The sequence below is a fragment of the Mesoplodon mirus genome, assembly GCF_964341445.2.
Source record: "Mesoplodon mirus genome assembly, chromosome: 13".
NCBI lineage: Eukaryota > Metazoa > Chordata > Mammalia > Artiodactyla > Ziphiidae > Mesoplodon > Mesoplodon mirus.
Genome location: NC_138989.1, coordinates 1,593,333 through 1,837,125, shown reverse-complemented (window position 1 = coordinate 1,837,125; position 243,793 = coordinate 1,593,333). Strand labels below are relative to the sequence as shown.

Here is a 243,793-nt window from a genome sequence, read left to right as displayed (position 1 = left end):
TCTCTGGGCAAACAAGGCTCCGCTCTAAACAGAGTTTACGGTCTGCTGTACGTTTTGTACTTACGCATATTTACACTGGCTCCGAGGCGCTGGTGGAAGGTAGCTGACGTACGTACACACCCCGTGTCTGTCTGCTCTGCTTCTGAACCTCAGACCCTGAAGGCAATTCCCAGTGGTTCTTAACAGGCTGGTGTTAGGACCCAGGAAGGACACAGCAGCCGCGGGATATAAATAGAGAAGCAGAACAGAACCAAGTTTGAGGAGAGAGCCTTACATCCCTCACTCTCTCCACCCCAAGTGCTGCGGGACAGACAGAAGGACGAGGTGTAAGCCTGAGTCACACCAGAGGACTCGGGCAGCAACGCACCAGCCCAGGAGCCTGAGGGAGTTCCAGACACAATTCCTCCCACTTCCAGGAAAAAGAGAAACTTCCAACTCCGAACCTGGGTGGATACCACTGAAGACTCTTGACAGAAACAGAAAACCGGGAGGGACCCACGATCACTCCCCGAGCCTCGGCACTGCAGCCGCAGCCCTGGATTACTTCTCGGGAGCTGTGATCAGAAGCTGCCTTTCTCCTCCCTGCGTCCCCGTGCCGGTCTGATCGTTCCCATGTGTTTATCGATCACCGAAGACCCTTGAGTCTGGAGACGAAGACGAAACACCCGTTAACTCTCACGACCCTCTGCCTTAACTCTGTGCAGTTCACAAACTCTAGGGAAACAGAAGGTTTTCTTCTTTCTGGAACCTGTGAAAATGTCCCTTTCCCAAGGGAGTGAAAGTTAAAGGCGCCACTTTGTCACAGACCCTCAGGAATTCTGCTTGGATCACGTTCTCACCTCCGAAAACACCATGAGGAAGCTTCTGCCTCTTTGCTGCTGGCACTCCTGGCTGCTGTTATTTTATTGTGATTTCCAGGTAATGTCCCCAGGTGGTGCTCGCCGAGGTGGGACTCGCCGGGAGGTTCCCTGCATGTCTTACAATGTGGTGTTTTGTGTGCAGGTGCACGGAGCCGACACCAGGTCACACGCCCATCCAGGTAAGTAAGGCAGCTTCCCTCCTGGTCTGCTCACTACCTGCTCTCCCTGCCCAGCCCGGGGTCTGGAAGCAGTTCGCTTGTTTGTCTCTAAGGCTGTGGGCGAGAGGCCCTTCTTGGGCTCCTCTGGCCCCGCCAGCTGTCCTGGCACCTTGTCCCGGGGGTCACTCATCATCCTCCACCTCCATCTTGGGGAAGCAGGTCTCTCCGCGCCTGGATGCTTCTGGTTCTGGGGCATTCAGGACATGGGGGTGTTCACCGGTGAAGCATCTTCTGTTTTTTACTTACATCCTGTGTCTCCAGCACAGACTCACTTGAGCTGACTTAGAGCATCCCCGCCCTCTTCCCCGCACTGCCCCATTCTGTCCCCATCTCTCCGATGGGAGCTAGAGTCCTCCATTCCCTCTGAGGAAACCCCTCGCCCATCCGGCTGGGTCCGCTTTTCCTTTGCCCCCCTGAGTCCTCAGTCTGGAAGCACCCCCCTGAGGCTTTCCTGGGGGAGGATAGAGGGGATGTGAAAACTTCCCTCGCCCTTTCCCAGAGGGGGAGGCCTGCGTGACGGTGACGGGAATTCGCTTTGTCGGCCCTTGTTCCCGTTTGCTGCTCGGCTGGCATGCGCGTGGTAGAGGGGACCCTACACTAACGTCCCCAAGTCCTTGCTTGGGAGCCCGGAGGACAACCCCGGCCTGGGGGTGAGCATGCCTCTGGCCACGATTATTGTCACGGGCAGCCCTGCCAACTCCACGACCCACCAGAGATGGCGGGCGCAGCATCCCCGGCCCCATCCAGGTGGGAAGCCAGCTCCCAGGAGACGGCTCCGGTCTGGTGGGAGCACCAGAGCCGTGCTGGGTGCAGGTAGACGAGGGGTGGAACTCTGTCCCCTTTGGAGGGACGCGGCCGTCGCGGTGGGTGCTGGAGCCCACCCTGCCATCACTGCCACCTCCGCCTGCCGTCTCAGTGGTACAGGGGCTGCCGTGTCTCTTTCATCCGCATGTTTAAGTTCAATCTTTCGTTGAAAAGGGTGTGAGGGCGGTGAACTTCCACAGGCTCCCCCTTCCTTAGCCAAAACGCTGAAAGAAGGATTTGGGGATAAATAGATCACCTAGCGTCGCCTCCAACGGAGGCTGTTGGTGCCCTGGCGCTACCACAGCTGACGGCTCACACTGGCTTCCCAGGAGAGATGTGTGTGGCCAGGAAGGCGACAAGGCAGCCCCAGGACCCCGGCCGCAGTCAGCGTGGGAAGGGAAGCTGTAGGGTGTTTGCCGTGGGGTCCCTTGGCCACACTGCGGCCCCCCGGTTCCACCCAGGTCCACTGGCATCCTTGACCCTTAGCTTCAAGGTGTGGCTTGAACTCAGTCTTGGTTCCGTAGAGAAACTGCGGCTCTTGCATCCTAACTTAGGGTAGAAAAAACATTTCTTGATCAACTAACTACCTCCGAGAAATAATAATAAAACTGACAATCATAGAAATGTTACCACAAAGGAGCAATGTGCCCCGAGGCCCGGGTGGAAGGCTGGGGTGCAGGGAGCTGGGGTCTTAAGCTGCCGCGTCAGCAGCTGCGAGAGGCTCCTCCTTGTTCAACCCTCCCGTCTCCAGCAGTCTCTCTTTCTTCTAGTTCTCCCCACCCCACTTTCTGTTTTTTTTTTTTTTTTTTTTGTGGTACGAGGGCCTCTCACTGTCGTGGCCTCTCCCGTTGTGGAGCACAGGCTCCAGACGCGCAGGCTCAGCGGCCATGGCTCACGGGCCCAGCCGCTCCGCGGCATGTGGGACCTTCCCGGACCGGGGCACGAACCCGTGTCCCCTGCATCGGCAGGCGGACTCTCAACCACTGCCCCACCAGGGAAGCCCCTCCCTACCCCACTGTTTAATTTTATTTTAATTAAAAAAATTGTATTACTTTTTATTGGAGTGTAGTTGCTTTACAACGTGGTGTCAGTTTCTGCTGTACAGCAAAGTGAATCAGCTATCTGTATACACATAGCCCCTCCTTTTTGGATTTCCTTCCCCTGTAGGTCACCACAGAGCACTGAGTAGCGTTCCCTGTGCTCTGCAGTAGGTTCTCATTACTTATCTATTTTATACATATATCAATCGATATGTCATATTGATATGCCAATCCCAATCTCCCAGTTCATCCCACCCCCTCTCCCTCCTTGGTCACCCCACATTTTTAAATCTTTATTTCCTTTTCTTCCTCCCGCCTTCCTTCCTTTTTAGAATAAAGATGCAGGCTGATATTTATTGAACAACGAGGTGTTTTTCTGTTTATTTTATTTTATTTTATTAGATTTTATTTTATTTTATTTTTTTGCTTTATAACAAATTTAATCAGTTATACATATACATATGTTCCCATATCCCCTCCCTTTTGCGTCTCCCTCCCACCCTCCCTATCCCACCCCTCCAGGCGGTCACAAAGCACCGAGTTGATCTCCCTGTGCTATGCGGCTGCTTCCCACTAGCTATCTACCTCACGTTTGGTAGTGTATATATGTCCATGCCGCTCTGTTTTTTTTTTTTTTTTTTTTTTTTTTTGCGGTATGCGGGCCTCCCACTGTTGTGGCCTCTCCCGTTGCGGAGCACAGGCTCCGGATGCGCAGGCTCAGCAGCCATGGCTCACGGGCCCAGCCGCTCCGCGGCATATGGGATCCTCCCGGACCGGGGCATGAACCCGTATCCCCTGCATCGGCAGGCGGACTCCCAACCACTGCGCCACCAGGGAGGCCCGCTCTGTTTATTTTTTATACCCTATGGACGAAACCCTATTGCTTCCTCTCCTTCCCCTCTTCCCTCCTTCCTTGTTTCCCTCCTTCTCTCGCCTTTTCTTTCCTGTCATCCTCTCTCCCGTATTTTCTTCCTCTCCCTCCTCCTCCAGTCCTTTTATTTTGTCTTCTCTTCCTACTCAACCCCCTTTCCTGCTGAAAAGTCTGACCCCTGTCATCTGTGCACCATCAGCACCTGGGAGGCCTGATGCATTTCTGCTTCTGACCTCTGAAGCCTGCCACATCCTGAGGTGAGCCGCAGTGGAGGAAACCTGATTCCCAGGACTTCCACCCAAGGGCATCCGCCTAGGCACACACTGAACATGCAGAGACCCTGTTCCCAATGGGAAGAAATTTGGAAACACCCTGAATACCCATCAGTGTGGGAAAGGCTACATAAATTGTAGCATTTTATTCTAAGGAGCACGAAGCGGTAAATAAAAATGCCAATATGATGGTGTACTGGGTGCTTTTACGTAGATCCCATACAGTCCCCCCAGTGCTCTGAAGCCGCTTTGTCAGCCTCCAGGTGAGGAAGTGTTTCTTCCCAAGAGTAAATGCTCTGCCCAAGGTCCCAGCGCTAATAAGACATCGTGGTAACTAAGGACTCACAAATTTGGAGGCAGCTGGGGGTGGTCAGACTCATACAGAGGTTGTTGAAGATGAAAACAGCGTGGGCAGCCCAGTGGGGGACGTATGCACGGGATGTTCGGTGAGCTGGGGTCCCCAGTAGAGGCTGGACCCCTAGTGTCCGGAAGGGCGCCCACACCAAAGCTTCCTTTCTAAGGTTCTAGGAGGACTAGTAAGCGTTTCCTGTTTTCTCGGTATGGTACCCAGCCCTGTGCCTTACAAATAATAGGTGCTTAGTAAATACCTGTTGGCTGGGTGATGCACTGTCAGTTGAAGATTTGCTGGTTGTCTGGTGAGCTGAGTCCCTGATGACAGCCAGCCTGCATGATTTTAACACTCAGCTGGGGGTTTTGGCTTCGTTTTCTGCCTTGCCTCTCTATACTAGCCCAGGTAACTCGAGATTTTCCTGGTCTTTATCTCTACCGCATAGATAGGTATTTAGTTTCATCAGTAATGGAAAAAGAACTTCAAATCATTTTGAGCACTTGTGTGTTTTGTGACTGTGGACTGTCATTTTGTGCCAGACTATAGCATGCTGTTGGAAGGACCACCAGGGGCTATTCTAGCCCATCTCCCGATTTGAGAGTTGATGGAGGTGAGGCCCAGAGAGGGGAAACTGGGGACTCCATCCCACACCTGGATCCTTTTCTCTGGCCCCAGCCTGCCCGATTTCTTGCTCTGGCCCCGAGGGCAGTGCTAGGAAGCTGTGATGGTGGATAAATCTAAATCCATAAATGGCAACGGCCAAGAAATTGCACATCACTTGAAAAAAGTTTATAAACATGCCTTTTACAGATAACTTTTGGAATGAGGGTTCTTAATAAGCCATGTCATTATCCAGAAGTTTCCTGGCCCTGGGGTACACAGCGTGGCTGGTTCTATTTCCAGGAGATGGGGGCAGCTCACCTCATTGGCCCCATTTAGATGGCAAGGAGGCTAACACAGGTGATTGTAGTAATTATAATTCCCATAGTTATGTAGGGATTTTTTTCGCTGTGTGAATCAATTGTTTGTTCCCTTTGTTTATTTTTATTTATTTATTTATTTATTTATTTATTTATTTATTTGCGGTACGCGGGCCTCTCACTCTTGTGGCCTCTCCCGTTGCGGAGCACAGGCTCCGGACATGCAAGCTCAGCGGCCATGGCTCACGGGCCCAGCCGCTCCGCGGCATGTGGGATCTTCCCGGACCAGGGCACGAACCCGCGTCCCCTGCATCGGCAGGCGGACTCCCAACCACTGTGCCACCAGGGAAGCTCTATTTTTATTTTTTAATTGAGACATAATTGGCATGTAAAATTAATAATGAGTTTCAGGTGTACAGCATCATGGTTTGGTGTTTGTACATATCGTGCAATGGTCAGCACAGTAAGTCTAATTAACATCCGTCAGCAACATCATGTTGTAGCGTCTATAAAGGACCCTCAGAGTCACTAGGTCACGGTAGGAACTTCATTCTTCATCGTCCTAGTGCAAACGCAAAAGTGTTTATGATATAATTTTTAAAAATAATGTTTATACACTATTGAACGAATGGAAATTTGGCATTTAGAAATTGGGGAGCATCAGAATTACATAGTCTTTCTAGGTTTATTCTTTTATTTATTCATTATTGCAATTTCTTCATTCATTCCACCTATATCGTTTTTTTTTTTTTTTTTTTTTTTTTGCGGTATGCGGGCCTCTCACTGTTGTGGCCTCTCCCGTTGCGAAGCACAGGCTCCGGACGCGCAGGCCCAGCGGCCATGGCTCACGGGCCCAGCCGCTCCGCGGCATATGGGATCCTCCCAGACCGGGGCACGAACCCGTATCCCCTGCATCGGCAGGCGGACTCTCAACCACTGCGCCACCAGGGAGGCCCTATATCGGTTTTTTAAGAATTAATTGCTAACATTAAAATTTGGGGGAGAGTTCAAATGCAAAAACCTCGATTTCTGACATACACACGTGCACGCACACACACACATACACACACACATGCACACACACACACACATACACCAGGCTGTGTTTTAGACACGGGGCTAAGGTGCAAATAGAACAAATTCTCTGCACTCAAGTCACTAAGAGCCTGGTATAGGAGACAGACAACAAACAAATATACTAACAACAAAAACTTTCAAATTATAGTGTAAGCCCCATGAGAAGACAAAACAAAGCATTGGGAGAAAGAGTGGATAGTGGTGGTGATGAGGGGTGATCAGGGCAGGCCTCTTGGAGGGGGTGTCCTGAGGGCAGAGGCTTGAATGACAGAGTCGGTTATGCACAGCGAGAGAAGAGCAGGGGGGACAGCAGGCGAGTCCCACTGTGGAATGAGCTTGGTGTGTCATGGGCCAGGCAGCAGGGGTCCAAGATCTGCCCAAATTGGCAGGGACCAATTTTCCTCCGTGTGGTGTAGATTTCTGTTGAATAAAATCAGTGGACACGTATTGCCCTACACAGATTCAAGGGGTGAGGGCTTCCCTTTACTGACACACAGAGTAAGTGACAGGGAAGGGATGGAATGGGGAAATCTGGAATAAAAGCTGAAAAGGAAAAATTAAAGGTTTTATTAACTTTTCTTTTTGAATATTGATACCCCTCTCTCCCTCTCTCCCCCTCTCTCTCACCAAACTGGATCAACAAAGCATTAAGTATGGATGAGAAATTATTGCTGAAGAACTGATTTTGAAAAAAATTATTTTATTGAAGTATAGTTGATTTACAGTGTGTGTTATGTTAGTTTCTGCTGTACAGCAAAGTGATTCAGTTATACATATATAATCTTTTACATATTCTTTTCTATTATGGTTTATCACAGGATATTGAATAGAGTTCGCTGTGCTGTACAATAGGACCTCGTTGTTTATCCATTCTATGTATAATAGTTTGCATCTGCTTATCCCAAACTCCCAATCCTTCCCTCCCCCCCTCCCCCTCCCCCTTGGCAACTACAAGTCTGTTCTCTAGGTCGGTGAGTCTGTTTCTGTTTCATAGATAAGTTCATTTGTGTCATTTTTTTAGATTCCACATACAAGTAATATCATATGATATTTGTCTTTCTCTTTCTGACAGTTCACTTAGTATGATAATCTCTAGGTCCATCCATGTTGCTGCAAATGACATTATTTCATTCTTTTTTATGGCTGAGTAGTATTCCATTGTGTGTGTGTGTGTGTGTGTGTGTATGTGTGTGTGTGTATCACATCTTCTTTATCCATTCATCTGTTGATGGACACCTAGTTTGCTTCCATGTCCTGGCCATTGTAAATAGTGCTGCAATGAACACTGGGGTGCATGTATCTTTTCAAATTACAGTTTTCTCCAGATATATAACCAGGAGTGGGATCGCTGGATCATTTGGTAAATCTATTTTTAGATTTTTAAGGAAGCTCCATACTGATTTCTGTAGTGGTTGCACCAATTTACATTCCCACCAACAGTGTAGAAGGGTTCCCTTTTCTCCACACCCTCTCCAGCATTTATTATTTGTAGGCTTTTTGATGATGGCCATTCTGACCGGTATGAGGTGGTACCTCATTGTAGTTTTGATTGACATCTCTCTAATAATTAACAAAGCTGAGCATCTTTAGTAGATATTTTTATGATTTTTGAGTTTTTTAAATCAAGAATAGGTTAAGTCCTTCATTTTTTCAAGGGTTCTTTTATATCCATTAGCATGATTTTATTGTTTTCTTCATGAGAATGTTGTATAGTTCTTATTTTGTTCTTAAATGTCTTGGCTGCATTTATAAATGAGAACTTTCTTCTGTTTTTTAGAATTATTATTTGAATACAGGAGAGCTATTGACATTTGCATATTTAATTTGTATCAGCCTCCTTACTAAATTCTTTTATTGTTTGTAACAGGTTTTCACTTACCAAATTATTTTCTTGTTTGTAATAGTTTTTCATTTTCATTATCAGGCATATATCATTTGAAAATAATGATTATATTATCTCCTCTTAAAAAACATCTTTTACAATGAACAACACAAAGATTACTTTATTAATTTTATCTTTTTGGTGACCTGGCAGACATTCAAGGCAGTTGATTATTATTTAGTCATCTGGGCCATTATTTCCACTTCTGGGAACTGTTCACAGAGAAGTAATCCAAAAGAAGATTCAAGTTAGGAGAACAATTCAATGTGTGATGGTGTAGCCTCTCCAGGGACTATTACCCAAACTCGATTATGAGAGTTAGAGAGAAAAAAATAAATCAACTAATTTGGATGGTATTAAGTGAGAAGAGCAGAATAAAAAAGAACATATCTGCATAAAGTGATGTCTACGCAAAGTACAAGGAACATAAAGGTAATTTTGAAAGGATTCATTTTTAGTATGGTGGAAGCAGAGAGATAATAGAAAGATCAGGACCAATTCAGGAGACGTGTATGGAGGACTGCATCTAACACCATCGGCTGGGTGACTCCTGAGGGGGCATTTTATTCCTTGTCATAACAGATAGGCTAAGAGTACAGGTATCTTATAGATTATCATTAGAATGAAATGGGGAAGTATTTGTCAAGAACCTCACACAGTGTCTGCACAATATCAGTGTTGGTTCCCTCCTCTTTTTCAACCTCATTTTTTTCTCTTATCTGATTGTATCAGCTATGTCTTCTAAAACGCAGGAAGTAATAATGGGATAATGGACATTCTTGTCTTTTTTTCTGACACGTATGGGCGTGCTTCTTGCGTTGCACCACTAGGCATGGTGGCTTTTATTTTCTTTGGTTAAAAGGTATCTCTCTATTCCTATTTATTATGTTTTATTCTGTAAAAACATTCATTTAATTACTGAGTTTTTTGAACACTGGGAGTGTGTATTGAATTTATTCAAATGACTTTTGAATACATCCCACAGTCACTCTGATACTTTTGCTCTTTCCCCAATTCCTGATGGAGGTGGTAAGTGGTTCCTTATGTCCAGCTCTTTCTTTCCTAATGGTGATGTAACATTTTTATTCTTTTCTCCCCTAAGGGTTTGACGTCTTGGCTTCTGCTTCCCATTACTGGCCGTTGGAAAGTGTGGATGGGATCCACGAACTTCAGGAGACAACTGGAGGTAGACGGGGTGGGGACAGTAACCAGGGCCCCAGGAATGCACTTTCCCTAGGGAATCAGGGGCCGTTGGGAGGGACAAGGGAACAAACAGCATCCACTCTGAAGTCAGCCACGATGACGGAGATGAATAAACATTTGTGTAGCTTCCCCCTAATCATTGTTATTGCAAAGGATTTTACTAGAACTTTTATATGTTTTTATGGTTGAAGGACAGAATTTATGCTTCAAAATATTAAGATGTGCATTTCGTCCAACAACCTTTAAACAAATGCAGTTGTTTTCAGGTTTAAGCGGTACCCAATGGATCAGTCTCTGTACAAGTCCGGATGTACGTTTTCTAGGTAGGCACAAATGGAGTAATCTACATGCCTGCCAAAGCAGGGGCCCATTGGAACCTAGGGCCAAACGTTGTGTGAACGAAGACTGACCCCCTGTTTGCGGGGTCATGATTTCACTTAGCAAAGGTGTCCCCCCACCTCCCTGTCAGCTCCTCTACATGTCACTGGAAGCCCCCCTGTGAAAAGATCCAACATCACCTAAGATGCTTCCAATGGTCCCCAATTCCGTGGAAGATAAAGTTTCTATCTGAAGCAATTCAGACATTTCGAGAAGGAGAAACCCCAGACAGCCCTGAGCACTTTTTGCATTCCAGTAAGAAGCTTTTTTAAAGTCTAAGTTTTGAGTGATTTGGGATGCTTTGACATTTTAATTTTTATTTCCTTATTCCTCTTGATTATGTCCAATGACTGATGTGTATAACAGGAGAGTTATGTACAACCATCCTGGCACATGCTCAGATTGTCTATACTGGTTCTTTGTAGTGGATTAAAAAAAAACCCCACACATTGCTGATTACTATGCTTTCCACACCAGCACACTGATATTTTCCTTATTCCTGGGACTTCATGTGCTGCCATAAATTGCCACCTCAGATTCTAAAACTTTTTTTTTTTAATTTGCAAATTGAGAAGCATTACAGCTGAAGTCTGTCCTGCTGGCATCCTTAGAGGAGCTCAGTCAAGGAGCAGGGTCCTCCAGAAGGGTGCTGTCCTCCTGTGTAGGGCCACCGGAGGCCCTGCCTTATTCTGCATTGCCTCTTGCTTGCCTGCATATCAGGCAGCAGTGGCGGCCACAGGAAAACCTGTATTGGGCCGCTGGGGCTCCATATTTTCTCCAAATAGTCTGTACCATAGGGATGGAAGGTCCCTGTGATAGTTATTTTATGACTACCTCAGGTTAAAAGAAATGGTTTCCCCTTGTTATAATCTAATTTTCTTTTCTCAGGGCCTTTACTTTAAAGCCTTTGAAAGGAGATCTTTCCAAGTGGAAATTGCATTGTCAAAATAGCTCCTTGTTTAGGACCCAGGCGCTATTTTAGGAATTACTTCAAACAGAACTCAAATAAAGATCTGTATATTTCTCTCCTCACCCCCTCAACTCATTTCATTGCCATAGATTATCAGATAGAATTACACTGTGGTTGAATTTTGTTTACCCAAAGTATTATTTTCCCATAAAACTCGAACTATATCAGTGTTTGTCCCAAAACACTCAAATGATGAAGGTTTCACTGCACTGTTCTATTGGGTCCATTCTTTATGTTATTGTGCTTTACTGGCATATTTCAATTTGATTCCAGGCTCCACATTTTACTTCTGGGGACAGTTGAATGGTGCTGGGGATCATTGCATGGAGGCACTGCTTTGTCATTTGTCGCTGAATTCTCTGTGGTTTTGTCCATTTGTCATAATAACATGCAGTTGTTTTCATGCTGTGTTGCTGTTTCATCAGTTCTTGTGACATCACAACCATTAATCCTTTTGTTAAGGCTATTTTATGGCCGAGTTCAATTTCATATCTCTCAACTAAGTATCTGGATGGGAACGGGAGCCAGCAAACCGCAACCAAATACAGCGGCAATTGCGCCCTAGGTTTGGGACTGAACGGGGCCGCTGGAGTTGCCCTAATGTCCCCTGAAAAAATAAGAGGGAGGTGGGGTCGGAAGAGAAAATCCAAGCTGTCTGCGGGATGAAAGGCACACTTGTCGATGCGTGTTGAGTTGAGAGATATGTCGGTTCCATTTGTTTTTTGTGTCACTCATTCATTGTGCTTTTTTCTTTTGTCGTTTCACCCAGCATTACGAACCCACAACCTCACTGTGCTTCCTCCCCATAATTCTACCTTTGTATATACCAATGACTCTGCCTACTCAAATGTCTCTGCAACCGTAGGTGAGCACATGTTTCTTCTGTGTTCTGTCGAGTTTGGATCTGCAATGAATTGAAAGGCCATTCCAAGTTGGTTCTGTATGAATTCACTATATCTTGACTAGCAAATGAGCAAATAACCAGAAAAAGAGCCAAAGATCCAGGGTATTGAAGATAACAACTTCGAATTAGGTCTAAAGGAATTACCACAGATTGCAGTATATTAGGGGGTGTCTATACGCTTTCAAGCGACCAGGGTTTCCAAACCAGCTCCTTGTTTTCAGAACAATACAGACAGAAGATGAGTAGTTTCTAAAAATAGAACTTGTTTGGATTTTTTAATGGATTATATTCTTTGGGGGAGGAAAAACATGCTCTTTGAATGGAACGTTAAAGTCGATTTTAAAATACCTCATCAAAAATTTGATCTCTTACAAACATTAAAATCGGCATTTCTTCTGTAGCTGGAATTTTTTTTTTTTTTATCATTAGAAGCTGTTTTCTAAGACACACTCACAAGAGTCATGGCTAAACGACTATCTTATTTAATAACCTCCAGAGCCCGTATGTTTCAGATTTTGCTTATGCAGCACAGAGCAGAATAGATAGTAGCAATTGGGCAGCTCTCTGGTCAGTACGGAGAGTCAGCTCAGAGAATTTAGGTCTCACTCCTGATCTTTTTACAATATATAACCTGATTGCTCTTTCAACTATGGGGTGTTTCGCTTCCAAAATTAATTTTGCCAAGCAAACAGTCTGGTTTAGGGGTTCATACAGCCTCAGTCAATCATGAACTGTGAGTTGCCCATGTAACTTTGTAATATGTAGATCATCTCCAGCAATAAACGAGATAGATTACAAAAAATACGTTTAAACACGATAAGGAAAAACTTGAAGCCCTTTGAGTTGGTATCCACATGCCAATGGTTGTCAGAAAATCTGAGCTGGGGTAGCAGTCGGTCAAAGAGCCTCCAGTGCTTCTGTACATCTTCATCTGGATCAATGGCTCCAAGGGCAGGAGGCATGTGCCACAGGGCAGAGGGTCATCTGGGCGACTTTGACCCCAGTCGACAATACGTGACCCATCACCCTTGGCTTCAATTCTGTAAACCACTGACATCGCACTGACACCATCAGAGAGGTTTGCTATGGGAATGGGACCAACAAAAAGATGACGGGCCTGGCGTCTCTTCCAGGACTGCTGGCCCTGTGGTCTTGTTGTTGGCGGGCTCTTCTGGGATGACTCGAGTTTGAAAATGAATTCTCTTAAAATCACGGGCTCCCATGTCTAGGATTGGGGGCTCTCAATGAGAACTCAAAAGGAGAGAGAGTTCACGTGTAGCTTTACGTTCAAACTTGAATCTCAGTGTTTCACTTGGAAGGTCTAGTGTGAAGATGGCAGTGAGAACTCATGAAGAGGTGGATGGAATGAAAGTTTAGGACAGTAGGAGATTCTAATCACATGGCTTCTGGTAACTCAACTGTCGGCCAACGTAGCAATTATAATAGTGTTATATTACAGTACATATTATACACTGGTATGATATTAATTAATGTGATACAATATTAATAGGATAGAATACTTATTAATACTTATTAATAAGATAGAATAGGATAGAATACTTAAATACAGGTATTTAATATTGACACAAATGTATATTATTTGTGATTTAGTTCTTAATTATGAAATGTTAACTACTGTTAATATTATATACTAATATATAATGTTAGAAATATTTAATTATAAATATAAATTAACACAGTATACTTAGATGTAAGTTGTTTGTAAGCCTGACACATCTCTGGACGTTGCATCTCATAAGATTATTAACCTACAGTGTTGCCATTCTTCTCACTTAGATATTGTAGAAGGAAAGGTCAACAAAGGCATTTACCTCAAGGAGGAAAAAGGAGTCACATTTCTGTATTACGGAAGGTACAAAACTTCTTGCATCAGTAATCCAGCACAGTGCGGCCCTGAGGGTGAGTGATGAGCTCCATTCTTTTTCTTTTTCTTCTTCTTCTTTTTTTTTTTAGTTCATTTCATTGCCAGGTACCATCTGTTGCTCTGGGCCATGGCAGATGTGAAGGCGAAGTTCGGCTGCAGGATGCGTGCAAATGTCACATACGGCTTTGAGGGGAGGGGAGGGGAGGGGAGGAATAGGGAAGCAGACACCTAGAATTCTAATGCGAGACCCGTCCTAGAGGTGGAATTAGAACACGTCTCATGTCTCATCAAGGTGTGAGGGCAAACTATTTAATCTTGTAAAGCAAAAACAAACAAACAACAACAACCAAAAAACCCAGGAAACAAACAAAAAAGAACCCTCCATAAAAAGCAGACACAGGGATGTCACACTGGAGTTTGGACGGGGCCATGGAGTTTGTGGGAAGTAAATTGATGGTGTGGCTCACAGAACGTTATTTCTGGCTCCAGGATGTTGGCGCTGGATCTGGGCGGGGCGTGCCTTTTAAGGTTTGTGCCATGGGTTTGTTCCTTTTATATCCATCAAGATTGGAGGGGGCAGTGGAGAGAGATGTCCCAGCAAGAGGCTGCAGGTCTGTGGTTAAACTAATGCCGTGGATGAAACCCGTAGATGCAAAAGAGAAGTTAGGAACCTAGTCCTTCTTTTTTTTTTTTTTCTTCTTCTATGAAAAGTAAACTGTTCTCCAGTGTCTGAGCTTCAGACAATGGACATCTGAGCCACATTTCAAAACTTTCTGGGAAATTGTTCTCTGCCATCCAAATCAGCTTCAAGCTTCCAAGTTCCATTATCCTAAGGAAATAAAAAAATTTCTTTCTAGGAAAGAAAAAAGTTTAATGCAGCCAATTTGAAAGCCCTAAGGCTTTTTGGACATCCATGGCCTTATCAAAACCGCCCTGTGATGAATTCATTGTTCTTGACTCTGGGCCATAATGGGTTACATTCCAGTAAAAGTAAACAAAAGCTTAACAAGGTGATAACATGTGGAAGCAAACGTTTTGGACTTCGCAGGACCCAGAGGTTTGAGAAAGGGTTTCGTGGTCCAAAACCACGCCAGGTTTACAAATCCACAGTTCAAGCTGTTCCTGAATTCAAACAGCCCTATAAACACAGCAGCCTTGTTTATTCCTCTAAATTTAAAACAGCCCCGCCTCAGCTACAAGGACTAAGAGAAGCAAGAAGGCAGTCACGCCTGCCTCACCCCTTCCCTGCCTTGGTCAGGAAGGCGGTGAGCGGGGGTCTCTGCCTGGTGTCTCTCTGGGTCTGTAGGGAACGGCCTCTCCCGGAGGACAGGTGTCTCTACAGCCTCAGCTACCAACTGGAATTGACCTGTGTGGGATGGAAGGTCCCGGGAATTCCATTGGCTGGGGACGATCACAGATGACCAGCCTTTGAAGGGTGACTATGATGGGACCAGTGGGGCAGCCCAGCTATTGCAAATCAGAACTATTGGGAAGTTTTACGTGAACTCTGCGGTCATAAATTAGAGGCCTCTGAGCTGACTCTGGCCTGTGGCTGTGTTTTGTTTTGCAAAAGCACAGAGTTAAAAACTTTTAATTAGTTGCCAATGTTGAAAAATAGGAAGATTTCACATAAAAATATGAATTTCCAATTTCTCTTGAGAAATCCACCCCTCCCAGCCGCAGGCCCATTCTGACTGGGTGGAGCTGAATGGAATGGCCCCCTTTGTGATGGACATTGCCCTTTGGTTCATCAGACTTCTGACCCTTTGATCATTGGGCCAGTTGGACACAGAGCACATTAAAGGTATGGGCTCTGAGGCCAGGTGGCCTGGGTCCCAATTCCTGTTCTAATGCTTTCTGTGGTGACCTTGGGTAACCATTTAACCTCTGAGTCCAAGTTCCTTATCTGTAAAACAGGTCAATCAAAGTTCCTTGCTCATGGAGTTGTTCTGAAGACTGGCACCTGGTTGGTCCAGCATTGAGAGGCCCTTGGGGTCAAGTTTGGGTGGCTCCAAACTTCCCTCCTGTCACCAGGATCTTGGTCCTCACCCAATCTGCTTGCTTGTATGTGACCCTATGACAGGGGCTGACATGGCTGGACTGATCATAATAATGACCCACAATTGTTAATCATTCACTTCGTGCCAGTCAGTGTTCTAATCCTATTACATGTATTAATTCATTTCATCCTAAAAAAAAAACCGAGACAGACTGAGACCTCAGGTGGTAGAGAGAGCTGGGAGCTTTGGCTTCACCTCCCACCCTGTTGACAACTTTTCCTGTGTCATGTTAACTGGAGCCTTTTAAGGTGTTTTTCAGGTGGCCACTTTCTCTAGAGAATGGCCAGATATCCAGGGAAGCCAGGAAGCCTCAAGTCAGTCTGGGCCCCCAGAGACCGTGCTGCTGGGGGGCTTAATGCGGATGTAGAGGGAGGTTGGGTATTCCTCCATCCACCTCCCTTGGTGTGGTCTTCAGACAGGGCCACCGAGCATGGGTGCCATCCTAAGGACCACTGCATGCATCTCCCCATTTTACTGACCATATCCTTTGCTCTGGTGGGTTTCCCTGGGGCCTCAAATAGCTTGTATTTCTGGGTTTAAGGAGAACAGCGAAGGTCTGTCCAGCACTTTCCAAATCAAAGTCCATGTAGCATGTGAAGTAGGTGAGATGATTTCAGGTGTACTTGGAGTGATTAAACAATGAATGGTTATGTTTTTATTTTAAGATAGCTCGTCAGAAGCTTAAGATAGCTTTCATAGATATTCTTTAGGATGAGACTTCAGTAAGTAGTAAGCTTTGAATGGGTTGACTTAAAGAACAGTGTTTCATAATAATAATCTAGGTGCTGTTCAGATAAGATGAAAATGTGAGCGATTAAAACGTAGGCAACATTGGATCAGCCTTTTCAGATACATTGATCTAGCGTCCTCCACGTGTGTTTTTGGAGGTGATGGTGGGCACAAATGTATGACCCATTATTCTTATAACAAAGCTTATATATATATATATATATATATATATATATATATATATATATATATATATGGTTGTTATAAGAATAATGGGTCATATATATATTGGCCTCACTGCACAGCTTGTGGGATCTTAGTTCCCTGACCAGGGATTGAACCCGGGCCCCAGCAGTGAAAGTGCCGAGTCATAACCACTGGACCGCCAGAGAATTCCCCCAACATTTAAATAAAGAGAGAAACGCTACCCATGCCCAGTCCAGCAGGTCAACTGTTTTCGTATTTGTGATTTCCCAATTCTCTTGTGGCCTCTGTTCATATTTTTGGCTGATTTTTTTTAAAAGAATGTTTTAGGAGACAGGATTGAGGTTAGAGCTTTTCAAAAAAGGATAAAACATCTGAGCAATTTAGCTGTCCCTCTCCACGTTCTCAGGTAGAACGTGGAATCGTCTTCCTCTGCCAGGCTGCTCGCTCCAAGCTCTTGAACCCACACCCTGCTCACCCTAGGGCTTCTCTCTACCCGCTCAGCCCGCTTCCCTTGTTTCTCTGAGCTGAACGTGGGGCCTGCCTTTTGGCAAACGGTATCTCCTGGGCAAGTTTTCTTATGGGTGCTGGGTGCAAATGCAGGAGAAGCTTTTGAGGAACTTTTGAGAGAAAAAGGCTATTTGAACATTAACCGAAGGAAGCACAGTCTATGTTCCTTAAATACCGAGGTGTCTCGCTGCCAGCTCCCACGACCAGCAAACACACAAGCGGGGAAACTCAACGTGGGAAGGGACTCTTCCAGAAATGTTCCAGCATCTTGTTTCATTCCCCTGTAGACCCTGAGAGCTCGGCTCGAGTGTTACTTTTGCAGGGATGAGTCCCAGACCAGCCGCGTTCCTCTGTCTGTGTTCTCACATCTCCCTGTACGTTTTCCCTCTAGCCCTTGCACCGGTGGTGATGACCTGCTCATTATGTGTCTTCCTTCTTTGGCCTTTAGCTCTGTGAAGGCAGGGACTCTGTCTGTCTTGGTCATTGCTGTGTTTTCAGGGATGAATATCAGCATCGTAGATGTTTGATGATCCATGTCGCTTGAACAGATAAGTCTAGTCTTTTTGATGTTAAATTCCTTTGAACGCTTCCCCAGCAAATGTCTGATGGGCTGTCCTTTGAATATCACCCTCGATGGGTCCTTCTCCATTCCTAAAGGGGCCTGTCCCATTTTTGCACTCCTTGGACCTTTAGAAACTTATTTCTGATATTGGATTAAATTCCATCTTGAGTAATTATCTCTAATTTGAGTTCAACTCTAAATCACCTTGGCTCCCTGCAGGGAAGACATCCTCTCTGTTTTACTCATTAGCTTTACCTTTCCTCCCTCTGGAAATGCGCCCTTTGCTTTTCCCTCTTGTGCGTTAGAGCTTCCCCTGCTTATAAACACCAAGAAGCCTGCTACAGCTCTGTGGCAGCAGCTGGGAAATCTCACCATCCACATTCCCTTCTTCTCAACTTCGATAGGACTTTTTTGCCCTTTGCATTAGGTTACTAAATTTAAAAAGCTGTCAACAAAATGCTAAAATATTTACAGAATTGAGTTTCAGGACGGTAATTTCCAGAATGGTCTGATGGATACAGGCTGGGCATGGATCCAACTTCTGTCTCCCTCAGATGACTGGGGGTTATGGGGCTGTTGGAAAGCCTGATGGAGCCTCAGAGAGAAGTATTCATTCAGTACGCCCATTTCACAGAGGGGGAAACCGAGGCCCAGAGGGGGCACAAAACAGCCTAGAGCCACATGGCGATTTAGTGCAGAGTATCTCAAAGTGTTGTTTCCAGACCATCAGCAGAACAGTCTATTGCAGAGATCGTTAAAAATGGAAGTTCTCAGGCTCCAGCCCAGAACCCACTGAATCAAAGTCTCCATGGATGAGACCTGGGAATCTGTAGTTTTAGCCAGGACCTCCAGGTGATTCTCATGGACCGAATCACAGAACTGGCCAAGGCTGACTCCGTCCCACAGATGTGTTTTGTTTGCTGGCGTTATGTCGATTCTCACATATTTTATATTTTAATCAGCTTTCTAAATTGTTCTCGACAGGATAGGTGGGTCCAAATAGCCTGGCTCACTGTTTGCAGAAAACAGAGCCTCTCTCACGGTGCTTTAAATGTTTTTTTTTTTTTAAATTAATATCTAATTCCTATATAAGAGAAAATTTCATTAAAAAATCTATACTTCTGACTTCTCTTAAAAAAATCAGAAAATCCAACAGTGTTCCCTGCCCACCTGGCAGCGGTTGGTTACTGACTGTTTCCTTTGGAATGGTCCAGTGGTCTCCAGATTTCCTGAGTCCCCAGCATTCTCAGTTTCCTGCTTGCTGAGACTGAAGTGCAGCTGCCACTCACCTGCTGGTCTCATAATAATGAGAAGAGGAATGGTTAGTGTGAAAGAGAGTCCTACAGCACCAGGCATTTCTAGAAGAAATTAAACAGAGCCTTTTTGGGGAGCAAGAAGGGTAGACATGAGTAGTATTTGATATGCAGTGTTTGATCTGAGAAAGTGTGTCTGCACGTTGAAAGATACGGCCTGAGCTGCCTTCGAGGAACACGCTGGCTGTCTTACAGAGTCAATCCTCCTGGCAAGATGGGCTTTTGAGTTTACGGCCTCTGTCGTATACACTAAAGTCTGAGAAACACTGCCCCTTTGGGTCTCTATCATCTTTCTCTCTGCATTTCATATATCACATGTTCTCCTACCACTGCAAACTCAACTATGGCTGAAGACGGAACTCCTTATCTTTCACCGGGTGTCTCTTCTGTTATCCAGATTCCCCACCACTATGACCTTCAGCTCTTTTTCTCTCAAAAGTTTGCTCTTTGCTGTATCATTTCTCCCACCTTATTTAATTGTTACTTCCTTGTCTTGTAATCATGGAGTTGGGAAAAAAACATCTAAGGATACAGTGTGGAAGCTTCACTGTCTTCACAGCTTCTCTTTGTCAAGTAAAAATCAGATATTATTAGGGAAGACAATGAACACTGGGCCATGGAGTTGATACCTTATAATGTTTCTACTTTAAGAGTAAGGTCTCTTGTATTCACTGGACCATATATAGCCTCACACTTTGCTCCTCAATTGTTCTTTGTGTTTAGGATGAATAAGAGAATCTTGTGAACCATCCTCTTTGTGTTTTTTGGCAGCTGGGTCTCCACAATATTGAGAATGGATGAGAGTAGGTCACTTGAAATTTGTACCGAGGAAACTTACACAGCCAGATGTAGTTCTATTCTCCTAGTCCTAAAGTGGACCAAAAAAATGGCACGTCATCACCTTAACTCAACTTTTGTAATGTCGACTATCAAGGCAGTGAGGCAGGATGTGTTTATGCCAAAGAAGAAGTCCAAGAGCGGATTATTTACTTTAATAGGTTGAGGTTGAATGATGTAATTATCTAAATTTCCAGTCATGCTAGAATGTTTTTAAGACTAGTGATTCTTAAATTTCATTCACTTTTAAATTGTTTTTATGATTTTTTTTACCATATACACATAACCCCTGAACTATAATACTTATACCTTTTCTTTAAATTTTACTTACTTTGATTCAATTGAAAAGGAAACTTTATATCACCCTCAAGAACTGAAAACCAATCTTGGTTCCCATAAGTAGAAGATACCTATATTGTTGAATTCTACGTGGGTACCATGGCCCACCAGAGGCTCTAAATTTGAGATGTGGCATTTCTGTGTTAAAATGGGGATTAGCAACTGTTACTTACATATGAATAGACTTTCTCCTTGTCACAATCAGAAGAACTGGAAGACCATCGAGAAGGGACTCATGTGATTCATGTTATGTAAAAGCATGCCTATATGCTAAAATTTTCTTGGAGAAAGTGTCTGACACGAGAGGGGGTGGAATTGTCAACTCTTAGAAAGATGTAGGTAAAAACCATCATATTAACCTGTACTCTGCTGAAATGCAGAGGTAGGGGTCACACTTTAGGGTCTTACAAAATCAGAGTTAGGCATCTACGGCAGAACCTTGCTGGTGGACTGCGACCTGGGTGTCTGGGTCTTTTCTCAGCTTAGCCAGAAGGCCAAGATCTCCCCATCACTCTCTCCCAGCCTGTGCTCTTTTGGAAGCACTCGGCAGGTGGTCACTCCGTAGAGACGCTCTGTCATCAGAATCCTGCACGCTTGCTTCTTTCCTCTCCTTCTCGGCCACACCGCACAGAAAACCCACTTAGAATCCTACACTTGGTAGATTCCTTTGACATCCTCTATTCTTTATAAAGAAACCACAGCCCCAATTCTGGAGCCTTTCTTGACCAAAACCTGGGAGAACATCCAACCTCCATGCCTGAGATACGCCGTAATAAAATTGGATGTTGAACCAGGCAGATCAGATTAAAGACCTTCCCAACCGAGCAGAATCTCTTTTCTTTTCTTTTCTTTTCTTTTTTATGAAATCCTTTTTATTTTGAGATAATTGTCAATGAACACGCAGTCAGTTGTAAAAAATAATGCAAAGCAACCCAACGTACCCTTAACCCATTTTGCAGTGGGTGAAGCTGAGTGATTAAGTCAAGGAACTTGAGGTGGAGAATGTCCTGATCTTCTTTGTGGACCCAGGGTCGTCACAGGGGTCCTTACAAAGGGAGAGGGCAGGGGGCAGAGTCAAAGAGAGATGTGAAGACGGCTTTGAAGTTGGGGGAGGGGCCAGGAGCCCAGGAACGTGGGTGCCTCTAGAAGCTGGAAGAGGGTGAGAACAAATTCTCCTCTGCAGCTTCCCAAGGGGACGCAGCCCTGCTCACCTCCTGATTTTAGCTCGTGGGACTTCTACCTCCACAGGCTTGAGAGTGAATCGTGTTGTTATCAGGCATAGAATGATGCAGTGATTTGTAGGAAACTGACACAGAGGTACCATCTCAGATTTCCCTCCTAACCACAGCTCTCAGACCCCAGTCTCTCCTGGCCACATCTGCCTCACCAGCCTCACCTTCTGCTTCTCTCTTACCCTCCTGGCCACATCTTGTCACAAGACTGATATGAGGTCCGCTCCTTAAATGTTCCACGGTCCTTCGTCCTGTGCCTTCCCTTGTCCGAGTCACACCCATTCCCTTCAGATCTCAGGCCCAAAGTGACCTTCAGGAAGCCTCTCTCAACCTCCAGGGTAGATGGTGCCCTGCTCCGATGCTGTTGTCCATGTCCCTCCTCCCTGCGCTCATCACACCTGTCCCTGGGGGGACCCCCGCATGACTATCCACGTCGGTCTCTCCCTGCCCACATGGTAGTAAGTCCAGGAGCCCAGGGACCCCGGGGTCTGCTCACTTTTCTGCCTCCAGACCCTCCCTCACAGTGTCTGATGTGTATCAGCCACTGATTAAATGTTTGTTGAATGAGTGAATGAATGAATGAGGATGCTGCTATGAACTGAATGTGTGCTCCCCAAATTCATGTGTTGAAATCGTATCCCTATGAGAGAATTTAGAGGTAGGCCTTTGGGAGGTGGTTAGGATTCCATGAGGTCACGAGGGTGAGGGGTTAAGGCCCTTATAAGCAGAGGAGGAAACACGGGCTCTCTCTGTGTGCACGTCCCATGGAAGGCCACGTGAGGATAAAACCAGCAAGAGGAGTTTGCTGGCAACGTGATCACAGCCTTCCAGCTTCCAGAACTGTCAGAAATAACTGTCATTTAAGCCACCCAGTCTGTGAGATTCTGTTATAGCAGCCCGAGCTTACTGAGTCATGTGTTATCTAAGGTGAGACCACAGCCCGGGAGTGAAATTGATGGCCTTGTTTTTTTTTTTTTTAAGTTTTATTGGCTTTAATATCAAAAAAATTTTTATTGAAGTATAGATGATTTACAATGTTGTGTTAGTTTCTGCTGTACAGAAAAGTGATTCAGTTATACATATGTGTACCTTCTTTTTGGTATTCTTTTCCATGATGGTTTATCACAGGATATTGAGTATAGTTCCCTGTGCTCTACAGTAGGACTTTGTTGTTTATCCATTCTATATATAATAGTTTGCATCTGCTCATCCCAAACTCCAACTACATCCCTCCGCCACCCACCCTTCCCCTTGGCAACCACAAGTCTGTTCTCTAGGTCTGTGAGTCTGTTTCTGTTTCATAGATAGGTTCATTTGTGTCCTATTTTAGATTCCACATATAAGTGGTATCATATGGTCTTTCTCTTTCTGACTTACTTCACTTAGTATGATCATCTCTAGTTGCATCCATATTGCTGCAAATGGCATTATTTCATTCTTTTTTATAGCTCAGCAGTATTCCATTGTATATATGTACCACATCTTCTTTATCCATTCATCTGTTGATGGACATTTAGGTGGTTTCCATATCTTGGCTATTGTAAATAATGCTGCTATGAACATTGGGGTACATGCATCTTTTTAAAAATTTATTTTATTTTATTTATTTTTGGCTGCATTAGGTCTTTGTTGCTGCCTGCAGGCTTTCTCTAGTTGTGGCGAGCGACTCTTCATTGTGGTGCACAGGCTTCTCATTGCGGTGGCTTCTCCTGTTGCAGAGCACGGGCTCTGGGCGCGTGGGCTTCAGTAGTTGTGGCTCACGGGCTCTAGAGCACAGGCTCAGTAGTTGTGGCACACGGGCTTAGTTGCTCTGCAGCATGTGGGATCTTCCCGGGCCAGGGCTCAAACCCGTGTCCCCTGCATTGGCAGGCGGATTCTTAACCACTGCGCCACCAGGGAAGCCCACATGTATCTTTTTGCATTAGAGTTTTCTCTGGATATATGCCTAGGAATGGGATGGCTGGGTCATATGACACTCTATTTTTTAGTTTTTTGAGGAACCTCCATACTGTTCTCCATAATGACTGCACCAATTTACATTCCCACCAACAGTGTGGGAGGGTTCCCTTCTCTCCACACTCTCTCCAGCATTTGTTATTTGTAGACTTTTTAATGGTGGCCATTCTGACCGGTGTGAGATGATACCTCATGGTAGTTTTGATTTGCATTTCTCTGGTGATTAGCGATGTTGAGCATCTTTTCATGTGCCTGTTGGGATGGCATTGGTTTTGATGCTCTCAGCTTCCCACTCCAGAACATTCTTGAGCCTGCTCTGCTGGCTCTGGGTGGTTCTCATGGAAACTTGCTTTCAGCTGGTTGTCATAGTCGACATGTGTGGATAAGCTCATGTACTCTCATGCCATTGCACTGTAGGTGGATGTGTGTCTCACACAGGCCTAGGGCCACCTCTGTCTTGAACCAAGTCCTCTTGGAAATGGGAAAGGATGGAGAGTCTCCTTGCTCCCCCCTCACCCTGCAGCCGCTTCTCCAGCATCCTCCCCCGAATCAGCCACCCACAGTAGTGGTCAGGAAGGAAGGAGGGAGCCATGTGCACATCCTTGTGGTGGCCTTTGGTGGGACTTTGGGGTCAGGAAGGGGACTTCTCTGTGGATTGTCAAACTTCAGTTGAAAGGTTGTAAGCAACAGAAATGCAACTCAGCTAGGCTTGGGGGATTTATTGAGTGGATCCAGGTAAAGACGGTGTTCTGGTTATCGACTGCTGCGTAACAAGCACTCCCAAACTTAGCAAGTGCAACACAATTTAGCATCACCTCTCATGGTTCTGGGGGTTGCCAGGGCTTTCACGCAGCTGCAGCCGTGGCAGCCAGGACTGGGTCCTCTGAAGGTGCCCCTGAGGTGGATATCCAAGACCACTTTTTTTTTTTTTTTCCCAAGACCATTTTCTTCACTCATATCTCTGGCACCTCCAGCTCCTCTACATGGTTTCTTTCTCCACCAGCAGAGTCTGGACTTGTTCCATGTTGGCTTTGAGCTCCAAGAGGCAGAAAGCTGAAGTTCCCAGACAGTTAACGGCTGCACCTGGAACTTGGCCACAGACACTTCTGTTGACTCCGCTTGGTCAAATCAGCCAGAAGACAGGTGGAGAAATTGGCCTGAGTCTTGGTGGAGAGCGGGAAGGTCACATGGCATGAAAGCAGATGGGACTGGAGACGGTGTGGCTTCTTTGGGAGATGGAGCCTGCCACAAGCTGGGTCCAGGTGCTTAGATAATGTCACCAAAAGTTTGAGTTCCTCCATCGCTCTGGCTCTGTTCCAAGAAGGCTTTCCAGGTGTGATAGCAATGTCCGCCCAGAGTCTCCAGGACTCCCTTTTATTGGCTGAAGCCTGTCCATCTCTGAGCCAGTGCCTGTGATTCCGACTGGTCCAGCCCATGTGAACCTGGGGCTCTGTGGTCAGCCCCACCTGATCTAGAGGAAACAGGAGTGGGGAGGATGGTCCCCCCCAGGAACGTGGAGGTGCTGTGCTGGGCGAGGGAGGATGGGGGTCGGGCTGCTACATCACCTGCGGGTCACCTTGCCCTCCCTGCTGCCTGCTGCTTTGGTCCACTTTGAGTTAACAACATGTAGGGCACGGTGCTGAGTCCATGGGTCTGGGAAGAGCTGTTCCTCTACCTGGAGAGATTCCCTACCCACCCCTGCCTGCCACCTCTGCCCCGCCCGCAGCAGACACCAAGAGGATAACGCACAAGAAGACTTCCTCGCCTAGCCCAGGTCTGTAGCGTGCATTTTTCTCCTCCATGGAATGCCTTCGAATCTTTTTTGTCTAATTCAGCAAGTGAGTCCTCTCCCAAACAACACTGTCTCTAAGGGCAGACAGAGAGATGACAGGTGCAGACTCCAGAGCCAGACTGCCTGGTTCAAATCCTGACTCTGTCGCTAGCTGTGTGGCCTTAGACAAGTTACTTTACCTCTCTTGGCTTCAATCCTCTCACTTGTAAAATGGGGACCGTACGAACACCTGGCTCATAACCCTAACTGTAACCCTAACCCTAACCCTAGTCGGGAGGACTAAAAGAATGAATACATGAAAATTCCTGGGACATTCTATCTTGCTCAAAGTAAGTTTTCCTTAAGCAGTAGTGATCCTACTTTTCTTTATGAAGTGTTCTTTATATAGTAAGGAAATTCATTTCTTGTTTGTTCAGTGTTTTACAAATAATTTTTTCCTGGGTTGTCATTTGTCTTTTGACTTTGTCATAGTAAATTTTTTGCCTTGCAAAATTTTATAATATTTATACACTCAAATGTATCCATCTTTTCTTGGGACAGCTGGATATTTTTTCTTTTCTTTTTTTTCTTGGTCTTATTGAGAAAGAACTTTCCTCACATTATTTTTTTCGGATGGATGAGGATTCAATGCTCATAAAAAGAAGAAAAGTATTGAATCAGTTTGTCAATATTGCAGTTCTTTTTTTTCAGAGTTTTTCTCCTTTGTATTGACAATTCCAAGTGCAAGAAGCAAAGTTCCTGAAAATGCTAATATTAGAGGGCTCATTGTGAATCTTTTAAGACTCTATGAAGACATAAATTGATGTTTAAATGCAAGCTGTTCCTCAGATAGAAATGATTATTTTGTAGGCTGAATGAACAAAAATGAAAAGCTTGGCTTATAGTAATCATTGTTTGCTTCAATCTTCCCTTACCTAATGCCAAATTGAATGTTTTATTTTTATTTTTCTTCCTGGACAGAAAGATATTTGGCCAAGACAGGATTGAGTGAAAGGAATTTTTAAATGCAGCAAAGTGTTTGGAAAAAATGGACTTGTGTGAATCCCGCTGGGACTTTGTTTCATAACAAAAGTTTCACAATGTGCCGTGTTCGTGTCCATGTGAAATTGGTTGTTTCTGAGTGGAGAGGCATGGCAGGAAGGCTCGGGTCTTTGTTTTTGGACTCTGCGCCGCTGTAGTGCAAGGCAGACAGAAGTACTGGGATGCCCCGGGCCTGGGAGTCCCCTCCACCTGCTGAGTGGAACAGTGTCTGGGACAGCCCAGCCGCCCTCTGAGCAAACTGCCAAAGTCCCATCCTTTCATTGGCATGACCTGTGTCCCAGGGCACTTTTGGGGACTTTTCTTTTTCCTCAGTAGCCCTGAGAACATACTCCTTACGACTTTGAGCTCTACCCTGGAGTCTCTCTGAGCCTCATCTGTTATTTTGAGGTTCCTCTTTACATTAAAAAAAAATTAGAGAAATTCCAAACCAGGGAATTATATATTATTATATATTATATATAATTATGATTATAATATATAATTATAATTATATATTAATTATATATTAATTAATAATTAAATATTCCCATGATTATTATATAATCATGCCATGTTTTACATGTTTATTTTAATCGTATTAAGGCTTTCGACCTACAAAGGTATAATGCAATGTAATTGTCACAATTATATTGTCACAAGACATTTGAACAACTTGTGACAAATATGTTGATTCATAAAGCATTACAGCCAGGATGGGTGGTGATGAGAGAGGTTTATACTTGATGACAAATGTCTTCTTTTAATTCAGACTCTCTCGGGCTGTGCCCATAATCTCATTGGAAGATAAGATCCAAAGTCTAAAATTGGTGCCTTTTATATAAATAAGGCCCAAGGCAAATGGCCGCCCCCACTCCCCTCCCAGACCCATCCTGGGCCTGTTTTGATCAACTCTGGGGACCTCCTCTCTCAGCATCAATGAAGCCTTCCCACCACAGAGCCTGGGCCAGGTTGGGAGGGCTGAGGCCGCCTGAGTTATTTCCGGCTTTCACCACGGAGTCCAGGCAGGCTGCATGCATTCACACACACACACACACACACACACACACACACACACACAGAGTTTACTTATGGGCAAAGAAAGGGTAAATGTTACTGGATTCAGAGAAGCAGAGTGGAGATAATCAGGGATCCAAAGGGCAATTCCAGGAGCCTCTGGCCAGGTGTGGCCACTGTCACCCCTCCCCCGGGAGGAGCCTGCCCCTGGACTGCAAAGTGATTGTGGGTCAGGGTCTTCACCATCAAGGGCTGGCTTTGTTCCTTACCCTCCCCCTGCTTCCAGTGATGGAGACACACCCACCAATGGGACAGCTTGTTCATACCATTTAGTCCACGTGGAGCCTGGGGACCAGGCTCAGGACTTAGGAGCCTGCGGACTGGCTGTCTCGGCTGCCAGGGCCTTCGTGTGCCCCGCTTTGTTGGGAATGAACAACTGTAGGTCTCAAAACCTTTCAAAGTGGCTTCCTCTTTGACTAGAAATGCCCTACTGGGAATTTATCCTAAAGGCATCTAATCTGAGACGTGCAGAAAGGTTTAGCTTCCAGTTCTGTTTGGGAAATTAAAAGTTGAAGGCAACTTTAAGACTCAGCCACGAGGGGAGGGGTTTGCTGTTTAAAAAAACAAATTACAGTTCCTGTTTATTTTATTTTTTGGCCATGCCACGCGGCTTTCGGGATCTTAGTTCCCCGACCAGGGATTGAACCCGTGCCCTCAGTGGTGAGCGCACAGAGTCCTAACCACTGGACCACCAGGGAATTCCCTAGAGTTCCTGTTTAGAATGTGATGAGGTGCAGATACAAACAATGATGACATAGGGGTGTATTTATGGACATTGGAGGGGGTCTATGATGTAGTAAGTTTTCAAAACATGTGGCTTATAAACCAGTATGTATGAGTTGGTTCCTTTCTCTGTAAAATATGTTTATGGACAGGCTTTGGAGCTACCTTAACTGCCGACGTCTGTAGGTCAGACTGAGTTTGGGTCTCATCTGAGTCGGTCTCTAGTTCAGGGACCTTGGGCAAACCGGACTCAAGTTTCTTCATCTGCCTAACGGGGTAAGCCGATGAATAATAATCGGGTTTTGTAGTATTTATGAGGAGAGGATTCATTTAAAACCCTTAGTAAAGTGTCTGGTACTTAGTGAGCTGTTCAGAAATATTACCTGTTTTTATGGTCTGTATTTTCTGGATTGAGCATACACTGTCTCTGGAATGAGAAAAAAGAAAACTGCCTTTTAAATGAAAAAGAGCAGGGAGAACGACCTGCTTCAGTGAGGTTAAGTCCCATCCATTTTTCTTTAAAAATAACCCCACGCCTTTTCTGTCCTCAGGGGTCACGTTCTCTTTTTTCTGGAAGACGCAAGCAGAACAGTCCAGAACAACCCCTTTCGCGTTCGGGGGACAGGTCATTTCCAACGGGTTCAAAGTCTGCTCCAGCGGTGGCAAGGGCTCCGTGGAGCTGTACACGCGTGACAACTCCATGACGTGGGAGGCCACCTTCAGCCCCCCAGGTAAGGGCGCCGCTGGCCCGGAGGGACCCTCAGGGAGGCGTAAGGAGGCCAGACGCTCCGCTGTCGGTCCCCTGGCCTGCAGGCGGTTGAGCCACGTCCTCTCAGGGGCTGCTTGGGAGGACTTGCTGGAAAGGGTGAGATGACATCCTCTGCGGAGATGTCTGCACGGTGGATGAGGGGCGGGGTCCTTCGGGCGGACGCCTGGGCTCCCCCTGACCGCGGGATGGCTGGGGCACTGCGCCATGTTACTTAGTGCCCCGAGCCTCAGTTTCCCTAGTGAAGGCATTAATGATACTTACCTCACAGCTTGGGGGAAATTAAATGGAACATTGCATGCGGAGGGCTCAGCACAGTGGCTATTGTTTCTCCCTTTCCTGTCCTTCCCCTCCCTCCTTCTTTTTAGTGCTGTAGACTTGCAAATGTTTAGACTTCGCCGTGAAAAAGAGGGGCTGACGATTAGGGGAAAGAAGGCGGGCGGAGGGGAGGCGTGTGGGCACCAGGCCAGCGAGGGCCTGGGATTCAGGAGGGATGGTCTGGACCAGTGTGGGGACTGGGTGTGTGCAGATGTGGCTGAGTGCGTAGGTGGGTGTTGGGAGGCCACGTGGTTCTCTCTGACGATTCCTGTTTCCTCCGGGGCTCAATGGGATCCTTCGCTGGCCCGGCATGAGGTCAGAGGTGTGGGCCAGGAAGCTGGGGGAGGCCGGAGGTCTGGAGTGGGAACTGAGATGGGGAGAGGCGACGGGGGACTCAGACTGTCTCGAGGTAGCGTGGACGGGCTGCCCAGTCCAGACTGGAGGCTAAGAAGGGAATCGCAGAGGTGGAGGGCAAAGTGAGAGTCTAGAACGATCTCCTTCAGGAGGAAATGACATCTCTGATATAGGCAAGGAAAATTCATTTTCGGACCATTTAAAGGAGGCTGCGTGTCTCAGTTGTTAAAAAACCATGGGCCCTGGAGCCACGCAGCCTGGGTCAAATCCCACTCTGCACCCCCGTTAGCTGTGCGCACCCGGGCGCCTTACCCGCCCACTCTGTGCCTCAGTGTGCTCGTCTGTAACGTGGGCACAATAACATTACTCGGTCATAGGGTGACTGTGAGAGGGGAATGAGCTACCACACAAGGATCCTACAGGAGAGGGGCCCTGTGAGCACTGCACGCATCTGCCTGATTCTGCTGCTGCTGTGAGCTGGGACCAAGCTCGTACCTCCATACCCGGAAAAGGGGCAAATTCAGTGCACACAGAGTTTGAGAGAATCTTGCGTGTTTGCCCTCTCTGATCCCGAGGCCAGAGCTTGTCTCTGCGTCCTCTACCTGTTCAGACATGCCTGTCCTGGCCCTGTTCATGGCTCTTATCACCTTCCACGTGCTATCAGTCTCTTCTGTAAGAAGAGAGCCCTTGGGGCTGACACAGTATCAGGCACCCAGTCGTTTATCTTGAACACGTTTTAAGGTCAGATCTGCTGAATCCTGATTGTTTCCCCACCCAGAGAAATGGGGAGAACTGCAAACATTTCTGCCTGGCAGTTGCTCTTTATTTGTTCGTTGAAGGGATTTTCACACTCCAGGACAGTGAGACTTTGGACCTGTCTCGGATCCAAGTGCTCTCCGGAAACTCACGGCTAGAAAGTTGCACAATCCCAAGCGAGAACCCCGGGGTAACTGCTGGGTGATTTAAGATGACCGCCTGGCTCGGGTCATAGGCTTCCTATACAGGGCGTCTTCCAGCAGCAAGTCCCTGAGGGCGTCTGAGCACACACCTGTGTGTGTGGCCACTTGCGGGGCAAGCTGCCATCAAAGTCCAGTGAGCTTTCTTCTCGTTGGTGAACCGTGGTTCTCACGACAGAGAGATGAGTCATTGCCGAGGCTCCTGATATAGGATCCTGACGGAGCCAGGCGTGGTCTGTTCTCCCCGGGTGCTGCCATATTGGCTGCTATCACCTGCTTGAGGTCAGGGCAGGGGTGGGTATCAGTGGCCTTTGGGCTGAATCAGGTCCTCAGATAGGTCTCATTGACCTGCCCTGTGCTGGCCTCGGCTGGATTAAAAAAATATTTTTGAACAAGTTATGACCATTAGTTATTACTTCATTTAATTTAAAATGACAAAGGGTCTCTTTGAACGGCTTCTGGGATTTCGGGGGTGGGTACCTTCTTTCCTGTGCTCCTAAGGACTGAGAGAAGTGAGATGTGGATTATGACCTATATGAGGACTCAACCAGCGGTAGCACTGACCCATCATCATAAGAAAGAGAAATGTGCTTAAAACTAGAATGACCACTGCGTGGGGAGCTTGACCCACATCATCAGAAGGGTGTCTCTGCTCTTTCCCAGGCCCCTACTGGACTCACGTCCTATTTACATGGAAGTCCAAGGAGGGCCTGAAAGTCTACGTCAACGGGACGCTGAGCACCTCAGACCCAAGTGGAAAAGTGTCTCATGCCTACGGGGAGCCCAATGTCAACCTCGTGATAGGGTCTGATCAGGACCAGCCCAAGCGCTACGAGAACGGCGCTTTTGATGAGTTCATCATCTGGGAACGGGCCCTGACGCCGGATGAGATCGCCATGTACTTCACAGCTGCCATTGGTCAGTGAGAGGGGAGGGGCTGCGGGCCGGGGGTGACCTCAGCTCCTGGGGAGGGGGCGGGCTTCGCAGCCACCTCCTCTTCCCAGCATTTTTCTTCTCCTCCCTCTCCTGATGCGGCCGTCAGCGCTGCAGGCTGAGATGTGTCCTGATCAGCCTCACAGATACGATGGGTTTTCTAGAGCCCCTGCCCTCTGAGATGGAGGAATCCACAATTTACCAGAAACACGCTGAGACGAATATTCTCCTGCTGTCACCAGGGAGTTTTCGAGGTGTTTGTGACAGATGCTTATGGAAAGCTTGGGGAATCAAGTGTTCCAGGTCCATTAGTGCATTTGATCCACAAATGTTTACCACATGCCTCCCGCGTGCCAGACTCACCTACCACGGGCCCTCGGAGCACCCCCAGGACGCTGCCTTCCTGCTTAGCACAGAGCGGTGGTTCAGATCAGGGACCCGGGGGACAGTTGGACCTGGGTTCAGATCCTCAGTCAACCACGATGAACTGTGGGACTTGGAAAGTCACTAATTTAAAAAATGGAGGTAACATTCATAAAACGTGAATGTCACCATTTTACAGTGTACAGTTCAGTGGTACTTACTATGTCCACATGTTGTGCAACCATCACCCCCAAAGGAAGCCAGCACCAGTGAGCAGTCACTCCCCCTTTCCTCATTTCCCAGCTCCTAGCAACCACTAATTTACTCTCTGTCTCTATGGATTTACCTATTCTGGATATTCCATAGAAATGGAATCATATGTGACCTTTTGTGTCTCATATGACGTCACTAGGAATCTCTGTTTTGGACTCTGCCTTCCTTTGCATAAAGATTTGTCTGTACAGGAAGCTGTGAGCTAGGGCTGTAGGTACCCAAAGGGGGCGTTTCCCTGGGTGACCTGTCTGGAGGGGGCCCCTCTTCTAACCTGTTAGCTAGAGCAGTGCCATTTTCTGATGGGTCGGTCCAGCGGAGGTGGCCTCTTCTTTTCTAATTCACACAAAGGCAGAGTGTGGATCAGCTATCCCTCTGCTCAGGTGTCCCCCCAGCCCTGCAATGGTTGGCTGTTCCTTCTGTAGAGAAGCCCAGGAAGCAGAAGGCTTTGGTCAGAGTCCCACGGTTTGAAAGTTTGTTTCTTTGACACTAGAAACACACTCTGCACAATCAGATGCTCTTATAAGAGCCAGTTGGGAACCGAGACTGACTTAGGACCTGGCTGACTCTCGGTTCTCAGCCTAGTCTCACGTGGTCATCAGTTATGAGGATGGACAGGGCCGCTGGGCTGAGTTTTATTGTCCTTCACGTTCTCTTATGGACTCACATGAGGTAAATGTGAATTTGCTGGGACTCCTTGGCATCCAAGGAATGACTGTCACTCTGACTTGGAGAACACAGTGTTTGGGGCTCTGATCCCCAGAGCAGTGTCACACCTTACCCTCTCACCAGCTACCCACCTCCACCCACGGGGTCATTTACTCCTGGAGCCAGGGATGGGTGATGAGGTTATTCCCTCAGGCCACCCAAAGCAACTTGAGGGATTTCCAGCAATGAAGTAGAGTGTCTAGTTCAGTCTGTGTTTTCACTGGGGAATACGAAAATTAGAAGGCGTTGGACGTCTTCATTATTATCATCATTCGTAATGGACCAAATGGGGTCTTGAATAGAATCCTCGGGATGGGAGGGGCTCAGGAAGATGGTCTCCCCACCACTTGATGGGGTCCACGCCAGTGTCACCTCACTGGGACGGGAGGTGCCGAGGTCTCCTGTTTGTCCCAGCCCAGTGACTCACAACCCTCTGTGTTTTATCTCTAAGTAGTCCAGATGGACTACTGGCAATGGAAATCCATTTCTTTTGCTTCTTTATTTATTTGAAATCAGTAAAACCATGTATAAAGTCATCTTTTTATATGATGACTTGCCTAAAGACTATTCCCAAGCAATTTAGACTATAAATGGAACAATAATTTGACCTGGGAAAATCCATACAATCTACCCATTTGGCTGATTTATTAGGCCTTTATCGTTCCAGCGACATTGCTACTCAAAACATTCTCAGACTCTTAGTTTGTCTCTGAAGCTGGTAGATTTTTGAACAAGGACAGGCCTTCCTGAGGGTGAATGAGGTGACCACGGCTTAGCCCTTAATGAAGCATGATCGATTTTTTTCCAGGAAAGCATGTTTTGTTGTCTTCAACGCCACCCAGCTTCCTCACGACACCCACAGCAAACACCATGGTGAGCAGATGCATTTAATGTTGTCCCCACCTCCCCATCTTGGTGATGTCTTTTTGCTTGGACTATATGCCAGGAGAGTGGGAATCCCATTACACAGTCTGGTCCTGTCTTACTGGCAGTATAATGAATGTCTGGGAGGAAATAATCAATGGAGGGGAAGCCAACACTGGCACTAAATCGCAATGCTCAAGTGACTAAATGGAAGACCTGCTTCCTGTGTGGCCTGTAGCCTCAGGTGCCTACACGGAGTTAACAAGACTTCCCAGGGACCCCCCCCCCCGACCCCCGACCCGAGACTGTTTTCTGGTGCACTTGGCACCATGGGCTGAGAGCAAAGACAAGCTGGCCTTGACATTGGCTTCTCTCTGCGCCATTTTCTTCTGATGTTTGAGGAAAGGATCAATACATTTAGAAAGTGTTCCCCTCTGGAATTCATTTGTGATCAATCAACTTCCCTTCCATGGGAACCTTAACGTAATAGCGAGTGAACAGACTCTAGAACCATCTGCTTGGGTTCAAACCCCAGTTCTCTTATTTATTTCTGCGTAAGCCTCTCCACGCTTAGTGTCATGTATCAAATGGGTGCGTATTTCATGAGGCTGCTGTAAGGATGAAACGTTAATACTATTTGTGAAGTAGTCACAAGAGTGCCTGCCTGGTATATAGTAGGTGCTATTACCATGATTACTATGGTGTGAGAAGCATGAGGCCCAGAGGACACACTGAACTTCTGTAGAAATCTTGGCTTTAGTTCTTAAAGGAACTCGTGTTGCTGATTTCTTTTAGGTGCCCAGTGATGCATACCATCCCATCATAACCAACTTGACAGAGGAGAGAAGAAACTTCCAGAGTCCTGGAATCGTTCTGAATTACCTTCAAAATATGTCTCTCAGCTTACCCAATAAATCCCTCTCAGAGGAAACAGCATTAAATCTCACCAAGGTAAAGCTATTTGATTTCTGTGCCGAGTGGATCAGCGTTGGCAAACTGCCAGACCATGGCCCACAGATGTGCTTTGTTTGACCTACACAGGGCTGAAAGAATCAGAAACTTTAATATAAAAGTCTGAATTTCAACCAGATGGCGTGGCTACTCCAGCCAGCTGTACACAGCTCAGCGGAGTCTCCTGCAGATGAGACTCGACTCTTCATCTTGTTTTCCCAGTGCCCAGCCAGCCTGGCCCCTCTCTCCATCCACCTGGCCCCTGTAGGCATTTGGGTTTGCAATTCCTGTTCTAAAGTCTGCCACCTCCCTTGGCAACAGGTAGAAGGTGGAGTTGGGTCTTTGGCAGATTTAGCCGTGGGGCCACAGTGTGACCCCAACACTGTGACTTGTATCTCAGTGGGAATTCCCAAAGTTACGTAAAGCACTTAGGGAATGCACCACGTATGGCACTGGAACCAAGGTGCTTTCTCTTTTCATTCTCAAAATCTTTCTAGGTCGAGGTAGAGGAGCATGCTGGGCTCTTGGGGGCTTGATAACTTCGATCTCAGCACAGGGCTCCTGGTTGATGTGCAGAAAGAAGGGATGCCTGAGACCGTTTCACTTCAAAAGTGCAGCGGGATGTTAGGAGCAGGATGTATAGGGTCTGACTGCAGGGTCGCATGTCTCTGCCGGCTACTTACAGTGCACTCTCGGTCGCGTTATGTAGCATCTCTCTGCCTCACTTTGCTCATCTGAGATATGGGGAGATAATAGTACTCACCTCACTGGGGACTAAAAGGGTTCCTATGTGCATAGTATGCGTCTGGCACTTGGCGCGTGCTTTTTAAGGGTTCTTAATTCTTACTGGTTTCCTTGCTGAAGACAGATCCAAAGAAGTACCTGAAAGTATGTGTTCTGTAAACAAAGACATCCTGAAATGCAGGGTGGGTCCTGAATGCCATAGTGTTCCTGCCCAGGCGACAGAAGCAAGAGTTAGACGTCTCAGATTTCGTTCATTCATTCATAGAACATGCTAGGTTCTGAGGATCTGGGATGACCAAGAACCACTTCCTGCTTCCAAGAGGCTCAGGGCTGAGAGGATGAAGATGGACCATGGAGTCTGAAAAGTGCTGTGAGGGGGTGTCCCGAGCTGCAGGAGCTCAGTGACACTGGAGTCAGGCAAGCCTGGGTTTGACCCCCAGCTCTATGTCCTTGGGCAACTTTTTAACTTTTTCAAGCCTCAGTTTCCCAGTCTGTGTTATGGGGATAATTTGATGACCCAAGTCTCTCTCTCTCCTAGAATGGTTTTGGCTGCAAATAAACAGTCATATTACTATTTTAAAAACAATAGGGGCATCTAATTGCTTCACTCCAGGTTTGATTACTTCAGTCTTCATTCACAGCAGGGATTTGGGTAGCAGCAGGACAATTCTCTTGGCGTTCTGCTCTGTTTCCAAGGGGCTGGAACGGTTCCAAACACCACACCTCACTAACAACCACCAGGAGGGAAAGCAAGGTCAGGGGGCTCCTCTTTCTTTACAGGGGACGAAATTCTTTCCCATGGTTCCCCCTGCAGAGATCCATCACATGACTGCGCCTAGACCAATCACTAGCCAAGGGGAGTGGGCCTGGCTTGGTAGCTCAGCCAATCATATGGCAGTATGGGCGGGGCCAAGGCAGCACTCTGAGCACTTCCGGGCTCTGCACGTGAGCTCTGGGGGTGGGTGTGAGGATGCCCAGAGGGAGCAGACTGCCCAGAGGCGTGAACGGGAGCGTCCAGCCCCTCCATGGTCTTGAAGAGATGTCTACATGGGAACGTAGAATTCAATGCAGGTCTACATAGGAAACAGTTATTTTTGAAGCTTGGCGACTTCCTCTTTCCTTTTGACTCCCCTTTTCCCCTCAGATATACTGGACACTGTCAGAGGTCCCAAACTCAAATAAAGTAAATGGATGATTGGGTCAGATAGACAATAGGGAGGAGTAGAGACCATGGCAAACTGGAAGGTGCCCACCCACAGGGAGTGGCATCGAGCTGCTCAAGAGTCCCCTGACTTTAACCTTGAGGGTAACCTCTTTTGATTTCGCAAGCAAAACTCCGTACCTGATTTTGAATTGGAAAATCATCCAATTAAAAAAAAAGTGGACAGCTAACTGAAATTTAAAAGCAATTGTGTACAAACCAAATAAGAGACATTTATGAAGCACATTCAGCCTGTGGGCCATCAGCTTGAGACCTCTGATGGGGGCCCGTGTTGAGATACCTGACTCTGGGTGTCCTGGAGAGGAATCCTGCAGATTTACCCCAAACTCCACCCATCTCTGATTGGATGAGAAATAAAAATCTTTGGCATCCATATCCAATTTTCCATAATGCCCTGGCTTCTCACCACTAACAGTTGAACAGGAAAGTGACAAGAAGTCAATTTTTGTGCTGGGTAATAAGGAGACCATTAGCCACACGTGGCTCTTGAGAACTTGAACTGTGATCAGTTCAAATCAAGATCGAAAATACACACTGGATCTCTAAAATTTAGTATAACAGAAGAGTGTAAATTATCAACTTGATGATTTTTATATTGATTGCATGTTGAAGTGGTATTTTAGATATGTTGGGCTAAGTCAAATGTATTATTAAAAAGTAATCTCACCTGTTTTCACTTTTTAAAATATGGCTATTAGGAAATTTAAAATAAAACTGTGAATTGCATTATATTTCTATTCAGCTGAACTGCTCTAGATCAGGACTCAGCAAACTATAGCCCTTGGGCCAAATCTAGCCCACTGCCTGTTTTTGTAAATAAAGTTTTATTGTAACACACTCATTTAGTTATGGATTGTCTGTCACTAATTTTGCACTACAGTGGCAGAACTGAGTGTTTGTGACAGAACTGTATGGTGTGTAAAGTCTAAAATTTTTACTAGGTGATCCTCTTAAAGAAAAGTGCTGACCCCCTGCTCTAGATTATAAATTCTGCCCCCTAGGCCTCAAGCCCAATGAGGGCAGGGATCATGATTGTTTTTTTCATATTTAGTTTTTAAATTTCATCTTTAAATTTTAAGGTATTGCACTTTAGGGTCTTATAAGTATTTATCAAATAAAGATAAATGAAAGAGTGAGGAGTTTTGATGATCTCTAAATATTTAGTGTCTAAAAGTGTGAGGAAGAATGTGGCATTTTGGAGAAGGCAGTTTGGTGGAAATATAGGAGGCTTAGAACAGGCTCTAAGTTTAATTCTTGTGTCTGTAGTAGGAGACGCACTGTTAAAAACCTACATGAGTAATGTAAATGAGTGAAACAGATTAGGTGTAAGGCAATAGGGAGTGGTGAGGACTGGGGTGAGCCGGAGAATGCACAGCTACCTAAGGGGTCAGCTGCTGTTCAGTTTTGGTCAATGGTGGCCATGTGGGACTATGGGATAAGAATTGTCCAAGCTTCTGCTTTTTTCACAAGAAGGAGGAAATTCACATAGTTTCATTTAAATCTCCCAATTTGAAGATGTTACAAGCTACTTTCATTTTTTTAGAACAATAGTGAGCCAAACCAAGCATGGTTTTAAGGTGATTTGTCCAAGGGACCCCGAGTAACTTCTGCTTATGGAGGGGTCATTTCCAATTAAACAAGTGGGTTTTTATGTCAGCTTGGCTTCTCATGCCAAGAAAAACACACGGAGCAGGCCATGATTTGTTCATTCATTCATTCGTTTGTTCAACAGGCTTTTACCGAGGGCCGGTTATATCTTCCAGGTACTGTACTTAGGGCCGCTGCCGTAACTAAGCTGTGAACACACATCTAACATCTAAATGTTTGTCACTGACTAAAGGATTGTCACCAGGAGCAAATAAGATAACATCTATAAAATCTATAAAAGGGCTTTGTACAATATAACCAGATCCACTATCGGGAGCTATTTTGGTTTACTACTGTGTATGTGTAAAACCCAGCCCGTGGTTGACAGAGATGGGAAAATCAAAGGTCTTATAATTTTGAGGCTTAAGGATACATGCTAAGCAGTGTCATCTTGTCTTCCTTTAGACTTTCTTAAAGACCGTGGGAGAGGTTCTTTTTTTGCCCAGTTGGACTGCTGTGTCAGAGGTAAGAGAAAAGAACATTTAGATCTTCTAAAGGGGCACATTTTTGTCTTTCTGGAAGTGGCATGAGTATGGCCCGATTCACATCTGTAAGAGAAATGATGCATCTCTGGGATATTAGAGCTAATTTTGACTGGACATACGACTGATTTGCAATGCTCTGTCTTCTCTATGGATCAGTTCTATGAGCATCAGTACCATGGTCCTGTTGTCAACACTGAACAGGAAAACAGTTGGATTTCTGCATGAGGAATGTATGCTTGTTTATCATTTTAGAAACCTATTTTTTACCATCACATTGTTCTTGAATGATAATAAAACACATGTTTGATGTTTAAAGATCACTAGATTAAATGAAAAAAGTAGAACATGTGACAACATACACTTCATGATTATAAGAGTAAATATCAAAGCAGCCTCTCCATTCCTCTGTACACTAAAGAATTAGGAGAATGGAATACCTTTTCTTTTCTTTTTGAAAGTAACTTTCTTGATTTTACTTATTTAAGAAATAAAACAAGTGAATATGTTGTGGAGAAGTTAGAAAATGCAGACCATAAAAATATATATAAAATAAAAATCACCTGAAATCCTCAGGCTGAGAGAGAATGATTATTAACACTCTTGTATATATCCCTTCAAATCTAGTTTTCAATTCTCTTATATGCAGATATAGTCTACACATATGCTATATATCTGAATTTACCCGTTTTTCTTTAATTATGGCAAGGACATGTCCCAATAATATTAAGTATCTTCTGCGATGCTCTATCAGTCAGGCTAGGCTATGCTATGCTGCAGTAACAAATAGGTCCTACATCTCAGTGGCTCAGCGCAGTGGACATTCACTTCTCACTCATGCCAAGTCTGACGGGGGTCAGCTCTTCTCCGCCCAGTGACCTGGGGATCCTGGCTCTGTCCATTTTCTGATGCCGCTGTCTCAAAAAGGTGACTTCCAAGGTGCCTGGCAGGGGTGGAGAAGGGGGAGGAAGACTCCTAACTGCCTTGCCTGGAAGGGCTGGGACCGCACCGTTACTTAAAGTGCTCCCTCTCCTGAACTCCTGTAAAGTTTAAAACATGTTTGCCAGTTTGAAGCAGAAAGACATCACCTTCTCTCATTATGAATGGGATGGCTCCAGGGTTTACATTTGATGAACCTTTTATTTGAACAGTTTCAAATGGAATGAGATGGGGCTTCCCATTGGCAAAGGGAGAGAAAGATGGTCACGAACTTAAGACTGACATAATCTTACCTAGAAACACATTCTATTTTACAAGGCACAGCACTCCAGAGTTGATGATTTCCGGGGGGACGATGTGTACAGTGCTGCTGCCTGGGGAACACCCAGAGGATGGCCAGTGGAGGGCCTGAGCAGATGTATTTTCTGCATCATCTTAAATGAGCTTTTTCTTAATGCTCTGCCACAAAATATGAATAATCGTGAAACTATTCAGACTCAGGCAGGCTCTACTGTGCATTAAAGGGAAGGTATGAATCAGCCACTACCCAACAGATCTGCATGCCAGAAACACAGATATTCATGTGCTTAACTGTGCTTGGCTGATTGAAATCAGGCCACAGGCCTGAAAGGAAATGTCTAAAATTGGCCTCAGTCTTCTATTTCCAGCTCGTTAGACTCTCATGGAGCAGTGTGTTTTTGAGAGAACGCCTGGGACGCTTAGCAACAGACAGATGCTTTTTCAGAAAGGCGGGAAGGAGAGAAGGGGTGTGATGGCAGAGAGTCACACAGCGCGTTCCCAGGGAACTGAGACGCCCCTGCCCTGCTAGACGTGTGTCTGAGGATGAGGGATAGTCAGCCTGATCCGAGCTGGCTGCAGAGATACGGGGCCACCGTGAGGGACCCCTGCCTTCTTGGGGATCCACTGGGATCATCTCTGCCCTGGGGACTCAGAGTGGAGAGGCCCTCGGAGGGGAAGGGACACCCCAGGCACGTCAGGGAGGCCAGGGGTGACTTGAGGTGCTGGCACCTCTGAAGCCGCCTCCCTTTCACAGAGACTAGGACACAACTGCCGGTGTCTCCATCCTGGAGGGTACTTGGGAGCAGTGATAACCCTCCTCGTGAAACAGAAGGGGATGGAGTTGGGGGGGCCGGTCAGAGACCCGTCAAGGTCCCCAGTGAGTTCAGAGTGGAGCGGGGACCAGGTCTGGTCACTCTGTGTCTGAGCGTGGAAGCCTTGGAGCTGATGGTCTGGGTGACCGGGGTCAACCTCAGCCGGTGTCCACATTCTGCGAGCTCGGCTGGGCTGGGTGACCTCAGTGGTCCCCTCCGCGCCTGTGAAACGGGGGAGCGGCGTGACTGTCTCTCCTCTCGTCTGGTCATCGTGAGGGCAGAGCCTGGCCCGCCACATCGCTCAGCAGATGCTGGGCGTCCTCCTTTGCAGGAATGTTGACAGTGAGCGTGAAGCTTGATCTTGTGCATTGGTGCATTTGCTGCCTCCGTCGGGTGCACGTGCTGAGCGAGCCCCGTATTGACGTCTCCTTCCTTCGTGTCGTGCTGTTTGCAGGACAGTGCCGTGGTGCTGGGCTTGATAGACACCGTGGACACTGTCATGGGCCACATATCTTTCAACCTGCAGGCCAGCGAGCCCATGGTTGCCATCACGGGCTCCTCATCCATGGCAGGTAGCTCGGCAGCGTGGGTGCGGGCGGGGACCGGCTGTGTGGTGGGAGGGGAGCGGGGTGCAGGGGATGCCACCCGCCTGTTGAATTCCGCTCCACTCCTGCGTTTTCTTGCACGTGCCCAGGGACACACAAAGCTCACACACCATCACTAGAGATGCACCTCTCCGCTGTCCTAAACTACGTTGCCTGACGCACAATGATATGTTGGGGGAAGGCAGAGTTAGATCGGGGCAGCCGTGCCCCGACACAGCTGGGATGTGCACACAGGACCACGGGAGCCTCGCATGCTGACTTGGGGGCCAGATTCATCTCGGGTGACAACTGTCTCAGTTCAGAGCAGGAGGCGAGCAGCGGCAGCCCCCGGCGTGTCCGTGGGGGAGCAGGTTTCCCGGGGTCAGCTGGAGGCTTTTCCAAGACAACAGGCACGGGGTCCCCTACAGGCCGACGTCGCAGCCCTTCTGTTTTCAGGGTCTGTGTCTAGGGAGCGTGGTACCCTAATACTTTACCACCAGAGCCACTCTCTGGAAAGTAAGCTTAATTCACCCACTTGGGTTCATTTTAGTGGCAGTTTGTCGGCCAAGACAGGCCCCTCCATGGGATGATGCGTTTGCCTCGCTTAGATTAGTGTCTCATCTTCCTGCGTCTCGTGGGGTCCCTGGCGTGGAGGAGGGGCCCCTCAGCATGGGGGTCTCCCTGCTGCACGGGACGCAGTCAGTACCCGAGGCCTCGTGAGCTGAGGGGCTGCGCTGAGGGCACAGGGGTCACCCAGGCTGGGAGAGCCCCCACCAGCAGTGGTAGATGGATGGGTCGGCCACATGGCCGCAATCACTGCCCTGGACACTTGTTTTTTAGGTGCTCGTTTCCTAAAGGTAATTACACTCCCCAAGAGAGCTCGTTCCGTTAAAAAAAAAAACCCAAAACAACAGAAGGTGGGGTTTTACAGCCCAGTTTCCTGCCCTGGAGTTGACTGACTGCAGCTTCCTCTCTCTGGCTTGTTCTAGACTTTTCCATGGCCAAACTGCTCCCCAAGACCATGAATTCCTCGCACTACCGCTTCCCGGCCCAGGGGCAGAACTACATCGAGATCCCCCATGAGGCTTTCCACAGCCAAGGTGAGCACAGCCGGGGGGACCTGCACCCCAGCACCCTCGGGGAGGGACTCAGCCCTGTGAGCTGTCAGTGGGCGGAGGGGCTGCCCCCAGGCCTCCTCTGTGTGCCTGTGGGAACACAGTGTGTCATCAGACGCTCTTGAGATGTTGTCACAGCGGCGACTCGACTCCAGGTCCGCTGCAGCCTGATGCACTGGGAGTGGGGAGGAGGGGCTGGGAATCTGCATTCCAGATGGGCTCGTTAGGCGATTCTTAGCGGAATGTGAACTGATGTGGCCACCTCCCCTCCCTGCTGGGGGGCCCGGTGTCCTCCTCCTGGGTGGGTCCAAGTCAAGGCCTGTGATGAACCAGCCCCGAGGGGGCCCCGATCACTCTCTCTGGCCCTGGAGCACCGTCGGCGGCCCGGGTGGCTCTGGCCACTTTTGCTGCCATGACTGTCCCGTCTGCCCCTTGGAAAGTGACTGTGCCTCTGTAAGTGTGTCCCTCCGTCCCAGGGGCCTCGGGCGGTCTGGGGAGTTGTGGATTCTCAGTTCCTGACAATCTGGCCGGAGGCCATGCACTTCCCGGGTTCTGCCTTCAGGACTGGGGGCCGAGCTGCGGGGTGTAGGGCCATGGTGTCCCATCCCCAGCACGGGGTCCTCACTCCCCAGCCCTTGGGAGCCAACCTCTGCTCCCTGTACCCTCTAGTTTGCCTGTGTGAAAGGTGCTCAGGGATATCGGGGTGTCCTGCTTTCAGGGGACTGTCCCCCCGCACTCAGGGTGAACTACAGAAATTGGGGGGGTCCAGGGACAATGCCGAGGTCAACCGACTGCATGTGGGATCTTCTGCCGTCTCACACGGCTGCACCATCTGTTAGAAATCCTCAGTTTCTCAGAATTGGCAGGACCGCAGCCTCATGGTCTGTACATAGGGAAGCTTCTCACACTTGGCGGTAGAGCTTATTGGTCACAAGCACCAACTCTGTGGATGGAACTGCTGGGCTCGAATCCTGGGTCAGCCACATACTTACTTGGCAAGTTATTGAAGCTGCCCAGCCTCCGTTTCCTCATCTCTGATAGGGGACAGTCTTAGTATAGGGGACAGTCTTAGTATATTGTGGTGAGAATTAAAAGAGCCAAGCTTATACCAGTACCTGGCACACAGTAAGTGTTATGTGAATTATTAAATACGTCCCTGAAATTTTAACGCACTCAACCAATATCCCGAAGAGCTCGGAGGTCAGCTTGCAGCTTGCTCCTCCCAGCCTCCTGTTAAGCTCGTGCACGGAGGTAACAGAATAGATGATTCTTGTTTCCGAGTTGGAATATCACAGAGAGGTGCAACCAAGCCGAAGGCGTGACAGACGTCTGGGTGACTGTAAATCCTGCCTCTCTCGAGCTCTGGCGTTGCTGTAAATACTGCGGACGCAGGCAGCCACTGAGATGCGCTCATGACTGCAGCGCTGTCACCTGGCGCTGCCGTCCACAGCTCTATGGGGGCTCTGCCTTCAGAAGCTCCTGGTGTCTGGCTCCCCGGGAGCTGCAGCATCCGTGTGTCCAGAGCTGACTCCCCCGGGCAGCGTAGGGAGCGATTGCCGCGGTTGGATTCACAGTTGAAGAGTGGAGGGGGGTCTCTACTCACATTCTATCCTTGTGGCCTGTTCTGCCCCTGAGTGTCCCTCCCCTCGCCCCCCGAGGAGCTGCCGGGTTCCTGGGTGTGAGGTCTGCACTGTGTGTCGATGGGCGAGTGGGTTTGGCGGGGAGCTCTGTGTCTCTCATGCTTGTCACCTGGGATGCTGACAGGTGTCTGGCCATCTGCTCTTTCCCCAGCCTGGACCACCGTCGTGGGCCTTCTCTACCGCTCGGTGCACTATTACTTGAGCAACATCCAGCCGGCCAACACCGAGTGAGTCTCTGGGGGCCACACAGCACAGAGCGGGAAAGGGGATGTTTGTTTGCTGGGTGGCTGACGGCTGTGACACCCGCACCTCCCCACCGTCACCAACACACGCAGTATTGTATCAGAGAACTTGTGACGCTAATTCCTGGTGCTTCACTGTTAGGGCAAAGGAGGAAGACCCAGGGACTCCTACACTGGGCGTTCAGCAAGCCCTGGGGTGTAGGCTGATAGTGCAGTGGTCAGGAGCATAGGCTGAATGACCATATCGGTTCCACCTGGAACTGTTTGACCTTGGACAAGTCAAGTGACCTCTCAGCCTCAGTTTCCACTTCTGTAGAATGGGAAGCCAGTAGCACATGCCGATATCAGTCAAGACTGTGTTGGATATATCAGCTTAGGCAGAAGGTCAGGGAGCTGAGGGCTCATGCGACTAAGAAGGGCAGGAGTCGGTCGGGTTCAGGCACGGCTGGATCCAGGGGCCCAGAGGATGCTTTTTTGCCCTGGTCTCTATGTCCCCTGCCTCTGCTCTCCTCTGTGTCAGCTCATTTCCAGGCAGGCCCCTCCATAGAAGCATGGCTGGCTCCGGGTAGCTTCAGGCCCACGTGGGTTGGGGTCCTGATATCTCAAGAAGGAAAGCGAGTCTCTCTCAGCAATGAAAAGTCAGTTTCATTCAAAATCCAGCGAGGGCTGTGATTGGCCCACTTGGGTCACATGCCCATCCGGGGCTCCAGCCTTGGTGGGAGAGGATCCTGCACTCTCATTGGCCAGGTCTGCTCACATGACCCACTGGGGCTTGAGGGGTGGGTCAGCCGTACTCCGACCACAGGGAGGGGGTGGTTCCCTTAGGAGAGGTTAGGGCCGGGGTCCCCTCCTCCCTTTCATGGGGTCCCTGGGAGGGGGCAGGGAGGCAGAGCCCAGGGCCGGTGCCGAGAAAGGGCCAACGAGGCATGAGCCCAAGGGACCCCTCTCTGCAGTTAGCGTTTGGAAGGTGAAGCCGGTTTTGTCGGGCACAGATCCGCCCCAGACAGGGGCTCCGCGGAGGGCAGCAGGCAGGGGCTGGTCCATCTCTGTTCCCGCACGTCTGGCGCAGGGCCCGGCCCAGGGCGGGGGCTCCGAAAAGGTGCTGGAGAGAGAGCCGTGCCTCTCAGAGGGAGCCGCCCAGGGCCTCCACCCCTGGCCCCGCGGCCCCGCTGCCGTCCCCCGCCGGGACAGAGCCTGGGAAAGCTGATGGTATGAGGACAGGCGTTCCTGCAAGTTCGCTGTCTCTGCTGTTGGGAAGGCTTTGCGGGGGCGAGTTTCAGACGCTGGCGCTGCTGCCGGGTATTTGGAGGCGTGTGTGATGGAAAAGCAGGCAGCTATTTTTACCGCCTACAGATAAACGAGAAATGATAAATACCTTCTAATGATGCAGATACCTGGGCCCTGATATCCTGTGTCTCTCGGACAGGCTCCTCTCCCACCTGATGTGAGGGACCAGCTCATTGTACAGAACCCTGGAGGAGGGCGGGGGAAGGGAGCGAACAGTCGTGGTTTAGCTGCAGACCTGGAAGAAAGCCCGGTTCTGGGCCTGGTTCCCTGGGGGAGCCTTGTAACTACAGAAAGGGGACCTGGCACTCTGGGTGTGCGCTCCGGAATTCTTCAGGAAAGTCACAGAGGAAGATGCCAAACACTCCTCGGAAACATGCCTTCTTGAATATTTGGGGGAAATTTCCCCAAACCTGAGATTATGAATGAATAGTGGATCCATCCTTGGCCCCAATTTATCAACACTTGTTTACAGCTCTCCCTGCTGGAGGTTCCGACTGAAACGGACTTTTCAGTGAAATCCATGACCGTGTATTTCTGGGGATGGCCGAGCCCTGCCGCGGGCCGGGGTAGGGGCGTGGGGAGGACGGTGTCTGTACCACGTTCTCGGCACCCCTCGCCCTCAGGAAAGGGGAGGAAGGCAGGATGGAGGGTCGCAGACGGCAGCGGCCACCTTGATGTAATGTGACCGGGACCATCGCTCTGGCTGGGTGTTGGCAAGCTTCTGCATAAAGGGCCACATGGTTAATATTTTCGGCTTTACCTGCCATAGTGTCTCTACTGCAACAGAGCTGTGGGAAGGCAGCCCCAGACAATACATAAAGACATGGAGTGGTGTGTGCTGATAAAACTTTATTTATAAGACTAGGCAGTGCCTGTGGTTTGCACAGCCCTGGTGGACAGTTACATCAGTGCTGGCAGCAGTGGACGGGGCTGGGGCTGACTTTTGAGCTGCTGTGGAGAGTCGAAGTGTGTGCCTGAAGCTTGGCCGCTGGGTGTGGTTCCCTCCGTCCTAAGGGCTCCAGCCTTCCCTTCCCTCCACAGTCCTCACTGCCCAGGGGCACCCAGCAGGACTCCTGGGAACCTCAGGACCCGGGGCACCGTGATCAACTCTTATACCCCCTGCAAATCGTGGGCTTGGAGACCCGCACAGGCAGAGAATCCCCCTCCTCGCAGCCCTCTACCCATTGGCCTTACCACCATTGACCTCTGAACTCCGTCAGCAGAGACTTTTTTTTTTTTTTTTTTTTTTTTTTGCTGTACGCGGGCCTCTCACTGCTGTGGCCTCTCCCGTTGCGGAGCACAGGCTCCGGACACACAGGCTCCGCGGCCATGGCTCGCGGGCCCAGCCGCTCCGCGGCATGTGGGATCTTCCGGGATCGGGGCACGAACCCGTGTCCCCTGCATCGGCAGGCGGACTCTCAACCACTGCGCCACCAGGGAAGCCCCGTCAGCAGAGACTTTGAGTGCTCGTTTCCCTGAAGTCAAAAACAGAATGATTTTGCAGTGATGACGGTGTATTTCTCAGGTGTTGAACCTTTAGTTCTAAAGCCAACACTTGATGCAACGATGTCTTACTGTCAACAGTAACCTCAAAAAAAAAAAGAAAATCACCCCAGGAGCTCTCCAAGCGTGGTCCCTGTTGTGCCTGCTCCCGTAGCACAGGGCAGCACGGAGGTGACACTCAGCAGCTGTGCTGTGGTTCGCTCCTGGATTTGGGAGCCAGGACCCCGGCTTGCTTCTTGCAGCCGGCCGCGCTCACCGGCCGCGCTCACCGGCCGCGCTCACCGGCCGCGCTCACCGGCCGCGCTCACCGGCCGCCCTCACCGGCCGCGCTCACCGGCCGCGCTCACCGGCCGCGCTCACCGGCCGCGCTCACCGGCCGCCCTCACCGGCCGCCCTCACCGGCCGCGCTCACCGGCCGCCCTCACCGGCCGCCCTCACCGGCTGGTGGTCTCTTTGCTTACGTGCTCCTTTCTAAGAGGGAGGACGGCCGTCCCGATTCCTGAGGGTCTCCGTGAGCGCTGAGTCAATGGTTTAAGTAAAGCCCTGGAACAGGATATGTAAGCACTTCCCTTATCACTTCATGAGGTGGTTGGACGTTCTCCCGTTCTCCTCCTCTAAGATGATTATCAAATTCCACGCAGAATTAGAAGCAGATTTGTGCAATCGCATTGTTAGCGTTCCAGCGTCCCTACTCGCCCGCACAGCTGACTTCATTCCGTTTTAGTTTTGTGCATCACCATCTACACACATTTATGGTTTTTTGTGAGATCAAAAGGATGCAGTGGAATCACAATGTCCTTTAAACCCCCTGGGGAGTGGAGTCAGCACGTGAGTTTAAAGCACGAGGAGGGGGTCGGGGCAGGATGGGCTCTCTATCCCCCCTGCCCTGGGTAGACCACTCAGGGCCCGTGTGCTGGCTGCCCAAGGCAACGCCTGACCGTCCACAGGTCCTGGGTGGGGGCTTTGCTGGCCTCTGCAGGCGCCTGGACTCGGGGGCTCCTCCATGGCCCGTGGCCCCTGGCCCCGTAGTGATGAGGAGTGTTCGGTTCTTGCTGATTCTCACCTGTCAGGCCAGCAGCTGGGACTGCCGTTTCCTTCCAAAGAGCTGTCCGAGCTGAGCAGGGAGGAGAGTCACCTGCTTCTCCTCCACAGACAGACCCAGGACCCAGAGGGAATGGCACTCCACGGCTGCAGCAGCCGCGGCAGGGCTGGGACTCGTGCCTCTGGGTTTCAGCATCTCAGTGATGGACTCACACATGCTTCAGAAGGACACGGTCTATGGGGGTTGCCTGGGCTTAAATGTCTGCACTTCTCCTCTGTAGAGTAACACTGAGCAGTCCAGGCAGAAGGACCGGCAGGGTCACAAGCGCCATGCGGCAGCCCTTGGTGTAGCCATCGATCGGGCAAACCTCCTCGGGGCAGACACCAGCGGGTGAAGGGTCGTGAGGGCCCAGGGTTATTCCCCGTCACCCCTCAGGGTACCCATTCATCACCTCGTGAGAAGGTCCCCAAGAGCGGAGACACTGTCAGCACCACTTCAGCCGACAGGTCACGCTCGGTGTCACCGACATCAGGACAGGCTGATGTCCTGCGTCCCCGGATGTGAAGTGGGAAGGGTCATCCTGCCCCCAGACGCTCCGTCCGACGCGCCCCACGAGGAAAGTCAAGGGACATTTTGCAAAACTTTGGTCTGGACTGTGAAACATGCATGCAGTAAAAGCAGTGACAAGAGCAGGGACTGTTCCGGATCAGAGGGGACCGAGGGGATACAGTGACTGAATGGATGCTGTCCTTTCCTTGATGGGAAAGAAGCCGCACTCTGAAGGACACTGCGGGGACACTGGGGACATTGGACGGTGGACCAGGCACCAGATGATGATTGAAGCCTTGTCAGATTTCTGATCGTGATGATGGGATGGGGATTATGTAGAAGGCAGTCTTTATTTTTAGAAGGTCCCTGTTAAAGAATTTAGAGGTGGAGTGTCACGATGTACTTTCTGATGGTTCAGCAAAAAGGCGCGCGCACGTGTGTGTGTGTGTGTGTGTGTCTAGAGTGTGAGATGCCAGATAAAGCAAACGTGGCAGAATGGTAGGAGCTGGGAATCTAGGTGCACTGTTTCTAGCAAATTTTCTGTGGGCGTGACTCTTACAATTCAGTTTGGAGAGGAGGGTCCCGGTTTAGGCAGAAATTCTGGTTCTTGCCATTCTCTCTTGAGAGACCACGCTGAACAGCTTCTGGACATGGAGGACTCGGCTACTCAGCCACCCGAGTGCCACGGAGCTCACGTCCACCATCCTGGTGGGCGCTCCCCTCTTTAGTTGTCCGTTGGCCAGAGGCCTCACGTCCCCTCGAAAATTCTCCCAAGCCCCTCCAGTGCCCTCACCCCTGTCACCATGGGCAGCACCTTTCATGAGGTTCAAGTTTCCTTTGCTTGGTGTTTTCAGTGCCTCATTGCTCTCCCCTGATGGTCAGCGAGACCACAGCTCTGACGGGACGGATGAGGATGGACCCCAGAGCGAGCCGGACACGATGTCTGAGTGGGAACGCATTAGAAAAGTAGTTCACGTACTAGGGAATAGTTGCAGTTAAAAAAATTTTTTTAATTTCCCTGTACAACTTGGTTTAACTGTGAGTCCCTTGTACTCGGGAGTGGTCTCTTCCTGAGGCCCCTTTTCTTATCCCATGTGTGCTAACGTCTCTTGCTTGAGGACCAGAGCTCATCTCTCCATGCTCTTGGGTGTTTTGCTTGAAGATTTCAGAGTTCCCAGATCTGCCCCTGAGATCCTGGAATCTTCCCTCCTCTCTGGGCTTCACTGAAGGCAGAGATGACCAGCAGAGGGGTCGTGGCTCAAATGTGGCGAAATAGGTGGGGCCGCAGGCCTGGGCTTTGGGCCGTGTTGGTTGGGTCCCCCATAGGGGCCAAGTAGGTAATGTGGGGGAAGTTAAATGGAGGGGCCGTGTGCAAGGCATGGTCCGGGGGGCCTCCCCACTACAAAGGATAGAGTACAGTAACAGGAGAGTTCTCGGAACAAGGAGATGGGGCGCGCTGCTACGGCCCTGGGCTGAAGGCGGCAGGAGAACACAGTTCCCTGTGCAAAGATGGAGGGGTGCGTGTGGGGACCAGACGGGTACCGGGCCCTTCGGTGGGCTGGGGCCAACTTGGGGTGACCCCACGGGGGCAGCCCTGTGTGGGCCTTACTCTCCTCTCTGACGCCTCTGATTTCCTACCGGTGCTCCCGTTGGCTGAACGTGCCCAGAGCAGAGGACATGGGGCCTGGATGAGGCAGCGTGGGGCAGGGGTCTGTGCAGAGGCGGGAACGGGGTGTAACACTGCGGCCCCCGCCCCCTGGCTGTCTCCTTTGCCCCGTTCCCTCCTTGCATCTAGAATGAGCTGGTTTTCCCAACCAGAAAAGACCCCCAACCCCCGGTATGATCAGCTCCAAAGTGACAGATAATCCAAGTGTTACTGCTCCCTAGATAATAGATTAAAAACAAAAAAAATCAAACCTGGATCAGATTTGTGAAACCAAAGCAAAACTCTTATTACAGTTGGAGGTTCCAGAGAGATTAAATGAAGTGGTAAAAAAAAAAAAAAAAAAAACCCTCTTTTTATTATGAAAAATTTTGAACATCTGTAAAAACAGAGAGACGGTCATCACCGGGTTATGACCGGGACAATCCACAGCCGTTTGGGCTTCCTCTGCACACCCGGCCTCACCAGTTAGTTGGAGGCAATCTCTGACATCATGGAGTTTCATCTGTAAATATTTAGTCTCTATTTTTAAAAGATAGAGACTCTTTAAAAACTACAGAGTAAACTCCCGCCATAATCACATCTAAAATGTAAACAGTCATTTCTTAGTTCTTCTGGTGTCTCGTCGTTGTCGACTTGGGTGGGTCGTGTTGAAGCCGTGGGCTCCTCCTGGCCCGGCGACCCTTCCGCAGGGCGAACCCAGCCAGAAGGAAGGGCCTCACTGGCTGCATGAGAAGTGAGTCACTGGAGAACATCAGTGTAAACCCGTCCATATTGGGAAATCACACTTTTCCAGATTAAAAATGCTCCTGAGGCTGCAGTGTAGACCGTCAGCCTTACCGTGATTTGGTGAGTCTGGTATCAATTCCTGCCCCCAAAGGCGGTGGTTACCAGACTACATCTGGCTGAATCCACATGTTCCCGGGGTGGAATCCAGGAATCCACTCTGGATTTGCATTCTGTCTGTTGAGAGAAGGTTCTCCATGTGTTTTGCATTTTGTCCATATGCTTTTCTTAAGTCGTCATTGTCTGCCTGTGAGAAGATTCATTCATTCAACACATGTTAATTGAAAACGTACTGTGTCTCAGGCATGGTTCTGGGAGCTGGGAGAACAATGAACAGAATGGGTAAGAATGCGGCTCTGATGGAGCTTACCTCCCAGCGGGAGAAGACAGCTGACTGGATGAACTATTAAAAAACATACACGGAGGGGGAAAGAGGGGTGTATGACAAATGAGGCTGTATTTTTAGGGTTTTATGCTCATGGTTGTGATTTTATTGTTGGCTAATATTGGAGTCCTAATTTTTGCTAGAAAAATGACTTCTAGCTTGCTTGCTGGAATTACGTACGTGATGAGTGCACGGAGTCCTGCGGAGGGAAGCGTGGGCTGTGAGGTCTTGGCAAGGGTGAGCACAGAACATCTCAGCCTCCCGGAATCATGGGCAGAGAGGTCGTCCACCTGGGCAGCCCCATCGTTCTGCGAGCAAGCTGGCCTCTGTGTCACCGGGGACCACATCTTTTTGTCTTTGGGTCTGATTTGGTCCCTGGTGACATCAAGCCAGTCTTAGGTTTCCACGGCAGGGGCTGAACCCCACGCATTTTCAGTGGGGGTGATATCACCTCTGTGGGCTGAAGATTGGTTTTGGGGGCAAGGAGTCTGGGCTATTACAGTGGCTGTGACTCTGCAGAGTTGTATAGAGCATGTTTTATGTATGTAAGCAGATTTACTGTATCTCTGTGGCACTAAAATCTCACAGGATGGGCGGGGTGTTGATGGGTTAATGGCAGGGTGTTAGGAAAAAAATGTCTAATAAGACTCTTGAAGGGGTGATGATGAAAACAGTGGTTGAGAAACACTGAACTAGCGTGCTGCTTTCTTTTCAGTGTCTTTTGTTTTTTTTTTTAATGTGTGTGACTTATTCCATGTATGTCTTCTCGTTCTGGGCTTGCACCCGTGACATTTCCCCAGAGAAGAACAATCAGACAGAAAATCAGCCGTGTTCTCTGAGCTTCCAGCAGCCCCTCAAGATTCCAACCTCGGTGATATTCAGACACGAGGAATCCATGCCTCTGTTTTGTGACCTTCTGTTGGAAAGACCCTCTTGCAGGGTCTTTCCATGAAGGCAGGGCTGGAGTTTTAAATCTTCACAGCGATATTTTTTTAAACATCTCATATTGACAATGCCAGGAACAGTTCTGTGTGCTCCTGGGGACCTGCTCGTTTTTAGGGACACGTGTAAGGAGCCCGTGTGCAGAGCCGGGTGTGGTGTGTGAAGGGGAATGGTTGCAGGAGCTGCATGGGTCCCACGGGCTCCAGTCCAGGTCGACAGCTTTGAGGCTAGTTAGTAGGCGCAACTGGTTGAGGAGGAGGAAGAAGATGGTGCATCCAGCTCCCAGGGGTCGGCTCGATGTTACGAAGACAGTCCTGTGGGCATAAACGCACATAGCGGGCAGAACCCCCAGTCGGGCTTTGGAGAGTGAATAGGAGACACGCAAAGTCCAGATTGGGCAAGAGACCAGCAGGCGACTGGGCGGCCCGAGCGCGGGCCGAATGACTCCACGCCGAAAGCATCCTAGTGTAGCTGTCTGAAATTCAGATTCAGGCAACAGACATTTGCTGATTACCTACCACCCGCCAGGCCGGGCGAGGGCTCGAGCAGACACCGAGGGCACAACATTCAGATGGGTGTGCATTCTGGGAGTCATCCAAGCACCACAGGTGGCAGGCCCTGAACGTGAACACCTTCTGATATCTTGCACCCCAGTTTCCTTGCTTGCCTTGCCCTCGTCCTGGCCCTGAATATCATTTCAGCCTCATAACTCCATGAGACAAGTACTGTGTATATCAGTCAGGATTCTTTTGATTGGGTTGTAAGTGACAGAAACCCCAGCGTAAGCTGTTTTTTGTTTTTTTTTTTAAATTTATTTATTGTTTCTGGCTGCGTTGGGTCTCTGTTGCTGCGCGCGGGCTTTCTCTAGTTGCGGCGAGCGGGGGCTACTCTTCGTTGCGGTGCACGGGCTTCTCATTGCGGTGGCTTCTCTTGTTGTGGAGCACAGGCTCTAGAGCGCAGGCTTAGTAGTTGTGGCGCACGGGCTCAGTTGCTCCACGGCATGTGGGATCTTCCTGGACCAGGGCTCGAACCCATGTCCCCTGCATTGGCAGGTAGATTCTTAACCACTGTGCCACCAGGGAAGCCCCGTAAACTGTTTTAAGCAAAAGAGGAGTTTGCTGGATCACATAAGCTGAAAGGTGCACTGGCAGCTGGCTTCAGGAGCAGCTCGATCCAGCATCCAGTCGATGTCACTCAGCTCCATCTCTCAGCTCTTCCAGGGGGTGGATCCCCTTCCAGTTATTCTCTCCTCATGATTGTAAGCCACTTCTGGGACCTCATGCTTCAGGGCTAATGTCTAGCAGAGAGAAGTGAGAATCTCTGACCCAGCGTTTCCTTCTGAATCTTGTTACTTCTCCTCGGATCTTCTTGGACCATGGGCTCACGTCTGAACAGTCAGTGTGGTCTGAGGAATGCAGTGCACTGATGCATTCAGGTCAGGATAGCAGGCTTTACTCTTAGTCAAGGATGAAGTTCCCTCCAAAGCACGTGGGCTGCAAGTGGGGAAGGGATGATCACCTGGAGGGAAGCTGAGGTGCCTTTAACAGGAGAAGGGTGAAGGGCTCCTGGGTGACAAGACAACAGGTATCTATCACACTACTATTTACCACACCGGTTTATAGTTAGGGCAAATAGAGTTCCAATAGGTAACTCACTTGTCCAAGGTCAAGTAAATGGATGGCTGAGATTCAGGCTCATTGTTTTGACCTTTCTGTTCTTCCCCACATCCTGGGCCATCCCCCCTTCTTCTACTAGATTATAGACTCTGTGAGGTCAAGGGCTCCATCTCACCTTTTGGTACCAGCATCAAGCCCTACAGAGAGCAGCTCTTTGATAGAAATCAGAGCTCCATCCAAAAAAGATTTCAAAAAATCTCAGGCTTAACATTAAATTTTAAACCCAAGGTTTTTTTCTTTTTTTGTGTGTTTTGTAATGATTTTTCATTTCTTTCCTAGGATTGCTGAGGCAGCAAATTACAAAAACTGCTTGCTGTCTGTGACCAGCTACCTGATTTCCCTGGAGGTCTTCCCCACGCCGAAGCTCTCCCAGAATTTATCAGGCTCCCCTCTCATCACTGTCCATCTCTGGCACCATTTGGTGAGTTTGAGCGAATTTGTCCTCATTTCTGTTCTTTGATTTCGTTTTGCAGCAAGGAATACTCGTACTCGTATGTATGATTGTATAAAGCATCTTAGATGGATTGGTGCTGGCCAGGATTAGCATTTCCCTCTTTCTAGCATTCGTTTTCTTGGGATTATTTTTGAACAGCAGTGGAAAATCCCCCGGATGGCACTGGGGTTGGACACACAGTATTGACTTTGGGTAAAAAGGCTTCTAAGAACGGATGTCACTTTCATAGATGTGTGTGCCACAAGCATGGGTATTTCTGATTTACAATAAATGTCGTTTTTGGAGGAGGGGGATATACTGACTGATTCTCCCTTATCTTGATAATAGTTATTAGTAAGTTGGAGAGCTTGGTTCTCTCTGGGAAACACAGTTTAGTGTTTTGAAGAGACTGTTTTTAATGCTTTCGGTCTTGAGTGATGAGCTGTTTGTTTCGCCCCATTGTAACCGTAATTCCCTCTGCCTTCACTTTATCTTTGTCAGTGATAAGAACGACAAATGTACTGGGGACGCAGATGTGCGCCTGTCCTTTAAAAAGTATGATTTTCCCTGTGTCAGGATCGTGTGCTGTGATACAGTGTTGATTCGACACCTGACGGTGTGATTTTTCAAGGAGTTTATCAAAAAATGCAATATATATATATATGTATATATATATATAAAATTTAGTTTATTGAAGTGTAGTTGATTTACAATGTTTTGTTAATTTCTGCTGTGATTCAGCTATACATATAAGTATATATATAGATAGATACACACATTCTTTTTCATATTCTTTTCCATGATGGTTTATCATGGGCTACTGAATGTAGTTCCCTGTGCTATACAGTAGGACCTTGTTTATCCATTCTATATGTACAATAATAAGAACTAAATATATTTTTGATTACTTGAAGTCATACAAAGACGTTTCCCGCCAGGATTTTCTATTTTGTTCCGTTTTATACTGTTCCATCCCATTCCATCAACATCACCTGAAGCCCTACTATGTGCCGGCCTCTGGGTCCGTCCACGTGTGTTTTCATCCCCTCCTCCATGAGGCGGCCATCGAGGGAAGCCAGTGACTCAGGACATCGTCGCTCTCACGGCAGCTCCCGTCTCACCCCGCGCCCCCCGACCCTCATTCCCCACGAAGGTCAGGCCCCTTCTTGGTCCCCTCAGAACCCAGCTGTGCCCAGCTGTCCACACTTCCTGGCCAGTGTTCGTCTGTATTTGTGCTCTCCCAGGCTGATGGCACCGCCCGATGGCCGTTGCTCTGTTCTCTTTCATCCTGACCATTTCGCCGGTTTCTCACGTCCCTCCTTCCTCAGGAAAGGACGTTTTCCTCCTCCTCTTTGGGAACCTTCCCTCCCTTCCTCCGCACCCCCCCACCCCCGCCGTCTGCCTGCTCCATCCCTGTCTCTCACGCCCTCTCCATCCACAGGCAAACTGTCCTGACCTGAGAATGCCCCTCTCACCTGACCCACCTCTCTCCCTCTCTTTTTGAAGATCACACAACATTTTAAATTGTGGTAAAATACACATAACATAAAATTGACCTTCTGAACCATTTTCAGTCTTGCAGTTCAGCGACATTAAGTACGTTTCACACTGTTGTGCAGCCGTCACCGCCCTCCGTCTCCAGGGCTCCCCTGATCTCGAAAAACTGAGACTCTGTCCCCATTAAACACGAGCTCCCGCTCCCTGTCCTCAGCACCCACCCCTCCCCCGGCACCCACCCTTCTCCCTTCTGTCTCTATGACTTTGGCTACTCTGGGGGCCTCGTGTAAATAGAGTCATAGAGGATTTGTCCTTTTGTGTCTGGTTTATTTCACTGAGCATCAAGCCCTCAAGGTTCATCCGTGTTGTAGCAAACGTCAGAATGTCCTCCTTTTTTTTGGGGGGGGGCAGTGCCATGCGGCATGTGGGATCTTAGTTCCCTGACTAAGGATTGAACCTGCGCACCCTGCAGAGGAAGCGCAGAGTCTCAACCACTGGACCGCCTGAGAAGTCCCAGAATGTCCTCCTTTTTAAGGCTGAATCATATTCTGTGGTGTGGATGGACTACATACGTTTTGTTTATCCATGCATCCGTCAATGGCCACTTGGGTTGCTCCGCCCTTTAGGCTACTGTGAATAATGCTGCCATGAATGTGGGTGTGCAAGCATCTCTCCAAGACCCTGCTTTTGGTCCTTTTAGGTGTGTACATGCAGAAGTGGCATCGCTGGTTCCCAAGTTCCGGAGACATTATGTGACATCCCCCTCCCCTTCCCTTCTTTAAACGATTTAAAGTCGATTTCTACCATCTCCACTTTCCATACACATTTTCAAACTGCAAAAATGGTCTCACACGTCTCCAGAGACCCCTGCTCACCTGGGTTCCATCAAGGCCCGTGCTCCGCTGCAGCCCCTGACGCCCCAGCCCCGGGCTTACAGTCCACGCCCTGCAGGTGCCGCCCTTTCCCTGGTATCAGCTCCACCTCTGCTGCACCACCTGCTATAACTCCCTAACACAGGGGTTCCTTCAGCCCCTCTGCATTGAACGTTTACTTCTCTGAATGCATGGGGATGCCGTGATTTCAGCCATCACCTCCGGGCAGATGTTCCCGGTGACACAAAACCCACCTCTTTCCTCAGCCTCGCTCCTGTTTCCGGGCAGGTTTCTCGGCTCCAGGTGTGCAGGTGGGCACGTTACCCCCGAGCCCGCACGTCCTCTGTGTCTGTCCTCTGTCACCGCATCGCCTTCTCTCCGCTCTGAGCCTGGCACCCTGGCGCCCTCCTGGGTCCTGGCCCCTGCGCAGGACCAGCTGTGACCCTATTTTCAGAGCATCCCTCGCACCTGCTCCGCCCCGCCGTCCCTCCCCTGGTTCTGCCTGAGCTAGAAGCCTCCTGACTGTTCTCCCTGCTTCATTCTCCCCGAGTTCCAGGCTTATCTTCCAGAAACACATGCCAGATGGTCTCACCTATTTAAAATCTTTCAGTGACCAAGGTTTCCCTGAAGATACATTTCATCTCCAGGCCTCACGGTCGGTCTCTAGTGGACTTTTCCACTCTGACTTTCTGCCTGAATGTCTGTCTGGAGGAATGGAAATGCTCACTCTCCCGTGAAGTCCAGGCCTGGTGGGCCTCCACCCTTGCATGTGCCCCTCCCTTTGTCTGGAAGGCCTTCTTCCTGCGTCTCTGGGGTCAGTCCCACCTCCTCCATGAAGCCCTCTCTGATGTCCCCAGGGAAGGGCCACGTTTCCCTCTAGGCCGTCTTTGCACTGCGTCAGTACCACCTCCGAGGACCGTATGTTATTATTTATGCAAATCGATCATCTCTTAAGCCAGCCTGTGCGTTTCTGGAGGAGCTGCCCTGGACCCTGTTTGGAATCACTGATTCCTTCCTCACGATGCCCGGCCTTGAGCTTTGGCTCACAGCAGCGGCTCAGTAAATGGTTGTGGAGGAAATGCCGAGCTCAGGGTCAACAGCGCCATAGAAGTAGCCTCGTCAGGAGCTGTGTTGTTACTTGTATATGTTTGTGTGGCTCCTCTTTCTATGGAGAGATGCTCGTCCCCAGGGCAGAGGCTCTTCCCTTGCTGCCATTGTGAGGATGCAGCCAACTCGGCAAGAATGAGCTCGGCGGGCTCAGCCTGGTTGGAAATTTGGTCCCGGCGTGAAGCGGCGGCGTTTTCAGTGCTTCCAGTGTTGGGGGTTTTGTAATATGGCATCAAGATATGCAAGTCTGTAACCCAAGTGTATAAAAGCAGAGAAGCCTTGCTCTGAACGACTCTGAAAGCGATGTGTGTTTGAGGCTGAAGTGGCCCTAGGGAAGGGGGCTGTGAGTCACGGTGGCCGCTGGGGACCAGGCTATGCTGGGGCTGTGGGTTGTGCTGGGGAGTGGGGGGCTTGGGGACCAGGGCCTGAAGCTGAGGCACGAGGCTGAGCGGGCAGGGGAGGGAGGGGCAGATGGCCTGAATGCAGGGCTTCCCGGTGTCCAGACCCTCAGTGAGTTCACGGGGTGGAGATGTGTCCGTGTGTGCACACACACACAAACACACACACCCAGGACATGCGCTGACACACAGATACACGCACATGCAGACCTAGCACACACACAGACACACAGACACACCCGCCCAAGACACACATAGACCCGGCACACACACACAGACACACACACGCCCACACTCCCACACCCACCCTCCTTGTTAGATCAGGCTGGTGTGAATCTGGAGTTTGAAGAGCGGGGCTGATTTTGTTTTGTGTATCAGGGTTCCCTCCCTCCCTCCCAGCCCCTTTCTGAGTAGGGCCGTCTCCAGGGCCCCCTACCCTCAGGACCTCACCGTCAGCCAATGTCTTTTGTGATGTTCTGCCATAAAGATCCTTACATTAAAAAAAATGTTCTCAGTATTTTCTTAGGAAACCAACTCGAGCCGGTTACTGGTACAATGAAAACAACAAACCAGAGTCCACCGCCCTGATGTCCAGGGGCTTGGCTTTGAGCCCGCGGCGCTCACTATGGCTCTGTGCTGTCTGTGGGTAGGGACGCGGGTCTGACAGACTGTGGCGGCCCGTGTAGCCGGGGCTTCTGCTCCGTGGCTTCTCCGGAATCTCTGTGTCGGGCACACGTGGGGCCCAGCGTGTGTGTCCTCAGAGCCTGTGTTCAAACCTGTCACAGTGTTTTGCTTCATTTATGTCCCTTGCTTCCCAAACCACAGACTGTCCAGATTCCGACCCTGTCCTTTGGCCGCCCCCAGTCGTGCTGATTTGCAGGTGGTCTCTGCTGCTCTGCCGAGCGTCCCGGCCGGCGCGGGGAGCCTGCTGGACTGCAGCCTTTCCCAGCTCAGGGCCCTTGGCCGGGCAGCTGGCAGTGACGTAGAGGCTGTTGCAATAGACTGTCCAGCTGAGGAGGATGGAAACGGGGAGCAGATGCACAGCCCCTTCTAGAAGTGACTCAGGGCACCACCCTGCTGTGGTTAACTGGTCCCCGTAGCAAGTGCCAAATTCCCCTGCCTAAAAGATGGGTCAGAAATGGCAGTGTTCTGGCCAGTTAGAATTGCTCACAGCCTCTAAGCAGAATCTTAATTTGTAAATCAAGATTGAATGGTCACCTTTCCCTGGTCAACGAAGATGAGACCTTTGCTACCCCCAGAAGGAAGCAAAGCCTGAGAGAAGCAGGTTCTTCGGAAACTCTGAGAATTAGAAAACCAAAAGCCAGTCTCTTGAAGAGCTAAGTGCTGTCAGTTTCGATGGCTATTGTCTAAAATTTACTCATCAATCAGGCTTTAGCGCTCTCTGACTGTCAGTCCCAAAGATAGGCCGTCCATCCATCAGGATTGTCATAAAGTTTGGAAGGGATTGAGTCCAATGACAGTGATGTTCTAGCCTCAGTGATGTTTGGCCCGGGAAGTGGCCAAAATGGAAGGTCTGCCCCTCTGCGCGTCTGACACCACCTCCTGGAGGGCCAGCGACGGGGCTGTGGTCAGAGCATGTTAATATTTTAAAGTACAGTTCTTTTTTTTTTTTTTTTAGAAGATGTTGGGGGTAGGAGTTTATTAATTTATTTATTTTTTCTGTGTTGGGTCTTTGTTTCTGTGCGAGGGCTTTCTCTAGTTGTGGCGAGCGGGGGTCACTCTTCATCGCGGTGTGCGGGCCTCTCACTATCGCGGCCTCTCTCGTCGCAGAGCACAGGCTCCAGATGCGCAGGCTCAGTAGTTGTGGCTCACGGGCCTAGTTGCTCTGCGACATGTGGGATCGTCCCAGACCAGGGCTCGAACCTGTGTCCCCTGCATTAGCAGGCAGATTCTCAACCACTGCGCCACCAGGGAAGCCCCTAAAGTACAGTTCTTGAAACCAGGAAACTAACAGTGATATTAACTAGTCAATAGACATGCTTTGGATCTTGTCAATTTTCCTGCTTAGGGCTTTTCCATATAGGACCTCACCTGTCTCCTCACCTGCCAGCCTGTCGTGGTTCTTCAGCTTCTTGGTCTTGCAGCACCTTGACCCTTGAATTGTCTAGGACACTCACTCTGGAGAACATCTCTCAGTGTGGGATTATCTGATGTTTTCTCACGACGAGGCTGAGTTTATGCATCTTTGACAAGAGCACCACAGAAGTGAAACTGTGCCTTTCTTATTGGATCACACTGGACTGTGTGAGTTTCCTGTGGCTACTGGAACAAAATAACACAGACTAGGGGGTTAGACAACAGACCTTTATGGTCTCACATCCTGGAGGCTGGAAGGTGGAGATCAAGGTGTCGTCAGGGTTGTTTCTTCCTAAAGCCTCTTACCTTGGTGTGTAGACGCTGCCTTCTTTCTCTCTGTGTCCTTATGTGATCTCTGCCCTCTTCTTATAAGGACACCAGTCATACGGGATTAGGGAACAACCCTATGGCCTTATTTACCTTAATTGCCCCTTTAAGGCCCCGCTTCCACATACAGTCACATCCTGAGGTCCTGGGGACTAGGTATCCAACAGATGGATTTGGGGGCACAATTCAGACCAGATGCAGGCAGTAAAGGATGGCATTTATTATCATCAGTGATGTGCACTTTTTTAAAAAATTAATTAATTAATTAATTAATTTTTGGCTGTGTTGGGTCTTCGTTTCTGTGTGAGGGCTTTCCTAGTTGCGGCGAGCGGGGACCACTCTTCATTGCGGTGCGCGGGCCTCTCACTGTCGCGGCCTCTGTTGTTGCGGAGCACAGGCTCCAGATGCACAGGCTCAGTGGCCATGGCTCACGGGCCCAGCCGCTCCGCAGCATATGGGATCTTCCCGGACCGGGGCATGAACCTGTGTCCCCTGCATTGGCAGGCAGATTCTCAACCACTGCGCCACCAGGGAAGCCCAGTGATGCTCACTTTGATTGCTTGGTGGGGAGGGGGGTGTTTTCCAGGTGTATCCATTGTAAAGTTATCATTTTTCCCTTTGCAAATTATAATCTCTTGTGAGGGAGATACCATGAAACTACACAGCTGTCATACCTCTCATGATACTTCCTCCAAACATTTTAGTGTCCGTCAATGGTTGTTACTGTCGTGTTTTTGCCTAAAGTTGATTTCTCTCTCCATCATTCTTTCTACGTTTATTAGTTGGAACTTTAATATAAGGACACATGCTTCAATTATTTATTCATATCAATATGATTCTTGGACGTTTTGTTCTGTAGGCTATAATCCACTACTGTCATTATTTATCTTGTTGTTCAGATTGTCCCAGCTTTGACCCTTGGGAGCTTTTTTCCAGTTGGCTTCTGTGTCCTTTTGATATGCTTTCCTCGTTTGTGAGTCTTTCCTTACTTTCTGGCATTAAAGATAGTCTAGGCCCATGGAATCCACCATTTCCCCAAGGAGCCCTGGTTCATTTTATTGGCTAGTGGTGTTTAGAAACCAGGATCTGGGTGCAAAGCGTGCTCACTTCTACTGGGGTGTCATTGCTTCTGAAATGTATGTATGTACTTAAACCAGCAAACACATGCATTTATATATTTATCTATGTCTATCCATCTGTATGTATATGTTAAAGAGTGTAACTTCATTCTGATAACGCTTTGCAATCAAAGACCACAGGATTCATCTGAGGCTTTTTTTTATATCTTTCCTTCTCCAAAGCTGGCTCACATGATTCTCAGTATTTTTACTTATTTGTAAAATAAAATCTATTACACACACAGAGTAGTTCAGGATGGCTAACCCATACCCCCCTGGGAAACAAATGTACTAACTAGAGGACAGTATTTGTTCACATTCTCTTTGCCATTAGCTTACACTATACAGTTGAAATTCTGTTTTACAAAGTTACCCAGGTTGGTTCCTTTCTTCTCCCTTCCCTTCAGAGTGGGTTAATCATTTGTGATACAGTTAGATTCATCTGTGGTTGTTTGTATTCAGTGATGGATGTGCCCCATTCTGGCCAATTTTAGTTATTGATTTATTTGGGATGGGGGTATGTGAAATGTAACCACAGTCCTAAGGGTCAGATCTACACAAGCAGGTGCACTCAGAGGCACGGCACCCCACCCTGTCCTGCTCCATCCTCTGTTCTTTGCACTCCATCCCAAGCCATGACCTCTAGGTAAGCAGTTCTCTTAGTTTCTGGTTTATCCTTTCTGTGTTTCGTTTGCATTGAACAAATAGGCGCATGTACATTTTCTTATATCTCCTTTCTTCCAGGAAGGGTAGAGTGCTATAAAAACCCTTTTGGGGGCTTCCCTGGTGGCGCAGTGGTTGAGAGTCCGCCTGCCGATGCAGGGGACATGGGTTCGTGCCCCGGTCCGGGAGGATCCCACGTGCCGTGGAGCGGCTGGGCCCTTGAGCCATGGCTGCTGAGCCTGCGCGTCCGGAGCCTGTGCTCCGCAATGGGAGAGGCCACAACAGTGAGAGGCCCGCGTACCGCAAAAAAAAAAAAACAAAAAAAACCCACAAAAACCCTTTTGAACTTTGCAGTTTTTCACTCCACAGTCTACCCTGGAAATCACTCTAAAGCAGTTCATGGAGATTGTCCACATCTTTTCCTTTTTTTACAGCTGCACAGCACTCTGCTGTGCGGATTTATTCAACCACCATGTGGTTATCAACTCCCCTCCTGCATGTGGGCACTTGAGTTGGTTCCAATATTTTGCAAGCAATTTGTTGGAGTGAATGACATTGTCTGCCTGTATCTTCCCGTTGTGAGAGGTACAGCCTCTCTTCTATGCTCCTGGAAAAGTGTGTGTCTACTTGCAAGTGGACCCCTCTCCCCAGGCTGCTCTCTAGCTCCTCTGGCTGTTCAGGGGGCAACGGAGTGACAAATAGCAGAGAGAACAGGAAGAGCTCAGTCTCTGCACATGAGGTCGCTGTGCGAATGGGTGCTGCCAGCCAGATTCCTTCCCCTCGGCTGCTCTTGTGATCTGTGTGTTTAATTCATTTCTGAAGATGCAGCATTATGAGCTGTCAACCACAGACAGTAATAACCATCCAGATGACCCAGAAGGATAGCGGCCTGGGGAGAAGCATTCCTGGAGCTCGCTATCCCCAAGAGACAGTGCGTTCCTGGCCCCCAGCACAGAGGTCCGGGAAGGCGTGGGCAGGAAGCAGGTGCAGATGCCTCCTCCTGAGCTGTGCTATGTGACCTGGGTCATGGCTGGAGGGAGGTGGGGGATGGCTTCGAGTGCTGTTGAAAGCCACTGGGCTTCAGGGGTGGCTGGAGAAGCAGCAGTAGATGAAATTGCGTGTTGCTATGCTTTTTGAAAACACAGTTCTTTTTTTTTTTTTTTACAACTTTTTTGGAGTATAGTTGCTTCACAATGGTGTGTTAGTTTCTGCTGTATAACAAAGTGAATCAGTCACACATATACATATGTTCCCATATCTCCTCCTTCTTGCATCTCCCTCCCACCCTCCCTATCCCACCCCTCCAGGCGGTCACAAAGCACCGAGCTGATCTCCCTGTGCTATGTGACTGCTTCCCACTATCTATCTACCTTACATTTGGTAGTGTGTATATGTCCATGCCACTCTCTCGCTTTGTCACAGCTTACCCTTCCCCCTCCCCATATCCTCAAGTCCATTCTCAAGTAGGTCTGTGTCTTTATTCCTGTTTTACCCCTAGGTTCTTCATTACATTTTTTTCCCTTAAATTCCATATATATGTGTTATCATACACCACCCTTCCAGACTCCAGCAGCTAAGGAGAGATGTTTGGATAAGGATCCCTTTGTTCTGGAAGACTCTGGGCAGGGGCTCCCTGGGGCACTGTCTTTCACTGGTCCTTGACACCTTCTTATCACTGGAGTAGTTCAGAAGATGGTGTGGCCTAGGGGTGGGGAGTGGGGGGTGGGGGGGAGTGAGGTGGGGGTGGCAGGGGGGTCAGTCCTTCGCAAATCCTTCTCACTTTCCTGCTGCAGCTTGAATTCCGGCTTGGGCTGGCCTCGAGGCAGCTGCTGGACGTTCTGTAGAAGTTTACATTTTTTCCTTCTCTGAAGTCAGGAAGGTGCCAGTTTGGAAACCAGAGAAAAAGAAAGGGTGGATTAGGATGCAATCTCTGTTCTAATGGTGGGTTACTGTAGTTATTTTTAAAAAAGAAAGTCTTTGAGTGAAGACTGTCGTCCTGAGGGGAGGCGGAGAGGAAATTTTATCAAACCAGCCGAGGATAGTAATTGCGGCTTGTCTCAGCCGAGCATTCTCTAGGGTTTTGGGGTTTTTTTTTTTTGAAGGTTGCTTTTGCATTTCTGAGGACGTTTTTGGAGGCATGTTCTTTTGAGTTAAAATGATTTGTGCGATGGGAAACTATTTTTGCGGAAGCCCGCACCGGTGGGCAGGGGCGGGGCGAGAGGGGCTCAGCGGACACGTGGGGACGGTCCCGTCATCGTCGAGGAGTGCGTGGCTCGGAGCCGCTGTGCTTTAGCCTGGCAGCGGGGCCCGGGCTGACGTGACGTCTTTTCCTGGCACAGAGCGGGGACTCCCTGGGGTTTCTGAGGGACAGTGGCTGCACGCTGGTCCCCAGGCCTGTCCTGGGGGTCCTAGGGGGGACACTTAGTTAAACCCAAGCATGAGGGTGGCCCACCAGAGGCGCTGGGCTTGCATTTCTGGGACACCACGTGGTCATGTCATCAGTCCATTTCCGAGGACATCGGGTCCCATCATTTAGTCCAGACGGTCAGGCTGCAGAGGGCAAGTTGGATCGGGACTTTTCGTGAGCCCAGCCTGACCTCTGACCCTGGGCACTGTGAGATGACAGAGGGGGCCATGCTGAGGGGCCCGAGGTGGGTGGGGGGACCCGTCCGGGGCCCAGTCACACCCTGGGGCCTGTCCCCATCCCCCCACGCCCCCAAGCTTTCCTGAGCTTTGGACAGATTTCTTCTCCCAAAAAGCCTGTTTAATGTCTTGGGGGCACCTTGGTCCCTGAGTCAGCACATGTGTTTCATCAGCCAAGGTGTTTGAATAGAGAACCGTCGGGGGTGGACTCCAAGTGGCTCCTGAGTGACCCCGAGCCTCTGGCCTTAACGTCCCCACTGGACAGACCTGCGGCTCAGACACGTGCAGACACTTGGCCTTTGAAGTTTCTTTTCCTTTGGGCACGTGACCTCCCGACTGAGATGGTCCTGGCTTCCTCTGCTCAGCATTACCTTGATGAGATTCATCTAGGACAGGGCTTCTTAGCTGCAGCACTATTTATATGCTTATTGACCATCCCGGTATGCCTTTTTGTATATACTATTCAGGTCTTTTGCCTATATTTGTATTTGGATGTCTGCTTTTTTTTTCTCACTGATTTTTTTAGGAGTTCTTTATATAGTTTGGGTATGAGTCACTGGTTGGATATATGCATTGCAAATATCTTTTCCGATGGGGTCTTGCCTTTTTGCTCTTGGACTGTCTCCTGGAGTTTTAAATTTTAATGTGGTCGACTTCATCAAGCTCTCCTTTTATGCTTCGGGCTTTTGTGTCCTGGTCGAGGAATGTTGCCTCACCCAAGCTCCTGAAGATAGTCCCCTGAGCTCCCCGAAAGCTTTATTGTTTTCTCCCTCACCTTTGGAGCCAGTCCTTCTATAACTGTTTCTGTGTGTGCTATGAAGTGGAGGTCAAGATTTATTTATTTTTCCCAGGTGGATAGCTAATTTACCTGGCTCTGTTTGTTGAAAAGATAACATCCCCTCCCCCTCTCTTTACACTGCAGTGTCACTTTTGTCATAAATCAGTTCACTGTTTACGTGCGATTCTGTTTCTGGACTCTGTTCCTATCTGTTTATTCTGGTGCCAATACCTCGCTCTCCAAACTGCTGCAGATTTCTAATAGGTCCTGAGATGGGCTCAGATCCCCCCAGCTTGGTTCTTCCAGGCTGCCTTGGCTACTTTTGGTGAGATACACATTTTAACGTTTGATACACATTGACACACACCTTTGATACACATAATGCCCTTCAGAAAGCTTGTAAGAGTTTACATTGTCCCCAAGCGGCCCCGATTTCCCCACATCATTGCAAACTCTGATGGTAAGAAGTCTCCTAGTAAAATGTTATTGTTGTGTTTTTATTTGCATTTCTTTGATTATGAGTGAGGCTAGACACTTTTTCCTATTGAATTGGCCATTTACATTTTTATTGCTTATATCCTTTGACTTCTAAGGGCCATCTGCCTATCACAGCATTAACTCATTGTCTGTTATGTTTCATTTTGACTATTTTGGTCATATGCAAGTTAAATGTTTTTATATTATCCAGTGCAGCCACCGTTTTCTCCAGAAGAAGCATGTGTTAGTTTCCTATTGCTGTTGTAACAAATCACCACAAATGGAGTGGTTTAAAACAACACAGCTTTATCATCTTAATGCTCTGGAGGTCAGGTCTCCAACATCGGTGTCCTTGGGCTGAAGTCAAGGTGCCAGCAGCTCTGCATTCCTTCTGGAGGCTCCAAGGAGCTCTGTGTCCTTGCATCTTCAAAAGACCCTGCCACTCCTTGGCTTATCTCTCCCTCTGCCTGCACTGCATCTTCAAACCTCTCTCTTTGACCTCTGCTTCTGAGGTCACCTCTCCTCTGTCTCTGCCCCTCCTGCTTCCCTCTCACAAGGACTCTGGTTGATCACACTGGGTCCTTACGGAACAGCCAGGATAATCTCCCCATCTCAGGAGCTTTAACTTAACCCCACCTGCAAAGCCCCTTTTCGTCGTACAGTAACATTCACAGGTTCTGGGGATTGGGATGGGATCTCTCTGGGTGAGGGGGTGTCATTTTGTCTACCGCAGAGGGTAGTGTAGGAGTCTATAAGAAGCCCCTTCCAGGTCAGTAGGGCTACTGAAACCCTCGGGGAGGGTGGCCAGGTTTCTGAGTGTGACAGCCACCACTGCGGGGTGGCAGATTTCCCCTCTAAGGCATGAGATTTCTGTGCCCAGACCTTTCACTCTGATTGATGTGATGGAACACGGAGGCAGATACATGATCGCTGCTCCTCCTCCCCCCTCCACAGAGGGGCCTGCTCAGCTGTGTGTCAGGGCCGGGGTGGAGGACGTCAGCCTGAATCCTAGAAACAGTGGTCTTTCCACTTCCAAGGAACAGGGAAAGTGCTCTCCCCGGCTTTTATGGCCAAACGTGGAGGCCGGATAATTCAGTGTGTCGCAACTGCCGTGTTTCCCAAGTACACTGAAAAGAAACAGGAGACCAGTAATCTAATACTGGTGTAAAAGCCCATCGCTTAACTAGCCAGTTTGCCAAACACAGAGCACCTACTGTGTGCAAGGGAGGCCTGTTCAGCCGACAGTGTGGTCCCGGGCGTGACTGTGGGTACCAGGTGCCTCTCGTCACTCAGCACGTCTTAACCACACAGCATCCTCCCGTGGGGCGTTCCAGGTACACCCAGGCAGAGGAGATACCGCTTCTCACTCTGTGTTTTTGAAATTGCCACACAGACACCGTGGGAATGAGGGTCGGGCAAAGCCTTGGTCCCATTGTCTTTAGCTCCAGTTAAAGGCGGATGGAGAGGGCCTCAGGCCGCCCAGACAGCCTGTTTGAACTCCCCACCTTAGTTTACGGCTGCTCTGTGGAGATCACTGCTGAGATTCAGTGTCTCGGGATGGTTTGTGTCTTTCCAGCCCTCTCCTGGGCCGGCCCACGTCCCTTCCTGAAGACGCGCTGGGCTGAGGCCTCTTGAGAGCGGAACCAGCTCTGGTGGGGGAGGTGTGAGGGCAGCTGTTTTCCCGGCTCAGCTGAGACTCTGGGCTGTCCTCCTGTTCCCTCCCTTCAGGCCTGGCTGACTTTCTTCCAGGATCTGAGTCTGTGGGTCCTGGTGGATTTTGTGGGATGGATGGAAACTCTGGGCCTTCGCTGGAATGCACCTGCCTTTTGACCCATTACTGGGATGACGTGGTCCACACCTCGAGACACCATACGGTCACCTCACACGCCTGTCCTTTCACTTAATCACCCCACCCCGTCCCCGACCCCGACGCCAGCTTCCATGCTGCCAGTGCTCAGATTCATTCTCGTGCTTATCTTTTCCAAAAGGTTGGGTCTTAGCAAACACTAGCCCTCCACCCTTAATTCAGTCCCTGTCTTAAATGAGGTCATTGGCTTCAGGGGACCCATTTCCTTTCTCTGCCATTGGCCTTTCCTGGACCACCCAGGTCCACCACACAGAGCTCCGAGACTCCGCAGCTCGTGAGGGGGCACGTGGGTGCCAACCACCTGTCTCCCCAGAGACCTCGGGCTCCTTAGGCGAGATGACCTACCTTCCCTCCAGGGACCAGCTCTGCTTGCCAAACAGTGGGTGGCTTTTGCTGCAGCTCAAAAAACCCCCAGGATGCTGTCAGCCCCACCTCCCAATTCTGGGGTGTCTACCTGCTGTTCAAGTGACTCCTCTGTGAATTGCCAGCTGGGCAGCACGCCTTTGAAATGACCCCAGGCTGGCCTCCTTCCTCATGCAGATTCCTACCCGCCCCTTTTCCTTTTGGCCGTGCTGTGGCACGTGGGCTCTTACTTCCCCAACCAGGGATCGAACCCGCACGCCCTGCATTGGGAGCGCGGAGTCTTAACCACTGGACCACCAGGGGAGTCCCATGATTCCGACCCCTTTGACCCTCAGAGAGAAGAGGTGATGTTTCCATGCAGATGCGGCCCTTAGCCCCGCAGACACAAGCCACAAGAGCTTTCCCCAAGGAATCAGCACAAGCTCACAACCTCTCGCCTGAAGGGTTGCATATCAGCCCCAGCCTTGCCACCTGCCCCTGGGCTGCTGCTCCCATACTAGCTGGAGCAACCCTTCTGCCTGGGGCCCTGGTCAGCTCACGAGCTGCCTCTCTTCAAAGGCAATCTCACAAATCCACCCTTTATTGTTCAGCTTGTAGCTCCTTTTAGACCCTCCCCATGGACGAGTCACCTAATGGATTCTGACACTGAAAATTCAGCTTTGTGGTAGGTTTCACAACTCAGTTTGGTTTCCTGAAAATATATGTGTTGTCTCGGTTGAAGCTTCCAGACATCATTCTGTGACCTTTGTGATGAGGAGAGGCTGCCGGGCAGCTTATTAGGGGCGCGTGGAAGGTCCGACCACGAATCTCCCTGTCCCCCCGAAGGGTAGCAGCCAGCAGAGCAGTGACCCTGCAGCTCTAGTCACAGCTTGTCGGGTTTTCACTAGTGATCTCTCTCCTTCCTTCCCCCTGTCCCAAGAGGGTTATGTTTATTGGAGAAATACTGAGACTGTCCCAGCGGCCACTTCATTAGTCTGGTCGCTCTTCTCCCCAGTGAAATAAACTGTCATTAACACTCGTTCCCGAAGCCCTTGATGATCGTGTGGTTTGCGCAGAGTTGCCTGCATGTTTCACTGTCGGCCACGCAGCAGCCGAGCTGGCGATGCCAAGTTTTCTGTTTTGTGCGAGCGGGCCGTTGGGTGGGGCCCCTGTGAGCCCGTCCAGATGGGGTTGGGTTGTGGTTTTGAGCAGCGCCGAGGCAGGGGTTGGGGGGCAGGGTGGCGGGGAGGAGCCTGAGGAAGCAGAGGTCTCCAAAGCTGGCCATGCCCTGCGCTGCTTTCATCCTGGTAGGGAATCCTGCAAACGGGTGATGCAGACCTTCATTCATTCATCCGGCAAACGTTGATTCAGCCCCATGCCTGGGCTCTGCACTGCTGTGGAGACGCCGACGAGCAGGACAGACTTGTCCACATGTGGCGTTCTCTCCCCGGCTGGGAGGGCGGGTGCACAGTATTGCTTTATTGATCCTTTCTCCTCTGAGGTCAGCCTGGATGCGTGGACTTGTTATCTGCGGCTGGGCTAGGCTGGGAGAGTGTGTGCGTCGATGAGGGTGTCTAGACAGGCACCTCTTTGATGGGAAAGCGAGCGTTCACCCCTCTTGTCTAGCTAGCGGGAGTTGAGGTGATGGAGGCTTGGGCTGCCTCTCTGCCTGCTGGGGGGAGGACAGCCTGTGGGGTGTGGGTGACCGCAGGAGGGGGAAGGTGCGTGGTCCTAGCCAGGAGCTGGCCCAGCTGCATGATGCCCTGTGACTGCTTCCATGGCTGCTGCAACTGCTGGGGGCGGGAACGGCTGAGTCATGCTGGGGCCTCGGTGAAGTGGGTGAGGACTGGGGACACACGTGGTGTCACATGATGCTGAAGAAAATTCTGGGCATGTTGATGACCTGGGCCATTAGCGTCCAGGCACTTGCATCGTGCTCTTGGCAGGACAGAGCCTGCCCTCTGCTGGCCCCGCCGCACAGATGACACCGAGCAGGAGAAAACAAGACCAGCCTGCTGGCTGGGTTCCCAGCTCACGTCCCAAATCCATTCCTGCCCCGTCTCCACTCACTGTCCTTGCCCAAGACTGTCATCTCCCCTCTGAGCCACCGTGATGGTCTCTCAACTGCTCTCCCACTGCCAGGCTTGCCCCTGCGACACAGCATCCAGAGGAATACAGTCAGCCCCCTGCACCCACGGGTTCAACCAATCTCAGATCAAAAATATTAGAAAAACAAATTCCAGAAAGTTCCAAAGGGCAAAACCTGAGTTTGTGGCGTGCTGGCAACTGTTTGCACAGCATTTACAATTACATAGCAGTTATATTGTATGAGGTATTATAAGTAATCTAGACATGAGTTAAGGTATATGGGAGCGTGTACGTAGCTTATATGCAAATACTACACCATTTTGTATAAGTGCCTTGAGCATCTTCTGATTTTGGTGTCTGAGGGGGGTCCTAGAGCCAATCCCTCTCAGGTACCGAGGGACGACTGTTCGAAATGTCCATTGAATTATACGACTCTTGTGCTTAAAACCCTCGACAGCCTTCTGTGCATTTCAAGTACCATCTAAGTCTACAAAGCTTTGTCTTTTTTTCAGCCTTGTTCTGTGCCACCTTCCCATTCCCTCTCTGCCTCAGCCACAGGACCTTTGCATGTGCTGCATCTGCCTGCAGCTTAGATCGGCTGTGTTGTCACTCTCTGAGGGGCCTTCCCTGACCCACCTGGACACTACTATGTCCCATTCCTTGGTGGTACTTACACTCATCATGTGGTCATTGGATGCATGCTTGTCTTTGCCCCTAAACTGTACCTTTCCTGAATTTTTGCTTATCGTGTTGTGTGCAGCATGTGGTGTGTAGTGGGGTTTTCTGATGATGAGGATGCTGAGCTTGGAAAAGTGAAATGACCTTCTCTACATTTCCTGGTTGGGGAGTGCTGGCTGCAGGTACTGAATCCAGGTCTGCGAGCCACCAAAGCTCTGCCTTAAAATTCAGCCTGTCCACCTGGGAAATAAATGCAGACTTCAGTCAGCATCTTCGAACTTGTTCTATGTTTTATGCTGTGAACAAGGAAAATACGCTGCTCAAGGTTTAGCTCTTGTGCATTTAGTTGTTGCTGTGATGTTAATAGCTGGCCCCCAAACATGATGTTGAATTGATTGCTTTAAGATTTGAAAATAGAAACACTGCAATGGTCCATCACTTAACAGGTGTGTTACTGTTATTATTTTTTTTAAGGAACCAGATTATAACAATGTTAATGGAAGTCAAAATAAAAGAAGAAAAACTCACCCATTTTCCTAGATGTAGACCTGTTAATGCCTTACACTCATGCATGCATTTTATACAGCGGGAATCACAATGTAAATGAAGTTTTTATTCTCTCAGTTAATTATTTTCAATATATCTATAAAAGACAAGATGATTACTTGGAGATTCATCCACATCAAAACCAATAGAGAGAAAAATTATGCCACTAGTAAGTGCTCTTATTCTCCTTGTTGTTTATCTACTTAAACCAAAAAATAAGCAAAGCTCTAAAAACAAACCAGTGCCGGGGAAGCAAGAACCTGCTCCTGTCTCCAGCCTGCTCACGTGGGTGCTTGTTTGCACGCGCTCACCATCCGTACGTACGTTCCCGCGGCAGCTGAGGGCTCAGTGACCCGGCACCTGGGCCGACCCTCCCTCCCTGCAGGCCAGGCAGGTCCCGGGCTCAGCCCAGGCAGCATCTTTGCTGTTTTGTTTGGTATCTCAGAGTGGGAGCTGTGTTTGATGGAGAGAGAGGGCATCAAACACAAACCCCTCTGTATTTTCTAAACTAGACTTGACAAAGCTTCCCGTTTCTTAAGAGAATCTAGAATTTTTAATATGAAAATTTCCAAAAATTTGAAACACTGTTCAGGGCACATAAAATACGCCTGGAGACAGGGAAGGGCCAGCTGTGTGACTGCAGTGCCCTCGTGTTGCTCCCAGATAGTTTGCCCTGGAACCGTGGAAACACAGCCAGGAGGGGACTTTGGGGTGAACATGGGAGATGGGGCTCCGTGGGCTCGGACCTCGTCGGGGATGTGGACAAGGAGGTCCTGAGCAGGTGAGGAACCGGGGGTGGGGGTGGGGGCTCTGCAGGGGTGGTGACTCCTTTCTGTCCTGAGGGGGATTAAAGGACGCTCAGATGACAGTGAGTCAGATGGAGGTGGACGGGGAACAGGTCAGCTCAGGCCTCGCCAGGGGTGAGCCTGGTTTCCCAGGACGGTGGACGTCACCTCTGTGTAGTCCTCATGTACCCGCCCTCTCCACTGTGGTGATGATGCAAGCAGCAGCTCCCAGCTCCTGAGCATTGCCCGGCCCGGCACTGGCTGGAGCCCCTCCCTGACGGCGTGAGCCCACCCAGGCTGTCCAGCTGAGAGCACATCCTCTCTCCTCCCCTACTGAGGCCAGACAACAAGGGGCTGGTCCTGGAATCCGGGGGCAGGTGTGACAAACTAACACCCCCGGGAACCAGCCCGGAAGTGGCCCAGGGGTGAGACCCCTGTCCACTCATCCTCCCCCACCCGTGGGACCTGCTCCTGCCTGCTTAGGGTCAGAGGGGACGGAGGGGCCCACCTTCCTCTAACTCTGTGACAAGAGCGTGGCCCCGGCAACAGTGCCTGGGACTGACCCTTGACCTTGGAGTCAGGAGAAAACTGATGTGAGTGGGGACCCCTCACCCCATTGATGGGGCCACGGGAGGGGATGTACATCCTGTCTCTCTGCCCTGCTGATTTTCCCAGAGAAGTGGCTTTTGCAAGAAATCTGACTTTTCACTACGTACAACGATCAGAAAAGAGAAAGAACCGGTGCGGGCTGAGTGTGTGAGGGCAGGTGGGCCACTGCCCACCTGGATCAGAGATGGGCGCACCTCTGGCCCTCGTGGGCTGGAGGGGCAGGGAGAACCCCAGTCCTCTGGGAGCAGGCGTTGCTGACTTCTCCTCAAAAGGGTGCACGAGTAAGGAAGAGGTCTCCTTCAGGGCTTGTGTCTGGGGCTGGACAGAACAGGTTTCCCCGGAGGAGCCCCGAGGAGGGGCTGCTGGCCGGGAATGCCCTGCCTTCTCCTTTGCCGGGACAGTGGGCAGAGGTGGCGGGCGGTCGGTGGAAGACGCAGCTCTCCCGGGGCCTTGTGTCAGCCCCCGTCCCAGCAGGGTCCTCACAGCAAACACAACTGGTCTGCTCCAGGGCGAGGGAAAGGGGGTGGTGGGGGACCCAGCCCAGCCTGAGCTGGGGTTTCCATAAAGACAGGTTTCCCGGTGGGGACTGTGTGGGCATCATCTGGAGGGACTGTGACAAGCGCTGCTCGGGGCCCATGGTGGCTGTTTGGAGACAATGGAAAAGAAAGGAAGCAGGGAGGAGACAAAGCGGTGTCGGCCCTGCAGAGATGCCCGGGAGGGATGGCTGGGCACATGGCCTCGGGAGGCTGACTTTGTGTCTATCAGGAGGGCGTCGCTTTTCTCCCCAAGCACATCCCCACTTAAAACAAGGTGGCAACACACGTCTTGTGAGCGGAAGAGCGTCACCTGGCGAAGGTCAGCTCTGCCCTGGGCCTGGAGAGGGTTTCCCGCTTTAAAACAGTGAATTGGCTGCAGACACTTTAAGACTGGGAGATTTCACATGAAAATCTGCGTTTTTGTCCATTTTCTCCCTTGGAAAATAAAGGATCAGAGATGGGGGCCCAAATGCACATCTGGGCCACCGTCCCCTGGGCTCTGGGTCCCCACAGAGGCCCAACCCCTGCAGGCGGGACAGGGCTGCTATGGCTTCCAGGGGTGCGTCACCTCCCGGGCGGGCCGTGCAGGAGCCCTTGTGTGAGACCAGTGGAGTGTCTCTTCCTACCCTGGGAGGGTCTGTTGTAGCTCCGTTGCTTTCCTAGGCTCTGGAAGAGATGGACGGGATCTGTTGTGAGGCGTCTGTCATGAGACTTGTTCAGCCAGTGTGGAGAAGCACATTGTCACTGTCTCCTGGGCCTCCCCTCCCCCTCCCCCTCCCCCGTCAGGCCCCTCCTCCCCTCCCTCCTTCCCCCTCCCTCTCATTCAGAAGAAACTGACACCCACTCATTAAAAGGAACATGCTTGTGAATCATGGTTTTGATGTGTGGTTCTATATTTTTAGATTACTCAGTAAAATAAATTTATATTATTTCTTAAGATGAGGGTAAAGTCTTAAGCAATAACATACATAACTTTTTAAAAATAAGTTTATTTATTTGTATTTATTTATTTATTTGGCTACATCGGGTCTTGGTTGCGGCGTGTGGGATCTTCGTTGCAGCACGCGGGCTTCTCTCTAGTTGTGGTGCACTGGCTCTCTAGTTGTGGCACGTGGGCTCCAGAGCACACAGGCTTAGTTGACCCGTGGCGTGTGGGATCTTAGTTCCCCGACCAGGGATAGATCCTGCGTCCTCTGCATTGGAAGGCACATTCTTAACCACTGGACCACCAGGGAAGTCCCCATGATGTCTTGTGTTTGGCATACATTTTTCAAATATACCTGAAAAGAGATACATCACTATTAAATAGAAAGTGCTTCTGTTTCTCTTCCTTGTGTGGACCTAAAATCATCTTGCAGCACCCGTGGTAGACTGCCGACCCCTCAGGAACCTGTGAGCTAACAGGGGGCTTGGAGTCACACAGCTCTGGACAAGCCCCGGATGTATCCCTGCGTTTTGGGTAAACTCTGTGATTTGGGGTAAGTTGTCCACCTGCCGAGGCTTGTTGTCCCTAATGCAGGGATCACAGTAGTAACGTCTGCTCCAGCCTTGTGGGGCAGTTGGGAGGACCGATCACAGGTGAACGTCATCATGAAGCTGCAAAGTCCTGTTCGCTCTTGGCTCTGAGCTTGCACAGTGGCCCTTGTACCACCTTCAGCCCACGGATGACCTGGGCTGTGTTTCACACAGTTTTGAAACCATTGCCAATATTCGAAATCAGGGGCTTTTTAACCTTAACGTCTTAACTTCCAGCTTCTCTCCAGAAACCCAAGCAGGTCCTGTTCTGTGGCGGGATGGTTGGGGCTGAGTGGCGGCTGCGCCCTGTGCCCCCTGGGAGGGGCCGTCGTCCCTCTGGCCACTCCTGCCATCACCTGAGGTGTGACCTCCGTCAGTGGGGTGCCTGTTTCCTGGGTGCATCCTGGGGTGGGAGGGGGGGTGAGGACTTCACGGACCACAGGAGGTCGGGGGCGCTGGCCCCTGGGAAGCGAGTGTGAGAATGAGGCCTCGGGATGAATTAAGGACCCGTCAATCCTCCTTCACGTGTGAGGGCCTCGGGGGGCCCGGCCTTCTTACGGAGCTGGCCTGGTACTGCGCTCCACCTCCAAGGCATCAGAGAGGCGTCAAGCATCGCCACACGTCCTCTTTCTGGTCCTTGGCTCCTACCCCAGTCCTGTCTTGCTCAGGTGAGACCAAACCAGGGCTGGGAAGGAGGCGGGAAGGATGCCTGCCTTGTTCTTTGATGTCCCATCAGTCCGGATTCTGGAAACATCTCTTTCCCTTGGGACTGGCAGTAGTCCTGAACCTCAGGATATGAGCTGAGGGTTGAAGTCAAGGATGGAAAGGGAGGTGAAGACACACCAGCTCGGGCGGGAGGCTGAGGAAGCTGTGGGAGCGGGGATGGGAGAGCAGAGGGCAGCCCAGCAGACAGACGGCTTCCAGGTCCGTGTTGGGGACCAGACCCCCAAACGGGCGTGGGGTGACAAACGGCAGCCTCAGTGTCGGGGAGACCACGGCCACGTGGCCTGGAGGATGCGGCCTGTCTAAACAGGACTCTCGCCTCTTGGCTGGGATGGGGCCAGAGCCGCCAGGACCTCTAAGCTTTGCAAAGGGGCTTCGAGGCCAGAGGCTCCTGTGCAGTCACCTTATTTTCAAACACAGGCCGCTAACCTGCATCCTCCCGCCCTTCTGATTCCCATGTTCTATTTTTCTCCATAACACATACCAGGGTCTAAATATCACGTATTTTGTACGTTTGTCTTGCTTATTGTCTGTCTCCCTGCACTGGGAAAAGCAATCCCATGGGGGTGAGAAATAGCCGTTTTGCTCACTGCTGTATTCTGGCCTCATAGCAGATGTCTAATAAATGTTTGTTGAATGAATTGATGTGTAGGTTAAAGAAAAAAATCCAACATAGTGTATGACTTAATATGTTCTCCATTCAGAAAAAACAATTCAGATGAATCACTTTCCAAACTGAAGATGTTTTGTTTTGAAGGAAATACCCACCACGTATCAGGGGACGTCCCCCCATCTTGTGATGTCTGCAGGGCCCCCGGTGGAACGGCTCGCTGTTTATGGGGTGACCCAGGCGAGCAGGGGGAAGGGATGTGGATAAACAACGTCCTGAGCATGTGCAATTCTGCGGCACAAACTCTGGAATTTGCATTTCTTCTGAGGGAGTTTGGAGCAGGATTCAGACCAGAGTTTGACACGGTGGCTTCCGGTCAGATGGATAATTTGATTTAGCTGGTGACAATTAAAAGCTGATAAATTCCAGTCGTGGGGCCTTTTGGGGAACACTCAGAGTTCAGGGGCGCCTTCCTTGGTGATGACGATTGAGCTGAGTGGCCGCCGGCTCCTTACCTGGGCGGGGGTCTCCTCCCACTGGCCCACCTGTGCCTCCGTCCCCTTGTCTGGCCCCGCCCATCCCCGTGGGAAGGTGGGTTTGTTATTCCTGCTCTCAGCTGGGGGCCTCCAGACCTCCTGAGTCAACTCAAAGCCAAGCAAAGGGTGGAGTTGGGGGAGGGGGGAGCGAGGGGCACAGACCCAATCAAGACGGAAACGCACTGAGGCCTTAGCATCCCCAGAAGCAGCCGGGGTCAGGGTCATATTAGTTCTTTGCTTTTATACAAACCACTCCCACCCGTTCTCATTCACTTCCCGCCACAGCTCTGGGATGGAGAAGAGGGAGTGGGTTTGCTGAGATGGGTGGCTCGGGGCCTGTGTCTGAGGACAGGCAGAACGGAAGGAGGACCAGGCTTTGGACCCCATGGAGGAGGGATGGTGGAACAAGCCCATTGCTGGTCGTGTGCTGCTCCACGATCCATGTGGAAATGGCACAGCTGCGGGCGTGTAAATGCACAGTCACCTTGGGGCCAGCATGTTGCCTTCTGCAGTCCAGTGTGTGAGTAGCGCTAGGGTTATAGGCGACACTCCTGGGTGAGACCCACGTGGGTGTCAGTCATGTGCGCTCGCTACCGGGGAGGGGGCAGCACAGCAGGCGACCCACGGGGCTGCACCCGGGAGCAGAGTAAACACCTGGGGGCCCTGGCGGGGACAGGCTTATGGTCCAAGAGGGCGGGTGACCCTTGGTTCCTGGGAGGACGAGGATGGGATTGGCTGGTTTGATGGCCCTGCAGCCCCGGGTGCTGCCAGCTTCTGTTCTCACGTGCTCCCTGGGGGGTGAAAGGTAGGAGACCCATAGCCAGGAGGCACTGACGGCTCCCATGACTCCCCCACTGCTCAGGTCCTGCACCCTGGATGTCGGGTGATGGGGTGCTCCAGGCACCCTCTGCACCCCTGCCCTGGCCGCCGGGATGGAAGCTCAGGTCACCGGGCGGTCTGGCCTGTGGCCCTGAGAAGAGGAGTGGCAGAGGCGGAGGGCATGTGGTCTGTGGGATGTGGGAATGGCCAGCACCGCCTTCATGTCATCACCAGATGCTTCCTTCTGCCGAGGTGGGGGCAGGAATTCTTGTCTGAGCTGCAGCCTTTCCAGAGAGAAGTTGGCGTCAGCAGGAGGGGCATTCCCTCCACGTGCTGCTGATGCCATGAGTGCCCCACCTCGGCGCCCCGTAGGAGGCGACGCATCAGTGGCAGGAGGTTCGGCTTCCCATAAAACGGCGTCATCATCATCAGCCCTCACCCCCCAGCCCCCATGACAGCAGCTTGAACAGCGGGCTGTTTCTCTCTCTGGGGGTGAATAGTCCCGAGCCTTGCAGTGCGGGGCCCTGGGGACCAGCCCGTCAGGATCTGGACCCTGTCCTCCAAGCCCGAGATGGCACTCTGCTTGTCCCCCGCCATGTCACACATCTTGGGGCTGGGACCTCTGTCAGCTCCTCTGCGGGAGGCTCCTGGCACCTCCACGCAGTGCGTCCACCGATCAGAATTTAGTCACGTGGCAACTCCAGCTTCATGGGTGGGAAGCGTGGTCTCTGTAGGGTCAGTCAGAGGCTCTTTCCTCTGCACGATGGAGAACAGATGTCCGTCTGTCGCGGCTCCCCAGCTGGGTGCTCAGGGCTGTGCATCCTGTTTGCTGAGGGGGGGGCAGCAGACGCAGGGTCAGTCCAGGGCCAGCGGCCTTTCTGAAACCGAACGGGGCTGTGGACGGCCCTGGGTGGGGCGCCCCCATCATCTCTGAGTCTCCACCTCCCTGGGGAGGGCGTTTCCCTTCAGCCGCCCTGCAGCTGGCCGGAAGGCACGGCCACCCATCTTCTGGGCTCGGAGGCCCCGCTGCCGATCTGGTGCAGCCCAGATGCGCCCAGGGCTCGCCCGACCTTCCCGGGTTTGAACCCTCTCCCTCTGGGAAGCAGCAAGATGGGATGGGAGAGTGCTTGGCGTGTAGCCCTGGAGGGAGTTTCTGGTGATCTGGGCTCCTTGGACTTGCAGGGTGGAGGGCGTTCCCGGCATGTCCCAGCTGATGCTCGGATCGGTGATTCATTCCACGATGATAACAGGTTGCTGGTCCAGGAACTTTTTATAGTTCACATCAAAGACTCTTGTCCTCGTTTGCGGGCAGGACGCGATCACTCTCAGATGTCAGCGTGGCCCTCCTGCCTCGCACGGACAGACCCGCATTCAAGGGCCCGTCCTGCTGGGTCTGGGCAACAGGACCTGCCTCCTCTCCTCCCGGAGGCCGTAAGGGGACCTGGGCCTTCTGCTCCATAAGCCCCCTCTCCCGTGCTTCATCCTGCTGACAGTCCCAGCGCTCAGGGTGCAGCGGGGAGACCGGCTGCCTTGTCAGCCTCTGGGTCCTCCCTGGGGCTAAGCCAGGCCACTGCTTTCCCCACGGGCAGAGTGCAGGCTCTGGAGCTAACTCCCTGGGTTCAAGACCCAGCTGTGACCTTGGGCTAGTTCCTGGAGGTCTCTGTTCTCAGCTTCCTCCCGTGACCAGTGGGGCCTGTGATGCTATCTGCTGACGGCATCACCATCATCACCATCATCATCATCACCATCGTCACCCTCATCATCACCATCATCACCCACACCATCCTCACCATCACCATCCTCACCATCACCATCCTCACCACCATCATCACCATCACCACCATCATCATCATCATCATCATCTCCATCATCATCATCACCATCATCATCATCACCATCATCACCATCACCATCATCACCATCGTCACCATCACCACCATCATCACCATCGTCATCACCATCATCACCATCATCACCTTCATCATCACCACCATCATCACCATCATCATCATCATCATCATCATCACCATCATCACCACCATCATATCACCATCATCATCACCATCATCACCTTCATCATCACCATCACCATCACCATCACCGTCATCATCACCATCATCACCATCATCACCACCATCATCATCACCATCATCATCACCATCATCACCATCCTCATCACCATCATCACCTTCATCATCACCATCATCACCATCATCACCATCACCACCACCGTCATCACCACCATCATCATCATCATCATCATCACCATCATCACCTTCATCACCATCATCATCATCATCATCACCATCATCACCTTCATCATCACCATCATCACCCTCATCATCATCATCACCATCATCACCATCCTCACCACCATCATCATCATCATCATCACCATCATCACCACCATCCTCACCATCACCATCATCATCACCACCACCGTCATCACCACCAGCATCATCATCATCATCATCATCACCATCATCACCATCATCATCATCATCATCACCATCATCACCTTCATCATCACCATCATCACCCTCATCATCATCATCACCATCATCACCATCCTCACCACCATCATCATCATCATCATCACCATCATCACCACCATCCTCACCATCACCATCACCGTCATCACCACCATCATCATCACCACCATCATCATCATCAATGCAGTTCTCAGGACACACTGGCCACATCCATGGCAGGAAGTGCTGTGAGTCAGGTGGGCCAGCTGTTCTGGAGTTGCTCCAACTACAATTTGACTTGTATTTCTCTAGTCCAGATCTCCAGAGGCCATGAACCTCTCCCGTGGTTGCCCCACTTCCAACGCTCACCATCTGTGTTTATCTGGCGGGATGAGGATACGGTCCTCTTGGTGACGCCGTACTGTGTAAGGGTTAGGATTCTGCTGATATGCCTCAAGAAGCAAGAATTCCTTGTCTCCTTCGATGGATGTCAGCAAAGGCCACTGGCATATTCACTTCATTGTCTTTTCCATTTGATTTGAAACAGAACTTGGGTGTTTGTAGTTAAATGGTAACTTTCCATTGAGATTCCTCTCTTTAAACAGATTGGGAAATCTCAGTAGCAACATATACTTGCCTGGAGTGTAAGATCTTTGGGACAGCAGTGGACATCTGACTTCCTAAAGCTTTCTTAACATTCCTCCACCAATAGGGAGCTACTTAAAGGGAGAGAGGGGGTTCTCTTTTCCAGGGTGTCTGGGACAATGAAATGACACTCACCTAAGGAGGGGTTCAGGCTTGTTTTAAAGGATGTTTCCAAACTCATGTCTCACCCACCTTTTTAAATTAAATGGTTTATGTTGAGGTCTCCTCCTCCTCATGCTACAGAAATCACATCTTAGCCCTTCCCAGTGAGCCCTGATCTGAGAACCTCCAGATGACTCCGGGGGTCTGTCGGCAGGTATCAGGGGAGGAGGGGTTCCCAAGAGCAGAGCCAAGGGAGGCTGCTGCCCACCCCACACCCTGGAAAAGCTTCGCCTGTAAGTGCTGCCCTGCAGGGGTGCCCCCCGCCCCAGGCGCTCACCCTCCATCTCTGGCAGCTCTGAGCCTCCATCACAGCCGCTGGCTCAGGGGCTGGAGGAGGAGGAGGACGGGCTGGGGCTGCAGCCGCAGGAGGGCCTGAGACTCTGCACAGAGTTCAGCCCCCACAGGGCCGGGGCCCTGAGCCATCCTGGGGGCTCCTGCCCGGCATCCAGCCGCTCCACGGATGGCTGTGGTCACCCCTCATTCACGTCTCTGAGCCGTCTCGTCTGTGCCTGGACTCAGCACACCTTCCGTTGGGGCAGGAGCACTGCTCTCCCTGTGGGCGGAGTGACTGCCCCTGTTCATGGCCGTCGAGGAGCCACAGGAGCTTCCAGGGCTTTCCTGGGGGTGATGGAGAGTATTCACCCCCTCCCTCCTCCAGGGTCCGACGGGCTTCTCTTTCAGTGAATAGTCAGGGAGTGAAAATGCACCGATTAGCTTAGACTCAGCTCACGCGGAGCTCCTGAGGGAGAGGGAGAGTGGACAGACCCACTGGAGCGAAATCAGGTGAAACTGAGGTCCGCGGGAAGAGGCTCCGAGCAGCCAGAATGACGCAAGCTGAGGGCACCAGCCTTCCTTGGCAGCTTGATGCAGTTAAGTCAAGGAAGATGGTTTCATGAGCTCTTCAGGGATCACAGGAGCTCTGAAGGGGCAAGGACCCAGGGGAAGGACATCAGCAACCAAACCGGCCAGCGGCCTGGCTGGTCCTGCCAGAACGCCGTCCGCGCAGTGCATTCGAGACCCGGTTCCCAGGCACCTCGGCCCCTGTTTACAGCATAGAACGCATCTGGGGAACTCGGCCGGCCAAAGGGTCCCCTCACGTGCACAGAGCCTGGGGCTGTTCTCTCTCAGGTCCGGGCACTGAGACCTGCCCCATCATGTGCTCGTTTTCCAAAGCGTCATTTCCAGTCTTTCTTGTATTTTCTTTTCTGACGACCTTCATGGAACCGGCACTGTCGCAGCGGAACTGAGGACGTCACCGACCGGTCACCCTGCTCGCCGCCGTCTGTCTGCTCCTCGCTTTCCGTGTCCTGTGCTCTCACATTTGCACCTCCTTTTTGCCACACTTACACCATGACATATGATGAGTGTTTTGGTTTTTTTCTTGGAAACACTTCTGTGTTCAATGCTGCTACATTCTGCTGGAAGGCTCCGCCAGTTCAGGAAGATATATATCTTTAAGTAGAAGCTTTTCCACAGAAGCGAACATAGTGGTTTGGAAAAAAAATCTCACATGGTTTTTGTACCCTGAGAATGACAGGTGTTCATTTCACAAGTAATTGGCCGTGTTTGTATTTCAGGGCCTTTGGGGTGTGGCTTACGAAATCATTTTCTATGAACTGTTCACATAGAGATCTGTGATTCTGTCCATTGAGATGCAAATGTTGTCTGGCAGAGATGGAGTCGGTGGAATGATTATTTCCCTGTGGGTATCAACCAGTTTTGCCAGTTTTGTATCTATTAAGCAAATTTACTTCAGCATTCCTGGTGGCCTCATAGGTGTATGATTCTTTGGATTTTCCTTTGAAGTGATACTAACATCTTAACGGTTGCTTCAATCGTTAATGAGTTAGATAATATAGTTAATAGGTGTTCATTTTATATCTGAGGGTCATGATTTTACCCTTTTCAAATGTAGTCTTTTAATATGTGAGAAGAGAATTTCAAGGGAAAAGCTTTATATATTCTCTATTGCCTTAAGAAAAGAATTTTTTTTTTTTTTTGCATGTGTGAGTTTAAGGCCGGGGGAAATTTGGGTTAAACTATTCTGAATCTGAGCTAATAAAATAGAGTAGCAAGCAGGAAAATGGGAAGCAAAGATGATTAACGGGAATACGTATCACAGAACACTCTGGGGAGAGTTCACTGAACACATCTTTCTTTAGACTGTTCTAGAATGCAAATCATGGGCTTCTAAATTCCTACTTGCTTTTCTAAGAAAAATTGCTCATTTCATGAAAAATAACATCATTTTTAATGTGGTTTGTAAGATGGTTCAAGACCACAAACATGATTTTTTATTATTAACAGCCACAGAACCAGGCTGTAAAACAGATCAGAATTTTATAACCTGTAAACCCATCTCATTATTTGCATAGAAATAAAAGTATTACACTCCCTGGGACCTTCTGATATGACCCCCAGGGATATACCTGTAATTGAAATTTCCTGATTATCTTCAAATCCTAAAAATTTATTTCGCGTGTTCTGCTTTATAGTTTGTGTTATGAAAATACTATTTTTTCCCCTCCCACCTGAGGACACTGATATACATGGGGCAGGGTTTACCTGTTTTTTTTTTTTTATTTAATTAATTAATTAATTTGTTTATTTATTTTTAGCTGCATTGGGTCTTCATTGCTATGCGCGGGCTTTCTCTAGTTGCGGCGAGCGGGGGCTACTCTTCGTTGCGGTGCACGGGCTTCTCATTGCGGTGGTTTCTCTTGTTGAGGAGCACGGGCTCTAGGTGCGCGGGCTTCAGTAGTTGTGGCTCATGGGCTCTAGAGCACAGGCTCAGTAGTTGTGGCGCATGGGCTTAGTTGCTCCACGGCATGTGGGATCTTCCCGGACCAGGGCTTGAACCCATGTCCCCTGCATTGACAGGCGGATTCTTAAGCACTGCGCCACCAGGGAAGTCCAGCATTTACCTGTTCTTTTGTTTGTTTGTTTTTTTACATCTTTATTGGAGTATAATTGCTTTACAATGGTGTGTTAGTTTCTGCTTTATAACAAAGTGAATCAGTTATACATATACATATACATATGTTCCCATATCTCTTCCCTCTTGCGTCTCCCTCCCTCCCATCCTCCCTATCCCACCCCTCCAGGCGGTCACAAAGCACCGAGCTGATCTCCCTGTGCTATGAGGCTGCTTCCCACTAGCTATCTATTTTACGTTTGGTAGTGTATATATGTCCATGCCACTCTCTCACCTTGTCACAGCTTACCCTTCCCCCTCCCCATATCCTCAAGTCCATTCTCTAGTAGGTCTGTGTCTTTATTCCTGTCTTACCCCTAGGTTCTTCATGACATTTTTTTTCTTAAATTCCATATATATGTGTTAGCATACGGTATTTGTCTTTCTCTTTCTGACTTACTTCACTCTGTATGACAGACTCTAGGTGTTTTGATCGCAGACTCTTTTCAGAGATACAATCAAAGTTATAGTTGAGTTTATAATCCCAGAATTTTCAGGCTGTAGGTGACATTGGAAGTAAGAGCCGGTGTGGACGATTGATGTAGGGATCACTGCCTTTCCTTTTCCCTCCGTGGAGAACATCTTCAGGGCGGGAGGGAAAGGCAGCGAGTTCATTTGGGGAAGATCAAACCGATCAATATTGAAGCCATATTTTAAGTCTAGCTCCTTTTCTCCCCCTTTCTTATATCACAGTTCAGATAACATTAAAGTTTGTGAAACGTCTTTGAAAAATTCAAACCAGGTGTCCAGGGAAAAAATTTATAACACAAATATTCCACGAGTAAGAGGCATCTGGGAAGAGAAATATTCCAGAAGGAGACCTGAAGGTAAAAGCTGACCACTTTTTTTTTTTTTTTTTAGATTCTATATATATGCGTTAGCATACGGCATTTGTTTTTCTCTTTCTGACTTACTTCACTCTGTATGACAGACTCTAGGTCCATCCACCTCACTACAAATAACTCAGTTTCGTTTCTTTTTATGGCTGAGTAATATTCCATTGTATATATGTGCCACATCTTCGTTATCCATTCATCTGTCGATGGACACTTAGGTTGCTTCCATGTCCTGGCTATTGTAATAGAGCTGCAGTGAACATTGTGGTACATGACTCTTTTTGAATTATGTTTTTCTCAGGGTTTATGCCCAGTTGTGGGATTGCTGGGTCGTATGGTATTTCTATATTTCGTTTTTTAAGGAACCTCCATACTGTTCTCCATAGTGGTTGTATCAATTTACATTCCCACCAACAGAGCAAGAGGGTTCCCTTTTCTCCACACCCTCTCCAGCATTTACTGTTTTTAGCTTTTTTGATGATGGCCATTCTGACCAGTGTGAGGTGACACCTCATTGTAGTTTTGATTTACATTTCTCTAATGATTAGTGATGTTGAGCATCCTTTCATGTATTTGTTGGTGATCTGCATAGGTTCTGAAGAACCTAGTGGCAGGACAGCAATAAAGATACAGATGCAAAGAATGGACTTGAGGACACGGGGAGGAGGAAGGGTAAGCTGTGACAAAGTGGCATGGACATATATACACTACCAAACATAAAATAGATAGCTGGTGGGAAGCAGCCGCATAGCACAGGGAGATCAGCTCGGTGCTTTGTGTCCACCTAGAGGGGTGGGATAGGAAGGGTGGGAGGGAGACGCAAGAGGGAGGAGATATGGGGATATATATATATGTATAGCTGATTCACTTTGTTATAAAGAAGAAATTAACACACCATTGTAAAGCAGTTATACTCCAATAAAGATGTTAAAAAAAAAAAAAGCTGACCACTTTGATGCGCGTGGGGATGAACTCTGACGGGAGGCCAGAAGGCTGTGGATGGATCCTCTGTGGAACGATCGTTTCCCTTGGTTCTGGCCCAGACCACACAAGAGATACTTGTGCTTTAAGTGGGAACAAAACACCCACCTCAGGATCCAAAAGGGATGTTAATATAGCAACCAGGGCCCCAGGAGGCAGAAGGAGGTCCCTGGGAGGAACTGAGGGGCTACACCCGGGTCTGCCGTGCACCTCGTCGTGCTGGGTTTGCCTGGGACTCACATGTGGTGACAAATAGTTGAGATCCGAGGCGCCGGGGAGGAGGAGAGGATAATTATGAGTTATGGTTGTATTGTCCCCGACGATGAGACCTGTGGTCCCCTTAACTGGCTTACCACCTAATTCCATGTTCCTGTGCAGAATTCAGCTAATCAAAATGAAACTTAGATATTAAAATCCCAGGCTTAATGGTTGGGGACATTTTATCTCCTGCCCAAGTTGTGTTTCCTCCAGCTAGAAAGCTTGGCTTGTTGATCGTTCATCTGATGCTGGTTTAACTCTTTAAAAATTTTTTATTTTGGAATAATGATAGATTCACAAGAACATCACTGAAATCAAGATACAGAACCACCTTACCACCCAAAACATCTTTGGTTGCACTTCCATCCGTAACTCCTGGCAACCAACGATCTGTTTTCCATCCTTATGATTTTGTCATGTTGAAAAGCATACATAAATAGAATTATACGGACCTTGCCTTTTGAAACTGGCTTTTTTCATTCAACTTAATGCCCGTGAGATCCATACAAGCTGTCACGTGTATCGCTAGTTCAAACCTTTTTTGCTGAACAGTCATCCAGGGTCTGGATAAATTGCAGTGTGTTTAGCCAGTCACCCACTGAGGGTTGTTTTGGTTGTTTCCAATTTTTGACAATTACAAGTAAAGCTGTTATGAAGAATTGTGTACAGGTTTTTGTGTGGAAATAGTTTCTCTTTCTCTGGGGTAAATGCCCAGGAGTACAATTGCAGGGTCATGGGATAAGTATTTTCAATATTTCTTAAAACTTCCAAACGCTTTTCCAGAGTGGCTGTACCATTTCATGTTCCCATCAGCAATGTATGAGCGATTTAGTTTCTCTGCATCTTTGCCAGTGTTTGGTTCGGTCAGTCCTTTATTTTAGTTGTTCTCATTGTGGTCTGAATAGGAATTTCCCTAAGCATTAGTGATGTTGAAGATCTTGTCTTCTGCTTATTTGCCGCCTGTGTGTCCTCTTCAGTGAAATGTCTCTTCACATCCTTTCCCCTTTTTCTAGCGGGATTCTTTGTTTTATTTTGTTTTTTTACCTTTGAGTTTTGAGAATCCTTTATATGTTCTGGATATGACTCCTCTGTCAGATATGTGGTTTGTAAATGTTTTCTCCTAATCTGTAGCTCATCTTTTTATCCTCTTAATAGGATCTTTCACAGAGTGTGAGGTTTTTAGTTTTTATGAAGCCCAATTTATTTATTTTTCAATTTTATGGAATGTATTTCCTATACTGGCATCATAGTTGAGTACTCTTCAATGGACTGTAGGTCCTGAAGATTTTTTTTCTATGTTATTATCTAAAAGTTTTACAGTTTTATGTTTAACATTTACTGTAGGATCTATTTTCAGTGAATTTTTTGTAAGGTGTGAGATTTAGGTTGGGTTATTGATTGATTGATTGGTTGTCCTATGGATGTCCAGTTGCTCTGGCATTATTTGGTGAAAGAACTATCCTTCCTTCATTAAATTATTTTTGATTCTTTGTCAAACATCAGTTGACTGGACTTGTGTGGGCTGTTGTCTCTGGGTCTGTACTCTGTTCCACTGATCTATTTGCTGACGGTCAGGGTGTGTCTTTGTAACTCATTTTCTTTCTGAAAATTCACCCTGTATTAGGACAACGTTGTTATCTTAGACTTGTGGGCACGTACAGAATGTATTTTATGAGTCACTGTAACAAAAGTCATGGCACTTATTTTTTTTAAGGAGCACGTTTTCTCATGGGAGGAGATGATTCCAGAAAAATGAGGATCTTATGTTTTCCCTAGAAAAGACATTTTTGCTAGTTTAATGAATTTGTCCTAATTGAGACACATCCCAAGGTGTCCTCCACCCTCCCCTCTTGGATTAGGAAGGAGAGGGCATTGAGGGTCTCCTTTGGGAGTTAAACCCTCCAGGGTCAAGGTGCCCCTCTTAGGTACAGCTGGCCTGGCACTGGGGTCTGTGAGCCACTGTTCCCTGGAGGAGTTTCTGGGGACACCTGATGTCTCTGTGGTTAATGTGAGCGGGGCATGAGGGGGCAAGGGGTGAAGTGGGATTAAACGTTAGGAATCTGAGGCCAGGACAGGTGCCCTGGTCCTGTTTGAACCAAACTGGAAGCAAATCTGGGTGGTGACCCCAGACTCAGGAGAGAGCTGCAAATAAATCAGATGTCTGGCATCAAACAGTCCTACGTGTGTGGCTCAACACAAGATTTCCCTTTTTAAGAAGATAAGAAACTGTGCAGCCCATTCCTGTGAAACGGGGATGGAGCTTTTGGAAAGAGCCCCGACCTGCCGGCTGACAGGTGCTCACGGCTGCGCTTGTCCTCACGCATTCCTGCCTCTTTCTGCTTCTGTTTTCTGCTCCCCGCTCCGCCTTCCCTGGGACCCACCTCTCTGCTCTGAGACGCCACAGCTGTAAATGCCAGATGCACGAACGGGCCTGGGGACCAGTCTAGCCCGTGTCAGCGCATTTTCCACTGACACCTTCCTGACTCGTGTTACCTGGGCCATGGGGACGATTTGAAAACACTTTCTGTTCAGTTCTGAGGCCGGCTGTTCTAATTCCAGATCCCTATGTAAGTTCACAGGTGTTTTTTCTTTGCTTTTTTCTGGAAGCATCAGAGCAATTTCCTCTCTGCGTGTTTCCCTCACCTGCCGGGCAGGTTTACACACCGAATATAAACCGTGAGCATAAACCTCAGGAGTCTGCAGGCCCCGTTCCTCTCAAACTGGAGCCGTGAGGTTTAACAGAGGAGAGAGGGCCTGGGGAACCACGGGCGATCACAGTTAGAACTGAATTCCCTTCTGGCACCGGACCCACCCCTGCGCCCAGCACCCCGCAGGGACGGGGAAGGCGGGGAAACCCGAGTTTCCCGCACGTGTGGAGCCCCCGTTCCCCGGCTCTGGACGGGTCCTCGGTGGGCGTCTCCACCCTGGACCCGGTGGCCGTGACTCTGTGTCCCGCACGAGCCCCTCCCAGCGTCCCCAGCCGTGCTCAGCTGCACATCCAGGGATCGGCAGGTCAGGGCCTGGGGCGCACCTGGGCCTGAGGGCCCACCGCCAACAGCTGAGGGTGAGGACGAGCGCGTGTCAGCACCTGCCGGACCGTCTGTGCCTCGTGTGGTCACGACGTGTGTGTCCACGGACAGGACGGACAGACTCAAGCCCAGAGGGGGCTCTATCGGCCGGTGGGCCCGGAAGGGTCGGGGGAGCTGTGGATTCAGGCGGCATTTGGACAGGGGAGGGCGTGTGCGGGGCCAGGGGTCAGGGCCTTGGGGTGTCCTTGGATGACCTGGTCACACACTGAGGGATGTCTGGAGGGTCCGAGCACAGTGCCTGAGGGTCCTCAGTGCCCCGGGCATGGCCCACCCCTCTGGGGAGCCAGGACAGGGAGAGCTCAGCGCAGATGGTGCTGGGGTGGTGAGGGCACGGAGCCGCAAAGCCCCCGGGAGCCCCTGCTCTGTGAGGTCAAAGGTCTCAGCGTCTCACCCTGTCTGACCTTTCACCCTCAGCACTTGGGCCAGCTCAGCCCAGCAGGCTGCCTGGGTCTCCCTTTCCAGAGGTGAATCTCAGGTGTCTCCTTCATGGAGCCCTGCCCTGCCCCTGTCCTGCCAGAGGCTAAGATTCTGGAGTCTGTCTTAGCATCTTCAGGAGGCACTGCCTGTGATTCTGTGGGAGAAGGAAGCACCCCAAGATGCCAGAGGAGACTGAGGCTGGATGAACGGTGTCCCCCGTCATCCCACTCAACATTACCTCTGTGATTCTTGCTTCCCCTGAAGGTGGGACGTTTCAATCATGCAGAGTCCTGGCCCCTGGCTTGTGAGGTGAGCCTGGCTGGAGAGGAGGGTGCCGACAGCCGTGCGCACCTGCCCACAGCTATGAGGGGGACACTTGGACCCCTTCCATTGCTTTACTAAGGGTCAAAATTAAGGGCCGTGGCGACATCTGTGTTTTGCTTGGGACAGAGATAAGCAAGTACCTTTCTGACCAAGGTATAAGTTAAACTATATACAGTCAGCCCTCCGTATCTGAGGGTTCCACATCCACAGATTCAACTAACCTCGGATGGAAAATATTCAGAAAAAAATTCCAGAAATTTCCAAAAAGCAAAATATCAATTTACCATGCACTGACAACTATTTACATAGTATTTACATTGTATTAGGTATTATACGTAATCTAGAGATGATTTAGAGTATACAGGAGGATGTGTGTAGGTTATATGCAAAAACAACACCATTTTTTATACAGCACTTGAGCATCTGTGGACTTTGGTATCCTCAGGGCTCCTGGAACGAATCCCCCATGGTTAGCGAGGGACAATTATACTGGCCTAAAAAGCAAGCACATTTCTAAACAAGGAACATTCACAGGCTGTTGTCGGGTAGATTTTCTCCTCTCCGGATGTGCGTCTCTCAGAAGGAGACCCCTTGATGTACTGGCAGCAGACAGTGAATACTCGATTAATGCCATTTGCTTCTCCCCAGATGGGAAGTCCTTATGGTTGTTGGCAGAAGTCTCAGATCCCATAGGCGAGATTCCGCAGGGCCTGTGCAGCCCTTCCCCATAGGATGTGCTTAGGTGGACAGGTCTGGTGAAGTGTCCGGGCTTCCCTGTGGACCACAGGGCTCCACAGCGTCCTCGGCCTCAGGACCCAGGAGGGGCTCAAGGGGGATGCTGCTCACCCACCCCACACTGATGGGGACGCCCTACCTCCTGGGCCCTGGGGTGACTGGCTGGGATGATTTTCCTCCCTCGCCCAGGCACTCGGGAGGCTGATGGGCGGACGGCGCCTCCCACACCTCTGGGAAAGCGGGCCGTGACCTGGATGCCTCACCCTCCTTTCTCTGGCAGCACCGTGACCGGTGTGTTCACACCATCCAGTGTTCACACCATCCAGTGGAGCTCCTGGGAACCGTCTAGGTCTCCTTCCCTGGAGACGTGCTGAGAGCCTTTGTTCCATTTCAGCTGCAAACTTCAAACACAGAAGGAGGGGATCTGCTTTTTCCATCACAGGCGCGGAGCCGGGAGGAACCCAGACAGAGGCAGGAGTTTCCCATCTCGGGTGTGATCCTGGCCCCAGACCCCGGTCTGCCCTCCACCCTGCCGACCACACAGGCACTTGGCTCGTGGGTTGTGCCTGATTTTTAAATTCCCCTTGGAGAGAGATTTATATCCAGAGTCAGAGGGTCAGGACTTCGGCCTCTGTGCCGCTCCCACATGGAAGTGCTTCCCTGCCCTCAGAGCGGGGCCGGCGGTGAGAGAAGGGGTGACCCTTGTTCCTGGGGAAGCTTCAGGGCCTCTGAGGACGTGGGCGCCTGGCTGCCGCCCCCTTCTAGGCCTGCTGCTATCACAGTTCATTCCTGTTTTGTTTTGTTTTTGCAGTGCGCGGGCCTCTCACTGCTGCGGGCTCTCCCGTTGCGGGGCACAGGCTCCGGACACGCAGGCTCAGCAGCCATGGCTCACGGGCCCAGCTGCTCCGCGGCATGTGGGATCTTCCTGGACTGGGGCACGAACCCGCGTCCCCTGCATCGGCAGGCGGACTCTCAACCACTGCGCCACCAGGGAAGCCCACATTTCATTACTTTACACAAGCGTCACATGTAGTTTAAACAAATGGGACCTAGTTAAACTGAAAAGCTTTTGCACAGCAAAAGAAGCCGTGACAAAACGAAAAGACAACCTACTGAATGGGAAAAGATATTTGCAAATGATACGACCGATAAGGGGTTAATATCCAACATATATTACAGAAACAGCTCATATAACTCAACATCAAACAAACAAACAACCTGATTTTAAAATGGGCAGAAAAACTGAATAGACATTTTTCCAAAGAGCAAATGCAGATGGCAACAGGCACGTGAAAAGATGCTCAACATCATGAATCATCAGGAAAATGCAAATCAGAACCACAGTGAGATATCACCTCACACCTGTCAGAATGGCTATCGTCAAAAAGAACACAAATAACGATTCAGCATGTGGAGAAAAGGGAACCCTCCTACACTGTTGGCAGGAATGGAAACTGATACAGCCACTGTGGAAAACAGTATGGAGGTTCCTTAAAAAGCTAAAAATAGAACTACCATATGACCCAGCAATTCCACTCCTGGGTCTATAGCTGAAAAAAAAAACCAAAAATAAAAACACTAATTTGAAAAGGTATCTATACCCCAATGTTCATAGCAGCACTATTTACAATCGTCAAGGTATGGAAGCAACCTAAGTGTCCGTCAAAAGATGAATGGATAAGCAAGATGTGGTCCATATATGCAATGGAATACTACTCACCCATAAAAAAGAATGAAATTTTGCCATTCGCATCCTCATGGATGGACTTGGAGGGCATTATGCTAAGTGAAATAAGTCAGACAGAGAAAGACACATACTGGCTGATGTCACTTATATATGGAATCTAAAAAATACAACAAACGAGTGAATACAACAAAAAAGAAACAGAGTCACAGATATAGAGAACAAACTAGTGGTTACCAGTGGGGAGAGGGAAGTGGGGAGGGGAAATATACGGGTGGAGGGAGAAATAAAGGGGAAAAAATGGCACATAGCAGTGTCCTGGAGGGTCTGGTCCTGCCTGGGGCTAAGGAAGCTTCGCTGAGACTGGGCGGGGGTCACCAGCAGGTTCTTACTTGTATTTTCGATTTTGTGGGGTTTGCACATTGCACACTGCAGTTCCCCTGCTAATGACCTTCTGTGGTTCTAAATGGCTGCAGCCACAGGGCTGTCTGTGACTGAGCATGAAGGTCACAGCAGGCTGAGACATGAGGAGGAGACAGAATAGGCAGCCTCTGTCTAGCTTTCAGTGGTTCTCAGGTTCATGTGCATCACCTGAAGGACTTGTGAAAATCCAGAGGCCATCCTCACCCACAGAGCTTCTGATTCTGTGGTGGGGCCCAGGGATGGCCTGGGATGATGCTGAGGCTGCTGTGAGGACCACTCTTTGAAAACCGTCCTCAGCATTGAACGTGGGATGGGGTGCCAGCCAGGGTGGCCCAGGTAGCATGTGGATGAGGTCAGGCGTCTCGGACACAGCCTAAAAACAGGGTGAGAAAAAGGATGGCTTAACTTTTTTAGGGTTTTTCCCATGGACTTTCTTGAGCCTTTGGTTGTGTTGCTCCCTGAGTTTCCTTATAGGGTTTGAGGCTCAGGTAAGCTCATCTCCCTGAGTACCAGGCCCCTCTCTCCTGAGCCAGTGGGTGCTCAGAGCGAGGATGCCCCTATTGGTTTCTGACCCACACATTCTCCTGCAGCCCAGCCCGGTGGTTGGGTGTCCGGGGACATCAAACAAGAGGCTGTTGACCTATTGATTGGGAGTCGATTAGATACCATTGATCCCGGTTTCCTGTGGTGCCGCTGGCTTCCCAAGCTCCCTGGCAAGATTCCTGGACTAGTCTCTGCATCTCGTTGAGGGCAGAGCAGCTGCTGCCAGGTGCCCTGAGCTGGCATCCAGGAAAAGCCCAGGGACAAGATTTTCTCTCTTGGGAGAGCGAGAATCCTAGGAACAGGGTTATTGATGGAACTGTTCACTTATTCGTTCTTTTGTCCATTGGTTCAATAAATATTTAGTAAGTGCCTGCTGTGTGCCAGACACTAGGGTAGGCACCAGGGATACAGCAGTAAACGAGATAGCTCATTGTGTGCACGTTCTAGAGAGGAAGACAGCAGACAAATAAATAAGTAAATACATAATGTGCTAGGTGGAGATCAGTGCTATGAAAAAACGCGGTAAGAGGAATGGGCAGGTTGGTATTGTTTTGAATGAGCTGGCAGGGTCTCCTGAGGAGAAGGCCGGGAGGGAGGGAGCCACGGCGTTGTCCTGGGGGAGAGCTTTCTAGAGGGAGGACACGGCACGTGCAAAGGCCCTGAGGCGGGAGCCCTGGCGGAGGAGAGCCAGGAGAGCGATGGGGCCGGGTGACCCGCCCTCTCCGACCACAAGGGTTGCAATAGAAGGTCAAGGGCTTTGTGTATTGCCAACCCCGTGGGGTCTTGTGGGCTGTGAGGGTGCGGCTCTCACATCAGTTTTGGCAGCTCGGCTTCTCCGGCTGGATCATGAGGCGTGTCCATCCTCTGTCATTTCAGACTCAAAGGCAGTACGTCGAGGCTACCAATGAGAGCAACCGAATCTTCCTGTATTGCGCCTTCCTGGACTTCAGGTACTATCTGCGTGGGAGGGTCCCGGGGCGAGAAGGGAGCAAAGGAGGGGAGGGAGGGGGCCCAGAGTGTCCATGCTCGGTCACACGCCTGTCCAGGTTATGATCTACTTTTATTTTTTTGCTTCTTGTATTCTCTTTTTCTTACTCCAGTTGGATTTTTGTGTGTATTTTTTTTAACATCTTTATTGGAGTATAATTGCTTTACAATGGTGTGTTAGTTTCTGCTGTGTAACAAAGTGAACCAGCTATACATATACATATATCCCCACACCTCCTCCCTATTGTGTCTCCCGCCCACCCTCCCTATCCCACCCCCCTAGGTGGTCTTTTTGTGTGTATTTTTGATGCCACTTTATCTCTGCTATTGACTTCTGGTGTATACCTCCTTTTAATTTTTTGTAGTGGTTGCCCTGGGGCTTAGAGTATATATCTTTAATTCATCTCTGTCTACCTTCCAATAACATTTTATACCACCAATGTATTCTGAGACATTACAACAATCTTTTCACAATTCTTCTTGCCCATCCTTTGCACTATTCTTGTTGTACATTTTACCTTTACAGATGTCAGAGATGCACAATACATTGCTAGGATTTTTGCTTTAGAAAGTTAGTTATCCTCTAAAGCAATTCAAACTAAGAAAATGATAACTGCATATTTCCCTTCATTTTTTTCCATCTCCAGCTATTTCATTTCTTTGTGTAGATCACGGTTTCCGTCTGGTATATTCCTGTAACTTTTCTTGTAGTGTGAGTCTGCTGGCAGTAAGTTCAGCAGACTTTTATTTTTGAAAGATATTCTCACTGAGCTTAGAACTCTGGGTCACTTTTTTCCCCTAGACTTACACTTTAACAAATGATAGAATCAATATATCAAAACGTTATTCTTTTAAAAAAGAAAACCTTATAAGAAAAACATATGTCCCGTTGGACCTTTAGATCTTATCCTGATCTCTCCTCTTGCCTGTAGTAGCCACAGTGGGGAGATTTTTGTGTGTAGTTTTTGATAATTTATGCACGTTTTATATTTATGTTCTTGGGGAGTATATGGTGGTGTTTAGTTCCATGTTTCTTGCATCCTTCCACCATCCTTATTTTGTGTTCTGCCCACATCTCTTTTCACCGGCATGTAGTATTGTTTTCATATTTATATACACACATTCCATTTATGCATGTGAAAGAACAGTTTTCTGCTCAGATGCCAACTTCCTAGGTCACAGGGTAAGACACGTATTTTCCTGTTATTTGATATCTCTTGACCTGGCTGCCATGGCAGATTTATTTATTCACAAGTCGGGGAACCAGGCTTCTTGTTTCCGCGGGTTCCCTGGGATGCGGATCTTTACATGCACGCAGAGGTGATGCCACATGGGGCTCAGCTCCCCTGGTTAATGAAGACATCGTCACGGCTTCGTGGCTCCATTTGGGAAAATGTGACTTTCACGGTTTTTAATTCGCAGCCACTCTCGGCACCAGCAGAGGGGACACATTCCATCCTAGGACCACGCTCCCCGAATTCGTGCCCGCTAGTTCTCAGGTCACCCTCTAATCCAAGTGTGGCGTTCATACATTCCATGGACAAAGGTCACATACAACCCAGCAGCCAGTGTCGCTGGTTCTCCTCAAGGGCCGGGAACAGGCTAGCCCTAACAGGTGGCAGGGTGGGGCAGGACGTGCTCGTCTTTAAGGCCCTTTGATCCTGCCCTTCTTGGGGGGTTTGCTCCTGAAAACTGGTGGGTTCAGCTGGTGCTGACTGTGCTCTCTGGTCTCTGCTAAATGCTCCCCACCTCACTCATCACAAGCACTGCCTCTGAAGCCGCTGTCCCCGAGCCTCGGCCATCAGGCTCAGTGCGACCCCTCAGCCTCCTCCAGACGACCCTTCCCACCTCACCCTCGGGTTCCACGCTGCCTAAGCTCACCGAGAGCCACAATCGCACAGCATCCTCACAGGGACACCCTCTGCCTCAGGGATGGAAGTAAAGATGCTGCTAGTGTGTGCTTTGTTTACAGAACACTGCAGGAGCGCGGCAGGACTGTCTTTATCCATCGCCCCTCTGGGACGGCCACCTTTCTCATCCACGGCTGACATTGCTGTGAAAACTAAATGTACAGCAAAGAGAAACTAGAGCCTTCAAATTTCTTCAGCTTTATAAAAGCTTTCCCCAGGGGCCCCTGCCTTTGGCCGAAGCAAAGATTTGTCTTTGCTGATCACTCAAAGTTGCAATTTCTGGGAAGAACCATTTAAGCATCCTTTTTTTTTTTTGGAATTTGAAAATATAGAGAGATACAGGGAAGAAAATTGTAGTCGCTCATATTCTCACCACAAGAATGAACCACAGTTAACATTTGTGCATTTTTGCTTCAAGTCATTTTTGTCTTGGTTTATACTTTAAGAAATAAAGCAAGTAATACGTCAAAACAATATCCTTTAAAAAATTATAAAAAAGTAAATATGTAAAAGACTTTTACATCCTATCCTGGTCTCTTGCCCTCTCTGTGGGGAGTTTTCTCAATAATTTATCTATAATTTATGGTTATGTTCATAGAAAGTATACGATCTTCTTTCGTGTCATGCCCTTGCATCATTATTACGCATTCAACATTGTATATTAAGTTTCTGTGTTTCATCCATATGGATACATGCTGCTTTTGACTGATGTATATACCCTACCAAATTTTATCCAGGTCCCCGAGGTGGACACTAGGTAACTTTAAAATGTTCTCTAGTATCACGCATCATTCAGTAAATACCCCAGACGCATCCCTGTGCACAGAGCTCAGAATTCTCTAGAAGTGGGATGGCTGGGTTGCAGGACCTGCACACTTCACGCTTGCTAGATTTTATTGAAGTACAGTTGATTTACAATGTTGTGTTAATTTCTTCTGTACAGAAAAGTGATTGTTATATATATATATATATATATATATATTCTTTTTCATATTCTTTTCCATTATGGTTTGTCACAGGATATTGAATCTAGTTCCCTGTGCTATATAGTAGGACCTTGTTGTTTATCTAGTCTATATATAATAGTTTGCATCTGCTCATCCCAAATTCCCAATCCATCCTTCCCCCAACCCCCCTCCCCCTGGGCAACCACAAGTCTGTTCTCTAGGTCTGTGAGTCTGTTTCTGTTTCATAGATATGTTCATTTGTGTTGTATTTTAGATTCCACATATAAGTGATATATGGTTTGGTCTCTGTCTTTCTGACTTAACTTCGCTTAGTATGATCATCTCTAGGTCCATCCGTGTTGCTGCAGATGGCATTATTTCATTCTTTTTTATGGCTGAGTAGTATTCCATTGTATATATGTGCCACATCTTCTTTATCCATTCATCTGTTGATGGACATTTTGGTAACTTCCATGTCTTGGCTATTGGGAACAGTGCTGCTGTGAACATTGGGATGCATGGATCTTTCTGAATTATAGTTTTGTCTGGGTATATGCCCAGCAAAGGAAACCATAAACAACATGAAAAGACAACCTATGGAATGGGAGAGAATATTTGCAAATGATGCAGCTGACGAGGGCTTAATTTCCAAAATATACAAAGGGCCCATACAACTCAATAAATAACAACAACACAACAAAACCAACCCAATCAAAAAATGGTCAGAAAATCTAAATAGACGTTTCTCCAAAGAAGACATACAGATGGCCAGTAGACACTTCATATTTATTGGATGCTGGACCAGGTGTCTTGCAAAGTGATTGGGCCAAAGTGGTTATGGTGCTTTCCCCTCCCGGAAGGAAAGAGGTGCTGGTTTCGTGGGGCCTGATCAACACCAGAAACATCCTAGTCTCACCAGCCTGGTGGCGAGAACGCTTTCTCAGCCCACGGGCCCAGGGTGGGCTTTGCTTCCCACTGACGCTTCCTCCTGTGTCCTCAGCTCCGGAGAAGGCATCTGGTCGAGCCAGGGCTGCGCTCTCACCGAAGGGAACCTCAGCTACTCTGTCTGCCGCTGCACGCACCTCACCAACTTCGCCATCCTGATGCAGGTGGTCCCGCTGGAGGTAAGCTCCAGGCGGGGGGGGTGGCTCTTGGACAGCGAAGAGGTGCCCTCTCTCCGTCAGCCTGCATTGGGGGCCGGGTGGCAGGTCTTCGTCGTCAGCGCCGGGGGCTTCAGCCGCAGCAGGGCAGATGGGAGCCTGCACAGGTAGGGAGGCCCGGTGGTTGGGGACATCCACGAGGCTCTGCTTCTTTGGCAAAAGCTTCTGTGCTCCAGGTTCCCTCAGCCAGCACCTGTGCAGACCCCAGCTCCCTCTCGAGGATGCACGTGCCACCTAGGAGGTGGTCATGGCTGCGTTTTCTGTCTTTGGTCACTGGGCTGTGAAACCCTCCCTGTGCCATGAGCGTGTCCAGCAGGGCGAGGTCCTCGGCTATAAGCAGTGGGCCTGGATGTCCAGAGAAAGTGTCACCAGTGGTGGCATACAGCTGCATCTATGTCCAGGGTGGCCACACCGTGTCCTCGGAGCATTTCTGCTGTGACACAGGAGACCCTGGGCTGCAGACGGGGCCCTGGACCTGGTTCTGAGGACCTGACCTCCAGCCCCAGTGGGAGTGACCCCTGAGGTGGGGGAGGGGCTTCCGGCCACGCCCTGCGTCCTCCCCTCCAAACGGGACCAGGACGTGTATCCTCACGTTAAGGATGGAAGAGGCCCCTCCTGCTTGGGTTTCTCTGCTTCAGAATATTTAATCTTTATTGCCTGCTAGGCTTGGTCAGCACTAAGAGCTAGAGATTAACTTCTGTGGTTCAAGGGAGGCATGGCTTGTAAGAGAAGACAGAGTGCTCTTTAAAAATGCAGATGTGCGGCTTCCCTGGTGGCACAGTGGTTAAGAACCCACCTGCCAATGCAGGGGACACGGGTTCGAGCCCTGGTCCGGGAAGATCCCACGTGCCGCGGAGCAACTAAGCCCACGAGCTGCAACTACTGAGCCCTTGAGCCACAGCTACCGAGCCCGTGTGCCACAACTACTGAAGCCTGAGCGCCTAGAGCCCATGCTCCGCAATAGGAGAAGCCACCGCAATGAGAAGCCCACACACCATAATGAAGAGCAGCCCCCGCTGGCTGCAACTAGAGAAAGCCTGTGCACAGCAACGAAGACCCAATGCAGCTAAAAATAAATAAATAACTTTAAAAAATGCAGATGCCCTGTGGTAGGATCCTCTGAACTATGATCAGTCCCTGACACCTGAGCGTGATGACTTCCTTGGCTTCTTAGGCCCACAGAGAAAATTGAATTTTTCTGGTGGGGGTGGGAGAGCAGGGAGTCGATGGGGCTTCTCCTAGGATCTCCTAAGATGCAGGGCAGATCGGGCACCTGGAGACAAGTTTGCTTTCATCCCATACTGGTTTTGGAGACTGAAGATGTTTTACGACTCTGAGTTTCTGGCTGCTGTTGAAGATCCGTGGTGATGCTGGGCCGGAGCTCTCACCTGGAGCGGTGGGGCTGCAGCTGGGCAGGGGCTTCCTCCTCCTGTGTCAGTGGAGCTGAGTCCTCCAGCCACTCGGCACACCGGCCACTTGTCAGGAGGATGCTCTGACATCCCCACTCCCATGTGCCTGAGGGAAGGGAGGTGGCGGCTGACGGGCAATGAGGTGCCCCGGCCAGCTGAGTCTCCGTCGCTGTAGGACCTGCTCTGGCAAGCCCGCCTCCCGTCACGCGGGCCCGCCCTCTCAGGGTGCATTCACTCGCAGGGTCCGTCTGTTTATGAACAGACTCTGTTCTCCTGAGTGTTGTAGCCCAGGCACTGCACACACTGGGTGTCAGGAAGTATTTGATGAGCCCGTGATTGCATCAGTTTTGTCAGGGAAGGTGTTGTTCTTATAGCAACACCCAGACTGCAGGCAGTGTTTACCTAAGGGTTGGTTCCTCATCCACCGTCATTCGACAAATAACCTATCGGGTATCGCCAGGCCCAGAGGTTCATTTGTAAACAAGAAAAACCATGCGTTTCTGCTTTGGAGTAGTTTATATTCTAGTGGGAAAGACAGAGCATAAACACATTAGCAGGTAAATCGGTAAGTTCAAAGAGCAATAAATGTAGGAAGAACCTTGGAGGGAGAGATGGGGGAGACGGCAGATGGGGGGGAGGATGCCTTCTGGGAGTGTGGTCTGGGGGGTCGTCTCCGAGGAAGTGACACTTGAATGGCCAGCAGAGTCTTGTCTCTAGAAGGCCTGGGAGAGGAATATTCCAGGCTGAGAACAGCGAGTGCAGAGGGCAGGAGGACCGATGAGGTTGGCGCCTCGCGGGGGGAAGGTGGTGAGCAGGGAGATCTTTCCACTGCAAAGCGTAGCATGGATTTTACAAGCTGACTGTGAGTTACTTGTGGAGACTCCGGAGAGGAGTTCCCGGCGATCCCTAGGAGGACCTGGGGGCTGGCCCGCCCCCCACCCCGCAAACTCCCCGCATGGACACACGCAACACTGTCGATCTGAACAGGTGACCCCCTTAGCTCTGCTCGTGATGAAGCTTCAAGCGAGGGTGGGACGAGCAGACTTCTCAGCAGCGCCATCAGACGGAGTCGCCAAGAGTTGCTAGGTTACACCTGGGAAAACTGACGGCGCGAGAAATGAAGCCCGGGCGTTGACACATCAGCTTTTAGTTTCAGAGCAGGCAGTTGTGTCGTAGACTTGAGGGGTGCAAGCCCACCTGTCCGCCCAGCGCACCTGTTGTCCAGGCAGGTGTGACCCCCCCCCCCAAACAGTCCCAGTGGGAGCGTCTTCTTGAAGGTGTGACCTTTAGGGGGCAGTTGAGTGACTGGCACCTCCTCCCTTTTCGTTTCCATCCTTCCCACGTGCTCGATCAAAACCCTTTCTTGGGACTTCCCTGGCGGTCCAGTGGTAAAGAATCTCCTTCCAATGCAGGGGATGCGGGTTCCGTCCCCGGTAGGGGAACTAAGATCCCACACGCCGCGGAGCAACTAAGCCCGCGCACCACAATTACTGATCTTGCGCACCTCAATGAAAGAGACCGCGTGCTGCAAAATACAGAGCCCACACACTCTGGAGCCTGCGCGCCACAACTAGAGAGAGAAAACCCACATGCCACAACTAGAGAGAAGCCCGCGCGCCGCAACGAAGATCCCGCATGCCGAAACTAAGACCCGACGCACCCAAAAAACCAAAAAAACAGCAAAAACCACCTTTCTCTCGTTGACCTGCAGCTCTTTGATCCTAAGTCGGGGCGCACACTGGGTTGTGAACCATTGGTAGCCGGAGAGATCAGTGCGGTGGGCTGTTGCTAGTGATTTAAAGAAAAATGAAATAAGATGACAACATAGCGGAGTGCATTGAAGTCGGGAGAGTAAGTCCCTGTTCGTGAGACCCAAGCATCAGCTACCCTGACTGCACGAGACGCCCGTTCTACTGGTCCATCCAGTCAGTTGCTTCCTCTGCCACCCTTGCTTATCCTAGTCCACGGGTCCCGACATCACTCATATCTCCTGGCACATCGGGCCCTGGCAGGTGAGAAGCATGGCCTCTGTGAGGCTCACCCTCCACCTGTGTCCTCCACGCAGGCCCCCTTCTCCTCCCTCCTGCCAGGGCCTCGGCCCTCGTGGCTCAGTCTGCATCCTTCTGGTGTCACAAGGGAGAGTCCAGCCACTCACATTAGCCCCCGGCAAAGGCACCGCCCTGCCGCCACGCAGAACCTGTGTCAGTAGTGCCCGGAGGGTCTGAGTGGTCCTGTGACCAAGCCCCCTCCTTGACAAGTGGAGAAAATGAGCCCAGAGGGTGGGGTGGCCCAGCCTGTGGTCACTCATCCATTCATCAATGAATTGCTGAGTTCCAGGTGACCCTTAGGCTTCTTAGGTGTTATTCTGGAAATATACAGTGAAAAGATCTTGAGTGCGGATGGAGACACGACCTGTGAGGGCAAACGTGGGAGGGTCAGGCCGGAAGACAGAGGTGGCCGCGCAGGACCTCCTGAGTGGGGGGCGGGCGATGGGTAGAGACCCCAGGGGGGTGCAGGGGGGCCACGCAGACGCAGATGGAAGGTCGTCCAGGCAGAGGAGCCGTGGGTGTGAGGCCTGAGCATGAACAGCAAGGAGGCTGGTGCAGCTCCCAGGAAACGTGCCAGGGAGCTTCAGACCCAAATGTCCGGGGCACTGAGAGGCCGCAGGAGCGACGGGGGTGGAGGCCATCGTGGAGGCTGTGGGTGTGGTGAACCGAGAGCCCCCGCCCTGCTGACGGGGCAGCCGCTGGGCACCCGGACTGGAGCTGCCCCCTCTTTGATTGAGAAAAGCTGGAGATGGGTTTTGTGCAAAATCTCCTGATTTTTAGATGTGTCATTAGTTATCCTTTCTAGGCCACGTGTGAGAGGTGTATCCGTGGCCTGGGCCAGTCCGATGTCCGCAGACCAGCAGCCTGACCCCCACGTGCTCAGGGACCGTCGGGTCTTGTGCAAACGCTGATCTAGGTTCCTCAGGTCTGGGTGGTTTCCTGCTCACAGGGCCCAGGCGGTGCTCAGGCACTCCTGGCCCCAGACCTCTCTCTGAATAGACCCTAGAGTCAGGCACCTTGTCTGTCAAAGTCAGATCAAGCTTGTGTGCACGGCCCGTGAAAGGGGCTGGGCCGGTTGTTACAGATTTGAAGGGCCAGTTAAGGTTAGTCTGATTCCAAACGTGTGCCCTGTAGCAGGTGGGGCTGAGGGTCTGACGGGAGGGAGTGGGACAGATGGCCCTCCAGGAAGTAAGAGGCAGCGGAGACTGGTGAGCCTGCCTCTTGGAAGAGCAGTTCCAGGGACACAGGAAACAAGACTTGTTCCACAGTGAGCCGCGGGGAGACCGAGAGCCCGAAGAAGCACAGTGTTCTGTCTGCAGGCGTGGCAGCTCCGGGGTCACTGGAGGTGGGCTGTGGTCCTGGGGGTCACAGAGCAGAGTGCCTGCTGGTGACAGTGAGCACAGGAAAGGCACCGTTTTGGGGTCTCTTCCGTCCTTCTGGCCTTGCCATGCGGGCCTCGCAGATGAGGGTTTGGGGACTTCCTCAAGGTCACCTGGGGGCAGAGTCCGGACTTGAGCTCTGCCCTGCTGTGCAAAGCTCAGGCCGGTGGTCACGCCCCGGGATGGACCCTTTACCCACCGAGGACTAAATGCAGTTTCCTCTGTGACGTGGGTGGGCCTGTTGGGCAGTGGGAGTGCGCAGGGGGGTAAACACTGAGCAGGAAGCTGTGCTTGTGCCTGGCGGCGGGGGAGCGAGTAGAAGAGGCGGCTCGGTGTAGGAGCTGGGAACCTGGGGTCACAGAGCATCCGTCACCACTCAGTGGCGACACCAGATTTAGACACAGTCCGTGGGTGTCTTCATGGAAGCAAGTCATATCTACTCATCGCCAGGAAAGGTCGATGTGAAAATGGTTTAAAATTAGCTGTGCTAAAAATGAACGTTTTCATGAACGTTAAAAAAAGCAACAAGGCAGTTATCACAGGTAGATGCCAGATCCGTGGGGCTTTTGGAGAATTAATGAAGACAGCACGAACGCCTTTACCTCCCTGACGTTGAGCCCGCGCCTTCCTGGGCCCCTGGGCAGGCTCTCTCCTCCGAGCCTGCGTTGCTTCTCCCCACCCATCTCTCCTGGCTCCTCTCCCACCCAGCTTCTGCCTCGGGGGTCTGCCCTTGGACCCCCGCCTTCCCGAGTGAGTCAAACAAGGGTGGGGAGAGACTGGACCGAGCCCCCCGGCCTGTGTGATACGCCCCCGGGAATGCATTTGTGTGGAATGACCTCAGATGAGAGAAGAATACAATTCGCAGCTTGGGGAGGCCGTCGCTGAGGTCTGAGAGCTGCTCCTGGCTCCTTCCCGGTGCCCAGCGTCTGGCGCGCGGCAGCGGCCGGCTGAACAAGTGTGTGCATGAGGTAGTCAGTTCCACACGGGAGAACAGCTTGCAGAAATGCAGGAGCGCTGCCCCTGGATGCCCGAAAGCCCAGTGCATGCGGGTTAGTCAGTAACCCTGACTCCCAGGCACAGGGACCAAAGGTGCACAAGAGGAGGCTGGCGGGCGCCAGAACCTCGCTCATCTCTGAGGACTGACCAGCAGCGGCCACCGGGGACCAAGGAACAGAGGCTCCCGCTGCCTGGAGGCTCTGGTGGGCTGCTCCAAGCAGGACCCGGGGCAGGGGGCAGGCGGGTATCACCCCGGGTTTCTTGTTGAAGCAGCAGTAACCGCAGTGGCTGCCTTATGAGTGGAATTTGTAGGTAGGAAAGGAAGTCAGGGCGGGAGGATCAGGGGCTGCCCCTGCCTCCCCGTGGGCTGCCCCCTGCCTCCCTCATGGGCTCGTTGACAGCAGCCTGGGCCTGGACGTCTGTCCCGGGAGGCGGCAGGAGCACTGGGCCAGGACAGGTGCACCTGGGAAGGCTGGACCACAGGGGCCCCTTCACCCTCCCATCAGTCAGGGAGCCTGGGGCCGGGGGCCTGGCAGCCACAGGGAAGGAACTGTTCCCTGAGACAGGGTCACAGCCCGTGGTCTGCAGGCTGCCCGTGGCCGGCGGACGCGTTTCAGTTAGCCCTTTTGTCAATAGTTAATTTTTTAAAATTTATTTTATTGAACAAAATAACGTTTTACAACGTTGTGTTAATTTCTGCTATACAGCAAAGTGATTCCCATTCCTTTTCATATTCTTTTCCATTACGGTTTATCACAGGGTATTAAATAGAGTTCCCTGTGCTCTACAGTAGGACCTTGGTGTTTATCCATTCGAGATATACCAGTTTGCATCTGCTAATCCCAACCTCCCACTCCATCCCTCCCCCACCCTCTCCCCCTTGGCAACCACAAGTCTGTTCTCTAGGTCTCTGTTTCTGTTTCATAGATAAGTTCATTTGTATAATATTTTAGATTCCACATATAAGTGATGTCACATGGTATTTGTCTTTCTCTGTCTGACTTGTCCTGGCCATTATAAATAGTGCTGCAATGAACACTGGGGTGCACGTATCTTTTCGAATTATAGTCTTCTCCAGATATATACCCAGGAGTGGGATTGCTGGGTCGTACGGTAGTTCTATTTTTAGTTTTTTCAGGACCCTCCATACTGTTCGCCATAGTGGCTGTATCAATTTACATTCCCACCAACAGTGTACAAGGGTTCCCTTTTCTCCACACCCTCTCCAGCATTTGTTGTTTGTAGACTTTTTTAAATGATGGCCATTTTGCCATTTGTCAACATTTCAAAACGCAGAGTTATTATCTAACATTTTGGATTTCTGGTTTTCTTAAAAAGAAGAAGATCTGGCCACACAGAGCTTCCACTGCTGACGGAGCAGCCCTGCTCCCTGCAGGCGGGGGTGTGCACTGCAGTTCTCCACAGTCCCCACCACTCCCTATCACCTCCCTCACCCTAGGGGCCATTCATCATCATGTTCTCATTATTCTGCTTTTAGGAAGACAGTAAAATGCTTCTTGTTCTTTTCTCCGGTGGGAAAGCGACATACACACTAAGAGGAATTGTTGGAAAAGAAGGGAAGATAAAGGTGTCTCTTTTTGGAAGAATAGTTTCACTTGTCTAGTATGTATGCGCGCTCCCGGCTGGCCTCCTGAATTTATATAAGCTGCCTCTCTGGAGGCACTGGCGTTTGTGGTCTCTGACTCAGAGGGGTCCGCGTCCTGAAGCAAACTCCAGGCTCTTCTGGGCATTTCTAAATCTAGCCGCTGGTGGGAAAGAAAGGGCACGGCTGGGGCACACACCACGCCTTCCTGAGGCTGGGGCTGCAGTGCGGGGCTGGGAAGGGGGTGGTGTCCCGCCTGCATAGGAGCCCCTCCTCTGTCTCTCAGGGCCCATGTCCAGTCTGGGCTGATGGTTAGAGGACCCACCGGTGGCTGCCACACCCTCAGACTCTGGCTGCCAGGGAGGGGCGCAGGAGCCTAATTACAAGGCGGCCCTGGGGCTGGTGAAATGCCCCCTCTCTGAGCTGTATTTGTGGTCCTGGTGGGCGTATCGCAGACAGGCCGGGCCAGCATTTAGTCCGGTGCTGGCGGAGGGCTTGTTCACCGTCGGGAAGCAGGTTCTTTCATCCAGGGTCCCCAAGCGTGCATGTCACTTAGGCAGCTTCTGATGAGCCCCTACTGTGTGTGGCTCTGTCCCCGTCACTGGGGTGTGGCCAGCAGCGGCCCCACTCTGCTCCCCGGTCAGCTAGGCACTCGGTCCCTCCCCCAACACACCGCATGACCTTGAGCAAGGGCCCGCTCTGAGCTTTGGCTTCCCTGCCTGTGACGTGGGTGAGGACCCCCTCCTCATGGAGCTGTGGGGGGGGTGTCAGACACCTCCCAGCCCAAGTACTGAGCTCGGAGCACCCAGCCCCAGGCACTCGACCTGACCGAGGCTGCGGTGATGTCAGCACTAGCACCCGCCTGGGATGTCCTGGCAGCCGAGGAGGAGCCGCACCAGAGAGGAGTAGGGAGGGGCCTGGGATGGAGCAGGGCTGAGCCTGGGGACCACAGACCTCCCCGCAGGCAGCATCCGAGCTCCGGCCGGTGTCTCTCCCGCTTCTTTCATTCTCCCGAAGGACGGCAGGGTTCTGAGCCTGTAGGTGTGGAGTCAGGACGACTGTCTCCTTGTTGACGGGGCTCCTGCGGGAGGAGGGAGCTGAAAAGTCTCTTGTTTTGCCTTTATTCCCCCCACCCAGGATGTAATGCCTCACCTTGTGCATCTGCACACAGAGGGGCCGGTCCTGACTGCCTTCCTCTTGCAGACCCAGAAAGGCCCCCGCGCCACTCCTGTTCCCTGGTCCCTGCAGTTATGTAGGAAAGGGTAGCAGACAAGCTCCCGCTGGGTCCTGGCTGGGCTCTGCCTTGCACACCTGCTCTCTCCCTTCTGCTGATTCACCAGCCAAGCCCTTCCAGGCTGTGTTCGGACCAGGAACTTCCTCTTCCGACCCCTCACCGTCATGTCCACGGAGTGAATCTCACCAGCCTCTCCGGAGAGCCTGGGACAGTGCTGAGCGGGGCACTGGAGAGGTGCAGAGAGTGCCTCCCTTCCCCCCTCCCATCTCTCTCCCCCTCCCCTGCCCCTCCCATCTCTCTCCCTCCTGTCTCCCCCTCCCCTGCCCCCTCCCATCTCTCTCCCTCCTGTCTCCCTCCTGGGGTTGAGGAGCCCCACAGGAGCCCAAGGGATCCTTGCCGGACTGAGGTGAAGCCAGGGCCAATTCCTTGGGGTGTGTTTGCTGTAAAGGTGCTACACCACGTGGGAAAAGTGCAACAACACAGAAGGCAGGGTTGAGCACGCCGGGCCCCCCCCATCCCGGGTCTCCCAGGGCCCTGCCCGGAGCGGCGGCCAGTGCTGTCACCGCAGAGGCAGTCTCCATGTCACCCGGTGTTCCTTCGGCACAGGGCTGCGTGCGGTAAAGACTGTCGTGTGCTTTTGAAAGACGTATGGGTGCATCCTGGTGACTGTTCCATCTCTGTCTACGCGGATCTACCTCATTCATTTTCACCACTGCGTACCCCCCCTGCCCACCCCGTGATTTCTCTGTGGATCAACATCAGGTCACGACAGACTTTGGCTGCTGCAAACAGTAAATATCTGTGTGCAGACCCCCTTCCCTTCACCGTGAGTGCGTCTGTCGGACAACTCACCACAGTGGACGTGCTGGGTCAAGCAGCGCGAGGCTTTAACTTCTCACAGATGCTTGAAGCCACCATTTATGGGGAGGGGGTCTGCTCCAGCCCCGCCTCCGTGCAGAGAGTGTTGGGGTGACTGGTGTCTTGGGTCCATGTCCTCCCACTGTCCACACACCTCCCCCAACAGAGGCTGTACGTGCTTTCCAATCTCAGTGTTGAGTTACCCCCGTCCCACCCCCGTGTATAAAGCTGGGGGTCACACAGCTTCCAGTTAGTGTCTTAGGGGCTGGCAGCCTCAGGGGCAGGGCCGGCGGTTCCTCGGCTCCCTCGGCTTGGCTGCCCAGGGCTGGACGCAGGAGAGATCCGTTCCCCAGGACCCCAGTCTTGTCCAGGTCCCGGGCCTTTGCTCTCAGACCCACCCCTTCCCCTGCTGGCTCTGCATCGCAGGGCAGACCGCTGCTGGCTGGCTTCCCAGGTCCCTGCCCCTTGGGGCTCTGGTAGGAGATGGGAGGGGAAGGCGGTGAGGCCCCGTGCCCACCCTCTCTCGTGAGCCTCAGGCGGCTTTCCTGGCCTTGTCTTCGCAGCCTCCCGCTGGGCAGCTCCTGCAGCCCGTGGCCCTGGCTTCCCCAGGTGACCACGGGCCAGAGCAGGTGGCTTCCTGCTGTGCGTAATTACTGCCTGGGTCGAGCCATCATCCCTGTGGCATCTCTGTTCCCCTCCCCCCTTTGGAACACTGCCCTGAATTAAATGTCCAAATCTTTGAGAGGCTAAAGCGGTTACTGTTTTCCTAGCCAGCCCCAGACCGGTGCCCAAGCTGTGTGGCTGAGGGGAGATGGTGAGGCATCCCCAGGAGCCTGGTCTGGGTAACAAGGGGGTGAAAGGGCTCCGTCCTCGCCCCCGCCGACTCCTTTGATGAGGTAACTAGCCTGAGGAAGGCAAGTCACTGACATCTCTTGAAAGACATAGGAGCCAAGTCTCTCCTGCATCCTGCGGGGAGAAATCCCACCCGGTGCACCACTGCAGGGCTGTGCGTACCAGACCAGGCGCCGATGGTCTGGTACAGGTGAACTTTGGACAGAAGCTCATCTCTGCCTGTCCTTGGGGCTGTGGGCTTATTTCCACCACTGGAATGTGAGATTCACCTGCAGTCTGGACTCAGTGCAGCGGGTGTGGCCGGCAGAACCTGCAGCTTGTTAAGCCCAGAGACGGTCACCACACCCCCGGCTGCCCAGGGGCTGCACGCCCCTCCTGTCCAGGGCTGAAGGAAGGTGCGTGGCTCAGCCGCCCGGGGAGAGGGCGAGCTCCACCTGGATCCCAGCAGGAGGGGAGACCAGAGGCAGGACGGAGCCGGCCTGGCGAAGAGCTGGGGGTGGGTGGCAGAAGCAGAGGGAGCGGAACATAGGGTCCAGGGGCCGCGAGGGGCTGAGAGCATCCGCACCCCGGCCGACCCAGCGAGTGGGCTGCGTGCTCTCCGATGTGTCCCCGCTTGTCCACTCTGCTTGGCCGCAGGTTCCCTTGACAACTGGTTTCCTGCCAAGTCCAGCCAATGAGAGCCAGGCACGAAGCGCTGCACCCCTGCTCCGGCTCAGACGCTCCTGGCGCTGCCTGTGTCACCTCCGTGGTCCCTGCTGCTGCTGTGCCCCCTCCGCCCCCACCTCAGCTCGTGGGACAGGCCTGTTGTGTTTCCAGCTCTGCCAGTGGCCCCAGCTCTGCTCACATCACCCCTTCCCATGGTCCTTCCCACCCTACAAGGGCAGAGGCTCTTGCCGTGGCTGTTCTCTGGGGACCCTCACCGTCATCTCCTTTTTCAGGGTTTCCCGCACTTTTACACCTACTTCCTATGTTCGGTCCCCTCTGCTGAATCTTTCCAGAGGTGCGGACCCTCCTGACGGAGTGACTAAGGTGGTGAGGCAGAGGTGCAGGCGGGGCTGATCCCTCGGGGGCCTTGGAGACCCTGGGAAGGATGTGGATTTCATTCTAGGTGCAGGGGTGCCCAGGAGGCGGGTCAGCTGGGAGCCATGTGCGCTGAGTGGCAACTGGCTGAAGTGGGGAGCAGTGGGGGTCCAGGGGGTAGAGGAGGTTAAGGCAGAGGCTCTGGAAACTGGGGAGAAAGAGGGATGTGTGGCCACTTGTCAGCTGAGGGACCGACAGGACTGGGTGAGCGTGGGCTCTGAGGGGAGAGGGAGGACCCAGGATGACTCTCGGGTCTGGGCCCCCTCCCCGTCCCCCACCGATCGCCTCCACCACGGCCTCTGTGTCCAGCACAGCCTCTGTGTCCAGCACAGCCTGGTCAGTCTCAGAACTAGCATCCTTATTTCTTCCCTCATGTATTTATCCGTTTATGCCTTTGCTCATAACCTGCTTTCCCCACTGCAGTGCAAGCCCCAGGCTTGGCACACAGTGGGTGCTTAATACATGCTTGACGCAGATGGGGGCCCAGGCCTTCTGGGGTCAGCACTGTCTTGCCAGCTGTGCAGTGTTGGGCAGTCACGTTTCCTCATCATGATGACCAGGATGCCCGCAGGCTGCTCTGCGGGTTCAGTGTCTGCATGCATCAGGTGCCCAATAAAGGCAGCTCCGTTCTTGCCCTCTTAACCATCCACTCTTCTGTGAATGCTCCACTACCCCAGACAGACATTCTGATCTTTGGTTCATCTCTAGAGCATGTGGAGTTTGCCAGTCCTCTGTCGGATGCTGGGGATCCCGACACGAGCAAGACAGACAAGTCTTGTCTCCACGGACCTCACCACTTAGAGTGCATGCAGCTTCCAGTCCAGGAGACCCTCTCCTGTCCTCTCTGTCCACTTCCTGCCGTGTGTCGGGGCCTGTGTGAAGCCCACACCCCCTCCCATCCAACTTCACAAGGCACAGGCTGTTTGCAGGTTACAGTGGAGCCGTGTTTAACACAGGATGCAGGTTCACTTAATACACTGACAACCCAATGGGCTGAACGTGTGTTAAAGTTATAACGCTCTTATATAAAAAGAGAGGGAAGTAAACCCTTCAGGAAATCAGGGTCTCTCAGATTGTCCCCCCACCAACACACACACCATTCTGCTCTATAGATACGACAGCTGTTTTAAACCAGAAAGGTCTGAAGACCCCGACTTCTGTGGGCAAGTTTCTCCTGGTTCCTGCTTTGGTCTGCCTCAGTGCTATTCAGACCACTGTACAGAAGAATGATATATGAGGTTACCTGCACAGACTGTGGATGCTCCAGTTTACGGGGGATCTTAGGGGTTTTCAAGGGTCCTTTTGATCACCTCTCATTTTTACCTTATGGCCTCACTTTATAATTCAAGTGCCATGGAAAATACGACCTTCCAATCTAGCTTGCCTTATGTGCTGTATAACCATTTCAAGACGGGCTGGCCAGGATGTTAGCAAGGGAGGGGCCATATCTCATGTTTTAAGTGTTCCCTATCGTGCCTGGCTTGAGGTTGGCTTTGGTTGGGTTTGGTGAAAGTTGTGATGAAGAGTTGGTTGATTGGTGGGGTTGGTTGATGGTGAGATTGGTTGATGGTTGAATTGGTTGATCATAGGGTTGGTTGGTGGTTGAATTGGTTGATCATAGGGTTGGTTGATGGTGGGATTGACTGATGGTGGGGCTGGAAGGCATATGGCACAGGGTTGGGTAGGTGTGGGTCTGAGGCCAGGGCTGGACTCCCAGTTATCAGAACCTCTAAGCCGAGTGTGTGTGCAGGAAACAGGGAAAGATTTCAGCTACTGTGGCTGGCCAGGTTCGGCCCTCACGCCTGGAAGCGTCTACATTGTGCAGTGAACTCTCACGTGAGCCTACTGGAAGCTTCCTACAGCTCTGTGAGTGGAGGAGGTAAACTTCTATTATCTCTCTAAGAGGTATGCAAACAGTGATATAGATTAAATACATCTTTTATGGTGAATCAGTGGGGGAGTCGGGGGAGTAGACCTGAGGGCTGTTCCTACCCTAAAACCTTCAGCAAATACCCGTGGAAAACCATCTTTCTCAGTAGTACCCTGCTGTCCTCAGAGCTGTGGTTGATGAGACAGTGGAAGTTCCAGGAACGTGATCTCGGTCCTTAAAGAACTCTCCATCTCTCTGGCAGTAAGAAGACTCTCCCGTGAAATGGGACAGTAGTATCAGAGTGGGACGCATCCCACTGGGGGGACGTGAGATGTTTGGGCAGCACAGCGATGAACAGGGATGGGAAGACCTGAGACTTCGGGGTGCGAGGACTCATGCGGAGAACTTGGGCTCAGGGCCAGACTAGGAACGGGACGTCCCAGTGGCAATGGGGTGAAGGTGTCACGGGGGCCAGGCTAGCTCTTGGATACTGACATGTTCCTATCCTTCATTTGCTGTCGTTTCCGTTGATTATTTAAGTTAATTTCAATTAGGTGAGTGTGCAGAGGTGGACCTTAGTTTCCAAGAACGGTTGATGGTCTGTGCTGCCCATGAACTCTGGTAACTGATACTTCCCTCCTCTGCCTCTAGACAGAGATCATTGCAATGGTGGGACGGGACTTTTCAACTGTCTTATGAGACAGCAAAGACGGGCGACAGAGTTGGTGGAATGCTAGTGATCCCTCACCCGGTTTGCGTTCCCCGTTCCTGAAAAGTATCGCTGGAAGTAACGGCACTTCCAAAGAGGTACTCTCTTCCCCTCCCCCAAAGAGTTTGAGAAATGCCAAGTTTAACATGGCTCTCTCTATCTACATATTTGCCTGAAGGAGGCTCAGAAGCCTTAAGTTGCTTGTATTCACCAGAAGTCTTTAAAGGCAGATAGAGGGTGCAGCTTCTCCGAAACTTATCTAAAACCAGAAACATCATTTCACCGAAGAGCAGTGACAGCACGGCTCAGGAATTGGTGTTAAGCAATACAGTGCAGGAAAGTGGCTCTAGGAGTATATTTCCATTTGCCTTCCTCGGGTATGTGATGGCTCAGAACACCGCTCGGCCTTTCTATCCGCAGATGGAGAACTTTAGGGTCCAGATCTCGGGAGGTTGCCGAGAAGCCTGCTGCAGGAACGCACTGGTGGCCCCTCCTGTCTAGGAAGCTTGTTTTCCTGCATAGACAGGGGTTACTCATGAGGGCCCTCCCGCCCCCCTGTCCAGGGCTGCTGGGTCCAGACTTCTGCCTCCCCTGCCAGGGATTCAGCCAGGGACTGACAGTGTTTCCTGAACCCTCATTAAGTTTTCAGTTCTCGGAAACCGACCGGGTGGCTCCCAAATGGTTCCCTGTGACCCACTTATGTTTCCTGGTGGGGCCTCCTGGGCCCCGCGTCCTGGACAACAGCCCTTTCCCGTACCTCAGAGTTTCCTCCTTTTGTTCCCAATTAAGTCCCGGTGAACAGGGAAGAAGGCAGTTTAGCTGGAGGCCAAGGTCCCCAGGGGTCCTGGCTAAGGCTGGAGGGACCTTGATGTCTGGCGCTGGGCACCAATGCAGAGTGAGCTCCAGGCTGGGTCTTTGATGCTGCCGAAGGAGCAGGAAGCCCCCGGCCGCGACCTCTGAGGGATGCTGGTCTCCTAGGCGTGTGGCTTAGGGAGCACGGCGTTTCTTGGATCCCAGGGTCAGATGTATGTGACCTCGAGAGGCCAGCTCCTGGCGTTCCAGGTTGTGCTGTTAGGTGACCTGTGGTTTCTGTCACCGTCTTTGTGGCTTTGTATCCACTTGACTTACCGCGTTACTGGGCATCAGGGATACCAGCGAACTCTTACATTGCTCCGAGCACTTCACATATGAAAATTCATTCCTAGGTCGTCAGCTGGGACTTGCACCGGGGCCTATGGGTCAGGCTCTTAAGAGAACCCTGCATGCCGGGCGCAGAGGCACGGGGCAGGCAGGCCGCCTGCGCGGGCAGCAGTGGGGGAAGGGAGGGGATGCCGTAGCAGCGCAGGGGCTGGGCGGGTGGAGGGATGTGAGTGATGGGTGAAGCCATTTGGAGCGTCTGAAATGCGCAGAACCAAGGGCCAACACCAAAGGACTGGCCCTCTGGGTGGCAACACCAGGGCACCAGGGCACCAGGGCATCAGGGGGAGAGGCAGGCCCTGGCGGTCACCACCAACCCTGGACGGTCCAGTGGCTGCCTCGTGCTCAGCTGTGCATTAGCCCTGGGACCCCTTCCAGCCTGAAGCCCCCCATCAGGCTCGGGCCACGTTAACCACAGGGCCAGTCCCCCTCTAGGGCCTGGACCCGGCGGCGGCTGACTGTCTCCGCTCTGCTTCCCGCACAGCTCACGCTCGGACACCAGGTGGCGCTCTCGTCCGTCAGCTACATCGGCTGCTCGCTGTCCGTGCTCTGCCTGACCATCACGCTGGTCACCTTCGCCGTGCTATCGTGAGTCACCTTCTGCTCTCCCCCGGGTCTCCCAAGAGGTTGGGAGGCTTTGTGCAAATGTCAGTGCCACCCCTGCCCACTTCGATTTCCCTTCTGGCACTTGTACTCGGGAGGCGGCAGATGCCGGCCCCTGTTTAGAGTCTGCACACGGTGTGTGACAGCTGGACGGCTGTTCCTCGATTACCTTTTGTTTTGAAATCTGGGGCGCAGGGAGGGGGCTCTGGGCGCTGGGAAAGAGAGAGGGGAGAGGAGGTGCCGTGGAATTGGAGGGCACCCGGCTTCAGCTAACCTGGAAGGCTCTGGAAAGGTCCCCAGCCCACAAGGCTTTCTGTCCTCTGGCCATGGGAGAGCCAGAACTGAGGACCCCCCCTCAAATGATATCAAAACAGCCAGAGCTTTGTGGGGCTGGGCTGCAGGAGGCGCCGGGGGTGGGAACACTGGAGGGCCCCTGCCTCCCTGCCGGCTGAAGCCACCTTTGGTCAGAGATTGAGGGCACCCCTGCAGCCCCCAAGTGGAGGCCGGCAGCTCAGTCCATCCGTGGCCCTTTCTGAACTGGGACAGAAAATTAAGATGAGAGCCGTGAGTCTGGGCGGACAGCTGGGCGCTGCTTGCACACTCCCCTCCGAGCTGCTGGGCCTCAGAGGAGGGCGTTTCCCCACACGGGGATGGGCCCGCCCTCTGGGGATGCTCGGGAGTTTATCTGCCCCTCTTCCTCCACTCCTGGGGCTCCTCCTGGGGGTTCCCAGGTTTGGTTGGTCGGGGGCTGCGGCAACATCACCAGGAGAGACTGTCAGCTTCCCGGGCTCCCCCCAGCCCCACTGCTGCCCACTGGGGACCCGGGCGCCCTGGGGGGTGGGGGGCAGGGGTACACCCTGGACACAGGAGCTTCTGGAGGGATCCGAGCCAGGTGACAGGAGACGGGCACAGGTTTGGAGGGACCCCAGCATTACGCTCAGGACGTTCCTCGTTCCCCAGCTATTTGCTCAGCAAGCCAACCCCACCCATGCCTAGTCAGCTCTGAGGATGCAGCTGCACCCAAGACAGATAAAAACACACCTGGCTGGGGGTGGGGCAGATAACAAGTGAGGATGCAAAGGCTGAAGACACATCTTCACAGTTGTCTGGGCCCTGAGAGCAGCTCAGAGAGGAAGCGGGGCTCCTTCAGGCTCGGGAAGTTCTCTCTAAGGGGAGACCTGGGGAGGGGCTTCACTGCAGAGGAATGGCTGGTGCAAAGGCCCCGAGGCGGGAGAGGGCTGGGGGTCTTGGAGAACCCCCAAGAAAAGGGGGTCTGTGAGCAGGGAAAGGGAAGAGCTGAGTCAGGCAAGGATCAGGCCCTGCAGGGCCTGTGGAAGGAGCTGGGTCGTTTCCGAGAGTAATAGGGAGCCATCGAGGGCTCACAGCCGGGAGTGGCAGCGTCTGGGCGGGCTTATCAAGCCCTCGTTGGTGGCCTCACCCCTGCCTCTCTGCCCCCAGCTCGGTCAGCACTATCCGGAACCAGCGCTACCACATCCACGCCAACCTGTCCTGTGCCATCCTGGTGGCCCAGGTCCTGTTGCTCATCAGCTTCCGCTTCGAGCCGGGCACGGTGAGTGGCCCCCTTGGTCCTGCTGGGTCCACAGCGGGCCTCCCTCCCATCCCCTCCTCCCCCGAATGTCACCAGGGGTGGCACCTTCTCCTGCTGGCTTCAGTTCAGAATTCAGACCACTGGATAGCCAGGCTGTGTTTCCTCTAGGAGAGACAGGGAAGATGACAGGTATGAGGGGCTTCCCTGCTCAGCATCAATCTCGGTAACGACGACACTTACGGCCCTGACTGCGTGCTGGGCGCCGTGCTGAGGGCTTACATAGATCCACTCAGTTAATCCTCATAACAAGCCCACGAGGTGGTGCCGTCGTAACCCGCCTGCTATAGATGCCAGGCTGAGGCACGAGGGAGTTACAGCCACTTACCCAGGGTGGCCTGGTAAGCACTGACCAGGTCCTGACCTCGTGCGGTCTTGCCGCAGACACTGCCCTCTACAGCCGCATCCCCTCTGCCTGCCAAGGGCCAGCGCTCTCTGCGAAGGGACTGTGAAGGCCCAGACCCACCTTTTCTCTGCCCTTTGTATCAGGCTGGGGGTTCTCCAGGGACCTAGGAAGTCTTAGATCTCACAGAAAGTGAAATGCTGAGAGCAGATTGACCCAGGCTTGGGTGACGTGGGTTATAAACCTGGTGGAACGGAAGAAGAAGCAGAGATGTGCTTGCTCTACACCAGGATGGAAGGGGAACCAAGCAGTATAAGTCAGTGGTCCTGGGGTGCGATCACGATTGGCTAATGGAAGATGAACTCTTTATCCCGCGAAGTGAGGGTCAGCAGAGCGTCTTGTCCTCACTGCCCAGCAGGGTCCTCAGCCCACCTGCCCGTCCTGGGGCTGCTGCCTAAGGAGAGATCCGCCCTCCTCTGCTCACAGGTTTAGGGGTTCAGCCAAGCATCTAAGAAGGTCCTGGCTGTGCCGTGGACAGACGAGGCCTGCACCAACCTCATTCTCTCCTACTGGATGCTTTTCAAGCTCCACTGTGGATCATCACACGGGGTTTTCTTAAAATACAGATTTGGGTTCAGCTGGAATTCTTATTTCCATCAGGTTTTCAGGTGATGCTGAGGCTGCCTGTCCAAGCCACGCTGTGAGGAGTGAGCCCCCCCCCCGCCGTGTGATGGCAGCAGGAGGGGAAGCGGTCCAGGCGCCCATCATCCAGATGGCGACCCCAGGGACCGGGAGAATCTCCTGTGTGTCTAAAATCCCAGGCAGGGCTCTGAGTGATCTGTCCACTGGATCACCTCTGTGGCAGACAGGACAGGTGACTGTGGTGGCCAGTCTCTGTGTGGGGAGGGGCCGCTCCCCACATGAAAGGGGCAGCTGGAAGACACAGGGCCACCAGTGCTGGGACTACAAAAATAACAGATGTGTCCCATATTTGTATCTAACTTTAACAGAGCCTGATGACCAGAAGCACAGCATTTCAGTAACTTGTTCCTTTTTGTTTTTTCCTGAGAATCAACTGATCAGGGGGCCTTGGGAGGACAGGACATGGAGCCCCCATAGAGATGGTTGTTCTTGGTTTTCATACTTGTTTTTTTCCCCAGGCTCCTGGTTCCCTGGCCCTTGTATCCGAGCTTAGGGGTGGGTGGCGGTGGACTCACAGAGACCATGGGTGGGGGGATCTCTGATTGAGGCTCCGGGGGGAATCTGAGCCCACATGGCTGAGCTTGGAGTTGTGGCCAAGACACTAGGAGCAAAAAGGGGGACCAGCAGACCATGGCCGCCTTGGACAGGGGAGAGGAGGCCGCAGTGCTGAGCAGGCCCTGCCCCTGCCTGCTTGTCACAGAGAAGGCAGGTGGGCCTTCTGGATATCAGTGCCTCGAGCAGCCAGAAGGAACAGACATTACAGGTAGTTTGTGCACCTCTGTTCATTACACCTGCTGAGAGTAAAGTCCAGTGAAGCGGCCGTGTCCCTCAGGCCTTTCGGCTCCAGGTAGGTAACCAACACCTTGAAATGGAGAACTGAAAATTCCTGAGTCTAGAGGTTTCAGCCACGTCACAGGCTGCTTTCTCTCTGCCCCTCAACTCCCTTCCCCTCATGCGCTCCACTCTGCAGGCCTCCCCTCCGGGCCGGGGTGGCTTCCACAGCTCCGGGCTCCTGTCCTTGGGTCCTTGCGTCCGAAGGAAGGAGGGAAACCTGCTCACCGGCGCCTCTGCCGACCCCGGAACCCACGCCCAGCAACCCGGCCAGTCACGTGCCCACCCCTGAGCCAATCCTGCTGCAGGGACGGGGATGTTTACGCTGATTGGCCAGACCGAGCCCCTGCCCTCTCATGAACCAATCACTGTACCTGGGAGGGGGTGTGGTGCAGTGATTGGCTACTGCCTGAGTCACGTGCCCCACTCAAATCACTCAGCTGGGAAAGGCAAGACGCGACTCCCCAGGAAGAAAGTGAGGCCACGTGTTTAGAAGGTTCCCCCAGAAAATCCGTGCAGGGAGGTTGGGACAACAGCAACCACCCACTGCTCACACCCCGAGAGAGCTTACCCTCCCTGCCATTGCTTTGATCCTAGACCCCGTGCCAGGTGCTGGCCATGCTCCTGCACTACTTCTTCCTGAGCGCCTTTGCGTGGATGCTGGTGGAAGGGTTGCATCTCTACAGCCTGGTGATCAAGGTCTTTGGATCAGAGGACAGCAAGCACCGCTACTACTATGGGATAGGATGGGGTAGGTGGGGATGGGATGGGGCAGGTGGGGCAGAGGTGGGCTGTGATTTCATCTTCATGTGAAACACCTCTAAAAGTCAGTTTCCGTGGGGAGTGCTTTGGATTTCTCTGTTCTAATGGTCGGCTTCCCTCCTCCCTGGGAAAAATCCCAGAGGCACTGCTCTGGAGCCGGTGCGGGGACAGTGGCTTGCTTCTCTTGGATTGACACCCCGGCTTTAATGCAGGGCACCAGGCAGGGGAGGTGGCCTCTCATCTCACAGTGTATGGGTGCCCTGGGGCGAGGGCAGTCGGGCCCTGTATTCTCAGCCAGTCACGCCTGGGATGGACCCTGTACACTGTGGGTTGTGGTTGGAGGGAGGAAAGGAATTCTGATCTCTCGGTTGCTCTTACCTGGAATAGAGTTTCTGCCCCGTGGTGCTGGGGAGAATGAGAAGTGCAGGCAGCCTGCCGCAGGGAGATATTGTGGCTCTGGACTGGGTCCCGGGGGAGGGAGCCTGTCTTGTTGGCCACAGCTGCCTGGAGTGGAGCAGGTTGTAGCCCAGGTGTCCCAGCGTGTCAGGTTTACCCAGACTTAGTAGGTTTTCTTGAATAAATTTTTCTTAATTTGCTGCATGCCCTTAAGGAAATTTATAGAGACTCTAAGTGGTTGTGCTGTTTTAAAGCTAACTTGCACGAATTATGGTGGTCCTTCATCCTGGGAGTCACCTCCCCAGTGGCTTGACTTTGTTTAACTTCCTCCTTGCCCATCCTGAGGAGGAGCCCCAGGGCACAGGGGACCCTGCTTCCCACCAGAGTGATTGACGCCTGGCATCCTTGCATCTGCTATAAAGCATTCATCCAGCATAAGGGACCTGCTACTTGTTTCTAGTTTTCTTGCGATAGATTTAATTTTCACAGTCCTCATGGTGCAGGGAGCAGACAAACATTTTACTTTGTGCTTTGAGCTGGCTAGCGTAGTTCATTTGGGGGATGTAGTGGAGGTAAGTTATGTGCCCCTCCTGGCTTTCCCGGGAGCCTCTCTAGGCTCCCGGGGGCCAACGTGGAGAGAGGAGACACAGCAGCCGCCTCCCAGCTGGTGTGGCCTCGCAGGGAACTCCCGGTGCTCGCCAGTGGTGCCCTGTGTCCCACCTGCGGGCAGACTCGCTGTCCCTGCCGTGCTTCTCCTCACCTGGGTGCCTGTGCTCTGGCTGGGCTCGCAGCAGGAATGTCCTCTCCTCTCCATTTCCTTCTTGGTGAGCCCAACTCAAGCATGACCTTCTCCTTCCATCCTGCCATGACTCCTTGACAGAGTGGGGTTGCTTCTGCCTCTGGCTTCTGACTTCATTGAGTAAAAGGGTTTACAGGACAAGTGACCAACCCCCTGTAATGGCTAGTTTCTTTATGGGAACGGTCAAATAGTTTAGAGATATGTGTGCGCGCACACAAACACACACACACACACACACCCCGTAGCCACAGCAAGGACAGGTGAAATGAATTAAAAGTGTGGAGTTTGTCTCTGTAGTGACAGGAGTCAGGTATGTTGGTTCAAGATGGAGGTGTGGGTCATAATCCAATCCAGCCCTGAAGGATCTCTTCTTTGGTCTGCACAGTGTTGGAGAAAAAAAATGAATGATTTGCCAATACTTAAAAATGGAGAGATTTTGCATAAAATTATGGAGTTCTTTTGAAAGGTGAGGTGATCTGGGGACCCTGAGCTTCCGTTCCTACTTGACAGCATTGGCTGCGACTGTGTGGTTTCTGATACCAGCGCCTCCCCTGTGGGTGTCTGAGTGTACAACCTCTGTCAGACGCTCCCTGCAAATGGAGCTCCGGGCTGGGTTCCAGCAGGGCTCTGTCTTCACGTCAGCATCCCCTTAACTGGTTTCCTCATGGCTCTGAACTGCGTCCTTCCTTCTCATTGGGTTCGACTTGGCTGTGGGCCTAAGTACAGACAGTCTGCAGGTGGCTGGCCTCTCCCTACCTGCAGTTATGAATTAAGAGGGAGCTGGAGGCTGACCCAGGGCCCGGGGAGGTCACCCTGCAGGGAGGGTCCCCCAGAGAGAGGCCACTTCCCTGGAGACTTTCACCGTGCTCTTACCCTGACCTTCAAACAGTATCATTTTTTGAAACTCAAGGACTGTGTTTTTGGCTGAGTTGGGATTGGAGGTGTCACATTTAACAACATACCTGAAGTTTAGCTGCATGTCAGGTCCTGTGCTTGAACTTGAAAGGTGAGTGTAATGTAATCTTTGTCCTCAAGGGGTCCATGTGGGAACTGGGAGAGCAGGTGAATGATAAAACAGTTGAGCCTTTACACGTCGGTGCAGCAGACATGAATCTCTGACCACAAACTCAGAGGTGAAAGAAATAATCATAAACTCAGAAGCGAAAGAAATGCAACTTGCTTTATTTTTCTGTTACGACTTCATTTCCTTTGTGAGTTCCCACTCATCTGAGGGTGAAAACATCATGAGTTCATTCTGGACCCCGCCTTTCTCTGAAGTTGCGCTGGTGTCCTAGGGAGGTGACACAGTGCCAAGACCCTGGGACATGCGTCAATCAGGGCAGGCTAGGTTATGCTGCCATAACAAGCAGCCTCCAACTCACGTGGGTTGAAAACAGTAGCATTCATCTCCTGTTTACACTGCGTGTCCTCAGCAGCTGGTGGCAGTGGGAGGGGCTGTGTTCGGGGCAGTCCCTCAGGAGCCCGGGGTGATGGAGAAGTTGTTGCCTGGAGCCACTGCTGGATGCTGTGAGAGAGAAGACGACCTGGGTGGATGTCACCTGGAAAATCAGTACTTAGCTGAAAGAGGCATGGGTCAATTCTGTTCACAACTCACAGCCCAGAAGCAGCCAACAGCTCAACAGCCCCAGGGTGCAGAAGCGCAAGCCGCCATGTGCCCAGGACGAGGCATCCAGAATGTGGCACAGTGACTTCTACCGGAGGGTGGGCCACTCGTCTCCCAGCGTTGTCATCTCTCTGCCCCTTTTCTGTCGAGACATCCCCACACCTGTATTGGGTTTCATATTATCCTTCCTCTCGGGGCTTTGCTCTGTGGGTCTGGGGTAATATCTCACGGCAACGCTCCTTATGGATGCCCCTCACATCACCCCTCCCTCCTTCCCTGGATCTTAGGGGCCAGCAGCCAGGGAAGCACCAGTGTGGTCCCTCTGACAGGTCACCACATTCCAAAGAGAGCACTTCCTGAGCTCCACAAAGTCAACGTCCACAGGACACGACCAGAGGAACCCCAGACTGCGGAAGCCGGTCAAGCGTCTGCATGGGTGACGGGGGTGTGAATTTCAGATGATAGCAATAGTGGAAAAGGTGTCGGAGCTGGTTAATAAGAGTGGAGATCATTATACGGAGATGGGCTTCATACATCAGTGCATCCTTCATCACATCCATGGCTGCAGCACGTGTGATCCTCACCACAGCCTGATGGGACGTGCTGTCATCTCCATTTCCAGAGTGAGAACGTGGCGGCCCAGAGAGGCTCAGCTGGTCCCCTGAGGCTGCACAGCTGTTCCGGGGGATCCTGGGAACAGAACCCGGAGCTGCGGCTCCTGCAGCGCGTTTCAGAGGAAGCAGAGGGTAGGGCCCCCCTTCTTCTCAGACCCTTCCAGTCACTGCCTTGGGGGCTGTCCTCTGAGTGTCAGTGTTGCTTTGGGGATCGTAGGAGAAACGTGTCAGTGGTGCAGGCAGAAAAAGAATCTTCAACTCGTCCGTTTAACTTTGGGCAGCAAAGAGATGCCAGCCCCTGACTTGGGCCCCCGCCGTGGCCACGATCGGGGGAGGGAGATGTGGTGTTGGCTCAAAGTGAAGCCTCAACCACTGAGTTTGAAAATCCGTCCGTCCAGGCACCTCAGGTTCTTACTGCACCTTTCACAACACCCCCAGGAGGGGCCCTGGGGACGCTGCAGGGTCCCGTGTGCACCTGCTGGGCTGTCCTGTGGACCCAGAGCTCACACAGTGCCCGCTTCTCCCGCACCCCAAGGCTTGAGCTTCCTCAGGAAGATGGGATTGGGGGGGGGGTCTTGGTGCTCGATGTCCCCGGGGCCCCTCACCATCTCAGGGCCCACGTGATCCTCCCAAGAGAGCCGGGCAGTGGGGTTCCCTGCAACGTCTGAGGAAACCGAGGCCCCAGGTGAGTGGGCGGCATGGTGCGGGCCGGATCCTCGGCGTCCCCCTTGTCTCCTGTGACTCTGAGTCCATCAGGGCAGGAGGGCCGCAGCCAGAGGCTCCGACACCAAGAAAAAGTCTCTGGCTTCCATGAGGTCGTGCACGCGGGTAGAAAACCCGAGTGTGACGGGGTCAGCAGTGAGAGGTGCGTCCCCTCCTGGCCCCTGGCCTGTCCGCCTCTCCCCAGAGGCTGCTTGCTGGTCTCCTTTGAGGGCCCGGTGACTGTCTTGTCCTGATGTCCTGTGATGTAGTCAGACTATTTTGACATCAAGACAGACTGTTTCAGAGACAGGACCACTCTCCAGAGACTCCTTTTCAGGGAGATCATTTAACACTGATCCTCAGAAGGGCCGGTGTGGAGCTGACCAAGCCACCAGAGGTCGCAGGAGGGCTGAGGCCTTGAGGCGCCCAGGCCTGGAGCCGGGAGCAGGCTTCCCTCTGGGTCCTGGAGCAGGTCTCCCACGGGCTGGGCAGGCTCGGCCAGAGGGGCACGAAGAGCCGCCTGTTCTAGTGTCTCTTCCGCTGCCCCCTTTTATCCTAGCAATCTGCAAAATGCAGTGTCCTGGTCAGGAGCCCTTTCTCCTGACCACCCTCTGGAGGGGAGGGTCAGTGGGTGGAAAGGGACCCTTTGCTGTCTCTTCTCCCCCCTCCCTTCCCTGCAGGGGAGCAGAGGGAGAGACTGTGCTCAGGGAGCTGATCAGACAGAGGCCCTGGGCATGCCTCTCCCCCAGCAGCCGGAAGGGCGTTGTTTTCAGATACAGAATCAGATTCATAACAGATCTGCCCTAAAATGCACATGTGTGTGTGTGTGTGTGTGTGTGTGTGTGTGTGTGTGAGTTATCTCTTTGTTTAGACTCTAAATTCTTGGAGCCTCGGGGCTGTTCTGTGTCCTCAACACTTAGCACACCTTTCTTTGTACACACCAGGTATAAAATGAATAAATGAATGAACGAGTCAGAGACTGGAGCAAGCTAATAAAATATTCTGCTCTCATTTTCTGCAGGTTTTCCTCTTCTGATCTGTATTATTTCAATAGTCTTTGCCATGGACAGTTACGGAACAAGTAAGAAGTAAGTGAAGGGGTGATCCCTGTGTGGGCCGGACTCCCATGGGGAGGGGCATGGTGAGGGTCCCCACGGCTCGTTGTCTTGCTGCGTTCTTCTCGCGGAGGGGTCTGTCCAAGGCTGGTATCCTCCAGCCCTGGCAGTAAAAAAGACCTGATAGAGTGAGAAACACCCCCGGCGCTGCTCTGGGCTTCCTCCCACCTTGGAACTAGCATCGAGGGGGTCAGAGTGCCTCCTGCACTGGGTGGCCGGGATAAATTTCTGATGGGGGCTCTACATCCATGTGGCTGTCCTGAATGCCCAGTCTGATCACCTGTGGAGCCCTGTTTTGTGCTGACCCTTTCTTGGGGTGGTCAGCAAGTGCCTAGTACATAAGAAGTCCCATTAAATTACAGCCGAGTGAATGCGTGACTGTGTGCATAGGTGTAGTCTGATGTGCGCCCGCAGGGGGGCGTTCTCATCGCTGGGGCAGCAGAGGGGACTGTGTATGTGCCAGACCTCGTGCCGCCAGTTTGAAAATGCAGCTGGTGGATCCCTAGTTGAATCAGGAAGAGGCTGGGTTGGGACTGTGCGGCCAGGTCAGGTGTTCACCTTCCAGAAATTTGAATTCCTTTCCTCCCAAAGAGAAAAAGGCTTTAGCTCACCTGTCTTGAGGGAGCCGCCCCTCTCCTCAGCCCAGCTGAAGAACCACTGAGTGACAGTGCCATGGAGAGATTTTAAGAGGAGAGAGAGGGAGTTAAACACTGTTCCAGCTTCAGCCTGAGATAATTTCTCAGCTGAGTTGCTAAACTGGGAGGAATCTGGCTTATTCTACTTTAGGGCAACAATTTCCTGAAGATGAAGCACTTAAAGAAAGCGCTATCTGAGTCCATATTGAAATAAGAATGATTCAACAACCATTGTTCTGGCTCATTCCTTGCAAGCCTGCGTGGTATCCGAAGTCAAGACACTAATTAAAAGAAGAAACTTCTCCTCAGACACATCTCATTGGCACTTGTTCTGTGTCTTTCCATCTGGAAGTGTGCAGATGCTGGGCCGCCCACGGTGCGTCTCAGCTCCAGGGTCTGTTTCGGATGTAAGCCTCTCACCCACTCATGTGCCCGAGAGCGAGGTCCGGAAGCTCACTGAGTGCCTGGGGAGGACGGGGGACCTGAAGATCCTCATGCACTTAACGCTCTGCACGAAAACGGTGGAAACACAAGCTTCCCCTTGCAGAGTCCTCACCCTCCCAGGGAGTCTGGGCTGGAGCTGCCCCTCTGCAGAGGGACCACCAGACTCGACATGTGTTTCCACGTTAAATGCCGCGTCCTCACACGGGAGGCTCTTTTCTCCAGGCTCTGGGTTCAAGACGGGAACGAGCCTCTTACAGGCGCTGTCACCTGTCTGGGGCATTTCGTGTCTCCTGGTCCAGGAGGTCTCGGGGGAGGACGCGGGCAGAAAGGCAGGGCGCAGGCGTGGACTTGGGTCCCCTAACGTCCCTGGGCCTCAGCCTCCTCCTCTGCAGGGTGGGGTCATCACAGCGCCTGCCTCAGGGGCGCCGTGGGGTTATGGGGGGCGATGCTGTGCTGTCGGGGCTGCGCTGGGTGAGCAGGTGTGAGTGAGTGACCAGGCGGCCCCGCAGGGACGTCCACGTCCTGTGTCTGTGAGAATGCGCCACGCGCCTCACCAGATCCTGGCAGGTGTGCCAGGCCCCCGGGGCTGCCCCCAGATGCAGGGAGGTGACGTGTCTCAGGGACCCCGGGCTCTTGGCGGTTCTGATGCTCTGGAGAGGAAGATGGTAGTCCTGCCTGAGTTCCTGGAATCATGTCTCGTAAACCAGGAGCAATTTCATATCCTCATACTGGACCCTACTTCCCAGATGAGGCTTCTCTGGAAATCAGAGCCGTGGCTGGGATCCCCTGGGACCTTTCGTCTCGGTTGTGGAGCGGGGTCGGGGGATGGCAGTGCCGGGAGGTGGAACTGACTGACAGCTGATGCGAAGATGAAGGTGGTCCGTGCTGTGTCACGTGATGCCTCCTCACTCCTTGACCCCCTGCAGAAGTCACTAGTGAAGTCAGTATTTGAAATGCTCTGGAAGGAAGCCAGCCCCTGGCAAAAGCCCATTTATTTATTTCTCGTAATAAAATTAAAACCTCCTTTGGATTTTGACTAGACTCTTCAGAGATTGCGAATTTTTCCACTAACCAGGTGACCTGTAAAAGCCTTCTTTTCACCGAGCCAGTCTACAGACCTGGAACATTCTTCCCAAGAGCGGGAGGCGTGAGGTCATGGACAGGATACAGACACGTCTGTGGGGACTAACGATGTCATTGTGACTGTGCCCCACGGTGTCCCTGTACCGTCCTGGACGCAGGCCCCTGGGACGTGGGATGATGCACTGAAGTAACCTTTTGCCCCCTTCCACAGCTGCTGGCTGTCGCTCGGGAACGGTGCCATCTGGGCCTTCGTAGCTCCTGCCCTGTTCATCATCGTGGTACGTCCTCTGCCGTGCGGGCGCGGAGCTGGGCTGGGGAGGGGCCGGGGTGGAGGAAGCCCTGGGCTTTGTGGAGGTGCAGCGGGGCCCCCTGAGAGCACGTCCTAAGCTGGGGCAGCACAGGTCCTGTTACAGCCCCTCATAGGGGTGTGACCCAGAGCCTCCTTTCCCTGAATGATACTCAGGAAGGTTGAGCAGGTTTTCAGGTTTCATGCAGATCTGTTTAAGGCCCTCGGTGCTTTTCATGCTGAAGCAGCAGGTGTGGGTGTGTGTCCAGGACGCGCAGTGCAGACCCAACTGGTTCTTTTCTTTCCCGATGCTCTTCCATGATTTCCTCATGTGCACATCTCCGTGGTCAGGGAGATGCAGGATCCAAGGCTACATTAGGGAGTTTTCGTCAGAGCCTCCTGAGAACCACACAAAACAGAATTCCTGTGATAATGAGGGACCTACTCGGAGGGGGTGACAGAAATGGGGATTTCTAAGCTCACAGTCAGGGACGTTTGCCGTGGCTGTGCGTCTGGGGTTCGGACGAGGCCGTCTCCACGTGGTTCTGGCTCCCCACCTCTCAGCTCTGTTTTCCTATCAGTTGGCTCCATTCTTAGACAGCCTGCCCCAGATGCTGCTAAGAAACTCTAGGACCACACAGAATTATAATAACTGCCATGGGAAAAAAAACCCTCCTTAGTGGTTCTTGCTACTGTTCTACCGACATGTCCCACAAAATCCTGGGATCGATTTTCATCATTTCTGATGGGCTTGGCTTGGAACTCTGCCCACCATGGGCCGCTTGCTGAGGCCAGGGGAGCAGAATGCTCTGATTGGCCAGAGGAACGGAATGTTCTGATTGGCCAGCCTTCACTGAAGCCCGTGGAAGCAGAATGTTCTGATTGGCCAGCCCTCACTGTGGCCAGAAGAATGAAATGCTCTGATTGGCCAAAGGACTGGAACGCCTTGATTGGCCAGGCCTGGGCCACAGCTCTTACCCTGGGTCCTTATACTTGGTTTCCCATGAAGTTATTTAACGTTAATAATAAAGCTCAAATTTATAGAGCATCTTTTTTTTTTTTTTAAGATCTGAATGTGTTTTTACATTAAATTTCTCCTTACTTGCCCCTAAATTAGCTGCTTAGAGAGATGGTAATTTCTATTATTACGGAGGGGCACATTAAGGTGCAGGGAATAAGTGGAATCCTAAAATCCTGGCCCGTGGTGGTAGCTGCACTGGTCTAAGGCGTCCCCTTCCTCTCCTCCCCCCCATCCTTCCACTCGCCCTCTTCCTTTTGTTCTCTCTCCTCCCCCTTCTCCCCAGGTGCTAGTAAACCAGCTTGAGTGCCCTTGAGTAGAAAAGGCTCAGTCCTGGGAAACAGGGGAATCAGGCATGGCTGGTTCCAGGCACTCAGTGATGTCCACAGGCATCTCCTACTCAGCCCGTGGTCCCATTGCCTCCTTGCTGGCTCCATCTCAGGCAGGCTTTCCTTGGGGGGACATGATGGAGCTGGTACCCTGACACATCCTCCAGCTCTGCAGTTCAGGGTAAGGAGGGAGGCACTGTTCCCAGCAGTCCCAGCAGAAGCCCCAGGACAGATTCTGATTGGCTCCCATGGGTCAGGTGTCTGTTCCAGAGCCAATCACTGAGGCTGGGGTGGAGGCAGATGATTGGTCAGGCCCAAATCACATGACTACCCAAAGGCAGGGTTTATTATCTTATCCCCCTGAACTCTCAGGGCTAGAGGTGGAGATCCGCAAGAAGCCCTAGGAAAAGGGCCTGGGAGAGGGGGATGGCAGTACCTGGGTGCTGAGCCTGGCTGGGGTCTGGTCAGAGGTGAGGCATCGCCATGCTTTCCCAGTCTGGACATCTCTCCCCACAGGTGTTGGGGGCTGACAGCAGGACACCCCCCATCCCTCCTGCCCACCTTGTGCAAATCCACAAAACACACTCTCCACACCCTTGGCTGGGACCCCAGAATATGCTCTACATCCACCTCCAGGGTGGGAGCCAGGCCATGCTCACTGCCTCTGAGGGTGCTGTCTTTGAAGGGTGTTGAGCCCCCAGGGGAGCCTGGTACTGAAGGTGAGGGAAGGGACTCCAGCCAGAGACACTTGAGCCTTTGGTGTCCTCATCCGTCGCCTCCCCCATCGGGTGCCCCAGCTATGGTGGCGCATGAACTGTCCTCCCAATCCTAAGGACAGATCCAACGTTCTGTGTCGCCAAGGATGGCTGCCGGAGGAGGGACTTATTTGGAGGGTCTGTGGATGGCCCTGGAGCCCACCGCTCCTGCATCCCCTCCACGTGGATCTTTCCTAACTACTGTGAAGCCAGCCCTCCTGTCACTCACCCCCCTGCTCCCTTCCCCAACGGCTGATTTGAAAGCTTCTTTTGACTTTGTTCCAAATTCGGTGGCACTGACTGAGGCCGTGGGCCCTGGTGGTTAATTAGAAACGTATCCAAGGGAAGACGCCTAAAGATGTGGCTTCTTCCTCCTTAATTAAAATTCCACTCAGACATCCTCAGGCCACGCAGAGGTGCAGCAGCATCTTCTTGGTAGAGGGTTCCCTGAAGGGCAGTGGGGGGCATCGTCGTGGTGTCGTCGTCCGTTCGGGACACGAGGCAGGGCGGTGGCGCCAGCCCCACACGCTCCCCCGTTCAGGCTGCGTTGACTCCGCTCCCCTCCACGCCGGTCCCCTGCCAGGTGACGTGTGCTCAGGGGCGTCCACGGGGACAAGCGGGAGACGGGGGCATGCCCTCCCTGACCTGCTGGCTCTGCGAGCCTCCCGGGTCCCCGTGGCCCCAGCCCCCGGGCCTCTGTGCCAGAGGAGAGGCGGGGCTGTGCTCCCAGTTCTGCAGGGCTCGTGGGCCCACCGGGCTCTCTGTAGGGTCCGCGCAGGGCCCTGGTGGGAGGGGTGGGCGACAGGGAGATGGGGGCCTTGCGGGTGTCAGCTGGGTGCCCCTCCCACATCACTCCCCTCCTGTCCTCAGTGTCCTCGGGGGGCCAGTCCGGATGGACATGGACCAGGCTCAGAGGGAGGGAGGAGACGGGGGCCAGGAGTGCACCCCCCGATCCCTCGTGCAGGGCAGTGGGTGCACGGCTGCTCCGTCCCCCACAGGCCACACTCCTGTCGGCAGCGCCGGCCCAGCCCTGGCCTCAGGGTCCCTGAGGCTGTCCCTCTGCCCTCAGTGCTTCTGTCTCGCAGGAGCTGGTGTCCCCAGCACGCCGTGAGCCCTCGTCGTCTCTGGCTCCCGTGTGGTGCTTGGGATGTTCTCCTTCTCTGTCCGTCACAGACGGCTAGAATCACACTGCTGTGTCACCTGTGCGACGGAAGGGGGGACTGCAGTCTTTGCCTATGCGGGGCGACGGCACACCAGTTCTGTAAAGATCTCCTTCCAGGAAGGGCTGCCGGGTCGGGAAAGGGACGTGACTGTGGTCTCTGGGCGTCCGTCCTTGGCGTTAACTCCGAGCTCTGAGCACAGCCCCGGGTCCTTCCATCAATTGCTTTCAGCTGCGGGAGGTGGTGCGTTGTCGTGGTGACGTGTCCCTGAGCTTTCACTCCAGGCTGTTCCCTGTCCCAGGGCTGCGTGAGGACCATCTGCAGTCACTTTACCACCCGGCCTTTCACAGGATGACAGAGGCTCCTGTGAGCGACCCCGCGGGTGCCCTCCCTTCCCGCTCCTGGGGTCAGGGAGGACCACTCGCCTTGTCACCCAGATGGAGACACAGGCTCAGACCAGTCCCCCCGACAGTTAAACCCTCCTGGTCAGAGCACGGACAGTGGGAGGGGTGGAAGGGAGTAGTGAGTGTGTAAGTCCTCCTCCCTGTTCTCTCTCTGTGCTGACTTAACCCCCCAGGTCTGCAGGGCCCGGCAGCATCGCCCCCTCCCAGACTCCCCGGGTGAGCTGGCTGTTTCCTCTGACTTCGGTCAGTGACGGTGGCGTATCCGAGGCGGCCTTGCCTGGATCCTTCCCTACCACCCACCACAGCGAGGCGTCCAGCAGCAGGGTCCCCGCATCCCATGTCCTCCAGGCTCGCTGGAGCCCTGCTGTCCTTCCAGAGGGGGCGTTACCTCCACCCCAGCCCCTCTCCCTGACATCAGCCACGCACCTGCGAGGACTGCACTTCTCACACTTGTTAGTAACGGAATCCCTGGGGAGCTTGGGAACGGTTCCTGCCTGAGTCCCACCTGGGAGGTTCTGGGTTTACTGGACCTTTCAGAGCTCCCGGTGATTCCGGTGTGGAGCTGGCGTGCAGTCCGAGGTGGGCTGCGGGAAGTCGGAGAGCCCTGGGCTGGGGGGAGGGGGTGTCCGCTGAAAACGGTCAAGTGCAGGGTCAGCTGGCTGCGGCTCCTGTGGTAAATCCCGCCCAGGTGCCGGGCACTTATTTACAAACTGTGGCGGCTATCACGCTGCAGCCGTTGAGTTTAGCTGTTACAGTAGAGACTGGGAGGCCTGAAAAGCCAAAAATGTTTGCTCCCTGGACCTTGAGAGAAAAAGCATGCAGACCCCAGGCCAGGGGATGCAGCAGAGGGGTCCTGAGACCCAGCCTCTCCGACTGTCAGGGCTCAGGCTGGCCGGGGGCGGAAGTGTCCCGTGTTTCTCATTTCCTCTGAGGACCCTGGCTTGTGCCATGTTGAGTCGTGCCCCGTTGTTCCCAGAGGGACTCTGAAGACAGCAGGTTTCACTGTCACAAGTAGGGCCTGGCCCCCTTGTGTAACCTGTGCGAAGCTCTGTTCGGGCACATGTTCACGTGAGCACGTCCGTGGGAAAGAAATGTCTGGGTGGATGCACACGGGATGGCGTTCTCCAGAGAGGGGTTTGTGTCCGGGGGGTACTTGCTTGCACATCCCATCCATTGAAAAACACCCACATGCCATGTGCATCATTTTAAACTAAAACACTTTGGAAAGGTGCATGTTTGTGTTGGGTGTGCGGTTTCGCTGTGTCCCAGTGAGGTTGGTCCTGGAGGGACGGGAACCTGTGGGACGGGATTGTCACCGTGGCGCCTGGTGGGCCCAGCGCTGGGGCGGGGGGGGAGGGCAGAGCCCCTTCCGGTTCACAGCCTCCCTGTCACCCCACGGCCAAGTGTGCCTCCACCAACCGTCCCGTCACAAACTGTTCTCCCCGATTGTGAAGGGACATGGGTGTCATTCCCTGGGCGACTCCAGTGAGGCTGAGTGCACAAGTGCCCACGGGGCAGGCAGGTCTTACAGAAGCAGGGACGCCATGGGCCACAGGGGCCACCTTAGTCTGAGCCCCCCCAGGGGGCTCGTTTCGTGCTGGCGCCACCCGGGAAAAAGGCCTCCAAGTCCGGGAAGAGAAAGAGTCTAGAGTTTTAAAATCCTCCTCTCACCTGGGGAGAAGCCAAGCTAGTTGTGTGACTCTACAAATACAGGTACCTAAATAAAGATACATAGATACAGATCCAGTTACCAGTTCCTCAGAACAGATATGGACATGGGTACAATTACAATGATAGTTACAGACATAAAGATACAGAACCATAAATACCTATATGGACATAGAAACAGGTATAGATACACATGAAGCGTTTACTATGTCTTTATGTGTGTCTGCATGCATAACCTTTCACTGTGAAATCGTGGCACACATCCCAGTGATTTTTCACAAATACCTGAGTGGCCCTGAGTCTGGTCAAGAGACAGCGTGGTTCCAGCCCCAGGGCCCTGCCCAGCCGTCCCCTCCCCACAGCAAACATCCCCATGGTCTTGAGTGAATGTCCTCCCTCCACCCCTCCCCTCCTTTTTTTTTGCTGAAATGCAGCCTGTGAATTATTGGTTTGACATCTGTCATAAGTAGCTTGTTGGCTCTTCTAACGCGGAGATACTTAGTTGATGAAATACCCCACATTCACGTTACAAACGCCTCACCCCAGGGCCTTTCCCAGTTTGCACCAGGCACGAGCCAGGGCGAGTGACATGGAGTGAGGGGGCCAGGCCCACTTCTGTTTTGTATTTTCACGAAACGCCAGATTTGGTTCACCCTCAGCTGCCGTCTCCCACTTAATTGCGCATTAATGTAGGCTCGGAGGTTAGCCTGCACCTTCTCTCACTCTGCCGTGGCCAACGTGATTGTCTTACCAACGCGGGGGGAAGCGTGCATGCCAAATGAAATCAGACAGGCCCCCGGCTGAAAGAGGGAGAGGGGAAATAAATAAACCCCAGCAAAAGCTTTGGAGACATGGGCATGGTGATGAATTGTAACGCCAATCACATGGGCAGCTTAAACATTATTGAAACGCTTCCTTCCGGCTCTTAAATACGGAGGCCAAGAAATAACAAAAGACCTGAAATCGAATTAATCACTTGTAGCATTTCTATGTCTGTGAAATAATTTGCCATAATCTGATCATCCATTCAGTGGCCATATCACAGCGTCTGAATCGCCTGGAGTCACACTTGAGAGGTCTAGGGCAGAATCCCGGGTCAGCCTCCAGCCAGCAAAGGGAGAGGTGGTTGTGATGAGACCTCTGGGGTCACGTGGGGTGTTCAGGCTCCTCCCCAGAGGCTGCCTGGCGTCCGTCTCCCGGGTCCCAGGCTCTGTGGCTTCTCCATCCCCTTCCCTGAATTATTGGGACACTTCACAGTTAAGCCTGTTTTCCTCCTGAGCCCAAGGTCATAACTGAGACATTCACAGGAAAAGGGATTGATATTATTTCCCTTTTATAGTTTAATTAAGCAATTTGATTTTTAAACATTAACACACATGGTTAAAAATTTGAAAGCAAAGCTTAATAATGTATATATCTGAGCAGTCTCTGCCCACGTCTCTCTCTTAACTCCCTGGTTTCCACCCGCCCTCCAAACAGACAACCCCTGATGCTAACTTCTTGTGTATCCTAGGGGTGCTATGAAGATATAGGCAGATATAAGTATATATTCACCTCATTCTGTGCCTTTTCCACACACACAGTGTGTGCTGGACCTCTGGCTTCATCAGCACAGGAAGAGCTGCCTTGGTCCATTATGCATCCACAGAGTAGGCTGCCCACAGTAGCCCCCAAAACTGCTCCCTGTTGGAAACAATTCAAGTGTTTCCAGTCTTTTCTGGTTACAAACAAGGCTTCAGCTTTGGCCAGTGGGTGAGGAACCCAGGATATAAATTCCCAAAGTGAAAGAGGCAGGACTTGCAGGATGGCACACGGAGGACCTCAGTAAATGTTCTCCCCCTAGAATACAAAGAAGCTACTGGAAGAATTATACGTGGAAAAAACCCAAACATTTCAGAACTCTAGAAATCAAAGGCTGAAAAGCATTTAATCACGAAAAATCGCTGAATCTTGGTGAGAGCAGCAGGGACTGTGGTTTTTGATTGGCCACTCGGGCCCCATGTCCCAGCTCCATGACACAGCTATTGTCACTGGAGGTGAGGACGAGCTTCCTTCCGAGCGCGCACGGGTGCAGCGCCTGTCTGACCTCAGAACAAGCTGTTCGCAGACTTCACTGCACCTCAGCATCTGGAATAGACATCCCCATTCTTAAAGCGGCAACCAGTTAGTTCCCTGGCTTTGGTCACTGACCTGGTTGAATGGAAGAGTCCCTGTGTTGTCACACCAATAGCCCGGCATCCGTGCTGGCCCGCCTCTTTCTTGTCTGCTGAGTGTGGCCTTCCTGTGGTGCTAACCCCGTCAGCCAGTGCAGGGCGGGGAGGCATGGAGGACACTGGTGTGGCCGACTGTTCCCATCTGCCAGCTTCTCCTGTGTGCCCTGACCTCGGAAGGCTTCCATCGTTATCCTGACTTTACAGGCAAGAAAATGGGGGCAAATGAGGCAGCCTGTCAGCAGCCCAGCTGCCGGGTGTGGAGATGGCCAGCGAAGACAAGGGCCCCACTGACAGCATCTGTTCTTTGTTTGCTCTAAAGACTAATGATGAAAGCTTTACTCGCTTATAGTGATGGTATAAGCAAGGGGCTAAATGGGCAGAGGTGCCAGCTTCCCAGTGCTCCATCGCACGGGGCGGCGCGGGTAGGGATGCCTTACTGCTGAGCGGGTTCTGAAGGAGAGGCTGCTGCTGAGTCTTGGACCTGGGAGCTGGGAGGAGGAAGCGGGAGCAGGGCTGGGAGTGGGGGAAGCGCTGGATACTGAGGCAGGTTGCGGAGAAGTGTCTGCAAGGCCCCTGAGATAAGGGGTATCAGCAGAGATGCTTTGGAAAGGCCCCAGGCTGGGCCCCCAGAAGGAGGCCTCTAATGAGGGCGTTCAGGCCAGGAGGGCAGATATGTGTGCGGCGTGGCCGGCCGGGGCAGGAGGGGCCTGAGTCCCCTTCAGAGCCCGGGATGCTCTGCTGTGGCCCAGGTCTTGTGTGGGGAGGGCCACTTTCCCCGTGTGGCCTGCCAGGAAAGCCTTTGTCCTTGCCTGTGGTCAGGCCTGAAGGCTCACACATGAAGCGGCACTCCTCACCGACTCTGTAAATGACCTCGGAATTTTTCAGATACAAGGGAGAGGTCCCGTCACAGCCCAGCCCCGAATCCAGCTGTGGACCCTGTAGCGGAAGGAGATGGAGGGGCCTCACTTCCCCTGCTCTCACCCGCCTGGTCAGGCTCCTGTTCAGGACCCTGGACAGCTGCCCACGGGAGGGGACACTTTGTGCTGGAGCCTCTGCCAGGGACCCTCACAGCCCCGGCCAGACCCCAGCCCCCAACGGGAGCCTCCCAGCCCCCAGCCCCCAAGGGGAGCTTTCCTAGCAAGGAGGAAGCATTGGGCAGAAGATGAAGAATCCTCTGCTGCGGCCTCTGTGGACGCACAGCCGTGGGCCTGGGGTGTGGGCGGGAGGTGAGAGCCAGGCTGTGCTCCACTGCTCAGATTGCACTGTGGGCGTTCCTACTCTTTCTCATTAAGTGGAAAAACTGAGGTTCAGAGGACTTCAGTACGTTACCCAGGGCCACACCCAGGGAGCACATGGTGAAACGAGGCTGGAAGCAGCTCTGTCTGGTTCTGAGGTTCACAGCCTCCTTGCCTTGGTGGCGAGCAGAGGGATGCTTTCTTCGGTTCGGTGTGCTCCTGGGGGCTCCACCTGGGGGGTTTGGCCGTCTTCTCTCAGGAGCACAGATGTGGGCTCCCAGAAGGCAGTCTTGCAGGTGACCTGTGCAGGTAAAAGTTCAAGGACACGGCTTTGATTTCTCCCAGGGACGCCACCTGTTTGCCTGGGAAGCCTGGCTGGGGAGTGGCCGGGTGGACTCGGATGTCCTGCTGGTGTGGCTCCAGCCCTCACCTTGTCTCCCATTCTCACGCAGGTCAACATGGGCATCCTCATCGCGGTGACCAGGGTCATTTCACAAATCAGCGCCGACAACTACAAGATACACGGAGATCCCAGCGCCTTCAAGTAAGCGACACCCTGGGCTGTCAGCCACGCCCCCTGCCCACAGAGGCTGCTCGGGGGTAGCAGGAGGGAGGGTCACACTCTTGGGGTTGCTTGGTGTCCTCGAGACGTGCGTCCTCATCGGTCTCTGTGACCAGCACCAGCTTGCTGCCCCCATTTGTGAAAGAAGGGAGTCTATTAGATGTTCTCCCAGAGGCTGCTTCACCCCTAGGGTGAGAGGAGCTGGCGGTGGGGTCCAGAGGAGGGTTCTGGAGCCCGACCGCCCGGCCTGGGTCAGTCCTGCCTCAGCCCTACCGTCTGCTGGGACCTTGTGAGCTATTCAACCCCTCAACGCCCTGATTTCCTCGTCTGCGTGGTGAGGGTGATGGCGGCCGTCTTACAGGTTGTTCTGAGGAGGGTGGAACTTCCTGACCTGCTCTGGGGCTGGTTCTCCTCTGAAGGAGCAGGTGTCTCTGAATGGGGGGTGTTCCCCCCCACACTCACTGCCTTCTGGGGTTTCTTCACCCCATTGTCGGGGCTCTGCCAATTGCAAGTGACAGAAAACCCAACACAAACTGGCTAAAGCACAAGGCGTACCTATCGACACAGGCAACCATAAGTCCAGGAATGAGTCTAGAATGTCTTGGTCCAGCAGATCAGATAATATCACCAGGGCCCAGCTCCTGCCGCACGTCTCAGCTCCACGCCCTCTGTCGGCTTCACGCTGAGAGGGACTCTGCCTCCTGGTGACAAAATGGCTGCAACAGGAGGTTCAAGTCCATGGGAAAGTGTGTCTCAGAGGTCCTGAGCCTGGAGACCGAGACTCAGACCAGAGCTCATGCCCATCCACAAATCAGTCCCAGTGGATGGAAATCACCAGTTAACCCTGGCCTGAGTCACACGGTCCATCCTGGCTCTGGGGTACAATCAGCATTCCCGAACCACTGGGCCAGGAAGTGGGGGCAGTGGCCCCTCAAAGGGAATTTAGGGGCTGCTATAGAAACAGGGTGCAGTTCCTAGGCAGCTGGCATTCTGTAAGTTACTTTATCTACTTTATCTACACTATATCTCTTCCGATCTGAAAGGGAAAACAGTAAACATATCAGCAGCAACTCGATAAGACAATTATTCTGTAATGAATTCCAGACACTGTAAATTAACCTGACAAGTGGCTCTGGCCCCCTCGGGCTTTTTCAGCCCCTGGAAACCTTCGAGATGCTCCTGGGTCAGGGTCAGTTCCCTTCCTCGTCCATCAACGAGAACAGGCAGTGCTGCCCTGTGAGGCCGCCAGTCCCCCGGCCCCGGGGGCCTGGCTGGGGAGGAGCCTGACCCTCCCTCACCCCAACCTCAGCCCCCAGGCCCTCCCCTCTGTGCACAGGGCCCCGTCTGACCCGGCACCCACAGGACCACTGGCCTCGCTGCACCCAGAGCAGCCCGGACCTCACCCCACACCCGCGCCCCCGTCTCTGCCTCCGGCCCCTCATCACGCACTGCGGCCCCGAAAGGCAGCTGAGCCCACGACCCATCTGCCCTCCGTGGGGACCTGGTCCCCAAGTAGAGGCTGACACGGGGGAGGTAGGGGCCGTGCATCGCGAGGGCGTTTCCGCGTCTCCGCAGAAGCAGGGCTGGGGCGCTGCCGCTGTGCCCTCCTGGGTCCTGTGTCCTGCACGTGACATGGCGCCCAGGACTGACCTCCTGGAGAGTCCGGCCCGTCCCTCTGGACAGACCCCCGACTCTCCCCGCCCAGCACGCTCCCTGCCCCGCCTCCTCTTCTTCACGTGGCCGAGCAGGACCCTGGGTCACTGCCTCACTCCCTTCTTAGCGTCCCCTCCCTGGGCTGGTGAAGCAGGAACCCCAGGAGCCAGGCAGGAAGACGCAGCACAGCCTCCTTGGAACACTTCTGGCTCCCACTCTCCTGGTTTCAATCTAGTCCTTTCCTTCCTGCCCAGCAGCTCAATGCTCAGTGACCTAACGCGATGAGATGCTTCCTCAGGAGCCCTAACAGGGCTGCCTTCCACCTGCTTTCTCATCTCTATTTATTGGTCATGATTCCAGACTCCCCAGAAAGCAGCAGAGAACATTCAGTTTTCCCAAGTGAGATCCAGGTCCTAGGGGCGGGAGGGAGGTGGATGCCGGCCCCCGGGGAGCAGGGCAGCGGGCATCGGGGAGTCTTATGCGTCCGGACGGCGTCCCCCACCTGCCCAGGACTCCTCTCCTGCAGCGACCCGCTCCTTCTGCCTTTGACAAGGGGACCTGGCTGCTCTGTCTGTGTTAACAAGTCCTCAGAGAGCCTCAACTAGAGGAGTTTCCTCCAAGATTTTATCATTTATTGCTTCATTTTTGAAGTAAAAATGAACCATCCGTTTCAAAGTAACACATTGATACCAACTTCTCAGCAGCTGCTCCTTTCAATTATGGGTTTTCCAGGATCTAAAGATTGAATCTCAATCATTCATGATATTTTGTTCCCCAGATTCAGGTGTCTGATTTTAACTGTATGGACTTTATGAAAACACGCAGCTACAGCTTCCCTGAGAGACGCCGTGTGGGAACACATCTTTGGTTTTCTAGGGATTTGCTGCTAGGAGCTGTCCATGCCGGGACCCTGGGCTTCTGACCAGGGAGCTCCTTAGGGCCACTGCACCTCCTCCTGGGGGCGCTGGATCCCTGAGCGGCACTTCTGCATGGTCATCCGTTTGCTCGTCCTTCATCCATTCCGTGGCCTCTTCCTCATCTTGCCCACTGGTCCTGGCGCTGTGCTGGCTTTGGGGCTGCAGAGGTGCAGAGCCCAGCCTTCAGAGGACTCACTGTCTAGTGAGGGAGACCGTGTGGGTCACAGTGCCAAGGGATGAGGGCCTTGGAGGTTGCTTAGCTGGGCAGCGTGGCACCCATCCATCTCTGGACGTCTCTCTCATGCTTATGTGCAGAAACCGCCCTGTGGAGAGCTGAGCTGTCTGAGTCAGGGTAGGCCAGGCCCCAGTTAGCATAGGATAATTTGCAGGGCGTATCAGAGGCAGCCAGGACTCAGACAGCCCCTGGGGCATTGCCTCCACACCAGCTCTGTTCTGGGCTCTGCAGACACTGGGGGACCCAGATCCTTCTTCTCACGGAACTCACATTCCAAGGGAGAGCCTCAAGGCTGACGTCACAGGTGCTCCGGCGCTGGGTGTGTCTCCTACCCCCGGACTCCTCGGCTGTGCTCTGCTCTGTGGGCACCTGGCATCAGCTTTTCCCTCAGCATCACCACCAGTTGGATTCGGGTGGTCAGCCTGAGTGTGCCCAGAGGATGCGCTGGCTCCTGGAAGCCCAGTGCCAGCTGCAGTCCAGCAGAAGCCGAGCTGTCTGCTTGGCCCAGAGCTGGCCTTGCAGGGACCCTGTCTTGTCCGTCCGGGTAGTCAGTCCTGACCCAAGGCCTCCAGCAGGGAGGAACCAGGTCTCACTCCCAGCAGGGCCTTTTTTTTTTTTTTTGCGGTACGCGGGCCTCTCACTGTTGTGGCCTCTCCCGCTGTGGAGCACAGGCTCCGGACGCACAGGCTCAGCAGCCATGGCTCACGGGTCTAGCCGCTCCGCGGAATGTGGGATCTTCCCGGACCGGGGCACGAACCCGTGTCGCCTGCATCGGCAGGCGGACTCTCAACCACTGCGCCATCAGGGAAGCCCCAGCAGGGCCTTTCCTGCTCCCAGCTGGAAGCCTCGCACCTGGACCACCCTGCCTGTCCCCTCCCCGTTCCCCTCGCAGGTTGACAGCAAAAGCTGTGGCCGTGCTGCTGCCCATTCTGGGAACCTCGTGGGTCTTCGGCGTGCTTGCTGTCAACAGCCAGGCTGTGGTCTTTCAGTACATGTTTGCCATATTCAACTCCTTACAGGTAAGGGCCCGCTGGGACTCTCGGCTCTGTGAGTGGACATGCGGAGCAGGTTGCCTCTGAGGCAGGAGGGAGACCCCATACTCTGTCCCCTCCACACATGCACCTCGTGGACCCCTCGCGTGGAGGGTCCCCAAGGCCTGAGGACACAGGCATGGATGGGGCGTGCACCAGGGTCTCTGAGCAAGTGGGCTATGCAGGACCCCATTCACAGCAGGGCTGCCCCGTCCTCCTGGGCAGTGTCTGTGGAGGCGCATCCAGGCCTGAAAGGAAGACGGTCAGCACGTGGGCAGCTCCTGAAAGGGAGCCAGGCGTGGAGAGGTGGTGATGGGGGTACCTTGGGTTCTGAGTTCTCAGCTGCCCTCTGCGTGGAAGGACAGCAAGGGTAACAGCCTGGAAACCAGAGACTTGGGGTGCCCAGCGTCTGAGTCCCCAGAGCCACAAGCCCCCAGAGGAAGGGTGGAGGCGGGTGCCCGTGGCCATAGACAGCCTCCGCAACCGAGCCGGAGGCTTAATCCACGCCGGCCCTCGCCATGACGTCCTTGCTGCATCCGGGTCTTCACGACCAGTGACTGTGTCAGGCTCCTAATTTGTAAGAAGCCCCCACGCATAGTTTCCTTCCGGCTGTTTATAATGAAAGGGGGTAGGTAGGCTGTCCTGGCTGCAGCCCTACACACCCCAGGTCCTGGGAGCCCCACTTATCCTCTGTGTCCCATAAAGTTTCCTCTTCTGTAACGTGGGAACAGTGACAGGACACGCTTTGTGGGGGGCTGCTTTTTAGCACTAAATGAGATGACTCACGTGAAGTGTTTGTCTAGTGCGGACGCAGAGGGGCAGGCTCTAGGTGTTCGGGGAGATCCCCATCTTGTGTCTGTTTTCACTGTCATCGTCACCCTCAGTTTGCAGCTGAGGACACCAGGGCTCGGTTTAGTGATGCGCTCATGCCCTCCCATTTGTCCGCCCCGGCATGTTTGCTTCTCTCCGAGGTTAAGCCTGTCTGGGCGTCCACCTGTCTTTGTATCTTGGTCACGGCGGCTGCCTGTGTTTAGGTTAGATTACAGGATGCCGTTCCACGCTTATGGACTCCAGACCGTGGGGTCCAGCGTCACAGCTCACTCCCACATGCTCCCCAACGCCAAGCCGTGCCGATGCCACTCTCAGAGCCCATGGGTGGCATTGGAAAGAACCCTCAGAAAGCGTTTGTAACAAACGCAAGGGGCTCTAATTCTGTGTTTTCCTCCCCTTCCTCCCCAGGGATTTTTCATCTTCCTGTTTCATTGTCTCCTGAATTCAGAGGTATGTCTGCTCCACTTCGTGACAATATAAAGCTGGTTTTTCATTTCTGAAAGGGCACGGAGAGCAGGAACAGTGTTGGGCATCAGGCTGGCGTCCGGGAATGTAGCCCTGAATAAGCCTTGGTATTGGTGACAGGTTGTGTGCAGGGAGGCTGCTTTCTGTCAGCTCTTCCTCCCTCATCCCGGTTGCTAAGCAACGTACACACATCCTCCTTCACTGATGTCACACGGGCACTGCTGGCTGTCTGCAGGACCAGGGGAGATGGCGACAGAGTGGAATAGCTGAGCTGGAGATTCAGGACCTTGCTTGGCATCTCGCATATTAGGGAGAGTAAGATGCAGATGTGCTCCCAGCAGATCCTCCCCAAAGGCATTCAGGAAGCTGGCCCGGGGTGTATGGAGGACTCCTGACTGCAGGGGTTAGAGAGGGGACTTTTATGATGTGGCCTCCAAGGGCATTGGGGTACCTGGGGTGGGCTCATTCCTCCTGGTGCAGTCCAGGGCATTGCACCTGCTGTGTACTTGGCCGTGGGGATGGTGGAAGCTGCTCTAGATCCTGTCCCTTGGGACCCATAGTCCGTGGGAGAAGTTTTACCTGTAAATTGTGAGAGTGGCATTGTGTTCCTTGGCACTGGAGTCCCTTCCAGGCTGTGGTCCTGGGGCAACGCCTCTGGGACGGTGACCGAGAACAGGGCAGAAGCTCCCCCCGCCTCTGTGCTTTTCCAGGAGAGTCCATCCATTTGCACGAGGATAGGTCAGGTGGGGAGGGAGGAGATGGGGGGGAGGGGCAGGCAGGATGAGTCGCCCAGGACCATGGCGGCCAGTGGAGGAGAGGTCACGTGTTTGCAAAGACCAGGTAGCAGCCCAAGTAGGGCCTGAGTCTGATCCACGTGGCAGAGGGGGCAGGAGGGAGAGGCAGCCTCAGAACCACACACAGCCCTGCCCCACGCGTGCGTTTCTTCATTGACTTCTTTGTGTGGTTTCTGTGTCGGTCACACGCTCGGCCCCCCAGGCTGTTCACCATGGAGTGTGTCCCGTCTCCCCACCCAGCACTGTGAGGTGGGCAAAGGGCAGGCCAGGTCCAGCTTTCTCCCCGTGCAGGGCTGGGAACAGCGCGGGGACGCAGCCTGTATCTGTCACGCAAACCAGTGACACGTCCGTAGCGCAGCTCCGGAACCACTGACTCTGTGGATCTGATGCCTCCGAGTCCTCTCCTCACCCTGCGGCACAAATTCCTCAGGACCTTTTAGAATGACCTCTTGTTGCTTTTTCAACTTCTGAGATTGCTTCTAACGAGCCTTCCATTCTGCCTTTGAAGGTGAGAGCTGCTTTCAAGCATAAAACCAAGGTCTGGACCCTCACGAGCAGCTCCACCCGCCAGGCCAACGTGAAGCCCTTCAGCTCGGACATCGTGAGTGCATGTGGTGTCTCGTGTGCGCCCCTCCTGCGCTGGCCAATTCTGCTCTGGGGGCCGTCCATCCTCAGCCCGCGCTGACCCAGGGGGCCGTCCATCCTCAGCCCGCGCTGACCCAGGGGGCCGTCCATCCTCAGCCCGCGCTGACCCAGGGGGCCGTCCATCCTCAGCCCGCGCTGACCCAGGGGGCCGTCCATCCTCAGCCCGCGCTGACCCAGGGGGCCGTCCATCCTCAGCCCGCGCTGACCCAGGGGGCCGTCCATCCTCAGCCCGCGCTGACCCAGGGGGCCATCCATCCTCAGCCCGCACTGACCCAGGCCTCTTGTTCTCTGTCCTTATCAGCCAGGACTTGCTTTCCAGCTTCACTGAGCTGCATGCAGCCTCTGTCTTATAGAGGACCACGTGGTCCTGAGGCTGCATCTCTTAAAGCCTGAGCCCCAGGCCCTCCGCTCACTCCTTCCCCGAGCTCTATCGTCTGCAGCATCCGTGTCGGGCAGACGGCTGCCCAGGTCGGGGTGATGGAGACTCGGCCCGGGTGCTGGTCCTTTCACACCTGACATAGGCCTGCAGGCGGCACGAGCTGATGTCACACCCACAGCAGGGTCCCCCTCCTCACGAAATCACCTGGCCCTCCCTCCTGCCCCATGTCCCAGGGCCAGCACTTCTTATGTTGACTTAGTGGGATGGAAGGATCAATTGACCAGGGGGCAGACACTGGACATGCGGATGGTGTCCTGTAAGAGGCACAAAAGGCACTGGACACAGCCCGGCCTCTACGTCAGGTCTCCTCCCCCTACAGATGCCTGAGAAATCGGGTCCGGATGGTCAGGGGTCTGAACAAGCCGCTCACCTTCCAGCACTGGGCTTGGTTCACCTTCCTCCTGCGGGAAGTGGTCCCTCATCCCTCCGCCCCGCAGAGCCCCAGGCAGGGCCCCCGGGCAGCCTGGAGCAGGTGATGTCCTGGGTTCCCACTGCACTGCAGCCTCCCACCTGTCAGCTAGGCCCTGGCTCAGGGCACCCATCCTCAGGAAGTCCCTCCCGGACAGCACTGAGCAAAGGTGCTCCCACCCCATTCCAGCGTCCTGTGCCTGCTACTCTTGGCAGTTGTCTGGTTTATTCATTTGCTTGATGGCCATTGTCTGCCTCCCCCGTTAGAACGCGAGCTCCCCGGGGGCAAGGGTCTGGTTGGCTTTGTTCATTGGTGTGATCCCATAGCCTAGAACGGTGCCCAGCCTGCTCGATGAATCAATGTCGAAGGAATAAATGAATAAGCGGATGGTTGAATAGAGGCATGAATGAGTGAATGAAGAGTGGACGATAGATTGATGAATGAATGCCTGCCCGGGTGAGTGTGCCCGGAACCTGGGAGCCACGGGGCAGGGGAACCTGTGCAGGGAAGGTGGAGAGAACTGCGCCCTCCGGGTCCTCATTTTTCTGGGGAGCCGTGGGGCCGCCCCCAGGAGGATCCCCAGGCAGCGTTCTGGCACAAGGCTTTGCTCTCAGCACTCCTGTGGGACTTGGGTTTCCCGTCTCAGAGCAGTCTCCATTTCTCGATCCTCTGTGGTCTGCAGATGAACGGGACCCGGCCTGGTACAGGCTCCACCAAGCTCACCCCTTGGGACAAGAGCAGCCACTCCGGGCACCGCGTGGACCTGTCTGCCGTGTGAGCAGAGAGGCCGTGGACCCGGCAGCCTACCGCTCAGAACCCCCCGACCCGCTGCAGACAACACGCAAGCATCGCTCTGCCTTCGCCGCTGGGACCCTTTCCTCGTCGCTCTCTGGACCTGGGGGTCACGGCCCTCCCCCCCGCCTCCCGTGATAGCATCCTCTCCTGAGACCCGCTCCTGTGACAGAGCCCACCGCTGAGCCCGCAGCCTGATACGCGACGAGGGACGGGCCCCGCGGAGCACACAGCGGTCCCTCCCCTTTGTCACCGCAAGTGCGCAGAGCCCCAGACCCTCCACACTGTGCGCACACAGGACCCAGGGGCCGTGGCACCAGGAGGGAAGTTTAGCCTCGGCGGGCGCCGCGATGGGGACTTGGGACCAGAGAGTTGGGGTCCCGCAGGGGAGGTTGGGCGGAGGCCCCTGGGGGCGTGTGGGGAAGTGCCCGAGGATGTTTTCCACCTGCTGACTCCACCCGAAGCAGGGCCCCCGATGCCAGGCACCTGCTGATGCCCAGGGCGTTGGGCTGGAGGCACCTGCTGCCCCGCCCCTGTCTGTGCGGGGGGTGGGGGGGCTCGCGTAGCCCGGGGTGTTCTCTCCGACAGCTCCTCCGCCCCGTCCTCGTGAGCGCTGGCTCTTCCGACTCCAAGTCAGCCTTCAGATCGCCCCCTTTCCTGGCACCTGAGCCTCCTCTGTGTTCACGGTGGCCCATCAGGGCCACCGTTTCCCAAGGCCTAACGTCCTGCAGAGAGTTTCTTCCTCATCACTTAACATGCTTTTCCGTGTTTCTAGCGAGCGGATCACAGCGCAGGGGAGCGCAGTACGTGATTTCCCGTCGCCACAGGGGCCGCCCTTGTCGCACAGAGCCACGTGGTGGGCCACTCCGGGGGAGGACCCTGGTCCTGACCGACCCCGGGAGGAAAGGGTGGCAAGAGCTGTGTCTTCTGAGTTGATGTCACTTTATGGACCCGGACTCAGCCCCCTAGGAAATGGGGTGACCCTTAGTACTCCATGTGTGGGCGAGACCCCGTGGAACGCTAGGGTTCGGTCATAGACGTGAACCGAAACGAAAGCTGGGAAACAGGCTGTGAAAGGTCACCCTGTGATGACGGCACCAAGGTGCTTGTGAAATGTGTGGGTACGAAATTCCAACCTGTTTTCGATACTGGAAACTCTTCCTTGAAAACTGTGACGGCCACGGCATCAAAGGCCTCCCCACCGCGTCGCCCCGCCTCTTCCAACACATCTGCTTTGTTTCCGAGTGAGATTTTACATCGTCTTGCAGACCTTTTCCCTCTTCCTCTGGCACCTTCGTGAAGTAACTCACGCCCTGAGGGTGATGAGTGTGACAGCCATCTTCAGGCATCTCCCACGGTGGGGGGTGGGGGGACCGGGAGTGGGGGTGGGACACAGAGCAGCGTGTTGACGCAGGGGTTAACCTCTGTCCTTCCGTCCGGATGGGTCCCAGATGCATCAGCCCACTCTGCATGTTGTGACAATGCCGTGGACATTCCCCGTGGGTGTGCTGTAGGGGGGAACCTGGCTGACACAAGCAGAGACCCTGTGTCTGGCGAAAAGTGTGCCCAGCCTCTTCTCCAGGCTCTCCTCATGATCCCAGAAACCAGATCACTTGTAACTTGGCATTAGACCCTTGTCATGCCCAAGAGCACCTAGAAGTGAGAACACTGTATTCCTAAGATTTACACTTGGATTCTTTTTTCTTATTTAGTTTCTGGTGAAGCAAATCAAGTAAGGAACTGTTTTTATTTTAGATGGAATTCTTGGTTTTGTTTTTTTTTAACTCTCCGCATGTTCACCCTACATAGCTAATATATCAGGAGAAGTAATGAGCAAACTTTATTTCTAAAGAATGAGAGTAGTGCCCTTTATTTATAGGCTATATATTTTGGCTTCTGCAGTATTTTATTATCTACGCATAATTTGGCCAAAGATAAGCAGTTGGAGAGAAGAGCGTGTTTAAAGTAGTTTATAGCACAGGAAAGACGATGAACGCCACTACATAGTGAAAACATGTTGTGATTTGTATGAAATAAAATCTTCATGTCCTTAAAATAAAGTGTGGTCTTTAGCATCTTTTGCTAGTGGAAGGTAAGCAGGACTGTGGGTTTCTCGACAAAAGTCTGAAGAGAAACACACGTGGGTAAAATCCAACCCTGGGATTCACTCAGCAGACATTTATTCAGCGCTTTCTATGTGCCCAGCACATTCTAGCTCTTGGGACACTGTGATGGACGATGATGCCCTGCCCTCTCAGGAGCCTCCCTGGGTGGGGCAGGTACTGGGATTTGTGCAGCCCTGTGTCTCCCCAGGTTGATGTACTGGACAGAATACTGGTGCTTCTTTTTTTAAAAAAACTTAACAATATATTTTATTTAAGCTAATATGTCAAAAATATTTCAACACGTAACATTAAAACTTATTGAACTATTTTACATTCTTTTTTCTATACAAAGTCTTTAAATCTGGTTTATTATTTTTTAAAGTCTTTAAAAAATGTTTACATCTGTGGCTCTATTTCTGTTTTGTAAATAAGTTCATTTGTACCATTATCTTAGATTCCATGAGAAATAGAGTCACAGATGTAGAAAACACACTCAACAGTTACCAAAGGGGAAAAGGTGGGGAGGGGGGAGGATAAATTGGGAGATTGGGGTTGACATATACACACTATTATATATAAAATAGATAAGGACCTACTGCACAGCACAGGGAACTCTGCTCAACACTCTGTAATGGTCTATATGGAAAAGAATCTTAAAGAGAGTGGATCTATGTATATGTATAAGTGATTCACTTTGCTGTACAGCAGAAACTAACACAACGTTGTAAGTCAATTCTACTCCAATAAAAAGAAATGCTTATGAAACTAAAAAATAAATTTTTTTTTAAAGTTTATACTCCATATACAGTTAGTACAAAATATTGGCTCTATTCCCCATGGTGTGCAGCACACCCTTGAGTCTGTCCTACACCCAATAGTTTGTACCTCCCCCTCCCCTACATTGCTCCCCCCTCCACTGGGAACCACTAGTGTGTTCTCTGTGAGTCTGCTTCCCTACTCTGTTGTATGTTTTAGATTACACACACACATATATATATATACTGGCGCTTCCTCCCAGGACGTACAGAGCTCCTCCCACAGCTATATTTCTTCCTTTGCTTTACCATGTTGCTCTTGGTTCCTTGCACACAGCAGACATAATCTACTTGGTCCTACATCATATCTGCTATGCAAACATCTGCTTTTAAACTTGCTGTACTCTCTTAAACCATTTTCCATATCACTAGATATTGTTCATAATTATAATGTATATACATAAAACATTTAATTACATACTATATTTTACCAAAACCTTGTACTATTTTACAATGAGATGATTTCTATGATTCTGTATTATCTATAGCATATTATCTTCTGAAGTCATTGAAACAGGGAGTGGGTTGGTGGTGACAGAGGTGGGGGGTTGGGTGGTGGGCAAGATGGATGAAGTGGATCAAAAGGTACAAACTTCTAGTTATAAAATGAACACGTCCTGGGGCTCTAATGTACAGCGTGGCAACTACAGCTGATAACACCGTCTTGCATATTTGAAAGTTGCGAAGAGAGAAGATCTTAGAAGTTCTCAGCACGAGAAGAAAAAACTTGTGTAGCTATGACATCCATCACCATCATGTATGGTGATGGATGTCAACTAGACCTATTGTGGTGATTGCTTTGCAGTGTATACAAGTATCAAGTCATTATGTTGTACACCTAAATATACTATGATGCTTGTTTTTTTTTTGTTTATTTTCTTTTCTTTGCCTTTTGGTATCCCTTACAATTTTTTTTCTTGTTATTAAGAGCTAAACATATCTGTATTGGGTGTTAGAAACTGAGGTACATAGGACTTCAGTGTGAAGATTTATGTTAATCTGACCAGGAGTTGGGCTCTTCAGACTGTTCACTGCAGCTGTAGGGGCCTGAGGCTTCAACTTCCTGTTTTTCCTTCTTTACTCTTGACTTTGGACTTTCCCTAGGGACTGTACTCCTCACAGAGTCTGCAGCTGGCAGCTCTTTCAGCCTAATCTGTTGATATACCAGCTCTTTTTTTTGCTGTGATGTTAAGATGTGTAGTAGGAGAAGTGTTCTGTAATATTATGGTCAATCTGCGTCTTTTAGCGGGTCTGTGTCTAGGGTGGTGACCCTCAGAAGTGTTTCTCTAGTGGTAAAGCATTTTCCCCCTCTTTGGGGAGACAGGAAGCCCAGAGGGGGCTGGGAAGTCAGGAATGCCCTTCCCCCAGATGGAATAAGGCTTTGATACAGCACATGCCGTGCAAAGCAGGGTAGTTGTTGATAATATGATGGGAGTGAGCTGTGGCTGCCAGCTCTCTCCTGTCACTTCACCAAGGTGCACTGTGGCTACAATGAAAGTGCTTTCTCCCCTCCAGTCCCTTGACCTCTTTAGACTCAGAAGACCGAGGAGGGAGAAGCCAGTGGGCAGGTGCAGTTCCCAGGGCTCTGATCCTCCCTCCTGGATACCTTGGTGCTCCATATACCCCCGGACGTGGACTCATCTCTGGAGAAAAGGTGGAAAGGGGGTGCGGAGTCCCCAAATCATCCAAGGGTAAGTTGCCGCCCTGGCAGGATGGAGTCTGAAACAGAAGGGGTCGGTTTCTTCATGTCAGTGTGAATTTTGAGTCCCTTCCACTTCTGTTGGAGGTTTTATTCTGTCAAATGAGTAAAACCTGCAGTTGCGGTAGCTCTAATTCCGTTCTCCGAACAGCAGGGGGGAGCGGGTGCAGTAGACACAGGGTCTCCATCCAAGACCCCACCTTGTTCCTTCTTGAGAGAACGTGGAATCTCCTGGATGCCTCAGGGAAGGGTGACCCGACTCCAGTGCAGGGGCAAACCCTGACTGGTCTAAAACGGCCTTCATGGTCCCATTCTCCTTCCCGGGGAGGCACCTCAGCCATGATGTGTGAGGGAACACTGGTGTCTGCTCAGGAAGTGTGGAACCACGGTGTGACATGGGGGAGCCGGGCCACAGCTACCCCCCAAGGATAGCTGTGGGGAGGATGGAGAGAGCTGGGACCCCTGGTTGTGGACAGAGCAGCTTTGCGGACAGCCCTGGAGGTGCAGCTGGGAGAGAAGCCAGCAGAGTTCCCTGTTGTTCACAGCTGGGCCCCCGGATGTCCCCGAGCAGCAGGAAGGGCCTTGTGTGCTTCTTGCTTGGGGCTGAGGGAGGTTGCGGTCCGGGGGGACACCACCCAGATGCTGCCTTGGTATCTCCCCAAGCCCATGTGGGACTGTTCCCTCACCTCTGACAGGCATGCTTGGAGGAGATTTCATCAAGAAGAGTAATGGACCTAACGGAGTGTGTCCAGATAAATGAGCTAATGGCCTGACTGCTGCATCCCGTGTAGCTTGTTCACATAAATGGATATTCTGGAACCTCCTCTGCTTCAAGCTGTGCTTGTCAGTTAAACAGCAAACAGTCCTGGCCCCAGGTTCTGTCTCTGGTTTTACAGATTTCCCGAGTTTTGAGAGATTTTTCTCTCGGCATGTGGGATCTTCCCGGACCGGGACACGAACCCGTGTTCCCCACATCGGCAGGCAGACTCTCAACCACTGCGCCACCAGGGAAGCCCTACATTTATGAATTTTTAAAGAGCAGTTTCTTGAGCAAGAATTTTCAAGATTAGGGATTATGGGGAAAACTAGCCAGTGAATATTAGACTCCAGGTACACAAATGTATTTAAATTAATTTCCAACTCACATCAATTTCCATCGCTGTAAGCACTGCTAAAATTGTTCTTTCAGGTTCCGTGGTATCATCATCTTGTATATCCATCCCCAAGCATCCAAGTGCTAACAACTCTGTTTGGATGATAAGAAGCATTTAAAAAATGTTATCCTTTTTTATTGCAAAAATGCATAATTATTGGAGAAAATGTGTTAATTATTGATGAGCAGAAGGCAGGAAAAGAATCACCAGTGAAAGAACAGTGATCAATATTCTATGGCTTTTCAGGTTGTGTGTATGTGAGTTTGAGTGTGTACACACACACCTGAGTGTGTATCTATCTTCATGAAAGTGTGTTCTGATTGCACGCACTTTATTGTAACTGTTTCTTTCTTAACAGTTAAGTGTATGAATATAGTGTAATTATTTTTAGTGACATCAATCATTCTTCTCCGGCAGGAATTGTCTTCTGGCTAATGGAGTCCCCTGAAGAGACTTTAAAAGTCCCTCGACCCCCAGGCTCTCCCAGGAGGCTCTGGTGGTGGTGGTGCCTGCTGTCTTATCTTATGGATGCCCATGTTCTTATATTTAATCAATTCCAGGTTGCTGGATTCTTGGGATATTTTCGCCATTATAAGTCCGTAAGGGGTATAATTGCCATTATGAAATACCTGTAGGTATACCTTTGCATACATTATCTATCGTGGATAAATCCTGGAAATTGGATTACTGGGTCAAAAGTGTCCACCCTCCATCGTGTACTGATGTGTCAGTCACACTTTGAAGAGAAGAGACCAGGGAACACTGCACAGCAGGAAGGGTTATGCCATCTGCCCACGGCTTAGCCATCTCCGGGAAAGATGAGAGATTCTGGTGGGAACGGCTCCCAGAGGGAAGGTCTAAGATGGGGCTACAACAGCCCCTGTGTCCAGATGAGGTGAGCACACTCCCGTGGTGGCAGGCCTGTCCTCAGGTGGAGAAAGTGCCCAGACTGGCTGCTCTGCCGTCCGCTCTCGGTGCTGCTGGGGAGAATCCACATCCACAGTTAAACAGCAGGCACCGAAAGAGGCAAAGGCTGAGACCCACACAGCACTGAGACCTCCACGCACCTCCAGAAACGTCTGAGGCTCAGCCTTTCATGCCCTCCTCTTCGTGGGCGCGGCTGCCTCTCCTGAGCCCCCTGGGAAGCCCTCCCAGACCCCAGTCTGCCCCTGTGCACCCCTCAGCACAGGGTGGAGCCCCATAGAGAGCTCATCTCATTCCTGTGTCTTGGAGTTAGTCTCACCCACCTGGAGTAATGGGATTGCTGGGTGGAGGTCATGACTCACTTCTATCCCAGGGCATCTGACGTCCTTGTGGAGCTCCTCCCCCCTCTGACATGGTGACCGACAGCAGCAGCCTGGGTCCTGGGGCAGCTGTGGTGAGCAGACCACCCCTGTCAGTCCATGATTGTCACCAGGCATGGGTGAAAAAGGGATTGTTATTTTTAGTCACTGAGGTGTGGGGTTTGTCTGTGACTGCTGCAAACCTTTGTGTGCAACAGTAAAAGGAGCTTTTTCTTAGGCCACACCAGGCAGCATTCAGGATCTTAGTTCCCCAACCAGGAATCGAACCTGGGCCCCCTGCATTGGGAACACAGAGTCTTAAGCACTGGACCATCAGGGAAGTCCAAAAGCAGTTTTTATAATAGACTACGCATGTTGGGTACCAGACAGTTTCCCTCACAACCACACTTAGCTAATCTATTGCACAGGCTTACCTATTTTCTTGTTATCTTGCATTCCAGGGCTCGGAGCCAAAACCCACATTTCCTAGAACATCCTCTCCTGTAAGGATTAGGATTTATTTATTATTTGCCTCTGGTACATCTGTTTTATTAGTTCTAATGTGCTTAATCTTATTTAAAGTTTTATTTATATTTTATTTTTGCTTCAATGTTTCCTCCTCATGTCATAGAATTAGAATCTCACTGTAGCTTTAATCTCGCCTCTGGGCTCGCAAATGGCTTTTCAAAGCTAAAAAACATGGTTTAGAGAGTTTTTACTGTGTTCTCACTTCTGAATGGCACGTTCACCATTTATAAACAAGGGACCTGAGCCTCAGAGAGTGAGTTCTGAATCACCATTACACTTGCAACTAGGTCAGTAAGACTGGAGGGAGGGATACACAAATATCTGATTAAGTTAAACGCTCAAAAAGTCAGTATTACAACATTTGTTGGCACTGTGTAAACCTAAGAGAGGACTCGCATGTTTAAAGACATATACAGTAGTGATAAATTTAGGAGAGATTCAATAAAACAAACATTCAGAATCACATTCGGATTTACCCAGAGCCACCCCATGCCTACCACTGGCTGGTCATGGCCAGGTTTATAAATTAACACAAGTGGTTTCCATGGGTCACGGGGATGGTGCACAGTCCATGCCTGGAGCAGTCACATGAAAGCCGCCCCACAGACCCTGGAAACAGTCTGGAGGTGGATGTGTGGGAATAACCATCACTGGTGAGAGCCGGCTGGGTGGCAGGAGCGCCAGGTCCTCACCTCGCAGATGAGACAAGTATGACTTCATCCCTCACCTATGGGAGGAAGCTGAGTCAAGCTGACTTGATTTCATGGGAGAGATGGGACAGGTCTGTGCTAACACATGACAAGGGCACTGTGATCAGTGTGGTACGTGTGGAATTGGAGGAGAGGGGACAGGGTGGTGTTCAGTGGGTGTGATGCAGCCCCTGCCTAGGGATGTGGGCTCTGCTACAGCCTCAGGACCTTGTTGAAGACGAAGCCTTATTCATCATCCAACGCATGTTCATTGAGTACCTGCCACATGGTAGGGAAAGTTCTAGAAATTGTGGAGGAGACACTGAACTGGTCAGACAAGGCTCCTGTCCTCCTGGAGATGATGTCCTAGTGGATGAGGCCAATGGTGATCAAGTAACTGAACCGTGGACATGGTGACTCCAGGTGGTGATGTGCATTCTGAGGACAATGATGCAGGGCAACGTGATAGACTGTGTGTGTGTGTGTGTGTGTGTGTGTAACGTGTAGGAGTGTGTGTGTGCAAACATGTAGAGTTTGTGTGGATTTGTAAGTGGGTAGGTGTGTGTGTGGTTGTGAGTGGGTATGTTTGTGTGAGTGTGTAGGGGTGTGTATGTATCTGTATGTGTGAAGGTGTACATATATGCGTAAGTGTGTAGGCATAGTACATAGTAGGGGTATGTGTTTATATGTGTGACTGTGTGTATGCACACTAATTGTAATTTAGAACAGCGGTCAGGGAAAGCCTCTCTGAGGGTTGACGGTTAAGCTGAAGTCTTGGGGAAAATAATGGGAGAATGAACGGCAAGATGAAAGGAGTTGGGCAGGAGCGGGTGCAGCGCAGGGAGAGCAGAGACGTCTCATGGGACAAGACGTGGGAGACGAGGGGATGGGGCCAGGTCACCTACGGAGCTGGGGGAGCATCAGCTAAGACACATACTTGACGTCGACCCTCTAGGACTTATAAGATGCTAGATGTGGGATGTGAGGCAAAGGGAGAAGTCGTGGACGGTGCCCAAACCTTTGCCCTGAACACGAAGGCAGCTTTGCTATAGAGATGTGGATTATACGAAAGAGAAACATTCCAGGACTGGGGACGTCAGTAGAATCTTGCTGGTCACACTGTCTGGATGCTTCCTCAGCAGCTCCAGGAAAAAGGGCTGTGAATATTTCTAGAATTTCAACAGCCCCAAACTCCAGATCCCCAGTGGGTCTTTTCAAGTCTGCCTTAGACCTTTAGAGCAGGGGTCCCCAAACCCCGGTACCGGTCCGTGGCCTGTTAGGAACTGGACCGCACAGCAGGAGGTCAGTGGCGAGCGAGCACAGCTTCATCTGCTGCTCCCCGGCGCTCCCCGGCGCTCCCCGCCGCTCCCCCTCGTTCCCCGCCGCTCCCATCGCTCCCCGTCGCTCCCCGTCGCTTGCATTACTGCCTGAACCATCAACCTCCCACCCTCCCCCTCCCGTCCGTGCAAAAATTGTCTTCCATGAAACGGGTCCCTGGTAAAAGGTTGGGGGCCGCTGCTGTAGAGCATTCCTCGTTTTGTCATCTACCAGCAATGGATTATTCAAACAGCTTCCAAGGAGCACTGTTAATTTCTGTGTAAAATGTCCAGACACTCCCAGCAATTGTTTCACTAGTGGCCTCACTTTCAGCCACACATGACATTATCAAGGTTCCTCTTAAGAATTAACTTCCCATGCTTGGTCTCCACGGGATGGTGACTTCATCGCAGCGTTTAGTTAACTTTGTTGCAATGCTTTATGGGGTAGCAGATTGTGTGCATCGAACCAGCAGACAGGTTTTCACACCTGGGAATTGTCGAAGGCATTTCCCTGGGAACGTGAACCTTTTCTCTCCAAGTGCACACCGCAGGAAACAGGGACCGAGGAGGGGACATTCCACTGCTGGGAAATACTGGGGCTGAGGGTGTGAACACAGTAGGGGCTGAGGACTGTTCTGGGGGCAGTGGGACTTCGGAGCAGGGGCTGCGGCAGCAGGTGAGGCTAGAGGAGGTGGAGAGAGCCTCTGAGGGGTGTGACGTGAGTGGGAGACACCAGATCTGATCTTAGAGATGTCCCTCTGAAGGCCCCGGGGGGAGGCGCTGGGCGGGTTTGTCACATAAGAAAGTTCCCAGGGCGGAGACTGTAAACTGCAGGGACACAGGCTGGGCGACCTCCAGGTGCTCAACCTGGTAAGGGCAGAAACAATGTCAATTAGTGGCCAGTGCTTAAATGTTGAGATGTTTTGCCTAGAATTCTGATTTCCTGACATTCTTGAGCAGTCAGGGCTCAGGCAGCTCTGAGACCCGTGCCACATGGCAGCCGTGGCTGGTGCTGAGCAGCGGACACCCCCTCGTGGGGCACAGTCTGACCAGCGCCCCAGGCCCTCCTGGTCCGTAGTTTCCTGTCACCACCTGCCCGCAGGCGTCCTGAGGATTCACCTTTGCATAAGTTCATATTCACTGAATGGACCTGTGGAAATCTGAGACCCTTCTTGACCTTGAGGAGGTTGGACCCTCAAGTCAGAGGATGGGTACAGAGAAGCAGTTCATTAAATCACAGCACAACATCCCATCAGGGAAACGGAGGGGGAGAACCTTGATTCAAGTCCATGAGGGTGTGGCTGGGAGAATAGTGGCCCCAAAGGTGTCCACACCCTGATCCCCAGAACCTGTGACTGTGTTACCTTACATGGGAGAGGGGGCTTGAGGGTGCAATTAGGTGAGGGGACGGCATCCTGGATTACCCAGGTGGACCCAATCTAATTACATGAGTCCTTAAAATGGAATAATCCTTTCCATCCTGTCAGGGTGAGAAATAAAATACTGCTAGCCATATCAGTAAACAAAGATGTCTCAGCCATCAGCGATTGCAGCCCCCTGACCCCTCGACAGTGAGCCCTGAGGGAACTCAGGAAGGAAACAAAGAATACCTGCCATCTAGCAGCCATCAGATTGCAGCCACCCCTAAGGGCGTACCTTAAGGGAACTCAGGATGTGAAAATACAGGATACTGCTCCCAACCCCATAGCTGAGGTGCACATCGAAGGAAGGATTTCAGTGAGCCCAGACTCTTGCATCTTCCAATACATAGAAAAGCGCTAAATTCCTTAACTTGAAATATCTGGTTTTCTTTAATAACAATAATCTTTTGAAGTTCAGACTACCTGCCCTTTGTTGCAAAAACTTCTATATATCCTGGCTCGCCCCTCACCTCCTAGGAGTGAGGCAGGAGATAGATGGACTCCAGGCTAGACATTTACAACTGTTCACACTTCCTGGGGGGGAGAAGAAGATGGGCTCCAGGCTGCACATTCCTTACCAGCCCCCTGTTTACATTTCCTGAGGCAAGAAATAAACGGGCTCCAGGACTACATATTTATGACCAGACTCCTGTCTATATTTTGAGATCTGCACTTCGATATAAGAAACAGCAACAGGAATAGGATGGATAACTGGACATTGGACACTTTTATGGCAGGGACAGAGAGGGGCTAAACCCTGTTAAAAGATCAAGAGGTCATACATTTCCCATCCCTGGGGCAAGGGAGACATTGCACATGCGCAAAAGCCTTCAAGGGGTCAGTAAGCCAGAGGATGCCAGACCATAGTAAGTCTTGCTATCTTCCTCCCAGACGCCTTTATGATGAAATCCATCTCGACTGAGGGGTGGGTGCACACCCAGGGGAGGGTCCAGAGACAAATTAGGGGTCAAAACAGTACGATTGGCCAAGAAGAAGACAAAGACCCGGAAGACTGCCCCCTTAAAAGGGATTTAAATTTCCCAAAGGCGCAACAACTCTTCATGACTCTCTCTCTGAGTTCGCCCGTGCGTCTCTCCACATGTACCCTGCTTTTCTGATAAACTTTTCTCTCTACCTTCTGCCTCCTTGCCTGAATTCATTCTTGACAAGGCAGCAAGAACTAGGGACCCAGGCCCTAGCTGCTGGCCCCTGTGGTCCAGTGGTTAGGACTCCCGGTCCAGGAACTAAGATCTTGCTTCCAGATGCTGCTCACTGCTGCCTGCTGCGAGCTGCCACTCACTGCTGCCTGCGTCCACAATCAGGAGCAGCTCTCTCAGGGTTACTTGAGTTGCTGCCTCCTGGACTTGAAGTCCTAAGAATGTCCACCAAATAAAACAGAACTCTCAACTTTTCAGCTGTGCATTTTTTTAGTCAACAAGAGAGACAAGATAGAAGAAAAAGGACAGATTCAAAGCATCAGAGGGACTCGACTGCTACTGCTGGCTCTGAAGATGGAGTGAGGGGCTGTGAGCCAAGGCACATACATGGCCCCTAGCAGGTGGAAAGACCCTCCTGCGACAGTCAGAAGGAAACAGGGATCTCAGTCCTACAACCACAAGGAACTGACTTCTACCAACAACCCAGAGGAGCAAGAAAGCAGGTCCTCCCCTAGAGCCTCCAGGAAGAAACAGCCTGCAGACATCCTGATTTTAGCCCAGTGAGACCCACGTCCGTCTTCTGATCTGCAGAACTCTGAGATAACAAATTTGTGTTGTCTAACCCATTAAGTTTGTGGTAATTTGTTAGGTCAGCAATAGGAAACTATACAGATGGTTGTGTTTCTGGAAGAAGAAGCTGATCTTCAGCCTGCACAGGTTGGAAGGCTGCTCCACCTGAGGACAGGTGCGTGTGCAAGGTGTTGGAGTGGAGCTTGGTTGGTGAATAGAAATAACATGGTGGGAAGGGTGGGTCCAGCTGCCCAGGAGGGAACATTGAAGGCATCGCAAGTGTCCTGAAGGGTGGGAAAGGGTGAGTTAGCCCCAAACCACCACCATGAACTAGAATCCCCCAAGTTAATGACCCACTTACCTGAGCATGGATGCTGCCTTTGCTTAGCAAAGGAACACAGACCAACACCCTAGAAATGGTCTTGGAAAAGAAAACTATAAAGTTATAAAACTAAAAAACTCAATCTTGCCTCAAATCCCTTGGGAAGACTGCTGTGAGGCACTTACCCCCCACTCCATGGATTGTGTTCCTTGAAAAAAGGAGGTCAAGCTCATTACTGAATTGTTTTATTTTTGTCTTTGGCTCAAAGGGATGTTGCAATTATTACCCAGTCTCAGACAATTTCCACAGAATTTTGCAAAGTTGTGTCACACATGTGTCACTGTTTTCATGCCTGTGTGCTGAGCAGCTGGTGGCACCAGCATCTTATGATGGGAACATTTCGGTGGCGGGACAGTAAACATCACAGTAATTTTCCTCACGTTGTCACATTAGCTGGAGCGTTAATAGCCTTGTCACAGTCACAGTTCTCGTTAGGGAGTTCGGTGTCCTTCCTGCAAGAAGGCTTCAGAGTCAGAGCAGAACAGGATCCCTGGTGGAGGCCCCTGTGGTCCCTCTGTTATAAATCACCAGGCCCGACAGCGCGCCCACGCTGGGACTACCAAGCACAGACGTGCTGGTGGGAGACCTCGAGCTTCAGTCGAGCTCCTGTAAACTCGGGGGACACAGAGAAGGTCACCCCAGAAACCTGGCACACAAGTCCACGTGGGCAAATGATGGAGGGGGTGGGGAGGAGGGAGCACCCTTCCTGGGGCTGGTGAGGAAAAGGGCAGCACAGAGCGGGAAGCCAGCTCCCCAGGCTGACGGCGGGGCACACGGTTGGTCCCAGCCCCCAGGGGCGTCGAGGCCCTGAATCCTGAGCGAGAATCCCTGCAGGACGCCGATCCAACCCAAGTTGCTGGGAAGGCTCTTCCACCCGAGCCCGGTTCTCCCACCAGGACTGAGCATGTGCTTAGCAGCCTGGTCGGCAGGTGTCATCTTCTCCCCATGACTGTCCCAGACAGGCATCCACTCACCGGGTGAAAAGGCCAAAGACAATCCACATCGGGTCACTGAGCCACTGGACCTGTGTTCTCCTTCCCAGACCCAGATTTTGGAGACAGACTCAAAGGCAGGTCTCCTGGGTCAGTCCAGGACCCTTTCCCGCAGCTGTGAACCCATTTCAGACAAAATCTCTTACATCAGTGGAGGACGGCAGCACACGCCACCCCGAATATGCCCCTTGGTACACTGATTATCTGGAGCTGTCGGCGCTGGAGGAACAGCAAACGCAGGAGAGGTTTTCTCTGAACCCCCTTGTCTGCCTAGAGTCAGATCCCCCCAGGAACTCCGCTGTCACAGATCCCCTCCTGGAAGGCTCACCAACAGGGGAGGTTGGCTCTTGTCACAGGAGGGGAGACACCACATTCGGACAAAGCCTGTCACAAACCATCCTCCCATTTATTCTTCCAAGGGCCCTGTCACCTTTCCTAAGAATCCTTCCCTCTCCCCTAAGAGGTCTACATCCCCCTCCCCTTTCCCTATTAAGATGGCTTTTAGTCTGGATTCTACGTCAGCTGGGGGAGTCACTCATTTTCCTGGGCATCTACCATGTGTACTTGAGGTCCATATGTTAATAAACTTCTATTTGACTTTCCCTTGTTAATCTGTCTTTCATTATGGATTCTCAGCCGAGGAGAACACAGGAGGGTAGAGGGAAAACATTTGTCCTCCTACATCAGCAAGCTTCACAGGCTAGCCGTGCCTCACAGGGAGCTCTCCTGACGCTGACTCTTCTGTTCTCAGTTAGGTTTATTGATTAAGGGCAAGGCTGCCTTCCCGGATGGTTGTCGAACAGTAATCAGTATCAAGGCAGCAAAGAACAAAGAGCTTTATTTGGGGTCTTAAGAATGGCAATTCAGGAGAGACAGATTGAGGTGAAACCAAAGAGTGTTAACAGGAAAGAGAAAGAGTCAAGTGCTCATAAAAGCAAATGCCACAAGGTTGTTCAAGAATTATGATGCACTGTGATCCAAGAAAGGGAATATTTGTTCCCTAAGGGATAGGCTGTCATGAGTTATTTTAGGGTAAGGGTCTGATAAATATCTTGAGTTTCTGGAACATCAGGCAGATATTATGGATGCTGCATTAAGACAGTAACTGGTCAAAAAGTCATATTCCATCCAGGTTAAGACATGCATAAGTCATCCTTCCTCAGTGGTCTCCCAGCTCCATTTTAGAGAGCTCTCTTAGCAATACTGACTCCATTTTGATTTTCCTTTCACATTTCCCCCTTTGGATAGAGATCCTCTTTGGAAAGCATCGATGAGCAACCATTTGGTTTTTTGGCATCAGCATTGACTTCCTCAGCACTGGGAAGTCTCATTCCCAGAAAGTCTTGTCCCACAGAGGAGGGAAAGAGGTGGTTACGTGAGAGGTATCATTTTAGAGAGTTTATGGCCACATTTGGGCAACAAGGATCCATCTCAGAAGTGAGTTGTAACTGGCGTTCAGAATAGGAGAAGTTCATGGATCTTCATTAGGAGGAACCTTATGGGGGTGGTTAATCATCTCCAAACATCAAGCTATCATTAACCCTGTGGAGGGTGTCATAGCACACCAGTGAGAGATACAAAATATTAACAACTTATAGAATACACACACTTATTAATATTGCAACAATCAATAGTGATGTCATAAGCAAAGATCTTAGCCTACTTTCACCTGAGCCTAACCAACATTTTAGTGTTTCTACAAAACTGGGCATTGGGTCATTCATGGCATTTATTTGTATTTTCATATGACTCATTAAGTTGGTGACATTAGAAGATTCATCTGGTATTAAAACACAACATTCTGCTTGTTTTATAGCACAGGTACCAATTTAAGAGGCTGTAATAATGTCAAGATCCATCCAGTTTTGTAAGACTGCCTTTCTTATTAAAGATATTTCAGAATTTTAAAGATTTATAGCTTGTTGGGGAAATTTGTTTAAAGCTTCTATACGAGCAATGACATCTTCAAGTCCCAGTCAGGGAACAAAAATAGATGCCAAATGACTAATCTAGCCCATCTTGCTTTTTAAAAGGGATAATTTTCAGGGGCTGTGTTGAGAGTTGTGTGAATATGCCCTTGAGTCCAGGGAAATCCTAAGGTACAACATACTATCCATCTGGGAGGGACCCAAGGCCAGAAGCTAGTTTCACAAAGCCATTGGGTTCCATTTGGGATTACCCAACAAACACTGTGCCATGTATTCCAATCAGTTCCAAACCAACCACTAGTTTTTTTTTTTTTGCGGTACGCGGGCCCCTCACTGTTGTGGCCTCTCCCGTTGTGGAACACAGGCTCCGGACGCGCAGGCTCAGCGGCCATGGCTCACGGGCCCAGCCACTCCGCGGCATGTGGGATCTTCCCGGGCCGGGGCACGAACCCGTGTCCCCTGCATCGGCAGGCGGACTCTCAAGCACTGCGCTGCCAGGGAAGTCCCAACCACTAGCTTTTTAAAAAATATTTATTTATTTGGTTGTCTCGGGTCTTAGCTGGGGCACATGGGATCTTCACTGTAGCACGTGGGTTTCTCTGTAGTTGTGGTGCATGGACTTCTCTCTAGTTGTGGCGTGCGGCTTCTCTCTAGTTGTGCCATGTGGGCTCCGGAGCATGTGGGCTCAGTAGCTGCGGCATGTGGGCTCAGTAGTTGCGGTGTGCAGGCTCTCTAGTTGTGGCGTGCAGGCTCCAGAGCACACGACCTCAGTAGTTGCAGAGTGTAGGTTCAGTAGTTGCGGTGCACGGGCTCTCTAGTTGTGGTGTGTGGGCTCTAGAGCATGCAGGCTCAGTAGATGAGGCATGTGGGCTTAGTTGCCTCGTGCATGTGGGATCTTAGTTCCCTGACCAGGGCTTGAACCCACATCCCCTGCATTGGAAGGTGGATTCTTAACCACAGGACCACCAGGGAAGTCCTCAACCACTAGCTCTTTCTTTTTCTTTTTCTTTTTTAATATCTTTATTGAAGTATAATTGCTTTACAATGTTGTGTTAGTTTCTGCTTTAAAACAAAGTGAATCAGCTAACCAACCACTAGCTTTTAAAGTGATAGCTGCAGCATGAGAATCATGTGGTGCCCATCCAAGATGTCAGGTATTACTAGGTAAGTTCATCTTTGAAGGGTTAAGCTGTTCCCAACATAATGGGGCTTTGGTACTTAGATGTCCTTAGCACAGTGTTAAGCATATAAATCTGTCCTGTAATTGGGGAACACCCTAAAAGACAAGAGGTTCCACTCTTCAGTTCTGACATTCTAATTCTTTCCTGAGATTGGGTCGTGGTAGCACTAAGAGAAAACCAATACCGATGCACAGCGTTATTTAAGGTTTGGTTGATGGGCCATTCATGTGGGTTCAAATGAATGATATCCATGATTTCTAAAGTAATACAAGCATTTCTTTCTTCTAAAATGAACTTTCTTAAAGCCAACCAGTCAAACCCTTATAATGGAGATATTCACCAAGGTAACTCAGAAGTGCTGGACAAGGGCAGTTGTCCACAAATCCAGCAATGGGGTTCGTTTGCAAAATGAGCCTGTGATTGTGCCCATAGGAGAAAAATGTTCGAATCAAAAGCATTGATATATGGGAAAAGGCAAATAAAAAGGAAGATTATACAGACCTGGTCCCAAATCATGGGAAAGCTATCCACAACAGATTTGTTTGCTTCATCATCCTGGCTTTTGTCTGGTTACTTTGAGTTTCAGGTCTCTAGATGGTTGTGAAGTCCAGGCAGGAGGTGTTGCCTTCTTTGAATGGAAAACATGAATCCATGAGTCAATGCCTTTCAATTTAGTGGCACAAGTTAACAGTACGTGGTAAAGTCCCTTCCAACGAGGTTGAAGGGTGACTTTTTGAAGGTGCTGGTCCCAGGAGACACACTTGCCAGGTCATGATGTTGTAGGTCTTCGTCTCCCAGGAGCATGCTGTGAAAAGTTTGCTCTACAACCTTTGTATTAATTTTAAGGGCTTTAGTTAATTCTTGGAAGAAGGTGAGGAGATATCCTTTCGTCATAGCAGATTCATATATTCCTTCACCTAGTTGCATGTGATTGCCAGTAACAGTTTAAAATGGTGACAGTCTATTTTTCCTGAGGGAGTGATTCTGAGATTAAGCAAAACCAAAGGCAGCGCTTCAGGCTAAGGCAGCTTAAAAGGTTCAACTAATTTTAAAACTAACAGTTTAAATTATTCCATTAGTGCATACTGCCTGTTCAGAGGACTGAGGATGGTAGGTGCAGTGAAAATGTTGCATAATTGGCCAAATATTACAGACTATAAAATTTGTCCTACAAAGTGTAAGCCTTCTGTCACTATGTAGTTCAGAGAGATTTCAAGTTGGAGTAATTTTTTCTAATAGCACTTCACTAATTACTGTGACTCTGGGACAAGGAAATGCTTCTACCCAGTGAGAAAAACATGCAAATTATTCCCAGAACATAATTAAACCCTCGAGAGGGAGGCAATTGGATGAAGTCTATTTGCTGTATCTCCTGAGAGGAGAGGAAAATGTCCCATAGATGTATAAACAGGATTTTCTGGGTCATATTTAGGACAGATGTGATATCTCTGATAAACTCGGGAGGCCGTCTTTGGGGATAACTTCCAATTGCATTGCTTTCCCCATTTTATCAGTATTCCAATGAGTTAATTCATATATGTCGTTCAAGATTTGTTCTTATATTAAAGAACTGATTCAATAGAATGGAATTGACAATGAAAATTGGTTATCTCTGTGACACACGTAATTTTAAGATAATAAGTAGAATTATGACTGATAACATTATACTAGGACATATCCAAATTTTAGGCATTTCATATAATCTCTAGAACACTTATGTTAATAATATTTACCCATACAATACAACTCAAGAAGATTTATCAGCCTTTATTTGACAACACTTCCCATGTAATTTAGCTTACCAAATAAGGTAATTAGTTTAATGTCTCTCTTTTTTTCTATTTCTTTTCTTTTTTTTTTTTTTTTTTGCGGTACACGGGCCTCTCACTATTGTGGCCTCTCCCGTTGCGGAGCACAGGCTCCGGACGCACAGGCTCAGCGGCCATGGCTCACGGGCCCAGCCGCTCCGCGGCATGTGGGATCTTCCCGGACCGGGGCACGAACCCGTGTCCCCTGCATCGGCAGGCGGACTCTCAACCACTGTGCCACCAGGGAAGCCCGTAAGGTCTCTCTTTTATAGAGAGAGAAAATAAATCTTTTGAGGTTTTCCAGGGGACCTTCTGGAAAACCTCAAAGTTATTTCCTGGTCAATAAGACTTCATTTAGAATGTGATTTGTGGGAAGCTTATTAAAAAATATCAGAAGCTTTAAAAACACTTGGTGAAATAGGATCATAGGTCACTGTGAAATATTATTTATTTATTTATTCATTTAATCAAAGTGACAAAGACTTCACAGGTAAATACAGAAAGTTGAATAGTTGTAAAAAGTCTTACCTACAAATTATAGCATCCTTGTTTTTCTATACAGATTACATTAAAGGTAAATAAAATCTTTGCTTACAATTTCTCATTAAGACTAGATCAATAATCTAAAAAACTGTACTTTTAACAGAGAGAAAAACAAATTTTAACTTGGACTAGCTTACTTTTGATATAAAACCTCGTTTATTTAATTAAATTCATTCCAATCTTATCCATTCCTGACCACATATAAAATTCTTTTCCAAAGATTTCTTTTTCATCAATCTTTTACCTCTCTCTCTCGCTTTAATCACATACATTAAAAATTTCAAACCCTTAGAAACCTTTCTGGGGAAGACTAAAAAGGAAGCAATTATGAACCTTCTTTTACATTAGCATTCTATAGATTGGCAAACTTATACTTTTTATAATTTCTAGAAACATACCTTCTCATAGAAAATTCCTGTGTGGCACCAAACATGTTTACTAATTGTCCCAAATATCTTTAGTTTCTCTGCAAAAAGAAGCCTATGTCCAGTAATTAATGTTTCAGTATCTTATTTGCGAATGAGCTACATACTTAATGAATTTAACTTACCTCATTTAACTTAATTTAGCAAAATTCTAAGGGTATAAGTTACCAGAGTTTTGGGAAGCTATTCTTTAAGTTGACATATCATAAAACATAATTATACTTAAAGAGTTCACCTAAAACTCTTATTCCATTTACATTTATTTAGTTTACCTATGAAAATACCATACCAAGTTATTTTTCTTGCTGACAAATTTTGTAACAGAGATAATATGAACTTATTTGACTTTTAGTTAACCTAAGTACAATAAAAGTAGTTTTCTTAATGTTGTTAACTCTGAAGGCATGTCTATATTAATTAAACCAACAGGCTTAAACTAGCTATAATACTGAATATTTTCCCAGATCACATAAATCTGAAACAAATTTAGGTTGGTTTCTACTGTATTTCTGAGAAGTTTATGCAAGCGCTTGTTTGTTAAACTCAATTAAATAGAGCTCTTTTACAAATTAATTTTGGCAATACCATTTGGAGGTAAAAAAATACCATTTCTATACCATACATACATAGATATACACACATACAGACACACAGAGAGATCCCATAGTTTTCATTTTAAAACATTAGTCGTGAACAGGTACAATAATACAAAACCCACTAGTTTATAAATAACAGTCGGAATAAATAAGTCAATCCATTTAAATGGCTAAAGTCTTTCATTATCCGTGGAGAAGACTTTGAAGATATTTATTTGCTCTTGACAAGCAATTTCAAGGAGGCTGTTTGGGCAAGAGAGTCCTTTTAGCAGTTTGTATATTAAGAGGCCTTGTTCCCTCTCTCCTTTTTTCCTCAGTCTTGGGAGTTGGAGGTGGTCTAGGTAAGAGTTCCCAAAGAGGTTAGAAGCCTTTTGAGATAAATAGGGGAGGTTTGGAGATTGATGAAAAAAAAAAAATGAGTGGGTTTTAACTGCCTCTAGAGATGCATGTCCAGTTTTACAAAGATTTGTAAGATGTTAACACATGTGACTTTTTGATGTTGAATAATGAAATATGTCAACATTTGGAGAATTTGCATCATTCAGTGAACCAATATTTTCTGAGTGATCAATATTAGATTTCAAAAAACCATGTGTGGGTACAACATCCATTCAAAGTACCAATTAGACGAGTGATTTTGTCCATCCTAACAGAGCACAAAACCTTCACTGGATAAGGTTTCATATTCCACACTCGGCAAACTTCTAAGAAACTACCATTTGGTGAGTTCTAGTATGAAGTCAAAGAAAATATCCATAATTATCTAATAAGGCAATTAATACACTCCTTCCTCTTTCCAACTATACATCTGTGTAACCCTAAATTTTCAACCAACACGACAAATCAGGGGCTTCCCTGGTGGCTCAGTGGTTAAGAATCCACCTGCCAATGCAGGGGACATGGGTTCGAGCCCTGGTCCGGGAAGATCTCACATGCTGCGGAGCAACTAAGCCCATGTGCCACAACTACCAAGCCTGCATGCTGCAACTACTGAAGCCCGCATGCCTAGAGCCCGTGCTCCGCAACAAGAGAAGCCACCGCAATGAGAAGCCCACGCACCGCGACGAAGAGTAACCCCCGCTCACAGCAACTAGAGAAAACCGGCACACAGCAATGAAACCACAATGCAGCCAAAAATAAAATAAGTAAAATAAATAAATAAATAAATAAACAAAAACAAATCACAGTAGCCTGACTGAAGGAGCAGATATGAGAACCCGGCCGTCTTCTATGAAGTCAGACATTAAAAAGTTTTTGCAAAATTGTGAAACAGTGCTGCTCTTCTCCCTCAAATCTTTTTGTTTAGGAAAATACAGTTATTTTTCATTAACTTAAATGACATCATAGGTTGATCCACCCATCCAACTACATTATATCTGATTTTAAACAGGGCTGTCATTACAGGGCGGTGGGCAGTAAGGCCAGCCTTCTGCAAAATGAAGGTCAAAGACAGATGAATAGCAAGGAGGAGAGCCTTGTGGGGATGTCCAGATGGACAGGAAGAAGCAGAGACAGCCAGAGGGAACTCCCTCAGAACCCTCAGAGGATGTTTCCAACTGGGAAATCCTTTGCGATAATTCTGAGTTAGTTTCTTTGAGGGAAGCAATAGTGGATTCATTTGGGGGCGTCAAATATCAGTTGCAATATGCTTCCCATACTTGTCTTATCCTATAGTTTTTTTCCCAATTGAGCATGAAAATAGATTCATTTAGAAATCTCAAATGAGCCCCAAGTGGACCAAGAGAGTTTCAAGTCGTGGCGGGTAATTTTAGTCCAACATTTGAGAAATTTACAAGAGGAAGTTTTGAAATGAGTTGGAATTCTGGATGGCAGCCGCCCATCAGCAGTGCCCTTAGAAATTGAACTGCCCATAACGGAGTTCTCACAAGATGAAGGATTCCCTTCCCAGATAAAGCCAACACCAGAGGAAACCCAAATAACTCAGAATCTTGACCAAAATGGGAGTTTTGGAGCCAAGAGGACGTACCCCCATGACCAAGGAGATGACTGAGTACAAGGGACTCTTGTAGGTAGCTTACTCATGTCCATGGCACTGTCGGAAGTAGAGGTGAGTCACTTTGGATCCCACTTTTGACACCATGTAATGTTGAACAATAATTGGTATCAAGGCTGCAAAGAATAATAAGATTTGTAATTCAGGAGACACAAATTTGGATAAACGGAGAGTGTTCCAGAGAAAAGAAAGAGTCAGGGGCATATAAAGGCAAAAGCCACAATGTTGTTCAAGAATTATAATTAAAAAAAATTTTACCAGTGTTTTAATCTCACATTTCATCTTCATTTACATGAAACATTGGCATTGCTGAGGCAGAATATTTTTAAATACACAGATACTGCCAATAAAACATTGCATGGCTGTTTAACAGAAACATAAAGCCCCTGAAATATATTAATTTGTCAGTGCACGTAAATGTGGCTAAGCAAAAATTTGGGAGAAGAACAAATAAAGAATTATGATTGATTCTAATGCAATAAAGGAAATATTTGTCCTTAAAGAATGTGTTTTGACAAGTTACTTTAGGGAAAGTGTCTGATAAGTAGGTAAACATCAAGAGTTATTTTAGGGTAAGGACCTGATAAGTATCTTGAGTTTCTGGAACACTGGGCAGAGGTTCTGTATGCCTGCATTAAGACCACAGTGGTCAACACGTCAGATTCCACCCAGGCTGAGATGTCCGTAAGTCACACTTCCTCAGTGGCCTCTCGGCTATATTTTAGAGAGTTCTCTCAGCAATACCAGCTCCATTTTCACTTCCTTTCACATGATGGAGGCTGCGGGAGAAGACACAGCTCTTCTTCCTAGAACCTGGAGAATGGATCCCTTTTCTCCATGAAGGAACTTCAGTGCCCATGGCCAGATGAACTCCAGACACTAAACCCAAATTGCAGAGGAGTAACTTGGGGTCAGTGGTCACAGCGAGAGGCCTGACCAAGTTCGGACACACCCCTCCCCGTTCTGAGGGGAGGACCCCCCAAGGGAGAACCCAGAAGAGCTGCCCAGGGGTCTGAGCCCCAGGACTTGAGGGCTGCCGTAGCCCTGGGCCACGGGGCCAGTGGACAGGTTGAGGGGGCCCCTGCACCCACCCTCAGACCTTTGCTCTGCCTGAGGGACGGAGCTGACGTGTCTCCAGAGAACGGAGTTTGGACCTGCTCTGGCAGGTCCTCCGTCAGAGGACCCCTGGGTCCCCGCAGCGCCCTGTCCTCTGTTCCCCCTGGTGCACTCAGGGCCGGCTGTGGGGCAGGAAGCAGGTTTCATCCATGTTCACACCTGCACGAGTCACCAGGTGAGAGGCTTTGCAGGAAAGGCAGCCCTGAGGGTCTGCCTGGGTCTGCCTGGGTCTGAGCCTCCCAGGGCCCCTTCAAACCCTGCTCTGTGTGTCACCCGAGCTAAGCCCAGGGATGGAGGGTGGTGTGTTTCCTGCTCTGCGGCCGTAACTGCAGGTCTGAGCTACAGAAGGAGGAGCTGAGCCCCAGGCGGGAACGGTGGAGCTCCTCTGTGGAGGGAGGCTCAGAGGCCTCCGGAGCACAGCGCGGGCCTCCTGTCTCCAGCCCGGCCCGAGGCTGCAGGCGCCAGGTGATCGGCTCCCTGAACGCGGTGCCTGTGGGCTGCACGTCGAGGGACAGCAGAGCCCAGACTGCAGCTGAGGACTCGGCCCCTCCCCGCAGCATAAGGTCTGCACAGCAGTTGGGGGCTCAGAGCATGCAGAGCACACGCAGACCCCAGCAACTGGCAGAGGCGTCTTCCCCCTCTAACGGTCCCACCCGAGCTGTCAAAGCGGCCCCGACGCCTGACCTGAGGGGTGATGGGGGGCTTGGCTCTGACCCCCGAGGCCGTGGGAGGGAAGTGGGGGGAGGTCTGCGGGGAGAGGCGGCAGCTGGAGCCGGAGCCCTGGGACACATACCTGCTCTGGGGCCAGAGGCGGCAGCTAGGCGGGTGGTGCGCAGGGGGTCTGCTGGGGGACAAGCCTCAGGACAGGCAGGAGCCCTGCGGGTGGAGGATGGGGCAGCGCCATCTGCAGAGCTGGGCTGGGTGAGGGCTGAGGACGGCTGGCTTGGGCCCGCAGGGAAGGAGTTTCTCACAATCCCATGTAAGGGTTGCTTCACAGGTGGTGAGCTCCCCGTCACTGGGAGGGTTCAAGAGAGATGGGGTGATTGATCTGCAGCTCGGTCCTTGGGGAGAAGTTGGACCTGACAGGCTTCCTCTCCATCAGGTTCCCTGATGATAAATGTTGGAAATGGCATCTGGGAAGCTTAAGCATGTCAGGGTTTTGGCTTCTCCCTGCAGAGTCTGACTCAGGGTCTGGAGTGGAGCCCAAGGACCCCCTTGCCTCTGCAGCTGCTCCCGGATCTGAGGGTCCTGATTCCTGGGGTCTGAGAGCCCAGGCCGGGGATTGACCTTGGACCCTGCTCCGTGCAGACAGGGCTCCAGGAGGGCAGGGGTCTCCATCCCAGTGCCCGGAACAGCTCCAGCTCCAGGCAGATGCTCAAACAGGGAGGTCAGTGTCCCCTTCCCCTCTCCCGGCCCCTGGGCTATGAGACAAGGGCCCTACCCCTGGGGGCCTTGAGCGTCCAGCCTCTGGAGATGAGTCCTGGACAGTGACACCCCAGCAGGAAGCCCCAGGAGGAGGCGGCACTCAGAGAAGTCTGTCCCCAGCCCATGGCATCGTCCTGCAGGAGGGGGTCTTCCCGCTGTGACAACTAAGCATGCACTGAGTCACCCCTCCTCGAGCAGTCGGCAGACGGTCTTGCTTTGAAAGCAAACTCAAGTGGGGAGCAGGGTCCACATCGGGTGCTGTGATGTGTGTGGACTGATTGTCAGGACCCAAGTCAACCCCGAGCCCCCAGTCCGTCTGTGCACACATGGGGGGCAGAGGAGGAAGCGCAGGAGGCCGAGTCCACGGAGCAGCCCCTCAGCATCGCCCTCCTTCAGGACGGGACCCGGGGGCGGTGTCTGGATGAGCAGGTGGCAGGTGTCAGCAGGCTCTGTGCTCCCAGTGGGCAGAGATGCCGAGGTGGCCGGACATGCCCAGTCCTAGGAGGGGCCCCCAGCACGGCTCTGCAACCGCTGTCAGGAGCAGATCCTTCCACCAGGGGAAACTGTGCTGGATCCCCAGATTCCCACAGGACGTGACCCCAGAACCCACTCTCTGCTGGTCACAGTGATGTCAGCACAGGGCCCAGAAGGTGGGAGGAACTATGGGCTCAGGTGACCAGGCCAGGTTTTCTCCTGCTGTGATGAGTCCCATCGGGGGCGGGGAGCCTGGGGGAGGGGCTCTATCTCAGGTGACGTGCCCAGAACACGCAGGGGCACCTGATGGAGCCCCAGGCAGCGGTGACCTGGACCCTCAGGGGCTCTGGGCCTTGATACCCCAGGAACTCACTCTCCAGGGGCTGGAAAGCGTTTCCCACCTGCCTTCTGCCCAGCGCTGCCCGTGACAGCCTCTGCCTTGGAGAGCGGGCTGACTTGCAGTTGCAGACAAGACCCAAGTGCCTGAGTAATCTTACTTTAAATAATTCAGTAAGAAGCATGGAAATCAAGCTGGAGATATTTCGGCTTAAGGACAACACATTTAAAGACGGATGGATTATTTATTCCTTTAATTTGCCCTCCAATGCAACCATAAATTTACACTATTAGATTTTTAATGAATATTAGTTTCTAAAAGTAAATTTGTGGTGGCTCCGGTTTCCCAATGAAAGGGGAGGGAGGGAAGGAAACTGTGTTTCTCAGACTCTGAGGGCCCTGACTTCTGGGGCAGGTCCTGGATACTCCGGTGCCTGGGGCAGGAGGACCGGGGTCGGCGTCTGTGGGGGCATCAGACAAAGGACAGCCGCGCCCTGACCCGGGGAGGAACGGGAGGCAGGCGGACGTGAGGGCGGCAAGACGCCCGGGTGTCCAGCCTGGTTTCAGGCAGCCGGTTGGCAGAGAGTCTGGCTCTGAGACATTTGGGGTCGAGGAGGGGCAGGTAGGGGTGCGGCAGGCCGGGTGCAGGAGGAGGGAGGGTGGAGCTACCCCATGCCCTCTGCCCTGGACTCTGCATTCTCCCCTCCACTCACCTCCCCACCCCCCTGCCCTGCGCTGTCTGAGGGGCTGACCTCCGATCTCCAAGTATTATTATTTTATTTATTATTATTATATCATTCTAATATTTGTGTTTTTGTTGGACAACAAATCAAGGCTCCAGTAAGAAAACATCGGTTTTACAACAGGAGGTGCAGCCACCCAGTGAAATGCTGTATTTCCTTTTGAAACGATGCTGTAGACCTTTGCTCACTGGGATAATGCCCTTCGCAGAATGTGAAATTAAAATAAGAATTTTTTGTACACTATGACCCGATTTGTTTCAAAATATATGTATGACATTCGTATGTGGAAAATTTTAAAAGCTGGAAAAATATCAAGAGGCTGCGGACGGGGTGGGGGGCTGGAGGGGCACGTTCTTTCCTCGGGTGCTTCCTATTCCCTCCAACATACGCTTCTGTTGTTTCATTTATCTGCTCCTTCCACGGGGGGAACAGACCTCTTTGACAAAGAGCAAAGCAACGCGTCAGCTCCAAGTTGGGGAAAGAGCTCTCCCCTCCTTCTGGGCCACAGGCCCTTCTCTTATCTGAGAGCCAGGCTACTGGAGCTGCCTTGGGACAAGACCGTGCCCGGAGGGGACGTCCGCCAGCGAGGGGACACACGGCCCCTGCAGGGCCAGGAGGCCCGTGCTTTCGCTGCATGAATGAGGGCCGCAAGCAGCAGCTGGCTGGGCCGTGTGTCCGGGCAGGAGTCCCACTGAATGGCTGCTTCTTCCCAGCTCCGAGGTTCACAGCCAGGCCGGGCACTCCCAGTTCACAGAACAGACGGCCCCTGCAGGGAGCGTCCATCCTCTGGAGAAGGAAGCTCCTTTCTCCACCTGGAATCTCTGCTGACCTGCTGATCTCTCTCCCCTGTTCCCAGGATCCGCCTCCCCCAGGAGTTCCTGGACCAAGTTCCCCAGTCCTCACCCTCTGCACCCCTCCTGCCTTCAGCTGCCCACCGCCCGCCTGCCTGCAGGAGGGGCCGGGCACGAGGGCCGCATTGTGGCCGCGGTGGCTTGAGAGGTGGGCCCTGTCTGACCTTGTGCCCTGGCGCCAAACGTTAGTTCAAGGGCAAAGGCAGACACAGACGTGAAGATTGTTTGCTTGTTCTAAGAGGGAGCTTGAGTCTTTGTCAGATGAGGGAGGGGATCAGAGGCTTATACATTCCTTTTGTTTAATTCAAGGCTCTGTCAGCCAGAGTCCTGGCAGGAAAGAGAACCCACGCAGAGGCGTGGGTGAAGAAACTGAAAAGCAGGGACTCTGTACAGAGGAACAGACAGAGAAGTAGGGACCCTCAGAGGGGAGCAACAGTGGGAAGTTGTTTCCGCCCGTCCTGAAGGGCAGGAAGGGAGGTGCTGCTGGGTCACAGGGACAGGGTCACAGTCCCAGCAGGGAGGACATGAGGAACAAACCCCCAGCGTCTCTCCTCCCACCCTCTGACCTCCCAGGGAGCCTCCTGTTGGTGGGGCCCGAACAGAAGGCAGGAGACAAGGCAGCCTGGGTGACCCAGACCCCAGGTCATCTCGTGGGGATGCACTGGGGTGAAAGAGGGCGGAGTGTGGCTCTGGGGGGCAGAGGGGTCCTGCACACAAGCCCCCTGTGGACATCGGGGGCCTCACCTGAGAATGCAGACCCCCGAGAGCCGTGGACAGTCGCGAGTTCGCCAGCACTGGGCTCGGTCTCACCCGGCAATGATCACGACCCCATCAGAGGGGGCGCACGCACTCCAGTTTCCAGTCTCCGCCGGGTACCCTCCTTTATGTCTCCTGACAGCCCTGCCATCTGAATCTGGACTTGGGACCCGCCACTGTGTTATTAGCACAATGCTGATGAGCCACACGGCAGAGCTGGAAAATCAGAATCTCTCTCCCCTCAAGCGGCTCTGGTTCCACTGAGCCCAGCAATAAAGAGGAAAAGCAAAAATAAACTTGCCAGCAGAAAGCTAATAAAAAATGGGGTTGGGTGCCTTTGGCAAAAGATTCCAGAAATGCAATAATATTTTCTTTTAACATCATATCCACAGGCTCTTGTGAAGGAAGGATCCAATCTGATCCCAAAATGAATAATTATGAGAGATTGCTGTTTGAGTGAAACACCTGTGGCAGAGGAAGTTAATTTTGGAAAGTGCTGTATCTCAAGACTTGGGACCTGGCTGCTTTCCAGGGGCAGGAGGCTGGTCCACCAGGGAGAGAAGCTTCAGGGGAGGGGCCCCTGCTGCAGGGTTGACCCCCTGGGGCAGACGTGGAGTCCAGAGAGCACCGCAGACTTGCCCCTTCAAGGTTCAGAAGGCTTTGGTGATGGGGTGTTCCCTGGGGCTGGGGTGATGCCTGGGGGAGACACTGGGGCTGTTGCCACCTTTTAACTCTTGTGAACAGAGATGCCATGAACACTGAGTAGATACCCAATTCCTTAGGGTATATACCCAGGGGCAGAATTACTGAATCATATGGTAATCCTATGTTTAATTATTTCAGTAACTTCCATACTATTCCACAGTGGACGTACCATTTTACATTCCCAACAACAAGGCTCATGGTTTCCAATTTCTCCATATCCTTGCCAACAATTGTTATTTTCTGGGGTTTTTAAAATAACAGCAGTCCTAGGGACTTACCTGGTGGTCCAGTGGCTAAGACTCTGTGCACCCAAGGCAGGGGTCCTGGGTTAGATCCCTGGTCAGGGAACTAGATCCCACATGCCGCAACTAAGAGTTTGCATGCCACAACTAAAGATCCCACGTGCCACAACTAAGATCCCACGTGCCACAACTAAGATCCAGAGCAGCCAAATAAATAAATTTAAAAAATAAAATAAAATAAAATAATAGCATTCCTAAGGGGCATCTCATTGTAATTTTGATTTGCATTTATCTAATAATTAGAAATGTTGAGTATCCTTTCATGTGCTTATTGGCCATTCGTGAATCTTCTTTGAAAAAATGTTTATTCCAGTCCTTTGCCCATTTTTTAAATTGTGTTGTTTTTCTTGTCAGGTTGTAAGAATTCTTTGTATATTTTGGATTAATCCCTTATCAGATACATGATTTGAAGATATTTGCTCCCGTTCTGTGGTAGTCTTTTAACTCACTTGGTAAAGCCCTTTGATGCCCAAAAGTTTTAAATTTTGCTGAAGTTCGTTTTATCTATTTTTTTCAAGTTGCCTGTGCTTTTTATATCCCAATAAATCATTGGCAAATGCAATGTCATGAATCTTTTCCTCTATGTTTTCTTCTAAGAGTTTTATACTCTTAGTTCTTATATTTAGGTATTTGACTCAATTTTAGTTAATTTTTTAATATAGTATCATGCAAGTCCCACTTCATCCTTTTGCATGTGGGTATCCAGTTTTTCCAACACCATTTGTTGAAAAGACTACCTTTTCCCCATTGAATGGTCTTGCCACTCTTGTAGAAAACCATTGGACCATGTACCTAAGGGTTTATTTTTGGATTTCTCTTCCATTGCATTGGTCTGTACTTCTGTCTTTATGGCAGTACAACAGTATTTAATTACTGTATCTTTGCAGTAAGTTTTGAAACAAAAAAATGTCAGTTCTCCAAATTTGTTCTTTTTCAAGATTGTTTTGGCTATTCTGGGCCGCTTGAAATTCAGTATGAAATTTAGGATGTATTTTTCTATTTCTACCCCCCAAAAAAATGTCTCTGGGATTTGATAGTGATTGCATTGAATCTGCAGATAACTTTGGGTAGTATTGACGTCCTAGCAACATCAAGTTATCGAAACCACGAACACAGATGTCTTTCCATTTATTAATGTTTGCTTCATTTTCTTTCAGCAACATTTTGTAGTTTTCAGTGTACAAGTCTTTTGCCTCCTTGGTAAGTTTATTCCTAAATATTTTATTCTTTTTGATGCCATTTTAATGGAATTGTTTTCTTAACTTCCTTGTTGGATTGCTTACTGTTAGTGTATTGAAACACAAGTGATTTTTTTGTGTTGATTTTACATCCTGCCACTTTGCTGCATCTGTTTATTAGCTCTAACAATTGTTTTGGTTTTGGAGACTTTAGAGTTTTCTACATATAAGATCATGTTTCCTGTGAACAGAAATAACATTACTTCTTCCTTTCCAACTTCTATGCCTATTATTTCTTTTTCTTCTCTTATTGCTCTTGCTAGACCTTGCAACATTATGTTGAATAGAAGTAGCTAAAGCAGGTATCTTATTTTCCTGATCGTAGAGGAAAGCTTTCACTCTTTCATCACTGAGTATGATATCAGCTGTGGGTTTCTTCATATACGGCCTTTATTATGTTGAGGAAATTTCCTTCCATTTCACGTTTCTTAAGTGTTTCTATCATGAAAGGGTGTTGCATTTTGTGAAATGTGTTTTCTGCACCAATCAAGATGATCATGTGGTTCTTTTCCCTTCATTCTGTTAATGAGGTGTATTCTGCTGATTTTTGTATATTGAACCATCCTTGTATATCCTTTCCTGAGTCCTCCCCTTCCGGGATGCACCAGAAACCTCTGAGAAAGGCTTGAGGGGGTTCCTCCCCTGGGGCTGACAAGCACCTCTTAGTTAATCCCCTCAAATGTACCATCAGCTCTCTCTGGATGGTGGGAAGGGTCCTGGTGAACGTTCTATTACATGCCACTCTAAGTATAAAATTTCCAACAGCATCTTCAAATTTTGCAATTTCCAAAGAAAGACAATTATTTTTTATTGCAGTGGGGCTGGGATTGGAATCCACATCATCTAAGCCCAAACTCCCATCTCTGTTCCTTTATAGGAGCTATCACACATGTGAAGCTGTATCTCCATGTCTCCATTTCCTTATCTGAGACTCTTTGAATCCAGGCCCTGGGTCAGGTGCTGGTACCCTTGCTGGGCAAGCTGTGGTCACCTTTCCAGTTGCCACTAGCGTAAAGGTCAGATATAATGAAAATGACAAAGGGGTCTCACAGAAGTCGTTTCATGCACAGATTAAATGAGCGTGGGCAGAACCTGAGTCATTTCTGTTCTTATAATGTGCCCAGGCCATTTCTCTGGGGCTGATTTCAGCACAACTTCCTTTACCAGAACCCAAAGCTGAAAACTCATGTTGGAGGGTGGACTGGATGATCTATCCTATGGCCCACCTTGGCCAAATGTGGGAGAAAAATTCAATCACAGGTCCAAACGTTAATATAAGAGGAAGTTTTAAGAAAATTTTACATAGATGCCTGGATATCAGCCCTTAGGAATGTCCATACAGATATTCCTGATTTCCTGTCACTTGCTAAACTCTTTGTTTTAATGTGATCAACTCCTGATGTCTTCAGGGCTAATGAATCAGTTTAGATTAATGTAAAATGCTCATTTTCCCTATCCTACTTCCCTATGACCATCCATTTGTCCAGTGGATGCCAGGCAACAGACCAACAAGACAGCAGTATCCCCAGCATCCACCACAATGGGGCTGGATTGTTACTGACCATGAAAACTGAACCCATGGGGTTAACTTAGGCATCATCCTTCTATTCTGAGTGAGAGGCAGGAACATGGCAGATGAGAGGGTGGGCAGAGATCCCCAGGACGAGACAGGAAAGAGAAGCACTGGGACCCATCCTGGGCTCAGACGCCTCCTTGGCTGTGAGCAATGAAAGAGCTGGGGATCTGCAGCTGAGGCAGATGTGGGCACAGTGTCCAGAGTGCCTCTGGGAGGGTGCCAATCACCCAACAGGGACAGGGCTGTGAGAGGGGGTCCCTGTACCTCCAGTGGCAGCTGAGTAGGCCTCAGCCAACCCAGGGTCCCAGGGGGAGATGGAGGGAGAGGGAGCCTGGCTAAGGAGGCTGCTTCCTAGAACGCGACCTCCACTGAGACTCCTAGAATCTGATAACCCTCCACTCTGAATCCTTAGGGAGAGGAGTCTATTTTGTCAGGCCAAGGTGACCAGCTGGTTTGATCAGCAGTTGTGCTTCACAATGAAAATTAATAACCTAGGGTTCTGCTCCTATAGGCAGATGTGTAGTGGTCAAGGCCACGGATTCTGAAGCCAGATGCTGAGTTCTACACCCACTCTGTTGTCTACAAGCTGTGGGGCAATGGGGAAGTTGCTTAATCTCTCTGTGTCCCCATTTCTTTATCTGCAGAATAGGCTTCTGTGTGCATGTAATTTGAACAGTGCTGGCACATAGTATGTGCCCTGTGTTAGTTATAATTATACATTTTCATCCTTCAAACACGGAGTTAATAGAAGTCTCCTTTACAAATGTGTCAATCATTTCTGCCAACAAATTCTTCCTGTTCCTAATCACTTGGCCTGACCCCAGAACTATAGAGGGATCCCTCAGGCAACAAGTCCCTTTAAAAAAACTTTACTTTTTAAAAAAATTGGTGAGTTATGTCTTTTTCACAATAAAGTTCTAAAGTCGTCAGTACATGGGATGAAATCGTGAATAATCAAAGTTGCCCTTGACGTTATACCTTAGAGAGCCCCTGAACTGCAGTGTGAGGACACAGCATCTCTCAGTGCAGCCACCATGGACAGTTTTCCTGCAGTGATGGACCACATTCCTGTTTCTGCAGCTGAGCATCAGATAAGGGAGACAGCTTGTGTTTAAGATCACGTTGTATGAAAGACTTGGGTCTGTATGTGCTACAGGCACGCTTGGCAGAGCCAAGTATCCAAGCTGAGTGACTCATAGGACCTGACACTGACCCAGGATGAGCAGTTTCATGTCTGCACCTCACACACTTTGCTACTAAGTTCCCAAAGCTTCCCTGTGGCGGACCTACTCCCTGAACCTCTCAGGATCACAGGTGTCACTGTCACCAGCTCCTTCCCTGGGGTGGCTTGTGTTTCCAAGACTGAGCCTGGGGAGGCTCAGGGCTGCCTTCCCACCGGGACCCCACAGCTGGTCCCCCCCACCCCGTTCTCATAAAGTCTACTGAGTACTGTCCCATTCCTGATACCAATTTCTACTTTTTGAGGTAACAGAGTGCAAAGTATATTCAGAGGTATTATTTGAACATACTCACTTGGTTCAAAAATGGAGTTCATGGTTTGGATTTTTCTCCCCAATCTCTGATCACAAGCTGTCTGAGCTCACCACTGTCCATTGGAATTCAGGGCCTTTCTTGCTGGTTGAATGAGAACTGGGACAGATGCTGAATTCCCCTGGAGGCGGGCCACTGAAAAGTCTGTTCCTATTTACTGCAAAGACACAAAACCATGCACCAGAAGGGATCTGGGACACACTGTTCTGTTCCCCAAAAAATTCTGGGCAGATGTCCCTGAGACACAACTTCTGTTAACCTACCATGAAACGTGCCTTAAAATGATGCTGCACTAGACAACGCACACCACACATCAGACACAAACCTTACTGAAGGAGTATGCAGATGTCAGTGGAAGTATCCAGAGCTGGGCATAAAGTACATAAACCATGAAGGGTGCTGCATTTCGCATAAGGGCTGCATGTCTCCATAGAAACGACACAAAATCTGACCAAGGAAATGAATGCTGAATGCAAAGTATTTGTCTAATTTTAATGTGAGTAGTTTTTAAGCTGTTTATTCCCAATGCTATTGAAATATTCACATGGTAACGGTAAATGCCTTTAATCTCTTTGGGTTTTAAATTGGTTTTTCTGGTGGATTGACTCCTTCTGGTGAATAAAGGGGGGACATGAAGCAATGTAAACAGAGCCAAAATCATATTCAATGGAAGGGCAAATGCAAACAGAGTCCAGTGGGATTTGTAATTAGAACCAACCCATCTTAGGCACAGATCCCGGAGACCCCTCCGCTCCAGAACTGCAGTTCTATCCATGCTGGCCCTTCAACATTTCTAACCTATTGCTTTTAATTATAGTTTCCTGACATATTGAATAGTGGTTTCTCTGATTACATTTGCCATCTGCTGGATTTCAGAGCAGAGCTTGCCTTAAGTGGGAGGGGGCAGGAGGGGTCTTCTGCTCAGGGTTGCTTCCTGAGCTGAGTGCAGGTCACCCAGGTGTGCTCACTCTGTGGGAATCTACTGGGCTGTGCACTTGCGATTTGTAATTAAATTTCAATAAAAAGAAAAATAAGCCATTCCCTGAGATAATCAAGGACATCTATTTTAAGAAAGAGGTTGTGATAAGTTCCATTGTCTTTATTAGTTTCTCATCCCTGGGAGGGGACCACGTATCCCCACCTGCTCAACTCAGGAGTGCTCAAGTGCCAACTTGCTTTGGCCAAATAAATGTGGGAGGGACAGTGTGTGTCACTTCGACCAGAAGCTTTAAGACTCCCTCTCTCCCTCTGCATTTCTCTCCCTCACCCCCCATCCCTGTCTCGCTCCCTCCTCTCTCTCCCCCTCCCTCACTTGCCTGTCCTTTGGTTGGTGGTGCCTTTTACCTGTGTCACTGGGTGACATCCCATGGGAAAGGCAAAGGGAAAAAGCCTCCAGGAGGAGAGACAAAAGCAGTGTGGCATGTTAAAGAGAGCCTGGGGTAGCAGGGAAAAGGAGGAAGGAAAGGGAGGGAGGAGAAGGAAGAGGGGAAGAGAGGAGGAAGGAGGTACCAGGGAGAAGGAGGGAGGAAGCAGGGAGGGATCCACAGCCTGCACAGTGTGGACTGGGGCTCCTGCTGGGAGGAAGAGCCTGAGAGTGACATAGGCAAGTGGAGGGGCAGGTTAGTGAGGTGATGAGCTAATTAGGGGTGTGTGACAACATGGATGCGTCCAGTGCACTTGACAAGGGGCTGAGATTGGGGATAAGAAGATCACATATCTGCATCATCCTCAAAGTCAGACCAACCCTCACACTTTGCATACCATACCTATATGACTGCCTTTGCTAACACTTTTTTACTTTCTATAAAATGACCCACTTTTAACAAGTGGAATTTGATACAGGGTACCATTCACATTAGCACCTCCCAAAATGGAATACTTAGGTATAAATCTAACAAAATATAACAAGATCTATATGAGGAAAACTAAAAATCTCTGATGAATGAGATCAAAAAACTAAATAAATGGAAAAATACTCCATGTTCATAAATAAGGAGATTCAACATTGTCACGATGTTAGTTTTTTCCCAAATTGATCTATAGATTCAATTCAATCTCATTGAAAATTCAAGCAAGTTATTCCATCACTATCGACAAACTGATCCTAAGGTTTATATGGAGAAGCAAAAGACCCCGAAGAACCTACACAATATTGAAGAAGCACAGAGTTGGAGGGCTGATGCTACCCAACTTCAAGACTTAATATAAACTACAGTATTAGGACAGTGTAATGTTGGTAAATGAATAGACAAATGGATCAGTGGAACAAAATAGAGAGCCCAGAAACAGATCCACGTAAATAGAGTCAACCTATCTTTGACAAGGAGCAAAGGCAATACAATGGAGCAAAGATAGTCTTCTCAACAAATTGTGCTGGAAAAACTGGACATCCAGATGAAAAACAAACTGAATCTAGATACAGATCTTATACGTTTCACAAAAATTTACTCAGAATGGATCTTAAGCCAAAATATAAAATGCAAAGCTATAAAACTCCTAGAATAGCTTAGGAAAAAGCCTAGATAACCTTAGGTGTGGTGATGACTTTTTAGGTATGATATCAAAGGCATGGTTCATGGAGGAAATAACTGATAAGCTGGATTTGATTAAAATTTAAAACTTCTGTTCTGTGAAAGGTATTATCAAATGATTTTAAAGACAAGCCACATCTGATACAAGACTGTTATCCAAAATATACAAAGAACTACTAAAATGCAAAAATAAGAAAATAAACTATTAAAAATGGGCCAGAGACCTAAACATATTTCCCACCAAAGACAAGACATACAGATGGCAAATAAGCATATAAAAATGCTCCATATCATATGTCATCAGATAAATGCAAGTTAAAACAATGAGATATCAATACACGCCTATTAGAATGGTCAAAGTACCGGACAGTGAAAATACCAGAAAGGATGTGGAGCAACAGGAACTCTCATACATTGCTGGTGGGAATATAAATCTATACAATCACTTTGGAAGACAGTTTGGTGGTTTCTTACAAAATTAAACGTACTCTTATCATATGCTCAACCAATTAAGCTCCTTAGTATTTATCCAAAGGAGTTGAAAAGCTGTGTCCACACAAAAATCTGAACCAAGATGTTTATAGCAGCTTTATTAATAATTGCCAAAACTTGGAAGCAATGAATATGTTCTTCATTAGGTGAATGGATAAATAAACTGTGATAAATACAGAAAATGGAATATTATTCAGTGTTAAACAGAAATGAGCTGGAGGGTGATGCCCACAACACAATGGCCTAAGATGTCCCTCTATTTTATCTCCCTTCAACAATAAAAATTAACAAAGATAAACAAAATTGACAAAACTAGTTAGACTAAGGGAAAAAAAGAGACATCTCAAATAAATAAAATCAGAAGTGAAAGAGGAGAGATTACAACAGATACCAAAGAAATACAAAGGATCATATGAATAACAAAAGGCCAACAAATTGGATAACCTAGGAAAAAATGAATAAATTCCTGGAAATACACAACCTACTAAGATTGAATCAGGAAGAATAAGAAGATCTGAACAGGCCAATAACAGGTAAGAAGATTCAATCAGTAATCAAAAACTGCCCAATACAAAAAAAAAAAAAAAAAAAAAGCAAAGCCTAGAAACAGATGGCTTCACTGGTGAATTCTACCAAACATGTAAAGAATAATTAGTGACAATCTTTCTCAAACTCATCCAAAAAATAGAAGAGAGGGAAACATTCCCAAACTCTTTTTACAAGGCCAGCATTACTGTGAAATTAAAGCCAGATAAGGACACTACAAGAAAACTCTAGACCAGTATCCCTGATGGATTTAGATGTAAAATTGTCATCAAAATAGTAGCAAATTGAATTCGATGGCACAATTAAAAGGATTGTACATCATGATCAACAGTGATTCATCCCTAGAATGCAAGGATGGTTCAACATACAAAAAAATCAGTAAATGTGATGCATCACTTTAACAGAATGAAAGATGAAATTCATATGATCATCTCAATATATGTAGGAAACACATTTGGCAAAATACAATATCCTTTCTTGGTAAAAAAAAAAAAAAACTCAATGAACTGGATATAGACTGTACCTCAACACAATAAAGGTGATATATGACAAGCCCACAGCTAATATCATACTCAATGGTGAAAGGTTGAAAGCTTTTCCTCTAAGATCAAGAATAAGGTAAGGGTGAACACTCTCACCACTCTTATTCAACATATTACTGAAAATCCTAACCAGAGCAATCAGGTAAGAAAAAGAAATAAAGGCATCCAAATCACAGAAGAAGAAGTAAAACTTTCTGTTTGCAGATGATATGATGTTATGTATAGAAAATCTGAAAGACTCCACCAAAAAATGTTTAGAACTAATCAATGAATTCAGCAAAGTTGCATGATACACAATCAATACACAGAAGTCAATTGTGTTTCTATACACTAAAAATGAAGTATCTTAAAAAGAAAATTATCTCACTCACAATACCATCAGAAATAATAAAATACTCAGGAAGAAATCCAAGCAAGGAAGTGAAAGTATTGCACAATAAAAACTACAAGACTTTGTTGAAGGAAATTGAACAAGACACAAACAGATGGTAAAATATCCTGTGTTCATGGATTGGAATAATTAATATTGTTAAAATATCCATCATACAGTTAAAAGGATCATACATCATCTACAGATTTAGTTCAATCCTTATCAAAATTCCAGTTAAATTTAATTCGATTCCTATCAAAATTCCAATTCCTTTCAAAATTCCAGTCATACATCATCTACAGATTTAATTAAATCCCTATCAAAATTCACAGAAATAGAAAAATCCTAAAATTTGTATGGAACAAATAGCTAAAGCAATCCAAAGAAGAGAACAATGCTACAGGCATCACACTTCCTATTTCAAACCTATAATACAAAGCTATAATTATCGAGACATCATGGTACTGGCATAACATTAAACACATCAATGAGACAAAGTTGAGAGCTCAGAAATAAACCCTTGCATAAAACTGATCTTTGACGAGGGAGCCAAGATTACTCAACGGGGTGAGGATAGTCTCTTCAATAAATCGTGTTGGGAAAACTGAGTAATTACACGCAAAAGAATGAAATTAGACCCCTATCTTACACCAGTCACAAACATAGATTGAAATCAATTAAAGAGTTAAACATAATACCTGAAAGTATAAAGCTCCTAGAAGAAAACATAGGGAAGCAGTTCCTCGACATTGGTCTTGGCAACCATGTTTAGGATATTACACCAAACTCACAAGCAACAAAAGCAGAAATTAATAACTGGAACTAAATCAAACTAAAATGCTTCTGCAGAGCAAAATTTAAAAATCAACAAAATGAAAAGGCAATCTATAGAATGTGAGAAAATATTTACAAATCATACATCTGATAAGGGGTTAATATACGAGATGTATAAAGAAATCATACAACACAATAGCAAAAAAAATAACACCCCAGTTTAAAACCAGCCAGGGGGACTGAATAAACATCTTTCCAAAGAAGACATCCAAATGCTCAGGAAAAGAAAGGGCTCTGGTTAGACTGCCCCATGCCATGTGCTCCTAAAGATGGTTCAGCTGTGCCCTGGAGGGTGAGATCGGGTTGTGCGTATGTCGCAGCAGGTCCACCCCTTAGTGTCTGTATCCCCAGGTCCCCAGACACACCCTTTCCAATGGCCACCCTCCAAATTTTGCCAGGGGGTGCCCTTTACGGAGAAGTCCATTCACCATTGCAATTCCACGAGGCATGCCATTGACTTATGCAACGAGCCATCAGAAATTCAGACCTCAGGCTATTGACGGGGTCACAGAATTCTCCCCTCCAGTCAGACAACCTCAAGTTAGAACTGAGACTTTCACACTGCATGTCAGTTCGGGTCAGCACGACAGTTACACTTGGCTACCGATTCACCCAAAGTTAACCCGTCAGGGACCCATTGTCTGAATCTCTCATGATCACAGGCATTTGCATCAGCAGCTCCTTCCCCTTGGGTGAACTGCGCTGCCCACACTGAGCTGGGGATGCTCAGGACTGCCCTCCCTCCAGGATGATAAACACCCTTTTTGAGCAGAGCGTGTATTTCTAACTAACGCCTCTGAAACGATTCGCACTCTGTTGCCTCAAAAGGCAGAACGTGGCGTCGGGAATGCGGCAGCACTTGGCAGACAAGGAGAACAGGGGGAGCCAGCTGTGGGTCCGGCAAGGAGACTCCCGCCACGGCGGGGAGACACACGTCTACTGCCTGGTCCTCGTCTCTCAGACACTAAGAATTAAGGGAAGGTCACCGAGCCAGACTTGGGTCCACGCACCAGCCACACAGCAAAGCCAATCTACCGACACCAGGTTGCGGTGAAGGAAGTGCCGTGCTCATCTGCAGGGCACCAAGCAAGGAGAATGGCAGCTTGTGCTCAAAAGACCCAAACTCCCTGATGGCTTCAGGGAAGCGTTTTTAAAGGCAATATTTGAGGTGAGAGCTGCAGGATGTGTGACTCTCCTCTGATTGGTTGGTGGTCAGGTGACGGGGTGATGTTTCAGGAATCTTCATCTTCAACCTTCTGGTTCCAGCCAGTCTGGGGTCCACATGCTTGCAGTTGGCATGCAGTCACCATCCTCCACCTGGGTAGGGGTCTTAGTTTCTGCAGAACAATTCAGAGATATCCGTCCGATTGTTATGTTGCTTCAGGAGGAACCAGGACTCTGCTGTATCACTGAACTACTGTTTAAGTCATCATTACTTTTCTTGCCTGACTGCTTTTCCTCTGTTTCTTGTTCCCTCACTTCCCTAATTATTGACTGCTTGAGTCTGCTCTTTGGAGCTCAAGGGAGGCCTAGGAGGCTGAAGCCTTTTCTACAAACAAGAAACAGGGGACACAGTGAGGCTTTTGTACCCAGGAGGGCTCCACTGTGTCCTGCTTTGTTTCAATCCCCCCTTTTCTGTGATACTCCTCAATCCTGAGGGGAACAAGGGGGTGGGATAAGAAAGGGAATTAAGTATTGGGTAGAGAAGTAAATCATAAACTCGGCAGGGGAGCTCAGTTTTAGGGGGACTTGGTTTCAGGGATGACAGAACTGCAAGACTCACCCCTGCTTCCAGATTAAATAACCAGGCGGCAGGAGAAGATGTGTCCAGGAGCTTTTGTGCTCCAGAGCCCGGGGGGTTACAGCTGTGACTTATGAGGGAGACTGCATTTCTGCACCCAGCTGGTGGAGGATGGAGCGGGGCTGCTCACCTTGTGGCATCCTGAGCCCCTGTCTCCCTGCTGCGCCCCTGCTTGGGCCTCGCACTGTCCCTCAGGCTGGCCGTGCTCAGTCCCGCACTTTCTGGACGTCAGCATGGACTTCTCTTTCCCAACACTCGGGTTCTCATCACAAATGTCCCCTCGTCAGGGAGACACCCTGATCCTCGGTCACCTCCCGGTCACCCCTCCTCACCCTGCATTTTCTATGGAGCACGTCTGGCTTCCTAGGTCCGCCAGCTCCTGGACATCGCGTCAGCAGAGCCTGGCCCGGGGGGGGCAGCAGGTATGCGTCTGTGTGTGGTGGAGGGTGGTGACCTACCTAAATGCAGAGCCCTGAGCAAGGAGGGGCTGGGATAAACGCCCACCTCCCCTCCTCATTCCCTCCGTCCTCCTACTGGCAGCCCTGATGTCCAAACCCCGCAGAGGCCAGCGGGCGGGGAGCCTGGGGACGCTGTCCACGGCAATCGGAGGTCAGCCCTTCAGACAGCGCAGGGCAGGGGGGTGGGGAGGTGAGTGGAGGGGAGAATGCAGAGTCCGGGGCAGAGGGCATGGGGTAGCTCCACCCTCCCTCCTCCTGCACCCGGCCTGCCGCACCCCTGCCTGCCCCTCCTCGACCCCAAATGTCTCAGAGCCAGACTCTCTGCCAACCGGCTGCCTGAAACCAGGCTGGACACCCGGGCGTCTTGCCGCCCTCACGTCCGCCTGCCTCCCGTTCCTCCCCGGGTCAGGGCGCGGCTGTCCTTTGTCTGATGCCCCCACAGACGCCGACCCCGGTCCTCCTGCCCCGGGCACCTGAGTATCCAGGACCTGCCCCAGAAGTCAGGGCCCTCAGAGCCTGAGAAACGCAGTCTCCTTCCCTCCCTCCCCTTTCATTGGAAAATCAGAGCCACCACAAATTTACCTTTAGAAACTAATATTCATTAAAAATCTAATAGTGTAAATTTATGGTTGCATTGGAGGGCAAATTAAAGGAATAAATAATCCATACGTCTTTAAATGTGTTGTCCTTAAGCTGAAATATCTCCAGCTTGATTTCCATGCTTCCTACTGAATTAATTAAGTTAACTTTACTCAGTTCTTAGGAAATACTCTTAATTTTAACAACTCTAGTATCCTTTTTATTAATATTAACTTTTATGCAAAACACATGAATTTAATGTCCTGAAAGTTCAGTAAAGACTAAGAAAGTCATCCTTTTAAGAACCTTTTGAATGATTCATGAACGTTCTGATATAAATTGCCACCTCCGACAACAGAGGGCAGATTCACAACCGCTTCGTCTCCAACTGGAGCGATCCATGGACCTCTAAGTGGGCCCAGCCTGTGTGGGCCTCTGTGGGTTTGTGCCTTTGGGGAGTTTTACTAAAATGCCAGTAGGAGGTGTTTTGGGGCTGAATACTGGGTTCCTAATGGGGTCAGAGCAGCTACCCTGGGTCTTGTCTGAAAACTGCAAGTCAGCCTGCTCCCCAAGGCAGAGGCTGTCATGGGCAGCACTGGGCAGAAGGCAGGTGGGAAACGCTTTGCAGCCCCTGGAGAGTGAGCTCCTGGTGCACCAAGGCCCAGAGCCCCTTGAGGGTCCAGGTCACCGCTGCCTGGGGCTCCATCAGGTGTCCCTGGGTGTTCTGGGCACCTCACCTGAGACAGAGCCCCTCCCCCAGGCTCCCCGAGGCCCACTCCCCACCCCTGATGGGACTCACCACAGCAGGAGAAAACCTGGCCTGGTCACCTGAGCCGGGACACTTCTTCCTCCAACTAACGCCTCCTCTGGAGGCCTTGGGGTCTCACTCACAGCCAGCAGCCACAGCAAAGCCTGTCTCCTGTTTGCCCCAGGGATGTGTTATCTGAGGGCCCCGTCCTCCGAGGCTCCACCCCAAGCTGAGGAGATTCTGGGCAGTGTGGAGGAGCCCCTGTCCCCATCCCGCACGCAGGCAGTCCTGGGGATGCTGGTTGCTATTTTCATTGGTTAAAATTAGGAAAACATGTGTGTGCAGGATACGTGCACCTTGAAGGTTCCAGACCTGGGAGGCTTGCTGCGTATCTTCATTTGCTCCTACTGAGACGCAAATGACCTCTCCCTTACGTGGTGGATTCGTGCACCATGTGGGCTGCGTCCTGGCACAGAGGGTGCTTGGGCAAAACTGCCTTTACAAACCTCTGAGATCAGCCATGAAACCCAATACCCAACAGCTTTGCACAATGCGTACAGAACAGATGCAAATGTATTCAGAATGCAAAATACATACCGAAATGAACAGCGTATCATAAATAGTACATGTGTAAATTTAATTTTACAGCTCAATTTGAATTATTTCTCTCTTTTTTTCTGGCAAAATGCATATATTTGAATTCTTAGGAATTAAACGTGGATTTGGTGAGAATGTAGTGGTTCAATCTCAGAAGGGCCAGCAGAGAACAGGCTCCACTTCACACTTCACAGTCTCAGCCCCGGCAGGTGCACATCTCACATCAGGCATGGGAACTGGTGATGCCCTCACCTGGCCTGGCAGCTCCATGGAGGAAGCCTGTTTGCTGGGTTCGGAGATCAGAGCAAGAGTCTGCCAAGTGTCTCCCACCTTCTCCCAGCCCAGGTGAATGATTTGACAAAAATGAGTGTTAAATCCCTGTCAACCAGCCCCTGTTAGTTCCATCTCTTATCTTAAAGGCACTAAACTCTGCATAAACAAATGCATTCATTTTGTTTCATCTAGTGTTTCTCAAAAAAAAAAAAGAAATCACAGAATACTGTTTTCATGCAACAGGTATTAATACCTGCAGAATGAGTGCTTGCCAAAGACACTGTGAAAAAGGGAGGTCTGTGAAATGAAGCCCTCACCTCTCAGCCTGGCCTCAAGGCCTCAAAAGTTTGACTCCCATTATGAGAGCCACCACTGACACAGTGACTGCATTTCCAGCACAGTATACGTAAAACCTTACCTGTGTCACTTTATTTGAGGTAGGGATTAGTATTATTATCACCATCACCATCATCCTCATCATTATTCTCACTTTACAGATGAGGAGAGTAAGACAGACAGAGTTTATAAGACACACTGCGCTAGGGGTCCCAGGTCTGTGATCCCTGTAATAGTTAGCTTCTGCGGTTGTAATAAGCATCTCCAAAGATTCAGCAGTATCATGTAACCTGAGTTAGTTTCTCGCTCACATGGGCACAGCAGGGGGAGGCTCAGCTCCAAGCCACCCAGGGTCCCAGATGGACAGAGGCTCCAACCCTCATAACCGCAGCCTCAGGAGCCCATGACCCCCTTGGTCATGGCGGTAGGAAAGATGCAGGGGGAAGGATACAGGGTGGCTCTTCTCTATCTCATCCCAGGTATCATTGCAGTGCCCCTGCCCTCAGCCTATTGGCCAGAACTAGTCACATGGCCCTGCCCATCAGCAAAGAGGTGGGACATGTGGGGGCAGATGGAGTTGGGGGGCACCATGACCTCTACCTCCATTCTGCTCAGACTTGGAGGGAGGGAACTTAGCATAAAGGCGAGGGGACTCAGTGGTCCTCCCATTTATGTTCTTGCTTCTCTGAATTAGGTTCCAAAGCCCAGAGAAAAGAGTGCACCTTGTTATTGTTTTTCTCATCACTTTGACTTAGTTTGTAGAGCATCCAAGCAGTGGGCAAAGCATGCACTAAAGTCCTGGCAAAGTCCCACTGAAAACACAGCCCTCAAAATCCCCGAGTGAAGCTCAGAGCATGTCCTTTGAATACCAGCCAACATGGACACAGAAAAAGGCTTTGCTGAAGGCGCAGCAAATGTTCTCCTTCTCTAAATTTGTTAAATACAAAACAAAATGAACCACAGCAGAAAATGGTGGGCTTTTGGTTGCTCGTGGTGCTTTGTGGCCCCAGAGAGAAAGAAGCTGCCCGATCCAGGGAGCAGAACGAGCGGGAGAAATCCCTATTGGTCGGGTCTTGCTGTGTAATGACCAATCACAAAGCTCAGCAGCACAAATGACAAGGACTTATGCCTCCTGGGTCTGCAGGTAGGCCGGGGTCGCTTAGCTCAGCTCAGTGGGGTTCCTTCAAGGATCTGAGGGTTGGTTTTATGCCGGCTAATCTCGAGGAAGCTCAGCTGGGCGGCTTGTACGTCAGCCTGCCCATCTGTGGTCAGCTCTGCTCTGTATGTCTCCCATCCTTCTGGACCAGCCGGCTGTTGTCATGGTGACTGCAGAGGCACAGGGAGCAAGTCTGAGTGTACAAAAGCCCTTCCAAGCCTGTGGGGGCATCTTTCCACTAATACTTCACTGGCCAAACACCTTAGATGACCAAGCCCAGAGTTCAAGGGCATGGATATTCCATCCACGGAGGTGAAAGCAGAAGGGAAACAATATTTCTGAAAAGCCATCTAATCTCCTCTGGATGCAGCAGTGTGGGACCCCAGGGCTGCCCTCCGCACTACTGACAGCCCAGACCTGCTGTGTCCTCCACTGGACTCGGACATCACGGTCCCTACTGCCCACCCTGGGGGCATACGTGGCGATTCCTGATCCATTGGGTCTTGTCTCTGCCTCCTATGGGGACCAAGATAAGCTTAAAGCATTTTTGTTAGTCCCCCACAATGTGCCCCAGACTCCGCCACCCCAGGGAGCCCACATCTCCGAGTTCGGGGCTGCTTGTGCTGATTAGAAATCTCTTCCCAGGAATGGGCTTCCTCCTCACATTTCTGGTGAGTTGCCAGCATGATCAGACCATCCCACTGAGGACTGTTTTACAGATGTGTCTGTGCTCTGAATATAAAACTTAGTACAATCTGATCACTCCCTGTGAGTAAATGCATCGCAAATTACTGCTCAGGAGGCGTCTGTGCAAGGACAATCTTTCTTTCTTAGAATCCTCTAATCAGAAATCTAGTTCCTCAGTCACAAAACATCCATAAGCAGGACTTCTGTGTTTGTTATACATGGGTTGTAAATTACCTGTTAAGTGCATAAAAGCGCGACAGCCCACAGAAGCCTGGCATCTTCAGAGAATGCAATAGAGGACAGTCCCCTCCTACTGCTTTCAGGATCCCCAGCACAGGGCGGAGCTGGGGACTCATAAGCTGGAAGACCTAGTGGTCACCATCATTCCTTTCTCATTCAGCTGGCCAGAGCTTAAACCCAAAGTCAGGGTCAAAGGGTGGACACCCCACAGGGAGGGGTAAGGAACTGGGGTCATAGCTCAGTCATCTTGCACATGGGGAAGCAATGTGCAGAGCTTACCCTGGGCGCACAGGTGAGGAAGCAGGCATGGACAGGTATGAATCTAGCAAGCCTCTCGGGAGGACCACTCTCTAACTAGGGCCGGCCACGCTCTTCTGTAAAAGGTCCAATCAAAAGTAGAGAAATGGGCTTCCCTGGTGGCGCAGTGGTTGAGAGTCCGCCTGCCGATGCAGGGGACACGGGTTCGTGCCCCAGTTCGGGAAGATCCCACATGCCGCGGAGTGGCTGGGCCCGTGAGCCATGGCTGCTGAGCCTGTGCGTCCGGAGCCTGTGCTCCGCAACGGGAGAGGCCACAACAGTGAGAGGCCCGCGTACCACAAAAAAAAAAAAATAGAGAAATGAGAGGTTGATGTTGTTCACAGGGCTTCCAGGTGAGAACTCCCAGAAAATGTTTAAAGAGATAGAAAAAGAGAGAGAGATTAACACCAGGGGCTTCTCACTCCTGGAACTTCTAAGGGGTATATACATGAAGAAGGAAGATCATGGGCTGAGAAGCAAAGTCTGAAATACAGTAAGTTACGATGAATACATAAAATGATACATTTGTTATAATACTAAATAATTACTGTATAACTATGGTAATAGCCAAAGAGGAACCTTACAAAACAAAACAGGGTTAAAAGGATGTGTATTAATAGCCTAAAGCCAGAGGGCAATGATTGGAATTAATAATTATAATTTAGAAAGGAGGTAGGGATACTAATTAATTAGGTTTAGTAAATAAAATACACATGATAAAACCGTAGGCAACCAGTAAAAGAAGAGTCACGGAATGCATACCTTACAAGCTGAAACCACACTCCTCAGATGGGACTCAAACCCAGCCACGCTTCAGATGGGACTTTAATAACCCAAGATCTCTGACTTGGGAGGGGACTTGAACACACTGTCTTCTGATTGAAACTTCTCACCTGGTGTCAGGACTTATTACGGAAACTCCGGTTCTTTTGTCTCGGTGCAGAAAGAATTCAGCGAGAGGCAATGTGACAGGACGTGTGTGAGAGATACAAGCGGGCAGGTGAGGGAGAACTGCCCGGAGAACAAAGAGAACAAACTACATTTTTATAGTGAAAGAAAAAGTGGGGAGGGGAGAAGACCACCTTCTTCCTCATTCTTGGGTAGATGTCAAGGTTTATGTCATTAGTTCCTCCTTTGGCCCTATATGGCCTAACCAGGACTGTCATGGTGCTATTGAAATCATATGTATATTAGCAAAAGGGTGGTGACATATATTAAAATCTGGTAATTCATCTTAGGTTTCAGTAAAATGTTTCACCTTTCACCTCGTTTCTTTTCCCTTTCACCTATATTCCTGTCTTGGTTACCTGCAGAGATGCTACTCTTCAAGGACCGTTAAATCCCTGACTTCCTGTAACAAGATGTAGACCCCATATCTCTTGTCTTGTACTTTAAGTACATATGTAGGTTGTTGCTTGGTTACTGGATTCTTTTCTTGAGTGGTCATTAGCTTACAGCAGTCTCCCAAACCCTCTTAAAATTCCCTTTCTGTCTTTAATGCCCTGGTGAGATTTCTAAACTATTTGATTACCCTAGTCTACCCCTATCAAAACTAGTAGGGGAAGAAAAAGATGGAGAAAATTCTCAAGAGGAAAAGATCACAAGATATTATAAGTTTTTGAAGAACACACACACTTGCATGTGTCTGTGTGTGTTGAAAATGCCTCTGGAGAGTTCACACAAAGCAGACCTGCCCCTGGAGAGGAGAACTTGGAAATTCGTATGTACATGGTAGTTGTCTGTGGAAGAGTTACAGTCATTTAAAGTTATAGCATAGTCTCCTTTGTACTAAGGAGATTATGCTATAAAAAGTAAAAGGTTTTTTTTTTTTTGGCTGTGTTGGGTCTTCACTTCTTTGCGAGGGCTTTCTCTAGTTGTGGAAAGCGGGGGCCACTCTTCATCGCGGTGCGCGGGCCTCTCACTATCGCGGCCTCTCTTATTGTAGAGCACAGGCTCCAGACGCGCCGGCTCAGTAGTTGTGGCTCACGGGCCTAGCTGCTCCGTGGCATGTGGGATCTTCCCAGACCAGGGCTCGAACCCGTGTCCCCTGCATTAGCAGGCAGACTCTCAACCACTGCGCCACCAGGGAAGCCCAAAAGCTTTAAATTTTAAAAAGTAAAAGTAAAAAGTTTTCAATTTTAAAACTCAGGTAGTCAAAAGTTTAGATGAGAACTGGAGTAGAAATAGAGAACACAGGAGACAAACAGGCTTAGGGAAGAGCATCCTCTCAGGTGGGAGGCACTCGCGTCTCCTCCAGGCAGTGGGCGGGGCAGGGGGCCTCTGGGCCCACAGGGCGGAGCCGCACGTCTGATGAAGCACGAGGCAGGGCCAGCACGGGCTGCGATGGCCCGGCTTGTCGTTCTCCGCTGGTGCTCCTTCTGTAACCTTTTAAATATTTGTAATGTCTCCCTGGACCTGGGCTTCAGACAGGAGGGAACACCGAGAGGTGGTGTAGCTGCACCAAGGTGTGGTTTCGGAGCACCTGCCCGGGCGTGAGAGGGACATGAGGCCGTGCGGAGCGCTGTCACCGCCGCGGCCGGAGCACAGGGGACACCCGTCCTGGGGATGGAGGAGGTGGGAGGGGCTGGGGCTCAGCGCCACACCCGTGAGGTGTCAGGTGGCCTGGGCAGGAGCAGTCGCCATGGTGTCCCCGCTGCTGCGCCTGACTTCACCCTCCTTCCACCTGCGCTGCTCCCCCCATCGTGGTCAGCTGACCCCTTCTGCCACTGGTGCCCACAGGGATGCAGCGGTCTGTATACAATGCCAGACATCCAGACACACAGCGAAGAGGCCTCCAGTCAGCTGTCTGGAGGCGCACCTGCTAAATCCTGTTCATCAGGCTTCTCCTGAGGCCCTGCGCTTCCTAAAGCAGGAGCAGCAAAGCCCCCAAGACCAACGTGCGTCAATGTGGCAGGTGTGATTTACAGTGAGTTTTCTGATTTTGGGTCTTTCAGGCTTTTTTATATTTAAATTTTTAGTTAGTTTTTTATTGAAGTCTAGTTGATGTGCAGTATTATATATGTTACAGGTGTACAATACAGTAATTCACAATTTTCAACGGTTATACATGTATAGTTATAAAAAATTTGGCTGTATTCCTTGTGTTGTACAATATATCCTTGTATATAGCTTATTTTATGCCTAAGAGCTTGTATCTCTTAACCCCTCACCCCTATATCACCCCCACCCCTTCCGTCTCCCCACTGGCAACCACTAGTTTGTTCTCTGTACCGGTGAGTCTGTTTCTTGTTTGTCGTATTCACTAGTTTGTTGTATTTTTTAGATTCCACATATAAGTGATATGATATGGTATTTTGTCTTTTTCTGGCTGACTTATTTCACTTAGTATAATACCCTCCAAGTGCATCCATGTTGCTGCAAATGGCAAAATTTCAATCCTTTTATGGCTGAGTAATATTCCATTGTATATATGTGCCACATCTTCTTTATCCATTCGTCGTGTTGCTGGACACTTAGATTGCTTCCCTATGTTGGAGATTATAAATAGTGCTGCTATGAACATTGGGGTGCATGTATGTTTTCAAGTTTTTGTTTTTTGTCTTTTCAGCTATACACCCAGGAGTGGAATTGCTGGGTCACGTAGTATTTCTAGTTTTAGTTTTTTGCGGAACCCCCATACTGTTTTCCACAGTGGCTGCACCAATTTACATCCCCATGTAGGAGGGTTCCCCGTTCTCCACATCCTGGCCATAGTTGCTTAATTTTAAATAAACCGAGGCAACTCCACAGAGCAATTCAGCCACCTCCTCCCGCCAGACAAAGTCTCCCCTGGACAGGAACCAGCCTTCCCAGCACCTGCTTCCCCAATGCCCAGTTTCTACTCTTGGGTAGTCAGCCCCACCCCCGCCCCCGCCCAACCCCCCGGGACAGGCCGGTTCCCTGGAGCAGGCCCCGCCCACGGGAAGCACCCGCCCCGCCCCGCCCCACCGCGCATCGGCCTCAGGCTCCTCCCTGTGCCTTCAGCGTTCAGCCTCCACCTGCACTTTCCTCCTCCCAGCGACCAGGCACAGCATCGTGTGCTTCCCACCCTCAGCCCCAGTGAGAGCCCGGAGTCCGCCAGGGCTCCAGCCATGTGTGTCCCTGCGTCACTGTCACCCTGTCACCCCACCTGAGACCAGCAACGTGAATGGGGGATTCCGTGCAGTCAGCCCTGCAGCCAGTCTGTCCTGCAGGAGGTGACATGGGGACAAGCACAGGCGAGAAGGGCCTGCCCTTTGCCAGCCTGTGATCCAGGTGCAGAGCCAGGGAGACCCACGTGCGACCTCGCCCTTCAGGGTAAACGACGCAGAGCAGGCTCCGGGATCCAGGGCTCTCGGTGCCCCAGCAGACACCCTCTGTGTCTTAAGGACAAAGGGAAATCATGCTCTGCTCTCAGGGTCCAGAGAACTGCCGGGGACCCAGAAAACAGGCCCTTCTCCGGAGGCCCGGCAGCAGGGAGCCTGCAGAGGTCACACCCAGGCACCCCGCCCATGCCCCCCACTGACCGCCGCGTGACCGCTCCAGCTCTGCTGCCCTCACTCGAGCCCCTAGTCCTGGAGCAAGCGCCCCATTGCCCCAGCCTGGAGCAGCTCCCCACCCCCGGGTGCCAGACACGGAGGAGCCTCACGTCTAAAAGGAGCCACGCGGGGTCCCTGTGAACAATGAACACGCGGCATTTAACCTGCCCCAGTCCACGCACACCTCTGTGGTTGCTGGTCTGAAATGTCTATAAACGCTCCAGTGAATGTTTTATTCATATACACGTACGCACATACATACACACAGGTACGTTTACTGAACTAATTTCCAGAAACGAAGGCCCCGTCGAGGAGGAGGGTAGATGGGAAGGGGCCAGGCTGCGTCAGGAGGCGTGCTGCAGGCTGAGGGTAGGAAGCTCTGGTGGATGATGACACAGTCCTTCCTCCGTGGGCACCGTGTCCTGTGGGAGTGAGGACAGGCTGCTCTGTGAGGGACGCCACCTCCTGCTCAATGGAGCGCCAAGGAGTCTGCCGCTGAACAGAGGCTAAATTAGAGCCCTGGCTCCTTCTGACTTCAGGGAACATTATGGCAGCCAGTGCCCTATTTTTTCCACAATTGTGCAGAAAAACATTTTTTTGAAAACTGGTGATGGGCGTTTGTTTCCTTCATGCATCGTTTAAGGCAGGCTCCTAGCTACCTTCTCCAGGGAAGATCCCACTGTGCCCAAGCTCACAAGGAGAACTGATGGAAACCAGACTCGTTTCCCTGGTTCAGGAGGGTGAGCTGGAGCTTATCACCTGCTCCTGACCGGCACCTGGAGCCCTGCTGGGCGCTTTCGGCTGAAGCCAGGAGAGCGAGTAGCCAGAGAGACTTTATAGGAAAAGGGAACCAGCCCAGAGCCCAGATAAACAGGAGCGACGTGGACAGGTGACTGGCACCCATCAGTCACCAGGTATTGATTGGGTCTCCATGTGGACTTGGCTCTCTGGGGGAAACAAGACACAGCGATGCCAGATACAGACCCTCAGCCGACACACACCACGTTCGTGGACTGGAGGATCAGGCAGGATGTGCTAGGTTATGCTGCAGTAACAAACAACCCCAGGTCTAGTATTCACAAAAACAGAGGCTAAATCTTGCTCATGCTTCATGTTCGTCTTGTCTTGGCTGTGGATTTGCTGCTCATCATTGTCACTCCAGGACCCAGGCTACTGAGGCAGCTTCTAACTGGAACGCTGCTGTTCACTGCAGCAGGGAAACGAGTGACACACTGGTTCCTAAAGCTTCTATCAGAGGGGACACCCTTCACTCCTGTCACATTCCATTGGTGCAAATTCCAGGACAGAGGCAGGTGACCTCCCACTGGACTTGAAAATAAGAGAGTGTGAGGCCCAGAGATGCTGCAGTGATTCTGCATCCATCAGGGAGAGTGTATCTGAGAATGAAGCTGACCCGGAAGAAGAAATCAGACAGTGAGAGGGAGAGAGGGAAAGTGAGCCCTGATTGCATCACCGGGTCTGAATCCAGCCTTGGAAAGGCCAGCTCTGGCCCTAGACTGGGGAGGAGCTTGAATCTGAAACCCTCCATTTTGCCTGAAGCCGGTTAGCGTTGGGTTTTCTGTCCTTTACAAGTAAACGAGTTCCAGCTGCACAGAGCACTTAGGGCTCTGCCTGGCCTTTCTCAGGACACAGGACTGGGCAGGTGGAGAGTCCTCTGATGCAGGGTGGCCTCCTCACAGGCAGGGACTATGGACTAGCAGGACGGTTAGGGCCTCAGCTCTGGATTCTGACGGCCTGTAGTGAAGCCTGGCTTCTCACTTGTGCAACCTCTACCTCACCTTCTCTATGCCTGAATTGGGGACATAACAGAACGTACCTCATGGGGTTGCTATGGGATTATGGAAGCCAGACATGTAAATAGTAAATGCCTGGTGCCTGTCAGTGCTCAAGAAAGGTCAGCGGGGGTGTCTGTGTTCCCAGTACCCATCCAGGGTCTGGAGTGAGAAGTTTCTCGGGAAATGTGACAAGGCAGCGAGCGGGATCATTTATGAGCTATGACCCACGTGGGGAGGGGGCCTCAGAGAACATGTGGGTGAGGGGGTCTCCCACAGGAGACCGGTCAGGAACTGATGACCATGAACAAGTGGGGCTCCTATGGGAATTGGGGGACCGGGGTGCAGACGCTCGCCCCACTGAGCAGCAAGGAGGACAGGTGGGAAGGGCTGGCTGGTGTCACCTGTGAGGGTTTCACATCACGAGGCACAGGTAGATAGGTGAGAGTGGGCAGGAGACGTTACAACAGTGTCCAGTGGAAGAAGCAGGCTATGGAATACCACATGCCCTATTACCCTATGTTTGGTGAAAGAAAAGTTTTGCATACCTTTGAATAAAAACAAAGAAGGAGAACCATCAAAATATTACTAGTGAACATGAATTCTTAGTTTTTTCTCTTCTTATTCTATAAATGATTGTTTAGTCTTAATTTCATAATGTCTGAATATTTACCTTGTAAGTATCTGAATAATATGTATATAAGTTTTAAAAAGTTATTTTATAGAGAAAGAAGCCAAACCACAAAGGAAAAAAATGACTCTGCTTTCTCAAAGAAATCAATGACATGAAAAAGAAAGACTCTTATTAAGTAAAAAGGAGGAAGAGAGGGGCAGTGGTGACAATGGTGATGATGAGGAAGGTGTTGATATGCGGGTGATTATGATTGGGGAGAAGATAACGATAACGGTGATGACACCTTAGTCCCGTCATTCACCAGCGTGTGTCCTCGTATCCGAGGAGATGGACCACTCTGTGCCTCAGTTTCCTCATCCGAAAACTGAGGATAAACTCCCCCACGTCAGGGTGAGGACTGAGCGAGCTGGTCCTGTAATCAGAGCTCCTCAAGCATGGCCGGCACGGAGCAAACATCGTTAATGTTGGTCTTCGCATCTGCACATTGGCCAGGGGAGATTGGGGTCCTTTTCCCGGGGCTGGGGCCTCAGAGGGGACAATGGCAGAGGCCACTCCATCCTGGGCTGCCCAGGAAGGGGACGTGCTCAAAGGGAGGCTGGTTTGCTCCTGTCTGCTGTCAGTGGGGAAGCCCAGTCTGGGTCAATTACACATGCTGTTCTAAGTCCCTGTCTGCATCTTGCTACAGCAGGAAAATTGTGTAGGTTTAGAGGCTAGATTCTCTGTAAGAAAAGATAATGGAGTCTCCAGCAGGGAGATCAGATGGAGAGTGAGTTCCCTTTAAGAGGTGCCGGCACAGTCGCCTTGTGGGGGAAGACAGGCTTCTCTGCTTCAATCTGATTTCATTCAAATTCATTATCTCTCAGTTGCCCACCTCACAGGCTTACATCCAGAGCCGGGGGCCCCACGCTGGGGCGGGGAGCAGCAGATGCCTGTCAAACCCGAATGATGCCACGGCCATGTCGTTTCTGTGGCCTGTGATGTGAGGACATTGAGAGACCAGGAATTTCAGGTGATAAACACCTCCTCCCTGACCCGGTGCCATCATCATCAGAGCTAACAACAGGCTGCCCCTGGACATCCGGGGGAGGTGCTTAGGGCACTAGAGTCCATCCAACTGGAGAACTGCTTCTGTGGTTCTCAGGACAGTGCTGCAGGTGGTCAGTGTCCGGGCGGGGGGGGCAGACAGCAGCAGCACTGTGAGCGTCTGGAGCTGGGGAGAGATGCTAGCAGGGGCTTCATGAGAAGGTGGACCAGAGGGAAGTCTGGAGGATGAGCATGTTGACAAAGGCTTAGGGGCAGGGAAGGACACTCTGGGAACAGCTGAGGTGAGGACACAATCCCAGTGATGGAGAGCAAAGACTGTCGAGGGAGATCGAGGGCGTGTTGTGCAAAACAGAGAGTGGGTGAGCGCGTGGATGTCGGACCAGGCTGGTGGGTCTGAGCCCGGACTCTGCAGCTCACTACCTGTTCAACATTAGGTCTCTTAACCTCTCTGTGCCTCAACTTCTTCATCATTCAAACGGGGATGGTGACACTATCTTATAGACTTGTGATGACGTTAATAGAGTAATAGATTGAAAGCACTTAGAGCAGTGCCAGGACTTGTGAGTCCCACATTCCGTGATGGCTGCGATCATGACGATGATGATGATGATGGTGATGACGACAGTGATGTTGGTAATGACGGCAGTGATAATAATGGTGGTGATGATGACAATAACAGAGATGAAAACAAGCAGCCCAGAATGGATATAATGTCCTTCCAGAGTCAAACCCTGAGACTCCCAGAGACTTCTAGAAGCCCCTGATGGTGCTGCTCAGTTCCAGACACATCAGGAAAAAAACCACTCTCAGTGACTGAAACACAGGACCTTTAGAAAAACAGCATTCCTCATAAGAGCAACAGGAAATGCAGTTAAGTAATCAAAATTAAATCTCTTTCAGTCTAGACACAAATAATGAGATTTCATAAAATTATAATTTGAAGTGCAATATACTATAGAATGTCTGACTATCTCTCAAATGTGATTTTCTTCCCTTGTAATTGATTAATGGGATAGACTCACCAAGGTATGAATAGTGTTTACAGCTGATCGTGGACAGAAGCTGATGTCCCCAATGTCAGAACACCCCGGCTGATGCACAAGTGATACACACTAGGTCACCAACCAGGGGTCACAGCCTGTGGCTGACCCTCTCTGCCCTGTGGAAGGCAAAGGTGCCCACTGCCAGCACACACTGCCCCGGTTCAATGCTGGTCCCCAGCTAAAAAGCCATTAGCATTTGGTCCATATTGATCTGCAGCCATGGGGGGCTCAGCTGAGTGATCCTCCGTGAGAGAGGCAGACGCAGGCATCTCATCTGGCCTGGAGCTGGGACTTCTCATCACCGGATCCAATCTCCCAAACTAGGCTCCCGGGGCTCGTGGATGTTTAATTCAGTTGCAAGGTTTTCTGCAGCACGAGGGGAGCAAAGCCAGGCAGGCTTGGTTCATTCCTCTGGTTCTAGGGGCACAAGACAAAAAAGCAGCTTTGGGGCCAGCACCCTCACCTGTGTCTTTGTGGGTCTGTGTTCTCTCTATAAATAGGGATGTTTCTGAATTTGCGCATGGGAGTCTGCGTGTGTGAGCATCTGTGATGTGTGCGTCTAAGTTTGCAGGTGTGTGTCTCGGTCCTTGCACAGGGCATGTGCATGTGTGCCTACCTTGTGACGACGACATGTTTTCTCTGGACAAGTCGTGGCCTCCTGGCCTGGCCTCCCCTCCGCCCCTCTTGAGCCCAGCAGCAGGACAGACATGGAAAGGATAAACCAGATCACCTCCCTCCCTGGTTAAGTCCTCCCAGGGCTTCTACATCATCAGGGTTGGTAAGTGTAAGGACAGGAACCCCTGCAGCTGGGTGAAGGGGAAAAGGAGCACGTTTCACTGTCCCTGAGCGTTCATGTGCGCGCAGGTCTGGGCGGGGTCCGAGCCTGAGCATTTCCAACCGCCCCAGGTGAAGCCGCCAGGTGGGCGGCCAGGGTGCATGTCAGGAGGCGCTCAGGCCCCTCGTGGGGAACAAACGCCTGCCCCACACCAGGGCCACTCAGCCAGACCCCGCCGCCGCCGCTGGCCCCGAGAACTGGACCTTTTCTCTCCACCGCTCCCCGCCGAGGCCTGGCTCCCTGCCAGCTCCACCGCCTTCCCCGCTTCCGCCAGCTCCACCTTCTCTCTTCCGGAGCAGAGGCTCACGGGAGGCTTCGGATTGGTGGGCCGGGGTCACATGACTGGGCCCCGCTGCAAGGGAGGCTGGGAAATGGACCTCTGGTTTCCACCCTGGGAAGTGAGACTCGTGGTGAGGGAGATGTCCCCTGGGAAGGGAGGTCTCACAGCCAGCCGGGGGCTGCACGACGTCCACGGCAGCTTCTCCCACAGCCAGACCCCGGCCGCAAGACTCACAGGCCCCTCCGTCCACACCTCGCCACGCTCCACACAGACCCAGGGTTCCCCCTGGGAGGACGGCTGCGGGGATAAAACGGATCCACCGCGTTGACTATCCTTACGGTGTGTGAGCCGCTGTGTGGGGCTGTGTGTGCGGCTTCTTCTCGAGGTCTCGCTGAAGTGCCCTTTCTCTGACAACGTGGTCGCAGTTCTTGACGCCAGCATGTACAAAGCATCGGATGTGATGGTACAACGCTGAACTTTCCCTTAAATGGCATTTTTAAAGCGCCTGACGCCCAGCCAACACGTGGACAGTATCTCAGGTCGTGGAGATGGAAGGGGGCGGGGTGAGCGGAGGCCACAGCTTCACTCAGGTGAAGGGAAAGTAAGTTTGGAATCGGGTGGGAGCGGAGAGGACGGACGCCAGCGATGGGGGAGGCAGAGGCGGTGAGAGCAGAGCTGTCGGGGGCTGGAGGAGTCAGTGTTGAGCAGAGCGAGCTGAGAATCAAAGCAGAAAAGAAAAATCTGTGTTCCCCAAAGTAAGGCTCTCTTTCCTCTTCCTGCCTATGAGCAGAGTAGATGGTGTGGTTATCTGAATACAGGGGAATAAGATGCAGAATCATGATAAAAATAAGACCTGTACTTCTTGAAAATATTTTTTAACGTAAAGTATGTGAATGTACAGTTGTTTGCTAATGTTTGGAGTTTGGATTTGATACTGGAGTTGGGCTTCCTTTCCATTACCTCAGCACAGCCATAATATAGTTTTTAGGAGCTACAGTTCTAGGGTTTTGTTTTTGTTTTTGTTTTTTTTCAAATAAGATGATGAAACTTACAATCACAGTACAAAATCCTTCAAAGTTTTTACCCAGTTCTCTACAGTTGCTTCATCCAAACTTAATTCGAAAGGACTTTTTAAAGCATCTCTCTTTATTAGGTAAACCTAAGACTTTCAGTTCAGGTTCATAGAAAGAACGACCCTATTTTGCCCTATTATCTTATTCACTTATGATGATTTATTAAAGTATCTAAACTCAATAACAGATACTACTGGCATGAGCAGGCAGGGGACAGACACACCGATTCTTGGTCAGTCAGCACCTCCCCCAGCAGGAGCAGATGTGGCAGGGACTGGAGAGGGGCTGACCCAGCCCTTGGTCATCGTGTGCAGAGGGAAGCGGAAGTCAACGTGCGGAGCTCGCTATGTGGATGTCAACCAAGGAACCTTCTTCCAAGCTATGATACGGCACACAGCGGGATCCTGGCACACACTCCTCTAGGTGTTAAATTCATATATATACACTCAACATCAGGGAGAGGGTGGGGGGAGGGAGAGGGAGAACTATGTAAACCATTTGGGTCATTCCTGTCAAGGAGTCCACACCCCAAATGCAGAGGAGCCGGGGGATGGGCATCTGCTGGCCCCTCATCTGTCTCCAGGGGGTGAGAATCTCTTCATTCCGACGTGAACCAGTGTTTAAAATTATGTTTTCATTCAAAATGGCCCTACAGGCAGGTATGTATTTCATCTTATGTTCAACAGAGAGAAAAAAAAAATCCAGCTGTGATCTGTTCTAATACTGGTTAACTTGTAATTTTGAAAGGAACTCAATTTAAATCTAAACCTCGAGTAAGGTAGGACTCTCCCATGTTGTCATTGTTTCCGGGGCCCCTGTGTCTTAGGCGGCTCCCCCCACACACCGTGCTCCATCCTGGGCGCTGAGGGCCCACCAGCTGGGAGGGGAACACGCTTGTGTGGGGTCCTGGCTCCACCCCTCCCTGGATGTGTGGCCAAGTCTGTGACCTCTCTGTGCCTCAGCTTCCTCGTTGGTGAGTGTGGATGAGAGCAGAACCTAGCTCACTGGGAGAGGATTGAAGGAGATAATCCGTCTAAGCCCCTTAGCACAAGGCCTGTCACCCAGGAGGCACTCCATAAATGTGGTGGTTATTAACTTCACGTTCACGAGATGGACTTTGCAGTAAACGGTGCAGAAATAATTTTGAAATTTGTCATGCTGTATTTCAGGGCACTTGTGAATGAAGCACTAGATTTCAAAGGCCTTTATCACATGCTTTCTCATATCTAGGACCCTGGACTCAAATATTTCTTCATGTTAATGTATGTATGTTTTTCCTCGCCTGGCAGCCTCAACCCATATTTCTTATCCCCTCAGTCCTAATGCTTAAGCCTAGACTTTAGAAGAGCAACAGGAACAGGATATAATAATAATGTAAAAATAATCCCATTGTATTTTTTTCTCTTAGATCAAGATTGATTTTCTGGTTCCCTATAACCTTGCCTTTCACACATGCCTGTGGGCTATTAACATTTGGTCAGACCATCCTATTCATTTCCCACCTGTCATCTGGAAGGAGAGAGTCTCCCTGAGTTGAGTCCACTCACTTGAGATGATTTTCAGTTTATCCCCGAGGGAGAGCTGGCGTTGCTCAGCCTTGTCTGTGTTCCCTCAGCATCACCGTCTGTCAGTAGCACCTCTCTCTCTGTTTCTCTCACTTCTCTTTCCCATCGTCACGCATACAAGGCAAACCACTCAACTGGCCCCAGATGCAGTGGGCCGTCCCTCTAGGACTCCTCCAGCCTTACAGCAGGGCGTCTCCCCTTCCCTAGTTTCTGGGTGAACCTCACACTTACTCTCCCACCTCCCACCATCCAGGACGCCCTGCTCTCTGAGACCTCAGATCTCTCAGGAAGGTCCATCCCCTCCAGCCCACAGGACAGCGCTGCTGCTTCTCCCAGACCCAGGGAGATGCCAAGGATGAGGCCTGCAGCTACGGGACACAGCAGAGGTTTGTCACATTGGACGTTGAGAACGCAGCCTGTCTTCTGGGAATCCAACTGATAATGTTTGAGGTGAAGCCAAAATGGCCTCCCTCCTGGAATCCACATGGTGCAGACCTCCTCCCTGGCCCTCGCTGTCTCTGCCTCCTGGAATCTCTGACACGTGGGTTGACCTGCAGGACTTGGTCTTGCCACTGCTGCTCCCACCCAGCACCCAGGGAGGACCTGGCCCACAATACAGAGTCAGCAATGTCAGTAGAAAGAGTGAATGTCATGGAAATTGGGGAGGGGGCCAAGGTCCGGGGTCTACCATCCATGTCCTGGTCATGCCCGTCCCTTGGACACAGGCTCAGCATCATCCTGAAAACTAGTTGTGGGTCTTTAGAGGGCAGTGGTCCCCTGTTACAGGCCACAGAGGATGTTCTGGGCTCAATACCAGTGAAAGGCTGTCATATTTTAACAACTGATGGATTAGATTGGGCCCACATGGATAATCCAGAATGCACTCTGTATTTCAAGGTCTGGACCCTTAATCACATCTGCAATCCCCCGTCTCCCAGGTAAGGTAACACAGTCACAGGTCCTGGGGATCAGGGTGTGGACACCTTTGGTGCCTTTATTCTCCCAGCCATGCCATCATGGACTTGAATCAAGGTTCTCCCCCTCCGTTTCCCTGGTGGGATGCTGTGCTGTGATTTAATGAACTACTTCTCTGTCCCCATCCTCTGACCTGAGGGTCAAACCTTCTCAAGGTCAAGAAGGGTCTCAGATTTCCAAAGGTCCATTCAGTGAATATGAATTGATGGAAAGGTGAATCCTCAGGACACCCACGTGCAAGTGGTGACAGGAAACTATGGACCAGGAGGGCCTGGGGCGCTGGGGAGAGTGTGCCCCACGAGGGGTTGTCCACTGCTCAGCACCAGCCACCGCTGCCATGTGGGACGGGTCTCAGGGATCAGCCATGTGGGATCAGAGCCCTGACTGCTCAAGAACATGCAGAAATGAGCACTTCAGGCAAAACTTCTTAATTTTTAAGCGTTGGACACTAACTCACATTGTTTCGGCACTGACCAGGTGAAGCAAACACCTGTAGGTCGCCCAGCCTGTGTCCTGCAGTTTACAATCTCTGCTCTGGGAAATTTCTTATTTGACAAATCAGCCCAGAGCCTCCCTCCCAGGCCTCAGAGCAGCACTGTTAAGATCAGATCTGGTGTCGGCCAGTCACGTCACACCCCTCAGAGGCTCTCTCCTCCTCGGAGGCTCACCTGCTGCCCTGGCCCCTCTGCAGAGTAGTTCTCAGTCACCTAGTGTGTTCACACCCTGAGCCCTGGTCCCCATGGTTCCCACACCTGCGATGTCCTCTCCCCACAACCGCATCCTGAGGGCAGGATCCCACCGTGGATGGGGGAGGGGAACAGGGAGCTCTTCCCTGGGGTAGGGGCAGGGACACCCACGTGGGCTAGACTCCCCACACCCAGTCACAGTGCAAGCCCGAGACGGTGGCCTGACCAGAGTATCTGAGAGCCACCACCCCACACCCCAACACCCTGCCAAGGACCCTCAAATCAAGTCAACAGTGGAACACAGCTGCTCTCTCTCCGTGGAGTAGCACAAGGGAGGACTCAAAGCTGAGAGGCCCAAAAAACAAGGTATCACTAGAGGCGCTGGAAATCTCTGGTGGAGCCAGGGTACCGGAGCAACAGGAACTTCCAGCCCAGCTCCTGATGAAATTAGCACAGCCTCTCATCCTGCAGGCCGAGCAGAAGGAAAGGCAGGAAAGGCATGCTCGTCTCCAAGCACAAACAATGCTCACCTCAAACTCTGCTGCCAGATACAACATAGCCTGTTTTCAACAAAAGCCACAAGGCACTCAACGAGGCGAGATGAAACACGGTGATTCTCAGGGCCAGACTTTGATTCAGTGTTCCAGATGTATCAGACAGGAAATTAAATTGTTTAAATGGTATGATACAGGTTCTAATGGAAAAATAGTGAATGCACTATTTGACAGGTAACTTCAGCAGAGAGGGAAACTATAAGAAAGAATAAAATGGTAATGCCAGAAATCAAAATTATGGTAACAGAAATAAATCCTTCAAAGGGAACAGAAGTAAATTTGACAGAGCCACATAAAGAATCAATGACTGTTCAGATAAGTCAGTGGAAATTTCCCAAACTGAAACACAAGAGATAGAAAAAGTAGGAATGAATTTTTAAAAACACACCCACACAGAATAGAGCTTCCAAAGACAGTGGAACAAAATCAAAAGACCTAAAGCACCCAAACTTGGAATCCCTGATGGAGAAGAAGGAGAGTGGACCAAAGGAAATATCTGAAGGATAATCACAGACTTTTCCAAAATCAGTGATAGACAACAAATCACAAATCCAAGAAGCTTAAAGAACACCAGGAAGGATAAACAAAGACAACAACCATCTCCAGACATATCAGGTAAAACTGTTGAAAATCAAAGCAAAGAGAAACTCAAAGGTAGCCAGCGAGTGGGGGACATTACCCAGAGAAGGGCAGGGGTACAGATTACGGAATATTTCTCCTAGACATCATGCCAACTGAAACACAAGAAGTGACATCTTTATTAAGGTGCTGAGGGAGAAAAAGGTAGTCTCAGAACTCCCTGCACATTGAAAACATCCTACAAAAGTGAAGGAGAAATGAGGACGTTCCTGCTAAACGGCTGTTGCATCAACTCCACAAGAAACGTTAAAGGAAGTTGTCCAGGCAGAGGGAGTGGGATGTGAGTCAGGAACCTGGATCTAGAACGGGAACGATGTGGGTCAGAAACCTGGATCTAGAACGGAAACGATGTGGGTCAGGAACCTGGATCTAGAACGGGAAGAATGTGGGTCAGGAACCTGGATCTAGAACGGGAAGAATGTGGGTCAGGAACCTGGATCTAGAATGGAAACGATGTGGGTCAGGAGCCTGAATCTAGAGCGGGAACAATGTGGGTCAGGAACCTGGATCTAGAACGGGAACGATGTGGGTCAGGAACCTGGATCTAAAATGGGAATGACTAGCATAAGGAATGGACTAAGTGAAAATAAAATACTATCTGTTTATTTATTATGTTAATTGCTCTTAAAGAGCAATGGCTATTTGAAGGAATAATGGTAATACTGAGTTGTGTGTTTATTCATTGAAAGTGGGAACACAGGATGACAAGGGACCAAGATGGCAGAGAGGGTTTGGGGCAGAGGGTTGTAAAGACCTCACATTTCAGGAGAGGCAGAATTATACTGCTTGAAGGTGGACACAGATTACTTAAAAATGAATATTACAAACCATAGTTCAACCACCAAAAATGTTTTAAAATGAGGTATAAACAATAAGTCAATCGAGGAGATAAAATGGAATAATAAAAGGATTATAACTCAGACAAAGCAGAAAACCAGGAAAAGAGAAACACAGAACAAATGGAACACATAGAAAAAAAACTATCAAGGTGGCCGATATGAATCCCACTCCATCAGTAATCATTTTAATGTGAGTACTCAAAACTCACCAGTTAACACAGATTTCAGATTGGATAGAAATAAGCAAGAACCAGCTACAAGTGGTCAACAAGAAACCTACTTTAAACATCAAAACATCTCTCTGTTAAGAGTAAAAGGAAGGAGGAAGGTACACCACGCAAACAGCAAACGAGAAAGCTGGAATGAATATCCCGATTTCAGGCAAAGTGGACTTGAGGACAAGGACGATGTCCAGGGGTGAGCAGGCCATTACAGAGTGATAAGGGGTGTGCTCTCCAAGGAGACACAACAGTCCTAACCAGCTGTGTGCCTAACAACACAACTTCAAACTACACGCAGTAAAAACTGATAGAACTGAAAGGAAAAATTGGCAAACCCACAATTAGGGTAGGAGACTTCAGCACTCCACTCTCAGCCACCATAAAACAAGGAGGCAGGAAAGCAGTCAGGATATTGACGACCCGAACAGCGTTGTCCAGTGACTCGACTTAACAGATGTTCCAGAACATTCTGCAGAGTAACAGCGGGATAAAGTCGTTCTCAGGCGCACACAGAACTTTCACTGAGTCAGACCATATGCGAGCCATGAAAATTAGGGACCGTCAATCTTGAAAAGACTTTCTTGAACCATTATGAAATTAAACTAGACATCAATATCTGGAAAATCCCTGAATATCTGAAAATTGAACAACACATTTCTAAAGAAGCCATGTGTCAAAGAGGAAGTCTCAAGAAGATTAAATCCACACATATATAATATCATACACACATGTATGAAACCATAAATACACACACATGTGAAAATTGCATTTAACGCAGGCACTGGGGGGTTCAGACCGTCACAAGCACACAGTGAAAAGAAGAAACTCTACCGGCTGCACCGAGGCTGAGGCTGCAGACTCTGAGGGACGCAGCCCCTGGGTCTCTGCAGGGGTGAGGGTGGGGGGGTGAAATGCAGAGGGGTGGGCACATGAGTGCCTTTTGTTATTTGTCCATACACTCTTTACCGAGGGCCCCCCATGCTCAGTGTCCAGACCCCCTGGTGAGGAAGACAGCTGTCTCTGGAGGTGGGAGCCCATCAGAATGTGAAATCTCCCCCCTGACCACTCTGCAGAGGACCCCGGGGCTGTTGTCCCAGGTGATGGATGTTAACCCCTTGGGAGCAGGTGGGCTGGGGCGGAGGTAACGCCCCCTCTGGAAGGACAGCAGGGCTCCAGCGAGCCTGGAGGACATGGGATGCGGGGACCCTGCTGCTGGACCCCTCGCTGTGGTGGGTAGTAAGGAAGGATCCAGGCAGGGCCACCTCGGATCCCCCGCCGTCACTGACCAAAGTCAGAGGAAACAGCCAGCTCACCCGGGGAGTCTGGGAGGGGGCGATGCTGCCGGGCCCTGCAGACCTGGGGGGTTAAGTCAGCACAGAGAGAGAACAGGGCGGAGGACTTACACACTCACTACTCCCTTCCACCCCTCCCACTGTCCGTGCTCTGACCAGGAGGGTTTAACTGTCGGGGGGACTGGTCTGAGCCTGTGTCTCCATCTGGGTGACAAGGCGAGTGGTCCTCCCTGACCCCAGGAGCGGGAAGGGAGGGCACCCGCGGGGTCGCTCACAGGAGCCTCTGTCATCCTGTGAAAGGCTGGGTGGTAAAGTGACTGCAGATGGTCCTCACGCAGCCCTGGGACAGGGGATAGCCTGGAGTGAAAGCTCAGGGACGTGTCACCACGACAACGCACCACCTCCTGCAGCTGAAAGCAATTGATGGAAGGACCCGGGCCTGTGCTCAGAGCTCAGAGTTAACGCCAAGGACGGACGCCCTGAGACCACAGTCGCGTCCCTTTCCCGACCCGGCAGCCCTTCCTGGAAGGAGACCTCCTTACAGAGCTGGTGTGCCGTCGCCCTGCACAGGCACAACCCCTGCCCTGCGTCCAACTCGTCTGAAGCTCCTGCCCCCAGGAAGCCGTCCTCATTCACGTCCATCCCCAGACGGTGGCTCAGCCTCCAAGGGCGGGGGCCAGGCCATAGGAGCCCAAGATCAGCTACAGTGATGGGACTGACCAGTCAACAGGGAACCTGGGCCAGGGGAAGCCTTCAGCCGGGCCCCGCCCAGCTGCCTTTCTCCACCTGCCGCCTCGGGGATTTGCACCCAGGTTGGGGAGTTTCTACCCCATCGCTCAGTTCAGGGCAGCTACTGCAAGAGCTTCTACCAGCGTCATGTCTGACCAGCACCGGACGTTGTTGTGACTTAATTAGCACAGTGAACGCAGAAGTGGGTTTCTTAGGGTGAAAAGTCCAGCTTATTAACTAGCATCCAGGCCTTAGAAATGCATTCTTGCTGGTCATGAGGGGACTGGCTAACATATTTTGGAGACACCCCACCCCCCGCAATCTGACACGTACAGGTAAAGAGACCAGCAGGACAGGTGGTCTGGACAGACCCTGGAGTCCAGACACCACACACTTGTGGACGGCCCGGAGGCCACAAGCTCCCGACAGGATAAAGGGATAAAATGGAACAAATGCCATTGAGATGTGTCTGAGGAGAACATTCTTCTTTTAATTAGCGCCTCAACTTCGGAAACATTCCAGGACTGCAAGGAATGGGCCAGAACAGTGATTGTTTAATCATTCTTGTTTCAATAGGCACTCAGCGCTTTATTTAAATGGTTCATCTCCAGAACATGTTGTCCTCAAGTAGAAAAGGCCAGATTCCTCCTATTTTAGGAATTCAGCCGATAAATGATCTCATCCTGAAGCTGTAACAACTGTTCACGTCCCTTTGTCTTCTTAAATGCTCTTGATGGTGTTTTCTTTTAACATTTCCCCTCAGTGCCTCCTCAGCCTGGCTGAGGTGAGGGAGTAGCTTCCTAAAGGCACTTGAAGTAAAACGTTTTTTAATTTCTTGTAAGGAAGGGAAATAACCTCTTTGGAACTTAGGAACCTAACTTGGGCTCTTAACCCTAACACATCCCCGTTCTGATTCAACTATGGATTCACACAAGCTATAATTTCCAAGTGGCAGCAAGTGATCTTGAACCACATAAATCTCTACCTTCTTGTAAAAAACAACGGGAATGGTAAGCCTCACGTACTTTATTGTATACCAGCTCTGTGCCGACCACCCCAAATCAGCGACAGGGTCACAAAATTGTGTGTGACCAGATGTGTGTGTCTGAGCTGGACTTGTCTCTCAGTCCTTCTGGCCCTTACTGCCCAGGGCTTGCAAAAAAACCACAAACCAAAACAAAAGAAAAAGCAGCCTTAAATACCCCCCAGCCATCCCCACATAGAACGATGCTCTGGACCAAGACAGTGGACATCCAGACCCTGAGGTGACCTCACCCATGGAGGTCATGATAGTCCGGAGGGTCAGGCAGCAGACGAATCCTCTCGCCTGACTTCACACCCTCTCTGCAGCTGTCCCAGGCTGACGACAGGGATGTGATACAGACCAAGACACGAGAACCTGCAAAACATCAGAGCAGAAAAGCATGTCGGCCGACTCAGGTTCCCTTCCAGTCCTCCTTCCCTCCATTCCTGAAGCACGACCTTGACACTCGACAGATGCAGACATGATGTGCTAAGAGCTGGGGTCACAGAGCAGATGTGAGATGAGACACAGCCCTTCCGAGAGCCCAGAGTCTAATCACACAGACAGCACGCGCACACCCCAGGAGGATGATGAAGTGAGGAGCCGTGTCAGCATGGATGGCCCAGGACAGGGGGGCCCTGCAGGATGGAGGGTGGGGGGAGGAAGCTGGCCAGCCGGGAAGAGGCCTGAGGAGGAAGGAAGGAGCACACACGACGGCCTGGAACTTGAAGGGCGACGCATCTGCTGGTGCTGCCGGGTCTACACGAAGTCCTCCTCCTTCTAGAAACCGAACCTGCATTCTCCGCGGTGAACCATCACCCCCATCGTTCCGTGCGGTCGGGGGGCTGGATCCCCTCCCGATCTAAGACGGCAACGTGACCCGAGCCGGATAACTGCCTCCTCAGATCCCCCTGCCAGAGATCTCCCCAGGGATGGGCATGTAGCACTGGGTGGACCAATGAGACACAGTTCTGGAGTTTTCATTGAACCTGTTGAGAAAGAAAAATGCTGAGCTTCTGAGAAGACGGAGGTGCTAGTGAGACTCAGACCCAGGCAGCTGTCTTGGTATCATACACAAAGCACCAAAGCACAGACGGAGAACTCTATGTGAGATAGCAAAAAGAAGACAAAATCTTGAGAAGGTCACTTGAGCCCCTAGATCAAGCCATGCCTGAAGCCATCACCCTGGATGCTCTTGTTATATGAGGCAGCAAATTCTTGTGTTTGCAAAAGCTACTGCAGCTGTGTTTCTGCCTCTTGAGATTGAATAAATAAAATCTTTCTGGTATTTGTCAGTTCCATGTTAGAGTCTGTTTGGGGACTGGGAGTTGGAAGAGAGCTCTCATACTAAGAATAAAGTTTTTTTCTAAACTTGCTGTGGATCAGCATTTCCCAGAGGTTTCAGTCATCCTGCAAAGAAAAGGCCTGCTATTCAAAAACAGCTCTGGGCCTGACCATAGGGAGCCTTCCTCTTTCTCTTCCAGAGGACACTGTGCAGCTCAGAGGCTTTTATGAGCTAATATGAATCTCAGACAGGGAGGCTGAGAGGCAGCGTTTCCCACCCCAGCTGTCTGGGGAGTTTGTTCTGGAGAGCACACATCGGAAACTCACCTCCATCCCCAACTCTTCCACACGCACACGTGGATTTTGAGGATCTTGACTGAGAATCTGGCTTATTTCTGAACACAACCACTTCCAGCTGCTCAGGAAGCAGTGGTGCATCCCCAGGGCCTCTGTCTGATCAGCTCCCTGAGCACAGTCTCTCCCTCTGCTCCCCTGCAGGGAAGGGAGGGGGGAGAAGAGACAGCAAAGGGTCCCTTTCCACCCACTGACCCTCCCCTCCAGAGGGTGGTCAGGAGAAAGTGCTCCTGACCAGGACACTGCATCTCTCAGATCCCTGGAAAAAGGAGGGAGACAAAAGAAATCCCCTGAGTCAGTACTTGGGGCTATTTGTGCCTCAGCAGCCAAGGCTCCCTTCTACTAGACGATGTGCCTGGGGAATCTCAGCTGGTCCCTCCAGGTGGCAGGAGGAGGAGGAGGAGGGGAAGGGGGAGGGGGGAGGGGGGAGGGGGAGGAAGGAAGGAAGCTCCTGGCTCCAGGGGCCCTGGTGGCAGAGTCAGCTCCACAGGCCCTCCTGACTGTCAGCTTTAATTAACCACCTTCCTGGAGAGCTGGCCTGACTCTGCAAGGCTCCTGCTTTGCATGTAAGACAGGACAACTCATTACCAGAAGTCTGGGGAAGTCAGGAGAAAGGTATCCAAAATACCAACAGCACAGCACAATAAAATGTCATTTTGTCTGTTGCCTCTCAGTACTATTTTTTTCCGTATACATGTATTTTATGGTTCAATTCTATTTTCTACACTTTGGCTGCTGTTCTATCTACTTAACATAAAAGCATTTTTGATGTTATATTGTTTGAATAACAGTGTGATTAACAGTTGCCTATTGGTCAACGAACTGATGCCCCCCTTGTCTCAGGAAATCATTAATAAATAACTTAATAAATAGCTTCCCGAACTTGATAGTCAGTGAGGAACTCAGGAACCCCAGCCCAGGGTCTAGAGCTGATATGCATCTGCCTTCATAGTCTAGTGTGAAGAGACTGGATCCAGGGGCAGGGCTGGTGCCTGACCAGGTGCAAAGAGCTGAGACCACAGTGTCCTCTGCATGAGGAAGCTGATGTCCCTGAGGCCCTGCTCCTGGGAACATAACCTAAGGACTCCAACACGTGGATGCTGCTGGATTCCACGGGTGCAGCACAGACTCAGCTACAGGTTCTAGAAATACTGTGACTAACCCCTGAGTGTGCTGAGACCTCCATCTCTGGAGCAAAGCAAAGAAGCCCGGAGGAGCCAGCACCTATTCTTGATGAGCATTGACATTGGGCATTCACTGATCCAACTAGTTTGTCTCCTGCAGGGTAGAGACCCTGCGTAGAGGAAGCCCAGGGGTTTCCAGAGCATCAGGACCCGCAGGGGAGGGACAGGACCCCACTTGCACGAACTGCAGCTGTTCTTCGGGCTTCTGCTGGAGCTGCTGGAAACTGAGAATGATTATAGGGTCAGCCTGAGCATCTCATATGTAACTTTCTTTTATCTCCACCTGGAATTCAGCCCCTCCTGTTCTCTCTGTCTAGAACACCACCCATCCTTTGTAGTGAGGACAATTTTAGACTCTCACAAATCCTACCTTGATTAAAAGTTTGAAATTGCAATGAAAGGGAAATGGAAAACAGCTTCCTGGCAAGGTGCTAAATGCCTGGAGCTGATGCCTCACAGACTCTTCTGAGTGACAGCCAGCTTTGTGCCAAGTCAGTGTGTGTCTGCAACCCCGACACATTTTCCCTAGTTCTAACCACATCACATGCAAAATTCTTCCATAGTAGGATTTGATGACCATGAATTTGTCCCACTACCCTCCGACTTTGTGTCTCCAGATACTTGCAAGATAATCTGGGTAAGGATGAGTGGCCAGGTCAGGATGTCGGTGGCCTGTGTGTCAGGGAGGCCATGGGATGGTCCTGTTTGATCCCAAATGTGGGACCAGACTCCCTGGTTGAAATCCAGGTTCTGCTGATCCAGAGCTGGGTGACGTTGGGCAGGTCAGTTTACCTCTCTGAGGCTCAGCTGCCTCATTTGTAAAATGGGGATGACGACAGTCCTTACCACGACATGTCACTGTAAGAACGAATAAGTAGTTTATCGTTCTTGGTAAACAATAAGCACTCAGTGACTGCTAGTGGGAGGATGATGGAGGGGGGAAGAAGTATCAGATGTATCGTATTTAAGGTAAGTAAGCCAAGTCTTAGGATCCCTACTGACCATCGGTGAGTTCATGAAGTCACTCATTCAACAAGTGGTCGTGGGGAAGATTCAATAAGGCAACGAATGCAAAGTTCTTAACCCAGCCCAGTGTGCACACAACTAAACAGCAGTGCCCAACAGATGTTAACTGTGAAGATGGTGATATTGAGCAGGTTGTGATATGATGATATGAGGATCGGGGGGATGATGGATGAGAATAAGGAGACTCCAACAGATGCATCTAAAATAAGTAACTGCATATGTGAGCCTGCGGTCACAGCTGGACTTAGATAAACTTATCCGTATGTGTATTTATGAAGGACTCACTAAGTACCAGGTGCTGTGCTAAGAATTTGTCCTACAGAGAGGTTCCCACGTTGCATAATAACTTCGGTACAAGGATGTTCTCTTCCGCCTTGGCAGTGGCAGCAAAATAAGCAGAACTTGTCCAAACGCTCATCAGTAAAAAGGTGGTGAAGACAAGACAGGGGAGATCTTTTCCTGAATTCACAGCTGCCACATTTCCCTAAGATCCCAAAGGCAATTCTGGAAGCTCCTTTGCCATGTCTTCCCCTGAATCATCCCCTACGTCCAGCAGGGCTGCCCATGGGGCAGTAAGCAGAGGGTCTGTCTGAGAAGAGGGTGGGCCTTACTCTCTGCTTTCTCTGAAAGAAGCTGGAGGAGCCACAGAGACTGGGTGAGTGTATCTCATTAAGAAGAGAAAGTTCGGGGGCTTCCCTGGTGGCTCAGTGGTTGAGAGTCCGCCTGACGATGCAGGGGACACGGGTTCGTGCCCTGGTCCGGGAAGATCCCACATGCCGCGGAGCAGCTTGGCCCATGAGCCATGGCCACTGAGCCTGCGCGTCCGGAGCCTGTGCTCCACAACAGGAGAGGTCACAGTGGTGAGAGCCCCGCATACCGCAAAAAAAAAAAAAAGAAGAGAAGTTCACAGTTAGGATGAGGGGTGTGAGAGCAGCATGGAGGCGTCAGCAAGCGGGAAAAGCCTGGGTTTCAGAGCCACAGCACCGAGTTCTGTTCCCAGGATCCCCCAGAAAGCTGTGCAGCCTCAGGGAACCAGCTGAGCCTCTCTGGGCCACCATGTTCTCATTGTGGAAACCGGCGATGGGTGCCTTCCGCATTAGGTGTTAAGATTAAACGAGATGTGGCCCCGTGTATGTGAAATAAGACACTAATTCATTTAATAATTTTTACTATTAACTCACCCACACCCCCATATGCCCTTTTTTCTGAAAGTGAGATACTGAACAAGATTGTCCATAAAAGTTGTGAATTTTGTTCCCATGTTTATGGAAATAAGCTCTTTGGAATTCAAGCCTTCTCTGTCCTTTGAAAATAGAAACTTTTCAAGGGGGTCAGAGCGTGCTTTCTTCATTGAGATTTTTACTCTAATGAGTGGGGCCTCCTGATTCCTGTAGAAGGCATGAAGCATGAGCGAGAAAAAAACCCAAAAACCAAATTAATAAAACCACTGAGATCCTGGGGGTTACTTGCTATTCCTGTCCCAGCTGACGCACTTTCTGGTACCTGAACACTGTGTAATTAATCCTCCTGGAACCAAGGCGTGGCCTCCGAGGAAGGTGAGACCCAGGACTAGCTGGTTAAACTTCATCCTCCAGCTGAACGTGAGCTCCTAAAAGAAATCAGGCAGCAGGGCTTCCCTGGTGGCGCAGTGGTTGAGAGTCCGCCTGCTCATGCAGGGGACGCGGGTTCGTGCCCCGGTCTGGGAGGATCCCACGTGCCGTGGAACGGCTGGGCCCGTGAGCCATGGCCACTCAGCCTGTGCGTCCGGAGCCTGTGCTCCGTAACGGGAGAGGCCACAACAGTGAGAGGCCCGCGTACCGCAAAAAAAAAAAAAGAAAAAAAAAAAGAACTCAGGCAACATCACAGAAGAAAATAAAGCACACACATCTCTCCCGTTTCTGAGTGTGTGAGCTGAGGTTGGTGTGCACTATGCTGGTATTGAAACTCCTGTGTGCTCATCACTGCTGTCCTCTCCTGGCTTCCTCATGAACTTTCTAGAAGATGGAGTGTATTTGTCATCCACCTCCACCCACCGCATACTCGCCTGCAGGGGGCCTGGCATCTGAAGGTGCTACTCCTGCCAGCTTCAGGTGGTTTGAGGGTCCGGGTAAGAGCAGGGAGGAAATCCGCGGAGAAGTGGCCTCTCCGAGGGGCCGTCCCTGCAGGGTGACCTCCTGGGGCCCTGCGTCAGCCTCCACCTCCTTCCTAATTAATAACTGCAGGTAGAGAGAGGCCTGCCGCCTGCAGATTGTCTGTACTTAGGCCCAGAGCCAAGTCTAACCCAGTCAGAACGAAGAACACAGCTCCTGAGCCGCTGATGAAATTCATTAAGGGGAAGCTGGCAGGAAGATGGAGGGAGGCTGCTAGAAAGCAGCCGAGCGCTCTGTGTGCAGGGAGCTCACATCCAGGCCTGCAGGCTTGGTGTCCTCCCGGGGCTGGGGAGGAGAGGGTTGGGGGAGGGAGATGGGGAGGGGAGGAAAAGGAGGAGGAGGGGAAAGAGGAGGGGGAGGGGGCGGTAGTGGTGGGAACCAGCTTCAACCGGCCGATGAGGGGCCCCCAAATGTGGCAGGGACTCCTCCCGACTACGGCCCCGTCTCCCATGCTGTTTCATCCACTTGGAGCTGAGCTGTCTTCTTGGTGGTTTGCTTGTTTACTGCCTGTCTCTCCCACCACATTGTAAGGACCCTCAGAGCAGGGGTGTCACCTGAATTTAATAAATATCACTTGAACAAATGAATGAGTGAATGCATGAGTCCTCATGCAGGCAGGGCCATGTGCTGGGTACAGAGGATGCAAAGAGGACCCAGATGACCTGGCCCTGGGGAGCTCACAGTCTGTGGCCGAAGCCCGGGATGGAGGGGCAGGGACAGTGATGGGGGAAGGACACCAGGGGATGGGAGGAACAGAAGCCAGGGAAGCATCTGCCCAGGGGAAGTGGCTCCGGGGAGCCTGCGGCTATCGAGTTGAGGTCCAGGACCTGGAGCCCACAGGACAAAGGGACGGACCTGAGAGCCAGGGTCTCAGGACCATCAGGAATCCACCCAGGCCAGTGGCTGGAGAACACTGCTCACACGTGGGCCACCACCTCAGAGCTCAGGTACAAGAGGATAAGGTGATGCTGGAGGATGAGGCCCAGACCCCAAGCCCGTGTGTCAGCTCCACACTCAGCACCTTAGACAGCCCCGGGGAGGATGGACCCCAAATGCGAGAACACCAGGCGTCAGTTACTCAGCCTCACCCTCCAGCAGGAAAGGGCCCTTGTTTGCTGGCCAGTGACCCGCAGGATGGACAAGAAGAAAATGAAACAAACAAACCAAGAGGTCCTTGCCATAAGTTGTCCAATGGGGTCCCCTTCCCCTCCTGCCCTCCTGGGGGCGCCAAGGAGAAGGACATGAAATGAAGGCACAGCCCCCTTCCCACCTGCCCCATCCCATCCCCACAAGAGGAAGGGAGGTGAGAGGCAGAAACAATTACCGATGGCCTGGCCAGGACCCTGGTCTATTACGGTGGTCCCAGTGCTGCTCTCCTTTTTAGTTTAGAGCAGAGAGAAGCCAGCTGACTTGAGGGTCGCAGTCCACACAGCCACACCGCGATGAAGTGGAGACAGACGGGTCCCAATTTGAGAGCGGCTGGGACATGGGACCTGGGACCTGGGACCTGGGACCCTTTGCAGCAGTGCTTGCACCTGGACACACATCACCTCGAGCTACAAAATACAAAGAAACTATAAGGGACTAAAAATAAGTGCATGCATGCCTAGCTGGGGCAAATTATGGACAACAAGATACAAAAAGACCAAAAAATCCAACTGCCACTTCTGAAGAGCCAGGAGCAAAAGCAGGAGGTTGGGAGCAAAAGCAGGGCACTGCGCATGCCCCCTGCACCCAACACCACCAAAGGGGGGGCAGACCACCAAAACCCCGCCTCCAGCCCGACCCCCCAGCACACCCCTATGTAAGGAACCAGCTGGCACCCTGCTCAGGGAGCAGGCAAGCAAGGGAACCTGATGCTTGTTTCGCTCCCCCTGTAGCAGCAGGGGCCCCAATAAAGCCTTGCCTGAATTTCTTGTCTGGACTTTTATCAATTTCTATTGATTGGGGAAGGCCAAGAACCCTGGTCGGTATCAAGTTCAGCCATCTCTGAGCACCTGGTGTCCCGGGATGGGGGGATGCAGTGGCCCCTCCCCCTCACGCTGGAGCAGGTAGACCGTCCTGGGCACCTGGGTGGCTTGCAGGTGGGGGAAATGCCCTGTCAGCAGTGCCTGTGTCCAGAAGAGATGGTGAGAGCTCGACACAGCCTGGGAGGAAAACTGGAGAGAAAGGAAGAGGCAGAGATGGAAGGGAGGAGGGAACTTTAAAAAGAAGAAAAACTAAAACTAAAGAAAAATGAAAGACAGAAACCCAGGAACAGTGTGAGTTTTGTTGGATACTCCAAGTTCTATTACAATATTCACAAATCTGCTGATACTTAGGATGAAAATGTGTATTTGGTGCCCCAGTCCCCTCAAGCCCTGTTTGGGGTGGGAGGAGAGAGGTGGATGGCTGTTTGCCGGCCGGATTTAACCAAGGACATTAAATTCAGCATCTTGACATTATCTCAGAGTGAGATAATGAGGTTGTGGGATCGTCACCAGGGAGACATGGACTGAATGGAAGGGAGGCTCCGTCTGCCAGCATCCAGCCTCCCGTTACTAATAAGACCACACTTTTCACAGAGGCTCATGAATGAAAGTATTCACTAGTCTGTTAAATATCACATACATAGCACAATTATAATGCATAGGCCTTTGTGTTTTCAAAGTTCTAAGCTGCTTGATAACAACATGGAAAACCTGCCACTGTTTTTACAACCCTGGTTTGAAATTTGTCATCCCCAATTCTCCCCTCCCCTTCCCTCTCCCCTCCCCTCCCTGCACCCTCCCTCTCCCCTCCCCTCCCTGCACCCTCCCTCTCCCCTCCCCTCCCTGCACCCTCCCTCTCCCCTCCCCTCCCTCCCTCCCTCCTTCCCTCCCTCCCTCCACCCTCCCTCTCCCCTCCCCTCCCTCCCTCCCTCCCTCCTTCCCTCCCTCCCTCCAACCTCCCTCTCCCCTCCCCTCCCTCCACCCTCCCTCTCCCCTCCCCTCCCTCCCTCCCTCCCTCCATTCCTCCCTCTCTCCACCCTCCCTCTCCCTTCCCCTCCCTCCACCCTCCCTCTCCCCTCCCTCCCTCCTTCCCTCCCTCCACCCTCCCTCCCCCCTCCCCTCCCTCCCCCTCCCTCTCCCCTTCCCTCCCTCCCTCCCTTCCTCCTTCCCTCCCTCCTTCCCTCCCTCCCTCCACCCTCCCTCTCCCCTCCCCTCCCTCCCTCCCTCCCTCCACCCTCCCTCTCCCCTCCCCTCCCTCCCTCCCTCCCTCCATCCCTCCCCTCCCTCCCTCCCTCCATTCCTCCCTCTCTCCACCCTCCCTCTCCCCTCCCCTCCCTCCATCCCTCCCTCCCTCCCTCCTTCCCTCCCTCCCTCCACCCTCCCTCTCCCCTCCCCTCCCTCCACCCTCCCTCTCCCCTCCCTCCCTCCCTCCTCCCCTCCCCCATCCTTTTCATTTCCTCCCCTCTGTCCTCTCTGCTTTGCTCTCCTGTCTTTTACCGCAGGAAGAGAGAGAGCCCAGCAGGGAGGGCACAGAACCTGGGGCTGCCTTGGTTTCCCCAGCATCAGCACCACTCAGCAGCTGCCTCAGCGCCCCTTGAGAACCATCCTCCACACTCATCTCCTGTGGTTGAGGTGGGCTGCCCACCCCCGACCTGGACAATCCGAACCCAGGGACTCTGTCCAGGACGGCCGCGCTCAGTGGCCAGAAGGGAAGCCTCGAGCATTCACAGCCACCTCTTGGCCACGTGCCCAGGACAGCTTACCAAAATACTGAGCTGTTGCGGAAGAAAGCCAAGCAGAGGGAAGAGAGACATACACTTCTGGTGACGTAACTGGAGCACCAGGATTCAGGCAAATCCGAGGCCATTGTCTAGTGAATAACTGCCCCGTTTTGCCTCGGCCGATCTGGGTAGCCACTGACTTCTAAGCATTTGTTCCCTTCCCGACCTCCACAGCCTCTCCTGCAGACAAACCAGTGTCTCTTTCCTTTCGCTCCCTCATCACATAATTTCTGGAAGAAAAAAACCTCAGAAAAAGGAAAGCCAAGTTTCATCAAAAAACAACAACCCAAGCTCCAAACAAATAAATCTTGTTTCCGCTTTTCCCCAACATCAGAATGTTTTGGTTTCCAAAGCAACCACAGAAAAATCACGGGGCCAGAGTGGGTGGAAGAGAGAACAGGGTGCTCGCCGACCGCAGGGGTGGCTGGGGCCGACTCTGCACCTCAGACACAGACCAGCACGCGTGCGCACACACACACACATGCACATACACACATGCACACACAGGGGCATACACATGCACACATATATACATGTATACACGCAGGTGCACAAACACACCTGTACACAAAAACACACACACATACCACATGCATACACACCACATGTACATACAAACACATGCACACAAAACAGACACACACACATACAAGTACACACCTGTACACAAACATGCACACACGCACACATGCGCATACACAGGCACACATATATACACGTGCCCACACAGGGACACGAGCACACCTGTACACACACTGACATGCACACACACGCACATGTGCGTACACAGGCACACATATATACAAGTGCACACGCAGGGACACGAGCACACACCTGTACACACACTGACACGCACACACGCACACATGCGCATACACAGGCACACATATATACACGTGCCCACACAGGTACACGAGCACACCTGTGCACACACTGACATGCACACACACGCACACATGCGCATACACAGGCACACATATATACACGTGCACACGCAGGTACACGAGCACACACCTGTGCACACACTGACATGCACACACACGCACACATGCGCATACACAGGCACACATATATACACGTGCCCACGCAGGGACACGAGCACACCTGTACACACACTGACATGCACACACACACGCACATGCGCATACACAGGCACACATATATACACGTGCACACGCAGGTACACGAGCACACACCTGTGCACACACTGACATGCACACACACGCACACATGCGCATACACAGGCACACATATATACACGTGCCCACGCAGGGACACGAGCACACCTGTACACACACTGACATGCACACACACACGCACATGCGCATACACAGACACACATATATACACGTGCCCACACAGGGACACGAGCACACCTGTACACACACTGACATGCACACACACGCACATGTGCGTACACAGGCACACATATATACAAGTGCACACGCAGGGACACGAGCACACCTGTACACACACTGACATGCACACACACGCACACATGCCCATACACAGGCACACATATATACACGTGCCCACGCAGGGACACGAGCACACCTGTACACACACTGACATGCACACACACGCGCACATGCGCATACACAGGCACACATATATACACGTGCCCACGCAGGGACACGAGCACACCTGTACACACACTGACATGCACACACACGCACATGTGCGTACACAGGCACACATATATACAAGTGCACACGCAGGGACACGAGCACACCTGTACACACACTGACATGCACACACACGCACACATGCCCATACACAGGCACACATATATACAAGTGCACACGCAGGGACACGAGCACACACCTGTACACACACTGACATGCACACACACATATGCTCATACACAGGCACACATATATACCACATGCATACACACCACATGCACATACAAACACATGCACAGACATGTACACAAAACAGGCACACACACAAACATACAAGCACACACCTGTACACACACAAACATGCACACACATGCACGTACCCATACACAGGCACACATATATACACGTGTACGTGCAGGTAACAAGACACCTGTATACACACTAACATGCACACACACGCACACATGCCCATACACAGGCACACATATATACACGTGCCCACGCAGGGACACGAGCACACCTGTACACACACTGACATGCACACACACGCACACATGCCCATACACAGGCACACATATATACAAGTGCACACGCAGGGACACAAACACAACGGTACACACACTAACATGCACACACATGCACGTACCCATACACAGGCACACATATATACACGTGTACGTGCAGGTAACAAGACACCTGTATACACACTAACATGCACACACACGCACGTACCCATACACAGGCACACATATATACACGTGTACGTGCAGGTAACAAGACACCTGTATACACACTAACATGCACACACACGCACGTACCCATACACAGGCACACATATATACACGTGCCCACGCAGGGACACGAGCACACCTGTACACACACTGACACGCACACACGCACACAGCGCGGGAAGCACCACCACCACCTCTCCCTCCGCTTCCTGCACTTTGACAAGGACTTTCCGTCCCCGACGTGGTCCCCACCTGCCTCGTCCTGCAAACCTCGCGGCTCCAGGCCCCGCTGGCCAGGACGGGCTCTGCTGCTCCAGAAGCAGCGGCCGCCGAAAACCGGAGCCTCGGGCTCACCGTCCCGAGAGCCTCCAGGGTCCTGCGCGGGGGGAGGGCCCCCGGGACCCTGGAGCCCAGGACGTCACACCTGTAAGACATTCCGCAGCCAGCTTCCCCCAAGATGGGAAGGTCTGCAGCCACAGGACATGTCCCCCATCGTGTCAGGAGACTGAGGGCTCAGGGGCCTGTTCCAGAACCTTCTGTGAGGAGCACGTGGGGGCTGCTGATGCTGGTGATGGAGCTGGACAGGCCTGAGAGGGACACGATGACCTAGAGGAGCTCTGCGGACGCGGCGGCAGGTGGACAGCGCGCCCCGATTTGCTGTCCTTGAAGGCCTGGCCTGCTCAGAGCGATCGATCACTAGGCCTGCCGTCCACCCGCCGGTCCATGTGTCCATCGATAGGCGACCGTCCGCGCGAGCACCGCCAGCTGGGCGGCCCGGGAAGGGGGGAGGGGCGGCCCTCCTGCGACCCTGCGCACCGCGCCTGCCTCCAGGGCCTGGTCTGCGGGGGTCCTGGGAGGAGGGCAGGGAAGGGGCCCCTCCCGGAGCGCTGACACCACCTCGGGTTGTCATGGGCACCCGCACGGTCGTCCTGAAATGGAAGCCTCCGGAGCTGGACTCCCAGGCGCAAGGGCAGTGGCACGCACAGGACACTGCTCGAGGGCCGCCGTCCTGCCCTGTGTCTCGCCTTCCCTTTTCTCCTCCCTGTAGGGTAGCAGCTGACAGACCCTGCGCCCCCGACAGGCCCTCACCTGGGAGGGGCCCGGGGGTAGGAGGGGCTGCTGGATAGCTGTGGGACCCCTGGGCGCTGGGCTCATCCTTGGGCCCGCTCCCCCCGCCCCGTCTATTCTGCCTCCTGGCCTGGAGCCCGGGAAGGGACCACAGGTCCTTGTGAGGCGGGGCTGCAGCTGAGGGCGGCGCGATGTTGAAAGGCCCTCCTGGAGCCACACAAGGCGGCCGTGTTAGGGACCAGCCTCCCCAGGCGCTGATCTCCTCCCTCCCGAGCAGGAAGGGGGCCTGGCCACGGTGGCCGGATGGCCCGCACTGTGTGGGGTCGCTGTCGGGCTATTTCTAGCTCCGGTCTCTAGCCTCGCAGACACAGGGGCATTGAATGAAGCTATTTGCAGCTTGGAACATCCGGCCCCAGGGCCCTCCCAGCAGCTGTGACCTCACTAAGAGCAGAGGTGACAGATCTCAGGGCGGGAGGGGGTCAGAGGGCCCAGCTGCGTGGAAGGATGTGGATAAAGCCTCCACAGTGGCCAAGAGGTCCCCTGGGGATTCTGGGGGCAGGCTGACCTTCCTCTACGACCTTCCCTGGCTCCCCATTGCTCTGGGACGAGTCCAGGCCCCTCCTTACCCAGGGCACGCCTGTCATAACCGCCCTCAGGGGTTCACCCTCCCCCCCATCTCTAAGTGGAGACCAGGAGCCTCCCCAGGGAAGGGTCAGGAGGAGACTCAGCAAAGACCACGCTCGGCAAAGACAGGCCCAGGCGGTGCACAGGCTGAGATGACGGTGACCCTGCCCGGGCACGTGGTGAGCACTGGTGCCATCCCTCCTGAAGTCCTGGTGGTGCCTGGACCAGGGGATGCAGGGGGCAGTGGTCGGCCCTGAATGGTCAGCTCAGGGTGGAGCCAGTAGGTGACTCGGCCTCCAATGACCTGAGTCAAACCCCCTCCAGGTGCCAGCTGGAGAGCCAGCGGGGCCACTCGGCCTCTCTGAGCCTTGGTCTCCTCATCTGTAAAATGGGAGTGAAAGTCACAGCAGGGAAGCCTCATGGGGTTGTCTTGAGGGTAAATGAGTGAACAGGTGGGAATCGTTCAGCCCCCGCCTGGCAGGATGAGCACCATGGTGCTCAGAAACCTCACTCCAGGTCAGTGAGAATCATACAGACAGTCCCCTCCCTCCTCCCAATGAGCAAATAGTCTCTGGGACATAAAGGGAAAGAGAGAGGGCAGGCCTGCTCCTGGGAAAACGTCCCTCTAAAATCTACAGCCCAATTTATGGATGAAAAAATAATGGGCCTCCAGGGTGTCTCTTCTCGTCCTTTGTAACGAGGAGGAAGCCCCGTGACTCAGCCTGGAAACTCAGGAGCATCTCTGAGGCTCCAGTCCCTGGACTGTCCTTGCTGGGAAAGCCCTCTGGCATCAGTGCCCCAGGAGGAGGCCGAGGGGCACAGAGCGCCCCCTGCGCTCACTCGGGGTCCCAGGAAAGGGCAGCAGGTGTGGGAGGCGTCACCGACTCTGCCCTCATGTCCCTCCCTGCTGCTCCTGGGGCGACTTCCTGGGGCTACACGGGAATCCACCCGGGCTGAAAGGAAGGAGGGGCCGGTGGGTGCCTGGGGTCTCTGCACCCCTGCAGACCCTGACGGAGACGCCCCCCGTCCCTGAGCCCCGTGTAGTGACCATGATCCTCGCTGCTGCTGCTGTCGTCGTCAGGTCAGCGTGGGGACGAAGCCCCCAGGGAGGTTAGGTCAGAGGGGGGTTAATGCGGGGAGCTGGGTGCTCACAAGGCTGGAGGGTGGGCGGAAGGAGCCAGTGCAGAGGAACCCCCATGGTGACTTGGGGTCGCTGCAGACCCGACCCCCAGGGAGCCACCTCCCCTGATGGCTGGATGTAGACGCAGACCCTGTAGACCAGTGGGGTGGGCTCCAGCCTTCTCTGTTCCATCTCCACCTGCCACCTGTTCTGAGTGGCTGTGTCCTGATTCTCCTCCTATGAGGAGGTCCCTGAGACAGACCCTGATGGGGACACCTCTGGGTCCAGCACAGATGCCAGGGGTGGCAGGGCTGCTCCTCACAGGGCGTCTCCTCCTCTCCCAGCCCCCCACAGCAGACCCTGAGCTGCAGGACACCCTGAGGACAAACTGGTGGGGTGTGTCCTTGGGGGAGGTGACCAGTGGTGAGGGGGGCCTTGTCTCAGAGCAGCAGGGGGAGGGGTAGGGACATCCCTGCAGCTCAAACCCCAGCACAATGTTGGGGCCTGAGTGACAACCTGCAAGGGGCAATGGCAGATTCAGCTCAGAGCATCAGGACAATGAATGAGCCATGAGAAACGCTCCAAAGGTTTTCAGAGATGATTTTGGGGACCAGCCCCTAATGGGTAGCAGGTCCTGATGTCTCACAGGTGGGCTAATGAGCCAGGAATGAGAAAACACCCAAACAGGCCCAGGCATAAGACAAGTGTAATGAAAACCTCAGTTTGGAGCAGCTTCAGGCACAGTTTGATCCAGCAGCTCAAACACTGACTTTAGGGCCTAACCCCCCTTTATCTTATGGCTCAGGTTTCCTGTGTGCATATTCTTTCCAGGCCAGCATCTCCTCAGGATTATGTTCACTGAAGCAAATTCTCTTCTCCAAGCAGGCCCATCCTACTGCCCACCCTGAATCAACCGTCCAGGCCACAGGGATGGGATGTTCTAGTCTGCATAGGTCCGAGTCACGTGACCTCCCCTGGGCCTGGGGGGTGGAGTCCGCCTCACACAGACCACATGGGCAGAGTGCGGGGTGGGACCCTGGTGAGCCAGAGAAAGGAAGGAGCCCAGGTCTCCCCGCTGTCTCTCCTGGGTTCCCGTGGAGCCGTCACCCTGGGCTTTAGAAACTCCTCCTGCAGAAGTGGTGGCCGCCACCTCCCAGCACCCAAGGTGCCCATCAGGCCTTCTCCCCTCATGAGTCTGTGGGTCCCAAGGAAGCAATGCCTGAAACAGGCAAACATGGATGGACCCCTCAGAGGCCACACAGGGAGGAGAGCTGGCCGCCTTAGCCTCACGTCACCCACGCTGCCCCACCGCACCCTGGGCTGTCTCCCCGTCTTCATCACACGTCACCCTGGGCTGATTCCTCAGGGACGGCTCCTCTCACCGCCAGCCAGGAGGAGAGACACAGCCCCAAGGACACTTGCTAATTAAGGAGACAGCGCAATGGGCTCTTTAAAGGCCAACTCATAAGGCTGCTAATGGGATTTCTAATTTGGCAGGAGGAAAAGGGTTAAACTGCGTTGAGATCAATGAAAGTTTTGGAATCCAAGGTGATTTCTAGTTCTGTGCTTCATCCTGGCAATTAATTGGATGGAAGTCGTTAAACTTTACGAGGAAACCAGAGATAATGCAGGTTCACCAACTCTCTGGAAGATTTAAGTTCATTCATCTCCTCCAAAACGGCCAGAGGCTCCAGTGTCGATGCTGTTTCCAGAGAGAGGAGCGGAGCGGGTCCTGCAGTATCTGCTCCTTTTCCTCTGACTCCATCAGTGCGGGAGGGGCATCTGCTCCGAGCAGGGCTCTGGGCTCAGACACTGGCGTGTGGCCTGGGCAGGTCTGAGCCTCGGCTTCCTGGTCAGGAGAACGGGGCTGAGGACAGAGCAGGTGGCAGGAGGCCGGCACATCCGGTGCCCAGAATGTCACCAGAAGTGATGAGTTCCTCTTTATGTGGCTGCAATGTCTTCCCACAGCCCTTCCCATCAAGTCCCCAAAATGTAACGTGGGAGATTCCCCAAAAGACAGGCCAAAGACAAGGTCCAACCAAAGTGGGAGGATGAAAGCAATAGGGAGAGAATTTGCGTTTTGGGTACAGAAAGGTACAGTGCCCAGGAGGAAATCAGAATTTTAGCTGGTTCCTTACATTATTTCAGGATGCGGAATTGCTTTGTTTCAGGCACCTTCATGTTGTCAGACTTTGCCCCTAGAAGCCTGCATCTGGCCCGCGGGACCGGCCCCTCCCCGCCATGTCTCCCCCCTCCCCCAAGCACCAGGGTCTCAGCCCCAGGACCCCCTCCTTCCTCCAGGGGTCTGGCCTCCCCTCCAGGCTCCCACCAGCCCCTCCCTTTGCCTGGAACAATCCCCTCCTCTCCCCTAAACCCCTCCTGCTGGCGATTCAGGTCCTGGGGGGGACCTGCCCCATTTGCTGGGGGCTTCCCCTGGCAAAGTCCAGGCCAGGGCCCTTTATACTGTTTTTTTCACTACCTGCCTCCTCATAGACTTATCTCCTCACACATGAATATCCACTAATTTTATTTAAAATGTAACTACACTGTTGCAAAAATTCCTCACGTTACGAATATTGACATTTAAATGTAACCTAGTACATCTCTCTTCTCCATGTATCCAGTGGGATACTGAGACCATAGTGATTTGATTCTCACCATCATCCACTTGAAAACACAGTAGGGAAATTTACATTTTTCTCCTTTAACTGGTAGTTTGCTCCGTTCCATTTTGCCCATGAATTTTCATCTTAAGTAGAACATTGATGCTTGAAAATATTTTATTCATTCCCATATTACACTTGGCTACAAATATATATATATATAATAATTTAAATATCAAAATAATTCTATGACTAAAAAGCTCCATGTGTTAAAACATTCTTCTGAATTGAATGATAATTGCATTATTAGTAGTCGTCAGTACATCAAAGATAAATATATTAATATTTAAAATATTTTAAAATATTTTATTTTAAAAATAAAATGGAAAATGCCCTATTATGGAAGTAGATTGGATGAACTTCTGAAGCCTTCACTGAAGGAATTTCCTGTCACCTGGGGGCTCCCTGGGTTTCTTTCCCCCCTGCCCAGGAGAAGGCACCTGAGGGGATTCAGGATGCGGAGGTTTGTCTCCCACCCGATTTCACTGTAACTGGACCTTCACTGATGCCCCCATGCCCTCCCCCTGCATCTCCACCTCTAAGCTCCATGGGGCAGGGGACCAGGTCTGGGAGCTCATCCCTGCACTGAGTCTGGTGCCTGCACGCCGGGGGCCAGGAAACCCTGTAAACCCACCATCTCAGGGCCCCATCTTCCCAGATTAACAGCCACAAATAAGATGAGATAAAATATTTACTGAAATTCCTCTCGAGACACCGACAGAGAGAATTTTGTGCTGCCCCGACCAGCCTCAGGGGTCTTGGGCTTAGTCCAGGGGAGACGCTCAGAGCAGTTTTGGGGTTGATTCCTCTGTTTGTAGAAGCTGCATCTGGGCACAGCTGCCAGGGGCACAATTACGCTGTGAAGTGAAGCGCAAGAAAAGGAGCCGAGTTAGGTCATCACGTAAATGTTTGGACAACTGCACAGGTGCCGAGGGGCCACTGGTGAAAATTCAAGCTTTGACGAAAGTTCTGACTTCTGTAGAATTAAACGTTTGCGTTGATCATTAAATTTCCGAGCAGTGAAGGCGGGCTGGGAGCGGTGATGTCTGAGGCGGGAGATCATTTCTTAACTGGACGCAGGGAGGCTGCTTCCATCTCGTGGGATCGGATTCTGATAAGTTAACCTCCAGCCCGTGACCTGCTGACTCTGTAAACCTCAGAAGAAGCAGCAGCTTTTCTTCCTTGATTTAAAGGTCACACATTTGAGACCCCTCATGTCACTCTCAGGCTGCTGTGATGCCACAGGTTTTCCCTGCAAGGTGTCTGAGGGGGAGTCACTGGGGAGGACCAGGCCACACGTGTGACCCTGGGTGCGATCAGGACCTTGGAGCACCCACGTTCTCCCCTAAGTTGCAGCATCCTTTCCCACTCTGTCACCCCTGACCTCCCTGGGCTCTACCCGGGGACAGTGTTGCTCAGGCTCGGGGGCCTGCCCGCTCCCCTGCTCACTGCCCGCGGGGACACCTGGGGGGACATATTTCACCTTCTGAACTGGGATTTCTATCAGAGCCGGCATCGCTCCTGGGAGGGGAGATGAGGGGCAATGCCTCCTCAAGTCCCTCCGGCAGCCCTGAAATATCTTTTCTTCTCACTTAATGAGCAGCAATCTCAGTCTTGCTTTCTCTGTGGCTGGGAGACCGTATTCCCCACTTGCACCTCTTCCAGGAAAGGGTCACTAAACTCAGGGATCTGTCACCTCATGTCCTGCCTGAAACCCACCCTCCTAGGGGACCCTTCTCCTCTGCCTCCTGTCACCTTCCAGCCCTGGGGACGTGGCCCTGTGCATCTTCCCATGCCTCCTGCACCCAGATCAGGGCTGGACCAGAGCGGTCATCAGGAGAAGTGTGTTCAAGCAGGTCATCTGCAGGTGTCACAAAGGAGGTCACTCCTACAGGAGTTTGAGGAGATACAGCCCAGAGTGTCTGGTGAACCCCTCACAGTGCTTCCTGGTGACCCCTGTCACCTGTGAGGCCAACCTGTCCCAGTGATGGGAGATGGGGACCCTTCCTGAATACAATGTGGGTGTAGTGTCAATATGGGACCTGCCTTGAAACCCCAGTTCCTTCCCTTACACTCTGACTGAGTGAGGTAGTTTACCACTGTGGGCCTCGGTTTTCTAATCTGTCAGATCTGTCAGATGGGGATATAGTATCTATCTATGGTGTATTGTGAGATTTCCAGGAGGACTGACTTGGGTTGGGTAACACCAAATGCCAGATGCTGTAAAAACAAGCAAACAAACAAAAAATCTCAATGAATTAACACAAGAGCAGTTTGTTTATTCTCACGAAGCAACTCAACTACATGGGTGGACCCCCGCAGGAGGTCTTCTTCCTCCATGTGGTGATTCAGGGACCCAGGCCCCCTCTGGCTCCTCCATTCCCAGACATTGGGGTCCTCTGCATCCAGCTGATGCGAGAAGAGCATGGAGATGCTCCCTCCCCGCCCAGGTCAGCAGGACCTTGGCCTGGAACCAGCACCATCGCCCCTGCTCACATCCAATATGTGACGTGTTGTCACGACCACACCTGGACGTGACCCCTCCCAGCTGTACTGTCACACCACGGAAGGGGTGTTTCCGGCGGACACAGAAAACTCTGCCTTTGATCAGGGGTGTGAGAGCCCTTCATTCAATGTGAGGACATGGGAAACAGCCTTTCTTCTCCCTGCACCCACTCACAGGCAGGGACATTGCAGAATAAGAAATTAATTAGAAGAAAATAATGCTTATTGTCATTTAATGAGCTCATACAAAATGCCAGCTTTCCCGTCAGGGTTCTGCACACATGGTGGGTGGATGTGAGCCCTGCAGTCCTCAGTGCTCAGGCAGTTGTGAGCGACAGAAAATCGCACCCAGACTGACCGTAGCCCCAGGAGCGCTGGTCACGAGACTCAACTGCAGGGGCAGGTGGGGTCCAGCATCCAGTCGGCAGGACCTGGGGGTTCGAGGGACGCCGTTAACTGGCCTCTCTCTGCGTCAGACACTCTCCCTCTGTCTCCTGTGTGTCCTCCTCCAGGGAGCCTGCCTGTCCTGAAGCATAACATCCACTCCCAGCTCAGGACTCACGTGGTCTCTGCTGACCCCCTTCTGATCATCCCAGACCGTGGGATCCACCTCACGTGCCCGACCTGCATGGCGTCCTCCCCCCACCGAGCCCCTCTCTGTGACCTGGGCCCAGGGGCCTCCCTGGAGCCAGGCAGCAGGCATGGGGGTGCGGTGCCCACCACCTTGGTCCACATGCCTGAGAGGAGGGGGGCTGCCCCCAGGGATGGTGGGCGTGGCCGGTGCGCACTAACCAGCAGACACCAGCGCCCCCCCAGCCCCAGGTGAGCAAACAGGGCTCCCGACAGGTGACTGAGCAGCTGGGCCACGCGGCTGGTAGGACGCAGAGTTGGGGTTCCCACGGGGCTTCTGTCTGTCTGTCTGTCTGTCTGTCCGTCTGCGGGGCCCCGTCCTCACCCCCCAGCCTGCGTGGGCTCCCGCCTGAGCATCTGTCCTGCTCCCTGGACATTCTGTGTGTGTGACGGGAAACGACAGCAGAGACTCGGGAGGAGCTGGCGGCTCCTGAGACGTGGCGGAAGGACAGGCGGCCTCGGGGCGAAACGCACACACGGCCCTGGGTCAGCGCAGGGCCCTGCCGGCCCCAGGCCCTCCGTCCCAGCCGGGCCGCCCCGCCCATCTCCTGGGTGCCAGGCTCTGAGGGGGACATAGCAGGGTAGAAAAGGGCCCGACCACCCATGGAGTTCAGGGGAGGGAGGACAGTTACGAGGTGCAGGACGAGGTTGCCGGAGTTCGGGGACAGAAGGAATTCACTGCTACCCCAGGGCGGGAGGGGCCTGGAAAGGTCTGTGGCCAGAGACCAGGGGCCGGGCTGCCCAGGGGTGCCCAGGGGTGCCCGCACTGGGAGCGGAGCCAGGCCGTTCAGGACTGAAAGCACCGCGGGGCTGCTGGAGAGGCCGGGAGGGTGGAGGGCAGCGGGAGGAGGGAGGGGCCCCTGGCTCCCTTTCTGACGGCCCTGGTCTCGCAGCTGGCAGGTGGGCACGGAGGGCACACACTGTCCCTGGTCATCAGACTGCAGCCCCTGCACGGCTGCCATGGAGCTGGGGTCCACACTTCCCAATTAAGGGGAGCGGGCACCAGGATGGCCTCAGGGCAAGGCGAGGTTGGAGGAGGTCTTGCTCAGCTGCCCGGTCCTGATTGATTCCTCCGTTCTTGCTTTTCCTCGGGGTCTCCCCTGGGTCTGTGTGATCTGGGAGGGAAGCACCAAGACCTTACCTATCGAGATTCCATCCCCCTGGCCAGGTCAGAGAGGGACACATGACCCACAGTGACTAAGGACCTTCAGCCTGGACTTCAGCTTGATCCCCTGGGAGGAGGGCCTGCCCTCACCTGGGGCAGCTCGGGTGCTGGACAGGGCTCTTAATGGAAATGTGTTGGGAAACAGAGTTTGGACTTTTTATGGACCACAATTAAAAATTAGAAGTACAAAATTAATTTTATTAATATGTCTTCTTTATCCCAATATACACCAGATATTATTGTTGCACCAGATCATAAATATGAACTTTTACATAAAATCACTTACATTCTCGTTTCCATTCCGTGAGCCCACACATCCCTCTAAGCCAGAGTGGATCCCGGTTACTCTCAGCCCAGGGTGGAAAAATGAACTCAGCGCCCCCAGACCCCTGAAAGGGAGGCCAGCAGTGAAATGGCTGGGACCCCCACCAGGAGCCCTTGATCCCACCCCCTCTCCATTAAGCCCCCTCCCCTGGCCTCGCAGGACCCCAAGGGCCCCTTCTGTGTGCCTCTGAGGCTGATCAGGGCAGTTATGCTGCTGCAAAGACTCTGATGGAGCTGATGAGGGGCTGGGAGGGGAGGGCGTGCAGGGCGGGACACCTCCCTCCTCATTAGCGGCTTATGAGCCTGCACCCCGATCCGTTTCAGTGAATTATCAGCTACCAATCAAAGGGACCAATTGCCAAGACCACCCCATTGCAGCGTGGGAGGGAGGGAGTGGAGCCTCCCCGCCAGCCCAGCTAGTGGGGGCGCCTCAGGGGGGATTAGATACACGCTCAGAGACAGACAGAGAAGACTGTCCTCCTCCCATCCCATCCCCAGAGCCGGGGGGCCAGCAGAAATGGCTAAAACAGCCCATGATTTATGTTAAGATAAAGCACTTCTTTCTTGAGGGCTCCAGTAAAGTAGGGGACACCATGGTCCAGCTTCACCGCGGACCATGGAGGGTTCCCTGTGGCCCGAGAAAAGGAATATCCCCAGTCACCAGGCTTGGCTAACATGTCCCCTGCTGAGCTCAGAGGTGGGTCTGCCCCCCTCGAATGAATGGACTGAGAATGGGGTGTGGTTCCCGAGGAGATGCTGGTCCAGCGCACGTACACACACGGCCCAGGGGAGGCCGATAGCCCAGGACACGTCGGGCGGACGGTGAAGGCCAAGCGGACCAGGGAGCTGGGACGGGAACAAGCCACAGGGCTTCTAGACTCAGCATCCACCTGCCCTTCCCCGTCCTCCCACCTGCTGAAGAGCCACACCAGCTTCCTGTCCAGGGAGAACTCGGAGAGCAGAGGGAGGCGGCGGGGCCGCAGGTGGACAGAGGCAGGTGCTGTGGACGCCGAGTGGACCAGGCTGGCCTCAGGTGAGCGGGGCTCAGGAGGGCTGGCGGGGAAGCCACGTGAGCTTTCCTCTGCTCTCTGCTGCCCCCGTGGAAGCCCTCTGTGGGGTACGGAGGGGGCACAGGTAGGGTCCAGGGAGAATAGACGAGAGGGACCCTGCAGTGCACACCTGGCCCTGTGGCCCCAGGCGCAAGTAGAGAGGAGGTTAGGGGCCCTGGATGTCCCCAGGAAGGGGGATCAGGGGACAGAGGTGAGGCAGAGGTTCACGTCCCGCGGGCCTCCTGCACAGCTGACAGTGATGCTGCTTACCCCCCTCCACAGACACACAATAGTAAGTCATTGGATGCCCGGGTACCATGGTGACGGTGCCGTAGCAACCCCCACCTGTGGTCTGCACACCAGTGCAGGTGGGATTAATGAGTTTAGGTTAATTTAGTAACGTGATCGCCCTGGGGAGTCAGGTCTAAAGCCACTTTGAACGCTGGGCCCTGTCCATCCAGGACCCGCCATGAGAGGACAGAGAGGAGGTCACAGGTGGGAGCAGGAAGGAACCGCACCTGAGCTCCAGCCTCCCGTCTGCCATCACTGCCGCCTCCGTGGCCGTGGGCAGGGGAGGAGGAGGGAGTGACCTGAGCTGCAGGTGCAGAGACCCCTCAAAGCCTTGTGAGCTCACCTTGGACATCTCCACCCTTCACTCCTGAGGGGCCAGCCCCTGGGACCTCTTTCTGGTCCTGGATCACAGTGGGGCCTTTGAACATGCTGTTCCCTCTGCCAGAACACCCTTCCACCCAGCTCTGCACGTGCTGGCTTCTCCTCAACATGCAGATCTCAGCTGAAAAGTCACCTCTTCAGAGGACCCGTCCCCGTCATCCTAGAGGCAGAACCTGTGTCTCTCCATCACACCGTCACCTCCTTTATTCCACAAATATAGTTTGAATTGAGAAGTGTCGTCACACCTTGTGTAAAATGGCTTGTGTACATTAGAGAATTAAACATACCTGTGTATTCCCTCCCAGGTCAACTCCTAGGACGGTGTCGTCCGAACTTCCTGCAGCGACGAGATGACCTGTATCTGCTCTCCTGGCACCGCACTCCACACAGGGGGCCACAGAGCACTGAAAATGGGAGTCCTGTGATTGAGGAAATTAGCCTGTAATTTTATTCAAGTTGGGATTACGTTTAAATGTACACAGCCCCACGTGGCCGGTGCGCCCCGCAGTGGGTGGTGTTCAGGCCCCTCCTGCGCGCCTCCCAAATTCAACCCCCTCCTTCCCTCTGGGTGACCCTCATCCTTCATTTTGCATCTATCGGTTCCTTGATTTTATTTTTACTTTTCCATCTTTTCATGGACCCTTAACATAAATAGTTTATCGTTGTCACTCACTGTTCATTTATATGACAAATCATCCAGCCCATGCTTGTCTGTGATTTGCATATTTTATTCAACATATGCTTTTCTCAGTGAGGTAAAGAGTGTAGTGGTAGCTCATTTGTTCATTCACTGCTATGGAGAATTCACATGTACCACACTATTTATCTGTAAGTTGTTGAGGTGAATAAATGAATATATTTTCCCTATCATCTATGTATCTATCTATCATCTATTTATCTCTCTATCTATCACCTGTTTATCTATCTATGCTTAGTACATCACCTGGCAGACAGTAGGAGCTATGTAAATTGTGTGACATCATTATTATACATTGTAGGATCAATGCAAATGCTTGAATTCAGCTATTGTATCAACAGTGGCACACACATTAATACACACTCACACTGGCACATGCACACATAATCTTTGGCTGTATCTTATCAAAATATATTACAGAATTACATGGGGAATGAGAGCCCCACCTGTCTGACCTGTGACGGATGCTCAGGGAAACAGGCCCCAGGCGACTCCAGCCAGGCCCTCTGGGCAGACAGAGGTGCAGGGCTCTGGCCGGGCTGGGGATAGGAAGGAGAGGCTGGGTAAAGTCTTCCGGGGCCAGAGGGACGTGAGCTTTATCCAAACCAGAGTGCTGGGATCCGCAGGCGTGACAGTGTCACAGGTCCACCAACTGTGCCCTCCCCAGGGAATTCGAGAGCTCCATGGACACACACCAGCACCCCTCATCCCGCAGGGAGTCAGGAGTGAGCCAGCGTGCTGACCTCAGAGTAGGGCCACGGACTCATTCTCACCAGGCTGGGGGCCACAGCTGGGCAGTCCAATGACCTCTGAAAACCTGCAGATCAAAACACGCTGCCCCAGAATGAAGCCGGCCCGGGACAGCACCTCCTGAGCTCCGTTCTGCTTCAGTCTCCTCCCCAGGAGCCAGGGCCCCTCCCCCCGTTCCCAAGAGGGCCGGTGGGTTGGAGGGGACACTGAGAAGGGTTGATTCGTCCGTATGCGAGCTCACTGCAGGACATTCTCCGCAAGGTGGGCTTTTCCCGTTTCCCTCACACGTGTAATCCCACTGCTCAGAGCAGCGTGGGCGCGCGGTCCGTGCTCAGTAAACACGCACGACGTGGCTGGACTAACGCGTCTCTCCCCTGGGAGGTGGGGCCCGGCTGGTGTGGGGTGCCAGGGCCTGACTCTGGGTTGGCCAGACGGAGGTCGTGGAGGAAGGTCTTCCCCTCAGTTCTAGAAGAGCTGGGGATGCAGACAGGAGAAGGTGGGGCTGAGATGAGCCCAAAGGAGGGGCTCCCAGGAGGAGCAGGGCTCAAGGTGAGAGGGGGAGCGAGCCCCCCACTGATGGAGGCTGTGCTGTGTCTGTGCTGCTTCAGCGGGTCTGTCCGTCTAGTCCTCACGACTCAGTGACGTCAACATGATGACTGTCCCCATTTCACAGACGGGCAAACTGAGAGTCGGAGCGATGACGTCATTGCCCACGGCACGTGGCTGCGAGCTGCATTCTAGCTCAGCTCTGCCCGACCTCTCAGCCTGTGCTCTTCACGTCCTCCTGCCCCAGACCTGGGTGTCCTGCCAGCAGGTCCCGGAACCTCCGGCACATGGAGACCACGGGGCCTCCTCTCCCGAATCCCAGGCTCTTCCCCACCAGCTCCAACTGAGACTCCGGCTTTTCTTTCCTCTGCCCCCAGAGCACGGGCACAGGCCCAGGCAGCATTAATGACGGGGGCAAAGCCGCCTTGGATGGTGCTTGGTCAGGACCTTTCTCACTGGGCCTCTGCACGGTCTGAATCACGAGCAGGAAAACAGCTTCGGCATGAATCCCGGGGCAATAAATTGCAGCAGGCACACTGCCAGGAAATCAGGGCACGTCTACAGCTCTGGGGATGCGGCCGTGAGCGGCGGATCAGACGAGGCTTTACCAGGAGTCCAGCATCCAGGGTCATGGCTCCACCCCGAGTCCTCATGGACTAAAGATTTAGTCACTCAGGTGTGAAATAGGCAGGGCTGTCAGCCTTTTCTCCACGGTGGGGCGTGCGCATGATGGATGCTCTTCGAATGCGCAGCAGACACTCTCCCGGGGCTCATCTAGAGTCTGACAGACCCAGAAAGGTTGTGCAGGGGGTGAGTGGAAACAGCAGCTCCTGAGCCCCAGATGAAGGATGGCTCTTCCGTGCTGAGAGGGACAGAAAGAGCATCCCTGCCCGTCTGCACCGAAATCGCCCCCCAGAGGTACTCGGAGGCTCCTGATGAAGATCCTGTTCTCTGTGTGGACCCCTGGATGGGAGTGAGCTGGAGGTAAGAGGTGAGCGGGGGCGGGGGGGCGCGGCTGTTCTGGCTGGTCGCCAACCTCACCCCTTCCCTAGGCTCCGCGTTCTTCTCTACTGTGATGATGAACAGGCCACCTTGGTCTTTGCATCTGTGCTTCTAGAACCCAGTCTCAGCCTATAGACTGAGAGAAATCAGTGACAAAGTCACGGGAGGGGGTGAAGAGAAATACCCGGGGTGTGTCCGTGGCCTCTATGCCTCCGGTTAAAGGACAGGCTATTGCAGCACCTGGAATGAGCAGCCAAACATCACCTCTCAGAAATCACCGTTCCTGCCAATATGTATGCAATGTAACCGTCACACTGAAACTTCGCAGAGATAATCTGTTCCGTAATTGATTTTCCGTTCCATAACATCTGCCTTTGGAGATGCTCACATAAATATGAATAGAGTGCAGACATGGAAAGCGATGCCAGAGTCCAAGAGCATCATTTCAAACTGAGAGGTGTGATGAGCCCAGTGCAATCTGGGGAAGTGTGGAACTGTGAAGTTCAGAAAACAGAAAGCTGGGATGATCTTCACGCAAATCTCACTGAACAGGAATAAAAACGATCCTTTAGAGAAATCAAGTAGGAAAAAACGAGTCACCTTCCTTACTTTGCATGAATATTACAGTTCATTTCCAGACATGAAAATAAGACTGAGATTTCAGCTGCTGAATAATTCATCTTCATTTTTTTGAAGAGAGGACTCAAAAAACTCTGCTGAGGTCGTAACGTAATGATTTCCAACCGTACTTCTCCTCTGACACGCAAAGAGGCGGCAGTGATACCTTCTGCAACCCTGTCCCCAGGACACATGGGGACAGTCACTGGCAACAGAGCCAGGCTGCGTCACGGGGGTGTCAGCAGCTCAGGTTTCCGACCTGGCGGTGCAGGGGCTGGGAGAACAGGGCCGTGGGAATATTCCAGAAGGGGGAAAGGACCAAGAGCAAAGGCAGCAAACAGAGGGGGTCAGTGAGGGCCAAGGAGGGGATGCCAGAGTGTGTGTGTGTGTGTGTGTGTGTGTACAGAGAGGGTAGCTGTGGGTCCAGGAACCGTCCTCCACCCTCCACCCTCCCTCCTCCATCCCCCTCCCTCCTCCATCTTCCCTCCCTCCTCCATCCTCCTCCCTCTTCCATCCCCTCCCTCCTCCATCCCCCCTCCCTCCTCCATCTTCCCTCCCTCCTCATCCCCCTCCCTCCTCCATCCCCCTCCCTCCTCCAGCCCCCTCCCTCCTCCAGCCCCCCTCTGTCCTCCAGCCCCCCTCCCTCCTCCAGGCCCCTCCCTCCTCCAGCCCCCTCCCTCCTCCATCTTCCCTCCCTCCTCCATTCCCCCTCCCTCCTCCATCTTCCCTCCCTCCTCCAGCCCCCCTCCCTCCTCCATCTTCCCTCCCTCCTCCAGCCCCCTCCCTCCTCCAGCCCCCTCCCTCCTCCAGCCCCCCTCCCGCCCCCCATCCCCTCTCCGTCTCCATCCCCCCTCCTTCTGCTCCCCCTCCCCCTGGTCTCTTCCTCCTCCCACTTCTTCTCCTCTTCCTACTGGTGCATGAAAGATAATTGCGTCTCAGTCTCTTTAATGGATTCCAGTTGACAGTTGGAAAATTGAGACTTTTAAACATATATATGCTGGGTGTGAGTCATCTCTGCTCTCTGTAGAGGAGTTGTCCCCATCTGGGTTGTCAGGGCCTGAAGCTCCTGCAAGGGGAGGATGTCAGGCACCTGTTTTGTTTCCATCACCTTGGGCAAACATAACACAACAACCCAGGACCTCGGGTCAGTGCCCCCCTCCCCCCCACTGGCCCTCCACCTTGCTCAAGAGCGGTGGGTGCTGTGTGTTTCCCAGCAGCCTCTAACCGTGCCCAAGCTTTGACCCTTCCAGAATGCTCCAGGTCTGCTTAGACATGCTCCTGAAGGAAGTCCACTGCACTGTCCAAGACCCTGGGCTTCTCTCAGGAACCATGAACTGTCACATCCCATGGGCAGCATGATCGACAATTCCCGGGCCCCGTAAATACTAAGCAGGGGAGGGCGGGGGAGGGGACCATGAGAAAGGGGAGGAGAGGGAAGAGAAGCAGATGGAAAACAGAGGTGAGGGGGCTGCTGACCACGTTTCCACGCCGGTGAGGCATGCAGGGGAATCAGTCCCAGAGCCGTTTCTCAAAGCACCCCCCGCGAGCCTCAGGACCCCACTCTGAGCCACTCGTGGCTGTGGAGGGTCGTCTTATTTGATGTCAGACACATGATCTGTGAGATTCATGTGTCCCCTTGTAACTGCAGTGTCCCTGCTCTGAGCTGGCCTTTCAGACACCGTCCTCTGCCACCATCCGCAGGTGGCGTCTCCCTGGGTCCCGACCTCTCCTGCCCCAGGACAGCTGACGGCCTCTCTCCCTCCCTGTGGCACTGGCCTGAGTGACTGTGGGTCATCTCTGCTGAGACAGGGATTAAAGCCATGAGCCTCTTATTAGCCCCTACAATTAGCCAGCGGCTCTCAGGGTGCAGCTGGAACTTGACCTCTGACCTGCTCTTCAGGACCATCACTGGGCCCTAAATGGTGATTCGATGTGGGCTTGGGGGGCTGACACACCAGGGTGCTTCCGCTGGTCTGAGAAGGCAGGGGCTGGAGATCAGGATGCATGCACGTCATTCCCACAAAGCTCCCAAGGGAGAGGGTGACAAGGCCTCCTGTGTTGCACAGTGAGGGCCCGATGTCCCGGGTGACTCCTGACGCCCCTCAGAAGGAAGGAGAGAAGGCGCGACTCGTTCCATCTTAGAAGGGATACAGGGGCTCCAGGAGCAGCAGGGCCGCGAGGCAGTGATGGTTCCGGTGCCGGTTTTGCTCCTGCAGCTGGACGGCCCCCAACAGGGCCCAGACCGCGCATCCCTCAGTCCTGCAGCCGCCCTGCCAGGGGGTCTTACATCCACCCCACAAAGCAGCAGACTAAGCCCATGGCTCCCAGGAGGTGGAGCGGGGCTTGGCCTCAGTCTCTCTGACCCTAATGTCACTGATGTGCCACTTCCCTCGCCGGGTGGGGAAGGAATAACTGGATATTGTGGGTCCATCGGTCTATGAGGACAAGGGACCAGGGCTCCTGGGGAAATGGCCGATTCTGGGGCTGGAGCGGGAAACACACAGGAAAGGGGGGAGCCCCTGGTGGTGCCAGAGATTAAGGAAGTGTGAACACACATGCACACACATGCATACAGTGATGGGACAGGACAAATGGTCCACCTGAAAGAGCTCCCGTGACCAAAGTGGAAGAGCCCATCTCCCCTGTGGTCTTTGGTGCTGGTAAAAGAAATGTTCACATATTGAGGTACAGGGAAGTCATTGTGGCTTATACATGAGTTCACTTGGATTTCAGGTTAACTAAAATAGCCTGTTTGTGGCCTGTCAAATATACACTGTACATCTGCTTTAATTCGTAAAGCAAGGGGCACATTGACCAGAAGTAAAGAACACCCACAGAGATTAAATGGCCTCTTCCTGGGGCACCAGTGCTGGTCCTCCTCTGGCGATAAGACCCCCTCCCAGGTACCAAGGCCACGCTGACTCGCTGCATACCTGCTGGTCTGGTCTTTTTTTCTTTTTTTTTTAACTTCGAAGACCTGTAACCCTGACTTGTTTAATGTTCTTTTTTTTTCTGACAAGAACTAAAACTGTGCTGAGAACCCTGCTTCTCCAGAGCAGTTTCTCAGAGTCATCTGGGAAGCAGGCTTCTAGGCTAGTCCTCAGTTTGGCTCAAATAAAACTTTTTTTCTATTCTTATTATTGATTGTTTATTGATTATTTTCGTTGACAGTGTCCCTAGACACTCCTTGAAACATTGGGTAAAAACTAAAGAAGAACGGATAAAGTATGGACTTTAGTTAACAATAATATCAATATTAATTCACGAACTCTAACAAGTGTGCCACAGTGTGTGGGATGTTAGTGACGGGAAAGCCAGCAGTGAGGTACAGGAGACACTGCACCACCTTCAAAGCTTTTCAGTAAAACGCACACTATTCTAGAATAAAAGGTTTCTTTTAAAATGTACATAACGACTGGGTGAGAGTTCGGGCTGCCAATCAGAGATGAGGAGCTGTGATCCCCTGAAGCGGTTCCCCCCAGGGAGATGATGTGAACACAGTGGGGGCAGCTGAGCTGGGCTGATTATACCCAGGACCGCCCAGACGCCGTTACCCCGGGAAAGGGGTCTGTGGACATTTGTTTTGCCTTTATCTCCCCCAAATAAGACATGCCTATGGTTAAAACTGTAGAGTATAAAACAGGATCCAGTGGGGAAAAAGGAGCTTCTTCTTTGTGACTTTGACCACAAAGTCTCCCTGTCGGCCTCACCAAACACAGCCATCGTCATCGTGTTTTCAGGGTCTTTCCAGAGATGCTCCAACCAAGAACAAGAATATAGAAGAATAAGCACGAATGAGATAAACATATACATGTATATATATTTCTGTATTTTCCACAAACGGTAGCACACGTATACATCTTTATATTATACGACCTTCCTCTTCACAATGAACAGAAATCTCAAAGATTCTTCCACATTGTTGGAACTACCTTGCCGTCATTACGGTCAAAGGCTGCAGAGCGGCCGTTGTACAGACGCCCACGGTTCACTGAAGTGGTTCCCTATCGGCCTACATTTATCTCAGTCTTTTGTTTCACCAGACAAGCCTGCAGTGAACACCCTTGCACAGATGGTCTTATGCACACCACAGCACTATTTTCAGTGCCTGCTTGGAGAGCTGTGAGAACACCGCACGATAATTTATTTAGTGGATCCCTGTTTTAAAATATTTAGGTATTTTCCAATTTTTCCATCATTATAAACAATACTGCTATGATCATAAACCGTGACACACACTCCTGAATGCTTCCCTGGGATGAACTTCTAGAAGGAAGTGCTGGGCAAACACATTCTAACCCTACAGCTTTCAAGCCCATTTCCCGAGGCCTGCGTCAGGGCAGCCCTGCCTGGTGGTGCAGGTTGCACACTGCTCAGCGGTCCCAGAAGGGTCAGGAAGGGGCTGAGGAGGAGCCTGCGGTCCACTCCGCAGGCATCCAGGTGTCCCCTGGAGCAGGAAACTTTTTCGAGTCTGCACAGAGGCACAGAAAGTGCTAGCAGAGCCCTGGCTGAGTTGTCAGACGAAGAGTCTGAGGTCAGGGGGGCCCCTGAAGCTTCAGACACGTGTGATGTGACCTGCTCTTCCCTCTGCAATGCCAGTGGCCCATGAGCACCGACTCGTCTCTTTTCTGCGCCCCGCCTGACACTGTGCAGCTTCTCCAAACAGGTGATTCCTGAATGGTTTAGACTTCCTTCCCTCTGATCCACATTGCCATCAAGGCCATGATTTATGAGGAGACCAGGAGGTAGAGGCCGGGGGGCTGTGAGCGCCCGCCCAGAGAGAGGAGGCCCCTGCCCAGAGGGACCCCTGCCCCGAGAGGCCGGACCTTCTGAGCTTAAAGAGAAGCTAAGAGGCTGGAAACTGGCATTTTAACTTTAAATGCCCTGATTTTTCAAAGTTGGCTCATGCAGACCAATTAAAGCACACCCCAGGCCACCAGGCTGCAATGCCTGCCTTAAATGTTTGAAATGTGACTGAACCAGCAGAATCATGTTTAAGTAATGAGCCCCGGCAGAGGGGCCCTGGGGGGCTCAGTGCTTCTCAGACCCCAGAAAAGCCCGAGAGCACCTGCAGCCAGGCGGCCTGGCTGGGAGAAGGGTGCCCTTTTAGGAGTGCGCTTCCCCAGGGAATGGGATCCCCCAAGGCAGGGCTGCTAGAGGGGGAAGCTTCTCCCCTCCCACCTGCCAGGAGGGCACATCTGCTCTTTTTCCCGCCCGCGGAGCTGAGCATTTAGACCAGTAGGAGAACCTGTGGGGAGGTGTCCTGCTCCTTTATCTGCTGGAAGTGACCCAGCACGAGGAGACACCCCGCCTGGAGGCCGCTTGGAAGTCGGACTCTGAGCCTCGTTTCCGACTGTCCACAACCTGGGGGTCCCTGGGGCAGAGCCATTCTTGGGGGACCGCCGTCCTGCAGGGCTGGCAGGTGTCATCTGTGAAGGGAGACGCGCCTGTCAGTCAGACCCAGATGTGAGAGGGGGTACTGGGTTGGGAACATCGGATGTGGGCAACGCTCAGAGGAAATGCAACTCCATTCCCGGGAGAACCTGCAATTGGGGCCACAGGGCTGCTGGCTGCTGTCCCGGTCTGCTGAGGGGAGTTAATTAGCGCATGCAGACAGCCTGCAAAGGAGTGTCCTGAGCCCAGGAAGTGTGGCCCGAGAGGTAGGCGTGTGTCCCCCAGCCTTGTCTCTGGGTCACTCAGACCTGCCCACGCCATCGGATTCTAGCCCCCCGATGGCCAGGAGGCTGAGTGCTGTGAGAGCACCTCTGTGGGACTCCCCCACCCCCGCCCAGGCCATCCAGAGAATGACCAAGTGGCCCTGAGATTTCGCACCTCTGGGCTCAGCACCAGCCTCCAGAGTCTCATCCCCAGGGTCCCTGAGGGCAAAGAGGCATGTTTCAAGGGGCCCAGAAGCCCTGGAAAGGTTTGCAAACTGGACACCATGGATTTGAGGGTAAGAACTTCCACACAGAGACCTTCCCCGTTCACCTCTGACAACACCCACCCAGGGACGTGTCACATTTGGACTCGGTGGAAAGAGATTGCCGACGTCCTGGCTCTGTGGCTGCCGACATCCTGACTCCGTGACTGCCGACGTCCTGGCTCCGTGGCTGCCGACGTCCTGGCTCCGTGGCTGCCGACGTCCTGGCTCCGTGGCTGCCGACGTCCTGGCTCTGTGGCTGCCGACGTCCTGGCTCCGTGGCTGCCGACGTCCTGGCTCCATGGCTGCTGCAGAGAGAGCGAATTCTCCCTACTCGGCCCTTTTGTCCTGTTCGGGCCTCCGGTGCCTGGACGAGGCCCACCCCCTGTGGGCGGCCACCTGGTCTACTACAACCTTGGCTCCAAAGGCTAATTCACCCACAACACCCTCT

The 243,793-nt window shown here is 51.3% G+C and overlaps 1 protein-coding gene across 2 annotated transcripts; it reads left to right on the top strand.

Moving 5' to 3' along the window:
* Window positions 1–226: 226 nt before the first annotated feature.
* Window positions 227–145,351, top strand: ADGRD1 (adhesion G protein-coupled receptor D1). Of its 2 annotated transcripts, XM_082640017.1 has the most exons (26): window positions 227–918; window positions 1,003–1,039; window positions 9,396–9,479; window positions 11,614–11,709; window positions 13,546–13,668; window positions 28,536–28,715; window positions 31,042–31,296; window positions 33,461–33,525; window positions 34,312–34,467; window positions 38,486–38,545; window positions 41,068–41,185; window positions 42,187–42,297; window positions 44,104–44,179; window positions 54,307–54,448; window positions 94,510–94,583; window positions 98,478–98,601; window positions 114,357–114,460; window positions 115,934–116,045; window positions 118,555–118,708; window positions 123,876–123,942; window positions 126,343–126,409; window positions 135,652–135,743; window positions 139,459–139,585; window positions 140,837–140,878; window positions 142,196–142,288; window positions 143,863–145,351. In XM_082640017.1, exons 1-26 carry the CDS (start codon window positions 853–855, stop codon window positions 143,956–143,958), a joined length of 2,721 nt encoding a protein of 906 aa, XP_082496143.1. In that variant the 5' UTR covers window positions 227–852; the 3' UTR covers window positions 143,959–145,351. The 2 variants fall into 2 exon arrangements, with proteins under 2 accessions (XP_082496143.1, XP_082496142.1); XM_082640016.1 differs by lacking the exon at window positions 11,614–11,709.
* Window positions 145,352–243,793: the final 98,442 nt, after the last annotated feature.

Excerpts from the sequence above, each read along its gene's own strand:
- ADGRD1 (XM_082640017.1), top strand. The coding sequence starts at position 853 with ATGAGGAAGCTTCTGCCTCTTTGCTGCTGGCACTCCTGGCTGCTGTTA. Across the intron at positions 38,546-41,067 it reads GTTGGACTGCTGTGTCAGAG|GACAGTGCCGTGGTGCTGGG; the intron begins GTAAGAGAAAAG and ends TGCTGTTTGCAG. Across the intron at positions 98,602-114,356 it reads TGCAGGTGGTCCCGCTGGAG|CTCACGCTCGGACACCAGGT; the intron begins GTAAGCTCCAGG and ends CTTCCCGCACAG.